Here is a 288,358-nt window from a genome sequence, read left to right as displayed (position 1 = left end):
CTTGATTCATGTGCGTATTACCTCAGAGATGGGACTATTTGCTTTCTGGGAGGTAGCTGGCCCTATTAGATTAATCTTTACCTGGGTGTTTCTGTTGTAATGTTCTTACATCCCTCGTGGTTTCAATGCATTTTAAATGAGATTGCAATAATCTGTTCACTTTAAATTAGATCATTCTAAATTCATATTCAGCCATATTGACATGATTATATTTCACCAAGGGTCATTATGTGTCTACCTTTTAATAGTGGTTCAATGTGATCATTTCATATTTACAAGATTTTGGTGAAATTTTAAAACAGATGAGGAATAAGACCTTGAATTAACAGACGCAAACTCAGTGATAGCAATCTCAGGAACTAAGTATTGTAGTCCATCGAAAGGAACTTTCCGAAGATCTTACTGTCAGATTGCGATGCACTATTAAGTGGTACATATAGAAAAAAAGCTGATGCACTTAAGGGAAAGCTATAGAAACACACAGGGGAGAGATTAATAGAAGACCATGATAGGATTAAATGAAGAAGAATGGAGGATGCTCACAGAGAGTACAGGCACTGGTGTTGATCAGTTGAGCTGGTGTGCAGTACATTCTGCGTAATTCTCGTCAGCGACTTGCCAAAGTTCAACAGATTCAACAAAACTCTGCCTCCTTTGAGGTAAATATGTTGTCCCCCTCCCAGGCTTTGCCTATGATGATGGGCGTGAGTTTTCAAAAAATACCCAATTGTAATAACCTTCAGAAGATCCACGGGGAGACCTCAATTGATCTCTCTGTGAAACCCGTGGAATACGAACTCCCCTGTCAGTGGGTGGAGGTCCGCCCTTAAATTGGCCTGATAAAAGGCGGCCCCGACTGGGACTAGCGTGATCGGAAGTCCCAATTGGAACCTTTGAACTGTGTGCCATGTTGCAGCCTTAGCTTTATGTTGGTTTATTAAATACTGTTTAACTTACCTTCTCGGGCCTGCTGAGCTTTTACACCGACAATGTGAAATTTTTGTTTCTGTGCAATGGTCAATATTGCCCATTCCCAAAGAAATATCCTTCAGGAACCGTGACAACGCAGAATCGCCGAGCAGAAACTTATAGCCAAGTTCCGCACACATGAGTGCGGCCTCAACCGGGACCTGGGATTCATGTCGCATTACATTCATCCCCCACCATCTGGCCTGCGAAATCCTACCAACTAACCTGGCTTGGTACAATTCACACCTCTTTAACCTGGGGTTACCCCATCTCTGGATCTGTAAAGATTTAATCACCTGCTAATGCTCGCATTCCAAGCATTGTTTGGCATCTTTGAATTTGTCTATATATGTGTTTCTGGAACAGACCTCTTCATTCACCTGAGGAAGGAGCAACGCTCCGAAAGCTAGTGACATCGAAACAAACCTGTTGGACTTTAACCTGGTGTTGTAAGACTTCGTACTGTGCTCACCCCAGTCCAACGCCGGCATCTCCACATCAAAGAAATATAAGGCACAGGATATTGGGCTGATTTTCTAGGCCATACAGATTTGCGAGGCTTTCTAACACCATGTAAATGATAGATTCTAGCTGCTCCCTCAGAAAGCAGCTGGTTGACAACCATGTTATTAATCTATAGCTACGAAGTCAAAGATATTACTAAGTGCAGGTGTAAACAGAGAACAGTTACCACTTTCTGCAGACAAGCCTCGAAGTAATTGTACAAGCCCTGCTTTAATTTATTCATGCGACAGTTAAACCCGTCTTTTGTAATGAACAGGGTGCACAGCAACTTAATCTATCATAAACTAAAAGTTGAAAATCTCTCTCTCCATGCCTGAAGGATCCTGAGGAAAAAATTAGATTGAATTGTCTCATCTCAATTCTTGTTAACCTGAGCCTACAGCACAAAAATTCATTCAGTGACTTTCTACTAGTTGTTTGCCATAACTATGACAGAGAATCCATGAAAATCCTCGAACGGAACAAATGGCATTTACTCCATTTCGTTCCAGTTTCCAGCAGGTCAGAGGCTGGGGATTCTGTGGCGAGTAACTCACCTCCAACCCCACAAAAAACCTGTTCATCTTCTACAAGGCTCAAGTCAGGAGTCTGATAGAATATTCTCCACTTGCCTGGATGAGTGCATCTCAAACAACAGTCAAGAAACTCGACATCATGCAAGACAAAACAGCCCGCTTGATTGGCACCTCGCCCACAACCTTCGGCATTCACTTCCTCCACCACCGATGCACAGAGGCAGCAGGAGTGCCATCTACAAGATGAATTGCAGCAACTCATCAAGGCTCCTTCAACGGCATCTTTCAAAGCCATAACCAGTACCACCTAGAAGGCCAAGGGCAGCAGGCACATGGGAACAATACTATTTGCATGTTCCTTTCCAACCCACACGCCATCTTTACTTGGAACTATGTCACCATTCCTTCACTGTCGATGAGTCAAAATCCTGAAACTCCCTTCCTAATTGCACTGTAGATGTACCTACACCACAGCAGTTCAAGAAAGTAGCTCACCAGCACCTTCTCATGGGATAGGCAATAAATGCTGGCCGGGTCAGCAAAACCCACACCGTGTGAAAGAATTAAAAATATAATCCAGATCCTTTCATCCTCTCGCTAAGAAACGTAACGGCAATATGTGTGAAATGGAAGTGTTGTGCTGGTACGCTACAGGGCCTCTTCTGAGACTGCAGCTAAAGTCGCTGGTGGGTTTAACTTTATTCTGCATGAGACTACCTTGGGAATATTCACGACTGTCTGATCAGGAGCTGCTAATAATTAGTCTCCTTCTTACCTCTGTGAGAGGCTGTGTCAGTGACAACTTGGGTGGAAGAGCAGCGGCAGAGGGGTGGTAGAAATAGCTCAGGTTATTATTTTTAATACTTTGGTTAGCCTCTCCAAAGGATAAAATTACCATTATTTTAAACCAGTCAAAGGCTTTGTTAAAATGGCAAATTCCAGAATTTAATATGAATGCATTAACCAGTGCTAAAAATAGAATGCGGATGAATTTGACCCTCTTAAGTGTAGCTCCATTCAGGAAATGTGTGGCCCGGAGACAAGGCTGGACTTCACATCTATTAATCAAAGTGCACATGATGAAGGAATTTTGCATTCTGCTCTTCTTGTGTTAAATGCAATTCAGGTTCAACATTAATGCCCATTCCCCTAAGGGAACTAGTCAACCCTTGTGAATTAAAGTGTCTTTATCTGCCAAGTACCATATAGTGAGATACTCAAATAGAGAAGTATTATTGTGGATCCTATCAGTCCTGCTTGTGTGCCTCTATCCAGCGAGAGCCGCAGGAGCCTCACATGCTTTACAGTCACTGGGCGGAGTTCTCTCAGCACATGTGTTTGGGCGGATGCTGAGAATCGAAAACCCGCCAGCATTAGATCGCGTGGCAATTTTTCCAATGGCGGGTGAATGACGGGTTGGTCTATCCACTGACAGGTGGCATAAATACCATTGCATCTCATGAATGCTCATTAAAACAGTGGTGGAAGCAGGGACGATAGTGACGATAGTGAAATTTAAGGGGCATCTTGACAAATACATGAATAGGATGGGACTAGAGGGATACGGACCCAGGAAGTGTAGAAGATTTTAGTTTAGAAGGGCAGCATGGTCGGCACGGGCTTGGAGGGCCGAAGGGCCTGTTCCTGTGCTGTACTTTTCTTTGTTCTTTGTTCTTGCTGGATCCCATATGGGCGGCACGGTAACACAGTGGTTACCACTGTGGCTTCTCATCTCGAGGGTCCCGTGTTCGAATTCCGGCCTCGGGTCAATATCTGTGCGAAGTTCGCACTTTCTCCCCGTGTCTGTGTGGGTTTCCTTCGGGTGCTCTGGTTTCTTCCCACAGTCCAAAGATGTGCAGGTTAGGTGGATTGGCCATGCTAAATTGCTCTTAGCGCCAAAAGGGTAAGGAGGGACTACTGGGTTACGGGGATAGGGTGGAAGTGTGGGTAGTGTGGGGTGGTCTATCCAAGGGTCGGTGCAGACTCGGTGGGCCAAATGGCCTCATTCTGCACTGTAAATTCGATATTTTATGTTCTGTGTTCCATCAGGCCTTCCAATTTTGCCTAGTGTCAGCGTAAAATTACATTGGCCGCAAACCATATTGATAGAATGGCACGCAGCGGGCACAAAGCAAACTCTCGGTTTAGTTCGTCAGAGACATTGAGGGGGCACAACAAAGCCTAGCTGCCACAGTGCTACACTGCTCTTGATAAACTATACACCAATCTGCCGGGGCACACTTGTGCCTGCCCTTCATCTCCATGCCCAACTGGTTTTCATGCACAGCACCATATTGCTGGACTCATGGACCCTCTTGTGTCACTGAGTTGGATCAGTACGGTGTCTGGGATAACCGAGTACAGGAGTCTCCTTCCCCCTGGTGCCACACACCAGTGTCTATCTGGACATCACTATGATGCGGGACTTATGGAGACAAAGGTCCCAAGTATGATCGGGACTGGGCTGATGAAGACAAGGGGCGCAATGTGGAAGGAGGGCTGTGCAAGGAAGGGAGGCAGGGGTGAGGGCTGACAAAAGCAGGCAGAGGGGCAAGGAGGTGGATGAAGATGACAAACAATGGATGGCAGGAGGGATAACTGAGGGTAGAGAAGGGATGGTTCAGACGGGATGGTCAAACTCCATCCTGTAATGCATGCGCAGCACCAACATCTCAACAGTCAGGTTAAATGGTGTCTTCCAAAATCGAAAGTAAGATCAGTCCTATCTGGGAGAAGTATGATGACATTTGGGACGACTGCTAAGCTGGGAACTGGGGCTCCTTCTTGGGGTGACACTGCAGTGAACTGGGTCCAGGTCAATTACACAGGACTCAGAATCCGTTGCCCAGTAAGCAAGAGCAAGTCAGAATCCTAATTTCAGCCTTTGTAAGAAATCGGCAAAACTCAATAGCCTCTGGAGAAAGCTAGATAGTGGAAGGCCGAATATCAGGCTTGGAGAGTGAAGGCTTTAGTGAAAGGGACATAGCTGCATCTACGCTGTCATGCATCAGTGAAGGAGAGTCATGGGTTAACAATTAAAGCCATTCATCTGTGGCTGAACGGATTCCATTCATTCACCATTATGAATGCTCATAGTTATGCCAAGCCAATGAGTGGAGTTCAGAACCACATTCACTCAATAATGACATTCTCAGCCCCCACAGGACTCCAGATGTAACACCTGTGAAATGGACTGCTGCTCACCTCAATGTGTGTGCTATAGTCCCAGGGCTAAGGTTGCGTGAGGAACAATGTAAGCTAAGCTGCCAAAGCTTAGCTGCCCAACTTTGTCCACAGATCTCTCAATCACACCTTTCCTTTCAGCATTCTTTAACCACTCCACTCTTCAATGTACCTTTTCAGAGAAGAGGCAAAAGTGAGAATGGATCCAGTGGTACAGGGAGCTTCTCTGACAATCCTCATCCGGTGCAGGAAATGAAGGGCATAAAGTCGTCAATGTGTGCAGCCCCAGCAGGAGGCACTACCTGGAAAACATGGCCAGGGGGAGCCTGAACTCAACAGGAGGCTGAGGAGTAGACGACTTGGAAAACCGGGGATCTATCATCCACGAGTCTTCTTTCTTTGAATGAGTGAGAGGCAGTTCAGTGCAAGACTGCGATTCTTCAGAGATCTGGTTGACCTTAAATGCTCCAGGAAAACCAGATGGGTTTGTAGGCTTCCCCCTGCTAGTGGCCCTGAAGGTTATGGCAGCACTCAATTACTTTGCCTCTATATCTTCCAAGGAGAAACTGGGGACCTGTGCAACATTTCACAGTTAGCAACACATCAGTGCATTCAGGAGGACACCAATGTCCTTTACAGGACAGCCCATCATTATGTGACCTTTACTCTGGATGAGGATAGCCAGGCTCAGAGATTTACGGGCTGTGCAGCTATGCCTGGCTTCCCTAGGATGCACAGAAGACTGGACTGCACCCATGTGGCTCTATGGGCTTAATGTTTTTGGCAGTTGCTCTTAATGTTCATCCACTGTAAGGGCTTCCATTCCATCAACATGCATTGGAAGCAAATCCTGATTCCCTGGGAATTTCCATCACTCCTCAGTCACTCTCAGTCTCTGTGGGAGAGTCTCTTTATTTAGGGGATCTCTGGGGGGGGTCTTTATTTAGGAGGTCTCTGAGGGGGTTCTGCCGAGGTGGGATGGGGTGGGAAGCTCTTGCATTGTCGGGAGGGAGGGCGGCCCTTGGATAGAATTTGGGGAAAATTTCCTTAAAGAGTTACCCCCTTGGCCCACTGTGAGGCTAACCATGTCAGGGCCACGCTTGTCCATACCTGTAGAAATTCTCGCCCATGTGATACCCGGCCCAGAGGACTGGAGAATACAGTGCCCGGCCCGTGAAGTCAAATGAGTCTTAATGATCCTCCCACTAGCACTGGAGCGAACCTCGATCCCGCTGTCCGGACGCCAATCCCGTTTTCTCCCCGATGCAGGATCTCACCGGGAATTCCGATACCGGCAACACGAGGCAGAGAATTTTGTCTCTGATTGTTTCTGCACACATGGGGCGAAATTCTCCGGAAACGGCGCGATGTCCACCGACTGGCGACCAAAACGGCGCAAATCAGACTGGCATCGCGCCGCCCCAAAGGTACGGAATGCTCCGCATCTTTGGCGGCCGAGCCCCAACTTTGAGGGGCTAGGCCGGCTCCGGACGAATTTCCGCCCCGCCAGCTGGCAGAAAAGGCCTTTGATGCCCCACCAGCTGGCGCGGAAATGACATCTCCGGGCGGCGCATGCGCGGGAGCGTCAGCGGCCGCTGACAGCATTCCCGCGCATACGCAGTGGAGGGAGTCTCTTCTGCCTCCGCCATGGTGGAGACCATGGCGGAGGCGGAAGGGAAAGAGTGCCCCCACGGCACAGGGCCGCCCGCATGACCCCGGAGCCCGCCCATGCCGCCTTGTCCCGCCGGTAAGGTAGGTGATTTAATTTACGCCGGTGGGACAGGCATTTTAGCGGCGGGACTTCGGCCCATCCGGGCTGGAGAATCGAGCAGGGGGGCCCGCCCCCCGCCGAATATCCGGTGCCAGAGACTTCGGCAACCAGCGGAGGCGTGATTCACGCCAGCCTCCGGCGATTCTCCGACCCGGCAGGGGGTCGGAGAATTTCGCCCATGAAGCCTGGAGACCGAGCTTTAAGTGTGACCTTTAACCTTCGTGTGCAGAAATCACTGCATGACTGTGGAAAGAACTCTTTACAGGTTGACCTTGGAGAGTTTACAAATTTATCAAAACCACCCTTTATTGTGCCTTGGACTTTTGACTTCAAACTCTCAAAGTCAGCATTGGAAACTGATACGACCATCAATTCACTCGAAGACACGTGGAGAAGTAAACCATGGTTTTAATCAGCTTAGAACTGAGCCTGCCTGTGACCAGTACAACACTGAAGGCGGTCCCGCAGGTCAGCAGCTCTTTTACTTCCTGTAAAGGGGGTGGAGCCATGGGTGGAGCCCGTACATGCCCCAACATATCCCCTGTGGGTGAAGCCACACAATGGCCCATCGGTAGAGCCCACAGGGTTAATAACATAACACAGTTCACTGGTGAATTATCAGTAATTATACATTCACCACAGAAACATTATTGATGGATTATCCAGCCAATCTCATTAATGTGCGCCTCACAATGTCACCATTCCTTCATATTTCTTCATGCCAAAAAGAAAGCAAAGAAGCCGTGTTCAACAGCACAGGCCGGGTCGGAGAATTGCCGGGGGGCGCAATTCACGCGACGACGCTCCGATGCCGGTCCGCTGATTCTCCGGTGACTGGAGAATCGCCGCCACTGGCACCGGCACAGTCAGCATGGCGCCAGTCGGGGGGCCGCTCTACGTGCCCCCCCCACCCCCAATGATACTCCGCGTGCAGTGTGCCAAGTGGCTGCCGAGATAGGCCGTGTCCCGCTGGCGACGTTCATGTGTGGTTCTACCTATAGAACAGTACAGCACAGAACAGGCCCTTCGGCCCTCGATGTTGTGCCGAGCATTGTCCGAAACCAAGATCAAGCTATCCCACCCACTGTCATTCTGGTGTGCTCCATGTGCCTATCCAATAACCACTTGAAAAGTTCCTAAAGTGTCCGACTCCACTATCACAGCAGGCAGTCCATTCCACACCCTAACCACTCTCTGAGTAAAGAACCTACCTCGGACATCCCTCCTATATCTCTGAACCTTATAGTTATGCCCCCTTGTAACAGCTACATCCACCCGAGGAAATAGTCTCTGAACATCCACTCTATCTATCCCCCTCATCATCTTATAAAGCTCTATTAAGTCGCCTCTCATCCTCCTCCGCTCCAAAGAGCAAAGCCCTAGCTCCCTCAACCTTTCCTCATAAGACCTATCCTGCAAACCAGGCAGCATCCTGGTAAATCTCCTTTGCACCCTTTCCAATGCTTCCACATCCTTCTTATAGTCAGGTGACCAGAACTGCACACAATACTCCAAATGTGGTCTCACCAGGGTCATGTACAGTTGCAGCATAACCCCGCGGCTCTTAAACTTAAACCCCTTGTTAATAAACGCTAACACACTATAGGCCGTCTTCACGGCTCTATCCACTTGAGTGGCAACCTTCAGAGATCTGTGGACATGAACCCCAAGAATTTCTCTATTCCTCCACTTTCCTCAGAACCCTGCCATTGACCCTGTAATCCGCATTCAAATTTTTTCTACCAAAATGAATCACCTCGCACTTATCAGGGTTAAACTCCATCTGCCATTTTTCGGTCCAGCTCTGCATCCTATCAATGTCTCTTTGCAGCCTACAACAGCCCTCCACCTCATCCACTACTCCACCAATCTTGGTGTCATCAGCAAATTTACTGACCCACCCTTCAGCCCCCTCCTCCAAGTCATTGATAAAAATCACAAATAGCAGAGGACCCAGCACTGATCCCTGTGGTACACCGCTGGTAACTGGTCTCCAGTCTGAAAATGTTCCATCCACCACCACCATCTGTCTTTTATGTGATAGCCAGTTACTTATCCAATTGGCCAAATTTCCCTCTATCCCAAACCTCATTACTTTCTTCATAAGCCGACCATGGGGAACCTTATAAAACGCCTTACTAAAATCCATGTATACGACATCAACTGCTCTACCTTCATCTACACACTTAGTCACTGCCTCAAAGAATTCAATCAAATTTGTGAGGCAAGACGTACCCTTCACGAATCCATGTTGACTATCCCGGATTAAGCTGCATCTTTCCAAATGGTCATAAATCCTATCCTTCAGGGCCATTTCCATTAACTTACCGACCACCGAAGTAAGACTAACTGGCCTATAATTGCCAGGGTCATTCCTATTCACTTTCTTGAACAGAGGAACAACATTCGCCACTCTCCAGTCCTCTGGCACTATCCCCGTGGACAGTGAGGACCCAAAGATCAAAGCCAAAGGCTCTGCAATCTCATCCCTTGCCTCCCAAAGAATCCTTGGATATATCCCATCTGGCCCAAGGGACTTGTTGGCCCTAAAGTTTTTCAAAATTGCTAATACATCCTTCCTCACAACATCTATCTCCTCCAGCCTACCCGCCTGTATCACACTCTCATCCTCAAAAACATGGCCCCTCTCCTTGATGAACACTGAAGAAGAGTATTCATTCAACGCCTCTCCTATTTCTTCTGACTCCATGCATAAGTTCCACTACTGTCCTTGACCAGCCCTACCCTCACATTGGTCATTCTTTTGTTCCTCACATAAGAGTAAAAAGCCTTGGGGTTTTCCTTGTTCCGCCCCGCCAAGGACTTCTCATGCCCCCTCCTAGCTCTCCTAAGCCCTTTTTTTAGCTCATTCCTTTCTACCTTGTAACCCTCAAGCGACCCAACTGAACCTTGTTTTCTCATCCTTACATACGCTTCCTTTTTCCTCTTGACAAGACATGCAACCTCTTTTGTGAACCATGGTTCCCTCACATGGCCATTTCCTCCCTGCCTGACAGGGACATACCTATCAAGGACACGCAGTATTTGTTCCTTGAACAAGGTCCAAATTTCATTTGTGCCTTTCCCTGACAGCTTCTGTTCCCATCTTATGCTCCCTAATTCTTGCCTAATCGCATCATAATTACCCCACCCCCAATTATAAACCTTGCCCTGCCGTATGGCCCTATCCCTTTCCATTACAATAGTTAATTGTGGTCACTATCTCCAAAGTGCTCTCCCACAAATAAATCTAACACTTGGCCTGGTTCATTACCCAGTACCAAATCCAATGTGACCCGCCCTCTTGTCGGCCTATCCATATATTGTGTCAGGAAACCCTCCTGCACACACTGTACAAAAACTGCCCCATCCAAACTGTTAGACCGATAGTGGTTCCAATCAATATTTGGAAAGTTAAAGTCACCCATGACAACTACCCTGAGACCTCCACACCTATCCATAATCTGTTTTGCAATTTCTTCCTCCACATCTCTATTACTATTTGGGGGCCTATAGAAAACTCCTAACAACGTAACCGCTCCTTTCCTATTTCTAACTTCGGCCCATATTACCTCAGTAGGCAGATCCCCTTCAAACTGCCTTTCTGCAGCCGGTAAACTATCTTTGATTAACAATGCTACTCCTCCACCTCTTTTACCACTTTCCCTACTCTTACTGAAACATCTATACCCCGGAACTTCCAACAACCATTCCTGTCTCTGTTCTAACCATGTCTCCTAATGGCCACAACATCGTAGTCCCACGTACCAATCCACGCTCCAAGTTCACCTATCATGTTCCGGATGCTCCTTGCATTGAAGTAGACACACTTCAACCCACCTTTCTGTCTGCCGGTACACTCCTGCGACCTTGATACCCTCCTCAGTACCTCACTACTCTCAACACTGGCTTCTGGACTACAGCTCATTTTCCCATCCACCTGACAAATTAGTTTAAACCCCCCCCCCCCCCCCCCCCCCCCCCGAAGAGCCGGAGCAAATTTCCCTCCTGGCGGGACCTCGGCGCTCATCCTGCGGGGGGAGGCTTGGTGGGGTTTAGGGGCAATCCGACTCTGGGGGTGGCCTTCACGGTGGCCTGGCTCGCGAACTGGACCTACCAATCGGTGGGCAGGCATCTCCTGGTGGGGGCCTTTGTTCCTCCAAGCCCCTGTAGCTCTCTGCCATGTTGCATCGAGGCTGGCATGGAGAAGGCAACCCATGCGCATGCGTGAATTCGTGCCAGCTGTAGCACGCATGCGCAGACCTGCCACTCTCCGGAATTTTCGGGTCATTGCGAGTCACTTTTGCTGCTGGCAGCGCACCCCCGCCAACGGGTTTCCCGGTGGCATGGGGTGGTTTCAATGGGAAATCCCATTGGCAAGCGGCAGAAAGAGAGCCACTGACAAACGTTGGGTGGCCGAGAGACAGGTGGCTGGCGAACAGAAGAATCCCATTCATTACCTACATTCTACATTGGTGAGTTTAAGAACACCAATATCCCCAAAAGTGTGCCCCAGTGGAATATCTTAACTTAGGACCTCCCAATGTAGATGCTCCGAGCTTACAGTCTCTAATAATAACCACCTTGCTGTTGGTTTGTGATATGCCATCAATGAACACACGACGAGTGGTGAACGTAACTGAGGCTTTAATAAACTAAACAGAAAGCCTCCTGGCCTCAGATCCTGAACTGGGGCAACGGCGGAGACTAGCCACCTTTATACCGAGCTCGGGAGAGATGGAGCCAGCAGGCAGTAGTTTACCACATTATAGATAATACAGTGGCAGTTTACCACAATACACAGATTATATACGACAGGGTTCAGACCCAGCAGGGACAAGCCCAGGCATGTAACAGTACAACAGAAAATACAATACAGTGGTTGGCCACATTCACCCCCTGTTAAAAAAAGAGTCCAGCGGGGGTGAAGTGGACTTAAAGATCAAGTCTGTCGGGGGCCTTGACCTTCTGCCGTGATCGCCTCAGTCCCGGCTGTGGTGTAGGCACTGGTGTCGAGACCTCCGCTTCCGGGAGCGTGTCGTCCTCTTATTCACCCAGCAGTTGAGTCGGTGGAGGGGGGGGTCGGTGTGTGGGCGGGGGTGGTGGAGATGGCCGCCGGTGGACCTGCGGGTGCCAGACCTTGAAGCAGCTGGGTAGTGGTGGAGGGAGACGGTGTAGGATCGGGAGCGGTGGTGATGGTCACTGGGGAACCTGCAGGTGCCAAATCCCGGAGGGAGACTGTGTTCTGTCACCCGTCATGATGTGCCACGTAGGCATATTATGGATTGGCATGGAGGAGCATGACCTTCTCAACGAGGGGATCTGCTTTATGGCTCCTCGCCTGCTTCCGGAGGAGGACGGGCTTTGGGACTGTCAGCCAAGACGGGAGTGAGACCCCGGAGGTGGACTTCCTGGGGAAGGCAAACAAACGCTCGTGAGGGGTCTCATTGGTGGCAGTGCACAGGAGCAACCGGATGGAGTGGAGGGTATCGGAGAGGACCTCCTGCCAGCAGGAGACTGGGAGACTTTTAGACCGTAGGGCCAGGAGGAGGGCCTTCCATACCGTCGCGTTCTCCCTCTCCACCTGTCCGTTGCCCCGGGAGTTGTAGCTGATCGTCCTGCTGGAGGCGATGCCCTTGCTGAGCAGGAACTAGCGCAACTCGTCGCTCATGAAGGAGGAACCCCGTTCGCTAAGGATGTAGGTGGGGAACCCGAACAAGGTGAAAAGACTGTGCAGGGCCATGATGACGGTGGCAAGAGGTCATGTCAGGTCATGGGATGACAAAAGGGAATCTGGAGTATTCGTCAACAATGTTGAGGAAGTACACGTTACGGTCAGTGGAGGGGAGGGGCCCTTTGAAATCGATGCTGAGGCGCTCAAAGGGGAAAGAGGCCTTTACCAGGTGCGCTCTGTCTGGCCGATAGAAGTGCGGTTTGCACTCCGCACAGACCTGGAAGTCCCTGGTCACGGTCCTGACCTCCTCGATGGAGTAAGGCAGATTGCGAGCCTTGATAAAGTGAAACAAACGGGTGACCCCCGGGTGACAGAGGTCATTGTGGAGGGCCCGGAGTCGGTCTACTTGTGCGCTGGCACATGTACCGTGGGATAGGACATCTGGGGGCTCATTGAGATTTCCAGGTCGATACAAGATATCGTAGTTGTAGGTGGAGAGCTCGATCCTCCACCTCAGAATCTTGTCGTTCTTGATTTTGCCCCGTTGTGTATTGGTAAACATGAAGGCAACCAACCATTGGTCAGTGAGGAGAGTGAACCGCCTGCCGGCCAGGTAATGCCTCCAATGTTGCACAGCTTCTACAATGGCTTGGGCTTCCTGTTCGACGGAGGAGTGTCGAATTTCAGAGGCATGGAGGGTACGGGAGAAGAAAGCCACAGACCTGCCCGCCTGGTTGAGGGAAGCGGCCAGAGCAAAGTCCGACGTATCGCTTTCCACCTGGAACGGAATGGATTCGTCCACAGCGTGCATCGCGGCTTTGGCAATATCTGCCTTGATGCGGTTGAAGGCCTGGCGGGCCTCAGCCGTCAGGAAAAACGGTGGATTTAATAAGTGGACGGTGATGTGTTGGGTACTCTGGATCTGAGGAGACTGCATTTACCTTAGCAGTAACATAGACAGGTTACCAACACTTGTAATAATACAACTCTATTTTATTCAACTAAGAGCTGTTAAACATACTTGCACTGTGGGTCGTCACTATGTTAGATTGACTGAAGACCTATGCCTAACCTGACCAGCCTATACTGCTAGCACATGGTGGATGTTTGTGCTACTGACTGCGGGCTCTGTCTGTCTCAGAGGCTGCATCCCGAATGAGCGGGAAAACTAGGGCCCTCTGTCTTTATAGTGACCATGCCCTAACTGGTGATTGGCTGCTGTGTTGTGTGTGTTGATTGGTCTTGTAGTGTGTCAGTGAGTGTGTGTCTCTGCACCATCATATACTGATGTGTATATTATGACATCCCCCCTTTTCTGAAAAAAATGTGTGTTCATGGCAATAAATAATGCAGTATGCGAATGTTCCTAACTATGTGTGGCACATGCGAGCATATTTACAGGACTATGTACAGAAACTCTAAGATATTTACATTGGAAGGTGTCTCGTGCAGATGGACAGTATATAACACAAAATATAACTAGAACGACAGTATGTACAAACCAGTGAGTTAATCAAACAGGGTAACGAAACAATCAGTTCATGAGTTCAAGGAGTCCATGAATTCAGGCAGTTCATAAATTCAGTCTCTGAAGTGGGCGACGAATTCTGGTTGACCAAAGGAGCATTGGCCCAGTTGAGGCGGAGGCCATGCTCATGGATTCGTCGGAAGGCGTATTAGAGGCGATCAATGTGCTCCTGCGGGGTGGTAGACCAGACAATGATGTCATCCACATATACGCGAACCCCTTCGATACCTTTCATCATCTGCTCAATTATTCTGTGGAACACTTCAGATGCAGAGATTATGCCAAACGGCATCCAGTTGTAGCCATACCAGCCAAATGGGGTGTTAAAGATGCAGAGCTTCCGACTGGATGCGTCGAGTTGGATCTGTCAGAACCCCTTGGGTGCGTCTAGCTTGGTGAAAAATTTGGCGCGAGCCATCTTACAGGTGAGTTCTTCGCACTTTGGAATGGGATAGTGTTCTCTCATCATTTTGCAGTTGAGGTCCTTGGGATCAATACATATGCGTAATTCGCCAGATGGTTTTTTTCACGCACACCATAGAGCTGACCCAGTCAGTCGGTTCTGTAACTTTCGAAATTACGCCCTGGCCCTGGAGGTCCTGCACTTGCTGCTTGAGGCGGTCCTTGAGGGGTGCTGGTACCCTGCGAGGTGTGTGCACCACAGGCGTGGCATTTGGATTTAACAAGATTTTATAAGTGGATGGGAGTGTGCCCATGCTCACGAATACACCGTGGTATCGGGTGATGATGGTGTTCAGCTGTGTCCGAAAGTCAGCTTCCTGAGATGCGGAAGCGTCAGCGGGTGACAGGGAGTGAACCCTTTGGACAAGATTTAGAAGTTTGCACGCCTGAGCACCAAGCAGGGAGGCTTTAGTGGATCCCACTATTTCGAATGGCAGGTTAGCCTTTAATGACCGGTGCGGCACTTCAAGCTAGCAAGAGCCACTGGCAGCAATGGCATTACCATTATAGTCCAGAAGCTGGCAGGCGGGTGGGCAGGATGGTCGGCTTGACGTGGAGGCTTTCGAGGTTAGACCGCGCAATGTGGTTGGCCAAAGCGCCGGTGTCCAGGCGGAATCGGATGCGGGATCGGTTGACCGTGTGGGTGGCACACCACTCGTCGTCCAGATCAATGCTGAATATTGGGAGAGACTTGGCTTTTGTCTTCTGGAGCATCTTGTGTTTGGTGATGATGCCCACCCGAAATGGTGCTTTAGGGTCCTCGGTATCAAGGTCCGGAATCAAGTCGGAGTCGGAATCGGTGACCGGTGGCTGGATGGTTCGGACATCGCTGCGTGGCTGGTTGGAGCAACGAGAGGTAGTAGGTTGAGCAGACCTGCTAGCACATGGTGGATGTTTGTGCTACTGACTGCGGGCTCTGTCTGTCTCAGAGGCTGCATCCCGAATGAGCGGGAAAACTAGTGCCCTCTGTCTTTATAGTGACCGTGCCCTAACTGGTGATTGGCTGCTGTGTTGTGTGTGTTGATTGGTCTTGCAGTGTGTCAATGAGTGTGTGACTCTGCACCATCATATACTGATGTGTATATTCTGATAGACGGGCCTTGTCCACATAATTGGGGACCCACTGGGCATAGTAAGAGAAGACCCAAGGCATCTCTTCAGGGCCTTAGGGCAGTGGGGGAGGGGGAGTTCCAGGAGGGGGCGCATGCGGTCGGGCCGGACCCTAGGACTCCGTTTTCCACAACATAGCCAAGGATGGCTAGGCGGATTGTGCGGAAAATGCATTTTTACTTATTATAGGTGAGGTTCAGGAGTTTAGCGGTGTGGAGGAAGTGCCGGAGGTTTTCGTCATGGTCCTGCTGGTCATGGCCGCAGATGGTGACATTATCTAAGTATGGCCCACAGCCCGTACTGGTCAATCATTCGGTCCATTTCTCGTTGGAAGACCGAGACCCCACTGGTGATGCTGAAGGGAGCCCTGAGGAAGTGGTAAAGGCGGCCATCTGCCTCGAAGGCAGTGTATTGGCGGTCCTCCGGGCGGATAGGGAGCTGGTGGTACGCGGACCTCAAGTCAACTGTGGAGAAGACTCGAGTGGGTACGCATCGAGCTGCGTGTACCGGTTGATGGTCTGACTGTAGTCGATGACCATCCGATGCTTCTCCCCAGTCTTGACGACCGCCACTTGGGCTCTCCAGGGGCTGGTACTAGCCTCAATGATCCTCTCTCGGAGAAGTCGCTGGACCTCCGACCTGATAAAGGCCCTGTCCCGGGCACTATATTGCCTGCTCCTAGTAGCGACGGGCTTGCAGTCCGGTGTGAGGTTAGCGAAGAGAGAAGGTGGGGCGACCTTAAGGGTCGCGCGGTTACAGACGGTGAGGGGGGGCAGGGGTCCACCAAACTTTAAGGTAAGGCTTTGGAGGTGGCACTGGACGTTGAGCCCCAGTAATAGGGCAGCGCAGAGATGGGGAAGGACGTAGAGTTTAAAGTTAGCGTACTCTACGCCTTGTATGGTAAGGGTCACGACACAGTTACCCCGGATTGCGACTGAATGTGATCCGGAAGCCAGGGAGATTTTCTGGGCTCGGGTAAAATTGGGAGGGAGCAGTGCCTTCCCGTATCTGGGTTTATGAAGCTGTCTGTGCTCCCAGAGTCGAAAAGGCAGGCCGTCTCGTGCCCGTTCATCTGGACGGTCATCGTAGATTTTGTGAGGTGCTGATGCCGAGACTGGTCGAGCGTGATGGAGGCGAGCTTCGGAAGGTGATTCGTAGGCCGGTCGGCCAGCATACGACTGGGTGAGTAGGGCTCCCGGGAGGCTGTGGTGTGGTCCCAAGATGGCGGCCCCCATGAGGCTTGCGTGGCGGGTGGCATCGGGATGGATGGCGTCAAATATGGCGGCCCACATGGGTCTCGTGTGGATGCAAGATGGCATCAAAGATGGCTGCCCCCGTGGGTCGCACGTGGCGGGCGAAATTGAAGATTGTGGCGAAGATGGCGGTGCCCACGAGTCGCACATGGTTGGTGGCGCGGCAGCTGGGGGCGGCCCCGACAGGCAGCAGGCAGTGCTGTTGGGCCTAAGGGTTTTTGGGAGAGATCGGGCCTGGTAGGCTTTCGTAAAGTGGCCCTTCCTCCCACACCAGTTGCAAGTCGCGTTCCGTGCAAGGCAGCGTTGTCTGGGATGCTTACCCTGGCCGCAAAAGTCGCACTCCAGGCTTCCGGCATTGGCGGGCTGCTGCGCGGCACAAGCTTGCGCCGCACTCGAGTCGGGTGATGGCGGCGTCAACGAGGTCCACGAAGGTTCCATGCGGTCAGAAGTGTAGGCCTCCATGTTCTGGAAGGCCACTTCCAGTGAGTTTGAGTGCTGCACTGTCTCTGGGAGGCCAAGTGTACCCCCTTCTAGCAATCGCTGGCGGACATAGTTTGATTTCATGCCTGCGACATAAATGAAATGAAATTAAAATGAAAATCGCTGATTGAAGTAGGCTTCAATGAAGTTACTGTGAAAAGCCCCTTGTCGCCACATTCCGGCACCTGTTCGGGGAGGCTGTTACGGGAAGCGTCCCTGACCAACAGCTCCGCGTGTTGGGTAGCAGATACCGCCTGGCAGTCACAGTTCCGGCAGAGTACCCGCAAGGCACGCAGGAATTCTGCTTGTGGCAAGAAGGTGCCGAGCATACACTTTGTTCACAGACTTTACATAGTGTCCCTTCAGCAGCATTATCGCCTCCGTATACGAGGGGGCGTCTCTGATGAGAAGAAAGACTTGCGGGCTCACCCGTGCGTGGAGGATCTGCTTCTTTTGGAGGTCGGTGAAGTGTTCGGTGAAGGGTCTTAGGTACGCTTCGAAGCAGCTGAGCCAGTGCTCGAATGTTGCAGTGGCGTCGGCTGCCTGTGAGTCCAGCTTCAGGCGATCAGGCTTGAGTGATGAATTAATCTTAGATGTTTAGTTTATTAAATTGATATGCCATCAATGAACACACGACGAGTGGTGAACGTAACTGAGGCTTTAATAAACTAAACAGAAAGCCTCCTGGCCTCGGATCCCGAACTGGGGCAGCGGCAGAGCCTAGCCACCTTTATACCAAGGCCGGGGAGGCGGAGCCAACAAGCAGTAGTTTACCACATTACATATAATACAGTGGCAGGTTACCACAATCCACAGATTATATACTACAGTGGTTCGGACCCAGCAGGGACAAGCCCAGGCATTTAACAGTACAACAGTACAATACAATACAGTGGTTTACCACAGTTTGGCTCTCACTTGCTGCAACACTCACAGATCTGGAACCCCACACTTTCAGAAAATGGGAGGAAATGAGAGAAGGTGGAATTTATTTTTCAAAAACATACCAGGAAAACATTTTGCCTGAGTTGAGATCTATAGCTAAACCAAACTGTCTGAATCTAAAATGGGAAAATAAGAAAAACCAATAGTGAGAGAAACAATAAAGTGAATAGCCTTTCATACAGCCGCTTTAATGTGGTAAACATCCCAAGGCAAGTCTCTGAGGATAAATGGAGTCGGATACTGGTGTAATGGTTAAGAGAGGTAATAGAACGTAGAATGAAAGAGGGAATTTAAAGGAGGTATTTTGAACATGATGTGAGGGGTTCAGGGAAAGAAAAGAGAGAGAGAGTGAAAGGAAATGTATCCTAGCTGTACAAAGAGGTCAGTGAATTACAGAATTTCCACAGAAAAAGAGGGAAGAACAATGAAAAGGAATGGCAGAAGATCGTGAACGTGAAAGGTTATTTTCCGAATCAATAGACCCCATTCTCTGTTAAGAGGTTTCATGATGTGAATGTTGATTCAAAACACTCAAACTCATACCCTGTCAGACCATAACAGCTTGACAGACTATCGAAGTGGACTCAATGAGAACACAGATGAAAGCATGGTGTCCTAACAAACTAATTCTGATCTTTGTACAGCCACAGGGCTAAATGTGACATGAGTCACTTACTGCAAAAAATATTCCTGGTGACCAGACTGCCCAGTGGACTGATCAGTGAACCTTATGCTCTGTGTCAATGGCCCAGAATCAATTAATCAACCAAAATCTAACTGAATGTAAGCATCCAACTTGAAATGATTTGGGGTATTCTCTATTCATTTGCTGGTCTCATTCTCTCACAGAACAAGACAGTGGCAACTTGACACTAGATAAAATTAATTTAGCAACTCCACTGAGAAAGGCTATAGGATGATTGGTGTGAGGAATGCCCCAGTTATGCCGGAGGGATATTCTTCTGAGATTTGGACTTTTACATTTTACCAGAAGGACTCTCACTCTCCTGCATTGCCCTGCGTTGGAATTAGTCAGGTGCCGCAAGGCAGATGGGCATCAGAAAATACACCCTAGATTGGACAAGGAGACTTGCAACAGCAAATGATCTCCCTCCAGTGACTTGTTTTTTTGACAATGGAGTCAAACTGAACCTTGTCCTTAAGGGTCGCCAACAACAGGAACTCGTTAATTAGGGATCAGGAACCGGATCCCCCTCTCATTTTTATTCGGTTTAGCTGCCCACAGGGATACTGAGATCAATTATAGCTCTGGGATCAGCCAACTCAAGAATCACTGGGGAACTGAATTTGGGATCTTCATGTAAGGCAGGTACATTTGCCCATTTGGACAAATGAAAAGTTTGGAGAAAAAAACAGTGAATGGAGGTGATCCCATTGATGCCCATTAATTTGGTAGTTCTCTGCAGTAAATTGACACAAAATATTTCTCAACATAATCATATCTGACAAGATGCGATCAAGAAGTCTCATTAGTTTAAAGGCAGATATTTACACAGGGCTAAATTATCATAGGATTGTACACAAGTGTTATGTTCATGTATTAAGATAATAGATGAATCAGTGTACGACAGAACATCTAATTCAAGACTAATTATTTAATGTTGAATAAACTGTGGGGAGATTAAACTATTGCTATACAAATTGTAGAGCTTCTAACCATGCTTCTAACAGCTCCTGTAACTGACCAAGATTGTTTTTGTCTGGTTCCAGTGTCCTGTTCCTCTTGCATGGCACCTAGTGGTCGGAGGCTATATACACTTGTCATATACAATTGTTATATACACTGTCACTGCGTATTATTACATCCTCTTACCTTGGGATTTTTAAAACATACTACACATCATTTCTCTAAACAATACATGTGTAACAATGTACTTTACACAATTCACAAATTTTATTGCTCAATCACAGATTCAGCCGCTACGGTTTCTTTATCTCTCTTGTCAATTTTCTAAAACTTGGTATGCTTGGTGAACCTATGTTACTACTTTGAACATCTATCTGTCGGTGTATCTGGTAAGGTTGTGTCACTGTTTTGAATGTCATTCTGTATATTCAAGTCTAACTCTTCCTGTGTTTGTGTTGGTTCAGGTTGATAGAAGTCTTCACTAACACCATCACCTTGCTGTTCTTGAGCAGGTTCTTCTGTTTTCCATAGTGCCTGGCCATTTCTTCTCAAATCTATCCTTGTTCTGTCATTACCATGCATGATCTTGGGCTTGCCTCTTGTAGTGCAGTAGCTTTTCTCGACCATCCATCAGGATCCTCAATCCTTACACCACTTGGTATCAAAGGTTTTAGACTCCTGGTTGTTCTATCAGTGTATGACTCCTGTTTTTGCTTCTGAGATGCCAGCTTACGTCTTAAGTTTTCGTTTTGCCTCGTCTTTGTGTGAAATGACAATGTGGTACATAGTTTGCGATTCATCAGTAACTCTGCAGGTGACAAACCACAGCTTAGAAGGTGAAGTTCTATAACTCAGTCGAGCTAGATGCTGTTTTGCTGCCATTTGCCTTTTTTAATTGCTTTATTATTTGAACTCCCTTCTATGCTTTACCATTCGATTGTGGGTATAATGGACTTAAATTAATGCGATCAAAATCATATTGTATTGCAAACTCTTGCCAGTCTTTGCAATTAAAACATGAACCATTATCACTCACCACATTTTACGTATGCTATGTCCTGCAAACATCGATTTTGTATGCATTATTACACAACTTGCCGAGGAGATTGACAGAAGGGCTATTTCTGAAAAATTCGAAAAACAGCCAACGGTAGCATAGTGGTTAGCACAGTTGCTTCACTGCTCCAGGGTCCGAGGTTCAATTCCTAGCTGGGTCACTGTCTGTGTGGAGTCTGCATGTTCTCCCCGTGTCTGCATGGGTTTCCCCCGGGGGCTCCAGTTTCCTCCCACAGTCCAAAGATGTGCAGGTTAGGTGGATTGGCCATGATAGATTGCCCTGAGTGTCCACAAAATGTTAAGTGGGGGTTACTGGGTTACGGGGATAGGGTAGATACGTGGGCTTCAGTAGGGTGCTCTTTGTAAGGGCCAGTGCAGACTCAATGGGCCGAATGGCCTCCTTCTGCACTGTAAATTCTACCATTCTATCAGATATTTCTTGCTATTGAGGTAGATTAAATCTGTTCCACATTTTGCCACAGAGCTGATGGTATTTCAGCTATGATCATTGGTTCTTTCACTTGCCGGTGCTGATGCGTTTGACACGTTTCACATTTCTCTATCATGTCTTGTATATCCTTGTTTATACCAGGCCAATACACAGTGGGCTGGATTCTCCGCCGTCGGGATGCCGGCAGCCCGGGGGTACCCCGTCGGCATGGGGCTGCCCTACAATGGGAAACAAAATTGACTAGCCGGCGAAACGGAACATCCTACCGGCATGCTGAACCAGAAATATGGCACGGCGGGACGGAGAATGCAGGCCAGTATCTCTGGCTTTCCGTTTACACTTCTCAATCCCAAGGTGACCCTCATGAATTTGTTTAGCATATCACTGCATAGAGACTGCACAATCACAGTTCTTTCTTGCCTTATTAGTAGCCCATTTACGATACTTAGCTCAAATCTAGTTTCATGATATTTTGTGCATGAACCAATGTTAAGGTTTTGTATTACCATCTGCAACACCTCGGGATAGATTTTCTGATTTCCAGACTAAATGCTGATGCCGGCGTGAGACCAATGGTGGTTTATGCCAGAAAAAACACGCAACAGCTGCACCGATTCTGGGACCGTGGGAGGGGGATAGCAGCCTCACCAGGTAAAGCTCCAGGCTCCCACGCTTAAAATGGCTGGAGAATGGCCTGGTCTGTGGCCACACATGCTGCCCGTGGCAACCTGTAGCGGCTATGCCGTGCGACATGGCGCCGTCCGCACGCGGCCCCATCCTATCAAATAATGACCGCCAGTAGCCTCCCTCGTCACCCCTGGATCACCCCACACCAGTCCCCCTGGACCGCGCCGTAGCCCACCGGACAGCGGCACGTCCATCACCCCCCTCCCCCCTCCCCGACTGGTGGGCACAGTCTGCAGCCACCACACGGGGTTGACGAAACAAAATAGCAGAGGTGTTCCGCGATGTCGGGAACTTGGCTATTGGGGGTGGAGCATCGGGGGAGGGGCTTCCGGTGATCCGCCAACACCTTTCCAACGGAGTGCGCCGTGCAACGCGAAGATGCCATTTAGAGGGGGAGTGGCGGAGAACGCGCCACCAATTTGGGTGTCGGAAGGGGTTCGCCACCCGAGTGCCGATTATGATATTGGCTTCATGCAATGGAGAATCCCGCCCCTCATCTTTTGCCGTCTCTTCGACAATTTGTTTCGACTTTGCGTCTGATACTGGTTGTGAATCAGTGATGTTTGAAGACTAAGTGCTGATGCCAGCATGGGAACAGTGCCGTTTTATGCCAGAAAAAACAGCACAAAAGCTGCAATGATCCTCCGTCTGGTGGGGGATAGCAGCCATGCTGCGTAAAGCCCCCGGCTTTACCTGCAGATAATGCCCCAGTAACCCCTCTCACCACCCCTAGAGCACCCCCCACCAGTGCCCCCGCCAAAGCCCCCAGTGCCTGCGGAACAGCTCCCCCTCGACTGTGGCGGTGTTGGACTCAGTCCGCAGCCGCCACGCCGGGTTCACGAGAAAAAAAGGTTAAGTGTTCCACACCTTCGAGAACTCGGCCAATCGGGGCTGGAGCATCGGGGGAAGACCTCAGGTAACGTCCATACGGCATGTGGCATACGCTTCAAGTTCGCCGTTCGAGGGCCGGAGCATCGAAATGCGTTGCCGCCCCCGGCTTCGGCACAAACGGGGATTCTCAGACCGATCGCCGAACATGATTTTGGCGTCGCCGACCAGAAAATCCCATCCCGTGTCTATGTGAGCCTGTACATCTTCTCCAGTGGAGCTGATATTGTGTGCTGTTGGAGCTCTGGATAACTCATCTGCTACCACTATATGTTTGCCAGGCACATATATCAACTCAAAGTGGTATCTTTGAAACTTCATCATGTGATCGTGTATTCGTAGAAACAGTAAATGTAGGTAGGTCATATATATATATATGGAATTTTTCCAAGCCAACTACCAGTCCGAGGCATTCTTTTTCAATCTGTGCATATCTGCACTCAGACTCCGTCATTGACCAGGAAGTATATGCCACAGGTTTCAAGTTGTTTCCATCCTCTTGTTGCTGCAATACTGCATCTATACCATCTTTTGATGATTCAGTAGATATTTTGGTGTTATTGTTGAATCAAAAAACATCAGCACGGGCATGTTTTTAAGAGCTTTCTTTAGCTGGAACCACTCCTGCTTATGCTGCTCTGCCCAAGTGAAATCATTCGCTTTCCTTCGGATGTCTCTGAGACACACTGTTTTGGCTGAGAGATTGGGAATAATCTTCCCTAAGAAGTTGCCCATTATTCGTAGTACTGCTTTTTTATCCATGGGTCGGACATGTTTAGTACGGCATTAATCTTCATTTCATCTGACTCTATTCCATGAACAGAAAGCTTGTCGCCTAGGATTTAATCTCCTGTACTCCAAATTGGCATTTGCCCTTACTGAGCCTCAGCCCATTCTACCTGATGCTTTGGAAGACATTGATCAGTCTGTCATTGTGTTCCTCGAAGGTGGAATCCCACACGATAATGTTGTCTACATAGACCCGGACCCCCTCAGTGCCCTCAATGTTATGTTCCATAGCTCTGTGGAATATTCTGGATGCAGATATAATGCTAAAGGGCATCCAAAGAAAGCAATATCTGCCAAAAGGAGTATTATGAATGTGAAGTACTTGGTACTTTCTTCATCAACATGAGCTGTCAGAATCCCTGCGATACATCGAATTTGGTAAAAAATCTCGCACCAGACATTTTGTCTGTGATCTCTTCCCTCTTTGGAATTTGATAATGCTCCCTTTTAATGTTTGCGTTCAAATCCTTGGGATCCATACAAATCCTGAGATCATTATTCTTTTGCACACAGACCATTGAGTTGACCCAATCTGTCGGCTCTTCTATTTTCCTTATGACTCCAAGTTATGTCATCCTGCCTAACTGTGCCTTGAGGCGGTCACGCAAGGTGCTGGAAGGTGTCACTGGTTGAGCATCCTCTCTTAATTGTATTTTATATGTGAAAGGTAGGACACCAAAGCCCTTGAATATTTCCAGAAAGGCCTGTTCGGCAACACAATGGGGCAGTGGTTAGCACTGCCGCCTCACGGCACCGAGGTTTCAGGTTCGATCCCGGCTCTGATTCACTGTCCATGTGGAGTTTGCACATTCTCCCCATGTTTGCGTGGGTTTCACCCCCACAACCCAAAAAGATATGCAGTGTAGGTGGATTGGTCACGCTAAATTGCCCCTTAAATTGGAAAAAAATGAATTGGGCACACAAAATGTTTTTAAAAAGAAATGCCTATGCAATGGACACCACTGAGCTTTTCCCCAGGGTAGAGGGGTCAATTACTAGGGGGCATAGGTTTAAGGTGCGAGGGGCAAGGTTTAGAGGAGATGTACGAGGAAAGTTTTTTACACAGAGGGTAGTGGGTGCCTGGAACTCGCTGCCGGAGGAGGTGGTGGAAGCAGGGACGATAGTGACATTTAAGGAGCATCTTGACAAATACATGAATAGGATGGGAATAGAGGGATACGGACCCAGGAAGTGTAGAAGACTTTAGTTTAGTCGGGCAGCATGGTCGGCACGGGCTTGGAGGGCCAAAGGGCCTGTTTCTGTACTGTACTTTTCTTTGTTCTTTGTTCTTTGAGCCACTGAGGGCTTTGACAAAGGGTCATCTGGACTCGAAACGTTAGTTCTTTTACTCCCTACAGATGCTGCCAGACCTTCTGAGATTTTCCAGCATTTTCTTTTTGGTTTCAGATTCCAGCATCCGCAGTAATTTGCTTTTATCCACTGAGCCACTGTATGTACTCAGTGCACAGTCAGTGCTATAGACTCTTCGCACCAATTCCAGTGCCTCAAACGCTTCATCGCCCAATAATGGTTCACGACCTTCAGCGACAATTGAGAATTTCAGCTTAGGCACTTTGTTTTTTTACTTGCACATCTAATTTGTACATACCCAAAGTGTCAATCTTCTTACCATTGTAGTCTTTAAGTAAGAACGGTTTATTTTGAATTCTTGGCTTTAGCTTCATGGTCTTAACATTACTTAAACTGATTAGGCTAGCCTTCGCACCAGTATCTCATTTAACAGTAATTAGCAATCAATTTGGCAGCACGGTAGCATAGTGGTTAGCACAATTGCTTCACAGCTCCAGGGTCCCAGGTTCGATTCCCGGCTTGGGTCACTGTCTGTGCGGAGTCTGCATGTTCTCCCCATGTGTGCGTGGGTTTCCTCCGGGTGCTCCGGTTTCCTCCCACAGTCCAAAGATGTGCAGGTTAGGTTCATTGGCCATGCTAAATTGCCCTTAGTGTCCAAAATTGTCCTTATTGTTGGGTGGGGTTACTGGGTTATGGGGTCATGGGGATAGGGTGGAGGTGTGGGCTTGGGTAGGGTGCTCTTTCCAAGAGCCGGTGCAGACTCGATGGGTCGAATGGCCTCCTTCTGCTCTGTAAATTCTATGAATTGATAATCAAAGGTACAATTGGCTGGTTTTGCACAGTGGGCTAAATAGCTGGCTTGTAATGCAGAACAAGGCAGCAGCGCGCGTTCTCCCCCATTAGGTGTCGGAATGTGGAGAATAGGGGCTTTTCACAGTAACTTCATTGAAGCCTACTTGTGACAATAAGCTATTATTATTATTATGTTACTGCTGCAATATCACTTTCAGCACTCCTTATACTGGTCGGCGGCATTTTATTCGGTATGGCTTCATTTGTTGTGTCTTCATCTGACACCAGGCCAACAAAAAATGTGCCACATAAATTTGGGTCATCCATCACGTTAATTGACTGCCCTGCATTAATTTTCTTATTTGAGAAACAATGTTTCGCGAAGTGATTCTTCCCATTGCACTTAGTGTATGCTTTGCCAAACGCTGGATATTGCCTTGGTAGATGCTTATAACTATATCGTTTACATGCAATGACTGTATGTTCAGACCATTTAGAATGGCTGCTGAGACCACGTTTCTTTTCTAAGTATGTCACAAGTTTAATGCAAGAAGTTTTGACGCAAATATTGCAAGCGATGCAGCTACCATTACTGTTGTGACATACTTTTTACATTTTACGCAGTTAGTTCGCTAGCATGGCAAATTTTTATTGCATCTTCTAATTGGAGCTCATTTTCTCATAAAAGACGCTCTTGCACCTTAGCATCATGCAATCCAAAAACAATTTGATCTCTAATCATGGAGGACTTCAGAGTCGCAAAGTTGCATGCCTGCGCTTTCAGCTTCAGATCAGTAAGAAAACTATCGAATGATTCGCCAATCTTCTGCGTGCGCATTCGAAAAATTACCCTTTCACATGTTTCATTTTTCTTAGGTGTACAATGCTTGTCAAATTTTTGGTCACAGCATCAAACTTCTTACTGTTTTCTACGTGTTCATACGCAAATGTATTATATTTTTCAATCACCTGTGGGCCTGCTTACATGAGCAATTACGCAATTTTTCTCTCGTCCGGCTGTGTCTGCAAGCCGATAGCTGAGATAGACAGCGTGAAGTGCTGCTTAAACGCACACCAATTTCCATCCACATTACCAGTAAGTTGAAGCTGTTCGGAGCTTTCAGACTTTTAATTTGAAGAACCACGTTTTTCTTGTAGCAATGTTTCTTTCTTGTTTGATGACTGTGCCATTCAAATCACTCTGGGTACCAATATGATTGTGTACTCTGATAATAAATGAATCAGTATACGACAAAACATCAGTTCAAGACGAGTTAATTAATGTTGAATCAACTGTGGTTGGACTAAACTATTGCTAACCAAACTGTGGAGCTTCGAACAATGCTACGAACAGCTCCTGCAACTCTGACCAAGACAGATTTTGTCCGGTTCCAGTGTCCTGTTCCTCTTGCATGACACCGAGTGGTCAGAGACTACAGACACTTGTCATAAACACTTTTTATGTACACTGTTACTGCATAACATTACAACAAGAAGAATTTAAATTTTTTAATTTCCAAGTGCATGTATGCAGCTAGGATTAAGGGTGTGACAGAAATTGCGCGCAGCTTTTATTTTTTTTGAATAAATGGGCAAACAAAATAATTATAAAATTGAAGCCCACTGTAAAATAGCTGAATTTTTAGGTATTTTCCTCAGTGTAATTGGCATTTCAAATGCGAAAAGATTCTCGCCCATTTCACCGGTCCATCCAGCCCCCACACATTCCACATTACCATTCGGACCGGGATCTCTCACCCCCCTCTCCCTCTTATCAGCCATGACCGCCCCAAGGGGCATACGTGTCCCCCCACCAACCTCTTAGGCCCACCGTTCATCCAAGATGGCCCCTGGCCCTGTCCCACGAATGGGACCAAGCCCTGCCCCCAGTCACTGTCAGCCAACTACCCCTCCCCCCCATGGCCCTATCCCAGAATCCCCCCAGCTACTTCCTCTCGAAATGGCTCCTCTCCATGTTTCCCATCCCCCCACAATTCACACCTCCTAGGCCAGTTGAAACATGTCTGCTCAAGCTCGGCCGCAGCCCCTCATCCCAACTCACTCCCGTTCACTAGCCAACTCAAGTTTCCTAGCGAGGTGGCCCCTCCAGAGATCCCCCCAGCGCACAAACCTAACACAAAAGCCAACAGAAAAAAAAACCCAAACCCAATCCTTCTCAAGAACCAAACATGTTAAACATAAAACAAAGGAGAAAAACCCAAACCATCCCATCCCAACCATAACATCAGAAATCATATTCCAAACTCAGTCCGGTCCCAGTCCTTCAGCCCTCATGGACGCATTTGCCTTTTTCACCATTTCAAAGGAATGGTCTTTGGAGTTATGCTTAACCCTCAACATCGCTAGATAGACCATCCCGAATGGCGCACCACTCTTGTAAAACGCTGCCTTCACTCTGTTAGAGACTACTGCTTCCGACCTCACTTTACGATTCTGCTTGGCCCATCTCAGGACGTTCTCCGTCTGATAGCTGTGAAAGCAGATTATCACAGCTCTTAGTGGACCATTCGCCAGAGCAACCAATGAGCCCTATCCAGCTCGAAGGGGGCAACATTGTTCGCCTCCCCCAGCAGCTTCATAGGCATCCCTGAAAAATACTCCATTAGTCTGGGGCCCTCCAACCCCTCAGGCTGACCCACGATCCGAAGATTCTGCCACCGTGACCTGTTCTCCAGGTCCTCTTTTTTGGCTCTCAACCATTTAATGCTGTCCTCCACCTTCAGCAGGTCTTCTCCCATCGAGGCAAGTTGGTTGCTGTGCCGCGACAGTGCCTCCATTCATTCCTACAACACCTCATCATGCTCCCGCACTATCTCCGACAACTTTCCAAGAGCCTCCTTTATCCAGGGCCAGTTCTTCTTCCACCAATTGTTTGAGAGTTCCCATTATCTCCTTCTCATGTTGCTTGAGATGCTTGGCAAATTGCCATTCAAACTCCACCCGCCATCGCCTTGGCCAGTGTATCGCCCCACCCGGCGAGCTTGCTCACTCTATCTTTCCTCCCACAGAACTCCGCACCGTGCTCAAGTCTATTGACAGACTAGCGCTCATTCCTTTACGTGTTATATTCCTTTGTTACGATTTCAATGTCCTCTGATACCCACAACTTTATTGGAAAAAGTTCACATGAAAGTTCCCATAAAAACTGGATGAAAAAGGCCAAAAACCAAAAACTCTGGCTTAAGCCACCCAATGTGCAACCTCCAGCTACATGTCGCCACCAGAAGTCCCAGTTGGTTGTTTAGATTAGGAGATCATATGAACTATGAGCAGGAGTGGGCCATTCAGCCCCTCAAGCCTGCTCCACTATTCAACATCATGGCTGATCTGATTGTGGCCTTATCTCCACTTTTCCGCTTGCGCCACCCGTCCTCCTATAGCTCTCTCCCGCACCCCCCCCCCCCCCACCCCCGTAGATAAAATAATCTAACTCAGCCTTGAATATATTCAATGACCCAGCTTCCACCTCTCAGTGGAAGAGATATCCAAAGATGAATTACTCTCTGAGAAATAAATTTCTGTCTCAACTGGGAGACCCTTTATTTCTAAACTGTGCCCTCGGTTCTAGATTTTAGTCTTCATCAACCTTATCAAGCCCTCTCAGAATCTTCCCTGTTTTAATAAGATCACGTCTCACTTTTCTGTACTCCAATGAATACAGGCCCAACCTGCTCAACCTTTCCTCAGAAGTCACCCTTCCTCCCAGGAATCAGCCTGGTGAGCCTTGTCTGAACTACTTCCAATGCCACTATATCACTCCTTATGTAAGAAGATCAAAACTGTGCACAGCTGTGCAGTCTCACCAATGCCCTGATGCATAACTTGCCTGCTTTGATACTCCATTCCCCTAGCAATAGAGGCCAATATTCCATTAGTGTTCCTAATTAGGTCCTGTCCGCATGAAAACATTTTGTGATTGATGTAAAAAGACACAGAGCTTCCTCGATCTCTCAGTCTCTTTCCATTTAAATAATATTCTGCTTTTCTATCCTTCCTGCTAAAGTGAACAACCTCACATTTCCCGCATCATACTCCATTGGCAAATTTTTGCCCACGCACTTAACCTATCTAAATCCATTTGCTAACTCTTTATGCCCTCCGCACAACTTGCTTTCCCAGCTGTTTTTGTGTCATCAGCAAATTGGGTTACAAAACAGTTGGTCCCTTCATCCAAGACATTAATATGGATTGTAAATAGTCAAGGTCCCAGCATTGATCCCTGTAGCACTCCAGCGAGTTACAGTTTGCTCATCTGAAATTGTCCACAACCATTTATGACTGGAAGTGGCAGTGTAGAGCTCTGACTGATGCATTGGTTGTGGGATTGCTAAGCTCTGTCTAAAGCATGTTGCTTCTTCTGTTTAACAGTCATGTCGTCCAGTGCTGTAGCTTTACCTAGCTGACATCTCATTTTTAGGTGTGGCTGGTGACGTTCTTGGCATCCAACAATCCTCATTCAAGCAGAGTTGGTCCCCTGTCTTTATGATAATGGTATAGTGCGGGAAATGCAGGGCTATGAGGATACATATTGTGGCTGCCCAGTTTTGAGCTGTTCTGAATCTATCAAATTTCGCACAATGGTGATGGCACACAGCATGATGATGATGTCTTAAATTTCAAAATGGTTCTACCATCCCTGGTGGTCAGTCCTATCAATACAGATATACATACGATAGGTAGATTGATGAGAAGGAGGTGAGGTTTTTCCTTGTGTTCGTTCTCTCACCACCTAATGTGAGCTCAGTGTAGGATTTGATCAGTGGTGGTTTTATTGAGCTATTCTTGGTGATAGACTTTAAAGCCCCCCAGCCAGAGTAGATTTTGTGCCCTTGACACCCTGGGAACTTCTTTCAAGTGATCTTCATCATGGAGGAGTGATTCATCAGCTGAGAGGGCCTAATAGATGGTCATCAGCAGGAGGTTTCCTTGACCATGTTTGAAGTGAATATTAATTAGCTTTCAAGCAAGGGGGTTAAAGATTATCTCGGGTGGGTGGGAATGTGAAGTTGAGGTTACTATCAGATCAGCCATGATCTTATTGAATGACAGAGAAGGTTCGAAGGGCCGAGTGGCCTACTCCTGCTCTTCATTCATATGTTTTTATGTTAGAAATATCTTAAGAACCTAATGGTTGCCTATTGCCATTTAGGCTTGTCTGTTCACAATCCTATATGTGACTCCAATCCCACACTAACCTGGCTGACTCAGTACCATCAAATCAAAATAAAACAAACTGCATTGTCCAATAAGAAGCCTCTTCACCACCTCCTCAGTACAATGATGGAGGGGCAATAAATGCCAGTCTAGCCAGCGATACCCACTTCCCAAGAACAATTGTTTTTCCAAACCAAATGACCTTTAGCTAAAGTAGAACAATCAGCATGTATATATTCAATTCAAATTAATATTGTGATTTGCTGGATGCAGTAATAGAGGGTGTCATCCTCCATGTTGTGAAGCGATGTACACGTACCTTTCAGGAGGCCTATCTAAAACTGCTGTCAATCACCATCCGCCACAAGACAGGGTGTGATGAATAATCCCATTGCTCTGTAGGCAGAACAAAGCAGCAGTCCTACCAGTCAGATATGTCGACACATCCTCGCAATTAGCATTACCTGTGTGTAGATTTATCTTCAAATAAATAATCAACATTATTGTTTTGCAAATCCTTGTCTTATGATTGGCACGTTTGCTAGAAACAATAAATCACAGAAGGGGAGTGTGTTGAAAAGGCAGACGTGAACATGTATTTTAAAAATAGAGGCATAAAATTCAGAAGCAAGGAAGTTGTGAGCGTTTGTGAAACATTGCTTTGGCTCCTGCTGGAGTCCAGCGTTCAATTCTTTTGGAAGAATTTGAAGGCCTTAGAGAGGGTGCAGAAGAGATTTACTGGAATGTTATCAAGGATGAGGGATTACAGGTTGTGAAGAAGCTAGGGAAGCTGGTATTTTCTTCGTACAGCAGGTAAAGTCGTGGAGAGATTTGATGTAGGGATTTAAAGGATTTTCAGAGAATGATAAAGGAGAAGCTATTTCCACTGGCAGAAGGATTGGTGACTCCAGACACACATTTGAGTTAATTGGCAAAAGGAATGGAGACACATAAGAAGATTTTTTTGCTTTAGAAAGCCAGTTGTTATGATATAGAATGCATTGCCTGAAAGGGTGCTGGAAGCAAATTCAATATCCACTTTCAAAAGGGAATTGAAGAAACATTTTAAGTGGGAAGATTTGCTGGGCTATAGGGAAACTGCAGGGGGAAAAATACCTTAAAATATCTGACATAGCCACGATGTGCTGATCGCCTCCTTGTGTGCTGTACTATTTGATTATTCTCTGTTATCCCAGAGGTGAAAGCAGTGTGTTAATTGCCATACCACTCCGTCACTTTACCCTGTTTTCCTAATTGGAATTCCAGTTGAAGAAATACAAAATTATCAACTCCCACTCATGGTCCATTTCACAACAGAGGTGATTCTGTGATCAGTTATTTCTCAGTAAGAGTTTGTGGGCCTTGTTATTTTCTTGACTTCTCCTGCATGTGAGCCCAGACCGATGTTGAGAGAATTCAATTAATGAATCAACACTGTACTTTGTCTGAACATCCACTATGAAACACACATTGATATATCAGTCATACAGTAATCCCACTTTTTTTATTCCTTTCTTTACCCTTGGGAGTTTGGTTACCACCCATTTGATTCTGTCCAGCAGGGAATGGGACACAGTGTCGTAGAATCATAGAATCATAGAATTTACAATGTAGAAGGAGGCCACTCGGCCCATCAAGTGTGCACCGGCCCTTGGCAAAAATCCCCACTTAAGCCCTCACCTCCCCCCCATCCCTGTAACCCAGTAACCTACCAACCTTTTTGGACCTAAGGACAATTTAGCATGGCCAATTCACCTAACCTGCACATCTTTGGACTGTGGTGGGAAACTGGAGCACCCAGAGGAAACTCACATGGACATGGGAAGAACGTGCAGACTCCCACAGACAGGGACCCAAGCCAGGAATCAAACCTGAGACCCTGAAGCTGTGAAGCAACAGTGCTAACCATTGTGGTACTGTATCATCCTGCTCCAATGTATCATGTAGATAAAACACTGGTTCAACCCCAGACTGGGCAATCACCAATACGGCATGCAACAGCCATTGATCATTTATAATAATAATAATCAAGGCAACATGGTGGTGCAGTGGTCAGCACTGCTGTCTCACGACACCGAGGACCCGGGTTCGATCCCGGCTCCGGGTCACTGTCAGTGCGGAGTTTGGACATTCTCCACGTGTCTGCATGGGTGTCACACCCATAATCCACAAAGGTGTTCAACGTAGGTGGATTGGCCATGTTAAACTGCCCCTCAATTGGAAAATAATAATTGGATACTCTGGGCTAGATTCTCCGTCCCGCTGTGCCAGATTTCTGGTTCAGCACTCCAGCGGGATGCTCCGTTCCGCTGGCTAGTCAATGGGGTATCCCATTGTGGGGCAGCCCCGCACCGTCCGGAAGCCCCCGCATTGCCGGCAAAACTAAGCATCCTGACGGCGGAGAATCCAGCAGAAAAAAAATAATAATCTTTATTATTGTCACAAGTAGGCTTACGTTAACACTGCAATGAAGTGTGAAAATCTCATAGTCGCCACAATCCGGTGCCTGCTCGGGTACACTGAGGGAGAATTTAGAATATCCAATTCATCTGACAAGCACTGGCTGGATTCTCTGATCCTGCGGCTTTGTCCGCAGAATATGTCTGGTCTTACGACCAGAAAGTCGGCGCAACCCCACACTGATACTTCACCTGGTGGGGGGCTAGCAGCCGCGCAGCGTAAAGCCCCGGGCTTTACCTGCGGATACGGCCGGAGAATGGGCGGGTCCATGGCTGCGTGAGGACCCGGCCTGACAAAAACTGCCCCCCCTGTGACCAGCCTCGCCACCCCAGGACCACCCCCACCCCCCAGTGCCCCCAGACCCCGCCGAAGCCCCCCTGCCAGCGGAATGGCTCCCACCCCCCGACTGTGGCGGTGCTGGACTCAGTCCGTAGCAGCCACGCGAGATCCCCGAACGGTGTGAGGCTGTCCATAAGGTGTGCGCCGTACTCCCCGATTATGCTGTTTTTGAGGGGGCGGAGCATTGCAAAAATGGCACCGCCCCCGATTCCGGCGTAAACAGGAATTCTCCGGCTGATCGCTGAACTTGATTTCAGCGTTGGCGATTGGAGAATCCAACCCCATCTCTTCGGGACTTGTGGGAAGAAACCGGAGCACCCGGAGGAAACCCACGCAGTCTCATGGAGAATGTGCAGACTCCGCACAGACAGTGACCCAAGCGAGAATCGAATCCAGATCCCTGGCGCTGTGAAGAAGCAGTGCTAACCACTGTGCTACTATTATGAAATAGGTTGTCATGTTCGTTAGCACTGACAATGAATCATCATCATGAATCATCACAATGACAACAGCTTGACATTCAGCTCCAAGATTAGAAAGTTAAAAACTGTGGAGTTCCTACTTTCCTACTTCAGGGAGGCTGTCCCCAGAAATGGCAAAGTAATAATAATATAATGACAGTCCAACATCAGTGATCATTATCAGGATCTGAAGTTATTTCCTGTCCTTCTAAGCCGCCGGTAATTTCTTGCTCCTTCATCATCTATTCCTCCATTTATTGCCAAACTGCTGCACAAATAAGATTCATCTGTTTGGTTTTAACAAACAATTCTAATTGCTGATTGCCACAATTTGACCTTGCCTGGAGGTGTTGAATCAGACACCTGCAATTTTAGCTCCCGAATACTGATTAGACAGAATTTTTATGCTGCAGGAGTGGGTTCCATCTCTTTTTAAAATTCTTAATGGGATGCGAGTGTCACCAACTGGGCCAGAATTTAATGGCCACTCCTAATTGTCCTTCTACTGAGTGGCTTGCTCGGCCATTTCTGTAGGCCTGGAGCCAGACTGTGTGCTTACGTCAGATTCTCTTCCATAAAGTGACCAAGATGGGTTTTTTATGAGAATCGGCAATCGTTGCTAGACTTTTAATGCCAGATTTTCTTTGAAATTTTGAATCCTGCCATGGCGGGATTTGAACCCAGGACCCCAGGGCGGAATTGAAAATTATAAGGGGGCACAAGTTCAAGGTGGGTTCAGTGGAGATGTGCGGGGAGTGTTTTTTTACACAGAGGGTGGTGGTGGCCTGGAATCCTGCCAAGTGAGATAGTTGAGGCAGATACATTAGCGACCTTTAAGACTTATCTGGATATGCACATGAACAGACGGGGTACAGAAGGATACAGGCGGTTGGTCTAGACAGGACACGTGATCGGTGCAGGTTTGGAGGGCCGGAGGGCCTGTTCCTGTGCTGTATTGTTCTTTGTTCTTTGCAGAATTCAAAGGTGGAATTATCACAACAGTTATGAGATGGTCCAGTGAACTGTCACAAATGAATGCCATATGACTACCACCTGGATCTGGGCACTGACCTGTGTGCCATGTCACCTAACATCACCCACCAACTACATATTGAAGGAATAATGTAATGCTGTACGTTCACAGGCATTATTAGAAACATGAAAGGTATTTATTAATGTGGAAAACAGTATAGAGGCCAGCAGGCCTGTAGAAGCCAGGTATTTCTAATACAACTAGTATAGGTAAAAGATAGCTGTTTAAGCATAAATATTAAGCCCCAGTTTTAAATACCCATTTAAAATGAGAATTTCAGCACCCCCCTTGGATGCAGTGGGACGGAGGAGGCCCAGGTGATGACGGAAAGCTTTGAAGATAATCGGAGGAGGCCCGGAACCTTCAGGAAGCTTCGGAGATAATCAGAGGAGGTCCAGAAGACAGCCGGAACCCACGGCTAGACTAGGGTAAGAAATATCTTTTTCACCCATTATAAGTCTTAAAGCTGCGTCAATCAGTACTTCGACCCTTGAAAAGAACATTTTTATAGTCTGTGTTAAATCAATCAGGTGCCGGTCGTTGAAACTAAAATAAAACGGGACTGACAAAATATTCACGGCAGTCAGCGATGAAGGAAAATTTATGGCTGATCCAAATCAAAGTGTAGATTCAGAGCCTTTAGCAGGCAGAAAATTATTCCACACTACATCCAAGGGGGGTGCTGAAATTCTCATTTTAAATGGGTATTTAAAACTGGGGCTTAATATTTATGCTTAAACAGCTATCTTTTACCTATATTAGTTTATTTTGAAATGCCTGTTGCAATGCTAAGTGTCCATTCTATTGTTTAAAACTGCAATGACAATATGAATGAATTATTCTTTGCGCTTTTACCTTAGTTTATCTTATTCTGATATATCTCAATTAATCTTTCGATTTATCAAAGGGCCGACTGGAGAAGCCAGGTATTTCTAATACAACTAGTATAGGTAAAAGATAGCTGTTTAAGCATGAATATTAAGCCCCAGTTTTAAATACCCATTTAAAATGAGAATTTCAGCACCAATAACCTCAGGACATCTCAAAACATATAGCTTCAATAGATGCACAAAACAGCACGATACAGCATAATTCACTTTTACTGAGGTCCGTTGTTCTAGCAAATACATTTGCAAGACAGTGTGACATTAAAACACAAGCCGTACCAGATATCAGATCAAGGACAAAGCAGGCACGATAGCAACATGAAGGCACCATTGTTCACAATGCAGATAACAGCTAAGTCAGCAGAAGACCAGTTTTTGCTGGTAAAGATTAAGCAGAATATCGCATTCCATAACATGCAGACATGAAACAATTAAAAATTAATGTTGGACATTGAAGATGGACGGCTTGCTGTCAAATCAAATGTGTTTGAGTCTAACCCAAACCAATTAGGATTATATTGGGGTGTGATTGGAAGACTTTGAACAGATATGAAAGGGTATAACTGAAAAGTTTCCCCCCGCCATTTTGTAGTGATGTAGTGTTTTAGTGTGTTTCTGTAGTAGTGTTTAGTGTGTTTCAGTGATTTGTTTTGGGGGAGTTTTTGGAGAGTGTTTTTGAGGTTTTGATGTTTAGTTTTAGATTAGCTCTCTCTCTCGTCCTCTTTTTCATGTTTCATTTCCAGACTTTGACCTTTTAAAAGTTACTTTCGCGCTGTCTGCCGAAGCAAAAAGATAATGGGCGGCTCCGCAATCGGCGCGATGTCCGCCAACCGGCGCCAAAAATGGCGTGAATCAGTCCGGCATCGCGCCGCCCCAAAGGTGCGGAATCCTCCACATTTTGAGCGGCCGAGCCCTAACCTTGAGGGCTAGGTCCGCGCCGGACTGATTTCCGCCCCGCCAGGTGGCAGGAAAGGCCTTTGGTGCCCCGCCAGCTGGCGCGGAAATGACTTTGCCGGGCGCGCATGCACGGGAGCGTCAGCGGGCGCTCACGGCATCCGCGCACATGCGCAGTGGCGGGGGTCTCTTCCGCCTCCGATAGTGGAGACCGTGGCGAAGGCGGAAGGAAAAGAGTGCCCCCATGGCACAGGCCCGCCCGCCGATCGGTGGGCCCCGATCGCGGGCCAGGCCACCGTGGGGGCACCCCCCGGGGTCAGATCGCCCCGTGCCCCCCCCCCAGGACCCTGGAGCCCGCCCGCACCGCCTTGTCCCGCCGGTAAGGTAGGTGGTTTAATCTACGCCGGCGGGACAGGCATTTTAGCGGCGGGACTTCGGCCTACCCGGGCCGGAAAATCGCGGGGGGTGGCCCGCCAACCGGCGCGCCGCGATTCCCGCCCCCGCCGAATATCCGGTGGTGGAGAATTCGGCAACCGGCGGGGGCGGGATTCACGCCAGCCCCCGGCGATTCTCCGACCTGGCGGGTGGTCGGAGAATCTCGCCCCTGGTTTATGCAAATGCCTTGAAGTCAACAAGAAATTTTTCAGCACCTACACTACCATTCAAATGGTCATTGGATAGACATATGGATGATAAGGGAATAGTGTAGATGGGCTTTAGAGTGGTTTCACAGTTCGGCGCAACATCGAGGGCCGAAGGGCCTGTACTGCGCTGTAATGTTCTATGTTCTATTTACTGTCGACTTTTGAAACTTGAAACATTGGAAAGCGTCCAAACATGCGTTGAACCCTAGCAACAGCCAGAAGAAGTGAAGCAGTAGCTGATGCCTTTAAATTGGCCTGGTGGAGGGTCCTCCCTACTGTTTTCTGCAGGACAGACAGGGTCAAGATGGAAGACTTCATTCTCTAAAGGGCAGTAGTGAACCAGATGAGTTTTTACAACAATCCAGTGGTTTCATGATCATGATGGGACGATCATTTTAGTCAAGATTTATTAATTGAACCTAAATTCCTCCAGTTGCCAAGATGGGTGAGGGCGAAATTGTTTTTTTTTTATAAATATATATTTATTAAAGTTTTTTAACACAATTTTTCTCCCTTACAAACAATAACCCCCCCCCCGTAACAAAAAAAAACGAGAAATCGCGCAGAGGTGAGGGCGAAATTGTAAGGCCTTTCCCTCAGTATCTCTTCCAGGGGGAAAGGGTGTTACAATTGCATCATGGGGATGATCGATGATTTCAATGTTTTTTTAACTGAACAAAGAACCTTCGCCTCTGAACTGGATCTAACTGCGAACCTCTAGAATATGCCGAGACTCTTTCTCCCATACCCAATTTTTGAATAACTCCGCATTGCATTAACAGGTCTGGGGTGCTTGAAATGAAAACATTTCTATTTCTAAGATCAAACATCACTCATGTTGAGCAGCACACAATGTTCACACGAGTAAACATTGAAAATGAATGAAGGGACTATGGATGACATTGGATGCAGTCAATGATCTTACCAAAATGAGCCATGTTTCTGGCTTGGAGTGAGGTATTGAGTTTGCTCTGCCCGTCTTTTTTGGGAACAAGCAGAGAGAAACTCTCCTTCTGAAACGAAAGTCACATAATTCGTGATCAGCAGCTTCTCAGACTCAAATCTCTGCCAAACAAAACGCAATGGATAGGGAAACAGTTTGATTAAATTGTTTGCTGATACTATTTCAGATATTTTATTGGGCAATTTTCTCTCTTAACAGCTGAAGAGCAGCTCTCATTAGTGGATCTTGTCCTCAATGATATGTAATCTATCCCTTTTGTAGTTATCTCTTCTTGTAAAGCAGGAATGAAAAATGTACATTTCTATCCAGGTAAAAGGCCTCAGGAAAAAGAACACCACAATGGGGCGAGGTAGATATGGAACATGATGTGAAGGAACTTAGGAGGGAGCAGAGATGAGAAGCATGGCTGAAGACACAACCTTTTAGAAATCTATTGAAAGGAGCTGCAGCTTAAGAAATACAATGTGGCTTTGGGAGTGAACTTTAGATGGTAGAGGTGGGATGTCTGAGAAATTGGCTTCAGGTTGCTCAGTGAAGTGAACAAAATGGAATCCAAAGTCTGGGATCAGGAGCAAAGTGAACTAAAGCTGCAATGGATGAAAGCAGAAAATTACCAGAATAGGATGATGCCTTATGGAAATCTTAAAGTGAGGACTCAGAACCTGAAGTAGAGTTGTCAAGCGGAGCTGCTCGGGAAACAGAGGCCTGAATTGGTCTTCCAAATGATGAAGAAGTGGATAAGGGGTTCAACAGTCGTCGAGGACAGTGTGCCCATTCTGGACAGTGTGTCTCTTCTGGACAGTATGCCCGTTGTGGACAGTGTATCCATTATGGACAGTTTTGCCCCCTCTGGATAGTATGCCCATTCTGGACAGTATGCCCGTTCTGGACAGTATGCCCATTTTGGACAATATGTCCGTTCTGGACAGTGTGCCCATTCTGAACAGTGTGGCCATTCTGGACAGTGTTGCTGTTCTGGACAGTGTGCCCATTCTGGACAGTGTGCCCATTCTAGACATGTGCACGTTCTGAGCAGTGTGCCAGTTCTGGACAGAATGCCTGTTCTGGAGAATGTTTGTGCCCGTTCTGGAAACAAGCTGTCTCAGCAATGGACAATTGGGCTGGAAAGCTGAATTCGGGTTTGAAAAGAATGCTAAGTTTCTAAAAGTAAATTACTGTGAATGCTGGAATCTGAAACCAAAGAGAAAATGCTGACAATCTCAGCAGGTCTGGCAGCATCTGTAGGGAGAGAAAATAGCTAATATTTCAATCCAGATGACCCTTTATTAAATCAAGACATAGAAAGTGGGAAATATTTATACTGTGGGGTGAGAGAATGAAAGATGTGTCATTGCCATAGAAACCAAGAGAACAGAGTGCTAATAGTCACAGAAATAAAGGGAAACAAAGACAGTCCCAAGAGAGAACAAAAGGTGTGAAAGGACAAACAGCAGAGAAATTAACATCAGAGGGTAAACTGTGACAGATGTAGATTTGGGGGAAAGGGAAGGGGGAAGCAAAGGGGAGAAAAGGTAAGGAAAGGCGGGATAAGATAGGGGAGGGAAATATATATAAAAAAAGACAATAAAGAAAGAAATGGTAAAAGACAGTTAAAATGAAATGGGATGAAAACAAAGAGTTCGAGGTGGGGTAGAGCTAATCATCTGAAGTTGTTGAATTTGATGTTGAGACCAGAAGGCTGCAGCGTCTGTAATCGGAAGAAGAGATGTTGTCCCTCCAATTTGCATTGAGCTTCACTGGAACATTGCAGTAGGCCAAAGACAAACATGTGGGCATGGGAGCAGGGTCTTGTGTTGAAATGGCAAGCAACGGGAAGGTCAGGGTCCTGAATGCACACAGACCAAAGATGCTCAGCAAAGCCATCACTCAGTCTGCATTTGGTCTCTTCAATATAGAGGAGACCACATTGGGAGCAGCAAATGTAATAGACCAAATTGAAAAAGGTGCAAGTGAAACGCTGCTCAACCTGGAATGAGTGTTTTGTGCCTTGGATGTTAAGCATAGAAGAGGTAAAGCGGCAGGTGTTACACCTTCTGCGATTGCATGGGAAGGTGCCATGGGTGATGGGAGAGGTGTAGGGTACGGTGGAGGATTGGACTAGATTATCTTGGAGTGTCATAAGAGTGTCCCTTTAAGAAACGTTTTTGTCTTATCACATGGCTTCAGTGATGTCATTGTGTGGACGGAGCTGGGCTGGGGCTCTGAGTTTTACTTTCACTTTGAGTTTGACCTGGTATTGTATTGCACAGGTTGGAAAGAAGTGCCTCTCTATCTTCAGTTTAAAAGCTGTTTCCAGATTACTTGTAAACTTAAAAGTGATAACTGTTTTCTGGAAGGAATTCAAACGTGCTGCTTTGGAAAGAAAACAGGTGTATCCATACCAAGTCTTAAAGGTAGTCAGAGTACCGTGTGTTGGGCCACACCTTTGAAAAGGAGTTCCTGGTTTATGGGATCTTGTTATTAAATTAGAACAGTTAAAGGGGGAAAGTTATTAAGGGTGATACATAAATTACTGTAGCTGTGTGGGGTATTTATGTTTGTAATTGATAAAAATGCTTACTGTGTTTGTTTATAAAAAAAGTAATTAAATTCGTAGAATAAAGCTTGTTTTTGATTTAAAGTGTTTAAGAACATAAGAACATAAGAACTAGGAGCAGGAGTAGGCCATCTGGCCCCTCGAGCCTGCTCCACCATTCAATGAGATCATGGCTGATCTTTTGTGGACTCAGCTCCACTTTCCGGCCCGAACACCATAACCCTTAATCCCTTTATTCTTCAAAAAACTATCTATCTTTATCTTAAAAACATTGAATGAAGGAGCCTCTACTGCTTCACTGGGCAAGGAATTCCAAAGATTTACAACCCTTTGGGTGAAGAAGTTCCTCCTAAACTCAGTCCTAAATCTACTTCCCCTTATTTTGAGGCTATGCCCCCTAGTACTGCTTTCACCCGCCAGTGGAAACAACCTGCCCGCATCTATCCTATCTATTCCATTCATAGTCTTATATGTTTCTATAAGATCCCCCCTCATCCTTCTAAATTCCAACGAGTACAGTCCCAGTCTACTCAACCTCTCCTCGTAATCCAACCCCTTCAGCTCTGGGATTAACCTAGTGAATCTCCTCTGCACACCCTCCAGTGCCAGTCTGTCCTTTCTCAAGTAAGGAGACCAAAACGGAACACAATACTCCAGGTGTGGCCTCACTAACACCGTATACAATTGCAGCAGAACCTCCCGAGTCTTAAACTCCATCCCTCTAGCAATGAAGGACAAAATTCAATTTTCCTTCTTAATCACCTGTTGCACCTGAAAACCAACTTTTTGCGACTCATGCACTAGCACACCCAGGTCTCTCTGCACAGCAGCATGTTTTAATATTTTATCATTTAAATAATAATCCCTTTTGCTGTTATTCCTACCAAAATGGATAACCTCACATTTGTCAACATTGTATTCCATCTGCCAGACGCTAGCCCATTCACTTAGCCTATCCAAATCCCTCTGCAGACTTCCAGTATCCTCTGCACCTTTTGCTTTACCACTTATCTTCGTGTCGTCTGCAAACCTGGACACATTGCCCTTGGTCCCCAACTCCAAATCATCTATGTAAATTGTGAACAGTTGTAGGCCCAACACTGATCCCTGAGGGACACCACTAGCTACTGATTGCCAACCAGAGAAACACCCATTAATCCCCACTCTTTGCTTTCTATTAATTAACCAATCCTCTATCCATGCTACTACTTTCCCCTTAATGCCATGCATCTTTATCTTATGCAACAACCTTTTGTGTGGCACCTTGTCAAAGGCTTTCTGGGAATCCAGATCTCCCACATCCATTGGCTCCCCGTTATCTACCGCACTGTTTCTGTCCTCAAAAAATTCCACTAAATTAGTTAGGCACGACCTGCCCTTTATGAACCCATGCTGCGTCTGCCCAATGGGACAATTTCCATCCAGATGCCTCGCTATTTCTTCCTTGGTGATAGATTCCAGCATCTTCCCTACTACTGAAGTTAAGCTCACTGGCCTACAATGACCCGCTTTCTGCCTACCTCCTTTTTTAAACAGTGGTGTCACATTTGCTAATTTCCAATCCGCCGGGACCACCCCAGAGTCTAGTGAATTTTGGTAAATTATCACTAGTGCATTTGCAATTTCCCTAGCCATCTCTTTTAGCACTCTGGGATGCATTCCATCAGGTCCAGGAGACTTGTCTACCTTTAGCCCCATTAGCTTTCCCATCACTACCTCCTTGGTGATAAAAATCCTCTCAAGGTCCTCACCTGTCATAGCCTCATTTCCATCAGTCACTGACATGTTATTTGTGCCTTCCACTGTGAAGACCGACCCAAAAAACCTGTTGAGTTCCTCAGCCATTTCCTCATCTCCCATTATTAAATCGCCCTTCTCATCCTCTAAAGGACCAATATTTACCTTAGCCACTCTTTTTTGTTTTATGTATTTGTAGAAACTTTTACTATCTGTTTTTATATTCTGAGCAAGTTTACTCTCATAATCTATCTTACTCTTCTTTATAGCTTTTTTAGTAGCTTTCTGTTGTCCCCTAAAGATTTCCCAGTCCTCTAGTCTCCCACTGATCTTTGCTACTTTGTATGTTTTTTCCTTCAATTTGATACTCTCCCTTATTTCCTTAGATATCCACGGTCGATTTTCCCTCTTTTTACCGTCCTTCCTTTTTGTTGGTATAAACCTTTGCTGAGCACTGTGAAAAATCACTTGGAAGGTTCTCCACTGTTCCTCAACTGTTTCACTATAAAGTCTTTGCTCCCAGTCTACCTTAGCTAGTTCTTCTCTCATCCCATTGTAATCTGCTTTGTTTAAGCACAAAACACTAGTGCTTGATTTTACCTTCTCACCCTCCATCTGAATTTTAAATTCCACCATATTGTGATCGCTCCTTCCGAGAGGATCCCTAACTATGAGATCCTGAGTCAATCCTGTCTCATTACACAGGACCAGATCTAGGACCGCTTGTTCCCTCATAGGTTCCATTACATACTGTTCTAGGAAACTATCGCGGATACATTCTATAAACTTCTCCTCAAGGCTGCCTTGACCGACCTGGTTAAAACAATCAACATGTAGATTAAAATCCCCCATGATAACTGCTGTACCATTTCTACATGCATCTGTTATTTCTTTGTTTATTGCCTGCCCCACCATAATGTTACTATTTGGTGGCCTATAGATTACTCCTATCAGTGACTTTTTCGCCTTACTAGTCCTGATTTCCACCCAAATGGATTCAACCTTATCCTCCATAGCACCGATGTCATCCCTTACTGTTGCCCGGATGTCAACCTTAAATAACAGAGCTACACCACCTCCCTTACCATCCACTCTGTCCTTCCGAAAAGTTTGATACCCTCGGATATTTAACTCCCAGTCATGACCATCTTTTAACCATGTTTCAGTAATGGCCACTAAATCATAATCATTCACGATGATTTGCGCCATCAACTCATTTACCTTATTCCGAATACTACGAGCATTCAGGTAAAGTACACTTATGTTGGCTTTTTTACCTCTGTTCTGAATCTTAACACCTCAATCAGTAACCTCTCCTAAGTTATATTTCCTCTTAACCTTTCTCCTAATTTTCCTTGTCGTTGAACCCATATCTTCATGTAACAACCTGCCGCGTCGCTTACCATTAATGTTTTCACTTCCCGTTATATTTCTTTTCGTATTCCTGGTCCTATTCACTGAGCTCCCCTCAGTCACTGTACCTTGTACTGTCGCCCTTTTTGATTTTTGAATATGGCTCCTCTGCCTTACACTTTCCCCCTTACTGCCTTTTATTTCTGTCCCTGTTTTACTCCCTTCCAACTTCCTGCATCGGTTCCCATCCCCCTGCCACATTAGTTTAAACTCTCCCCAACAGCTCTGCCCTCTGTTAAGGCCTCTGTTGAATAATACCTGAAAGGCAGGATCTTGTGCTCATCGTAACCAAAATCGATAAACAGTTGTAGGTCAGATGAACTCCAGAATATACTTTGGAGTTTTCTAAACCCTGGCCCATAACAGGAGGGAACAGTCTCTGTGGAACGCTGACATGCTAAGTTTATGTATCATCTGGCTCAGCCCGAGAAAATAACCAAAGGTGTTGATGGAATCGGTAGCAGAGGCACTTAGTGGAACAAAAAATAATTTTGTGAATATTGAGCTGTATGGAGACATGGGGCTGGATTTCCACAATATTTAAAGAAGACTTTGTGGACATTTAAAATGATGGATGGAACCTGATTATGGGATTCCCTCCCCATTTCCAGTGTCCCAAATTTTGCCAGACTATTAGAAGGGTGTAGCCATACCCTGCACTGCCAACCTGGCCGACTCTACTATGGGGATGGGCATCTCCTGCACACCTCTTAGATAACTTCAAAAGTAATCACAAAGCACCCCATGCCAACTCCTGTCCCCCACAGCCCAATAGCCCTGACATATCCTCCACGCCAAATTATAGTACTTCCCTACTCATTCACACAGTATACACTCTGTACAGAACTAATGAACCCCTGTAGCCAGTTAAAATGGCTAACTCCCGATTTAGAATGGCTAACTCCCGATTTAAAATTGCGAACGGCAAAGGCTGATGGGAAAGTCAGCCAACAGGACACAAACGAGCAGCTGCAGGTTGAGTGTGTACTTACCTCTGGAAAGGCCAGACAAGATCAATACCGGCAACCATCAGCATAACAAAACACCAGCCATCTGCATATTAATGAGCAATCCCCGGGAACAATGAGCAACATTTAGACACATAAAGCCAAACCAGACTCTTTGGCGCCAGCAGAAGCCTACACAATGGGAGGTGAACGACCACCTCAGGACCGCCCATCAATCAGGGAACCGCTCCAGCATTGGAGAAAATCGAACCAAGTGATTGGGACAAAGTCCAATCACTTGGAACCAGGTACAGGGTCCGCCCCAAAAGGCGGGAAGCCCCTGGGGACTATAAGAATCAAGCCCAAGTTCAAATCAGCTCTCTGCTTCTCTGCTTGACTGGGTCACTGAGCAACGCGAACCAACCCTTGACAGTGACCGATCCAGCCATCGCTGATATCTAGTAAGTCTTACTTCAACGCTCGCTACGAGATAGGTGCTCCTAGCTACCAATCTGTACCAACTTCGAATCCCGCAGGCTCAGAACCCGAACGAAAGGCCATTCGTTTCCCTGACCTGGTGGGCCAGTTCCAAGTTAAGTATTGGCCTGTTAGCTGTAGAAGTAGCTTAGATGTAGAATTTATACATGAGCAGTGATTGCTGTGTATAATAAATGTACTTTGATTTAAATCTTACGAAGCGGTGTATTGGATTATTGATCATTACTCGGACTTGAGCCACGTGGCGGTATCAGAAAGATACCTGGCGACTCAAGAGCAAAAGTGATAAAACAGAGCAATTAAACTAAGGCAAATGTTAGCAACATTATTTGGCGTCATCCTGACGGGACCCGATCTAGAAGTTGAAAACCACTCCGGGAGAACCCAAGAATTTGAATTAGAGGTCCAATTGGAAACAGAAAACCACAAGTGTTCAAGCAGTTCTGATCAATGGTCATAATTCGGAAGTGATTTTATGCATGCATAACTAACAGGGCTATAAGATAAAACTGATAGATTTTTGTTGCGTCAAAACTGTCGGAAGTTTGTATATCGGAAAGTAGCGAAAGCCATACCCGTATTTACAGCACCGCCTTAATACCCCTGTCCCAAATTTAAAAGAAGCATTCGGATTGGAAAGATGGCAAGGCAGGCAATGCAGCGCCTAATGAACCCTGAGGAATTTGCGGTCGCAGCGACCAGCAGCAGTAGAGTGGGACAATGTCCCATTTGGGAGGAAGAGATCAGGAAATATCTCAAAGGGAAAGGATGGCCCTTTTGGAATGATTTCTGTGATAACGAGGAATCAGGTCCCGGGAGTATAGGACATACTTGGTGGGAGAACCTGAGCGAGATCCACAAAAAGAGCTTAGGGAAAGCTCGCTAGCCAATGGCAATCCTGTCCTGCTTGGCACAATTGCGAGGCACAGAGGAGGTCATTAGGACGCTCCGGAAAGAAGTTGAGGGCATACATCTAATGAGTAAGGTCGATGTAAGCGAGGTAGAAAAGGAGAATTTTGAATTGAGGAGGAAGTTGGCGGCAAAAGATGTAGAGGTGGATGACGCCAAAAGGGCTCACCAGTCTTGTCTGGCGCACCTAAGCAGCTTCCACTCTCAATATGAAAAGGCCTATCAGGACACGCAATGTGCAGTCCTGGAACGAGAAGAAACGGAAAAACAGGTAGAGATATTACAAAAACAGTGTAGTGACCTCAAGGCAGCATTAAGAGCACTCCATGCTGCCACCACAGAACAAAGACAAAGCACATTAGACCACGCAAAGTGCCGGCAGCAGATTGCAGAGCTGCAATCACTGCTTTCTGTTCAAAAAGGTTTTCAGGAAACCTTTGGAGAAAGATTAGATCAGGAAGACGGCCCTGATTGGGAAGAATTGAATGAAACAGCACAGAGATATGTTCAGGGAACATGTGCGCAGGGAAAGCCACAAAAGAGAAAAGCGCCCCAACCCCCCACACAGCAGATAGTTCAAGCTCCAATGAACCCTGTAACCACCCACCGCACAGCCACATCGGAGGATGCGGAATTTCTATATTCCACCCCCCTAACAGTGACCCAATTACGGGATGCGTGTGATAAGATCACACCGGTCCTCCCCACCTCAGACCCCCACCATTTCTTTGCCACAGTTAAGCATCAGGCGACCATGTACGGCCTGGATGAGAGAGAGCAGGTAAAGCTCACAGTTTTAAGTTTAGATCCGTCAGTAGCAGCAGCCCTTCCCGACCCACAGAACATAGGAGGAGGCACCCTTGCAGAAATGCATACCGCGATCCTGGATGCGATCGGGTATAACCGGGGTGACCCCGTAGATGGCCTCGACAAATGTAGGCAAAAGAAATCCGAGCATCCCACAGCGTTTGCTGGACGCCTGTGGATTCACTTTGCAGCAGTCTTTGGAGACTTAGACCGTGCCCATTTGTCCCCAGACAACATGGCCAAATGGACCCGCACCCTTATCTCCCATGGCACAGAAACAGGACAGAAAGCCTGCGCGAGTTATGATCCCTCAGAGGAGGCCCATAATGAGAAGTGGGTAGTGAAAAGATTGTCCCGCACTTGGGAGCAACCTGTTCAAAGTAAACCCTCAGTTAAGAATACTGAGGAAAAGCAGGCCGTCACAGATATACAGGCAGTTACAACACACCACAACCCCGCATGGGTGAATGAGGGAAAGAACAGGCCCCCACCCAAGTCACAGGAGTGTTACAACTGCGGACAGTTGGGACACTTCGCAAGGGAATGCAATGCCCCCAAAAAGCCACAGAGAGCCCAGCAGATGGGCACTCTGATTAAGAAAAAGACAGGGCCCATTCATAGCGTTAGCGCCCATTCAGATCAGACGGACGTGACCGGAATGGACTGACGGTGTACGGGCTCCCCCAGTTGGGTCTGCGACACCCTTTGGGGTAGGTCCGGACGACCGGTCATTGCAGCAAAAATTCGGGGACAGCCCATCGAATTTCTCTGGGACACAGGAGGGTCCCGCACCACAATAAATTCCTCCACCCTGTTTCAAAAAGACACGTGGCCCACTACAGCCACCATCACCCTCAGCGGCTTTACAGGCCACTCACAGCAGGGACACATCACAGCCCCTGTACCCATTCAAATCGGCACCATCACCACAAAGCACCCCGTAGTTTTAGTTGACCTGCCCCACACAGCAGAACACATTCTGGGAATTGATTTCATGAATTCCCACCACCTTTCATTCAATCCAGTCAACCAGTGTGTCTGGAAAATGGCAAAATCCGCAAGAGCCCCCGCAACGCTTGACATAGGAGAGTACATGAACAAAATTAGCGTCGTAGGTGAATTTTGGTTCAACCCGACCACGCTTAGTACGGACAAGCAGGTTAGGGCAGTTCTGCAAAAGAACAGGGCAGCATTCACGACCCACAAGCACGACTGTGGACGGATGACTGGCTCCGTACAAATAACAGGACCTGACCCTAGACCCCAAAAACAATATGGATTTCCCCAAGAGGCAGAGGGAGAAATCTCCAAGGTAATAGAAAGCTTATTAGAGCAGGACGTACTTAGATCAGTAGCCTCCACTAATAATGCCCCGATTTGGCCAGTGAGAAAGCCCGATGGATCATGGCGACTGACCATCGATTACCGGGAACTCAACAAAATCACCCCCGCAGCAGCCCCCACAGTAGCAACAAGTCCCGAGACCATGCTCAAGCAGGGACTCAATTCCCGATTCTTTACGGTTTTGGACGTCAGAAATGGATTCTGGTCCATTCCATTGGCAAAGGCGTGCCAGTACAAATTTGCCTTCACCTTTAAAGCACAGCAGTACACGTGGACATGCCTGCCACAAGGATTCCACAACTCCCCCTCCATTTTCCACCGACAGCTGGCAAATGGTTTAGCAAAATTTTCTCGCCCCGAATGTCTGGTACAGTATGTAGATGACCTACTACTGCAGACAGACACCAAGGCAGAGCACATTGAGCTTCTGTCCGAACTCCTGGAACTATTACACTCAATCGGTTGTAAAGTCAACCCCAAAAAGCCCAGATTTTGGAAGATAAAGTGATATATTTGGGAACAATTATCACACATGGTAAATGCGAGATCGAGCATAAAAGGATTGACTTGATTGCTAAATTGCCCCTTCCCCAGAACGTTTCAGCCCTCCGGTCGTTTTTAGGACTGGTTGGCTACTGCCGAAACCATAGTGACGGTTTCGCCAGCAAGGCAGCGCCCCTCTCAGACCTCCTAAAGAAGGGAGCCCCCTGGGACTGGCTTCCGCAGCATACGGATGCTGTGGAATCTTTAAAACAGGCGCTCATAGCAGCCCCCGCACTACAAGTTCCAGACCCACCTTCCCCTTATGCCATAGAGGTAGCGACCACAGACCGCACCCTTTCAGCCGTGCTCCTCCAGGACCGGCACGACCAGTTAAGGCCCATAGCTTACGCCTCCAGACTTTTAGAACCTGTGGAGCAGGGATTTTCAGCCTGTGAGAGGCACCTGCTCGCAGTATTCTGGGCAGTCCAGTATTTTTCGTACATTACCGGACTGAACCACATCAGAATTCTCACCGAACACACCCCCACCCAACTTTTACTGGACGGACGACTCAAGGACGGTACAGTAAGCCAGATTAGAGCAGCGAGATGGACCCTTCTCTTGCAGGGACGGGACATTACTGTTAAAAGGACAAAGACACGCACCTATTTAGCCGACAACTTACAGTACACCGGAACCCCCCATGAATGTGAGATTATCTCTCCACACCTTTATCGCTAAAACACCCCGTAGAAAGATAGATAGTTCAACCCAGAGACCCCAGCACACGGACACATGTGAGCCCATAAAGATCTATGTGGATGGATCTTCCACAGTCTTGGATGGGAAGCGCAGAACAGGTTGCGGTATCTGTGTCGAGGACGGGCAGGCGTGCAGGCAGCAGAGCTTGCGGCCATCGCATATATAGTTGAACACCCAGATTCCTTCCCCAGCCCAGCAGACATATACTCGGACAGCCTCTATGTCTGCAACAGCCTCACGGAATTTCTTCCCCTGTGGAAAGCAAGAGGATTTGTTTCCGCAGACGGAAACCCCCTCCCCTCAGCCCCATTGCTCCGTCATATTTTAGAAAGAGCCCAGAACAGGACTTATGGGATAATCAAAGTCCGCAGTCACCATCGTTCCTCCCCCCCTGGAAATGTAAAAGCCGACGCACTGGCTAAAGCAGGTTCCAGACACAGATACTTTTGGACACCCCCCGAAGGCGCACCAGTGAGTGCAGTTCAGGTCTCACTGACAAAGATCGAGGATCTAGTGGAGGCCCAGAAGCAGGACAGCAATGTCAGGGAGATTGTAAAAGGAAACTATCCATCACCCTATGAGAGGTTTAGAAATGCACTGGCCACACATGACGGTGTGGTGTTAAAAGACACCCTTTATGTGGTCCCTGAACAGGACAGGAATCAATTGATTTGTTTGTTCCATGACGGTCATGGACATCAGGGAATCGATCCCACTACAGCCCATCTCAAGCAGCTTTGTTGGTGGCCGAATTTAAAGGAAGTTGTAAACAATTACATAGAAAATTGTCTTATCTGTGCCCAGAATAATCCGGACAGATATGCCAAAAAGGCCCAACTCAGCCACACCCGACCCGTTAATGGCCCCTGGACTAACCTCCAGATTGATTTTCTAGGACCATTGCCCCCTTGCAGGAATGGCTATAAATATGTACTTGTTGTAATTGACACATTTACAAAATGGGTGTAAGCATTCCCAGCCCGCACAAACACTGCAAAAACCACAGCCAAGATTTTGACCCACTATATCTTAACAAGATGGGGACTCCCCCGTAGCATTGAATCTGACCAAAGCTCCCATTTTACGGGACGTGTCATGCAGAACATCCTCACGACATTTGGCATCACCCAGAAATTCCACATAGCATACCACCCACAGTCGAGTGGTATCGTGGAGCGCATGAATCGGACCCTAAAATCCACCCTCAGAAAAATGGTCCAGCAGAACAACACCACTTGGGACTCAGTTCTCCCTTTTGCGCTGATGTTTTTGCGGAACACAATTTCTACTTCCATAGGTTACACCCCACACACCCTCATGACCGGACGCCCCATGAAAGGCACAGAATATTTGTTAGTTTTGGACTTGACCAGCCCCGAAGTGACGGCCCTCACACACGAGAAAGCAGTAGAACAATTAGTGGAAAATGTTAAAAAAGCTCAGCTAGCAGCCGCAGTGAAATTGGACACAAGGAAGAAACAGAGCAAGGCTTGTTTCGACAAGACAGTGCATGCGACTGAGTATAGTATCGGACAGCAAGTGATGCTCTCTGTATATAACCCCAGCACATTCCTGTCACCAAAATACTCGGGTCCGTATTCCATTGCGGACAAAGTAAGCCCTTCCGTTTATAAAATAAAGTACCCCAACGGTAAGACTGCGTGGTTTCATATAAACCAGCTGCAGGCATATGGAACACAGTCTAACCACGCACACCACGTCATGCTTGATGCAGCACACCAGACCCCGCCCACAGCCAACGTAACCCTCCCAACCCCCACCACGTCCAGCCCAGCCACGGACTCGACCTCGACTCTTCCCCCGAAATATACACTCCGCCCCGGTACGCCCACAGACTGCAGCAGCAGAGACAGCGACTGTGACTCGGACAATAGCCACAGCACGCCTCCCTACTATCCCCATGCAACAGGACCCACACCCAGCGACTCCGACTACGATCCAAGTGATCCCTTCATGATCACTTTCCTAAATAAACCCCACCACCGACCACCGAACCACACTGACGACCCCGATTTTGGCCCCACACAACTAGACACCAATTACTGGCACCGAGATAACTCGTTCAGACTCATCCTCAACGACGAGAGCGACCCCACCTCACACCATGCAGCCCTTTCAGCCCTCATACACTCAAGAGTTTGGCACCCGGGAGAAGAGGACGACCTTGGGTCTGACTCCCAAACCGAGAACCCCTTTGCGACCCTGTTTGCAACCGAGAACTGAGGTGTCCAGATGATGTTTTAAAAGGAACCGCTTGGGAGAAGTGTTGTCCTTCCTGATGGAACCTGCAGAATGTTTTATGTTGTTTGTAAGTTTGTTAAATGTTGTATGTCCGACAGGAGAATTTTTTTCCTCACTGCCCCAAGCCTATTCGGCTGAAACCTCTGAGGACTTGCCTACAGAGACTCACCATTGACAGACACTAGTTCAGCAGAAACCTCTGAGAGCTTGTCTGCAGAGACTGGTTAAGGAACCAGACGCCCGTTCGTAACTGCCCTTCTGGTTCGAAGGATAGAACCACTACGGCAGCCCCATCACGATGACTACATTTTTTGCCCGTTCTTGTCGGTTGCTCAGCTAGTGAAGAAACGGCTTAGGACCCGCCCTGCCTGGGAAACCCCCCTCTGGTCAACTACGCTCGGGTAGGAGAGACACGGCATTGGTAGCCGTCCTACCCGGGGACTCCATCCAACTCTTACCCGTCGCGGCCCATACGCACCTCATGTTGGCACTTTTTGTTCAAAAAGTTTTGTTTTGTTTTCGGTAACCCTTAGGTTGCCAACCACATGCTATTTACATCCTGAAACATTTGGATGGTAAATTGCACAGTCTGCGAGACGGCTCACACTGGTTCATTATTGGGAAATGTGTCTTGTCCTAAAATTTGATTTTTGGAAAAAAATGAGGGAGTCACATAGAGTAACCAATTATAAAGGGAGTAATTGGCACTACAGGACAGACAGACTATCGTACGAGATATTAAACAAAGATAGTTACAGACACTATGCTTGTTTTCACAGAACTCCAGAAGCCCAGGACCGGAGAAGAGAAGAAAGAAAAGGAAAGAGAAGAGCCATGAGGACTTCCTTCATATGGATCAGCATCATCTTTATGGACTTTTGGTTGTGTGTGAACGCGAACCCCATGACTTCAAGCCCCCTAGCCGTTAATGTTTCACTTCCCCGCAGTACCCAGAGCCCAGTCACCAGCGACACCACATCATCTTGGTGGCCAGGTTTATAACCTGGTACTCTCTGTCCTATGTAATAGAAACATTACTGGTATTAGCGATACTCTGCTGCATCGTGCAGACTATGCGTCTACGGAAATGGAGAAGGAGAGCCTACCGCGCTCGAACCCCGGTATATAGGATCAGATCCCCTATTTCCGGATACGACCAGACCCCCGACCCCCGCGATCTATAATAAAGAGCATTCACTTGCGCTTATTGTAAATAAAGAAATGTAAAGAACTGTTCATGAGCAAATTGTATGATCCTGAGCTTGACTGCAAAGCCAGGAAGGACTGTGTATGAAATGCTATGATTTTGTTGTATGATTGAGGAAGGTAGGATAATGAAATATTTAAGTGAGTGTAGTGTATTAAGAATAGTTAGAGGTTCCCAATTTATTGTTTTGTAATGCATGTCCCTGTTTGACATAGCACCCTTAGAATTGTTAGTTAAAATTTTTGGGCATAGCTATGGTCAGTGCAGAGGCCATGAAGGAAGTGCCCCCCCCAGGTCAGGGAATGGAAAGCAACATAGTTATGTGATCCTTCACGCTTCGCGTTAGGATCACAAGAAGGGAATATAGCCAGTTAAAATGGCTAACTCCCGATTTAGAATGGCTAACTCCCAATTTAAAATGGCGAACGGCAAAGGCTGATGGGAAAGTCAGCCAACAGGACACAAACGAGCAGCTGCAGGTTGAGTGTGTATTTACCTCTGGAAAGGCCAGACAAGATGGATACCGGCAACCATCAACATAACAAAACACCAGCCATCTGCATATTAATGAGCAATCCCCAGGAACAATGAGCAACATTTAGAAACATAAAGCAAAACCAGACTCTTTGGCGCCAGCAGAAGCCTACACAATGGGAGGTGAACGACCACCTCAGGACCGCCCATCGATCAGGGAACCGCTCCAGCATTGGAGAAAATCGAACCAAGTGATTGGGACGACGTCCAATCACTTGGAACCAGGTACAGGGTCCGCCCCGAAAGGCGGGAAGCCCCTGGGGACTATAAGAATCAAGCCCAAGTTCAAATCGGCTCTCTGCTTCTCTGCTTGACCGGGTCACTGAGCAACGCGAACTAACCCTTGACAGTGACCGGTCCAGCCATCGCTGATATCTAGTAAGTCTTACTTCAATGCTCGCTACGAGATAGGTGTTCCTAGCTACCAATCTGTACCAACTTCGAATCCCGCAGGCTCAGAACCCGAACGAAAGGCCATTCGTTTCCCTGACCTGGTGGGCCAGTTCCAAGTTAAGTATTGGCCTGTTAGCTGTAGAGGTAGCTTAGACGTAGAATTTATACATGAGTAGTGATTGCTGTGTATAATAAATGTGCTTTGATTTAAATCTTACTAAGCGGTGTATTGGATTATTAATCATTACTCGGGCTTGAACCACGTGACGGTATCAGAAAGATACCTGGCGACTCAGGAGCAAAGGAGATAAAACAGAGCAATTAAACTAAGGCAAAAGTTAGCAACACCCCACAGCAATAATGGCATGTCTTGGAAAGCTTAATAAATAGCCAATCATAAATTCCTTTAAAAATACCATTATTACAGCCCCATTAAAGTGTCAATCAATCATACCTTTAAAGTATCAATAGCAGAAACAACAACCACTTGACACTTTAACTTGTGTAAATAAGCAATGAGCCATTGATAAAATTGATCTGAGGAAAAAAAGCTGTCAATCAAGCAATTATTTTTAACTTGTGTAAACCTGTTTCAACAAGCTAATTGAAGTCTGGGCTCTCAGGCAGCCATGCATTAGAGGCTGCCTGTTGAATGTAATGCCCTGTTAACCATGATGACCTTGGCGGATGTCCTCTGGCCAGCAGAGTCTACACAGGCAATGCCTGAGAGGGAGCATCCAGCGCAATGCTGGGCACTCCTCAATCATCTCAACCTTATCAGTTGATATGGTCACTGGCAGAGCGGCAGCCATCATCCACATCACTTTGAGAGGAGATTGTGGATGCGACATGACACAGAACTCATCCACCAGCATGAGGTCAATTTGAACCCCCCTGCTTACCAGTGATGTATAGGCACCTAAAAAAGTGACTCTGTGCTTCATCCACCTGCTGAAGTCACTCTTAGTGTGTGGGCTTACACATTCGCGTGCAGCCAGTGAAACACCGATTCTGTTCCTGGAGCTGTCTCTCCAAGAAAGTCGCCATTCTCTCAATGGTGGAGGTCATGCACCCAATGCTCCAGGTCAACATCATGTCCATGCTCCACATGGGCTCCTCCAAGACAGACACTATGGCAAGCAGAGTCTCAGGGATCTCCAGCAGATCTTTCCTTGCACCCCACAGGACTTCCAGCACCTGCCACCTGATGGAAAACTCCAGAGGCTCATCATCTGCCCCATACTCAATATCATCATGATCTCCAGCAGTCTTCTGACACTGACCTATCTCTCTCTCTGCCAGTTATTCATGCAAGTGTGTAGTGACAAAATCCTGGAGCTTTCTCCCTAACAGCACTGTACGTGTTCCTGCACACCAGGGCTGCAGCAGTTCAAAAAGGTGGTTCATCACCATCTTCTGCAGGTAATTAGGGATGGACAAGTAATGCTGCCCACATCCCATAAAATAATCTTTTAAAATGTTAAACCTATCTTCTTGACCAAATCGATTGTCACCTGTATTAATATCGCATGTCTGTCTCCGTCTCCAGTTTTATCTGATAACATTCTTTTGAAGCACCTTGGGAATATTTTATCACATTAAAGTTGCTAGATAAATGTAACTTGTTGCTATTGACTCTCCTCCCTGTATTCCCAACCAACCAGACAGTGCTGCTTGTCTGCACTGTGAGTGCTACTTGGCTGGAAGAGAGTGCTTTAGAGTTGGGTGAAAAACAGGGAGCTACATGAAACTGGGAGAAGGTGAAACCGAAACATCAGGAACAGAGCTGAGCGGGAGATTTTCGAATAGCAACCTGGGAAAGTAAGTGGCTTCACTGATTCACTGACTGAGTGTTCCACCTGGGGAATGAAAACTGGTATCACAAGAAGCTTATGATTTGATTAGCTAATAAGGAATCTGTGCAAATTTGAAGTCTCTGGTTGTAATTTTTGTTCAGAGGGCAGCATAGTGGCGCAGTGGTTAGCACTGCTGCCTCACGTGCCGAGGCCCCAAATTTGATTCCGGCTCTGGGTCACCCATCCTTGTGGAGTTTGCACATTTTGTGGGGATCACCGAAACCTGCGGCGGGATTCTCCGATCCTGAGGCTAAGTTTTGGCGCTGTCGTAAACGCCGTCGCGTTTTACGACGGCGTCATCAGGCACCCAGGAACAGCAATCCTGAGCCCTACAGGGGGCCAGCATGGCACTGGCGTGACTCGCGCAGCTCCAGCTGCCAATGCCAGCGTCAAACAGGAGCCGCAGGTCTGCGCATGCGCTCTGTGGCCGTAACGAATGCGCGCTGCGACCGGTGCAAACTCGCGCATGCGGCGAGCTACAGGGGCCAGCGGGAGTAAAAGAGACCCCCACCAGGAGAGGCTGTCCCACCGAATGGTAGGCCCAAATCGTGGGCCTGGCCACGGTGGGGGCCCCCTCTGGGGTCGGAACGCCCTCACCCAACCAGGCCGCACCCCCGCAGGATGGACGCCGAGGTCCTGTCGGGTAAGACCACATGTGAATGGCGCCGGTGGGACTCGGGCTGTCGTGGCAGCCACTCGGCCCATCCCACGTGGAGAATCGCAGGCGGGGCCGTGTGGAGCGGCCCCCGACCAGCCCGTGCCTACCGCGCCGGCGCCAATGGCACCGATTCTCCGATGACTGGAGAATCGGCAGACCGGCGTCGGGGCGTCGTCGCATGAATCGCGCCCGGCCCGGCGAATCTCCGACCCGGCCCCGGGGTCAGAGAATCCCGCCCATGTTTGCAGGAGGGCTGGGACTGGACTCCTAGGGTACTCAGTATTCTGAAACATAGACTTAGAAACTTATACACAGAAAATAGAAGCAGGAGGAGGCCATTTGGCCTTTTGAGCATGCTCCGCCATTCATTATGATCATGGCTGATCATCAAGTTCAATACCCTGATCCCACCTTCCCCCCATATCCCTTGGTCCCTTTAGCCTCAAGAGCTTTATCTAATTCCTTCATGAAATTACACAACTGTTTGGCCTCAACTACTTTCTGCGATAGCTAATTCCACATATTCACCACTCTCTGCATGAAGATTTTTCTCCTCACCTCAGTCCTAAAAGGTTTACCCCTTATTCTCAAACTGTGACACTTAGTTCTGGATGCCCCCACCATTTGGAACATTCTTTCTGAATCTACCCTGTCTAATCCTGTTAGAATTTTGTAAATTTCTATGAGATCCCCTCTCACTCTTCTAAACACGATGTGGAGATGCTGGCATTGGACTGGGGTGAGCATAGTAAGAAGTCTTACATCACCAGGTTAAAGTCCAACAGGTTTGTTTCAAATCACTAGCTTTCGGAGCACTGCTCCTTCCTCAGGTGAATGAAGAGGTGGGTTCCAGAAACATATATATAGACAAAGTCAAAGATGCAAGACGATACTTTGAATGCGAGCATTTGCAGGTATTTAAGTCTTTACAGATCCAGATGGAGGGGTAGTCCCAGGTTAAAGAGGTGTGAATTGTCTCAAGGCAGGACAGTTGGTAGGATTTTGCAAGCCCAGGCCAGATGGTAGGGGGTGAATGTAATGTGACATGAATCCAAGGTCCTGGTTCAAGCTGTACTCATGTGTGCGGAACTTGGCTATAAGTTTCTGTTCGGTGATTCTGCGTTGTCGTGCATCCTGAAGGCCGCCTTGGAGAACGCTTACCCGGAGATCAGAGGCTGAATGCCCTTGACTGAAATGTTCCCCGACTGGAAGGGAACATTCCTGCCTGGCGATTGTCGCACGATGTCCGTTCATCCGTTGTCGCAGAGTCTGCATGGTCTCGCCAATGTACCACGCTTCGGGACATCCTTTCCTGCAGCGTATGAGGTAGACAACGTTGGCCGAGTCACACGAGTATGTACCCCGTAGCTGGTGGGTGGTGTTCTCCCGTGTAATGGTGGTACCCATGTCAATGATCTGGCATGTCTTGTAGAGATTGCCATGGCAGATTTGTTGCTGTTGTGGTCGCTGTTCTGAAGGCTGGGTAGTTTGCTGCAAACAATGGTTTGTTTGAGGTTGCACGGTTGTTTGAAGGCAAGTAGTGGGGGTGTGGGAATGACCTTGGCAAAATGCTCGTCTTCATCAATGACATGTTGAAGGCTGCGAAGAAGATGTCATAGTTTCTCCGCTCCGGGGATATACTGGACGACAAATGGTCCTCTGTCGGTTGTGTCCCATGTTTGTCTTCAAAGGAGGTCGATGCGGTGTTTTGCTGTGGCGCGTTGGAACTGTCAATCGATGTGTCGAGTGCCATATCCTGTTCGTACGAGGGCATCTTTCAGCGTCTGTAGATGTCCGTTACGCTCCTCCTCATCTGAGCAGATCCTATGTATACGGAAGCTTGTCCATAGGGGATGGCTTCTTTAACGTGTTTAGGGTGGAAGCTGAAGAAGTGGATCATCGTGAGGTTATCCGTAGGCTTGCGGTAAACCAAAGTGCTGAGGTGACCGTCCTTGATGGAGATGAGTGTGTCCAAGAATGCAACCAGTTTTCGAGAGTAGTCCATGGTGAGTCTGATGGTGGGACGGAACTTACTGATGTCATTGTGTAGTCGTTTCAGTGTTTCTTCGCCGTGGGTCCAAAGGAAAAAAATGTCATCGATGTATCTGGTGTATAACATCGGTTGAAGGTCCTGTCTGGTGAGGAGGTCTTGTTCAAACTTGTGCATGAAGATGTTGGCATATTGAGGTGCAAATTTGGTCCCCATGGCTGGGTTCCGTGTGTCTGGATGAAGAACTTGTTGTCGAAGATGAAGACGTTGTGATCCAGAATGAAGTGGATGAGTTGCAGAATTGCGTCGGGACATTGGCAGTTGTCGGTGTTGAGTACTGAGGCTGTTGCAGCAATGCCGTCGTCATGGGGGATGCTGGTGTAGAGTGCCGAGTTGTCCATTGTGACGAGGAATGTTCCTGGTTCAACTGGTCCACGAGTGCTGAGTTTCTGTAAGAAATCCGTCGTGTCGCGACAGAAGCTGGGCGTTCCTTGTACGATGGGTTTCAGGATGCCTTCGATGTAGCCAGAGAGGTTCTGACACAGGGTCCCATTGCCTGATACTATGGGCTGGCCTGGTGTGTTGCCCTTGTGTATTTTCGGAAGGCAGTAGAGATCTCCAATGCGGGGAGTACGTGGGATGAGAGCACGTAGGGTGCTCTGAAGGTCTGGATCCAAGGTCTTGATCAGTCTGTTGAGTTGGCGGGTGTGTTCCTTGGTTGGATCTGCGGTTGACTGTCTGTAGTGTTCCTGGACAACACATCTGCAAATTTGGAGAACATACATTTAGTTCCCTCATCCAAATCATTAATAACAGTTGGGGTGCTAGCACAGATCCCTATGGTACCCCACTAGTCACTGCCTGCCAACGTTTTGCTTCCTGTCTGTTAACCAGCTTTTTATCCATCCCAAGACAGTCATCGTAATCCCAAGGGCTTTAACTTTCCATATTAATCTGCTATGTGAGACCTTGTCAAAATCCTTCTGAAAGTCTAAATAAACCAAATCCAATAGTTCTCCCTGGTTAACTCTACCAGTTACATCTTCAAAGAATTCTAGTAGATTTGTCAAGCATGATTTTCCTTTCGTAAATCCATGATGACTTTGTCTGATTACGCCACTGCTTTCCAAATGCTGTGCTATGTAATCCTTAATAATGGACTCCAGCAACTTCTCTCCTACCTACGTTAGGCTCACTCATCTATAGATCCCTGTTTTCTCCTTACCTCCCTTTTTGAATAGCTGGGTTACATTCACTACCCTCAAATCTGCATGAACCATTCCATAATTTTGGAAAATGACCACCAATGGATTGACTATTTCCAGGGCAACTTCCTTAAGCACTCTGGGATGCAGATTATCAGGCCCTGGAGATTTATCCACCTTCAATCCCATTAATTTCCCCATAACAATTTCTCTACTAATAATAATTTCCTACAGCTCCTCACTAAAACTTGTGCTTTTCAGAATTTCCTGTACATTATTCATGTCTTCCTTTATGAAGACAGAAGCAAAGTATGAAATTAGCTCCTCAGCCATTTCTTTGTTCCCTGTTATGAATTCCCTTGTTTCTGACTGTAAGGGGCCTACATTAGTTTTATGAATTTTTTTCTCTTTGCATACCTGTAGAAAGTTTGACAGACAGTTTTTACGTTCCCCGCTAGTTTACTTTCAACTTGTACTTTCCCCATCTTAATCAATCCCTTGGTCTGTCTTTGCTGAATTATAAACTATTCCCAATCCTCACGGCTGTTGCTTTTTCTTGCTAATTTGTATGAAAGGATATACAGATGGAATAGGATGTGGAGTTGTTTTATTGATTAAAGATGACATCTAGGCTGTATTAAAAAATGATATTGGCACTAAGCGACAAGATGTTGAATTGATATGGGTGTAAATGAAAAAACAGGGGAAAAAACACCTTGGTAGGAGAGATATACAGGTCCCCAAGCAATACTTCCAAAGTGGGGCACAGTATAATCCAAGAAATAATGAGGGCTTGTGAGAAGAGCACAATGTAATTATGGTTGATTTTAACTTACATATCGACTGGATTAATCAAATTGGCAAGGATAGACTTGAAATGAAATTAAATGAAAATCACTTATTGTCACAAGTCGGCTTCAAATGAAGTTACTGTGAAAAGACCCTAGTTGCCACATTCCGGCGCCTGTTCAGGGAGGCTGGTACGAGAACTGAACCCGCACTGCTGGCCTTGTTCTGCTTTACAAGCCAGCTGTTTGGCCCACTGTGCTAAATTTCATCGAGTACATGACGGATTGTTTCTTAGAGCAATATGTTATGGAGCCAATCAGGGAGCAGACCATTTTAGATTTAATATTATGTAACAAAGAAGGGTTGATAAATAGTCTTGTCATTAAGGGTCCTCTTGCAAGGAGTGATCACAGCATGGTAGAATTTCGAATTCAGATTGAGCGAGAGAGGACATAGTGCCATACTAAAGTTTCAGCGTTGGGCAGAGATAATTATACCTGAGGAAAGAGTTGGTCCAAGTAGACTGGGCACAAATAATTGAGGGTAGGACAGTTGAGGAATAATGGCAGATGTTCAGGGAGATATTAAACACCTCTCAATTAAAGTATATTCCTGGGAGGAAGAGGAATTCAAAAAGGGAGAAAAACGTTCCATGGCTAAACAAGGAAGTCAAGGAGGACATAAAGGCAAAAACAAGGCATACCATACTGCAAAGGTTAGTGGTAAGCTGGAGAATTGGGAGAAAATTAAGGGTCAGGAAAAAGCTACTAAAAATAGTGTCAAAAAAGCGAAGATGAACTACGAAAGGAAACGATAAACACTAATTCCAAGTGCTTCTGTAAATATATAAAGAAGAAGAGAATAGCTAAAGTAAATGTTGGCGCTTTAGAGGATGGTAATGGTGAGGTAATAATGGGGAACCCAGAGATGGCTGAGGCACTGAACCAATATATTGCCTCTCTCTTCACGGTAGAGGATAATACATTTTTTCTAAGAACTGTAGTTAATATAGAGGAACTTAGTGCAATAACCATCACTAGGGAGAAGGTATTGAATAAACTAATGGGACTAAAGGCAGATAAGTCTCCAGGACCTGATGTCCTGCACCCTAGGGTATTAAAGGAGGTGGCAGCAGATATAGTAGATGCGTGTGGTTATGATATTTCAAAATTCTCTGGATTCTGGAAGTTCCCGGTGGATTAGAAACACGCTAATGAAACTCCCCTATTCAAAAGGGGAGAGGCAAAATGTAGGAAACTATAGACCAGTTAGCTTGACCTGTGTAGTGGGGAAGTTGCTGGAATCAATCATTAAGGAGGAGATGACTGAATATTTGGAAAGATAAAGCTCAATCCACCATTGTCAGCATGATTTTATGGAGGGTAAGTCATGCTTGACAAACTTGCTTGAGTTCTTTGAGGACATAACCAGCAAGGTGGAAAATGGGGAACCTGTGGATGTGGTATATCTAGACTTCCAAAAGGTGTTTAGCAAGGTGTGGCATAAAAGATTGATCTAGAAGGTGAGATCGCAGGCGGTTGGGGGTAGAATACTAGATTGGATTGAGGATTTAATGACTGACAGAAAGCAAAGGGTCAGGTTAAATGGGTCCTACTCTGGCTGGCGAACTGTAACTAGTTGAGTGCCTTGGACCTCCACTGTTTACAATCTATATAAATGATCTGCATGCAGGGGCAGAGTGTAACATAGCAACATTTGCAGATGCTACTAAAATAGGTGGGAAAGTAGGCAGTGAAGAGGAGACACAGATTTTACAGACGGATATAGATAGGCTCGGAGATTGGGCCAAAATTTGGCAGATGGGAGTTTCATGTGGATAAGTGTGAGGTTATCCATTTTAGCCAAAAAAATAGGCAAATTATTATCGAAATGGAAAGCAGATTCAAAATGTGTCTGGGCAGACGGATTTGGGTGTCTTTGTTCATCAATCGCAGAACGTCTGTACGCAGATACAAAATGTAATTAAAAAAAGACAAATGGAATGTTAGCATTTATTGCTAAAGGACTGGAGTATAAAAGTAGAGAAGTGTTGTTGAAACCGCGTGAAGTGTTGATGAGTCCACATCTGGAGTATTGTGTCCAGCTTTGTTCTCCTTTGAAGAAGGAGGTGGTGGCATTGGAAGAATTTCAGAGGAGGTTCACCAGATTGATTCCGGGGAGGGAGGGGTTGACATATGAGGAGATTTTAAACAGTTTGGGCTGAGACTCGCTGGAGTTTAGAAGGATGAGCAGGGATCTGATCGAGGAATATAAAATACTAACAGGGACTGATCAGGTAAATGTAGACCAAATGTCCTCCTGTGGGGCAATCTAGAATGAGAGGGCACAGATATAGGTTGAGAGGCGGTAGGTGTGGAACTGAGATGAGGAGGAACTACTTCTCGCAGAAGGTGGTGAATTTGTGGAACTCGCTGCCCCATAGTGCGGTGGAGTCTGAATCATTAAATGGTATCAAGACGGAGATAAATAGATTTCTGATTTTTTAAAACGGATTAAAGAAATATGGGGAATAGGTAGGGAGATGAATTTGAGTCCAGGTTGAAATTAGCCATGATCTGACTGAGTTGTGGAGCAGTCTTCAAGGGCTGAATTGCCCACTTCTGCTCCTAATTCCTATGTTCCTACGTTCCTATTATACCTATATATTAAAAGAATCTGGGTAGAGTTGTGGTATCATCACTGGTGTAGTAATCCAGAGACCCAGTAAAATGTCCTGGGGGCCAGGTTCAAATCCCACCATGTTGAAATTTGAATTCAGTTTTAAAAAAATCTGGGGCGAACTTCTCCGGTATCGGCGCGATGTCCGCCGACTGGCGCCCAAAACGGCGCAAATCAGTCGGGCATCGCGCCGCCCTAAAGGTGCAGAATGTTCCGCATCTTGGGGGGCCAAGCCCCAACCTTAAGGGGCTAGGCCCACGCCGGACAAATCTCCGCCCCGCCATCTGGCGGAAAAGTCCTTTGATGCCCCGCCAGCTGGTGCGGAAATGACATCTCCGGGCGGCGCATGCGCGGGAGCGTTAGTGGCCGCTGACGGCATTCCCGCGCATGCGCAGTGGAGGGAGTCTCTTCCGCCTCCGCCATGGTGGAGACCGTGGCGAAGGCGGAAGGAAAAGAGTGCCCCCAACGGCACAGGCCCGCCCGCGAATCGGTGGGCCCCGATCGTGGGCCAGGCCACCGTGGGGGCACCCCCCGGGGCCAGATCACCCCGCGCCCCCACCAGGACCCCGGAGCCCGCCTGCGCCACCTTGTCCTGCCGGTAAGGTAGGTGATTTAATCTACGCCGGCAGGACAGGCATTTTAGCAGCGGGACTTCGGCCCATCCGGGCCGGAGAATCGCGCGTGGGGGCCCGCCAACCGGCACGGCGCGATTCCCGCCCCTGCCGAATATCCGGTGCTGGAGAATTCGGCAACCGTCGGGGGCAGGATTCAGAAATGCAACTCGATTTTATTGAACTCTTAACTATCATACATACTTTAACTGTGGGTTGGCACTATGCTGACTTGACTGGAGACCTGAGGCTAACCTAACCAGACTATCTTACTACCACATGGTGTATGTTCTAGTTGCTGCTCACGGGCTCTGACTGTCTCAGAGGCTGGATCCCAAGAGAGCGGGAAAACTAGTGCCCTCTGACTTTATCGTGGTCATGTCCTGTCTGGTGATTGGCTGCTGTGTTCTGTGTGTTCACTGGTCATCCTGTGTGTCAATCACCGCCTGTCTGTGCACCATCACGTACCTGTGTGTATATTATGACATCTCTCCCCCCCTTTTTTTTTACTTATTTAAAAAAATGTGTGTAGGTCAATAAATAGTGAGTGTGTTTGTGTACAGGAGCCTGACTATATGCAAAGTATGTGCACGTATTTACATGGGAAGCTGTCTAGTGCAGATAGAGAGCAGGTAACAAATTAGGAAGAAACAATATGTACAGATGTGTAAACGGATCACAAGGTAATGCAACGTTCAGTCTATAAATTCAGTCTCTGTGGCGGGCGACGAATTCTGGTTGCCGCCTCAAGGGTGGGTCAGGGGCCACCTGCACTTGAACGGGCGGAACTGCCTCCAATGTAGAGGTCGGTAAAAGAACTGGCAGATCGGTGGCCTTGTGGCAGGGCCCGTCCTGAGGAACCAGCATGCGAGGCGGGACATCACGTTCAGGTGGCGGGCGTGGAAGTAGCCGCAGTGCCCACCTATTATGCCGAAGAAAGGAGCCATCATGCATGCGAATGAGGAACGATCTCGGGGCCACTTGCTTAACCACCACAGCTGTGGCAGACCAGCCACCGTCAGGTAGCTGAACACGAACTCGGTCAGCAGGAGCCAGAGCAGGGAGATCTGTGGCGTGGGCGTCGTACGCCGACTTGCATGTTGCCCGAGACTGTTGCATCCTCTGCAGGACCGGGAAATTGTCAAGGTCCAGGATGTGGATACGGATCGTCCGTAGTGTGCGGTTCATTAGCAGCTGTGCTGGGGCCAGGCCAGCGGACAAAGGAGTCGCCCTGTAGGCTAACAGCGCCAGGTTAAAATCCGAACCCAAGTCAGCAGCTTTGCACAACAGTCTTTTAACAATGTGGACCCCCTTTTCAGCCTTCCCATTCAACTGGGGGTAGTAGGGGCTTGAAGTGACGTGCGTAAACTTGTACTGCCGTCCACTGCCTGTCTGTGCACCATCATATACCTGTGTGTATATTATGACAATCCGCAGGTTCCCATAGGGCGACATGCATCCCGTCTATCGCCCCCTAGACCCGGAGCATCCCGGCGAACCCCGTTGCCTGGTCTTCCTGGTGGGATCAGCCTACATGGAACTGGATGTATTGAGGCTCCTGGGCATATAGGGTTTCCATGTTGGCACAGATGCACCTGTACGCCGAGGTCTGTCCCCCCTCGGCAACTGGATGGACTCCGTAGCAGAGAAGTTCAGGGCGACCATCACCTTGACAGTCACCGGGAGCGGCTGCCCTCACCCATACCACTGCATTGCCAAGTGTGCCGTCATCTGGCAGATGTGTTGCAATGTCTCTCTGCTCAGCCGGAGTCTCCGACAGCAGGCCCAGTACGACAGGTCCTTGAATGACAGGTGTTGCCGGTACACACAAGGCCTCATGCGGCCCCTCCTTGGCACCTCTTCCTCCGTGGCCTGTTGACCGGCCAGCCCTCCAGCCTGTGTGGCTGCCACCTGCCCCTGCAGCCCGGTCCTCTGTAGCCCGGTCCTCTGCAGCCTGTTCCTCTGCAGCCCAGTCCTCTGCAGCTCGTTTCTCTGCAGCCTGGTCCTTTGCAGCCCGGTCCTCTGCAGTCCGTTCCTCTGCAGCCTGGTCCTCTGCAGCCCGGTCCTCTGCAGCCTGGCCCTCTGCAGCCCGGTCCTCTGCAGCCCGGTCCTCTGCATCCTGTTCCCCTGCAGCCCATTCCTCTGCAGCCCGGTCCTCTGCAGCCCGTTCCTCTTCAGCCCATTCCTCTGCAGCACAGCCTCCGCAGCCCGGTATCTGCTGACCATTCCGCTGCTATCCACTCTGCTGCTGTCCGCTCTGCTGCTGCCCACTCTGCTGCTGCAGCTTCCCCCTCCTCACCGAGTGACCCCCGCTCAAGCGGCCGCAGGGCATCTCATAGAACTGCGACCATCACCACAGCGGCCAGCATTGCTGGTTGAACGCCAAATGCCAGTGGCTGCAGGGGATGCAAGGCCAACATGTTAGCATGGCGCATACTATCCGGTTGACGCCATGTTCACGACTTTTGAGAGCACAAGTGAACTACGCCGTCGGGAAGTCGGCCCAACGGCGGCGAATCTCGGGGGTGCCGGAGAATTGGGTGTTAGACCCGCTGATGATATGCCAACTGTACTTTTACCTCGAGCGATGCATTTATGCCATTATCGGGGTAAAGGAGCATCCCGATTTTGGCATCGGAAGCTATTCTGCGCCCAATCACGTTTCGCGATTTCGGCGTCGCCAAATGGAGACTCCAGCCCAAGAAGTTTTTAAAAGTGCCTCTGAAAAATTTGTTCTCACATCCAACTGGTACCGTCTATGTTTTCTGAACTGGAGTTTGTCTCTTCCTTATTCCAAAGGCATTTATCTACATTCTACTCAGGGGCGAAATTCTCCGGAAACGGCGCAATGTCCGCTGACTGGCGCCCAATACGGCACCAATCAGTCCGGCATCGCGCCGCCCCAAAGGTGCGGAATGCTACGCATCTTGAGGGGCCGAGCCCTCACCTTGAGGGGCTAGGCCCGCGCCGGACTGATTTCTGCCCCGCCAGCTGGCGGAAAAGGCCTTTGGTGCCCTGCCAGCTGGTGCGGAAATGACATTGCCGGGCGGCGCATGCGTGGGAGCATCAGCGGCCACTCATGGCATCCCCGCGCATGCGCTGTGGAGGGAGTCTCTTCCGCCTCCGGCCACAAACTCAGCAATTGTGGTCTCAGATCATGCACCACACTGGATAGACCTACGGGCAGACACGGGAATGTCCCAGTGCCCACAGTGGAGACTAGATACAGGGCTGTTAGTGGATGAGGAGATCTGTGAGCGAGTGAGAGAGGCCATTCGGGGGTACATAAAGATCAATGACACGGGAGAGACTGCAGCTGGAGTGGTCTGGGAGGCAGTGAAAGTGGTCATCAGAGGGGAATATGATTCAAGCCCACAGGGATAAAACTGAACGGTCGGAGCTGGACAGGTTGGTAGCAGAAATCTTACAGGTGGACAGGAGGTACTCGGAGTCTCCAAATGAGGAGCTCCTGAAGGAGCGTCAGAGACTTCAAATAGAGTTTGGGCTCCTTTCCACAGGAAAGGCGGAGGGTCAGCTGAGGAGGGTAAAAGGGGCAATATATGAACATGGGAAGAAACCTAGCAGGATGCTGGCACATCAGCTGAGGAAACAGGAGGCGGCAAGAGAAATAGGGAAAATAAAGGATTTGAGGGGGAAGACGGTGATGGACCCGGGGGCGGTGAACGAAGTGTTTCGGGAATTTTATAGCCAGCTATACGAGTCGGAACCCCCGGATGGGGAGGAGGGCATGAATCAATTCCTGGGGAGGCTAGAGTTCCCGAAGGTAAATGAGGAGCTGGAGGAGGCCCTGGGGGACCCGATTGGGCTAGGGGAGGTAATAGATGGACTGGGGGTGATGCAATCGGGTAAAGCCCTGGGACCTGATGGGTTCGCAGTGGAATTTTATAAGAAGTTCTCTGGGTTACTGGGGACGCTCCTGGTTAAGGCTTTCAACGAGTCCAAGGAGCTGGGAGTACTCCCCCCAACGTTTTCACAGGCATCAATTTCTCTCATCCTGAAGCGGGACAAGGATCCGAAGAGCTGTGGATTGTACACACCAATCTCCCTCTTGAATGTAGATGCCAAATTAGTGGCCACTCGAATAGAGGATTGTATCCCGGAGATAATTGGGAAGGATCAGACGGGATTTGTAAAGGGCAGGCACCTGACATCCAACATTAGACGTCTTCTTAATGTAACTATGATGCCAGCGGAGGGGCGCGAGGCTGAGGTGGTAGTTGCCATGGATGCGGAGAAGGCTTTCGACCGAGTAGAGTGGAAGTATCTATGGGATATTTTAGGAAGGTTTGGATTTGGGCTGGGATTTGTGGAGTGGGTCCGGCTACTGTACCAGGCCCCGGTGGCAAATGTAAGAACTAACCAAGTTCAGTCAGAATACTTTAGTCTTTGTCGGGGGACAAGGCAGGGATGCCCGCTCTCCCCATTACTGTTTGCCATGGCCACAGAAGCCTTAGCAATAGCTCCGAGAGCAGCGAATACCTGGAGGGGAATAGTGAGAGAGGGGGTGGAGCACAGGGTCTCTCTCTATGCGGACGACTTGCTGCTTTATATCACGGACCCGGTGGGGGGGATAACCAAAATCATGGAGGTATTAGGAGAATTTGGGCGATTTTCTGGCTATAAGTTAAACATGGGAAAAAGCAAGATGTTTGTGATTCAGGCATGGGGGCAGGGAGGTAGGCTGAAGGATCTACCTTTTAAAGTGGCTGGGAAGAGTTTTAGGTATCTGGGGATTCAAGTGGCCAAGATTTGGGGGCAGATTCACAAGTTAAATTTGGGCAAAGCAGTGGATCAAATGAGAAGGGATTTTTGAAGATGGAACATGCTCCCACTGACTCTGGCGGGGAGGGTTCAGACGGTGAAGGTGACTGTCCTTCCGAGACTGCTTTTCTTTTTTCAGTGTCTCCCGATTTTTGTCCCAAAGGCTTTTTTCAGAAGTATTAATGTGGCGATATCGAGGTTTATATGGGCGGGTAAAACCCCGAGAGTAAAGAGGAACGGGCCCTTGGGGAAGGGGGACTGGCTCTCCCGGGCATTATTAACTATTACTGGGCTGCCAATATATCGATGGTCAGGAAGTGGGTAGTGGGGAAGGGGTTGGTCTGGGAGCAGATGGAGGCAGCATCCTGCAAAGGTACGAGTCTGGAGGCTTTACTGACGGCGTCCCTGCCGTTCTCGCCGGCTCGGTATTCCACAAACCCTGTGGTGGTGGCAGCCCTGAGGGTGTGGGGGCAATGGAGGCAGCATATGAGACTGGAGTGTGGTCACCGATCTGTGCCAATCACCGGTTTGTCCCGGGGGGCTGGATGGGGGCTTTAAGGTCTGGCAGCGGGCAGGGATTGAGAGGTTTGGGGATCTATTCATCCAGGAGGGCTTCCCGACCTTGGAGACATTAGCGGAGGAGTTTGACTTGCCGGGAGGGAACGGGTTTCGGTATCTTCAAGTGCGGGACTTTGTATGGAGGCAGGTTCCAAGCTTTCCGCGCCTCCCCCTCAGGGGACTACAGGATAAAGTGCTGTCAAAAACAGGGATTGGAGGTGGGAAGGTTTCGGACATATACAGGGAATTGTTCGAGTGGGAAGGGACCCCTATCAGAGAGGTGAAGAGGAAGTGGGAAGGGAAGTTGGGAGGGGAGCTGGAAACTGAACTGTGGGAAAAAGCCTTGAAAAGGGTAAATTCACCCTCGTCCTGTGCTAGACTCAGCTTGATTCAGTTCAAGGTAGTCCACACGGCCACATAACGGTAGCTCGGATGAGTAGGTTCTTCGAGGAGGTGGAGGACAGATGTGGGCAGTGTGGGGGTAGCCCAGCCAACCATGTTCATATGTTTTGGGCATGTCCGAAACTGAGGGAATTCTGGCAGGGATTTGCAGATGTTATGTCGGAAGTCCTGGAAGGTAGGGTAACTCCGAGTCCAGAATTAGCAATATTTGGGGTGTCGGAAGATATGGGGGCAAAGGGGAGGAGGGAGGCCGATATTCTGGCCTTCTCCTCCCTGGTGGCCCGGAGATGGGTCTTGTTGAGATGGAGGGACTCGGAGCCCCCGAAATCAGGAGTGTGGGTCAGCGATATGGTAGAGTTTCTCAGTCTGGAGAAAATCAAGTTCGCTCTAAGAGGATCAATACAGGGATTCGTCCGGAGTTGGCGGCCGTTCATCGATTTCTTTAACAAAAACTGAACGTCAGCAGTAAGGGGGGAAAGGGGAAAAACAGGGGGGGGGGAGGAAAATAGGAGGCATGGTAATGATTAATGATAAATAAGGACAGGGAATTTAGTGTACGGGTAATTGGGGATAGGGCGGGAGGAGTGGGATACGTGGTCTATTGTTTGTTGTTATTTTAGGGGGTATTTTGTGCGTCGACCCGCGCGGTTGTTTTAGAAATGTCAATATGTTAAATTGTAAAAATTACAAATGCTTCAATAAAAAAAAATTTTTAAAAAGAGGGTGAAAGAGAGTGAAAGACTGAGAAGAAGGGTGAAAGAGGGCGTCAAAAAAAAAGAGTTTTAGCAGCTGGTGCGCAGAGTTCGCGGCAGCACATAGCAATATGTAATAATTCTATTAATAGAACAGGAATGTACAGCTTTGTTTCTGGAGGTTCAGTGGAATCCCAAGTTCCCAGCCAAATCAGCCTTTTAATTATTGAAACTGTACACTCATAACTCAATACACAGTTAGCATGTTAAAATTACAACCAGTCTCAGCTGTATATATCAATGTAGCCATTGACCTTTTGCATCAGGGGACAAGTATGATCTGCATTTCAAAATCCTTGTAAAAATTAACCCCTTTTGATCTCCAAATCAAAACCTCCTGTTTCAATCCTAAGAATGAATAGATAAACCCAAACATTTATCATAATTGTTTACCAATGGGAGTTGTGTAAATCCTTGGAATGTAAATCACAGAAACTACTTTCCTCCCTTTCCTCCCTGCCTATCCAAGGCTGAGAGAGACAGATTTTTAATCAGTAAGGGACACAAGAGTTATGGGTTAAGACGGGAAAATGGAGTGGAAGATTATCATATCCCCCTGCGATATGCGCAGAGGGCAGCACGGTGGCACTGTGGTTAGCATTGCTGCCTCACAGCACCAGGAGACCCGGGATCAATTCCAGCCTTGGGTGACTGTCTCTGTGGAACTTGCACGCTCTCCCCATGTCTGCGTGGGTTTCCTTTGGGTGCTCCGGTTTCCTCCCACAGCCCAAAGGTGTGCAGGTTAGGTGGGGTTGCGGGAGATAGGGCGGGGGAGTGGGCCTAGATAAGGTGCTCATCCAGAGGAATGTGGAGACTCGGTGGGCTGAATGGCCTCCTTCTGCACTGTAGGCTTTCTTTGGATATCAGGGGCGAAATTCTCCGGTATCGGCGCGATGTCCGCCGGCCGGCGCCAAAAACGGCACAAATCAGTCGGGCATCGCGCCGCCCCAAAGGTGCGGAATCCTCCGCACCTTGGGGGGCCAAGCCCCAACCTTGAGGGGCTAGGCCCGCGCTGGACTAATTTCCGCCCCGCCAGCTGGCGAAAAAGGCCTTTGGTGCCCCGCCAGCTGGCGCGGAAATGACATCTCCGGGCGGCGCATGCGCGGGAGCGATAGCGGCCGCTCACGGCATCCCCGCGCATGCGCTGTGGAGGGAGTCTCTTCCGCCTCCGCCATGGTGGAGACCGTGGCAAAGGCGGAAGGAAAAGAGTGCCCCCACGGCACAGGCCCGCCCGCAGATCGCTGGGCCCCGATCGTGGGCCAGGCCACCATGGGGGCAACCCCCGGAGCCAGATCGCCCCGCGCCCCCCCCCCAGGACTCCGGAGCCCGCCCACGCCGCCTTGTCCCACCGGTAAGGTAGGTGGTTCAATCCACGCCGGCGGGACAGGCATTCTAGCAGCGGGACTTCGGCCCATCCGGGCCGGAGAATTGCGGGGGTGGGCCCGCCAACCGGCGCGGCGCGATTCCCGCCCCCGCCGAATCTCCGGTGCCGGTGAATTCGGCAACCGGCGGGGGCGGGATTCACGCCAGCCCCCGGCGATTCTCCGACCCGTCGGGGGGTCGGAGAATCTCGCCCCTGATCTGAGATTTCATTCAATCAGGGTCGATCTGCACCGCAATTCCACTTACCCGCCTTTGCTCTTGATCTGTATATTGTAATATTTGATCCCTGCTCACTGTTTTCTGATTGCGACCTTTTATTTCCAGATTTGTCTGAAATGGAATTCAAGTTCTCCAACTACCACAACAAAATTTTCACTCACTTTTCTCGGTTTCCTAGTCCAGGCCTCAGAATTATTAATCCAGTCAGATAACCATTACACCAGCATACATAGTTCTTCTCAATATAATGTGAGACAGGAATCTGACAGGTGAATGGTTACTTGAAGCAGTAGGAAACTTTGAGGTGCCGGTGGGACCTTTTCAAACGGCTGCTAAGTCCTGTGGGGTACCTGCAATAGGCCTTCTGCACAGCATCAGGAATGGGAATGCCCTTCCACAAAGCAGCCTCATTGGTGTGTTCCTTACCCAACCCATTGGACGAAAGAACATACTGATAGAACACTTGAACTTACACAAGGCAAAAAGTCACTGGATAACCATCAGAACTTCAGCTGATATTTACCTTCGTAGCTGAGCAGTGTGAAGGCTGTATTACTGTAAATAGGGGGACGGATTAACACAAAAATGCGTCATTTTGTGCATGTCTGGCGGGGAGATTCGTGCCAGCTTTTTGGTGAGATCAATGCCGGTATTCACCCACACTATGTCATTTTTCTGGAGCTTGGAGAGTTTCTCACCGATAAATCCAGCACCCGGCAGCAACACCGGCTCCTCAGAGATCAGGGGCGTCATTCTCCGACCCCCCAGAGGGTCGGAGAATGGCCGTTGGCCGCCGTGAATCCCGCCCCCGCCGGTTGCCGAAGTCTCCGAAGGGAGAAAAGTCGGCGGGGCGTTAATGTCGCCGCTGCCGCGGAGAATGTCACGGGTCTGCGCAAGGCAGCCGATTTTCGGCCTGCCGATATTCTCCCTTCCGGATGTGCCGAAGTCCCGTCGACGTGATGACTGTTCACGTCGACGTAAGTTAAACCTCCTTTTCATCGGCGTGACCCTGTGCTCCAGGTTCACGCCGACCAGCGTGGAGGTGAGTGACGGCCTGGGGGGTTGGCTCTGGGCAGGCGATGGCGTGGCCGCAGTCTGAATGCGTGAGGAGAGGTGTGTCTCGGGTTGTGTGTGTGTGTGTGCGGCGGGGGGGGGGGGGGGGGGGTGGTTAGAGTAGGCTGGGCTCCAGGGGAGTGCCGGGAGGGGGGTCCGTGCCGGGGAGGGGGATGGGGGGGGGGGTCCGTGCCGGGGAGGGGGATGGGGGGTCCGTGCCGGGGTGGAGGTTGGGGGGGGTCCGTGCCGGGGTGGAGGTTGTGGGGGGGGGTCCGTGCTGGGGAGGGGGATGGGGGGTCTGTGCCGGGGTGGAGGTTGGGGGGGGGTCCGTGCCGGGGTGGAGGTTGGGGGGGGGGGGTCCGTTCCAGGGAGGGGGATGGGGGGGGCATCCGTGCTGGGGAGGGGGATGGGGGGGTCTGTGCCGGGGTGGAGGTTGGGGGGGGTCCGTGCCGGGGAGGGGGATGGGGGGGTTCCGTGCCGGGGAGGGGGATGGGGGGGTCCGTGCTGGGGTGGAGGTTGGGGGGGGGGTCCGTGCCGGGGAGGGGGATGGGGGGGTCCGTGCCGGGGAGGGGGATGGGGGGGTCCGTGCCGGGGTGGAGGTTGGGGGTGGGTCCGTGCCGGGGAGGGGGATGGGAGGGCAAGTGAGTTGGTCCACCTGGCCAGGTGCCAGCCTCCAACAGTTGGACCCGTGCAGTCCATGCCACCTGGCTGGGGGGAGGAGGGGATATGGGCAATGATGACATGTCGTCGTTCCCCTCCCCCCACCAGGCCGTCATGTTTTCAGATCATCCAGTGATGTTGGCCGCCGTGGCGGCAGCCGCTCATGTCTATGTTGCCCTGGATGAGGATGAGGAGGAGGAGGAGGAGGAGCGTACCAGAGAGGCGGCGCAGGCTGCTGTAGAGGGGCAGGCGGCAGCCGCCCAGGCTGGAGGGACACCTGACCGACAGGACGAGGAGGGGGAGGAGGACGTCGCGGCTCCACGGTAACGGAGGCACCCGAGGGCTCCCCGTGTGTACCGGCCCAGGCAGTCATACCAGGACCTCACAGACCGGGAATGCAGGAGGAGACTCCAGATGAGCCGGGAAACCGTGGCACACATCTGCCACCTGCTGGCACACCTGTCACCGCGTGGCACTGGCGGGGGACACCCTCTCCCCGTGTCCGTCAAGGTTACGGTGGCCCTGAACTTTTATGCAACGGGGTCATTCCAGGCACCGAGTGGGGACCTGTCTGGCATATCGCAGACATCGGTGCACCGGTGCATCCGGGCAGTGACAGATGCCCTATATGCCATGGCGCACCGCTACATCCGCTTCCCCGTGGACAGGGCCAGCCAAGATGCCCGGGCCGTGGGCTTCTCTGCTGTGGCCGGGTTCCCCATGGTCCAGGGCGCGATCGATGGGATGCACGTCGCCGTGCGGCCACCTGCAGATAACAGGGCCGTGTTCACTAATAGGAAGGGGACCAATTCGATGAACATACAGGTGGTCTGCGACCACCGCATGATGATCCTGCACGTCTGCGCCTGTCACCCAGGCAGTGTACACGACTCATTCGTGTTGTCGCGGTCATCCATCCCCGGCATGTACGAGGGACGCCATCCCCGGCTGAGGGGCTGGTTGCTGGGCGACAGGGGCTACCCATTGCGATCGTGGCTGATGATGCCTATACGGAGGCCACGCAATGAGGCGGAGAACCGCTACAATGATGCCCATGTAGTGACAAGGGGAGTGATAGAGAGGTGCTTTGGCGTGCTGAAGATGCGTTTCAGGTACCTGGACCTCTCTGGGGGTGCCCTCCAGTATCGGTCAGATAGGGTCGGCCGCATCATTGTGGTGTGCTGCGTCCTGCACAACATAGCCCAACAGAGGGGCGATGTGCCGCAGGCAGAGGAGGGCGGAGTGGAGGAGCAGCAGGAAGAGGCGCAGTCCTCCCCAGATGAAGGGGATGGGGGTAATGGTCAGGGCAGACGGGGTAGAGACAGGCGGGTGGCTGTCCACCATTACCGGCTGGCCCAGCGGGCACGGGACAGACTGATAGACGCCCGCTTCACTGACTAGATGGGCGTGGGAATCGGGTAGTATGGCCACAGACCGCACACCATGGCAACAGCCGACCACCCACACCCCCCACCCATCCACCCACCCAGCACCCTCACCCCCCTCCCCACCTCCACCCACCCCACCCACATGCACACCACCCCCCCCCATTGCCGATCCACCTGCGGCACAACGGGCCGGGCTCACACAGTTGCGGGTGGACGCGTGTCTATCGCAGGCCATGGAGGATGATGACAACCCGCCCTGCGGTGAGCTCCTGGCTCTACATCGTTGGACTATGTCTGACCCATGGCCACAGTACCACCACCCACCCGGACCATCCCTGCATGCGGCTGTGACACTGCAGCGCACGGTCCCGTCCTCTGCCCGGGGGATGTTGATGGCGGCCCAGGGGGAAGGGGGCAGACTCACCTGGGGCTGAGGTAAGACCACCCCTCACACACACACTTGCGCTCAACGTACATGACACCCCCGCACACTTTGGACAGAGCACAAAGGCAGCTTCTGTCGGTGTAACATTGACTTTAATAACCAAAGGAGTTCATGCACGTGCCCTAGCCCCTAAAACTCATCTGTGCCCTGCAACCGTGCCAACTTACTCAGTGTCTAATTGTTTGGCCTTACGGGCCCTTTGACTACGTCTACGTGGTTCCCCAGACGGTACAGCAGAACTGGAGGTGGACTCCTGTGATTCCTGCCCTCTGACACTGGATCCCTTTGGCGGCCGTTTCCTGGGGCGTCCTGGCCTAGATGGGCCAGGCTGCGGCCCGGGCGACTGGGATGGCGAGCTGCCAGCCTGTCCTGCCCGTTGCCCACCCGATGCACCTGGGACGGAAGGGGGGGAGTCCGAGGTGTCGCGGTGTACCGGGACCTCCCCTACAGAGTGAGCCGGGACGGACCACACCACCTCCTCCTCCCTCGGGGTGCCCGATGGCCCCCAGGCCTCTATATGGGTGGGGGATGCGAACGGACTGGCCATCCGACGCCCCCCCGACATCTGGCGCTGCCAGTCCTGGAGGCCCGTGCTGGTATCGACAGGGGTCTGCAGGTTTGCAGCCATGGAGCCCAGGGGGTTGGCAAACCCTGTCTGTGACAGTGCGACGCCAGCACGCACATGGCCACTGGCGCCGATGCCCTCAGCGATGGCCTACAGAGACTGGGCCATGGCCTGCTGAGACTGGGCCATGGCCTGCAGAGACTGGGCCATGGCCTGCTGAGACTGGGCCATGGCCTGCTGAGACTGGGCTATGGCGTTGAGCGCCTCTGCCATCTGGCGCTGGCACTGGCTCATGGCCTCCTGTGAGAGGGCAGCCATTTCCTGGCCACAGACGCCGCCTGCACGGAAAGCTCCAGGCCTCGCAAACCGTTCCCTATGTCTGACACTGTCGCACCCATTGCCTCCACCGCGGACGCCACCCGTGCGGTGTCGGCCTGGGTGGCACGCATGACCGGCACCTCTCCCAGCTCCTGGACGCGGGTGGACTCCTCCACCTGCGACCGCAGCCGCCACAAGTCGCCCGTCACCCTCTTCGCTCGTCTGGGCTGCCCTCCGACCGCCCGGTCCCTCTGCTGCTCCTACCTCCACCTGCTGTACCGGGACGGCTGTGTTGTGCGCACCAGTGAGTGTACCAGACGCCTCATCACTAAAGTGCCCAACCGTGGTGAGTGTTTCTGCGATGGTGGAGGGTGTTGGTGACAGCAGTGGCGTTGTGTCGTGCTCTTCGTCCCACTCTGAGTCCATGGCACTTTGGGGTGGGGGTTCGTCTCCACCCATCCACTCTGAGTCACTGTCCGGTATTTCGTCTTCCTGGGTAGTGCTGTCCCGTGTACTGCTGTCCCGGGTAGTGGTGTCCCGGGTAGTGGTGTCCTGGGTAGTGGTGTCCCGGGTCGTGGTGTCCTGGGTAGTGGTGTCCTGGGTAGTGGTGTCCTGGGTCGTGGTGTCCTGGGTAGTGGTGTCCTGGCTCGGATGTGACGGGGGCCTGTGGCTGCCCCCCTCGTCGCTGGGTGGTCGCTCCCGCACGTGACGGGGGTGTCGTCTCCCTGTAGCTCCAGGTTTCTCCGTCTCCCGTGGTGTGCGAGGGGCATCCTGCGGGCGTCGCATGCTGGAGGGTGCGGGTCTCTCCATCTCCCGTGGTCTCGGAGGGGCATCCTGCGGGCGTCGCATGCTGGAGGGTGCGGGTCTCTCCGTCTCCCGTGGTGTGCGAGGGGCATCCTGCGGGCGGTCTGCATATGCGGGGATGGGTGCCTGGATGTTTGGTCCTGCGATACACAATGAAGCATGCATGGTTAGACATCAGGCAGTGATCAGGTGATACGGGGGAGGGGGATATAGGGGAGGGGGGATATGGGGACGGGCTGTCGGTGGCTCACTTGCTAGTACACCCCCGACCTCTGCATCAGCAACCTCCCGGTCCTCAGGTCCGCCAGCTAGTTCCAGGGCCCTTTCCTGGTGTTCGGTCAGTGGCCTCTCATCAGCGGGGCCTCCTCCAGTCCTCACATGCTCCCTATTGTTGTGTGCGCGCTTCTCCTGTAAGGGGGGGGGGGGGTGGCAGGGGTAAAAGGCAACACTGTTAGGCAGGTATATGAATGCACGCCATCGGTTGCGCGTGCATTGCAGAGGTTAAGGTTAGGGTTGGATTCGCTTGGGGATATGGGGGATATGGGGGAGGGGGGATATGGGGGAGGGGGGATATGGGGGAGGGGGGATATGGGGAGGGGGGATATGGGGGAGGGGGGATATGGGGGATATGGGGGGATATGGGGGAGGGGGGATATGGGGGAGGGGGGGATATGGGGGAGGGGGGATATGGGGGAGGGGGGATATGGGGGATATGGGGGAGGGGGTGATATGGGGAGGCTCACCCTGCCTGCTCTGACGAGGTCGTTCACCTTCTTGTGGCACTGGGTGCCTGTCCGTGGTGTCAGGGCCACAGCGGTGACAGCCTCTGCCACTTCCCTCCACAGACGCCGGCTGTGGCGTGGGGCAACTCTGCGGCCGTGCCCGGGATACAGGGCGCCCCTCCTCTGCTCCACCGCGTCCAGGAGCGCCTCCACATCGCGTGACTCGAACCTCGGGGCTGAGCGGCGGCCAGCCATCCAGTCGGGTGTCGCAGTCGGGTGTTGCGGTCGGGTGGGGGGGAGCAGCGCGGCCTTATGAGCCGTCACGCCGTGCGGCGCGTATGATGCTGCACGGCGTGAACCACTGCGCAAGCACGGATCCCGTTACGTCGCTGCTAGCCCATTTCGGGCCGGAGACTATCGACCCATTTTTCCGACGTGACGCAAGTCGGATTTGCGCCGTTTTTTGCGCCGATCGGCGGACTTTCCGCCGATAACGGAGAATTTCGCCCCAGGGGCGGGATTCTCCGACCCCCCGCTGGCTCGGAGAATCGCCGGGGGGCGGCGTGAATCCCGCCCCCACCGGCCGCCGAATTCCCCGGCACTGGAAATCTGGCAGGGGCGGGAATCACGCCATGCTGGTCGGCGCCCCCCCCCCCCCCAGCGATTCTCCAGCCCGCGATGTGCCGAAGTCCCGCTGCTGTCAAGCCAGTCCCGCCGGCATGAACCAAACCACCTACCTTATCAGCGGGACTGGCGGCGCGGGCGGGCTCCGGGGTCCTGGGGGGGGGCGCGGGGCGATCTGGCCCCGGGGAGTGCCCCCACGGTGGCCTGGCCCGCGATTGGGGCCCACCGATCCGCAGGCGGGCCTGTGCTGTGGGGGCACACGTTTCCTTCCGCCTCGGCCATAGCCTCCGCGATGGCGGATGCGGAAGTGACCCCCCCGCGCATGCGCGGGGATGAGCTGCTGACGTTATCAGCGACGTCAGAGTGTGGGTGGAGCTGGGCTGTCTGTCTGCTTTTACTTTCACTTTGGGCTTACAGCTACAGGGTCGGTTTGGTTTCATTTTAGGTTTGGACAAGCTGCAGTCACAGCAAGATGTGTGTGAATCTCTGCAAGCTTATGAATGTTCATTTGGTGATTTCAAAGTGGTAACTGATCTCAGTAGTGAAGTTAAACCTAATGTCTTTCTGTAAAAAGGTTACTTTTTGTCTTATGGATGTTGCAAGGAACGATTAAGAGTTACTTAGAGAGTACTGTATTCCTTGGGGGAGTTATTGGTGTTGATAGTTGTTAAGATGTTTACTGTGGGTTTATAAAGTGTTAACTGGTTTCATAAATAAACAGTGTTTTTAATTTAGAAGTACTGTAGGTTTCTGTTGCATCACACCTGCAGAGTGGGCCGGTGTGCTCCCCATAACCACAATCGATTCAAAGATGTGGGTCAGGTGAACTCCTTGATACACTTTGGGGTTCTCTAAAGTCTGGCCCATCATTCCTTCACCTCCACCATGCAAGCATGAGGGTGATCCTGCCCCACACCCATCCATCCTTGTAAGCAGCAGGACATTGCTCCCCCTCTCCCCAAATAAGCATGTCCCACTATGGGGTTGCTGAGGGCTCCCCTTCTTTACGACACCATTCCTTTCAGGTCCCCCCCAACCTTCATGACCCCTTTCATGCCTCCCTTCTTACCACCACCCTTCATAACCCTATTTTTTCCTCCCACACTTCATACCCCCCTTAACCACCCCCCCCCTTTCATGGGCATGACCCCCTCAGATCCTGCCCCTTGGCAGTGCCAAACTGGAACCATGACACTGCGAACCTGGCACCCAGACACCCCGACACTGCCCTGTCCCTGACCACCCTCCAAACCCATCGGCGTTTATGGAGAGCAGTACTAATCAGCGCCCAAGTGAGGCCTTGTCGGTGCGGCCGGTGACTCCTGTAAGCTGGGGCGGCCGTACGGTAGCACATTGATAGTGCCACTTCACAGCGCCAGGATCCCAGTCTCTGTCCGGGAATAGTCCGCACATTCACCCTGTGTCTGTGCGGGTTTCCTCCGGGTGCTCCGATTTCCTCCCACAAGTCCCAAAGGTAATTTGGACATTCTGAATTCTCCCTCCATGTACCCAAACAGGCGCCAGAATGTGGCGACTAGGGGCTTTTAACTGTAACTTCATTGCAGTGTTAATGTAAGCCTACTTGTGACACGAATAAAGATTATCAAAGGTTATTATTAAGAATGCAGCCACAAATGTGCCGCGCATGTTTAGATGAGTGGAATGCCTCATTTAAATATTATCACCTGGATCACGCTAGCGCGGGCGTGACCCAGATCGTGCCGGGCGTAGAGAATCGGGTGATACGCGATTGGCTCAGTGCTCAGCGCAAAGCCTGATTTGGGCCTCTCCCGTGATGCCGTCGGCATTGCGCTGGGCACAACACGGTGGGAAAACCAAACCCATCGTGACTGCAGCACTGAGAAAAATCTGCAGTTCCCCGCTAAGTCTATCACATTTAGCTGTACATACCGTTGTTCACTTTGTCAGTTGTGCAGTTTGTCTTATCTCAGTGGTGTTCTCCTCAGCTGGCTTTCCCACATAATTGGATCACCTGCAATTTTCCATTTTGTTTCTGACAACACTGAAGACACTAAAGCCAAAGGAAGGTCCCAGGACTGATCCCGGAGTCTCCGTTGGCTGCTACAGCCTTGCAGAATCATTCCCATTAAAAAGAACAATCTGTTTTCTATTATCCAATCATTTCTCCATCCAATTTATAACTTCCTCCTTAGTCCCGCGAGTTCTGGTGAAGGCTGTCAGTGTTTTGTGAAAGACTTTGTGAAAATCACAGCATGCAATCTCAGATACATGACAATCCATCCACCACTTGGAGGATGTAACCAATCAGTTGGTTAGATTTAATTTGTTTTTACTGTAATGGTACCACAGCATGGAGTGGCTTGAGGCCAGACTTGATCTGAGGCGGCATTACATACGATGTGCAGTTGAGCTAATTTTAGGATTCAAAATCTGCAGCCACATTCCATTGCGAACCCATATTAAAGCATTTTCCATCGAACCATTAGCAATTTCTCTCAGAGCAGGAAAAAGCTGGAGGGGGATCCGAAGGGGCGGCAGAGAACACAGAGTCTCGCTCTATGCAGATGACCTGCTCCTCGACATTTCGGACCCACAGAGCAGCATGGACGGAATCATTGGGCCCCTGAAAGAGTTTGGAACCTTCTCGGGCTACAAACTCAACATGTGCAAAAGCGAGATCTTCCCTGTATACCCACAAGGAGGGGGTGCAGCACTAGGCGGACTGCCGTTCAAACAGGCCCAACATAAATTCCGCTACCCGGGGATCCAAATAGCCCATGACTGGAAGGGGATCCACAAATGGCACCTGACCAGTCTGACAGAGGAAGTAAAAAAGGACTTGCAAAGATGGAACACACCCCCAATCTCCCTCACGGGGAGACAATCAAAATGAACGTACTGCCCAGGTACCTCTTCCGACTTAGATCTATCCCAATCTATATCCACAAGGCCTTTTTCAAATCACCAGACAAACTAATCATGCCATTCATAATGGGACAGGGGGGGTGGCGGGGGGGGATACTAGGATCCCAAAGAAGGTCTTACAAAAAACAAAGTCGACGGGAGGGCGAGCCCCCCCCCAAACCTACAATTCTACCACTGGGCGGCAACAGCCGAACGACTAAGAGGATAGATCGAGGAGCCACAAGCCGAATGGGTGCGCGCGGAGGAGGCCTCCTGCAAGGGAACCTCTCTCCGGGCCCTCACCATGGCGGCACTCACATACCCACCCAAAAAACACTCCAGCAGCCCAGTGGTGGGGGTAGCCACCCTCCAGACCTGGAACCAACTAAGGCAGCAATTCAGCCTGACCAAAATGTCAGACAAAGCCCCCTTCTGAAATAATCATAGGTTCGTACCAGCGAATGGTGTGATTCAGTGAATTTGCCTGATTCAGGCTGTTGCTTGACTAGTCTGTGGGACAGCTCTCATAATTTTGGCACAACTCCCAGAGGTGCACAGTATGCCATTATCTTTCCAGTGCCTAGATCAATGCTCGTTATTATGTCCGATTCTTTCTGACTTTTCTGTCGCGGTTTCTATACCTGGATTGCTGCAAGAACTTTATGTGCTTTTTAAGCACGAGTATCTGCAGCTTGGAAGGCGGATGGTGGGTAAGAAATGCCATTTAAAGATACATTCACTGATTATGACCAGCTCAGTGTGATCAGTTAATTTTTTTTATCCTGGTCCATGGGACCAGACTCCAGGAATTGCTCTTCCTGGGCACCTCCTCCCATTCCCTATTCACGATATACCTCGAGAGCCTCCAAGCTCCCTACGGAAACATGGCTTATCTCCTGCATTACATCTCCATTACAAAGACCTTCAACTCTGCTTACGAGAACCTGAAAGCAATCTCGCTGCTCCTTTACATGTCCTCCTTCTCCCAACATAGCCTTCCTGACACTGTTCCAAGAGTCACTGCAGCCTGAGCGCACATCCCCTTTAAGTCTGCATTTAAGAAGTCCAGGCTAGCCGTGTGCTGTGCCTGCCACACACACTCCTGCTGAGTGTACAGCCATGCAGCAGTAAATGTTGCACTGGGCTTCACACTGCAATCATGTTGATGGGCATTTCGTACAAAGTTTGTATTGTTATGTGCCAGGGTTTAGAGAACCCCAAAGTGTATCATGGAGTTCAGCTGACCCACAACTTTTACTAGATCGTGGTATGGGGAGCACACTGCCCACTCTACAGGTGTGGTACAGCAGAAATGGAAAAGTATTTTTTTAAAGCAAAACAATGTTTATTCTATGAACTCAAGTTAACCTTTTTAAAACATACAGTGAACATCTTAGCAACCATTTATTCAAATACAACCTCCAAAGAATACAACACTTAGTAATCCTTAAGCTGTCCTTTCAACATCCAGATGACTTTTTAAAAAATCTTTCAACAGAAGCACATCAGGTTAAAGTCACTACTGAGAGCAGTTATTCGTTTTAAATCACCAGGATCGATTTACAGTCTTTAGATTGCAGAGAGAGACTCTGATACACCTTCTGGCTGTGACTGCAGCTATCCAGCTCTGAAAACGAAACTAAAACACACCCTGCAGCAAAAGCTGAACACAAAAGTAAAAAGCTGACAGACAGCCCAGCTCCACCCACTCTCTGACATCACTGCAGTAATAAACACCCATTTATTAAAGGTACTCTCACTACAGATATTTATATACATACCCATTTATAAACACCCATTTCGTAAAGATACTCTCACATGACACCTCCCTGCAAGAAAAAAAAGAAACCATCAACTTCAAGATGGTTTCATTTTTCACCTTTTCACCATCCTTTAAGAAATGCACACAGTAAATACACTTTATTGTTTCAAAAAAAACAACACTCGCAAAAAGGTATAATAATATAGTCCATTTTTCTTTCTTCCTCCAACTGAAATCATTCTTGATTGACAGTCTCTTTGAGCAAGAAGTCTCTGCACGATCCGCCCATTTCTCTACGCCTCGGTATTTCTCTTTAAAGTCAGATACTTTAGTTCAATCTGATCACAGAGTCCCTTGCAATTCTCCAGCACATGAGCATTGATTATCACAGCTTTCAGGCAGTCAAATGACTGTTGAAAGTCTGCTGTCCACTGAAATTTCTGACGTTTCTTCAGCAAGTCCATCAGCGGAGCAACCACGCTGCAAAACTTTTGCACAAATGTTCGAACAAATCCACTCATACCAAGAAATCGCATTATTTCCCTTTGTCTTGAGGGTATCGGAAACTCCCCAATAACTGTTGGTTTCACATCCGTGTGACCATTCAACCCTGTCCGAATGTATGGCCAAGGAAAGTGACTTGGGCTTTTCCAAATTCACTTTTGGCTAGGTTTACCACCAAACCCGCCTCCTGAAGTCGATCGAATAACTCCATCAGATGTTTTAAATGTTCTTTCCATGTCTGGCTGAAAATTACCAGATCGTCGATGTATACCGCACAATTGGGTAATCCTGAATCGACTTTGTTAGCTAACCGTTGAAATGTGGCTGGGGTGTTTTTCATGCCAAATGGCATAACTTTGAATTGGTATATACCATCTGGAGTCACAAAAGCTGAAATCTCCTTCACCCTATCGGATAAAGGTACCTGCCAGTAACTTTTAAGTAAATCCAGTTTGGAAATAAAAACTGATTGTCCCACTTTCTCAATGCAATCCTCCAAACGTGGAATAGGATAAGAGTGTTCTTGTAACTGCATTAACCTTTCTATAGTCCACACAGAACCGTTGGGTACCATCTGGTTTAGGTACCATCACTACGGGTGAGCTCCATTGGCTGCAACCCACTTCAATTATGCCATTTTTAAGCATACTCTCAATCTCTTTGTTAACCTGTGTCAATTTTAAAGGGTTAAGTCGATATGGATATTGTTTGATTGGAACAGCATTTCCCACATCTACATCATGTATAGCCATTTTAGTACTTCCCAATTTATCTCCACAAATATGTCCATGTGATATCAATAACTCTTTCAGATCAGTTCGTTTTTCCTTGGGTAGGTAACTCAACAATTTATCCCAATTTTTAAGAAAATCCTCGTTTTCCAATTTGATTTGATGTATTTCAAATTCACAGTCATCAGGATTTGGTTCGTCACTTTGAGTTAGAATCATTAAAACCTCCTTTTTTTTCTCTCCTTCCCTTTCAAACTACTTTTTAAGCATATTCACATGACACACTCGGTGAGTTTTCCTTCTATCCAGCATTTTTACCACACAATTCACCTCACTTAATTTCCTTTCAATCTGATAAGGTCCACAAAATCTAGCTTTTAAAGGTTACCCTACCACTGGTAACAACACTAAAACTTTATCTCCACTGGCAAAACTACGAACTTTGGATTTCTTGTCCGCTACCCGTTTCATCACAATTTGTGCAACTTTTAAATGTTGTCACTCTCCAATTTTTCCTTAATCAATTTAAGTGGTCCTCTTACCTCATGACCAAAAATTAGTTCAAATGGACTAAATTTGGTTTACTCATTAGGTGCATCCCTAATTGCAAACAGTACGAATGGAATTCCTTTATCCCAATCCTCTGGATAATCGTGACAATAAGCACTCAACATTGCCTTTAATGTCTGATGCCACCTTTCAAATCTCCCTGCGATTCTGGATAGTATGCAGTTGATTTAAATTGTTATATTCATGAGCTATCCATAACTTCATTGAATAACTTTGAGGTAAAATTTCATCCTTGATCCAATTGTATTTCTATGGGTAGCCCATATCTAGTAAAGAATTAAGTAACTCCTCCACAATCTTTTTAGCTGTAATATTACATACTGGAATGGGCTCTGGAAACCTAGCCGACATATCTATTAATGTCAAAAGATATTGATTCCCACGTTTTGTTTTAGGAAGCTACGCAATCAATTAGGACCCTTGTAAAAGGATCCTCAAATGTTGGAAAGGGTATTAAGGGCACTGGTTTTATCACTGCTTAAGTTTTCCCTATCGTTTGACATGTGTGACATGATTGACAAACTTTAACTACATCTTTATGTAGTCCAGGCCAATAAAAATGTTTATGGATTTTAGTTTGAGTTTTTCTTATTCCCAAATGACCTCCCATTGGTACCTCATGTGCAACTCGCAACAGTTCCTTTCTATACCCTACTGGCAATACTACTTGACGAACCTCTGCCCACTTTTCATCCGCCTGCATATGTAAAGGTCTCCATTTTCTCATCAAGACATTACTTTTACAGTAATAACACTCTGATATACACGCAAATTCCTCTTCCCTGTATGCTTTCTGATACATCCGGTTTATTTCCACATCTTTCCATTGTAACTCCGCCAATTTTCCTGAACTAAAAATATCTGCCTCATCATCCACCTGTTCTTGTTCTTTTTCAACCATCTGATCAAAAATCATTTCTGATAATTGCACTTCAACTTCATCTTCACTCTTTGATTTCTCCTCTTGTCTTAACCTGTGACTTTGCGACCTAGTTACTACACAATCCGGAAAAATCCCAGGATACTCATCCTTCAACGCTTCAGTTGTCTGATTTTCCACTGGCTTATCAACCACAGGAGGCATCATTCCCACCTGCGATCCAGCTATATCATTCCCCAAGATAAACTGTATTCCTGGACAAGATAGTTTCTCTATTACTCCTACGACCACTTCACCACTCTTCACTGGACTTTCCAACCTTACCTGATATAATGGAACACTACTCCTCTCACCCTGAATTCCACATATTACCACCTTTTCTGGCAACATTCTTCCCAAACTACATAACTCCTCGTCTTTTACCATTAAAGAGTGACTAGCTCCCGTACCTCTTAAAATTGTGACTTCTTTACCTGCTCCTCCTGATACACATGAGTAAACTTTACCCACACAAGTAAATTCTTTAAAGAGATCTGGCACCTTCTTATCAATCACCTCTTGATCAGGCTGTACAATCTTTTGCACCTCCTTCGCTTCATTTGGGCTTTCCTTTCCCACTTTAACAAACCCCACTGTCTTATCCTGTTTTACTACATCAGCCTTCCCAGTGCTTTTCTTCAACCACCAACACTGTGACTTTACATGGCCTAGTTTATTACAGTGAAAACATTTGAAACTTTTAATTTCTTTCCACCCTCCTGGATTTCTTTTTTAATCTGAGGTACACTCTCCTTATTATCTCCCATTAGATCACCTTTACCTTTACCACTTGAGTATTTCTCATGTCCCCAGTTTCTGTCCCTCACAGGCTGAAACTGATGTCGGAAACCAAGCTTTGATTTATGAACTAATTCATAATCATCTGCCATTTCTGCTGCTAATGTCACACTTTTAACCCTCTGCTCTTCCACATGAGTTCTCACTACATCAAGAATTGAATTTTTAAACTCCTCCAAAAATATAATTTCTCTGAGAGCTTCACACGATTGGTCTATTTTCAAAGCCCTTATCCACCTATCAAAATTACTCTGTTTAATTCTTTCAAACGCCATGTATGGTTGACCAAATTCTTTCCTTAAATTTCTAAACCTTTGGCTGTAGGCTTCAGACACTAGTTCATATCCACCTAAGATGGATTTTTTCACCTCCTCATATGTCTCAGATACCTCCTCCGGTAGTGATGCAAACACTTCACTCACCCTACCTATCAGCTTTGTTTGAATCAGTAATACCCACATGTCCTGTGGCCATTTCATTTGTTTAGCAACCTTCTCAAATGAAACGAAAAAGGCTTCTACCTCCTTCTCGTCAAACCTTGGCAAGGCTTGGACATATTTATATAGATTCCCACCAAGCCTTCGACTTTGACGCTCTTTCTCACTATCCTCATCACTATCCACCAACCCTCGTTTCCCTTTATGTCTGCCAATTTTAACTGACTGCCATGTTTCATGGCCATTTTCTGAAGTTTATACTCCCTCTCTTTATCTGTTTCCCTGATCTGTATCTCCCTTTCTCTTTCTTTTTGTTCTGTTAGAGCTATTCTTTCTGTTTTCCTTTCTTCTCTCTCTTTTTCCTCTCTCCCTCTTTCTCTTTCTTTTTCCTCTCTCTCTCTTTCATATTCAAGCTGCTTTAATTCTTTCTCATGTTCCATTTGTTTAATTTGGAAGTGAAATTTTGCCATTTGCAAATAGTCCAACTGTATCTCAGGCAAATTTAAATGCTTAGCCACCACCATAATTACCTAATCTTTTCGCATTTTGTCAGGAAATGTTAACTGCAATGTTTTTGCCAAATCTAACAGTCTGCTTTTAGTCTCTGTCCGTAAGGTACTGCATGTGACCGTCTCCACCCCCAAAAACCTCTGAGTCTCTGAAAGAGCCATTGTCCACAACACAATCCCTACTTAAACTGAAATACCACACCTGAAAAGCAACCCTCACTGTCTTTTAGTTCACAAAGCCAATCCAAGAGATAGACTTGTATCCCCCTCGAACCCCCAATTTGTTATGGGCCAGGGTTTAGAGAACCCCAAAGTGTATCATGGAGTTCACCTGACCCACAACTTTTACTAGATTGGGGTATGGGGAGCACACGGCCCACTCTACAGGTGTGGTATAGCAGAATTGGAAAAGTATTTTTTTAAAGCAAAACAATGTTTATTCTATGAACTCAAGTTAACCTTTTTAAAGCATACAGTGAACATCTTAGCAACCATTAATTCAAATACAACCCCCAAAGAATACAACACTAAGTAGTCCTTAAGCTGCCCTTTTAACATCCAGAAGACTTTAAAAAAAGACTTTCAACAGAAGCACGTCAGGTTAAAGTCACTACTGAGAGCAGTTATTAGTTTTAAATCACCAGGATCGATTTACAGTCTTTGGATTACAGACAGAGACTCTAATACACCTTCTGGCTGTGACTGCAGCTATCCAGCTCTGAAAACGAAACTAAAACACACCCTGCAGCAAACAGTCTAAAACTAAAGTAAAAAGCTGACAGACAGCCCAGCTCCACCCACTCTCTGACATCACTGCAATAATAAACACCCATTTCTTAAAGGTACTCTCACTACAGATATTTATATACATACCCATTTATAAACACCCATTTCTTAAAGGTACTCTCACATGATAGTATGCCGTCTGCTTCAGTGAATTCAGACACAGCGTAATGGGGCATTGCAATTGCCACAACCACGAATTAACTTTTTCTCCCTCACTCTCAAGAACCAAAATTCAGGCCTCTGACCTGAAAGAGAGCAGTAGGGAGAACTAACTGAGTTATATACAGGGAGGGGTTTGCTCATTGCGCATTCGAGGAGTGTAGGCATCGGCAGCCTGGAGGCAGAAAACCCAAAATAGTTTGCACCCAATGGCAACACCCATCACCATGACAACACACACACAGGAATCAATCTCAATCATCAGACTTAATCAAAACTGAATCCTGGACACAAAGTCATTGATTGGATCTCAATCACTTGCTTCTGAATTAGTCAGCAGCACCCCCTACAGACCATTCTGTGCTATGTTCAAGATAAAAGGAAGAATCACAATTGTTCAGCACTTTTCCCAATCCCAAGGAAGGCTGAGCCAACAAAGTACTTTTGAAATATACAGTGGGATCTTCCAGCTGGGACCATCGGGTTCTGCTGAAAATAATCAACCTTTCCCGGTACCTCCACAATGTTGCCAGAAAATCCTCCCAGTCACTGGAATTGTTTTGTAATAGATAGTGTTTTACCGGTCTGAAATTCTGTATATATATCATTGCGTTTATTTCACATGTCATTGTGTTTATTTCACATTTCAGCTGCTTATTTCACATGTTATCATGTGTTTTTCACATGTCTACACATGTATTTCACATGCCTGCACATGTATTCAACATGTCTGCATGTGTATTTAACATGTCATCACATGTATTGTGTCTGTCATCATGTGTATTCCCTATGCCAGCATGTGCATTTCACATGTCAATGTGTCCACTTCACATGTCAGCGTGTGTATTTCACACATCAGGACGTGTGTTTCACGTGCCAGCATGTGTGTTTCACATGTCAGCATGTGTATTTTGCAATTTAGCATGTGTATTTCACATGTCAACAGATGTGTATTTCACATGTCAGCATGTTCATTTCACAGGTCAGCAAAGGGAGAAAGTGCAAACTCCACATAGTCATCCAAGGCCAGAATCGAACCCTGGTCCCTGATGCTGTGAAGCAGCAGTGCTAACCATTGTGTCACCATGCCGCCCATACATACACATATCAGCAAGTGTATTTCACATGGACAATCACTATTATTCCCTTTAAAAATGAGCCTTCAGAACCATTCTGAATACCATACTAACATCTGCACATTTGGGCAATTCTGTGGGCAGTGCCGATCTCTTTGTCACTACAGCTCAACGTTTCATCTTGTGTGCACCAACACTCATGTTTAATGGAACAGTAATCAGGGTGTAGAAGATTAATAAGAAGTGGCAGCACAACTCAGTGTATAATTCTGCTGTATTGGGTTTAAAGTGTAAATGAGATCTTTGGTCCAGCATTTTTTCGTGTAGGCAACTTCAAGTTGAGCCTCATTACTTAGATATTTTCCGTCAACTTTCACCTTTATGAGATACTTCATTGTGTTTTTTTCAGGATGTGTGAGCTGCTAATGTCTCAACCAGAAAAAGGGGACACCTGGAGCCACAGTGAACAACGATACTGACGTCAATCTCCCTCACTATGATGTGGAGATGGCGGCGTTGCACTGGGGTGGGCACAGTAAGAAGTCTTATAACACCAGGTTAAAGTCCAACCAGGTGTAGTCAGACTTCTTACTGTCCCTAACTATTGAGAAAGAAACAAAGGAGCAATTGAGCAGAAAATATTGAATTAAAATTCAGTTTAGATAGGGGAAGAGGAACAGACGGAAACAAATATGAGATTAATAGCAAGACAACAGGCAAATCGGAAAAGTGTTTTAAAAAGTTGATAGTTTTAAAATGTTCAACAGCAATACACTGCCTTTAGGAATGAAACTCGGGGGCTGGATTCTCCAGACGCCGAAATCATGTTCGGCGATCGGCTGGAGAATCACACTTCCCTACCAAATCAGGGGGCGGCGCCGCTTTCGTGATGCTCCGCCCCCTCTAAAGCGGCGTATCGACGGCCTCAGGACATTGCCTGAGGTCCACCCCCAATGCTCCGCTCCCGGCTGGCTGAGTTCCCAACGGCGTCGGTCACATGGGGTCTTATCCGTCAGCAACTCGGCCTGGCGGCTGCGGTCTCAATCCAGCGCTGCCACAGTCAGGGCAGGGCTGATCCGCGGGCAGGGGGGGATTTTATCAGGGGCTGGGGCACTGTTGGGGAGTGATCCGGGGCATGTGTGCTGGCCAAAGTGGGGGACTATTTCGTGGGCCGGGTCCATGAATGGCCGCCGCCATGGAGCAAGTCGCGGCCGCTGCAGGACGCCGCCGTGTGCATGCGCGGTTACGGACCCGGCAATTCTCTGGGCCTTATCGACAGCTAGAGCCGGGTGCTCTACACTGTCGGCATGCCAGCCCCCAGCCAAACAGAGAATCGGTGGCCGTTTTACATCACTTTTTCTGTCGTAAAACGGCACCGTTCCCATGCCGGTGTGGGGACATCGCCTCAAAATCGGAGAATCCAGCCCCATAACTTCAATTCTTCCCTTTCTAGACCAAAGAGGTTGACTGATATTTCAAGAACATAAACCTTGTCATGCTGTTAAGTACTAGCCTTATCTTTGTGCTATTTTTTAATCAATATTTAACTAATGTATAGGTTAACAACAAGTTGCACTTTTTGGAAAGCTAATGAAGGAACAACACAAGTCATTCTGCAATTTGTGGTGATCCATAACAATGGAACGTATTTACTCGTCACAAATTGCCCAGCAATCTATACACTCACAACAGCTTGAGCATCAGACCTGCCATTATTTTGGAACAAGTTCTGGGCCGACAATCAGCTCAGGAATAACATAAGGAAGCAACCATGCCACTCCCAACTTGGTATTGGACAAGGCAGTTGAATCTTGAAGGAGGCGTCTTGCGAGACTCACAACGCTCGAGACGTCTCATTAGATTCAACCGAGATATCAAGATTGGAAAGAGTCCTTGGAAAGAACAGCCGATCCAAGCCCTCACCTCCACCCCATTCCTGCAAACCAGTAACCCACCCAACCTCTTTGGATACTAATGGCAATTTAGCATGGCCAATCCGATCGCCGGAGGATCGCCAGGGAGGGAGGGGACGCAAATCACGCGACGCTGCTCCGACGCCGGTCCGCCAATTCTCCGGTGACCAGAGAAATGTCACCATTGGCGCCAGCGCAGTCAGCGCGGCGCCAGTCGGAGGCCTCTCAATGCGGCCCCCCCCGCCGATTCTCCCCGCGCGATGGGCCGAGTGCGCGCGAAGTTAGGCAGAGTCCCACCGGCGTCGTTCTCGTGTGGTCCTACCCGGCAGGAACTCGGCGTTCATGCTGCGGGGGGGGGTGGCCTGGTGGGGGGGAGGGGGGATCCGACTCCGGGGGGGCATCCACGGTGGCCTGGCCCGTGATTGGGGCTACCGATCGGCGGGCAGGCTTATCCCGGTGGGTACCTGAGTTACCCTCAATTACGACTCGAGAGAGAGAGATGAGTAATAATTCAAAGGCTTTAATTAGCAGAGAACCAGACAGCTGCCAAGAAGAGTGCTCACTGCACGCTGCCCACTGAACATTACCTTATACACTGTTCCCGAGGCAGAACCAGAGGCGGAGTCCCCCAGGGTTCCAAACCCGGTCTTAAAGGTATCATCACATGAAAGGTACAGTTATACAGTTATCATTCATTACATTCACCCCCTATTTAAAAAAAACGCATAGTCCGTCGGGGTTGAAGTGGAATTATGTGTTCAGTCTTTTGGGTGGTCTGATTGTCCGTGTTGACCTTCTCAGCTCTGGCGGTGGTGCGGCGGATACGGTCGTCCTCGGTGGGGGTATATCCGGGAGCACGGTTGTCTGAGCCTTTGCCCGTGTTGGAGTAGGAGGGGTATCCGGGGTGACTAGGGTGATTGGTGCCGCCGCCGGCTGGGGGGCAGGGGGCGCTATGGGGGGGCGCTGTCAGAGTAGGCAGCCGGTGCAGGGAGGGGTGCATCGGTAGAAGGGTGGGGCGTCGGTGTGAGAGCCAGCGGGTGCCAGGTCTCGCAGGGAAACGGTGCCTTGCCTGCCATCGAGGTGCTTGTCGTAGGCGTATTGAGGGTTTGCGTGTAGCAGTTGGACCCTCTCAACTAGTGGGTCTGTCTTATGGCTCCTCACGTGCCTCCAGAGTAGAACTGGTCCCAGAGTCGCCAGCCAACGTGGAAGCGAGACCCCAGAGGTGGACTTCCTGGGGAAGACAAACAAACGGTTGTGAGGGGTCTCGTTCGTGGCCGTACAGAGGAGCGACCTAATGGAGTGTAGGGCATCGGGTAGGACCTCCTGCCAGCGGGCGGTTGGGAGACTTCTTGACCATAGGGCTAGAAGGACAGCCTTCCACTGTCGCGTTCTCCCTCTCCACCTGCCCGTTTCGCCGCGGGTTATAGCTGGTCATTCTGTTCGAGGCGATGCCCTTGTTGAGCAGATATCGACGCAGCTCATCGCTCATGAACGATGTACCCCGGTCGCTGTGGATATAAGCGGGGAAACCAAACCGGGTGAAGATGCTGTGCAGTGCCTTGATTACGGACTCCGAGGTCATATCGGGGCAGGGGACAGTGAATGGGAAGCGGGACAATTCATCGATGACAGTGAGGAATTAAACATTGCGGTTGGTGGACGGGAGGGGCCCTTTGAAGCCCACGCTTAGTCGCTCAAAGGGCCCAGAGGCCTTTACCAGGCGAGCCTTGTCTGGTCGGTAGAAGTGCGGTTTGCACTCCGCACCGATCTGGCAAGCCTTGGTCATGGCCTTGACCTCCACGGTGGAGTAAGGTAAGTTTCAGGACTTGATGAAGTGAGCAAGCCAGGTGACACAGGGTGACAGAGGTCATCGTGGATGGCCCTCAGGCGGTCTTTCTGCGTGTTGGCGCACGTGCCGCGGGACAGGGCATCTAGGGACTCGTTGAGCTTCCCCGGATGACATGTAATATCGTTCATATAGGTGGAGAGTTCTATCCGCCACCTCAGAATTTTATCATTCTTTATTCTGCCCCGCTGTGCGTTATCGAACATAAAGGCGACCGACTGTTGGTCGGTGACGAGGGCAAACCTCCTACCAGCTAGGTAGTGCCTCCAGTGCCGCACGGCCTCCACTATGGCTTGTGCCTCCTTCTCGACTTCAGAGTGCCGGATTTCCGAGGCGGTGAGGGTTCGGGAGATAAACGCTACTGGTCTGCCCACCTGGTTGAGGGTAGCAGCTAGGGCGACGTCTGATGCATCGCTTTCTACTTGGAAGGGGATGGTTTCGTCCACCGCATGCATGGCGGCATTGATGATATCGGCCTTGATACGACTGAAGGCCGACTGAGCCCCAATCGTCAGGGGAAAAACCGTGGTTTTAATGAGTGGTCGGGCTTTGTCCACATACCTGGGGACCCACTGGGCGTAATAGGAAAAGAGCCCCAAGCACCGTTTGAGTGCCTTGAGGCTACGGGGGAGCAGAAGTTCCTTAAGGGGGCGCATGCGGTCGGGGTTTGGGCCTAGGACCCCGTTTTCCACGACGTAGCCGAGGATGGCTAACCGGGTTGTGTGGAACACGCATTTCTCTTTGTTGTATCTCAGATTAAGGGCCCGGGCTGTCTGGAGGAACTTCCTCAGGTTTGCGTCGTGGTCCTGCTGGTCATGGCCGCAGATGGTGACATTGTCCAAGTACGGGTATGTAGCCCGTAAGCCGCACTGGTCCACCATTTGATCCATCGCCCTTTGAAAAACGGAGACTCCGTTTGTGACGCCAAAAGTGACACTGAGGAAGTGGAAGAGCCGACCGGCTGCTTCGAAGGCCGTGTAGGGGCGGTCCGCCGGGCGGATAGGGAGCTGATGATAGGCGGATTTTAGATCGACCATGGAGAATACCCGATACTGGGCGATTTGGTTCACCATTTCTGCTATGCGGGGAAGTGGGTATGCATCGAGTTGTGTAAAACGGTTTATGGTCTGACTATAGTCCACCACCATTCGTTGCTTTTCCCCAGACCGGACTACCAATACTTGTGCTCTCCAAGGGCTGTTGCTAGCCTCTATGACCCCTTCTTTTAGTAGTCGCTGAACCTCTGACTTGATGAAAGTCATGTCTTGGGCACTGTACCGCCGACTCCTGGTGGCGACAAGCTTACAGTCGGGAGTGAGGTTCACGAAGAGGGGGGGGGGGTGCAACTTTAAGTGTTGCCAGGCTACATACCGTGTGTGGGGGCAGGGGTCTGCCTAACTTCAGTGTCAGGCTTCGGTGGCTGCACTGAAAGTCCATACAGCAGGGGGGCGCAGAGGTGAGGGAGGATATAAAGTTTAAAACGGGCGTATTCAGCGCCTTGAATAGCGAGATTCGTGACACAATACCCCGTGATTTGGACCGAATGAGACCCAGATGCGAGGGTGATAGTTTGGGAGGCGGGCTAGGTGCGCAAGGAGCAGCGTCTTACCGTGTCTGGGTGAATAAAGCTCTCCGTGCTCCCGGAGTCAAATAGGCAGGGAGTGTCGCGACCGTTGATTTGGACGTGCATCATTGAGTTCCGCAGGTGCTTCGGCCGTGATTGATCGAGAGTGATCACTCCCAGTTGTGGGTAGTCAGAGTCCTCGGTTGAGTCGGACTCACAAAAAGACCGCCGGGAGTCACAAAATGGCCGTCGCCATTGGTCGCACGTGTCGGATTTTGAAGATGGCCACCGCCAAGATGGCTGCCCCCATGACTCGCACGAGGCCGCTGACGCATCAGAAATGGGCGTATCCGGCCGGCGCGCAGCCGCGTTGCGGGGCCTGTGGGCCCGGGAGTTCGATTTCTGGGCCCAATGAGACTTTTGTTTCTGGCCTTTGGGCCCAGCCAGGCAGACCTTTGCGAAGTGCCCCTTCTTTCCGCAGTCGTTGCAGATAGCGGAGCGGGCTGGGCAACGCAGGCGTGGGTGTTGGCCTTGCCCTCAGAAATAGCACGGTGTGCCCTCGGTGTGAGTGGGTTGCCGCGCGGCGCAGGCCTGTAGCGTGGACGAGTCTGGAGGGGATCGAGAGGGGTTCGCAAGGTCCGCGGAGTACGTGCGGAGATTATGGTAGGCCGCTTCCAGACAAGAGGCGAGCGTTACCATGCCTTGGAGATCCTTTGCCCCATCTTCCAGGAGCCGCTGCCTGGTGTACGTAGATCGGATACCAGACACGAACGCACAACGAATATGTAAGTTCATATGGACTTCTGCCGTCACCTCTTTATGATTGCAGTTCCTGGCGAGCGCAGTGAGTCTTATCAAGTATTCGTCCAACGTTTCCCCGGAATGCTGGCGGCAGGTTGAGAGCAAATGTCGGGCGTATACCTCGTTTATCGGCTTAACAAAGCGCTTCTGTAGGATTTCAACCGCTGTTTCGTACATCGTAGCCTTCTCGATCACAGAGGAGAGTCTGTTGCCCATCCGAGCATTTAGTAAGCTCAGCTTGTGAGGTCCGTCTACTGCAGTCTCTGAGGAGTTCAGATAGGCCTCAAAACACCGGAGCCAGTATTTAAAAATTTCAGTGGCCTCCGGCGACCGAGTGTCCAGATTGAGCTTCTCCGGCTTTAGACCGCTGTCCATCTCGAAGTATTCTGCTAATTAAATTGAGATACCCTCAATTACGACTCGAGGGAGAAGATTGATAATTCAAAGGCTTTAATTAGCAGAGAACCAGACAGCTGCCGAGAAGTGTGCTCACTGCACGCTGCCCACTGAACATTACCTTATATCCAGTTCCCTGGGTGGGTCGGAGCCGGAGGCAGAGTCCCCCAGGGTTCCAAACCTGGTCTTAAAGGGACCATCACATTAAAGGTACAGTTATACAGTTATTATTCATCACAGGACCCATGTTCCTCCACACAGGGCCACTGTAGCTCCCCACCATGTTGCGTCGGGGCAGGCGCGGAGGACGCAACCCAGGCGCATGCGTGAGCTCACGCCGGCCATGGTGTGCATGCGCGAACATCATGCTGCGCATGCGTAAACCCACACCGCCCGTACTGATGCCCATATTGGCACCTGGAGCAGCGTGAGGCTCTCCAGTGCCGTGCTGGCCCCCTGTGCGGCGCAGGATCGCTGCTCCTAGGGGACAGGTGACGCCGTCGTAAAACGCTCCGGCGTTTATGACGGCGTCAACACTTAGCCCCAGGATCGGAGAATCCCACCCCTTAATTCTCTGTCAGCTCTGCTCGATGGAAAGCAATTCTTGGATCTCAAGTCGCTCCTCATAATTTTAATTTTTCTCCCTGTCATAATCCTGGTGAATGTACCCTCCGCTGACTCTGAAAATTCATAACTGCAAAGCCCTGAATGGCCTTTATTGTGATGTAATTTTTATGGCTTGACAAATCAATTTCAGCACTGACCAAGTAAGAAGTACCACTCATTTGAATGAATGAGTACTGTGCATAATCTTATCAGATGGCGGTCACAATGGATCATCTATCCAGTACTTCTGGCTAGAGATCATTGTAAATACTTCAGGCTTGACATGCTTGGCTCCTCCAACATTGAGAATGGAGATGTTTTCCTCCAGCTAGTTGTGTACCGCCATTCATGACTTGACGTGGCAGGACTGCAGATCTTAAATAAAACCTGTTGCTTCTGGGACTGCTGAGCTCTGTCAAAAGCATGCTGCACCGCTGTTGAACGGATGTCAAGAACCCAGCTGTGAAACTAACTGCAATGCTTATAAACATCTAGCTATGATTGACAGCACTTGGACCACATCAAAGGCAGTTACATGCTCTCACTTCCTCTTTTTCTCTGCAGAAAGCACTTAAATGCTTTTGATCTGGTCCAAGGGCTGTCAATCCCTGGGGGAGGGGTTTCTGTAATTGGGGAGGGCATCTTTGGTAGGGCTTTTGGAATATCATCAGCACCTCCATGCCCCCATCATGATCATCATGACTGGTTTTCACTTTCAAAAACCAATAGTGACATCATGCCGCCAATGAGGGGAGGATACCTAGAGTGGGCAGACTCTATGACCTAAAGCCCTTTAATTATGTTAAAATGTATTCAAATTCATGGGAATCATGCTCATGCCCAGAATCACGTCATCGGTGGGGAGTGAGGAAGATTTCAAACCGAGTTCTCGCCAGTGCAAATCCCATTTTGGCCCTCTGACGCGATTCAGAGGCCATAACAGCATTTGCGCCTATGGCAAACAGGGTTGCAAGGTCTCGCCCGCTGTTATTTCAGGGTAAGGGCCACTCACTACATGACTGTATTGAGCTGCTATTTGTAAGTACGCTTGTGTACAAGTATAACCCAGTCGTATTCAGGTTCATTTATATCATAATCATTGTAACAAAAGGTAAAAATGCCATTTTGTGCTAACACTTAGATAAGAAGTCATTTTGATGTTGTTCACCTTTTACAACAAATTAACCCAAAACAGTATTACGAAGCAATCACTGACTAGCAACAGATGGATTCATTAGTGTGAGGTATTTCAATTACTCTGGTAAATTGAATGATAAGTGATTCATAATTAGCATCCAATTAGAAGTCACTTTATGTTATTTCTGCATTTCTCCATGAGCCTTTTTTATGATAAAATTAAAGTACTGTTACAGCTAGGAATGAAATAACATCAAGCCTCAGACTCCCTCCCTATCAGGAACACACACTATCATCAATTGTTGAGTCTTTATTAATGAATGGACTCCTGTAAAGACATCAAGATAAGAGACATAGCTTAAAGGAAGATATTGTCCTACTTTTAAGACAATGTATAATTAGCTCGAACCATTGGTGTTAACTCATTACATTATTGACAAATTATAGACCAATTAGCCATTTCCAACAACTTGGCTTCCAACAGCTTTTGAGTATGAAAAATTAGATTCTGGGAACCGTCTTTGTTTACATCAAGTGTGGAAGAACCGAGGACAATGGAAAACTCAGCAGGTCTGCCAGCATCGCTTAGGAGAGAAACAGTTTTAATGTTCCGGGTCCCTTGACTTTTTGTCAGAACTGAAGAGAGATAGAACTGTAGAAACTACAACAAAAAGTAGCAACTTTAAGAACAAAAGACAAATGGCTTGATGTGAGGAGGAGGGGTTCAAGTGAGGCAATTCAAATGTGGGATATTTTAAAAGGGGGAGTTTAAGATGGAGGAGAAAGGTCAAAATCTAAAGTTTTGTCCTCACTTTTCATTCCACTAGCCTCTGCATTCAAAGGATCACCCTCCACCATTTCCACCAGCTCCAGCACGATGCTACTACGAAACATCTTCCCCTCATTCCCCCATCCCCCGCCCCATCAGCATTCCATAGGGAACGCTTCCTCCGTGAAATTCCTGGTCCACTACTCCAACGGCACCTTTTGCAGAAGGTGCAACACTTGCCTCTTCGCCTTCTCCCTCCTTACCATTCAAGTCCCCAAATACTCCTTTCAGGTTAAGCAGCGTTTCACTTGCATTTCCTTCAATTTGTTTATTGTATTCGCTGCTCCCAAAGCTGTCTCCTTTCCAATGGGGAGAATAAACGCAGATTGGGTGACCACTTTGCAGAACACCTTTGCTCAGTACATAAGCAGGACAATGGCATACTTGTCATAATAACTCGGCACCTTGCTCTCATGCTACATGTTTGTCTCTAGCCTGCTGCAATGCTCCAGTGAACCCCAGCGCAAGCTGGAAGAGCAGCATCTCATCTTCCGGTCGGGCAAATTGCAGCCCTCAGGACTCGGCAACTTTACATTTTGACTTTTCTGCTCTATCTTAAACTCCCTTTTTTTTAAATATCCCTTCATGTATTGCCTCAATACAAATCCCTCACCCTCACACCAGGCCATCTGTCTTTTGTTCTTAAAGTTGCAACTTCTTGTTGTAGGTTCTGCAGCTCTTACACATTCTGCCTCCCTTCAGTTCTGATGAAGAGTCAAAGGCCTCGAAATGTTAACTCTGTTTCTCTCAAGTAGATGCTGGTAATCCTGAGTTTGTCCCATCGACCTCTGTTCTTGTTTCAGATTCCAGCCTCCACAGTATTTAGCTTATTGGGGTTTGTTGAGTGCCTATTATCTGAGTGAAGGCCATTTCCAATAAATTTCAGGGGCAGATGGGTGGTTAGCATTGGGACTGGTTCCGTGGCGGATTCCCTGCCAGTCGAAACCCCAGGAAGGTATAGTGCCTCTCGGAGGCAATGGCTGTTTCTCTGTCGGGCTGAGGCGTTAACGTCGTTGTCCACTTCTCTTGAGTTGATCACCGACTTGAAAGCGTGGAGTTGGTAGAGTTTCATTGACAAGTTTACTGTACCTATATTCTGCCACTGTTGGTGAATAAGTTTCTGAAATTTTAAATTGTTTACTGTTTTGGTGTCTGAGTCTTTGCCTGATGGTTATATTTCTGTCCAATTCAAACAATCTGTCAGGGCAATTTGAGTTCCAGCATTTGACCATGCACCGACAAATTCAACCAACATAAAGGGGAAAAACATCCCCTTTTTAACCTTGCAACAATGTACTTGTAACATGTTTATTCAGGGTAAGGGTTACTCACTGGATAATTGTCTGGAGTTGCTGTTTAGACAGGGTAAGGGTTACAATTATAGCTGTGTTTATTGTAATACAGTGTAGAAATCTCAAGCCAATGGCCACTTTCACTGGAATGTGCTGAGTATTTCACTGTTACCGACAGGGAATCCTTTCTCTGTAACATATGATAAATATTAAATACTGAAGCTATACTGTTGGAGAGATTTTGCTGCTGGGAGTATTTCATTCCGGGGATAATTCAATGCTTCCTCTGATGTCCTGTAACCTGGTGCTGTCTTTAGATGGTTCAATGAGTGTGTGCCAGCTGTGGAGAGGGAGAGGTTTCTGCCATCAGGTCCTCATTAACCTATAAATAAAACAACTCCAGGAAAAGAACAGCAGAACCTGAAGCAATCCTTGTTCTTAACAAAACAGAGAAATCCCCCAAATATCATTTCACTATGCTGTTTAACAAATAAAAAAGAACAAAAATACTTTTACCAGATTCATGTGAGGTCAAATCACAGGAGTGGATGGAGCTGTGGGTGGCAGCTTTCGATTACGAGAGGGAGAGAAAAAAGGCAGCTGTGGGAAAAGAGAGTCAAGGTTAGGGGGATAGGGGACTTTTTCAGGGAGTGGGGGAAGTGGCTGGAGGGAAAGTGAAGGAGTTGTCCTTCATTACTGCTGGTGAAAGCAATATAACTTCAGGGTAGTCCTGTGGTGTGTGTGTGTGTGTGTGCGTACATATCTAGATGTGCAAATACATTTGAATATGTGCATATCTATGTACACATCTGTGTATCTCATCTATAGTTAGGTTCCAGCTGTACTGTAACATCCTCCTGATGAAATAGTTGACATGGATTCAGTACTGTCCCATTCAGTCTAATCAATGGGACAGTAAACCGCCAACAATTAGCACCTTTGTTCCTGGATTCTCTTTCTTCATTTAACCTTTATTCTGTTATTGTATTACAACGGTAGATAGGGTGCGATAACACAAAAATGACTTGAGCGGCTGCTGGTATTATTGATCAGATTCACCAGATGGCAGTGTGGTTCTTTGCTAAACTCCTACAGGGAGCAGCAGTTTCAGATTTTGAAAATCCAGCGCTAGGATATAATTTCGTCCATTGTGCATGTGCTAATGCCAGGTTGCTAAATAGAACAACGTGCTTTCTCTATTGTAGCACAATTTCCCTGCCCTTCCTTTGCTTCTTTTGTCTTCCCTTTCGATTGCATTACCAATGGGTTTCCTCCGGGTGCTCTGGTTTCCTCCAACAAGTCCCGAAAGACATGCTTGTTAGGTGAATTGGGCATTCTGAATTCTACCTCCGTGTACCCGAACAGGCGCCAGAATGTGGCGACTAGAGGCTTTTCACAGTAACTTCATTCCAGTGTTAATGTCAGCCTACTTGTGACAATAAAGATTATTATTATTATTCCATTGTTACATTTGTGGTAAACCTGCTCCTGTCCCAGCAACATTTTTTAAATTTACCGCATTTTTCAGTAATCTTCAGTCTCTGTCCCCGGCCAGTAATTCCCTAGCAATGAACAGAATCTTTCGCTTTCAACGCCTTCGGTGTCCAGTTTCTATGATGCTAATACTCTTCCTATAATGGCAGGTCCAGAATTGTGAGCAAAACTGGTATCTAATCAATATCCTGTACAAATTAAATATCACCCGCTAGCTTTCATATTTCAAACTGCTAAGTTGAAATACTGAATCCCATTTTTCACTTTCATCTGCTATTCCACTTTTAATAGAAAACAGAAGCAAGATAAAATAATGCCACTCAAATGCAATCTGTTAATCATGTCATACCTCAAGCTCAGAACTGACCACCAAAAACAGCTGAGTTCACCCTGAAAATCTCCTTCATCATTTTTGTCCTCCTAGACGAACACCAATGAAAAGCAGGAGGAGAAACAACTCCAGGAAATTGAGTCCTTTGGTATAGCCCCACCCAGTTCCATTCACTAACCCATCACTGACCCGTGACAACAGCAACCCAGAGATACTAAAAGCAGGAGGGTTTCATTCTTGAGGTACATGGAGCTGCACAGGGCAGCGAGGAGGAAATTAGAAGGCAGCTGAGGCTGTTAGCATTGCTGCCTGGAGGGTCAGGCGAAGCTTGTCCCCAGACTCCACATCTCAGTGACTCGGAATGTAAGAGCAGGATGTTGCTGAGCATCAGGCAATGGCGAACCGGTATCACATGACACTCAGGCCTACAGTATATCCAAGAGGAAATGCAGTCGGATCCAAAGCGATAGGAGTGAATGGGAAGGAATTTGGAATAGGAGTAAATCGGATTGGGTTTGGTCAGTTGGGAGCCTGGACAAAGATTAAAGAGGTAAGCATTGTCAGTCACAAACACTCAGATACACCTCCTTCAATCTAGTCTATTGAATTTGCTGCTCCCAATGCGGTCTACTCTACATTGGAGAGACTAAACGCAAACTGGGTGACCGCTTTGCAGAACACCTTTGGTCCGTCTGCAAGCAGGACCCAGACGTTCCTGTCGCTTGCCATTTCAACTCACCATCCTGCTCTCATACAAAGAACAAAGAACAAAGAAATGTACAGCACAGGAACAGGCCCTTCGGCCCTCCAAGCCCGTGCCGACCATACTGCCCGACTAAACTACAATCTTCTACACTTCCTGGGTCCGTATCCTTCTATTCCCATCCTATTCATATATTTGTCAAGATGCCCCTTAAATGTCCCTATTGTCCCTGCCTCCACTACCTCCTCCGGTAGTGAGTTCCAGGCACCCACTACCCTCTGCGTAAAAAACTTGCCTCGTACATCTACTCTAAACTTTGCCCCTCTCACCTTAAACCTATGCCCCCTAGTAATTGACCCCTCTACCCTGGGGAAAAGCCTCTGACTATCCACTCTGTCTATGCCCCTCATAATTTTGTATACCTCTATCAGGTCGCCCCTCAACCTCCTTCGTTCCAGTGAGAACAAACCGAGTTTATTCAATCGCTCCTCATAGCTCATGTCCACACGTTCGTCCTTGGCCTGCGCAATGTTCTAGTGAAGCCTAGCGCAAAGTGGAGGAACAGCACATCATCTTCTGATTAGGAAAGATACAATCTTCCGGACTTAACACTGAGTTCAACAACTTCCGTCTGTGAACTCTCTCCTCCACCTTCACCTCATTTATTTTTCACTCAATTTATTTAAATTTCTTCTATTGATCTGTTTTTCCCTCACCATTGTCCCTCCACCACATCCCGCTTTGGCCATCTGTTCCCTGTTCCTAGTTGTTCTTTGACACACTGCTTACCTTTATTCTGCCATTAACACATTCTGATCTCTTAATGCACCATTTCTTGATCACCATCATCCACATTCCCTTTGTCTTTCTGTTCAAGACAGCTTTGTCAATACCGGCCTATTGCTGGCTCTCTATCCAGCCCCACTACTTCACACTCCGCCTCCCCACTACTGTATAAATCTGACCCCATTTCCAATTCTCTCTAGCTTTGACAAAGAGTCATCCAGACTCGAAACATTAGCTCCGTTCTCTCTCCACAGATGCTGTCAGACTTGCTGAGATTGTCCAGCATTTTCTTTTTTGACTCAGGTACTCTCTTATCCTCCTCTGTAAAATATGCTGGATATCGGTGTTGTGTTCCCTATATTTAACTCTTTAGCTCCCCCGTCCCCCACCATGTCAACCCTTTCCTGGCCAACATGGCAAAGGAGACAGGCAGTTAATACCAAAGATAACTGTTGCCATAGGATTTGGTTACTAATCATAGCTTGTACAACTTACAATTGACATGAATCGAAATAGGACAGAGCTCCTGTGGATTTCCTTTCCCTGGGCTGGAATTCTCTGGCCGTTGGGCAGCACAATTGCTTCACAGCTCCAGGGTCCCAGGTTCGATTCCCGGCTTGGGTCACTGTCTGTGTGGAGTCTGCACATTCTCCCCGTGTCTGCGTGGGTTTCCTCCGGGTACTCCGGTTTCCTCCCACAGTCCAAAGACGTGCAGGGTAGGTGGATTGGCCATGCTAAATTGCCCTTAGTGTCCAAAATTTCCCTTAGTGTTGGGTGGGGCTACTGTGTTATTGGGATAGGATGGAGGTGTGGACCTTGGTAGGGTGCTCTTTCCAAGAGCTGGTGCAGACTCGATGGGCCGAATGGCCTCCTTCTGCACTGTAATTTCTATGATTGGAATTCCCTTTTCCTGCTGGCAGCACACACCCGCCCGTGCGTTTTCCAGTGGCGTGGCGTGGTTTCAATGGGAAATTCCATTGTCCTATAACCTCAATATTTCTCCTATCTACCATTCAGTTTTGCAATGGTACAGACCAATGGTGGTTGGTATGATATCATCTATTTGGCATCCCTGACAAGTTTTAGTCTCACCCTATTCATCCCTGGGTGGTTGGGATCAAAGGGCATTGCCTCTGACTCCCACCAGTTCCTGTCTGCTGTCTATGTTGGTTTAGTTGGGTCTCTGCCTACGTCAGATTAGGGCAAGGGGAATTAGCCACAGTTGCTAAGGAGTGGCCATGCTGGGAGAGTGTGTGTGTGGGGGGTGGGGGGTGGTGCTGGATGAAGATAGAAGAACAGAAGGAATAGGAGAAGGAGCAGGGCATTTGTCCCTTAAAGCCTATTCTGCTATTCAAGGGGCTTTTCATAGTAACTTCATTGAAGCCTACTTGTGGCAATAAGCGATTATTAGATCAGGACTGTAGTATAAGGGTCTGGCATGGACATGGTTAACATCGGACTGAGTGCAGTACTGCCCACACAGTGATCTAAGAGTGGATATGATCTGCAGCTAGGGGGTCAGTCTATTGTTGGACAGAGCTGTACATAGGCAAGCATGGTGACATCTCCTAACTTGAACTCGTTACTTTTATACATATGTATTATGGGCTGGATTCTCTGGTCCTCCAGCCAATTGTTTCTCATTGACGTACTATTCGTTGGTAGCGGGCTTCTCTACTTGTCAATGGGATTTCCCTTCAAAGCCGCCCCAATCCACCAGGAAACCCACGGGCAGGGGTGTGCTGCCAACAGGAAAAGGGAATCCCAAACAGCCGGAGAATTCCAGCCTGTATATGTATGTTCTTGTAGTTAATAAATACATACAATTAACTTATTTAAGGCAACTTCATTAAGACCTACCAAACAGTATCTTACGCCTTACACCCTGGTGACAGCACATGCAAAAACCCCAAAACATGGGAAAAAATGCAGAGGAAAACTAAAATCCTGCAAGACTAAAAGAAAATTCGAAGAAGCATTCTGACCTGAAGAAAAACTTGAGAAGCAAGTAGGCAGAGAAAAATCACCAGGATAAAGTTCCAATGATAAGCCTCGGAGCTGAAGGCAGAAATTTAAAATTCCGGACTGTAGAAACAGACTCCATTGGATCATTTGGGAAACCAGCTTCAGTTCTCAGAGTGGAGTGTCAGTAAGCCTAGCAGGGGTAAGCTAAATTATCGAATCATAAAATCCTACAGTGCTGAAGGAGGCCATTCGGCCCATCGAGTCTTCAGCAGCCCTTGGAAAGAGCACCCGACCAAGGCCCATGCTCCCATCCTATGCCCCTAACCCAGTAACCCACCAAACCTTTTGGACACTAATGGGCAATTGTAGCATGCGCAATCCACTTAACCGACACATCTTGAAGCCCAGAAAAAGATTTAAATAATAATCAGAAATTGCCATTAGAAAACCCATTGGAAAAACCTGGGGCGAAATTCTCCGGAAACGGCACGATGTCTGCGCTCCGCATCTTTGGGGGCCGGCGGGATAGGAATTTTAGCGGCGGGACTTCGGCCCATCCGGGCCGGAGAATCGCCGGGGGGGGGCCCGGTTGGCGCGGTTCCCGCCCCCGCCGAATATCCGGTGGTGGAGAATTCGGCAACCGGTGGGGGCGGGATTCACGCCAGCCCCCGGCGATTCTCCGACCCGGCGGGGGGTCGGAGAATCTCGCCCCTGATTCTTGAGCTAACGCCTGAGCCATGGGCTTCCAGGTTCATTCCAAGAAAAGAAAAATAAATAATTAATCAATCCGAAGAATTGCAACTCAAACATCAGCTTTAAAGACAAGCAAAGGGTGTGAGTCAACATTTTTGTAACGCTAAAACATAGTGCTGAAATGGAGGAGTCTGCAGTTAGTCAATCCAAGCAGTCAATGTTTAAAATGTTTACAAGTGCAGGAAAACCCTTTGTCTTCAAACAAGTAAAGGCACCATCTTGAATTTCAGCAGCTTCTTAAAATAATTACCCATGGATTAGAATCCACTCTTCCAGATCAATTCAGGCTTATCCAAGGCCAGATCAATCACATAATTGGGGACTTTGGAGAAAAAGATTCCGTTGATACAAGATTGCTTCACGCCTGGATAAAAAGACAGATGCTGAACAAGTTAACACACTGCATCATTCGGTGGGTCCTGTTTTACAGAGATGTTCTTTGAGGCTGTTTTAAAGAAAAGATCTGAATCCTGTAGGAACCATGCAGAAACTCTGACTGTATTTCTTCAGAAGCTGCTTCAGCTTGTTTCTACTCACCTTCTAAACACACTCTTCTGAACTACTTGGAAAGAAACTGCAAATCTAGCTACAGACATATCTTTAACCAAACTTGACTTCTGTTCACCTCACCAACTAACACTTAGCTAAAACTGCTTTTCTACAAAATGCCTGATGCCTTGCCTCCTCCCAGTCATTGCATCAATTTACCAAGCTGAAATCTAACTAACTCCAAAGGGAATCCCCTTAATCCAAAAAATATTCCATTATTTCAACCTTTTACAATGGCCTAATTGCACCCCTTGCTCCACAAATCTTTCAACCCAGGATTCTTTAAAAACTCTACTAACCCAGGCTTTTAACCCTTACTGCATCAAATACCTATAATACAATATATATGAAATTCCTACATTTATCACATGCCCTTTACCTTCTAGATGGCAGTGGTTGTTGGTTTGGAAGGTGCTGTGGAAGGGGCCTTAGAGCATTGCTGCAGTGCATCTTGTAGGTGGCACACAGGTCTGCCTCTGTGTGTCAGTGGTGGAGGAGGTGAATGCTTGAAGTGGATAAGGTACCAAACCAATAGACTGCATTGCCCTGGATGGTGTTGAGATTTCTGCGCTAAACAGATAGAATTGTCTTTTTCTGTTAATCTACATGTTCACTGTTTACTAGTCCAGTGATAATACCATTTACAGGGGCTGGTTTAGCACACTGGGCTAAATCGCTGGCTTTTAAAGCAGACCAAGGCAGGCCAGCAGCACGGTTCAATTCCTGTACCAGCCTCCCCGAACAGGCGCCGGAATGTGGCGACTAGGGGCTTTTCACAGTAACTTTGTTTGAAGCCTACTTGTGACAATAAGCGATTTTTCATTTCACTTGCAGTCTGTGAAATAAATCAGATCACGAGTTTGGATCTCAGTCTTATTTTACAATATTTTTTCTCAATCTACTTTCTAAAAGTTGTAAATTCCTATAGGGCACCAATGAAAAATAAGGCCAAATCTAACATACAACTAAAATTGCATGTATAAATCCCGAGAAATGGGCCGACATGGGAATTGCCCAGAAAGTTTTAATTTCCGAAAGGCAATTGCCCTCCTCTTTGGAGCTTTCCGCAAATGTCTCCGTCTCCGAATTGGAGACTTCCAACAGTATTTACAGCAATCGATAGTAGTTTCATGGTCACCATCACCCAGACTCACTTAATATTTCAGATTCATTAATTGAATTTAAATTCCATCAGCTGCTGTGGTGGGATTCAAACCCATGTATCCAGAGCATTCATCTTGGTTTCTGGAGTACTAATCCAGCAACAGAGGAGGTGGTGGGGTAATGGTATTATCACTGGACTAGTAAACCAGAAACTCAGAGTAATGCTCTGGGGACCCAGGTTCAATCCTGCCATTAGTAAAGACCTGGAATTAAAAGTCGAATGATGACTATGAAACCATTGTCAATTGTCGTAAAAACCCATCTGATTCACTAATGTCCTTCAGGGAAGGAAATCTGTCATCCTTACCTGGTCTGGCCTACGTGTGACTCCAGACACACAGCAATGTGGTTGACCTTTAACTGCCCCCTCAAGGGCAAATGGGGTGGGCATTAAATGCTGGCACATCCTGCGATGCCAATGTTCCATGAACGAATAAAAACAATTGTCACAATGTCACCATCTCCCCAATCACTAACACTGACCACACCCAAACTACCACTCTGACCCGACTGCCCCCTCCGCCCGACCACCCGACAACCCCGACTCTTCGAACCATCACATCGATTCCCTGACTATTCCCTGATCCGACCTAACCTCACTGCCGCTCCAACCATCTGAATACCCTGCTGACCCTCTGACTACCCCACAGTCTCCTGACGATCCGCTGATCCAACCCGACTACACTCGGCTACTTGACTACCACCTTCCAACCTGACCACCTTCCCCCCACCATCCGTCTAACCCCTCTGACCAGACCTGACTAGGCCTGCTGACCTGACTACCCAGCTGACCAACCCAACTACCAAACCAATTCACTGACCTGTGTAACCCCTACCCCACACACATAACCCAATCCAACTACTCGCTATCCACACCCACCACCCCCTCTCCCCACGCAACCTGAATAACCCTCCTGACCACTTAACTACCTCCCCAAACCCAACCTGACTACTCCAAACTGACCACCCCAAACCGACTACAAATTAATCCCATGGCCAGACCTGTTTGCCATCTCTCGACCACCCAACTACCCTACCAACCATCTGATCGGACTTGATTAGGCTCAACCTGACTATCATACAATCATAGAAATGTTATGGCACAGAAAAGGCCTTTAGGTCCATTGTATCTGTACCAGTTTGCCAAACAAATAATATGGGCAGGATTCTCCAGTCCCGCTGTGGTGAATGGGGGATTTGGCTGTGCGCCAAATTCTCCATCCTCGCTGGCAGCGGGGTAGACTCACAAAGGTCCACGACTTAAATTCAGCCCCTGCGTTTTCCTCATACCCCTGCACATTGTCCTATTCAACTAATCATTGAGTGCCCTCTTGAATTCCTCAAGCAACTACCTTTGTTCCAGATAGTTCTCATAGTCCACAAAAGTGCCCCTTAGTGTCTCAGGACTTTAAGTGGGGTTATGGAGTTATGGGGATGGGGCGTGGAGATGGGCATAGGTAGGGTGCTCTTTCAGAGGGTCGGTGCAGACTCAATGGGCAAATGGCCTCCTCTGTAATGTAGGGATTCTATGGATTCTGTAGCACCTTATCCACTTGCCCACCTCATCCACTTTATAATAATAATCTTTATTGTCACAAGTAGGCTTACATTAACACTGCAATGAAGTTACTGTGAAAAGCCCCTAGTCGCCACATTCCGGCGCCTGTTCGGGTACACAGAGGGAGAATTCAGAACGTCCAAATTATCTAACAGCACATCTTTCGGTACTTGTGGGAGGAAACCGGAGCACCCGGAGAAACCCCTGCAGATACAGAGAGAATGTGCAGACTCCGCACAGACAATGACCCAAGCCGGAATCGAACCTGGGACGCTGGAGCTGTGAATCAACAGTGATAACTACTGTGCTACCTACCCACCCATTCATTCATCCATTTGTTAATAATCAAAGACTGGGCCTTGAAACTCACCATGCGGCAGCTGCTGCCGCAAAAAGTGGATATGTCCTGTTTTCCCCTGACTCTGCTTCATTTTGATAGAGTTCCTCAATGGACTCTGCATTTCTAGAAAAGCCAGGCTCGCAAAGTCCAAAGGGAAACTTATGGCAGCGTTGAATCAGGAAGTTTTTGAGCGGAGAGACAATCCAACGATATATGATGCTTCTTCGGAATATCCAGGCCATAATGTCCAGCTCAGTCCACAAGTGGGTAGTGTTCTTTCACATCTGGGTTACTTGTAAAATAATTAGATATTGAGGAGTACTGGAACACTCCTGCTGGAAGGCGCTCCAAATGTTTATTGAATATCTAAGGTAGACCTCGAGATTCTGAAATAAAAACAAAAAATGCTGGAAAAACACAGCATGTCTGGCAGCATCTGTGGAAAGAAAAAGAGAGTTAACACTTCAAATCTGTATGATTTTCCTTTGGTGATTATGATAATCCAGTTGCTAAGACTCCTATCAAGATACCATGCCTGAAGTATGAACACTTTGAGAGGATATCTAAGGTCATCCATAATCCCATCAAATGGTATGGATCCGAGGTGAGAAAGGCCAAAAAAAGTGAAATGAAACAGAAAAGATCAAGTACTTACAGACTTTGGTTTAATTTTAAATACCTTCCTGGGCTGTTTTGGAAAATGTATCTCCTTGCTGTGACGACTAAACGTCCACTGAAGTGTTATGTACATTAACAATGTAATGTGATGCCATTTATTACTATGAGAAAGCAGCAACAGGAAATGTTTTATTAAAGGATAAGACTTGTAAAAACATTGTGATGTTCTTGTTTTACCCACTTTCAAAACACTTTGACCCTTTCCTCTCTCCATATTTACTCAGGCACTATCAGCCGTGCTCCTTGTCTGTAATGTTATCATTGACGTTTTTATTATAATCTTTGAATGTGCATTTTTGCTCCAATTATCTCGCCATCTCTTTGTTGACACTGAGGGAAAGAGCAAGAAGCCTTGGAGGAATGCCCTAATTGTCATGTGAGAGTACCTTTAAGAAATGGTTGTTTACCAATGATGTCAGAGTGTGGGTGGAGCTGGGGTGTCTGTCAGCTTTTTACTTTCATTTTAGGCTGTTTGCTGCAGGGTGTGTTTTAGTTTCGTTTTCAGACCTGGATAGCTGCAGTCACAGCCAGAAGGGGTATTAGTCACTCACTCTGTAATCTAAAAACTGCAAATTGATCCATTGGTGATTTAAAACTAATAACTGCTCGCAGTAGCGACTTTAACCTGATGTGCTTCTGTTACAAGTTCTTTTTTAAGTCTTATGGATGTTAAAAGAACAGCTTAAGGATTACTTAGTGTTGTATTCTTTGGGGGTTGTATTTGAATTAATGGTTGCTGAGATGTTCACTGTATGTTTAAAAAGGTTAACTCGAGTTCATAGAATAAACATTGTTTTGCTTTAAAAAATATTTTTCCATTTCTGCTGTACCACACCTGTAGAGTCAGCCGTGTGCTCCCCATACCACAATCTAGTAAAAGTTGTGGGTCAGGTGAACTCCATGATACACTTTGTGGTTCTCTAAACCGTGGCCCATAACAATGGGCAGCATGGTAGCCTTGTGGATAGCACAATTGCTTCACAGCTCCAGGGTCCCAGGTTCGATTCCAGCTTGGGTCACTGTCTGTGCAGAGTCTGCACATCCTCCCCGTGTGTGCGTGGGTTTCCTCCGGGTGCTCCGGTTTCCTCCCACAGTCCAAAGATGTGCAGGTTAGGTGGATTGGCCATGATAAATTGCCCTTAGTGTCCAAAATTGCCCTTAGTGTTGGGTGGGGTTACTGGGTTAAGGGGATAGGGTGGCGGTGTTGACCTTGGGTAGGGTGCTCTTTCCAAGAGCCGGTGCAGACTCGATGGGCCGAATGGCCTCCTTCTGCACTGTAAATTCTATGTAAATTCTATGATATGGTATTCTCGTTTAAGTAGGGAGTGTATTGTGGACAATGGCTCTTTCAGAGGCTCAGACGTGGAGACAGTCACACACAGTACCTTTCGGACAGAGACTAAAAGCAGACTGTTAGATTTGGCAAAAATATTGCAGTTAACATTACCTGACAAAATGCAAAAAGATGAGGTAATTATGGCGGTGGCTAAGCATTTAAAGTTGCCTGAGATACAGTTTGACTCATTGGAAATGGCAAAAATTCAGTTACAAATTAAACAAATGGAACATGAGAAAGAATTAAAGCAGCTTGAATACGAAAGAGATAGAGAGGAAAAGAAAGAGAGAGAGAGGAAAAGAAGGAGAAAGGGAGATACAGATCAGGGGAAAAGATAAAGAGAGAGAGTTTGAACTTTAGAAAATGGCCATGATACATGAAAGTCAGTGAAAATTGGCAGGCGTAAAGGGAAACATACTGTTGGATGGTAGTGATGAGAATCGTGAGAAAGAGCGTCATAGTAAAAGGCTTGGTGGGGATCTATTTAAATATGTCCAAGCATTGCCAAGGTTTGACAAGAAGGAGGTAGAAGCCTTTTTCATTTCATTTGAGAAGGTAGCTAAACAAATGAAATGGCCACATGACATGTGGGTATCACTCATTCAAACAAAGCTGGTGGGTAGGGCTAGTGAAGTGTTTGCATCACTATCAGAGGAGGTATCTGAGTCGTATGAGGAGGTGAAAAAATCCAACTTAGGTGCATGTGAACTAGTGCCTGAAGACGACAGACATAGGTTTAGAAATTTAAGGAAAGAATTTGGTAAAAAATACATGGGGCGGGATTCTCCACTCCCACGCCGAAGTGGCCGCGCCGTCGTGAACGGTGTCGAGGTTCACGTCGGCATGGAACAGACCCGGTCCCGACTGATTCAGGCCCTGACAATGGGCCAGGATCGGGGCCGCGTCATCTACATGCGCCAGGCCTTGTCGCCCACGTAAAAGTGGTGCCGCAGATGACGCGGCCGGCGCCGCATAACGGGAGTCATCCACGCATGCGCGGGTTGGCCGGCGTGGTTGCCGTCCTCTCTAAGTCCGCCGCGCAAGAAGATGGGGGTGGATCTTGCGGGGCCGCGGAAGGAAGGAGGTCCTCCTTCAGAGAGGATGGCCCGACGATCGGTGGGCACCGATTGCGGGCCACCCCACATTCCAGGTAAAGCCCGGTGGAGGATCCCCCCTCGCCCCCCCACAGGCCGCCCCCCCCCCCCAGCGTTCACGCACCGCCCACAACTGCAGCGACCAGGTGTGGACGGCGCCGGGGGGAACCCGCCGTTTTGGCCTGGCCGCTCGGCCCATCCGGGCCTCAGAATAGTGGGGGTGCCGGAGAATCACCATTTTGGGTGTCTCCGGCGATTCTCCGGCCTGCGGCCTGCGAAACTCGACCGGGCCGTTCCCGTCGCTTTAGAAAATCGCGGGAGGGCGTCGGACCGGCGTCCCCAGAGCTTTTGGCGGCCCAGGCGATTCTCCCAACCGGCGTGGGAGTGGAGAATCGCGCCCATGAGATTTGAAAGGATCAAACAGAGTAATTTTGATAGGTGGATAAGGGCTTTGAAAATGGACCAAACGTATGAAGCTCTCAGAGAAATTATACTTTTGGAAGAGTTTAAAAATTCAATTCCTGATGTAGTGAGAACTCATGTGGAAGAGCAGAGGGTTAGAACTGCGAGATTATCAGCAGAAATGGCAGATGATTATGAATTAGTTCATAAATCAAAGTTTGCTTTCTGAAATCAGTTTCAACCTGTGAGGGACATGAGAAATACCCAAGTGGTAAAGGTAAAGGTGATCTGATGGGAGATAATAAGGAGAGTGTACCTCAGATTAAAAAAGAAATCCTGGAGGGTGGAAAAGAAATGAAATGTTTCAAATGTTTTCACTGTAATAAACTAGGCCACAGTGTTGGTGGTTGAAGAAAAGCACTGGGAAGGCTGATGTGGTGAAATAGAATACGACAGTGGGGTTTGTTAAAGATGTAAAGGAAAGCCCAAGTGAAGCGAAGGAGGTGCAAAAGGTTGTACAGCCTGATCAAGAAGTGATTGATAAGAAGGTGCCAGATCTCTTTATAGAATTTACTTGTGTGGGAAAAGTTTACTCATGTGTATCAGGAGGAGCAGGTAAAGAAGTCACAATTTGAAGAGATACGGGAGCTAGTCAATCTTTGATGGTAAGAGATGAGGAATTATGTAGTTTGGGAAGAATGTTGCCAGAAAAGGTGGTAATATGTGGAATTCAGGGTGAGAAGAGTAGTGTTCCATTATATAAGGTAAGGTTGGAAAGTCCAGTGAAGAGTGGTGAAGTGTCAGTAGAAAGTAATAGAGAAACTATCCTGTCCAGGAATACAGTTTATCTTGGGTAATGATATAGCTGGATCGCAGGTGGGAGTGATGCCTACTGTGGTTGATAATCCAGTGAAAAATCAGACAACTGAAGTGTTGAAGGGCGACTATCCTGGGATTTTTCCGGATTGTGTAGTAACAAGGTTGCAAAGTCACAGGTTAAGACAAGAGGAGTAATCAGAGAGTGAAGATAAAGGTGAAGTGCAATTATCAGAAACGATTTTTGATCAGATGGTTGGAAAAGAACAGGTGGAGGATGAGGCAGATATTTCTAGTTCAGGAAAATTGGCAGAGTTACAACAGAAAGATGTCGAAATAAAACTGATGTATCAGAAAGCATACACGGAAGAGGAATCTGCGTGTACACCAGAGTGTTATTACCATAAAAGTGATGTCTTGATGAGAAAATGGAGACCTTTACATATGCAGGCGGATGAAAAGTGGGCAGAAGTTCATCAAGTATTATTGCCGGTAGGGTATTGAAAGGGGGTGTTGCGAGTTGCACATGAGGTACCAGTGGGAGGTCATTTGGAAATAAGGAAAACTCAAGCTAAAATCCAAAAACATTTTTATTGGCCTGGACTACATAAAGATGTAGTTAAATTTTGTCAATCATGTCACACATGTCAAGTGATAGGGAAACCTCAAGCAGTGATAAAACCAGTACCCTTAATACCCATTCCAGCATTTGAGGAACCTTTTACAAGGGTCCTAATTGATTGCATAGGACCGCTTCCTGAAACAAAAAGTGGGAATCAATATCTTTTGACTGTAATGGATGTGTCTACTAGGTTTCCAGAAGCCAATCCTGGACATAATATTACAGCTAAAAAGATTGTGGAGGAGTTACTTAAATTCTTTACTAGATATGGACTACCCACAGAAATACAATTGGATCAAGGATCAAATTTCACCTCAAGGTTATTCAAAGAAGTTATCGACAACTTAGGAATAAAACAATTTAAATCAACTACGTACCATCCAGAAGCGCAGGGACTGTTAGAAAGGTGGCATCAAACATTAAAGACAATGCTGAGAGCTTATTGTCAAGATTATCCAGAGGATTGGGATGAAGGAATTCCATTCGTACAGTTTGCAATTAGGAATGTACCTAATGAGTCAACCAAATTCAGTCCTTTTGAAATAAGCTTTGGTCATGAGGTAAGAGGACCACTTAAAATGATTAAGTAAAAATTGATGAGTGAGAAATCAAAAATTACATTATTGGATTACGTGTCAAATTTTAGGGAACGATTAAATAGAGCAGGTGAATTGGCCATTAAACATTTGAAAGTTGCACATAATGTGATGAAACGGGTCACGGACAAGAAATCCAAAATTCATAGTTTTGCCAGTGGAAATAAAGTTTTAGTGTTGTTACCAGTGGTAGGTGAGCCTTTAAAAGCAAGGTTTTGTGAATCTTATCAGATTGAAAGGAAATTAAGTGAGGTGAATTATGTGGTAAACACACCAGATAGAAGGAAGACTCACCAAGTGTGGCATGTGAATATGCTTAAAAGGTACTTTGAAAGGGAAGGAGAGAAAAAGGAGGAGGTTTTAATGATTCTCACTCAAAGTGACGAACCAAATCCAGATGACTGTGAATTTGACATACCTTAAATTAAATTGGAAAATGATGATGTTCTTAAAAATTGGGATAAATTGTTGAGTTACCTTCCAGAGGAAAAACGAACTGACCTGAAAGAGTTATTGATATCACATGGGCAAGTTTGTGGAGATAAATTGGGAAGTACTAAAATGGCTATACATAATGTGGATGTGGGAAATGCTGTTCCAATCAAACAACATCCATACAGACTTAACCCTTTAAAATTGGCACAGGTTAACAAAGAGATTGAGAGTATGCTTACAAATGGCATAATTGAAGTGGGTTGCAGCCAATGGAGCTCACCCATAGTGATGGTACCAAAACCGGACAGTACCCAACAGTTCTGTGTGGACTCTAGAAAGGTTAATGCAGTTACAAGAATGGACGCTCATCCTATCCCACGTTTGGAGGATTGCATTGAGACAGTGGGACAATCAGCTTTTATTTCCAAACTGGATTTACTTAAAGGTCACTGCCAGGTACCTTTATCCAAAAGGGCGAAGGAGATTTCAGGTTTTGTGACTCCAGATGGTATATACCAATTCAAAGTTATGCCATTTGGCATGAAAAACGCCCCAGCCACATTTCAACGGTTAAATAACAAATTTGTTTCAGGATTACCCAATTGTGTGGTATACATCCACGATCTGGTAATTTTCAGCCAGACATGGAAAGAACATTTGAAACCTCTGATGGAGTTATTCGATCGACTTCAGGTGGCGGGTTTGGTGATAAACCTAGCCAAAAGTGAATTTGGAAAGGCCCAAGTCACTTTCCTTGGCCATACAATCGGACGGGGTCGAATGGTCACACGGGATGTGAAAACAAAAGTTATTGAGGAGGTTCCGATATCCTCGACACAAGGGGAAATAATGCGATTTCTTGGTATGAGTGGAGGATTTTACCGGAAATTTGTACCGAATTTCAGCAGTGTGGTCACTCGACTGACGGACTTGTTCAAAAAGCGTAACAAATTCCAATGGCCAGCGGAGTGTCGACAGGCATTTGACGGCCTGAAGGCTGTTTTAACCACTGCTCCTGTGTTAGCCATCCCAAATTATATGAAACTATTCAAAGTGGCGGTTGATGCGAGTGATGTGGGTGTAGGTGCGGTGCTTCTACAAGACGAGGACAAAGGGCTAGAGCAGCCTATTGGTTATTTTTCAAAGAAATTGATTTCTCACCAGACAAAGTATTCAATGATTGAGAAAGAGGCGTTGAGTTTGGTGCTAGCTTTGCAACATTTTCACATTTATGTGACCAGCAATCCGTCTGACAATATTATATATACTGATCTTAATGGGTGTTTATAAATGGGTATGTATATAAATATCTGTAGTGAGAGTACCTTTAAGAAATCAGTGTTTATTACTGCAGTGATGTCAGAGAGTGCGTGGAGCTGGGCTGTCTATCAGCTTTTTACTTTCGTTTTAGGCTGTTTGCTGCAGGGTGTGTTTTAGTTTAGTTTTCAGAGCTGGATAGCTGCAGTCACAGCCAGAAGGGGTATTAGTCTCTCTCTCTGTAATCTAAAAACTGTAAATCGATCCTTTGGTGATTTAAAACTAATAACTGCTCTCAGTAGTGCTTCTGATGTGCTTCTGTTAAAAGTTCTTTTTAAGTCTTATGGATGTTTAAATGACAGCTTAAGGATTACTTAGTGTTGCATTCTTCGGGGGTTGTATTTGAATTAATGGTTGCTAAGATGTTCACTGTCTGTTTAAAAAGGTTAACTTGAGTTCATAGAATAAACTTTGTTTTGCTTTAAAAAAATACTTTTCCATTTCTGCTGTACCACACCTGTACAGTGGGCCATATGCTCTCCATACCACAATCTATTAAAAGTTGTGGGTCAGGTGAGCTCCATGATACCCATTGGGGTTCTCTAAACCCTGGCCCATAACATAATGAAATGAAATGAAATGAAAATCACTTATTGTCACGAGTAGGCTTCAATGAAGTTACTGTTGAGCGCATCAAGTGCTTTGTCACATATTTTGCCACAGAAGGCTGTGGAGGCCAAATCACTGAGTGTCTTTAAGACAGAAATAGATATGTTTTTGATCAATAAGGGCAATAGGGTTATGGGGAAAAGGCAGGAGAATGGGATGAGAAAATTATCAGCCACAATTGAATTGCGGAGCAGACTCATTGGGCCGAGTGGCCTAATTCTGCTCCTATGTCTTGTGGTCTTATATCACAGAACCAGAATCGTAATGGCAGAGAAGGTGGCGATTTGGCCTATTTTATCTGTACCGGTTCTCCAAACAACTTTGTGCCATTCCCCTGCTTTTTCCACATACCCCCACACAATGTTTCTATTCAAATAATCATCTAATTTCTTCGTGGGTGGCACTGCAGCCTCACGGCGCTGAGGACCCGGATTCGATCCCAGCCCCAGGTCACTGTCTGTGTGGAGTTTGCACATTCCCCCCCGTGTCTGTGTGGGTTTCACTCCCACAACCCAAAGACGTGCAGGTTAGATGGATTGGCCACACTAAATTGCCCCTTAATTGGAAATATATATATATATAATTGGGTACTCCATATTTTTAAAATTCCTTCTTGAACCTAGCTCCAGCACACTTCCAGACAGTGCATTCCAGACCCAAGCAACTCGTTGTGTGAAAATGTTTTTCTCACATCACATTCTGAAAGTTGTTTAGACAACTGCATCTCTTCAGGTAAAGTTGGGGAAATATTTGAAATGAAGCATGACATACCATGGTGAAGAATGATGCAGTTGGGGTAGTGCCAGATTGCTCTGGCAAATGATCAGTACCATGTTCTGAATGGCTTCCCTATGAACTGTAATTTTGTAATGGTTTACTGATCTAACGCAACCAGGCTTCATGTGCAAGTTAAGGCAGTAAGTGTAAGCAAGTTAGTCCGTTACATTAAGCCCAGCACTGCCTTCGCACATTTTTATTTTTCAAATTAAGGGGCAATTTAGCATGGCTAATCCACCTACTCTGCGCAATTTTGGGTTGTGGGGTGAGACTCACGCAGACACAGGGAGAATGTGCAAACTCCACACAGACTGTAACCTGGGGCCAGGATTGAACCCAAGTCCCTGGCGCCATGAGGCAGCAGTGCTAACCACTGCACCTTGTCGTCCCACTGCCTTCACACACAATTATATGCACATGTTGTAAGAGTCCTTCCTGTTTATTTCCTTTGTTCCTATCTCTTTATATTATTATATTATTTTGGTCTGTAGACCAAAATCAGAATGTGCCTTTAAGCAGAAGAATCAAGGTTGAAGCAGCCTGCTTATCTAAACACTATGTTCCCAGATTTTGTTTTACACCACACTCCTCGGCAACGAGTGGATCTTGGGAACCAGGTTTGGAGGGAGTCAGGCCAATTGAGTTGGCTGGCAACCGGTGGGATGGCCAGGGGCAGTGTTCTGCTTGACAATGGTCAGTATTGGTTTCTATGTGATGCTTTCTGAGAGAACTGGGCAGAATCATTTATGCCTTGGAAGTTAAAGGACCACTCTCTCTCTCCTCTTGCTGACGTAAAAGAATTGCTTTATTGGTCTGAAAGCAGTGAATGCCTGGCACATCCTTTACTGTGAACTTTGTAAGGATCCTTCCCATTGATTCCCATTGCTTTCATTGTGCTGTTATCACTTTTGATCCGTGGATGCTTAATGGAGATATACCTTTATGTCACAGTGCCAGGGACGTGGGTTTGTCTCCCGTCTTGGGCCACTGGCTGTGCGGAGTCTGCACGTTCTCCCCGTGGGTTTCCTCCATGTGCTCCGGTTTTCTCCCACAAGTCCCGAAAGACGTGCTGTTAGGTGATTTGGATATTCTGAATTCTCCCTCACAAGTCGGAGGGTGTCGAGTTGGGGATTTTCATAGTAACTTCATTGCAATGTTAATGTAAGCCTACTAGTGACACTAATAAAGAGTATTATTGTTATGTTGAGCAGAGAAAGTGAGGAACTCAAAAGCTCCCAAAATAGTACACTGGGCTAGCTTTCGAACAGCAGAACTCAGAGCTTTTGGCACCCGAGAGATCGGCGGGACTTGGTTCGATTGTTTGGCTGGTGGCCAATGAATTGCCCAAAAGGCGGTATTCTGCCCGGCAACAGGCGATGATTTGGTCCTACCCAAGTGGGATGGTTTTCAGAGAACCAAGGAAAGGTCGGGTCCTAGATGAGTGAGTGTCTCTCTCTCTGCATAGCTGCTGTATTTCTGAACCTACAGAGAACATGGATGAATCTGCAGTAGAACAATTACTGGTTTAGCACAGGGCGAAAGAGCTGGCTTTTAAAGCAGACCAATTATTAGGGGACATGGGTTTAAGGTGTGAGGGGTAAAATTTAGAGGAGATGTGTGAGAGAAGTTTTTTACTGAGAAGGTATTGGGTGCTTGGAACCCACTGCAGGAGGAAGTAGTGGAAGCAGGTACGATAGTGACATTTAAGGGGTATCTTGACAAATACATATATAGGATGGGAATAGAGGGATATGGCTCCCAGAAGTGTAGAAGGTTTTAGGTTAGGCCAGCAGCATGGTTCAATTCCCATGCCAGCCTCTCCGAACAGGCGCTGGAATGTGGCAACTAGGGGCTTTTCACAGTAACTTCATTTGAAGCCTACTTGTGACAATAAGCGATTTTCATTTCATTTCATTGCAGACTGAAAGCAGAAACCTCAAACTGAAAGCCTGTACTGAAGGAAGGTGTGCTAGAATCAACCATCTGAAATATCTTTGGGCGGGAATTACCGGCTGGTCACGCCGCCAGAAATCCCAGTCTCATGCCAGCGCACAGGTTTCCCGGCGGTGAGAGGTGTTAGCAACTGGAAATACAATTGACAATAGCGGGACCAGTGGAACCAGCTGGTGGGCCACCTCCCCCCACTGCAAAATACATGGTGGAGTGGTCGGTAAATTCTGCCTTTATTCTTTTACTTTCATCATTATTTTACGCCTCTATTTTCCCCTTTGTGTTTGTTTGTCTGTCTTGTGTGTATGTATAGGGGGTGGGGGTGAGTTAAAGAGGGGGGGTATCATGAATTAGATAATAGGTCACCAGTTGAATTTGCTGTACTTTTAAATATATTTATTGTTATCAATAAAAGTTAATTGTGTTTAAATTTACAAACCTGGTGACTGTAATTATTGGGCAGCCAAGGGCAAAAGACTTTGGGTGTTTTTCTAAGAATTATTTGTTCATTTCAATTGTGTTGTGTCTCCAGGTCAAGTGGGGCTGGAATTGACTGCACGCTAGCACAGTGGGAGGGGACGGGGGGGCGGTTATAACAACTTGGAATGATGCTGAGTCTGCAGAGAACAAGGAACAAAGAAAAGTACAGCACAAGAACAGGCCCTTCAGCCCTCCAAGTCTGCGCCGACCATGCTGCCCGTCTAACCTAAAACCTTCTACACTTCTGGGAGCCATATCCCTCTATTCCCATCCTATTTATGTATTTGTCAAGATACCCCTTAAATGTCACTATCGTACCTGCTTCCACTACCTCCTCCTGCAGTGGGTTCCAAGCACCCAATACCTTCTCAGTAAAAAACATCTCTCACACATCTCCTCTAAATTTTACCCTTCGCACCTTAAACCCATGTCCCCTAATAATTGACTCTTCTACCCTATGAAAAAGCTTCTGATTATCCACTGTCGATGCCCCTCATAATTTTGTAGACTTCAATCAGGTCGCCCCTCAACCTCCGTTGTTCCAGTGAGAACAAACCGAGTTTACCGAATCTCTCCTCATATGGAATGCCCTCCATACCAGGCAACATCCTGGTAAACCTCTTCTGGACGCTCTCCAAAGCCTCCACATCCTTCTGTCAGTGTGGCAACCAGAATTGAGCACTATATTTCAAGTGTGGCCAAACTAAGGTTTTATACAGCTGCAGCATGACTTGCCAGAGAAAATCATCTCAAGTTCCGAAGCACACAAATGAAAAAATAGTATCCTGACAGGGACTTCAGTTCTGAACTGTCTTCACTTTTTGTGAAGCAGATTTGTCTCTTCTCATTACAGGTGCTGGAAAACCCTCAATGGTCAGAATAACCAATCACCCAGGTGCTAACCATGACCACTCAAGTGGAAGATGGAAAATACAGTGACCAGCAGCCGATGAACCTCAACTCTTTGGTCTGTCAACATACAGCAGGTCAACACTGTAACCACTGAACATACACCGCAACTCCCAGCTGGCATGCCAAAGACACAAAAGGTCCATTGCATACAGCAAAACGCACAGGTAAGTATACAACTATACCTCATTTTAGTCACAAGAATCCTCATCCTCTGCAACAGAAGACCTGGTTTAGCACACTGGGCTAAATAGCAAGGCAGGCCAGCAGCACGGTTCAATTCCCGCACCAGCCTCCCCGAACAGGCCCCGGAATGTGGCGACTAGGGGCTTTTCACAGTAACTTCATTGAAGCCTACTTGTGACAATAAGCGATTTTCGTTTCATTTCATTTCATTTTCATTTCACATGATGACGCAAGAAGCTAAAGAAATGACAACGAGGTGAGCACAATGCTCTTATGCCCTGCAAGGAATGAGATGGGGGTAGCAATCATTGGCCAGCAGAACAACTTAACAGAGCAAGTGTGGTCAACACAAAAGAATGGGAGAGAAGGAAGAAAACATACCCAGGTGATAGAACAACCTCCAAACCTAAAGAAGAAACTGGCAATGACAAAGACTACAATTGACTTGCAATAGTGCAAATGGGATATGGACGGGTCTCCGGATCCTCTGAACTTTTGAATTGAAAGACTTGAAGGGGGAAGAAGGGGTAGTGATAATGCAGTAATGACAAAGAAAATGTATGACAGTAATAGCAATGTAATACATAAGGTAAATTATAATCACTCAAAATGCATTGGATAAAGACTTTGGAGTGGTGTAGCATAAGAGAGCCTGACACACATGGGGTAATGTGAAATTGAGTACCGTACAGTACTGCTCACACAGTGATGTAAGAGGTAAATGACATGCATCTGGGGGTCAGTTGAGCGTTGGACAGAGCCGTGTATGCCAGCAGCATGGAGACTGCTCCTAGTTTGCAGTTTTTACCGTATATTTCTAAGAGTCAATAAAGGCTTACAAAGACTGACGGTAAACCTACAAATGACTACGCAGACTTCTTCAGACCTACCAAACTTCATCCAACACCATACCACAGGAACCAAGCCACAGAATGTATTCTGGTCAATATGCATCACTAAAAGTGGCTCAGTAGCATCACTACTGGCTGACATGGTTGGGTCCTGAAGGATATAGGCCAGAATTCTCCGGCCATTGGAACTCTCTGTTCCTGCGAGCAGTGCACCCCCGTCCATGGGTTTCCCTGCGACATGGGACGTATCCAATGGGAAATCCCATTGACAGAGCCTGCAACAGATAATCCCACTGCCAGTGAATGGCGCACCGCTGAGAAACAACGGTTGGGGCCCTGGAGAATCCAGCCCATTATTGCCTGACTGGATCTGCAACACTTGGTCAGAGAACCAGCATGAGGGAAAAATGTATTTGAACATGTCCTCACCATTCTACCTGCCAGGCAGAATGTACTCTGGGTGGGGGACTTCAATGTCAATCATCAAGATTGGTTGGGTAACCCCATTGCTGACCAAGCTGATCTGAAGGACATATCTACAAGACTGGGCCTGCAGCCAGATAGTGAGAGAACTACCAAGTGGGGAAAGCCGAGATGATAGTGCTCTCAACAATCTACCTGTGCAGATACATCTTTCTTTGACAATATATAAGACTGACCATCACAGAATCCTTTCAGAGACAAATTCCCATACTCACACAAAGGACAGGAATGATATCTCCATTGTGTTGTTTCGCACTACAACCACACTAAATGGGATAGATTCAGAAAGATTTAGAAGTTCAAAACTGGATATTCATGAGGCACTATGGACCACCAGCAATGCCAACAGAATTATATCAACCACAATCTCTAATGTCATGGACTCATCCTTCACTTTACCATAACCATCAAACTGGGGTCCAATGAGGAATAGCACTAGGCATACCAAAAACGAGATGCTAACCTGGTGAAACTACAAAACGGGATGACATGCATTTCGAGCAGCGGATGCAGCATGCTTTTGGCAAAGCAAGGTAGTCCCACAAGCAACAGGTTTGAGGAAAGTTCTGCACGTTTAGTCATGAATAGCAATACAAAACTAGCTGGAGGAGGAGGCTCCAAAACATCTCTGTCCTCAATGTTGGGGGAGTTCAGCAAGTCAAGCCTGAACTATTTACAATGATCTTCACACAGAAATACTGAATTACAGCCTCCTTGAGGTCCGCTCCATCGCTGATGCCAATTTCCAGCTAATTCAATTCACTCCATGTGATATTAAGAAAATGGCTGAATGCTCTGGATACAGCAAACATGATTGGCCTGGGTATCATTCCAACTCTAATACTGAAGACTAGCTCCAGAACCGGCTGCACTCTTAGCCAAGCTGTTCCAGCACAACTTCAAAACAGGCATTTAGCTGACAATGTGGAAAACTGTCCAGGCAAGCGCTGTCCACAAAGAGCAAGAAAAATCCAATCGATGCAATTGCTGCCCCATCAGTCCATTGCAGATCATCAGTAAATTGATGCAAGGGCATTTTGATGGTGCTATCAAGTGGCACTTACACAGCACTAACCTGCTCGCTGATGCTCAGTTTGGGTTCTGCAAGGACAACTCAACAAATTGCCTCATTATAGTCTTCGTTCAAACATGAACAAAGGAGCTGGAATGAATAATTGAGAGTGACTGCCTTTGACACCAAGGCAACATTTGATTAAGTTTGGAATCAAGGAGCCCAAGTAAAATTGAAGTCATTGGGAATAGAGAGGAACTTTCCATTGGTTGGAGTCAAACCTAGCACAAAGGAAGATGGTTTTGTCATTGCAGGCAAATCATCCAAGTCCAGAAGGATGTCAATGCAGATATTTCTCAAAGTAGTATCCTAGCTCCAACAACCAATGACATTCTCGCAAACATTCGGTCAGTAACTTCATTGCAGTGTTAATGTAAGCCTACTTGTGACAATAATAAATATTGTTATTATTATTAGAAATGGGTATGTTTGCTGATTATTAGTGTCCAGTATCATTCTCAACTCCTCAGATGCAGAAACAATTCATTCCCTCATGCAGGTGCTGGAGAACATTTTGGTTTGGGCTTATAAGTGGCAAGTTAATATTCATGCCAGGCAATGGTAATTTCCAATCAATCTAATCATCTTCCCTTGATATTTAATGGCATCACCATTACTGCATCCCCCAGTATTAACACACTGGGGTTACCCTTGACCAGAAACTTAACTGGACTGGCCATATAAATACTGAGGCTACAAGAGAAGGTGCCAGGCTGGGAAGTCAGTGGTGAGTAAGACACCTCAGGAGGGATTCTCCCATCGGGCAGCTAAGTGCCGGCGCCAGCGTAAAAACGGAAGTGTTTTACTCCGGCGTCGGTGCCCGTTCTGGGACCCCATTCTGCGGCCCACAGAGGGCTAGCATGGCGCTGGAGCAGCCCAAGCAGCACCAGCTGCTGATCGCGGCCTGAACCCGGCGCCGCAGGGTCCGCGCATGCGCAGTTGGGCTGGCGCCGACTAGCGCATGCTCAGTGACCTCCTTCCCAGGGCCGGCCCCGACGCCAAATGGCGCAGGGCTACAGGAGCCAGCGTGGAGGAAAGGAGACCGGGGGACAGAGAGGCCGACCGCTGGGCCCCGATTGCGGGCCAGTCCGCTACTGAGGCCCCCCCCCCCCCGGGGTTGGAACCTCCCCCCCCACACCCCCCTCCAGACCCTTCAATGCCGAGGTCCCGCCGGCTCAGAGGGTATTAGAACGGCTCCGGCGGGTCTCGGATTTTTGGTGATGGCCGCTCGGCCCATCCTGGCCGGTGAATCAGCGCGCCAGTCCGTGCCGGAGAGTCGTCTCATACGCCGACCGGCGCCACTCCGACCACAACGGCCCCAATGATTCTCCACTCTGTGAGGGCGTGGCGCGATTCGCGCAGCCGGCCGGCGATTCTCCGACCCGGCGGGGGGTCAGAGAATCCCGCCCCATATGTTTCTCTGAAAGCAACTCACCAAAGCCTGAAAGCACCTTCCAACACCATGGGGCGGGATTCTCTGGTACTAATATGAAGTGTTGACGCCAACACGGAATCCATGGACTTTTACGACAACAAAACCGGCGTCGCAACTGGACCGATTCTGCTAACATTAAGGGGATAGCACCGGTGCCGCATGGAACACAATCAATTCCAATGAAAAACTGTACGGGATTCACCGGGTCCGTGATTGACTCTCGGGAGGCTGACAAGCTGCAGCCGCACATACACATTACACTCCCCACACACACTTACCCAACCAAAAAGATGGCACTGGTTGTTCTGGAGCACGCCCATACAGCTTATAGTATGGCTGGGGCCAGAGGGCACCCATGGGGGTGCCCTGGGGGGGACACCTATACAACCTGTGGCACTAGTTTCAAAGTGGCCTATTAGCGGAGTGCGCAGCTGCATGGCTGCCTTGCCAGCTGCGGCAATGGTATTCCATCCCCTTCAACCCCAACCCCACAGCCCACCTCCTGGCCACCCCTCACTCCTCGAACCCCCCCCCCACCCACCTCCATCGGCCAGTGGCACAACTACTGTCAACAAACTATGGTGATGTTGGACACCTTCCGTACCCCCTCTCTCTCCCTTAGCAGCGGCCATGCCAGTTTCACGATTTTTAAAAGCACAAGTGAACTACGCTGTTGGGAACTCGGCCCATCAGAGGCCCCGGAGAATACTGGGTCGGGCCCGTTAGTGCAAGTTAATTAAATCTACCCTCACATCTTTGAAGAAAATGTTCATTATTTTGTTCTATAAACTGCAAGGAATAGCAAAATATACAGATATCACTGTTCTATGTGGAACATGTAAAGTAAACAACATCCCGTAACAGCCTCCCCGAACAGGCGCCGGAATGTGGCGACTAGGGGATTTTCACAGTAACTTCATTTGAAGCCTACTTGTGACAATAAGCGATTTTTTCTCTTTTTTTCAATCTTGCCTTTCTTATTTCCCCAGATTTTGTACAATTACACAAAATCACCACATACCAGGATGTGAAAAAAATATTCAGAAATGTTGTAGCTTAAAACCTATCATTGTTGGAAAATTATTCTGCATGATCTCTCACTGATCTGTATCTCGTAAATTATCAATGAAACTTAATAAAATATTCTTATTTAAGATCAAAAAAAACTTTCCATTTGAGTTGTTCCCATATGAAAGCTTAAGCTTTACTAATAGAATTATCTTGGGTTTTTTCTTAATTATTAATCAACGTAAGAATAAAACACAACTTTACTGCTCTAAGCACCTGTGAAAAATTTATATATGGCAACATTTTGGACTAATGCATGGATTAAAGCTTCCCACATATTAATGTTAATTTGCTGCTCAGGTAAATGCAATGGAGGGAATGTAAAAGCAGTTTTACTCACATCACATCTGGGTATATTGACATTGATTGATGGAGATTAATTGCTATGATAAATCAACAACACTTATCACTGTATCATGCAACTGTCAGGATAGAAGGTGAAATAGGTAGACCTTGACATTTTTGGTCTAACAATTCCAATGTTTCTGGGAGTTCAAGGTGCATTGGAGTTTAGATGTGGTTGCGAGATCTATATTAGGAAAATGAAAAATAGTTGAAAAATGTTGGCAAAGCAACAATTGAAATTATTTTATGGCCAAATTAAAATAGACTAAAGAAGAACAGAGGTCAATCTGGTTTAACAGGAATGTAAGGAGTTGTGATGAGAAATAACAGCCAAGTTTCACAACACAAACAGGGATTGGATCAATTTTAAAGCAAAAGCAAGCTGAAACATTAACAATGTCACGAGAACATTGCATGGAAGATTCCAGAAAGCAACTTAGAATAAGAATAAAGATTTCCCAAATACATGAACAACAAACAAAATATATTTGCAAAGCGATTCAAAAACAAGAAATCAGTCATTAAATAGTTACTTCATGTCTGTTTTTAATCAGAAGGAAAAGTGAGGTGGAGAATCAAATCTCCAAGAACAATAAAGGAATAGTCAATACTCAAACTGATCTGGTTATAAGAAAGGATAAACATTTTGACATCAGATCAAATACCTGATCCATTTTACAATCAAGAGTGTGAAAGAAGACGGAGTCTAAAATTAGTAGAACTGGGACCTGGAAGTTGCTTCCAAGTCACTCAACGTCCTGACTTGGAAATATATCACCGTTCCTTCACTGGGTCAAAATCCTGGAAATCCCTATCAGCACTGCCACATGGGTGGTTCAAGATGGCAGCTCACCACCACCTTCTCAAGGGCAATTCCGGATGGGCCAGGGAAGCACACATCTCCTAAATTAATTTTTAAAAAATGCTTTTGTCAGTGATTAATGGATCCGTTGTGCCCTCGTTCACAGTGAGTTGGTTTGTGTATTAAAACACAATCAATAGACAGTGAAACTGTGCAAGGTATAAAACTGGTGGATGAGTTAATCGCACCAATTCCCCATCGGTCATATACCTCCTGCGCTGTCTGTGAATCGTGGTTTATCACTTACCTTAACTATGCTTTGTTAGTCATTCTTAGATATCTTGCCGTTCAAAATAAAAATAATTTTACTGATTTTCTCCCAATGTATCCTTTCTTTTAGGTTGAACTTTTCTCTCCTCTGATTTTCTGTTTATTGGTGGTAAAAATAAAAATGGAGTAGCACCCTAGAATTATGTTTTTAAATGAGCAATAAATCATACTCAATATTTATTAAGAATGAAAAACATTGGTTGAACATAAAGACAGTTGAATCTCCTCTAAATATTTTTTATTTAATCCTTGGGTAATTTAACCAAATTCTTGGACATGTGTCACTCATTTACTTTTAAAGTTACCTGACCTTCAAATTTGCATTTCCATCTTTCCCACTCTCCCTTGCTCTTCTCTGTCTTTTTGATTTTCTTCCCCCTCATTTTCCACTGTTTTTTCTCGTCCCTCAGTCTCTTTTGTTTTTCTAATGGCATGCTCAATGCCCAATTGAGATGGATTGAGTTTCTTATTTTGAATTCACCCAAATGACCGTTCATCAAGCGTAAACTCAGGCAATGAGCGCTATAAGCTAATTAAGATAGGGAAATCACAGACAAACCTGATGCTACCCTGAACTGACATCCACACATACTTCCAGTAGGAGTCTTCATATGGTGCTCAGCAATGGGAAACGTGGATGAATCTATCTGCCCTCCGCCCAGAAACAGACAGGTCAGTGACAACACACCCACACAAAGCTCTGATTGGAATAAGACAGCCCACCTTACTCATCTGCATCTTTCTGAGCCGCACCAGTCAGCGCATTTATCTTTTAAGATATTGGGAAGAAAGTCAGCAGAAGACAATCTAAACTGGAGTTATTTTGTTTCCAATTCTCTTGTGCCACAATACAGATTGATGAGTGAGATCATGATTTCTTCCTCTTCTCCCAAGCATATCAAGCTTACTTATCCACTATACCAGTGATTCCCTGGCCAGAAATTTACAGCCCCTCACGGCCAGGTGGTTATTACTGTACCGCCAAGATAAACAGCAATTGAACTGGCCCACCGCATCTGCCGGCAGAAGACATGCCATGGCCGGACCACAAGATCCTGGCCCCAAATATATAGAATGTTTACAGCACAGAAGGAGGCTATTCAGCTCAGTGTATATGTGTTAGCTCTCTGCAAGAGCAACTCAGCTCGTCCCAATCCCCAGTCCTTTCCAATAACCCTGCAATTACTTTCTCTTCAGATGCTAATCCAATTTCTTATTGAAATCCATGGTTGAATTGGCCTCCAATCAGTGCATTCCAGATTCTAACCAGTCGGTGCATAAAATAGTTTTTCTTCAAGACACTGTTGGTTCTTTTGCCAATTGTCATGAATTTACCTCATGACAGAAGTAACACAAATCTAACAAGACATAATAAGATGCAATCTGCCCAGGTCGAAATCGACCTAGTGACAGCCATAGCCAGCAGTTAAAATGGGAAGTGTCTTTCCTAGTAACAAGATTAGAAGGTATCTGGATAGAATCAGTTGCGGATCGCCTATTAGTGGAAACTGCTTATCTAGGCAATTGGGTGATCAGTGAGGTATCCACCTGGTCATTTTTAGAGTCAAGGGTTGGGATAGGGCAGACAACCAAATACACGGAATTCAAAATCAAAGGGGAACAATGGTTCCAGCATCCTCAGACGCAGAGGGGCATATTTACATCTAGCAGCTTGGAAACCAGTTTACATCTGACAACATCTGAGTCTTAGGGTTTAGGCAGTGCAGAAACCTTCATAAAGACAATTTAAAAATATTTGCTGAACAGGACAAGACGTTTCCCAGACTTGATTACCATTCCTGTATTGTGTGGTAACTATAAGCTGGTTTTGGCTTATAGGTGTATTTGATTTGGATCGTGTTTGAGGAAAGGGAAAGTCTGAAGGAAGTCAGGGATTGTAGATATATTTTGGATCAAGGGGTATGCTCTACATAAACTGTATGTGTCTAGCAACTTGAATATTTAATTGTCTTAGAATAGTGTAGTCCTGTTAGTGTGCATTTTTCTTTTCTTTAATAAAGTGAACTGCCATTAATAATTGTTACCCAATAACTGGGCTGCTTAGTCTCACTGGGGGATTCACTTGACTCCTCGCACCATTCCAGAAACTAAACTATACACCCCCACAAACAGAGTTCCATGTTTATATACCCTTAAATAATTATTCTCTGGTTCTCAGCTTCGTCACCAATCGGAAAAGTGTCTCCCTATCTACTCATGATTTTAAAATCATTCCTCATGATTTTGAACACTTCCATCAAATCTTGCTTCAACATTTTCTTCTTCCAGAACAACACCAGCAGTTCTCCAATCTATCCATCTAGCTGAAATGCTTCATCCCTGGAACTGTACTCGTAAATCCTTTCTGCAACATCATTCAAGAAGCGTGGGGGCCTTAATTGGACAGAATATTGCTGTTTAAGCTAAACCAATTTAAGAAGCTTCATCATAACTTCCATGCCTGAGAATTTCTCACAGTTCCCTGTAGACTGTGAAAAGGGAAACACTATGGGGCGATTTCCAGGCCCCGCCTCACCAGAGTGACGACGAAAACCATGCCCATTCTTTTTTTTTAATCAGACAGGCTCAAGATCTGAGAGAAAACTGGTCTATGCAGCTGGAGAGCTACACGCTGGTTTTTAGTCTGAGTCTGCCACTTTGAAAACATGGTAAGATTCCATCCTCAAAGGCAACTGAGGAGAGTAAGAAAAATCAAAATAAGAATATATTTCAAATCCATGCATGTCCACTGTAATTGGCTCCAGCCTTCCAACCTTCCAAGAACTCTGCCTTCTTCCAAATCTGGCCCGGAATTCTCCAACTTTGGGATTCTCGTTTCCCGCTGACAGCGCACCTCCAGCCTCGGGTTTCCCGGCATTGTGGGGTGGTTCAATGGGAAATCCATTGATAAACGGAGGGATTAGAGAATCTTGCTGCCAATGAACGGCACACCGTCGGAGAACACAGTAGCTGGGGGACTAGAGAAACCCGACCCTGGTCTCTTATGGCCATTGTTGAACAATGTGTCTTCAGCTGTGTAGAGTTCTAAATCTCTCTATTCCTCTCTTTCCACCTTTATGTTTCTTGGTAATACTTACCTATGTAATCAAGCTGTTGGCCAGCTGCCCTAATGTTTTCTTCTTTGGCTCATTATCAATTTTAAAAAATATGCTGAAGCTCCTGATAAGTGTCTTGGGACATTTATTACATTGAATGCCAAGTTATTGCTGTGATTCTAGCACCAAATTAGTTTTATAACAGCTCCAAATGCAGTCTGTGTTATTTTAACACATATTAATCTATTTGTGAAAAAAGCACAATAATGTCTTTATACGCATTGACTGTCTTTTCTAACACATAATTCATTCAATTTACCCCCATTTTGGTGCAAGATGGTAGCTCAGATATACAACTTGCAAATGAAAGTTTTGCACCCTTTGACTGACATAGGCAGTTCTGTCTATCTTTCAGCTTCAGCTTCAGCTGATTGTCCAATCAACATCAGTTTAGGTTATGGGAACAGTGTTTAAAAACGAGAAAAAAAAATGAGTTGAGAGAGGAGGAAAACAAGTAAAGGAAAATTAGCTGTCTTAATCTCTTCACACTTAACTGTTGGAAACTGGATTCTCTCTCAGAAGTTACATCAGTAACAAGCTGCTTATGTGAGAGGGATTTGTTAAGGCACTCCCTATTGCCACTGTTTATTGAACATTTTACATGGTGTAAAGAAACTGTTATACATGCCATTTTTTCAATAGTACACAGTTCTCTCTCATATAAAAATGCATGCATGTAATAACAGAACCACCTGTCTGAGGAAATAGTTCATGGCAGTTGGTTTTATGTCAGAAGTAGCCCTTGTATAAGTGTTTTGGTTTAATACTTAATATGCTGCAAGGGATTAATTGCTAAATTACACAATCATCATCAAGAACTATTTGCATATATAGGAGGCGATGTCCCATTTTCATGGGAAAATCGTGTTGGTGATTATTTTAAAATGCTACATAAAAAAGTCCAAAAAGCTCTAAGAACTAGGAAATAAATTGCATCCAGCTATTTGCATCTAATAGAAAATAGCTGTATCAGTGCTTCTGTCATTAGCAACACTTTATAGGAATAAAGTTTTCTCAACAATTACTATCCTATGTGTCCCTTTACTCAGTAAAAAGGCAGAGCCAAATGTACAGATAGAAGATCTACAAGCTACAAAATGACTATATTTTGTCAAAATGGACTTGATAGTAAAACTGCATCTGTGACCGAGGTCAACTCGTGTAATACTGTAACTTAAAGGAATTGTCATTTTCTGCATAATTTATACAGTAACTTGCTTTATACGAGGATGCGTGGTTGATCCAATATTGAATTCTTACAAACGCACAGCGTTCGCGTATCCTGTGTAATCAAATTATCTTTAGTGTTCCTAAGGACAAAACACTTTATAGCAATATTCTTCACTTGTTAGCATAGTTTTTCAGGTCAGAAGTCCCAACAGATGTGCCTCTTTCTTTCAGTTCATTTCACTGAGGAGGGGTCTCTGTTTAACAGAGGTCATTTCTGGGGAAAAAACATCATCAGTGAAATAAAAAGCTGGGAGAAAGTCCAGTTCCAGTAGTCCTGCAACTGGTCATCCTACTGCAAATAAGTTGGAAGATCCACAGTTACTTGTGTCTGTGGTTACGTTGTAGACTGGTTAGTATTCCAGTGTTGATAACTGATTAAAGGAACAACATCTGTGACTGGCCAATGTCAATAACTGACTAAAAGCCCTTAATTGGTGAAAATGTTCAAGATTTTCTCTTGATTCATGGAAGATCATTGATTGTTGATCAAAATGGTTATAAATCCATTGAAGCTCCAAAGTTTTACAACGGGTCAATGTTCACTTTGAGACAACAGATTAACAGTTGGAGACTTTAGAGGTGACAAAAGGTCCATGGCTAGCTAACGATTCAGGAATGAACAAAAATCCAGTTTGGTTACAGTTCTTGCATTCATCAATGTTCCAAGGCCATATGAAGTTCCAGATCCCTAGAATTCCAATGTTGGGTATAAATCTACCTAGGCTGGCAAGCAAGAAGGAATAAAGGTTAATGCTAGTAATAGCTGCCCAAATGAGAGGGAACATGCGTGTTAGGATGACGGGGCACATTTGGATTGGGATAAATGCCCGCTGCAGGAGTACTCCAATATGGTGAGGTTGCTCCAAAGAAGCTAGAGGACGTCACAGGCATAGAGGTAGGATGAGGGGATACAAAGTTCATCTTTTGTGGATGTGTATGGTAGGCGGACATGTAGGAAAGATCTGAGGGATACTTATACATCGAGGATTCTGTTGGATGTGGTTGGAGAGCCTGTGCAATGCCATGAAAGTCAAATTTGTATGCGTAACGTTTGCCATGAACCTTGGTCATGATGTTTTTGTCGTAATAATAGCGCAGAGCTCTGCTCAGCTTGTCGTAGTTCATGTTGGGTTTGCTTTTCCTTTCTCCCCAGCGCCGTGCCACTTCATCCGGGTCTGTCATTTTAAACTCGCCGTTGGTTCCTTCCCAGGTGATGCAGTTGGCATTGGAACTGTCAGACAGCAGCTCTAGAAGGAACTGCCAAAGTTGTATTTGTCCACTTCCTGAAAGAAAATTAGAGCTTTGTATAAGTTATTTGCAGGTCAGAAATGTTATGCAAATGCGAAGTTACATTTCATTCCCTCAAACCTATGGATGCAGAGAGAAATTAAAACCTCCCTGATGACTCAGTCAGTAACTTCACTGCTCAACGCACTCAATTGAGCCTCACAGACTAACTGCTATTTTACCACTGCTAATACCAAAGGAGTGCTGGGAGAAAGCTGCAGAGCTATATTCTGCTTCCAGTAACCTGTTATTCACAGATTTCTGTGATGTCACAACAGAACTAGTTCATACATATTAAAGACATTGATTCAACTGTTAATTAATGCTTGCATTAACCAAAAGGAACAAATACTGGTGTGACATGTGGGCTCAGCAATGGGATGGGCATTCCCATCACAGCAGGATAGCTTTCAGCAGAGAGCTGACTGATGCAGCAAGTGATGGTTTGAGAGCTGAATCACATTAGTGCTGATGTCAATGTCCAGTCAGCCACTGCCAATGATATCCTGAATCCTGTTGAATCTGAAAAGTAGGACATTGGTGCAATTTAACCAAAAGATTTGCAGGTGTCATTTTGGACGAACTTGGTAGAGTATTTCTCGTCAGCTTTTTGGATGAGATCCACACCTATATTCACCCACACAGTCATGTTTTGGCGCTTTTGGGGGTTCTCACCGGTCTAGCCCACACTTAGAACTGTGGCCCCGACACAACATGGCGCATGGCTAGAGGCCGGCGCCTAGGAAAGGAGGCCCCCAGCCAGAGAGGCCGGCACGCCGATCGGTGCGCCCCGATCGTGGGCCAGGCCACAGTGGAGGCTCCCGCCGGGGTCGGACCTCCCCCTCCCCCCCCCCAACAGGCACCCCCCCCACTCCCGACCCTTCCACCCCGAGTTCCCGCCGGCTGAGAGCAGGTGTGAACGGCGCCAGCGGGACTCGGGTTTTTTTACTCGGCCGTTCGGCCCATCCCAGGCTGAGAATCGGCGGGTGGGGCACTTGGAGCGGCCCCCGGCCGGCGCCGCACCGATGGCACCGGCGGCAATTACGCCGCTTCTCCACGTCCCAGTGTCGGGGCGGCGTGGCGATGGTCGCAGAGATACTCCGGCCCGGCACCGGGCTGAGAGAATCCCATCCCCTATATTTGATAATATTCTGTATATATCAACAACAATTTAATTTAATTTTGGCATCTGATGGCAAAATACACAGCAAAATCCGGTAATACTGTAACAAACTGAAAAATACCAAACTACTGTATCACATTGTGGAAAATTGAAGAATGCTAAAATATAGTACCACAGTATAATCAACTAAAACGTACTAAAATACTGTACTACATCATGGTAAGCTGCATCACACTAAATAATGAACTGCATTGTGATAAATTGAAATACACAAAATTAATGCACTGTATAAACTGCAGCAGAATTTCTAGAAAAATAAAATTCATTACATACTGTAATAAGATACACCACACTAAGAGATCACTTTGTGATGAACTGTTCAATTCTAAAACACAGTTCCACACTAAAATACTGTACCACACTGGAAAAAATTGAATAACAATAATACATTGTAGCATACTGGAAAACCTGAACCACAGTAAAATCCTAAGCCACGTGATAAACTGAGCACTATGATAAAATATGCTGCCACACTGTGATAAACACCATTTTAAAATAGTGTACACATTGTAATAAACAGCATCACACTAAAATAGCGCACCACACTGCAAGAAACTGAACTGCAATCAAATATTGCAGCGCATTAATAAACTGTATTACACTATGATAAACTGGACCACATTAAGACAGTGTACCTTAGTGTAATAAACCTCAAACTAAAATATTGTACCACGCTGTAAGAAACTGAATAAGTTGAAAGTACTGTACCATGCTGCAGTAAAATTAGGAACCTTAATACAGATAAGGCAGCTGATCCAAATTATATTCACCCGAGCATCCTCACAGTGATGCAACAGGTGCTGTACACACCCCCCACAACCCCCCTTGCCTTTATTTTTAATAACTTTTGAAAAATAAATTTAGAGTACCCAATTAATTTTTTCCAATTAAGGGGCAATTTAGGGTGGCCAATCCACCTACCCTGCTCATCTTTGGGTTGTGGGGCAAAACCCACACAAACACAGCGAGAATGTGCAAACTCCACACGGACAGTGACCCAGAGCCGAGATCGAACCTGGGACCTCAGCGCCATGAGACAGCAGTGCTAACCACTGCACCGCCATGCTGCCCTATTTTTAATAACTTGTCGGAGTCTGGGATGGTTCCCTTAGACTTGAAGGCGGGTAATGTCTCAATCTTCAAAAAAGGAGATGATGGATCCGGCTAACTGTAGGCCCATTAGTTTGATGTCACGAATAGGGGAGATGCTTGAGGGAATCACTAGGGATGCAAATTATGACTATTTCGAGAGAGAAGAACATATTATTGATGCCAATATGACATCAATAAATGGAGGTTCTGACTATCAACATCCTAGGGGGTTACTATTGATCAGAAACTGAACTGGGCTAGCCATATAAATACTGTGGATACAAGAGCATGTCAGAGACTGGATATTTTGCTCCAGACTCCCCAAAGCCTGTCCACCATCTACAGGGCACAAGTCAGGAGTGTAATGGAATTGTCTCCATTTGCCTGGATCAGTGCAGCTCAAAAAGCTTGACACCATCCAGGACAAAGTATACGCTTGAATGGCACACCATCATCCACAGTAAGCATTCATTCCCTCCACTACTAATGCACAGTGGTAGCAGTGTGTACAATCTACGAGATACATTGCAGGAACTCACAAATGCTCTTTCGACAGCATCTTCAAAACCTGCAACCTCTACACCAGGAAGGATCAGGGCATATAGTGTGTACTGCATGTTAATATGGTTCAGTTATTTTTACAGTTCAATACAATATTTTATTTTAATTCAGTTTATTTTTGTGTGATGCAGTATTTCAATGTGGTTGTCTTTATTGCATTAAGCTTGTATATGATAGTGTATTTCAGTTCATTTGTATGCAATACTGTATTTTATTATTTAGTTGATTAAAGTCTGTGCAATATTTCATTGTGGGTAAATTGATTATACCATGGTACTTCATTTTAATGTGATTTAATTTTATTGCTTTGTGGTTGAGTATTTTGCTGTAGTTTGTGTGTGGTTCAATTTGCTGCAGCATGATACACTGTTCAGTTTATTTTACACACCATCCTGACTTGGAACTATATCACCGTTCCTTCACTGTCGTGAGTCAAAATCTTGGAATTCCCTCCCAAACAACATTGTGGATATACTTACACTGCAGAGAATGCAATGATTCAAGAAGGCAGCTCACCACCATCTTCTCAAGGGAAATGAGAGACGGGCAATAAATGCTGCCCCAGCCAAAGACGGCAACATCCCGTGAAAGAATGTTTTAAAAATTAAGATCTGTTTCAGCTCAATAGGGTTCAGGGGGAATAATGGGCTCACAAACACAAGTCATATAAGACGAGGGGCGAAATTCTCCGGTTTCTGGCGCCCAAAATGGCGCAAATCAGTCGGGCATCGCGCCGCCCCAAAGGTACGGAATCCTCCGCATCTTTGGGGGCCGAGCCCCAACCTTAAGGGGCTAGGCCCACGCCGGACGAATTTCCGCCCTGCCAGCTGCCGGAAAAGGCCTTTGGTGCCCCGCCAGCTGGCGCGGAAATGACATCTCCGGGCAGCGCATGCGCGGGAGCGTCAGCGGCCGCTGACGGCATTCCCGCGTATGCGTAGTGGAGGGAGTCTCTTCTGCCTCCGCCATGGTGGAGACCGTGGTGAAGGTGGAAGGGAAAGAGTGCCCCCACGGCACAGGCCCGCCCACAGATCGGTGGGCCCCGATCGCGGGCCAGGCCACCGTGGGGGCACCCCCCCGGGGCCAGATCGTCCCGCGCCCCCCCCCCCCCCAGGACCCCGGAGCCCGCCGGCGCTGCCTTGTCCCACCGGTAAGGTAGGTGGTTTAATCTACGCCGGCGGGACAGGCATTTTAGCGGCAGGACTTCGGCCCATCCGGGCCGGAGAATCGCCGGGGGGGGGGGGGGGCCGCCAACCGGCGCAGCGCGATTCCCGCCCCCGCCGAATATCCGGTGGTGGAGAATTTGGCAACCGGCGGGGCGGGATTCACGCCAGTCCCCGGCGATTCTCCGACACGGCGGGGGGTCGGAGAATCTCGCCCTAGATCTTGGTTAGATAGTTCTATTTCCAGGGAATAGTGGAGCTATAACATTGTCAGCCAGCTCAGCCAATCAACACCAATTCACTACATTTCTTCAAGAAAGGACTGTGCCTCTTTCTGGCTAAGGCAGAGATTACATCTTACAAAATGTTGGGTATGGCATAACATTAATCAGAGCCAGCGTTATCTCCCAGACTTGGTTCCATCGACTAAAGGGGTCAGCAAAGAATTTTAAAATCATTTTCCCTAAATGGCATGGTTTTAATCTAGTTTCCCCCATGCTTCTGGATGAGAGAGGGTGGTTAAAAACTTTAACACAAATGATCAAATTAAGTGACACAATATGGAAGGATCAGAGAGTTTACCCTGCCCATCATTGGACATTTGTTTCTCTATATGTATTTGCCCAAGATTAAAATACAGTATCCCATCCTAATAAAATGAGACACTCCATGTAAGACACAGAGTCACAATAAAATACTATGTTGCACTGTAATAAAGTGCCACACAATAAATTACTGGACCACAATGTAATAAACTGCACCACGCTGAAATATTGCATCACACTGTAATAAACTGAGCCACAATAAAATACTGAACCACATTGTAATAAACTAAAGAGAAAACTGTACAATGTGTTCATAAACTCAAAAACACAAGACTGTCTCATGCTGAAATAAATTGAACAGTGTATCATGCTGCAATAAACTGAACCACACAAAAACTACATAATAAAATACTGCTTTACTGTTATAAATTGAATGACAACAAAATATTCAAACACGAAGCAATAAAATTAAATCACATTAAAATAGAGTACCACGCTATAATCAATTTACCCACAATGAAATATTGCAACAGACTTTAATCAACTAAATAATAAAGTACATTATTGCATACAAATGAACTGAAATACACCATCATACACAAGCTCAATGCAATAAAGGCAACCACGTTAAAATACTGCATCACACTAAAATAAACTGAATTAAAATAAAATACTGTATTAAACTGTAAAAGAATTGACCACACTAACATACTGTATCACACTATATGAAACTGAATCACAGTGAGATACTTTGCCGCACTGTAATAAACTGAACCACAGTGAGATATTGTGCCACACTGTAATAAACTGAACCACATTGAGATACTGTACTAAACTGAACCACTGTGAGATACTGTACTACACTGCAATAAACCAAATAGCACTAAGATACTGTACCACACTGTAATAAACTGAACTGCAGCGAGATACTGGAACATACTATAATAAACTGAACCACACTAAGATACTGTACTACACTGTAATAAACTAAACTGCAGCAAGATACTGTACCAAACTGTAATAAACTGAACCGCAGTGAGATACTGAACTACACTGTAATAAACTGAACTGCGGTGAGATAGTGTACCACATTGTAATAATCTGAACTGCAATGGCATTGTATCACATTGTAATAAACTGAAGCAGTGAGATACTGTAACATACTGTAATAAACTGAACCAAACTCTGATACTGTACAGCACTTTATTAAACTGAACCACAATGAGGTACTGTAACACACTGTAATAAACTGAACCACGGTATGATGTACCGCACAATGATAAACTGAAACAAATGAAGATACTGTACCACATTGGAATAAACAAAACCACAGTGAAATCACAATGTTATAAATTGAGTCACACTAACATATTGTACTACATTGTAATAAACTGAACCATACTAAGATACTGTATCACACTGTAATAAACTAACTACACTAATGTAGCGTACCATACCAAAATATTTGAGCCACACTAGGATAACGTGCTACACTGTAATGATCTGCACCACAGTGAAATACTGTACCACAGTGATATACTGCACACTGAAAAAAACTGAACCACATTGTAATGAATGAAACCACAGTGAAATACTGTACCACACTGTAATAAACCGAACCACACTATGATACCATACCACACTGTAATGAACTGGCCGGAACTGAGGTACTGTACGACTGCAACAAAATGACCTCACTAATATGCTGTACCACATTGCATTATACTTATCCACACTAAGATACTGTAGCAAATGTAATCACCAGAACGACAGCGAAATACTGTGCCACATAAGATATTGTACTAAACTGAAACAAACTAACATACTGCACCACAATGTAATGAACTCAACAGCGCTAAGACAATATACCACAGTGAAATAAACTGAACTGCCATGAAATACTGTACCACACTGTAATAAACTGGAGAGAACTAAGCTACTGTGATGAAGTGAATCACACTAAGATACTACACCACACTATAACAAACTGAAATACACTAAGATGTTGTACTGCACTGTAATAAACTGGACAACACTAAGATACTGTGCCACATGTATCTTACTTGTACGACACAGTAGTAAACTGAACAGTAAGGTGCTGTATTGGCCTGGAATAAACCGAACCACAGTGAAATACTTTACCACACAGTAATGAATTGAACCAGGTAAAGATATCAAAGAGAAAATGCTGGAAAATTTCAGCATGTCTGGCAGCATCTGTAGGGAGAGAAAAGAGCTAATGTTTCGAGTCCAGATGACCCTTTGTCAAAGCTGACACAAATATTTTTACACAAAGATACTGTACCCACTGTAATAAATTGAACCACACAAAGATACTGTTCCACACAATAATAAACGGAACCATACTAAGATACTATACCATACTGTAATAAACTAAACCACATTAAGATATTGTACCAAACAGTAATAAACTGAGTATTACTAAGACAATTTACCACACTGTAAAAAACTGCACAACATTAAGATACTGCACCATTGGGTGGCATGGTGGCACAATGGTTAGCACTGCTGCCTATGGCGCTGAGGACCCGTGTTTGAATCCCGGCCTTGGGTCGCTGTCCGTGTAGAGTTTGCACATTCACCCCGTGTCTGCGTGGGTTTCACACACCCCCAACCCAAAGTTGTGCAGGGTAGGTCAATTGGCCATGCTAAATTATCCCTCAATTGGGAAAAAAATAATTGGGTACTATGAATTTATTTAAAAAAAGATACTGCACCATTGTGTAATAAAGTGAACCACATTAAGATACTGCAATAAAGTGAACCACGTTAAGACACTTCACCATATTGTAATAAAGTGAACCACGTTAAGGTACTGCACCATACTGTAGCTGAACCACATTGAGACGCTGCACCATATTGTAATAAAGTGAACCACATTAAGATACTGCACCACACTGTAAAGGTGAACCACACTAAGATACTGTACAATACTGTAATAAACTGAACAACCTTAAGGTATTGTAGCACATTGAAATAAACTGAAACATACTGTACCATATTATAATAAACTAACCCACATTAAGATGGGTGCATTGTGGCACAGTGGTTAAATTGTTGCCTTACAGCACCAGGGACCTGGGTTCAATTCTGGCCTTGGGTCACTGTGTGGCGTTTGCACGTTCTCCCCTTGTCTGCCTAGTTATCCTTCAGGTGCTCCGGTTTCCTCCCACAGTCCAAAGATGTGCAGATTAAGGTGATTGCCCATGCTAAATTGCTTGTTAGTGTGCGGAGATGTGCAAATTAGGTGGGGTTATGGAGATAGTGTGGGGGTCTGGACCCTTTCATAGGGTAGGGTATCCTTTCGGAGCATTGGTGCAGATTCAATGGGTCGAATGGCCTCCTTCTGCACTGTAGGGATTCTATTCTATGAACAAGATACTGTAACCACACGTTAATAAATGGAACCACACTAAGATATTGTGCCATACTGTGAATAACTGAACCACACTAAGGTACTGCAGCACACTTCAGTCAACTGAAACATATTATGATACTGGACCACACTGTAATAAACTGAAGAACACTAAGATCCTGCACCATTCAGTAATAAAATGAACCACATTAAAATACTCTACCACACTGTAATCAACTGAAACACATACTGCATCACACTGTAATAAGCTGAAGAACACAAAGATACGGAACCACACTGAAATAAACAGAACCACAATGATATATTGTGCCCAACCATTGCCCCTGGCAACTGGGCACTGCTCGGTGATCAGGGTACCGCCAGGGTGCCTGAGGGGGCCAGGCCCATGAAGGGGATGCATAAAGTGGTGTATGAAAGGTGAGGACGTAAATAAGATGTAGGAAGTGTGAAGGGTGGAGGGTATAAAGGGTTGGGGGTATGAAGGGTGGGGGGTACAAAAGGTGGGGGTGAAGGGGGGAATGAAGTGGGTGCATGGAAGGGGTGGTTTGAAAGGGGGGTGGGCCCTCAGAAACCTCATAACGGGGTATGTTCACTTGTGAGGGATGACAAAACCTAATGCAGCCGAGGATGGATGGAGGTGGGGCCAGGTCCTCATGCCTGGGTGGTGTGAGTTGGGGGACGTAACTTGGACATTTAGTGATGGGGGGGGGGGTGGGTGTTGCCCCTCTTGGGGGGTTGCCCATGTCTGCAGAGGGTCACGATGCCCATGGGTGGGGGCCCCTCAAATTAATATTGAGATCTGGGCATCCTTTATAAAGGGCGACCCAATGTCGGAGGAGCCAGCCTTGCCTGCGTCCCATTCCAGAAAAAATTCTAAGTGTGTGATATTTGAGAGGCGGTCATGAGACACATCAAGTCCATACTCCCAGAATGACCTGATCCACTGCAATTCACATACTTCCACAACCGGTCCACAACAGACACCATCTCCCTGGCCTTACACTCATCCTTGGAGCATCTCGACAATAAGGCCTCCTGTATCAGACTCCGATTCATTGACTACAGCTCCGCCTTCAACGCCATAATCCCAGCCAAGCTCATATCCAAACTCCTAAACCGAGGATTTGGCTCCTCACTCTGCAACTGGATCCTCGACTTCCTGACCCATAGATCACAATCAGTAAGGTTAAACAACACCTCCTCCATGATAGTCCTCAATACTGGGACCCCGCAAGGCTGCGTAGTTAGCTCCCTACTATACGCCCTGTGCACACACAACTGTGGCAAAATTTAGCTCCAACCCCATCTGCAGGTTTACTGATAATACAACCATAGTGGGTCAGATCTCGACCAACGGTGAGAACAGGGGGAAAATAGAGAACCTCGTGGCATGGTGTAATGACAACAATCTCTCCCTCCATGGCAGCAAAATTAAAGTGCTGCTCATTGATTTCAGGAAGCTAAGTATCGTACACACCCCTGTCTGCATCAATGGTGCCAAGGTGGAGATGGTCGACGGCTTCAAATTCCGAAGTGTGCACATCACCAACAATCTGTCCTGGTCCATCCACATTGATGCTACGACTAAGAAAGCACAACAGCGCCTTTACTTCCTCAGGAAACTAAGGAAGTTTGTCTCTTACCAATTTTTGCAGATGCACTATAGAAAGCATCCTATCTGGCTGCATCACAGCCTGGTATGGCAACTGCTCGGTCCAAGACAGTAAGAAACAACAGTGAATTGTGAACACAACCCATTCCACCAGGCGAAACCGTCTCCCATCCATTGACCCTGTCTACAACTCCCGCTGCCGTGGGAAAGCAGGCAGCATAATCAAAGACCCCTACCACCCGAGTTAATCTCTCTTCCAACTCTTCCATCAGGCAGGAGATACAAAAGTTTGAGAACATGCACAAACAGGTTCAAAAGGTTCTTCCTCACTGGACTCCTGAATGACCTTCTTATGGACGGGACTGATCTCTCCACACATCTTCTCTACTGAGTAAGTACGTCTTGTAAATTTCCCTTTCCCCGTAATAGAATTGTATTACATATTGTAATAAACTGAACAGCACTAAGATACTGTACCACACTGCAATAAACTGAACAGCAATGATACTGTACCACACTGTACAGCACTAAGATACTGTACGACACTGTAAGAAACTGAACAGCACTAAGATACTGTACGCACTGTAATAAATGGTACAACACTAAGATACCACACCACACTGTAATAAACTGAAGAGCAATAAGGTACTGTACCACACTGTATTGAACAACACTAAGATATTGTACCACATTGTAATAAACTGAACCGGTGCAATGCTGTAACACAATGTAATAAACTGAACCACACGAGGATATTGTACCATGCTATAATAAACTGAACAATACTAAGAAACTGTACCGCACTGTAATAAACTGAAACCCACTAACATACTGTACCACATTCTAATAAACTGAACTACACTAAGATATTGTGCCACACAATAAACTAAACCAAAGTGAAATATTGTAATATCCTGTAATAAAATAAACCGCACTAAAATACTGTACCACCCTGTAATGAATTGAACCACATTACATTGCTGTACCACACTGTAATCAAATAAGTAAAATAAGTAACACTGAGATACTGTATCATACGGTAATAAAATGAAGCACTAAAATACAGTACCATACTGTAATAAACTGAACTACACCAAGATACTGTACCAAACCATAATAACCAAACCATAATAACCTGAATCACACTTAGATACTGTATCACACTTCAGTATACTTAACCACACTAAAATACTGTACCACTATTATAAACTGAAGCACAATGTAATACTGTACCACACAGTAATGATCTGAACCACACTAAGATGCTGTAACACATTCTAATAAACTAAAACCCAGTGAAATAATGTACCACGATATAATTATCTGAACCACAGTGAAATATTGTATCACTGTAATAAACAGAAACATACTAGGATATTGTAACACGTGGGTTTCCTCCGGGTGCTCCGGTTTCCTCCCACAGTCCAAAGACGTGCAGGTTAGGTGGATTGGCCATGATAAATTGCGCTTAGTGTCCAAAACGGTTAGGAGGGGTTACGGGGATAGGGTGGAAGTGAGGGCTTGGGTGGGTCGTGCAGACTCGATGGGCCGAATGGCCTCCTTCTGCACTGTATGTTCTAACACCCATTAATTTTCTGGAACACACCAAGATATTGTACCACACTAATAAACTGAACTTCAGTGCAATACTCTACCACAATGTAGTGAACTGAATCATACGAAGATACTGTAACCAAGTGAAATAATGTAATACACTGTGATAAACTCAACCACAAAGATGCTGTACCAAACTTTAATAAACTGAACAAAAATGAAATATTGTACCACACTGTAATAAACAGAAACACTCAAATATACTGTACCACATTGTAACAAACTAAAACCACATAAACTGAAATACTGTACCACACAAGAACTAGGAGCAGGAGTAAGCAACTCAGCCCCTCGAGCCCACTCCACCATTCAATATGATCATGGCCGATTTCCTCTTGGCCTCAACTCAACTTTCCTGCTTGTTCTCCATAACCTTTCAACCCATTACTAATTAAAAATCAGCCTACCTCCTTCTTAAATTTGCTCAATGTCCCGGCATCCACTGCACTCTGGGGTAGTGAATTCCACAGGTTCATGGCCCTTTGAGAGAAGTAATTTCTCTTAATTTCTGTTTTAAATCGGCTATCCCTTATCCTAGAACTATGGGCGTGATTCTCCACCCCCACGCCGAAGTGGCCGCGCCGTCGTGAACGCCGTCGAGGTTCACAACGGTGCGGAACAGCCCCGGTCGCGACCGATTCAGGCCCTAACAATGGGCCAGTATCGGGGCCGCGTCATCTACCCGCGCGAGGCCTTGTCGCCCGCGTAAAAGCGGCGCCGATTAGATGACGCGGCCGGCGCCACATAACGGACGTCATCCGCGCATGCGCGGGTTGGCCGGCGCCAACCCGCGCATGCGTGGTTGCCATCCTGTCCACATCCGCCCCGCAAGAAGATGGGGGACAGATCTTGCGGGGCGGCGGAAGGAAGGAGGTCCTCCTTCAGAGAGGACGGCCCGACGATCGGTGGGCACCGATCGCGGGCCACCCCACATTTAAGGCACCCCCCGGTGTAGGATCCCCCCTCGCCCCCCCACAGGCCGCCCCCCCAGCATTCACGCACCGCCCACGACTGTAGCGACCAGGTGTGGACGGCGCTGGGGGGAATCCGCAGTTTTGGCCTGGCCGCTCGGCCCATCCGGGCCTCAGAATCGCGGGGGTGCCGGAGAATCGCCATTTTGGGTATCTCCGGCGATTCTCCGGCCTGCGGCCCGCGAACCTTGACTGGCCCGTTCCCGCCGCTCGGGAGAATCGCGGGAGGGCGTCGGACCGGCGGCCCCGGAAATTTCGGCGGCCCAGGCGATTCTCCCAACCGGCGTGGGAGTGGAGAATCGCGCCCTATGCCTTTCATTCTCAACTGCCCCACAAGAGGAAGCATCTGCTCTAAGTCTGCTTTGTCAATACCTTTTATCATCTTATATATCTCAATTAGATCTCCTCATTCTTCTAAACTCGAGAGAGTAAAGGCTTAAACTGCTCAAATTGAAACCCAGTAAGAAATTGTAGCACTCTACAATAAACTGAAGAATCAAATACCTCATCAGTCTGTAAATGAATGAAACCGGAATGAAATACTATTCATATTGTAATAAACTGAACAACAAAAAAACGATACCATAACTTGAAAATTTGAACCGTACTAACATGCTGTAGCGTAATAATCTATGTCATAGAAAGTACTGTACAACATAGTAAACCACTCCATAATCAATTATTCTACTGCTCTGTATTGAAATGCACTGCACTTCAAAATCTATACTATGCAATAACCCATCTTTATTTAGCACATCTAACATTGTGATTTTTCTTCTTTGGTTCATGGAGTGTCAGCATTGTTGGCAAGGCCAACATTTATTGCCTCTGCCTAACTACTCTTGGGATGTGGTAATGAGCCGTCTTCCTAAACTGTGGTTCAGGTACATCCTGAAGTGCTGATAAATTTGTGAATTCCAGAATGGTGAAGCACTGATAGTGAAGGAATGGACTTTGGCTTGCAGTCAGACTTCCTAGCTCTCTGCTGCCCTTGCCTTTCTAGGTGGCAGAGGCCCCCAGTTTAAAAGGTACTGCCAAAGGAGCCTTGGCAAATTGCTGCAGTACATTTTGTTAATGGCACACACTGCTGCCATTGCCCGCTGCTGTTGCAGGTGGTAGGTGGGGTGCTGATCAAACAGGACTTTGGTCCAATTTGATGTCAAGCCTCTGGAGTGTTATTGGAGTTGTACTTCAGGCAATTAGAGATTATTGTAGCAGGAATTAGATATAGCTCTTGGAGCTAAAGGGATCAAAGCATATGGGGGGAAGGCATGATCAGTACATTGAACTTGATGATCAGCCATGATCATAATGAATGGCAGAGCAGGCTCAAAGGGCCGAATGGCCTCCTGGTGCTTCTATTTTCTATGTTTCTATACTCCTGACTTGTGCCTTGTGGATAGTGGGCATGCTTTGGAGAGCGTGCAAGTTATTTATTTGATGCACAATTCCAAGTCGCTGACCTGCGTTTGTATCCGTAAATATTGATACGTTTAGACCAGTTATGTTTCTGCTCAAATGTTAGGGTGTTGATGATAGGGGATTCAGCAGTGATGAACATCAAGGGAAGATGGTTAGATTCTGTCTTGTTGCAAAAGGTCCTTGACTGATACATGTGCATTGCAAATGTTACCTGTCACTTACTAGCTCAAGCCTAAAAGTTGCATGTGATTCCCCTGATATTTCACAGAAGCTATTACAAAGCACATTTGTTGCCATCAGCTTGGTCAAATAGGTAGATTTTAAGGAACATAGGAAAAGAGGAGAGATAGATCTGTTTAGCGGTTTAGGTAGGGAATTTCAGAGCTTAGGACCTACTCAACTGAAGGCACAACAACCAAGCTGCAGTATAGAACATTGAGATATGCTAGAAACTAGAATTGGAGGTGCTATGTCTTGGAGGGTTGCCTGGCTGGACAAGTTTACAGAGGCAGAAGAGGGTAAATGATGGAGGGATTTGAAAATAAGCATGAGGAGTTTAGAATCACAGCGTTGCTGTATCAGATGGCAATGTAGGTCACAGAGCAATGGGTTGATGGGTGAATGGTATTTGATGAACCCTGGGATTCAGGCAGATTTTTGGATGAACTCAGGTTTATGGAGGGACCAGGTGGAAGGCGGTCAGGAACGCATTACAATTGTTGAATTTAAATGTAATAAACACATGGTTGAGGCTTTCAGCAGCAGGTTTGCAGAGACAGTGGCAGAGATGGTTGGTGTTATGGAAGTGGAAGTAACTGATAAACTACCTGTGATTACCGACTCCATACTAAAATACTAGCCGTATGAGTAAACGGCACTAAATTACTGTCCATCACTAGTGTATCATGGCTAATTCTGCTCCCCACACTTTAAAAGCATGTGAAAGCCTTGGAAGGTGAGGTGTTGATTTACTAGAATAACATCAGGGAAGAGAAAGTCCAGTTATTTGGAGAGAGAGGGATTCTTAGAGCAAAAGAGATTAAGGGATACAGGTGTTGATGAGTAGATAGGGAGAAATAGTTTTTACTGGCAGGAGAATCTCTCATTGAAGAACACAGATTTAAGATAATAGAAAATAATCCAAGGGGGGACGAGAAGATTTTTTTAAATTATAGTGAGTTGTTATGATCTGGAATTCATCTGAAAGTGTCATACATGCAGATTTAGTAGTAACTTTCAAAAGCAAAAATTGTATATATACTTGAAATGGAAATATTTGCAGGACTATTATGAAAAAAGACTGGTGCTTATATAGCACTGTTCACAACCTTAGGACTTCTCAAAACACGTTATGCCCAAATATTTTGAAATGGAAGTGCCATTGCAATTTAAGGAACATGAGGAGCAAACTCCCACAAACAACAATGAGATAATGGCCAGATAATCTGTTCTGGTGATGATAACAAAGGGATAAATATTGTCTTGGACACCGGGGGATAGGTGCCCTGATTTTCTTCAAAATAGCATCCACCTGAAAAAGCATACAGGGCCTTAGTTTAACATCTTATCCAAAAGACAACACCTCCAAAAATGCAGCACTCCTTCTGTACTGCACTGAAGTGTAAAAGAAGAATGGGCAAATTAGACAAATTCAAATATCCAGCACAGGCACTACAGGTCAAAAAGGTATCCCCTGTGCTGTAGGATTCTATGATTCTCCGCAATATATAGCATCACACGACAACATACTGTCCCATACCAATATATCGCATATCCACACTGCATTATCTTCCACTATACTCTAATATGTTGCACTGTAACACATACTATTTACTCTGTGGCTCATGACTTAGCTGCACCACATTATAATTCATTACATTGTACAGTTCTGAATAAAAGAAATGAAACAGATTATAATTCAATACATTTGGTAGAGCACAATATTTCTTTTCAGTTTTTAAAATATGTTGCCCTGTTATTAAACATCTGTGAAACCATTTTCTGCAAATGTTCTCCACATATGATGGGAACACTGAAAAACACTTTGTTATTTTGCCAAGTGATGGATTTTTCTGGCGATCGTTTTGATATAAATAGCAGATCAGAGATAGCAGAAAGTAAATAACAGATAGATCATCAGCCCATGCCTTTTCAGTCAAAGAGCTTATGTCGAGTGGTCATTGTCTCTAGTGATACTGCTAATAAGTTTTTAAAATGTATATAATTTCAGTACAAATAATGAACACAGCTTACAATCCAACAGCATTCTACATATTACTTTGCAAAGTATTGTCCCCTATCCATTCATCATCTTACCTGGATTGGCTAACCGGCTACTGGTGGGTCCTAGAATTTGATAAGGATCTGAAATACAGAAGCACTCTCCTCAGTATTCACCAGAATGGAAAACTAAATAAAAATGGATTTAAATTAAAAGGAAGTTCAAATCGAATACTGGAATTCTTTAACAAGCATCTATCCAAATAAAAGCTGTAAGACATATGTCAAAATTGCCCTGCTTCAGACCCACCCTCATTGCCTCAGAGAATGTCCATTACACCAGAGGGACATTGACCTTTGGAAGAGATTGCGGGTAATTTGGAACACCGGGACATCAGACACACAAAACATTTGTGGTTTTCTATTATCTTGCCTCATGTGCACAGAGCAACCTTTTGAGTTTTGCATTCTTTATTCCTGAGCCCATCCAGGATTCCTGAGGGTGGGAAGGTCGGAGCTGATGGAAATGTTTGGCTCAGCCCATTAGATAACTCGGTTTGCGAGCAGTAGATTTTAAAGCGGGGGGGGGGGGGGATCTTTAGCTGAGTGGGGAGATATTCTCAATGTTAAAATTGACAACACCATACATTATTTAATCTATGCGTCCGAATTAAAAACAAAGTAAAGCTGTGAAGTATCTGGAAGTTGAAGGAAAAGGCATGTCTCCGTTTATTGCATAAATGTTAATCCCAAACGGGTTCGGAACTATTCCCAATCTGCCACTTCGGTGGAACACCAAAGTCAGATTTCCGGCGAAGTTACGGCTGCAGAGTGGGGGGAACAGTTCTAAGAAGATTGTGATCCTTGATGCAAAGAGCAGAACTGGGCAGGGTCAGTTGTTAAGGTCGTCTTTCAACAGTGTTTCGGCGACTTGGACCCAGCAGCACTGAGGGAAATGAATGCCTTTGGATTTGCACCCAGCGAGAGTCCTTTGAGAGGCGTTGTTGGAAAGTAAATGGGAAGGCCATGTGGAATGATAATTCTACATTCGCTTACATCTCATCGCTATTTCTTTCCATTGCTATATTTATACAACGATCTGTAAATCCATCGCAATTTTTCCTTTATTCCTCACTATTACCTGGTTGGGGCCGAGGCTGTTCTGTATTCTTATTCACACTCTGCGTTGCTCCAGGAGAAGCTGAAAAGAGATCCACAAACTATTTCATACAGCTATTCATAAAAGTATCTTTTTGCACGGAGGGCGAGCAACATTTGTAATGGGTTCCAAGGAAGGGTGCAAATGGCCAGGAGATTGGATTCATTCACAAAAAAAAAGTTCGATGCTGTACTGAGAAAGTGGGAGGGTTTGCCAGAAGAACCTTTTATCATCCAACCTTTGAAAGCCATTTGTTCCAGTCGTGTTCACCGTAGAAGCTGATCATTTTCACTGCGCTTTGTCGCGCATGTGCTTCTCAACTATTAAAGTGTGGAACGCAACAACTATCTTTATGGCTCAGAAACCAATGCACGAACACCGGGGGCGGGATTCTCCACTCCCACGCCGAAGTGGCCGCACCATCGTGAACGGCCCCGGTCCCGACCGATTCAGGCCCTGACAATGGGCCAGGATCGGGGCCACGTCATCTACACGCGCCAGGCCTTGTCGCCCGCGTAAAAGCGGCGCCGCATAGATGAAACGGCCGGTGCCGCATAACGGGTGTCATCCGCACATGCGGGTTGGCACATGCGTGGTTGCCGTCCTCTCTAAGTCCGCCCTGCAAGAAGATGGGGGACGGATCTTGCGGGGCCGCGGAAGGAAGGAGGTCCTCCTTCAGAGAGGACGGCCCGACGATCGGTGGGCACCGATCGCAGGCCACCCCACATTCCAGGTAAAGCCCGGTGCAGGATCCCCCCTCGCCCCCCCCACAGGCCGCCCCCCCAGCGTTCACGCACCGCCCATGACTGCAGCAACCAGGTGTGGACGGCGCCGGGGGGAACCCACCGTTTTGGCCTGGCCACTCGGCCCATCCGGGCCTCAGAATAGCGGGGATGCCGGAGAATCGCCATTTTCGATGTCTCCGACGATTCTCCGGCCTGCGGCCCGCGAAACTCGACCAGGCCGTTCCCGCTGCTTGGGAGAATCGCGGGAGGGCGTCGGACTGGCGTCCCCGGAAATTTTGGCGGCCCAGGTGATTCTCCCAACTGGCGTGGGAGTGGAGAATCGCGCCCCACATTCCAGAGCCACATAAATCTATAAGGTCATAGAATTGATCCCTTGCCTGTGATGATTCCGCTTAAAGCAGAAAGGACGCTATAATTGGCCTTCAAACATCTGTTGTCAATAGGTGTGGACTGGAGATTGATTAAAATCATAGAATCACAGAATTTACAATGCAGAAGGAGGCTATTTGGCCCATTGAATGTCTCACATGGCTACATTTCAAACTGATGCTGAATTCGTGAAAAATGGAAAGTTGGGCAGACCAAACTGGACTAGCCATATAAATGCTGTGGCTACAAGAGAAGGTCAGAGGCTAGGAATCCTGCAGCGAGTAACTCACCTCCTGATTCCCCAAAGCCTGTCCACTACCGACAAGGCACAAGTCAGGAGTGTGATGTAATACTCCCCACTTGCCTCAATGAGTGCAACTCCAACACCACTCAAGAAGCTCGACAGCATCCAGATCAAAGCAGTTAGCTTGATTGGCACCCCTTCCACAAACATTCATTCCCTCCACCACTGACACACAGTAGCAGCCATGTGTACCACCTGCAAGGGGCACTGCAGGAATTCACCAAGGCTCCTTAGACAGCACCTTCCAAACCCACAACCATCTAGAAGCACAAGGGCAGCAGATACATGGGACACCATCTGGAGGGTCACCTCCAAGTCACTCACCATTCTGACTTTGAAATATATCGCCGCTGTCCTGAGGTCAAAATCCTGGAACTCCCTCCCTAAAGGCACTGTGGGTGTACCTACAACACATTGACTGCAGCAGTTCAAGAAGGCAGTTCATGACCACCTTCTCAAGGGCAATTAGGAATGGGCAACAAATGCTGGCCCAGCCAGCGAAGCTCATATCCGGTTAAAAAAAATGTTTTTAAATGCTTGAGAGCTACTGGCATCTGTAAAATTGCACCTGTAAAATGAGCTGTCTTTGTGAGAGGGCCGAAAATTCAGTGCAAAATTTATTTGGATGACAATATAGCATCAGCTATCTTATTTATTATTTATTACATTAAATACATGAACAGTCAGGAAATAAAGAAAACATTAAAAAGGGAGCCTGTTAACGTTTATAGAGCAGCACTATAAAATGCTACAGCTCGGTTTGGAACCATTACAAGCTCACTGAATTTTATTCTTAAATTCTTATTTTTAAAATAATTCCAACATGAACCAAGATTAAAATAGCTGTAAATTGGATGTGCTCCTAAATATGCAATAAGTACAGCTAGACTGAGAGGATGTTTACACTTTTATGATTAAAGTCTGAGTTGAAAGTTATGGCTGGGATTTAATTTGGACAGTGGGGGCCTTGCCCACTGGTGGGAGAACAAGTCGTAACCTTGCATCACACCTATGGGGTGGCCTTATAAAATTAAATGCCTGTCTGCTGCTTAACTGGCTTTCTTCAGAATTTGGAAAATCCCTCTACCACCAACACCCCAGAGCTGACACTCATAGATTATTGGTGGATCCTTGGACAGTTTTTTGGGCTGGAATGGATGATGCAGGGAGGGATGATCAGAGGGAAGGATAGAGGAATCGGAAGCAAGGACAAGGAGGTAACTTGGAGGTGTGAGGTGATTCATTTTGGAAGGAATAACAGGAAGACAGAGTACTGGGCTAATGATAAGATTATTGGCAGTGTGGATGAGCGGAGAGATCTTGGTGTCCATGTACATAGATCCCTGAAAGTTGCCACCCAGGTTGAGAGGGTTGTTAAGAAGGCGTACGGTGTGTTAGCTTTTATTGGTAGAGGGATTGAGTTTTGGAGCCATGAGGTCATGTTGCAGCTGTACAAAACTCTGGTGCGGCCGCATTTGGAATATTGCGTGCAATTCTGGTCGCCGCATTATAGGAAGGATGTGGAAGCATTGGAAAGGGTGCAGAGGAGATTTACCAGAATGTTGCCTGGTCTGGAGGGAAGATCTTATGAGGAAAGGCTGAGGAACTTGAGGCTGTTTTTGAGAGAAGAAGGTTAGGAGGTGACTTAATTGAGGCATACAAGATGATCAGAGGATTGGATAGGGTGGACAGTGAGAGCCTTTTTCCTCGGATGGTGATGTCTAGCACGAGGGGGCATAGCTTTAAATTGAGGGGAGATAGATATAGGACAGATGTCAGAGGTAGGTTCTTTACTCAGAGAGTAGTAAGGGTGTGGAATGCCCTGCCTGCAACAGTAGTGGACTCGCCAACACTAAGGGCATTCAAATGGTCATTGGGTAGACATATGGACGATAAGGGAATAGTGTAGATGGGCTTTAGAGTGGTTTCACAGGTCGGCGCAATATCGAGGGCTGAAGGGCCTGTACTGCGCTGTAATGTTCTATGTTCTATGTATTCCTTCAGCAGCCTTCCCTTGCAATTGCCGGGTCCTTCAGTTGGACACTGAGTCCACGTGGACAGGGGATCTGCCCTCCTCCTGCAAGGATGCAGATAACCCCAACAAGGTTTCCTCTTCGGGAGACACAGGAGAACTGTGAGAATCTCATTTAAACCCTGGGATACCACTAAATTCTGGTGGGCTCGGGTATAATTGGTGTCAAGTAGTTTATCAATGAGCCTAATAGACATCCTGCTTCAAGTGGGGGAGTTGCACGCATCAGCCCCTTCCTGCCTTTGATTTAATTGCAGGACGTTTTTGCTCCAATGGCAGACTGACATGTGGCCTACCATGTCATTCAGTGGGGCCCTGTCACCATGTTTGTCACCATAAGGGCAGTACGATGGCACAGTGGTTACCGCCTGCTGCCTCACGCGCCGAGGTCCCAGGTTCGATCCTGGCTCTGGGTCACTGACCGTGTGGAGTTTGCACATTCTCCCTGTGTCTGCATGGGTTTCGCCCCCACAACCCAAAGATGTGCAGATAGGTGGATTGGCCACGCTAAATTGCCCCTTAATTGGAAAAAATTAATTGGTCACTCTAAATTTATTTTTAAAAAATGTTTGTCACCATAATGAGCTGGGTTCGATTCTGCCTAATTACTCAATTTTTTTACATCATCAGTGCTAGCGCTCTTCTCCACTTTTTCTCTTGTTCTTCATAACCTATGCTACACCATCTTCACACTCCAGGAGAGATTTTCCTGCACCTGCAGCATTTAGATCAGCTGGGCATTGTAAATGGCACAGAATTCTGTGGATTGTTTTTACAGGCTGCAGTCTGACCTGTGCAAATTTACAATTTAAATTTTCCCCACAGAATCTAGTGCAATGGATACGCAGAGCCAGAAAATATCCCCTGCTTCCTCCTGTGTCCTCACTGTGTTGAAATCAAAATTCACTGCACAATCTCTAGCTCCAATGCATTTTTCGCCAAATCTCAGACCAAAACTTTGTACTCCCCTCTGTAAAGCCGAAGATTGGTCTCACTTAATCAATAATCATTGAAACCACATTTTGAAATTGTTTATAAAGAGCATCCCTTGTCTACATACCAGAATACTATCTGTTCACCCCTAGAATTTCCTAATAGCTGTGGACTCCTACCACTGCTGTGCATTCACAAAATAAGCTCTTTAAATTTATTCAAACTTGCTAATGTCCTGTTTCATTGACACTATTCTGAATGCTCATTTTTCAAACCTTTTTAAATATTTAAAGGGACTTACTTTTTGTCACATTGTTCATATTATTGCCCCATCCAGATCTCCTGCCAGTATCATACGATGAATCTAAAAGAAACAAGAGGCTGAGTGAGTTGCAATTTAGCAATCCTGCACCAACTCAGTTCTTATTTTCCCAACATTCCAACAGAATTATAGAGGCCAGTGCTCGATGTAAACCTCCAGCCTTGTCAGTGCTGCAGCCTATTTACTCTCCAGCTGGACAAATGCCAAACGGGACTAACTGGCTAGCTTCAGGACCCAGTGGGGCATCAAAATTATATGTGAATTGTGATATCGCAAATCACCAAGACAGATTATCTGCTCATTTGTCTCATTCACGATAATGGGACCTTACTGTGCACAAATTGGCTAGTGTGTTTACTACAATATAAGAGTGATTACATTTCAAGAATACTCCATTGATTTTGCAATGCACCGGAGAGTGCTGAAATGAATTACAATAAATGCATGTAATAAAAGTAAAATACTGCAGATACTGGAAATCTGAAATAAAAACAAAATGCTGGGAATACTCAGCAGGTCTGGCAGCATTGATGGAGAGAGAAAAAGAGTTGTGTTTCAAGTCCTTATGACTTCAGAGCCATGAAGAAGAACATAAATGAAAATGTTATTTTATGAAAAAGAACACAAATGCACGTTCTTTTTTTAATTCTGCAATGACAGCATGGTGGTTAGAACTGCTGCCTCACAGCGCCAAGGTCCTTGGGTTTACTTCCAGCCTTGGGTCACTGTCTGTGTGGAGTTTGTACATTGTCCCAGTGTCCGCATGAGTTTCCTCTCCTTGTCTGCGTGGGTTTCCTCCCACAGTCCAAAGATGTGCGGTTAGGTGGATTGGCCAAGCTAAATTGCCCATTAGTGTCCAAGGATGTGCAGGTGAGATTACAGGTTATGGGGTGGACATGGGTGTGCTCATTTGAAAGGTCAGTGCAAACTCGATGGGCTGAATGGCCTCCTTTTGCATTGAAGGGATTCATAGAATATAGAACATACAGTGCAGAAGGAGGTCATTTGGCTCATCGAGTCTGCACTGACCCACTTAAGCCCTCACTTCCATCCCTATCCCCGTAACCCAGTAACCCCTCCTAACCTTTTTGGTCACTAAGTGCAATTTATCATGGCCAATCCACCTACCCTGCACGTCTTTGGGCTGTGGGAGGAAACCGGAGCACCTGGAGGAAACCCATGCAGACACGGGGAGAACGTGCAGACTCCGCATAGACAGTGACCTAGCGGGGAATCGAACCTTAGACCCTGGCGCTGTGAAGCCACAGTGCTATCCACTTGTACTACCGTGCTACCGTGATTCATATATACAAAGGGTGAATACCAGTTCACAGCAACAGTAGAGTTTCCCTCCCTCAAATGCGATGTCAGTTTATTCCTGGCAGCAGGAGAATAGATGTTACACAAACTCTTATACATGGGAGCAGTTAGTGTGAGTAGTTGGTCTGATCTGACAATGACTGGTCTAAGGGTGACCACCAGTAACAATGTGACAATGGCTGACAAGAGTGTGAGCAGCAGACAGTATGGGGTGATACACTGATACAATACTGCACAATTAAACTGATTGTCCTATTGTGGCACATCGACAATGTAAAGATTCTAATAGTAAAAGAGAGAGAATTACAATGTATGTGACTCTTCGTTACTTACGCCACACGATACTTTGTTGGAACATTTTCATCAATGCAACATTAACTTTGCTGAAACAGTGAAAAGTTACTTATCATAGTTCCACAGGCCCAAATAACATCAATGTCAATCACAACTTTCCAGAATTAATGCTATTTGTCATGCTGCTGCCACAGTGTCACTTACAATTTCTGGTCTTGCTGGAAAGGTGCATAAATAGTGCATCCTGTTAAAAATGTGTTAATCAGCCATCACATTCAAGGGATTAAGATGTATGCCTTGAATTATGAATATCCAGACCTTGTGGTGGAGATGTGCAACAGGGTGGTGTTTATTTGCTCAAATGGCAATTTGGTCTAACTTCCCAACCATTATTAAGAACTTGCTGAAATTACACATTCAAAGTCCCTTAAATTCATCACAGAAAGTTGTCTGACAATTAAGAGCATTAACACCCTTTTAACAAAATGCTAATAAATGCAATGTCAATCAACTTCTGTGACTGAGAAAGAGAACAATATAAAATGTTCAATCTAAGTCTTGCATGGAGTAAATTATTGCTAAAGATTTTTAAAATATAGTTTTTTCTTATTTTTCTTTTGTCCATTTTTTCACTTCCTCTTAATCTAATCTTTCTTTCCCTCACTTTATTTCTTTTTCCGTATCTGATTTGTCTCTAATTTACATTACTTCCTTCTCCATTGTTTCTTTCTCAAACCTTAAACATCATTGACTAAGGAGATAGATTGTTGATCCCATCATTCATTCAGGTCCCGGATTTCCTCTTGCTCCTGTTAGATCAGTTCCAGTAATTTCCAGTGGGTCTCAACTCGGTTCCACACAATAACTTTTAAAGAGTCTGGTTGACTTCAAAGCATCCACTTAACTGTGACATTTTCAGTGAGGTTTTGTCCATGAGTGATCTGTCAGAGTAACTCGGATCCTGTCTTTTTGATAATAAGCTTGGATAGGAAGCAACAAACAGTTGCAATAAGCTTTGGTCATTGGCTGCTCACTGTGTTGTATTCTAAATTGAAATCCAGGAAGATATGGATTGCATTAACAATGGAGAGATTGGAACACTGAACAGATATTAGGGAAGATGACCAAAAGCTTATTCCAAGAGGTGAGTTTTAAGGATCATCATAAATGAGGAGAGCTGAGGTTTGGGGAGGTAATCACAACTTTTAGTCAGATAAAGGTACAGCCACCGATGGTGGAAAGAATGAAATCAGGGATGATCAAAAGCCCACAATTAGAAGAGCACTAATATTTCAGAGGGTTGTGAGTTGAAGGAACTTACAGGTACAGACGGATGAAGCATGGAGAGATTTGAAAACATAAGACCATAAGACATAGGAGCAGAATTAGGCCACTCGGCCCATCGAGTCTTCTCTGCCATTCAATCATGGCTGATATTTTTCTCATCCCCATTCTCCTGCCTTCTCCCCATAACCCCTGATCCCCTTATTAATCAAGAACCTATCTATCTCTGTCTTAAAGACACTCAGTGATTTGGCCTCCACAGCCTTCTGCAGCAAAGAATTCCACAGATCCACCACCCTCTGGCTGAAGAAATTCCTCCTCACCTCTGTTTTAAAGGCTCATCCCTTTAGTTTGAGGTGGTGTCCTCTGGTTCTAGTTTTTCCTACAAGTGGAAACATCCTCTCCACGTCCACTCTATGCAGGCCTCGCAGTATCCTGCAAGTTTCAATAAGATCCCCCCTCATCTTTCTAAACTCCAATGAGTACAGACCCAGAGTCCTCAACCGTTCCTCATACGACAAGCTGTTCATTCCAGGGATCATTCTTGTGACCCTCCTCTGGACCCTTTCCAAGGCCAGCACATCCTTCCTTAAATACAGGACCCAAAACTGCTCACAATGCTCCAAATGGAGTCTGACCAGAGCCTTATACAGCCTCAGAAGTACATCCCTGGTCTTGCATTCTAGCCCTCTTGACATGAATGCTAACATTGCATTTGCCTTCTTAACTGCTGACTGAACCTGCATGTTAACCTCAAGAGAATCACGAGCAAGGACTCCCAAGTCCCTTTGTGCTTCTAATTTCCTAAGCATTTCTCCATTTAGAAAATAGTCTGTGCCTAAATTCCTCCTTCCAAAGTGCATTACATGAGGAAAATGTTTAAATCAAGACTTTGTATTACCGAATCCAATGGGCAAGCGCAATGGATAAACAGGACTGGGTGTACATTTGGGATATGAGCAGCAGAGTTTTGGATGAACTCCAAATTTACTGAGGATAGAATGTGAGAAACCAGCCAGGGCTGAATTGGAATATTCAAGTCCAGAGGTAACCGAGATGAGTGTTCTGTTCAGTAGCAGATGAGGCGGGAGTGGATTAGGACAATGTTAGAGATAATGTAGGCAATTTTTGTGATTATGCATATTTACGGTTGGAAGCTCAAATGCAGGTTACACATGGTACCAAGGTTGTGAATTACTTCTCGTTGAGTCTCCGACAGTTGCCAGGGAGAGGGCTGTAGTTGGAACGATGGAGCAGAATCTGTCCTGGGGACTGAAGGTGATGCTTTCATTTTTCCCAACACATCATTGGCAGAAATTTCTGTCCCACCAGTACTACATGTTGCACAAGCTGTCTGATGATTTTGAGACGCTGGAGTGATGGTGAGGCAGAGTTGAACAGAACCAGATGGAGATGGGAATTGTTTTTTGTTTTATGTAGCTCGTTGTCATGATCTGGATTGCACTGCTGAAGCCCAAAAGTGAATTGGATATATACTTGAAAAGGAAAATGTGGAAAAACTATGAGGAATCCAGTGGGGGAGGTGGAACGAGTTGGGGAGCTCTTTCAAGTGCCACACAAATAAAATGGACTGAATGGCCTTCTCCTGCGTTGCATAAATGTTATGACTTTTAAAAAATCAGGCACCAAACCAACAGTCCCTAATTTAACTCTGTAAATGACTGCGCCTTCTCTCCGGACACTGATCCTGTTGTTGGGCCAGTTTTTAAAGTATCTACACATGACTTTTTGTGAATGTTTAAGTTTGTTTTACTCCCAAAAAGAAAGTTGAAGGTCAGCTGTATAAACGAGAAGGCATGGAATGTGCAGCAGCTCTCCAAAGCAAACTGTGGCCTTTCAAAAAATTTATTTAAATGTGGAAAACATAAATGGAGCTAGAAGGGGGCGTTGTTCGAATTTGTTGGCTGAGGTTCTGTACGCGGGCCAAAAAGAGGCGAGGTCACGGGTTTAAATAATTAGGAACCAGACTACAAGAAGCAATACAGAAACAGGACTTAGGAAATGGCCGGGGTTTAATCATCTCACTGTAAACACGCTGAGAGTGTACAGAGTTACAATTGCATAATTAATGGGCGCGCACCCAAAATGTCTACTAGTTTGTGATTCGCTGAAAAAAACTGCCCGAGTTTTCCCCCAAAGATGAATGTTGTTTTACTTCATTTTTATTCGGTAAGACTCAGCTTTTCGTCAGGACAAAGAGAATATAAGGTGCTTACAAATTAATCAATCACCTTCAAGCTCTTCCGTATAAGATACACAGCATTGTCATTGTGATATGAGCTTCGAATTTTCAATACATTATATTAAATTTCCCAGTGCGGTTCAACCAGTGAAAACGGATATTTAAAGTATTTAATTCAAGCAAATATCTTCTATAATCGAGTTAATCTTGGATGGAAAGGGGAATGCAATAAATCATTTTAATAGATTTCAGCTTGTTTGACTCGGCCCCAAAATCATTCTAAAATGTTCCGCGTCGTCTTCTAATATTCAACAGAATAATGTCAGTCTCACTGCAATGGTTTAGGAAAGTGCCCCGGGAAAGTCATCAGACCCAATCCCCCAAACTGGCCCGGTTCACGGGCTCATGACGTTGTCTGGGGTCCCCGAAGAGTTGTGTTTCCTGAGCTGCAGGCTCGCATACAGCCCTCTCTTTGTTCCTCTCTTCAAACCCCCCCACCTCTCTCGCACTTTTTTTACATGGCGCAAGTTTCAGTCGAGTCTTTAAACTAGACAAAACACAAAATTGGGCAGAGCCGCTCTGAGTTGCCACCACTGTGCTTTGTCTCAAAGTCTCTGGCCAGCAGACATCTCCATCCCGGCCCACAGCCTCACCCCCGTCCTTATAATATATACAATTCGACTTCAATGTGAGGGGGAGGGGGGAGAGGATATCTCGGCCTTCGGGAATTATTTCGGAGCTGGAAGGGCCTGAGATCTGAGAAAATGGAATTCGCTCTCTTTTGAGTCCTGGGCACTGTAGATTCTGGGTGGCGTCGTGTTTGTGCTAACTGGTCACCATGTTTGTGCTAACTGGTCACCATGTTTGTGCTGACTGGTCATCAATTCAAATCATGGCAGTTTGAGAAATTGAATTTGTTTTATTTTAAACCTGGATATAATATGTAGATATATGATGGTGAAGGAGAGAGCATAAATTTAAGGAAATTGTCAAAAGAAGCCCCATGAGGAAAAGCTTTTTCACGCAGTCAGTGGTTCCAATCTGGGATGTACTGTCTGAGAGGGTGCTGCAGGCTGATTCAATCGAAGCTATTAAACGAAATTTAGATTGTTATCTGCAAAGGAAGAATGTGCAGGGCTATGGGGAGAAGGCACTTGGTGAATTGCTGGCGAGTGCTGATGGTCTTTTCCTGTAACTAACAGTCCTGTGGCTAAAAGGAAAATCAGGTCAGGTAAAAGTGACGTTTGAAGTCGTTTTGTATAAAATCCCATTGATTTCCCGCTGTTTCCCGATGGGACCTTACTCCAGTCCAATGGCATTCTAAATGATTCTCAACCGTCCTGTGAATAAAAGAAATAAGCCCCATTGCCACCTTCCTCGACCAACTGGAGACAATAATAATATTCGCATTTTGTCATAAGTCGGCTTCAATGAAGTTACTGTGAAAAAACCGTAGTCGCCGCATTCCGGCGCCTGTTCGGGAAGGCCGCTAGGGCAGTAAATGCTGGCCTTGCCAATGATGCCCAGAGCCTGAGAGTAAGTTTAAATGAAAGGAAAGAGTATAGGGAGGCCCAAACTTAAAAGTCAATGAGACTCAATGCCATCGAACTGCAGAGAAGACCCTCCCCCCCCCCCCCCCGCACTCATTGTTCAGGTTGCAGACAGATTCACTGAGAGTGTGCCAGGAATGTTTTAGTTATAGACTGGGAAGAGAGAGGGCTCTTACACGAGGACAAAATAAATGAAGAGAGGATTTGATACAGTTGTTCAAAGTTCTGAGATGTTTTGATTGGGGGAACCTTTTGGAGAACAATTCAGCATAAATAAGGGGAGAGATTGGGAGCGTTTTTTAAAAAAGTGCTAAATATCCGTGCATGGGATTTCCAACGCGCGAAAATCTAGGTTAATATTTTAATGCAATACTGAGAGAATGCTACACGGTCGGAGGTTCAGCTGGGACTTAAACTGGGGCCTCGCCTGCCCCCTCAGATTTTGAACAGGCATGTTACACACTAAGAAACTAAAGACAATGCTGCAAATATGCACTCCGGGTAGCATCGTGGCAATGAAAAACTCCAGAGCCAAGAGTCCACTGACTGTAATTATCACATCTGCTGCGACTTGCAATGTCTGATATTTGTTCCAGATTTTCAAGCGCATATGTACAATCACATTTTATATCAAAATAATAACAGTGGGATTTCTGAAGTGAAATTTAGCCCCGGGCCAGTGAGAGTTCTCAGCAATGAGCAGGTGGTAACAGTAGAGAGTGGGACTAACTGAGTCGTTCTTGCAGATCCCGCAAGGACATGAGGCGACAAATGTCCTTTTCTGTAGGAAGGAGATGTGAGTGTTGGAGGTGTGCGCAGGGGACACCACGCTGTCGAGTCAGCATTTTCAATAAAAGGTTTCCACTAAGGGGTGTCACTGTCTCAATCCTGGTTAAAATGTACCAGTGGGGCAGGAGAAATGAAAACAATGGATTGAACGAGTTGGAAAGCAGAAAACACAGTTACATACCTGGGAATAGCTGCAAAATCTGGGGGATTGGTCGAACTGCGATTGCGTCCACAAAGGCCCCAAGATTTCTGTGGGGATTCAAAACTCCGATTTGCACATATTAGGAGCCCGAATGTGCATTACTGCCGCCTGACCCCATTCTACCCATGTTACAGCACCTTTTAGCAGAGGGTCAGACAGGTGTGTGTTGCTATGGAGTGGGGGGTACTGTAAATATCTAGCTTGGGTTCCATATCGGTTCCTGTGACAGTGGGGTGGGGGTGAGGGGTGTCAAAAGGCTGACCCAAGAAAAACTTCAGTCCGGGCCCGGCCCAGTTGATTTGTCACTTTAGAAGCAAAGCCCAGAATGGAAAGTTCATCAGTTCCAACCTGGTTCAATCGGGGAAAACAGCGAGGGAGAGACACCGTTCACTATAAGCCTAACAAACACTGTTCACTAAACCATGCCACTTTAAACCGATTTAAAATACTCGAAACATAATTGCAACCAAAGTGGGCGTGGGCGAGGCGTTGCGAGTTTTCTCAGTTAAGTCATTGAATAGTGGGACGCAAGGCGCTTGCTTGTCCCAGGGTTGCAACTGATTATTACACTGTCCTTGATCGGCTGACACTGTCACAGAGCAGCAGCAATACACTCTTATTAATTAAGAAGACAATGGGAGTTTTTTCCCCCTTTAAATAATGAGTGAAGCAGATTGTTCCTGCTTTGTACAGGACACCACCTGTCTCGCAGTGAGTACAGCCTGCTCCTCGAGTCCACGAACTCCAACTCTCCACCTGATGGGGTATTTGTTCAGCCTCCACTTGGACAAACAAGACAAGGCGGGCTTGCAGAATCCCTATTAAAGTATCAAAGGTTAGAATCTGACGAGCTTTTGTCCGGGTAATGCATCTTTTATTTTAGAATTCAGGTAGAAGCGAATGTCTGCTGAATAGAAGCGAGTGGAGTGTGTATTCTGTGGCTCGCACAATACCCGCACCTGCAAACAGCACCAAAAGCGACACTCACCCGCTCAGAGGAGGCTGCCGACATTTCTGCTGGAGTCCAACCACTGACCCATCACTTAGAAACGCGGGGGGTTGTCAGATTCAAGCATCCCTGCTCCCCTGGTGAAACTGATAGCTTTTACTGTCTGACCTGAGTTCCATTTCGACATTCCCCACACAAATCCAGGGCACTTCTTCCTGCTAGAAATGCTGCCTTTCCAATACCTCGCCCAATGGCCCAATCCTGATACCACAGGAACCCCAAGTGTCCTTCTCCCCTTGCCCTGCTCTTTCACAGGATCACATGGGGCATAACGAAGACGGGCAGAGGCCATTCAGCCACTCGTGTCTGTGCTGTCTCTTTGACAGAGCTAACCAGTCGTCCCATCACCAACTCTTCTCTCATAATTTTCAAAATTGTTCCCCTTCAGCTTATTATTTTTAAAGTATGATTATTATCGCTGAACCTGCTTTCAACGCTCTTTCAGAGAGTCATCCCCGATCATAACAATCCGCTGAGTAAAATAATTCCTGTTCCTGTCGCCTCTGGTTCTTTTTCCCAATTGCCTCACATCTGTGTCTTCTGGTTACTGATCCTTAATTCTCCGTAAACAATGTCTGTCTGTACTCGTATGCCCACCTTTTATATTCTACGGAAACCCTTAATGATTTTGAACACCTCTCTTAAATCCCTCCTTAACCTTCTTCACTCCAGGGAGAACAACATCAGCATCTCCAGTTTATGCAAGTAATTGAAGTCCAACATCTCTGGTACCATTCGAGTAAATCTCTTCTGCATCCCCAGTAAGATTTTGACATCCCTCTCAATAAGACACCATACTGCTGCTCGGACAGAACCATTGATTTATAAAGATTTGAACATGAAAACATGAGAAATAGAGGGATTGGCCACTCAGCTCTCAAGCCTATACCATCATTCAGTTAGATATTAGATCATTGCTGATCTTCTTCCTCACCTCCACCTTTCTGCACTCTCCCCACATCCCTTTAATTTCCTCAGTCCATTAAAATCATCAATTTCTGTTTTGAACTGACTCAATCATTGAGTGTTCATCACCCTTTTGAGTTCAGACCTTGTTGCTTGTGGCTGCTCTAAATGGCCAACCCTAAATCTGCCAATCAACCCCTAGTTCTAGACTCCCTCATCCAGGGAAATATCTCCTCAGCAGCCACCCTGTCAAGCCCCTCCTTAAAAAGATATAGCCTTCAATGTGTTCACCTCTTTTTCTTCTATATTGTAGGGAATATAGGCCTAGTCAACTCAATTGCCCTTCATAGGACACTCTCCTCAGCCCAGAAATCAGCCTAGTAAGCCTTCATTACACACCCTCTAAAGTAAATACATCCTCCCTTTGGTAAGGAATTTAATACTGTAACCAGCATTTTCTTGCTATTGTACTCCATGCATCTGTTTCTAAAGCAAAGAGTCCTCTTTCGTTTTTAGTGACAGACTTTTCAACATGGCCTGGAGCTTTTAAAGATTTGTGGGTGCACACTCCCAGGTCTCGCTGTTCCATTAGCCCCTTAAAATTGCAATATTTGTGAGAATATACTGCAATATACTGGCATATAGGTGAGGTTGCTAGCAACAAGTGGGACTGCGTTGTAGGGTGGATTGTGCAGTATTAAGAGATTATTCCATAACAAATGGGATTGATTTGTAATTAGAGTTTGTGCTGTAATAAGAGAGACTGTTGAGCAATAAGGGAAATTGTACTGTAATAAGGAAGACTGTATGTAATAATGAAACTGTTCTATATTCAGTAATATATAATCGCTTATTATCAGAAGGAGGCTTCAATGAAGTTACTGTGAAAAGCCCCGAGTCGCCACATTCCGGCGCCCATTCGGGGAGACCGGTACAGGAATTGAATCCGTGCTGCTGGCCTTGTTCTGCATTACAAGCTAGCTGTTTAGCCCGCTGTGCTAAACCAACCAGTAAGATTGTTCTATTATAATTGAGATTGTTTTGCAATATATGAGACTGTACTGTAATAATTTAAACTGTTGTCTGAAAGTGTAACATTCAGCAACAAGCAACAACTGCAAAGATAAGAATATGTTTCTTACCTTGGAGCTGAGAATGCAATGAGGATAAAACAACGAGAGGAAGATTTTACTCTGCTCTCAGTAAGGTTGGAGTTAAGAGGGAGAGTGAGGAGTCTATTTTTTTTTTTTAAATTTAGGTTACCCAATTATTTTTTCCAATTAAGGGGCAATTTAGTGTGGCCAATCCACCTACTCTGCACATTTTTGGGTTGTGGGGGAAAAACCCACGCAGACACGGGGAGAATGTGCAAATTCCACACGGACAGTGACCCAGAGCCGGGATCGAACCTGGCACCTTAGCGCTGTGAGGCAGCTGCGTTAACCACTAGGCCACCGTGCTGCCCGTGAGGAGTATATCTCAGGCTCAGTAACAAGTGTACAGTATTATTGCAGATCTAGTGGTCACCTCTGCTGTTAACAAAAAGTATCACACATCAGTACTTGGCTTGTGAGTGAGCTGCAGCACCGGTTGAAACTCTGAAAAACATTATCCGGTTTCTAAAAACAGGTGGCAGAGAGAAATGTGAGCACCCATCAAGATGGAGCACATGAGATTATATGGTAGGGAACCAGAATTCAGGCAGGCAAGTGATTGGGGGATAGGATCCCTGAGAGAGGAAATTATTTTAGTTTCAATTTACAGACATATGCAATTTGGATTAAGCATAAAGTAGCTTACTGGAATGTGGGAGCAGGGGGAGATAAACGTAAGGGAGAGTAATTTTCAAAAATTCATATAGTAGTAGGCTTAGAAATAATGAAGAAATTAGTAAATAGAGAGAGCAGGGAGAGTGGGGAAGTCAGAAAGGGGTTGGACGACAGCTAGGTTTGAAAGACAGTCTTGTATTAGAATTAGCCAGTCACAGGAAAATATGGCTAAATTGGGGTAAATTTGGATATGATCAAGCATAAGCAGAGAAAATGTTATAGGAGGTTTGGTAAGAGGAATATATTGCTGTACTGTACATAGATGTCATTTCTTCAGTACGCCACTAAGTAAATGTGTTCTCTAAAACTTTCTTCAATCAACTTTTAATCATTTATTTCAACTGGCCAACATGTATGTTAACAGAAATGACATCAACACATTAACCTGTTTGTTGCCATGTAGCATTAAGTCCCTATTGCTATTAACTCTGAATCCTTCACTCAGGGCATCACTTTTATGTCTGGGATTCTACACAATACTGTCTGAGCAGCACTAACATTCTAAAAGTTAATTGGAAAAATGACTGTTTATTTGGAAAACACATTTTCCAAACAAAATCATAATATTTTCATTGCTTTAAAATTTTGGAGCAGAAAAAGAGCTATCAATGGGAAACTTGAAATCTTGGCAGTATGGACTCTCTTTACATTTCAATGTTAAACTGTCACAACTTGGGGCAAGAAAAAGGAGATATCAACAGTCACTGGAATCTTTCGGACCTCCTTTTACTCTCTTTTTGCACACTTTGAAACAGCTGCTGAGAGACAGCCTGGGAACAGACATGTTTTGTGTTGTATTTCCCTTTCCAATGACGTTGGCAAGTTTTGCTCCAATGACCTCATGCACAAGGACTGAATTTCACACAGGAGACACTGGCTGTTGGCAGGCTCCACCTGCGATTTCAGAGCAGGAAATTCTCTGTCTTTTGACATTGAGGCATCAAATTTAGTAGCACAGTAGTGAACAGATCTCCATCTCTATGAGGTTTTAGAACCAGACTTAGGACTGGCCACGTCAGTGGGTAAATGCTTCACTTATTAATATGTCTGGAATTCTAAAAATAAACACATAAAATGGTCCAAACTATTGAACCAAAACCAATATTTATCTTCTTCCTGGAATCCGAACTCCATTGACAAGGCCAATGTTTCTTTCCCATCCCTAACCGCCCTGGAGAAGGTGGTGGTGAGCTGCCTTCTTGAAACAGTCCAGTCTATGTGGTACACCAACAATTCTGTTGTAAAGATCCAGGATATTGGCCGAGCAACAGTGAAGGAACAATGATCTAGTTCCAATACAGTTGTATGGCTTGGAGGAGAACTTGCGAGTGGTGTTATTCCCATATTACTGCTGCTCTAGTCCGCCTAGTTGATAGAGATCACGGGCTTGGAAGGCAATGTCAAAATAGCCTTGGCAAACTGCTGCAGTGCACTTTGCAGATGGTCCATATTGCTGCCAATATACATCAATGGAGGAGAGAGTGAAGATTTCAGGCGATGGATGGTATGCCAATCAAGTAGGCTGCTTTTTCCTGGGTGGTATCAAGTTTATTGAATGTTATTGAACCTGCAGGCAGGTGGAAAGTATTCCACCACACTCCTGACTTGAGACTTATGGATGGTGGACAGTCTTTGGGGAGGCAGCAGTTGAGTTGCTCACTGCATAATTTCCAGCTTCTGACCTGCTCTTATAGCCACATAATTGATGCGGCTGGTTCTGTTAAGTTTCTGTGACATCCAACATCCAACTATGTTTCGGTTGACTTTCTTTCTGCTCCTCTCCACTTTGGTCTCTGGAAGAGATCTCTGTAGCGTTTCAGATCTAACCAAATGGCTAAAATACTGACACTTTCTTTTCTGGATCGAATTTTTAGAGTTATTTTTGCTCTTGCAATTTCAAGCACCTCTTCGTCTGTCTTATGGTCTGTATTGTTATCTTATTGTCCACATTTCAAAGGTCTCTATTTTCTTCCACAAATCGTTACTGATTGTCCAGGTTTCTGAAGCATACAGGAAATTGGATAGAATGTAACATCACATGTGTTCTTTCCTTGTTACAAGCTTAAGTTTTCTTGCTAGTGCATCCTTCATCTTCACAAAATTACTTCTGGCTATCTCAATCCTTTTAACTCTGGCATAGCGTCTACCATCTTCGTTATCTTCAATATCCTAAATAGACAATCTTATCTTCTTATTCCAGTGTGACACCATCCACTTCAATCTTTACTCTAGTTTCTTCTAATATTTTCCTTCTAACTACCATTGTTTTAGTCTTTTAGGTGTTCATACTCAATCCACACTTCTATATTTTGATTGATCTACCATACTTTGTAGGATCTCTTCTAATTCTGCTGTGTCATCAGCATATCACAAGAACTTAACAAGCTTGCAGGTGTATTGAGCTACTGTTTATTATTGCTATGACTGTCGAACCTGAAGCTCATTCAGGGACACCACCCTATCCATAACATACACCATAAGTAAATATTACAAAAAAATTATTAGTAGAGCCACTTACAAATCCAGAATTTCCTTGGAGTTGCTTCTGCACGCTTGGAACTGTGGCATAAACCTATTTACATGTGCAAGCGGGGTTCTTGCCACACTTCCAGCGAAGTTACAGCAGTAGAGAAAGAGCAGTTCCAAAGAAATTCAAGATTACGGGCAGGATTCTCCAGTCTCCCAGCCATGTGTTTCTCGGTGGCTGAAGGGGGGCGTGCCATTCACTCGTGGCAGGATACTTTGCTCCCGCCGCTGTCAATTTGAATTCCTGCTGAAGCCACCCCTTGCCAGCGGGATAGCTGCAGGTGGGGGTGTTCTAATTGAACCACTGGAGGTGGTAGCGGTGCCATCATACTGGTGTTTTAGAGGGGTTTATCTCTCAGCTTGGTCTGATTTCTAGTGGCTCTTTTTCAGCTGAAAAGTTCACCAGGCTAAATTGAGGTATTAAGGAGAAACCACATGCTGCGGAACGTTTTCTTTGTTCTTTCATGGGATGTGAGCATTGCTGGCAAAGCTGACAAGAACTGTTTGGAAATTTAAGGTAGTCCACCGGGCACACATGACAGCGGCTAGGATGAACAGGTTTTTCGGGGGAGAGGATAGGTGAGCGAGGTGCGCGGGAAGCCCAGCAAATCATGTCCACATGTTTTGGGCATGCCCGAAGCTTGGAGGGCTTTGGCAGGGTTTTGCTAAGGCAATGTCCACTACACTAAAAACACAGGTGATGCCGAGTCCGGAGGTAGCGATCTTTGGAGTGTTGGAAAAGCCGGGAGTTCAGGGGGTGAAAGAGGCCGACGTCTTGGCCTTTGCCTCCCTGGTAGCCTGGAGACAGATCTTATTAATGTGGAGGGACTCGAAGCCCCCTAGTGTAGAGACCTGGGTTAGTGACATGGCTGGGTTTCTCAGTCTCGAGAAGATAAAGTTCGCCTTAAGAGGGTCAATGGTCGGGTTCACTCGGAGGTGACAGCCGTTCGTCGACTTTCTCGGGGAAAATTAAATGTCAGCAGATGCAGTATTCCAAGAGGGGTGTGGGGTAGAGGGCCGGATTGTTGTTTTATGGTTGGGGTGTGTGAAGATTGGAATGGGGTGGAAATGTTTATTATACCATGTTTATGTCATTGTTATTTTATTATTATAAAAAATTTCAAATACCTTAATAAAAATATTTTTTTTAAAAAAGAACTGTTTGGAAGGGAGTTCCAAGATTTTGCCTAATGACAGCGAAGGAGCAGCAATATAGTTTCAAGTCAAAATGGTGTGTAGCTTGGAGGGAAACTTACAAGTGGTGAAGTTCCCAAGCATCTATTACTCTTGTCTTTCTGAATGGTAGGTATCATGAGTTGGGAAAGTGCTTTTGAAGGAACCTTGTGCTTGAGCAGATGGCCTATCCAGTTAATGCTGCTTACTATTTAGATGGTAGCCATGATGTGGAGATGCCGGCAGTGGACTGGGGTGAGCATAGTAAGAAGTCTTACAACACCAGCTTAAAGTCCACCAGGTTTGCTTCAAATCACTAGCATTCGGAGCACTGCTCCTTCAACTGAGGAAGGAGCAGTGCTCCGAAGGCTAGTGATTTGAAACAAACCTGTTGGCCTTTAAGCTGGTGTTGTAAGACCTTACTGTACTATTTAGAGGCTGGAGAGAGGCTGAAGATTATTTTTCCACCAAATTCTCTGCTTTCAGTGATCAAAGCATGTTGTTGTCACATGTTTACCTCCTGTTGGCAGAGATTAGATGCTGAGTAATGTTGGGAATGAAACATCCTTCGAACTATATCACTGTTCCTTAATTGTCACTGCGTCAAATTCCTGGACCTCTTTTTCTAACAGCACTGTGGGTGTACCTACACCACATGGACTGCAGCAATTCATGATGGAAGCTCACCATCACCTTCTCAAGAGCAATTAGGGATGGGCAATAAATGCTGGCCTAGCCGGCAATGTTCATATCCCATTAACAAATATATATTTTTTAATTAATGACCTGCCACTCGGTGACTCAGTGTCCTGTCTCTGTGGTACATATTTTGCCTGGCTGGGACACGGCATAAGGTCAAAAAGTCTAATTTCTATGTTCATCTTTCCCATGTTTGCCTGATACTTGGTGTCTCAGCTCTGTTACTCAACATCTCACCTTCCTGTCACTTACAGCCCTGCCTCTGTTAATCCAAAGTTTGCCTCTCTGTCATTCAGTGTCCTGCCTGTGTGACTTGGTGGTCAAATTCTCTGTGTGGTGGCATAATAGTGCTCCAGTACATTGAGTCATTAAACTGTAGATTTCTTTACCTGCTTTCTCATTGGGTAATTGGGTCAATTAGTGTAGCCGCTGATCTAAAATAAAAGGTTAAAATCGCTGATTCATGCAGAATTAGCTGGTTCATACAAAGGAATATGAGGATGCTGGAATTAACCTTAACAAGACTGAACATGGAAGGGGGATGCAAAAATGGTCTAGATCCCACTCTGATACTTGTTAACATTCATTACACAATATATGTAATGGCAATTGTTATGATGAAGGAGAATAACCCATGGAATTATACACGGAAATATTGGACTTTAAAAAAGACCAGAGTTTTATATTTTAACATGGACACAAACTCCAAAGAAAGCTGAAAATACATGGTTAGCCACTGACAGGGATGGCTGCAAGTTGTGTTTCTCTAAGGAACAATGAAACCCCTCCCTGTTTCCAGACTTGGTACTTCTGAAAGCATCCAAAGAATGATTACCATTTCTGGTAAAGACAATGGAACATAACGGCTGTCGCATCTCAAAGGACAGGATTCTACAGTCCGCCAGCCGCGTTTTCCAGCACGGCACGCCCCCATCGATAGTGGGATTCTCTGTTCCCGCAGCTGATCAATGGGGTTCCCCATTGTGGCTACCCCACGCCATCAGGAAACCCGAGGGCGTGGGTGTGCGTCCAGTGGACCGGAGGATCCCACCGACAGAGAATTCCGCTGCCTGTGTGTAATTGCCCAGATGAACAAGTGTATTCCCGTTTCCACATGGAATATACAAAGAAGAGACATAAGGGCCAGCTTTAAACTAGTATGGCAGGGGGGGTGGGCACGGGAGCAATAGGTCAGAAGGTGAGAGCATTGAGGGAGAACTAGGGAATAGGGACAGTGTGGCTCTGAGGCAGAGCAGACAGGGAGAAGTTGCTGAACACAGCGGGTCTGGTGGCCTGAAGTGCATATGTTTTAATGCAAGGAGCATTACGGGTAAGGCAGATGAACTTAGAGCTTGGATTAGTACTTGGAATTATGATGTTGTTGCCATTACAGAGACCTGGTTGAGGGAAGGGCAGGATTGGCAGCTAAACGTTCCAGGATTTAGATGTTTCAGGCGGGATAGAGGGGGATGTAAAAGGGGAGGCGAAGTTGCGCTACTTGTTCGGGAGAATATCACAGCTGTACTGCGAGAGGACACCTCAGAGGGCAGTGAGGCTATATGGGTAGAGATCTGGAATAAGAAGGGTGCAGTCACAATGTTGGGGGTATACTACAGGCCTCGCAACAGCCAGCGGGAGATAGAGGAGCAGATAGGTAGACAGATTTTGGAAAAGAGTAAAAACAACAGGGTTGTGGTGATGGGAGACTTCAACTTCCCCAATATTGACTGGGACTCACTTAGTGCCAGGGGCTTAGACGGGGCGGAGTTTGTAAGGAGCATCCAGGAGGGCTTCTTAAAACAATGTGTAGACAGTCCAACTAGGGAAGCGGCGGTACTGGACCTGGTATTGGGGAATGAGCCCGGCCAGGTGGTAGATGTTTCAGTAGGGGAGCATTTCGGTAACAGTGACCACAATTCAGTAAGTTTTAAAGTACTGGTGGACAAGGATAAGAGTGGTCCAAGGATGAATGTGCTAAATTGGGGGAAGGCTAATTATAACAATATTAGGCGGGAACTGAAGAACATAGATTGGGGGCGGATGTTTGAGGGCAAATCAACATCTGACATGTGGGAGGCTTTCAAGTGGCAGTTGAAAGGAATACAGGACCGGCATGTTCCTGTGAGGAAGAAAGATAAATACGGCAATTTTCGGGAACCTTGGATGACGAGTGATATTGTAGGCCTCGTCAAAAAGAAAAAGGAGGCATTTGTCAGGGCTAAAAGGCTGGGAACAGACGAAGCCTGCGTGGAATATAAGGAAAGTAGGAAGGAACTTAAGCAAGGAGTCAGGAGGGCTAGAAGGGGTCACGAAAAGTCATTGGCAAATAGGGTTAAGGAAAATCCCAAGGTTTTTTACACGTACATAAAAAGCAAGAGGGTAGCCAGGGAAAGGGTTGGCCCACTGAAGGATAGGCAAGGGAATCTATGTGTGGAGCCAGAGGAAATGGGCGAGGTACTAAATGAATACTTTGCATCAGTATTCACCAAAGAGAAGGAATTGGTAGATGTTGAGTCTGGAGAAGGGGGTGTAGATAGCCTGGGTCACATTGTGATCCAAAAAGACGAGCTGTTGGGTGTCTTAAAAAATATTAAGGTAGATACGTCCCCAGGGCCTGATGGGATCTACACCAGAATACTGAAGTAGGCTGGAGAGGAAATTGCTGAGGCCTTGACAGAAATCTTTGGATCCTCGCTGTCTTCAGGGGATGTCCCGGAGGACTGGAGAATAGCCAATGTTGTTCCTCTGTTTAAGAAGGGTAGCAAGGATAATCCCGGGAACTACAGGCCGGTGAGCCTTACTTCAGTGGTAGGGAAATTACTGGAGAGAATTCTTCGAGACAGGATCTACTCCCATTTGGAAGCAAATGGACGTATTAGTGAGAGGCAGCACGGTTTTGTGAAGGGGAGGTCGTATCTCACTAACTTGATAGAGTTTTTCGAGGAGGTCACTAAGATGATTGATGCAGGTAGGGCAGTGGATGTTATCTATATGGACTTCAGTAAGGCCTTTGACAAGGTCCCTCATGGTAGACTAGTACAAAAGGTGAAGTCACACGGGATCAGGGGTGAGCTGACAAGGTGGATACAGAACTGGCTAGGCCATAGAAGGCAGAGAGTAGCAATGGAGGGATGCTTTTCTAATTGGAGGGCTGTGACCAGTGGTGTTCCACAGGGATCAGTGCTGGGACCTTTGCTCTTTGTAGTATATATAAATGATTTGGAGGAAAATGTAACTGGTCTGATTAGTAAGTTTGCAGACGACACAAAGGTTGGTGGAATTGCGGATAGCGATGAGGACTGTCGGAGGATACAGCAGGATTTAGATTGTCTGGAGACTTGGGCGGAGAGATGGCAGATGGAGTTTAATCCGGACAAATGTGAGGTAATGCATTTTGGAAGGTCTAATGCAGGTAGGGAATATACAGTAAATGGTTTTATGGGCAGCACGGTAGCATTGTGGATAGCATAATTGCTTCACAGCTCCAGGGTCCCAGGTTCGATTCCGGCTTGGGTCGCTGTCTGTGCGGAGTCTGCACATCCTCCCCGTGTGTGCGTGGGTTTCCTCCGGGTGCTCCGGTTTCCTCCCACAGTCCAAAGATGTGCAGGTTAGGTGGATTGGCTATGATAAATTGCCCTTAGTGTCCAAAAGTGCCCTTGGTGTTGGGTGGGGTTACTGGGTAATGGGGATAGGGTGGAGGTGTTGACCTTGGGTAGGGTGCTCTTTCCAAGAGCCGGTGCAGACTCGATGGGCCGAATGGCCTCCTTCTGCACTGCAAATTCTATGGTTCTATGGTAGAATCCTCAAGAGTATTGAAAGTTAAAGAGATCTAGGAGTACAGGTCCACAGGTCATTGAAAGGGGCAACACAGGTGGAGAAGGTAGTCAAGAAGGCATACGGCATGCTTGCCTTCATTGGCCGGGGCATTGAGTATAAGAATTGGCAAGTCATGTTGCAGCTGTATAGAACCTTAGTTAGGCCACACTTGGAGTATAGTGTTCAATTCTGGTCGCCACACTACCAGAAGGATGTGCAGGCTTTAGAGAGGGTGCAGAAGAGATTTACCAGAATGTTGCCTGGTATGGAGGGCATTAGCCATGAGGAGCGGTTGAATAAACTCGGTTTGTTCTCACTGGAACGAAGGAAGTTGAGGGGAGACCTGATAGAGGTATACAAAATTATGAGGGGCATAGACAGAGTGGATAGTCAGAGGCTTTTCCCCAGGGTAGAGGGGTCAATTACTAGGGGGCATAGGTTTAAGGTGAGAGGGGCAAGGTTTAGAGTAGATGTACGAGGCAAGTTTTTTACGCAGAGGGTAGTGGGTGCCTGGAACTCGCTACCGGAGGAGGTAGTGGAAGCAGGGACGATAGGGACATTTAAGGGGCATCTTGACAAATATATGAATAGGATGGGAATAGAAGGATACGGACCCAGGAAGTGTAGAAGATTGTAGTTTAGTCGGGCAGCATGGTCGGCACGGGCTTGGAGGGCCGAAGGGCCTGTTCCTGTGCTGTACATTTCTTTGTTCTTTGTTTGTTCTTTGAAAGAGCTATTCCAGTGCCTGCCTGTTCGTCTGTCTGTGTGTGCTGTGAGGGAAAGAAATTGAGGTTTTTCACACTGAAGGTGTGTGATATAGTACCAAAAGCATTGCCCTGCAAAAGGGAAATACCCTTTTCAGGAATATCTAAAATCTCTCTCTCTGATTGTGGAAGTCAACCAGCCAGCAAAAGGATCACAGCTGGAATGTGAATTGAAATCTCTCTACCAAACTCCAGACCAACTGAATTGAAGAACCAACTATTCGCCTGCAGAAGTCAACTATACTGGGATCAATTTGTAATGGTGCAACACTTCATCATCTACTCTTCACAAGTCAAGGACTGTTCAATAATTTTTATTTATATTTACTTAGTATTGGATTCAATTCTTAGAAGTATGTGTTTTGCCATTTCTCCTTCCATTTTTAAATAAACTTACTTTATCTTAACTCAAGAAAGCCTGATTAACTTAGCTCCTTTTTAAACATAACTATTGGGTCTGGAAAAAATACCCAAGGGAAAGAGAACATTATTAGTATAAACCTTGCTGCTACCAACAGCAGGAGGGCTAAATAAAGACAGGGAGCCAATCATCCCTCCTCACCCAGGGTTCAAATTGTAATAATTTGGGGAGGGGGAGAGTGCAGGAAGTGGGGGTATCCCAGCCGGATAGTGACAAATCAGCAGGGGCTGTTTAGCACAGGGCTAAATTGCTGACTTTGAAAGCAGACCAAGGCAGGCCAGCAGCACGGTTCAATTCCCGTAACAGCCTCCCTGAACAGGCGTCGGAATGTGGCGACTAGGGGCTTTTCACAGTAACTTCATTTGAAGCCTACTTGTGACAATAAGCAATTTTCATTTAATTTCAAATCGGGGAGTCTTACCTAGATCAACAACTTTTTGGGGAACCTCACCTGGGGCTGGTTGTAACGTAATGTCACTGGACTAGTAGTCCAGAGACTCAGGAGACTGGGTTCAAATCCCAGCTCGTGGAGTGTAAATTCAACTAATTAATCTGAAATTTAAAGATAGTCTCAGTAATGATAAACATTACTGGCTATAATTAAAAACCCATCTGGTCCACTCATGTCCTTTCAAGAAGAAAATCTGCCATCCTTACTTGGTCTGATCTACATGTGACTTCAGACCCACACAATGTGGTTGATTCTTAACTGCCCTTTGAAATAGCTGAAGGGCAATTAGGGATGAACAACAAATATTGGCCTCGTCAGTGATGCAAAAATAAAGAGAAAAAAAAAGGACGATCGGCATCTGCACAAAAATATAGGCAGAGGCCTGAATCCAGCAGCCCTGCTGTGGGCATGGTGGCTGAGGATTAATCTTTGTTTTAATCATTCTTTTAATAAATTCAACCAAGTGCCAGAGCAGCGAGGCAGGCCTTCCGTCCAGCTCGTCTCCACATCTGGCAGCTTCCCCATGCATTCATGGGAGCAGTAGGCCTGACTTTTATTCCAGTCCTCCATCCCGGAATGAAAATCCAACCTTTGGGTCTCTTTTTCCCGGTGGGTTGGTGGAGCCGGGAAATGTCCTGACTCTGCGCACTTGACCTGGGAGCAAAGGTCAGGGCCTAAGTTTGGAAAATGGAAACGTTTGCAGTGCTATGAGGAAAGAGTAGGGAAATGGAACTAATTAAGTAGCTCTTTTAGAAAAACAATAAAGACATGATGGTCTTCTCCTGAGCTGAATCATTCTATGATTCACATGTGATAAATGACCAGTTGACTGAGTACTGAAGCACTACCCACACCCACAGAAACAGAAAACATTAGTCAGTGCTTTCTGCAAATAATTCTGCACAAGGAGGGTGTGGTGCAATCCAGATGCTGAATATCAGCATATTATTGTTTTAGTTTGTGGTTACCATAGACCAGCTAGAACGTGACACTCACAGATATAGGAACATTGCTGTTAGTTATTGACTGACTTCTGCCCTGTCAGAGTCACACTGGTCATTGGGTAATGTTCCAACTGACATAGAAATCAAAGTGAGTAGATTGGCACACAAGAAGGAAGTGAGGCTTCACCTGATATCTTGATCCCTACAGCCCTAATCCCTGACCATCGGATCCACAGTGAAAGGCTCCCTTCACCGTAACAAAGCATTGCCAACTCTGGTTGGACATATCGTGAGAGATTTCATCACATGATCTCATCACATGAGGGCGGTAAGGTGGCGCAGTGGTTAGCACTGCTGCCTCACAGCTCCAGGGATCCGGGTTCAATTTTGCCCTTGGGTGACGGTCTTTGTGGAATTTGCACTTTCTTCCCGTGTCTATGTGAGTTTCCTCTGGGTGCTCTGGTTTCCTCCCACAGTCCAAAGATGTGCAGGTTAGGCTGTACTAAATTGCCCTTTATTGTCCAAAGGTTAGGTGTGGTTATGGGTTTGTGGGTGAGTGCACCTCAGTCGGGTGCTCTTTAAGAGGGTTGGAGCAGACTCGATGGGCTGAAAGACCTCCTTCTATACTGTAGGGATTCTATGATTCTTGCCTCCATTTGCCCATCCTGTCAAACAGCTTTTAATTCCCATTTCTAATATTATTATGACTAATATCAAAAGTGTTCCATGGAAATGAAAGAAAAAAAACTGCCCTTATAATTTTTTCCACAATGTTCCAGAAATTAACGCGGAGGAGTCCAGAACAAATGTGGAGGGTTTGCAACCTTCCTGCAATAGCACAAGAGCATTAAATGCACAAAAGCAAATTACCTGCTGCAGGAGGAGTCCTAACTGCTGGATATATTTAAATGTTTATGATCTGAATCTTAATGACTTCTCAGAAACATTGAGTAAAGAGCTGGGTGGGATTTCCTGAGGGACCACATTCCAGTACTTATCTGTCTTGGGAGGGAAGCTATATTTAAAGCTGTTTACTGTTTCCTAGTGTTGAGTAAATTTGAATCTACATCCCCAGTGACTCTTGCAGTTTTTATGAGATAATCAGGAGCAAAGCGTGCCACATACTGATTAAATGTATCAGGAAAACAGGCAACTGAAAGTTCAAATAAGCTTTGTTTTGGCTGCAGCCTCAGTTTTACAATACGGAGATGGAAGAAATGTAGCAGTATACAGTCTTTTGGTACTTCACAATATGGTTCCTGAATTGTTTGAAAATTTACAGGCAAAAATGACTGCTAACTGTCTTCAAGTCCTTGCTGTTGCTGATCTGAGTGGAAGTGCCTATACTTTCACCATTCAGTGTTCTTTCCTGATGACTCATGCTCATGTCTGGATCCTGCTGTGCTCTGTGAATTTGTACATTGACAATTTTTCAAGAGTGAGTCCAACAAGTGAATGTTTTGGGGCTGCTCCACATGGTGCACACCACACTCCAATTTCTAATTCCACTTTACTGTAGTCATCGATTAGTGACCAGGAATGGGAACCCTGCTTCAATTGGGCCACTTTAGCTCAACTGTCACATTTCCAATTACCTTCCTGTTGCATATCTTCAAACTCTTGCACAGACCAGCAAATGCACCTGGGAATCCATGAAGTGGTGCATTTCACCAGTTAACCATGAGGGGAAGCTCCATCTACTCACAACTGTGTTTACTAACAGGCTTGGAAATCACAACAAAGGTCATGGGGTGGATTCTCCAAAAATGGGGCTATGTCCCCATGCCAGTGTAAAAACGCTGGCGTTTCACTCGTGACTTTCCTTCAAAAAGTCAAGAGTGATTCTCCTACCTGCAGAGGGCTGGCCGGGCCCCGGTGTGCTTCTTGCAGCTCTGGCTGCGGATAGGGGCCCCCGCACCTCCGGTTGGGAGTCCGCGCATGTGCATGGCGCCGGCCTGCAGCGGCAGCCCCGTGCGACATGGCAGACTCGGACCGCAGAGCGACATCTAAAATGTAGGCCCCCCTCCCCACCCCGAGATGGCATGCGCCCGCGGATCCGAGCCACCGGATCACCGCCCCGGCCGCCCATGAGACCCCCCCCCCCCCCGCTGCTCGAACCCCCCCCCACCCCACCCACCCACCAGGGCGGTCGCGGACTGAGGCAATACATGGTTAGAATCACACCATTGGGAACTCTGCCAGTTTTGCTCGGAGAATCGCTGGGGGGCCTCTGTCAATGGCCCCCCAGCCGTGCCGCATAATCTGCGTGCGAGTGATTCTCTGGGAGTGACGCTGGCCACGATCTCCGCATAAAAATGGATTCTCCGCCCCTGCGCTAAATGCGGTTTCAGCACAGGGCTGTGGAGAATCCAGCCCGGGAATGGGGTTAACAGCCCTCACCACTGTTAATGTGCAAATGGCACAGCAACTTTAGATGAAGGGCTAATGTGAGGTTCCAGGCAGACTCCTAAATTGCTGTTGGAGTGGTTTGCAAACTAGCATCTTGCTGTCTGGCTCACCACTGAAATCGATGAAGTTAGAACATAGAACATACAGTGCAGAAGGAGGCCATTCAGCCCATTGAGTCTGCACTGACCCACTTAATCCCTCACTGCCACCCTATCCCCATAACCCAATAACCCCTCCTAACCTTTTTGGACATGAAGGGCAATTTAGCATGGCCAATCCACCTAACCTGCACATGTGGGAGGAAACCGGAGCACCCGGAGGAAACCCACGCAGACACGGGGAGAACGTGCAGACTCCGCACAGACAGTGACCCAGCGGGGAATCAAACCTGTGAAGCCACAGTGCTATCCACATGTGCTACCGTGCTGCATTGTTTTTGTACTTACCATCTACGTTTACTACAGAAAGTTAAGTCTTACCCATATCAGTCGTTGTGTCCCTCTGTTGAAGTAAAATACGTTAATTACTTCTAAACAATCTCTCTAGTCCTGAAAATTCCTATTACAAATCAGGTGTCTCATTCCTTAGGTTTCAATTCATGCTGGAAGTGTTAAAATGCCAAATTTAATTTAGTTTTTCTCCAATCTTTCTTTACATGCTTGTTTTGATATTGAATTTCTCCTCCTCGCAGCACCATGTCCTAAGAGGTGAACCACAAGACCTCTCGATAGTGAATTCACCCTTCCTAATTTACACTTCCTTCTTCGTCTTTGTGCAGTTAATCTCACATTCCTTAATATAATCAGTTATGGAGAACGAGCATCTTTCCCTGTTCACTGAGGTCACAGAAACCCATTTTCCACCCTCTGCTATATCAAATCATGCTTTTAGCAACTAATGAAACAAAAGCATTTAAGGCCTTACAGTGCAAGAGCAAGTCTAACTAATAGCATACATTGTTAGATGCCCTGCCACAATGGAAACGATTTGCAAGGAAGCAGTAACTAGCTATGCTATCACTTGTGTTAATCTGCATGAGCTCTACCCAGACCTTCAGTATCTTTTGCTTTATGTCAATTAACATTCAGGGTGCGGCCGAAGTTGGTACAGACGGGTGTGGATGTGGCATGTGGTTGAGATCGCATTGTTAAATCGATATTACATGGGTTGGCCAATTAACAGCCATCCAGTATAAAACATGATCTGTGGAATACAGAGTTCTGCCGGGGAGGGTGGGTGTCAAATAAAGGGAGTATTCAGGCTGGTGATCCCAATGTGCTCTCTCAAGCAGAGCTGTCTGAGGGGCCGATGATCCAGTGAAAAATAAACATCAGCAGAAAAACAAAAAAATGCCATGAGTGTCGTGTCTAGGGAGCATAGGCCTCAGTTTGCAGATATATTTGTTAATTTTATTTAAATCCTGCCTTTCACCGCACCCTGAATCAGCATTGCAGCTTAAACATAAAGGCCGCCTGGCCAATCAGCCTGCCCTCCAAACGTAAAACAGACGACAACATAAAATCTCAGTCAGTCGCTTCTTAATTTAAATTGGGGTCTGGGGCGGCATGGTTGGCAGTGGTTAGCACTGCTGCCTCACGGCACTGAGGAACTGGGTTCAATCCGGCCCTGGGTCACTGTTTATGTGGAGTTTGCACATTCTCCCCGTGTCTGCATGGGTTTCACCTCCACAACACAAAGATGCGCAGGTTAGGTGGATTGGCCACACTAAATTGCCCCTTGATTGGAAAAAAAATAATTGGGTACTCTAAATTTGTTTTAAAAAAAATAAATTGGCTTCTTGTATGTCAGCGGGTGATTTTCTGCCTCCCGCACTCACCTGCTGACCAGAATATATAATCGCTTATTATCACAAGTAGGCTTCAATGAAGTTACTGTGAAAAGCCCCGAGTCGCCACATTCCGGCGTCTGTTCGGGGAGGCCGGTACAGGAATTGAACCCACGCTGCTGCCTTGTTCTGCATTACAAGCCAGCTGTTTAGCCCACTTGGCTTCATTGTACTTTGTAAATAAAAGTTGTGGGAGTGATTTTCACCGTAGGTACTAAACAGCCTGCACAGTAGCCAAAATGGAGGCCGCGATTCTCCAGAAAGATTTCTAAGTGTTGTTGCGAGCAGGAACTGCCATGAGCTTCCCGGCACGTGGCCCAGCGAGGCCAACAATGTTATTTAACATTAATTTGTCCATGTAACGAGGCTTCACAGGCTTCTTGACGCAAATGAAGGCTCGCCAGCTGATTCGCCAGCACCGCGCTTGCCAGCTCCCCACTAACAAGATTGAGCAGCACTTCAGCAGCTCTTGCTCAGCCTACCCCAGCCAGCTCACAACAATGGCGCCCAGGAGACCAGCCCCAAGATTTGGGGACATAGAGCTGGTGAGGCTGCTGGACACTGTGGCGGCCACGGGGGTTATCCTGTTCCCTCGAGGGTCCAGGAGGGTCAGCCACAGGGCAGCCAGTGCTGCCTGGGATGAGGTGGCGGCAGCTGTGAGCACCGGGAGTGTGACCAGGAGGACTGGCCTCCAGTGCAGCAAAAAGGTCAATGGCCTACACAGGGCAGTCCAAGTGAGTTGACGCCAATGCAACAACTCCCGCCCCAAGGGAGCATCGACCCCCTAAATCTCCAGGTGATCCCAAACCCTCCCTCCACCCCCCTCCCCCTTCAACTCCCCCACCTTTCCATCACCCCCCCCCCCCTCCCACCACTGTGAACCACGCATGTGGCTAACAATGCCCTTTCTGTGTCTCCTCAGGAAAAGCTCTCCCACAATCGGCAGGAGGGTGCCCAGACTGGTGTCGGATATCAGAATCCTCACCATCTTCGAGGAGCGTGCCCTGGGGGTGACCGGAGTGGCCAAGGACAGGGCCGTCACCAACGTGGAGGCTGGCGGATGCCGCAGAGGTGAGGAACCACCAGGCTCCACCTGAGGGCCTGCCAAACTTGAGTTGTTATTGCCTTACTGCCTGACCCATCCCTCCTACTGGCCACATGTCCATTCTCCCGCAGGTCTTCCAGCCGACGGCACCAGCCCATCCCAGGTGGCCCGCTCTACAGTCTCTCATGAGACCACCTCGGAGGAGAGCTCCAAGGATGCCACTGTAATAGTCGCGTCACCGTTGTCACCCCCACCTCCACCAGCGCAGATACAAGCATCTCGGTGGTAAATATTAGATTGAGGAGCACCGGCGCTCACCTCTCTGTGGGCTATCATCGCCCCCCTGCCCTTGACAGTGACCTGCTTACCGTGCCAACACAGTCCCAGCACCCTGGGGTGATGTGACACATACCCTGGGAGGGTGGAAAGGTGAGTGGGGGGTGACGGACAAGGCCACATCCTAAGTGAATCGGATGAGTATAAGGGCCTCTCTGGCCCTCCGAGCTTGTGGGGCCCTCGCCGCAGACCCTGCTGGACTGGCGGCAACTCATCGTCCTCATCCTCCTCCTTGGGGGTGGCCACATGTTGCTCATCACCAACCTCCAGCATGTCACCTCACTGCTGTGTGAGGTTGTGGTGGGCACAGCAGACCACCACAAAGCAGGTGAAACTCCAGGAGGTGTACTGGCATGCACCACCGGAGTGGTCGAGGCATCGGAACTGCATTTTGAGCGAAGCACCACTCAATCACAGCTCAGGTGACCACAAGGGCCTTGTTGTTAAGGGTCTCTGCTTCAGTCTTCGACCTCTGTACTGGCGTCATTAGCCAAGTCCTCAGAGGATATCCCTTATCCCCCAAGAGCCACCCATCCTGGGGTGCTCCCCGAAGAGGGCGGGGATGGCCGACTGCCCCAGGATGTAGCGGTCATAATAATAATAATAGTATTTAATAGTGTCACAAGTAGGCTTACACTGCAATGAAGTTACTGTGAAAATCCCCCAGCCATCACACTATGGCACCGATCCTGATACACTGGTGGAGAATTCAGAATGTCCGATTCACCTAACAAGCACCCGCTCATAACGTCACCTGGACCAGGCACTGGTCCCCTCCCCGGGGCACACACCCACCCTCCGGCCGTGGACATGTTCCCGGAGCTATGATCCATCCCTTGGGTGTTCGGATGTGGGCTGCTGCATGTGTGGTTTTGCCTTCTGCAATGTTCAGGCACAGTATCCTGACATCATGGTCTGATTGGGATGTTAGGCAATGATTCCCACATGCTACATGGCCCGCCGACCCATGGGAATCCACTTGGGTTGTGTGAAGTGTTCACTTAACCACGATTGCCATGGGAGCGCTAACCATTCCCCGGGAAGTGTGCACACAAGTGCATTATCTTCATCTGGTGGTCACACATGAGCTGTATTGTGAGGGAGTGAAACCCTTTTTGGTTAACATTGGGCACCCCCAGATGGCCTGGTGAGTGCAGGGAGACATGCGTGGCACCTATTACCCTCTGGACCTGGGGCATCCCGACGATGGTGGAGAAACCTGAAGTCCGGCACCTTGCTGGGCTTGGTCCATATCAAAATGGTGTAGTTTTCCACCTGGGCATACAGGGCATCCATGACCTGTCAGATGCACATGTGGGCTGAGACCTGAGAGATACAATACAGGTACTCGCTCGAGCCCTGGAATGATCCCGAGGCGTAGAAGTTCAAGGCTGCGTTGACCTTGACGACCATCAGGAGCGGGTGTCTCCTTTTCCATGTGGTGCCAAGTACATGAGGACATGGCACAGGTCCGCACCACCTCCTTGTTGAGGCGGAACCTCCGGTGGCACGCACTGTCCATCATCTGTCTGAACGTCCAGCGACGCCGATGCGCCCAGAACGGTCGTGGGACTCTCTCTGGGACCCTCCCTGGCCTGATGTGTGGCAGGGTCCTCAGGGTATGGGGCTGGGTCCAGCCACATGGTTCACCGCCTCGAGCATCTGCAGACACTGCTGCTGCTGTCCCCAGCATCTGGCTGCCCGGACTACCAGCAGCACCACGAGGGCAAGTTCTGGGTCCAATATAATAATAATCTTTATTATTGTCACAAGTAGGCTTAGATTAACACTGCAATGAAGTTACTGTGAAAATCCCCTCGTCGCCACATTCCGGCGCCTTTTCGGGTACACAGTGGGAGAATTCACAATGTCCAAATTACCGAACAGCATATTTTTCGAGACTTGTGGGAGGAAACCGGAGCACCTGGAGGAAAACCACGCAGACACAGGGAGAACGTGCAAACTCCGCACAGACAGTGACCCAAGCCAAGAATCGAACCTGGGACCCTGGCGCTGTGAAGCAACAGTGATAATCACTGTGCTCGCCACATCCCTGCCACAGTGTTCAATATCTGTAAGGAATTGGGAGAGTGTGTTCGACTGACAAACAATGGTGGCACCCGCCACGGGACCCTCCTGCCACCCCAACCGGAACACCCTGCCTACGCACACCTGGCCACAGCAGGCCCCCCTCACTGGACCCCAGGCCCTGTACCCGGACACCCGCTCAATGTCACCTGGACCGGGTGCTGTCATAATAATAATAGTCTTTGATAGTGTAGGCTTACACTGCAATGAAGTTACTGTGAAAATCCCCCAGTCATCACACTACGGCGCCTATCTTGATACACTGATGGAGAATTCAGAATGTCCAATTCACTTAACAAGCACCCGCTCATAACGTCACCTGGACCAGGCACTAGTCCCCTCCCCGTGGCACTTACCCACCCTCCGGCCGTGGATATGTCCCCGGAACTGTGTTCTATCCCCTTTTGGATGTTGGCTGCTGCATGTGTGGTGTTCCATCCCGCAGTGTTTAGGCACCGTGTCCACACATCACAGTCTGATTGGGATACTAGGCAATGATTCCCACATGGTACATGGCCTGCCCACCAACTGCCTTGAGCCGCACGGCCAGAGGCCTCGGCAGTCGGTGGGGCAGACGGGCAGGGACAAGGGTTGCCCCCGGAATGGGTAAACACAATCCAGGGTTTGGCATGTTGATGCCCCCCGGTTGCCCCCCCCCCGAATGGCGGCCCATCCCAGCCAGGGCTGTCTCCACCATCCGCCCACCCCCCACCCCAGCCCCCAGTCGAGGGTTTGCAACCCCCCACTGAACACTGGGGTGTCAAGCCCAGCAACCCTCGGCTCTTTGCCTGTGAGCAAAGATGGCTACTTAACTCCTCAGCTCCCCGCGGAAACCCTTCTGCCAGGTTCACGTTTTTAAAAAGGTGTATGAATCGGCTCCAGCGTGACCACTTTCTCGGGAGGCTGATGGATGATGGGAGGCCGTTGAATATAGGGTGGCTCCCGTTAATTGCATGCAAATAGGGCTTAAGTCGTTATAATTGATTTCTTGCCATGTCTACGACAGCGGGCCGGTTGCATCGCAAACTGTTTGGTATCTGGCGCATTTTTCATTTTTGGCCTCTCCTGCTATTCACCGGTCTTTTGCTTGAACAAGGGGGTAACGAGGCCAGAGAATCGCACCTGGATTCTTAAGCTGCGACACGAGTTTAGCACACATTCAGCACAAGATGCCATATTGGTAAAGGAGTTGAAGTCAGCATTAGTAACAACCACCCAGGGAGATGGTAAACAGTGAGTGGCATTAAAATGCCTACACGCGGGGCGACACGCGGCACAGTGGTTAGCACTGCTGCCTACGGCGCTGAGGGATTGGGTTCGAATCCCAGCCCTGGGTCACTGTCCATGTGGGGTTTGCACATTCTCCCCGTGCCTGTGTGGGTTTCACCCCCACAACCCAAAGATGTGCAGGTTAGGTGGATTGACCATGCTAAATTGCCCCGTAATTGGAAAAAAAAACAAATGGGTACTCTAATTTTTTTTTAAATGCCTGCAAGCACTCATTAAAAGGGGTTTCACATAATTTTTGTGGTTAACACTTCAACAAACACGGTTCTAACATTGACATCTCAGGGAGTCAATGTTGATGTTCATTTCAAGTGCTACTTAAAGGGATACTCAGCATTGCATGTTCATTGCCACTGAGGGTCTCTGAAATATATTGTGAAACTTCCCAAAACATTTTGTCAATATATCACCAACACTCAAGCAACATTTATTCTCGATATTTACCAAAGACTTCACATAAAAAGAGTAAGTGTTATGTAACTACACCTTACAGAAGTTACCAGGAGAAATGTAGTGCTTGGGCAGGAGTATCTTGCAAGAGGAACCCTTGGTCTAGACATGGAATGGGAAGAGGAAATAAGGCCAGGCTGAGCTGCAGCAGCTGCTGCAGGAAAAACAGTGATGTGGCCTCTTTCCCAGGCACAGATACAAAACATCTCTTCTCCTCTGAATCTCCTCCACCAAAACTTTCAGCATTACATTCAGAAAACTGTACACCCTCTTCTTCAGTCCATACAGCAATGTGCCATTGTGTACTAGCCAGAGCTGGCACTTCACAGCTACAATGGACGGGGATTCAAGGCGCTCACATATACTGTTCTACAAAAATTATACTTCAGCAGTGCTAAATATGCAAGTTTCTGGTTTAGCGACCAATTATGGTAATCAGCAATTAGGACCAAAATTGTGTGGTAAACAAGACTTTTAAAAAGGCATGACTTATTCAGCACTGTTCCCAATTTACTGCCTGTTTCATCCTTTGGCCAAAATAAACCCCTAAATATGTAAACACAGACTGTTAGCAAGTTAACTAACTCATTCACTGTGCTTGCCAAGCTAATCATGGAGATTTTATTTTTCTCACTAAGATGAGGGATATCAGCCCAAGGGAGTGTAAGTTACCTTCATATATTGGGAACCAGGAAAGGTTAGTGGCGATATATTGGGGACAGTTCGCATTAGAGTAAAGGAGGAGATGGATGTATTAAATTAGGAAGGTGGATAAATCTCCTGGCCCTGACCAGGTATATCCAAGAACACTGTGTGAGGCTAGAGAAGAAATTGCAGGAGCCCTGCCTGAGATATTTGAATCATCGTTAGCCATGGATGAGTACCAGAAGACTAGGGGGTAGCAAATGTTCTGCCCTTATTTAAGAAGGGCTGCAAGGAAAAACCGAGGAACTATAGATCGGTAAGCCTGACATCTGAGGAGGGTAAGTTACTAGAGAGGATTCTGAGGGATAAGATTTACAGGCATTTGGAAAGAGGGGGGTGGGATTCTCCGCGCCGAAATCGCGATCGGCGCAGGGGCGGAGAATGGGCGTCAAACTTGAAATCTGGTCCGACGCCGCTCCCGGTCCCCGGAGAATTGCCGCGAATTGAGCGCGTGCGGTCTATGCGATGCGGGTCGCTGGCCATTGATAGAGGACTCTGCGGTGATTCTCCGATGTAAACTGGCCGAGTTCCTGACGCCGTGGTTCTAACCATGTTTTGCCTGTCGGGAACGGCCAGTGGCAGCTGCGGAGTCAGTCCGCGGCCACCCTGGTGCGGGGTGGAGGAACCTACACCTGGGGGACGGGGGGCCTCACAGATGGTCAGGCTATCGATCGGGGGCCACCAATCCGCGGGCACGCGCAATCTCAGGGTGGGCCTATCTTTTTGGTGCCGGTCCACGGTGTGGGTCTGCCATGTCGCGCGGGGCTGCCGACGCAGGCCGCCGCCGTGTGCATGCGCGGACTCTCGACCGGAAGTGCAAGGCCCCGTATTGGCAGCCGGAGCTGCGAGGACTACTCTGGGGCCCTGCTAGTCCCGTCCAGGTAGGAGAATCACTCTGGACTTTCTTCAGGAAAGTCCGGAGTGAAACTCCCGCGTATTGATGCTGGAGTGGGGACATAGCCCCATTATTGGAGAATCCCACCCCTGACCAGGTTTGATTAGGATTAGTTAGCACGGCTTTTTGTGCATGAGGAATCATGCCTTACAAATTTTTAGAGTTCTTTGATGAAGTGACCAAGAAGGTTGATGAGGGCAGGGCAGTAGATGTGGTCTATATGGACTTCAGTAAGGCCTTTGATGAAGTCCCACATGGTAGGCTGCTCTGGAAGGTTAGATCACATAGAATCCAGGGAGAGCTAGCAAATTGGACATACAATTGGCTTGATGGTAGGAAGCAGTGGGTAATGGTGGAAGGCTGCTTGTCAAACTGGAGGCCTGTGACTAGTGGTATGTCTCAGGGGTCAGTGCTGGGCCCATTGCTGTTTGTTAACGATATCAACGAATTGGATGAGAATGTACAAGGCATGATCAGTAAGTTTGCTGATGACACTAAAATAGGTGGTATTGTAGACAGTGAAGAAGGTAATCAAAATTTGCAGCAGGATCTTGATCTGCTGAAGAAATGGCAAATGGAGTTCAATACAGATAAGTGTGAGGTGTTGCATTTTGAAAAGTTAAATCAAGGTAGGACTTTCACAGTGAATGGTAGGACCTTAGGAAGTATTGTGGAACAGGGGGACCTTGGAGTTCATGTGAACGGTTCTCTAAATGTAGCTCGGGCAGTGAAGAAGGCTTTTGGCATGCTGGCCTTCATCAGTCAGGGCACTGAGTATAGAAGTTGGGAAGTTATGTTGCAATTGTACAGGACGTTGGTGAGGTCGTTGGTCGTCCTGCTGTAGAAAATATGTTATTAAACTGGAGAGAGTGCAGAAGAGATTTACAAGGATGTTGCCTGGACTCAAGGGACTGAGTTATAGGGAGAGATTGGACAGGCTAGGACTTTATCTTTGGAACGTAGGAGACTGAGGGGTGATCTTATAGAGGTATATAAGATCATGAGAGACATGCACTCAGTCTTTTTCCCAGGGTTGGGGAATCGAAAACTTGAGGGCATAGGTTTCAGTTAAGAGGGGAAAGAATTAATGAGAACCTGAGGAGCAACATTTTTTACACAGAGGATGGTACGTATTTGGAATGAGCTGCCAGAGGAAGTGGTTGAGGTAAGGACATTGACAACATTTAAAAGGCACTTGGACAGATACATGGATAGGAAAGGTTTAGAGGGATATGGGCCAAATGCAGGCAAATGGGGTTAGCTTAGATGGGCTTTTTGGTTGGCATGGACTAGTTTGAGCGGAAGGGCCTGACTCTGTGCCGTAGAATCTATGATTCTATGATAATATTTGTACCCTTAGTTATTGACTTATTGCTCCATCCATCTCTCCACATATGTAAGTAAGTAAAGAGAAACTACTTCCAATGGCTGAAGTTCAATAATTAGACAGTATCGATTTCAGGTTATTGGCAAAAAAAAAACCTCTTTTTTCACAATGCGTGGTTAGGAATTCACTGCCTGATGGGAGAATAGAAAAAGATTCAATAGTAGCTTCGAATGAGAAAAACGTGCAGTGATATGAGTAAAAAGCCAGAAAGTGAGACTAATTGGAATGCTCTTCAAGAAATTGCACGGTTTTCCTGCTGTAGTATGCCATGATTTTATCATCTACTTGTACAGCTTCGCGAAACAAAATAGTCGATTGTGACAATTTATTACTGCGCATCCACATTCTAGTTTTGAGGCTCTTCCATCTCTTTCACAGAGGCGTTTTGGCACAGTGGGTAGCATTCCTGTCTCCAGGCCAGAAGCTCTGGGTTCGGGACCCACCCAGGACTTGATGGCCAAGAACGTGTGTGAAGGTATTCATAGTGCGACCAAGCAGTTTGATTATCAACCTGCAAATCCTTTCTGAATGCTAATTCACTGCCCCTCCTAGAAATCTGAGTATATAGTATCCTTATTCAGAAGGTTAGAATTTTCGCCATCCAACTTATTAAATATTGTATGAATTTACATTAGTCATGGGAATTTCCTGAGGCCGGAATTTTCAATTCTGGGTCAGGAACTCACACAACATATTCCCGATACCTGGATTTTTTAAAAGGCCAGGTCAATTCATGCAGATGCGGGCTCACTATCCTTAGGTGGGCTCTCAAAGCTGGAAGGCCAAAAGGAGACCAGCAAGAACTGTCACATCACTAGCTGCACCAGCCAAGGTGGGAGCTACATATTCATGATGAAAAAGAGCAAATGCCTCAACATGGAGGCACCCTTTGAAGCAAATGTCAGTTTTAAAAAATTGGGCAGCATTAATTGATTTAACGTGAGACTTCTACCTCTATTTCAGGAGCAAGTTCCCCCTTGAAGAGCTGCCAATCAATCAGATGGCCAGCAGCTCTGGAGTCCCAGCACTGCCAGCTGGGAGTAGTGGCCACTTCTGTGTTACAGGCCAACTCTACCATGCCAACGAGCTCTAATTCTAGGGTTGGAGCTCTCACCAAAGAAAGTACTGAGGACTGGGTCTATGAAGCCAGGGAAAGAGTTAGAGGGGGAATGACCTTGAAGAGACGCTGCCTCCAATTGTCCCAGGGACCCACAGGGTATACCAGCCCATTCAGGCAAAATGGCATTGGTCTCCTGGCATAGGTCAAATATGAGTGGGAGATGAGACCCTTAACAGACAGGCCAGCTGCCACCTCCCCACTCCTAAAATTTCAAATAGGTTGATAGTGGATTGATCGGTGGCAGGAAAGCTAGGTGGTAGATTTTTTGTGATCTCCCCATCTTCAAACCCACCAGCAGAGGGACATAAAATCCAGTCTCATGTTTCTAAATACAAATCAGACAAGTTTCCACGATGGAGACTGATCCATGATGTCAGTTTTTATGCATGGATGGTAAATTGATAAGCTACTGCAGTGAATCAATGGTTTATGCACAATGCGAACACAGGAAATGTTGGAAATCAGCCTGTACACTGGAATCTCTGATGAAATTTTCTTTTACTGGAGATTTGTTTGGACAAAGCAACATGTGGATATTGATGAAATATTGTATATTACCTTTAACACAGGGATACTGAATTCACCTAAACAAAACCAGAAGTATGTTCCAGCTTTATTTCAAAATCACTTATAAAAGTTTTAAAATAAGCAAATTCAACCCACCTTCTTTGGCTGGGAGACGTGCTGGCTGGTCAGTGTGAGATGACGTGGAATAGCTTAATGGAGAGCTACCTACAAAAGATATTGTAACCAGTTAAATAAAGACCTACCACAAGTATCCAATAGTATGCAATTTGGTTACACAGAGTATCATTGTGTAAAACATCCCAGATTGGCAGGACCACACAAATTGCGTGTGTAATCCACATCTGAGTAAACACTTCGTAGTATTTGCAAATCATGAACATCTCATAACTGAAACAGCATCGGCTGGTAGAAATTAAAAACATCTCAGTGCTTCAACAGATAACAACATAAAACCACAAAACTACTTAACTGACTTTCAAAAATACTAATTAAAATTATTTTACCAGCTTAAAATGGATTACAAACTTCAAGTCAGATATGCAATGACCCAGCAATGTGACATGATAAATATCGCCTAGGAGACTGACTATAATCTACCTATGATTTTGTGCTTTATGTTATAATTTTAAAAATTTTGGTCACAAGATAAAAATAAACAAGTTGTATTTATAGAGCATCCTACACATACGTTTGAAGCCACAAAGTGCTTCATATCAAATAATTATTTTATCTTCAATACATATTTGGCAGCCCATTTGTACGTAGTAAAGTTCCAGAAAAAACATCATACAGGCAAACTGCTAATGGGGCGAAACTGGTCTCTGCTCGAAGCACAAAGTTAGTTCATAGTAAATTGGCCACCTGTTTTATACCATTCTGCGTTGAAGTCGATGCAAACAAAAAGTGAATGTTGCAGATTGAGCAGGTGATTTGTTATTTAATTGCTGCTGGCACAGAGCAATTTTCCTTCAATTGCTTTTTCCGGCATTGGTTGAGAGTGGCTTGCACATCAGGCCATTGGAAAAGCTCTTTGCTCTTCCCCAAAGAGTGCTATGAGATTTTTTTTATAGTCACCTGAACAGGGAGGCAGGGGTTAATCATGTTTCATCTAAAAGGCAGCAGCTTCAACAATGCAACATTGTAAACTCAGTCCTGTTGGATTGGATTTGTTTATTGTCACGTGTACCGAGGTACAGTGAAAAGTATTTTTCTGCGAGCAGCTCAACAGATCATTAAGTACATGAAAAGAAAAGAAAATACATAATAGTGCAACACACGGTGCACAATGTAACTACATAGATACTGGCATTGGGTGAAGCATACAGGGGTGTAGTGTTAATCAGGTCAGTCCATAAGAGGGTCGTTTAGGAGTCTGGTAACAGTTGGGAACAAGTGGTTTTTGAGTCTGTTTGTGTGTGTTCTCACACTTTTGTATCTTCTGCCCTATGGAAGAAGTTGGAAGAGTGAGTAAGCCAGGTGGGAGGGGTCTTTGATGATGCTGCCCACTTTCCCCAGGCAGCGGGAGGTACAGATGGAATCAATGGATGGGAGGCAGGTTCGTGTGATGGACTAGGCTATGTTCATGACTCTCTGAAGTTTCATGCGGTCTTGGGCCAAGCAGTTGCCATACCAGGCTGTGATGCAGCCAGGTAGGATGCTTTCTATGGTCAGATGAGATTGACTACTCAACTTCTAGATTGGCACTCAATTCACAATCTTCTGACTCTGAATTGAGAGGGCTACCAAATAAGTGAAGGAGGCTGAGATTCAAATAGATAGAGAATTCCTTTCAAACTCCCTGGCTCTGTTGTTCAGCCTTCATTGAAATCACTTTCAGTTCCAGGTTATCTGACACTGCACATGCCAGCTGTTTTGCACTTGCACAGACATTCAACAACTCACTAATAGTAAAGCAGCAACTTGTTTATACCAGGTAAATCAATTGTTCTATTTATTTTGCTGAACAACTTTCCTTTTGGTAAAACGTCTTCTTTTAAAATGAAAAGTAATTCAACTTTTTTTCCTAAACCAAGATAGCAGTTGCATGAAGACATTACAATGAATCAGGATTATCTGGTATGATTTGATGAGGGATTTTTCTGAAAGGAGGTAAAGTGAGGTGAAGAGAACAATGGCAACTGCACAGATAATAGCAGTTAGGTCATTCACACTCCATCATACAGTCACTGGGTAATGATGGAGGCATATAACTGTGCCCGGGAGGGGTACCGGAGCAATAGGTCAGAAGGTGAAAAAATTGAGGAGAACTAGGAAATAGGGCCAGTATGGCTCTGAGGAAAAGCAGAGATGTTGCTGAAAACAGCAGGACTGGTGGCCTGAAGTGCATATGTTTTAATGCAAGAACTATAACAGGTAAGGCAGATGAACTTAGAGCTTGGATTAGTACTTGGAACTGTGATGTTGTTGCCATTACAGAGACCTGGTTGAGGGAAGGACTTAATTGGCAACTAAACGTTCCAGGATTTAGATGTTTCAGGCGGGATAGAGGGGGATGTAAAAGGGGCGGAGGACTTGTGCTACTGGTTAGGGAGAATATCACAGCTGTACTGTGGGAGGACACCTCAGAGGGCAGCGAGGCTATATGTGTAGAGATCTGGAATAAGAAGGGTGCAGTCACAATGTTGGGGGCTTACTACAGGCCTCCCAGCAGGCAGTGGGGCAATAGAGGAGCAGATAGGTAGACAGATTTTGGAAAGGAGTAAAAGCAACAGGGTTGTTGTGATGGGAGACTTTAACTTCCCCAATATTGACTGGGACTCACTTAGTGGTAGGGGCTTGGACGGGGCAGAGTTTGTAAGGAGTGTCCAGGAGGGCTTCTTAAAACAATATGTAGATCGTCCAACTAGGGAAGGGGCTGTACTGCACCTGGTATTGGGGAATGAGCCCGGCCAGGTGGTAGAAGTTTCAGTCGGGGAGCATTTCGGGAACAGTAAACACAATTCAGTAAGTTTTAAAGTGCTGGTGGACAAGAATAAGAGTGGTCCGAGGGTGAATGTGCTAAATTGGGGGAAGGTTAATTATAACAATATTAGGCAGGAACTGAAGAACCTAGATTGGGGGCGGATGTTTGAGGGTAAATCAACATCTGACATGTGGGAGGCTTTCAAATGTCAGTTGAAAGGAATTCAGGACCGGCATGTTCCTGTGAGGAAGAAGGATAAATATGGCAAATTTTGGGAACCTTGGATAACAAGATATATTGTAGGCCTTGTCAAAAAGTAAAAGGAGGCATTTGTCAGGGCTAGAAGGCTGGGAACAGACAAAGCCTGTGTCGAATATAAGGAAGGTAGGAAGGAACTTAAGCATGGAGACAGGAGGGCTAAAAGGGGTCACGAAAAGTCATTGGCAAATGGGGTTAAGGAAAATCCCAAGGCTTTTTACACGTACATAAAAAGCAAGAGGGTAGCCAGGGAGAGGGTTGACCCACTGAAGGACAGGGGAGGGAATCTATGTGTGCAGCCAGAGGAAATGGGCGAGGTACTAAATGAATACTTTGCATCAGTATTCACCAAGGAGAAGGAATTGGTGGATGTTGAGTCTGGAGAGGGGTGTGTAGATAGCCTGTGTCACATTGAGGCCTGGGTCACATTGAGATCCAAAAAGACGAGGTGTTGGGCGTCTTGAAAAATATAAAGGTGGATAAGTCCCCAGGGCTTGATGGGATCTACCCCAGAATACTGAAGGAGGCAAGAGAGGAAATTGCTGAGGCCTTGACAGAAATCTTTGGATCCTCACTGTCTTCAGGTGACGTCCCGGAGGACTGGAGAATAGCCAATGTTGTTCCTTTGTTTAAGACAGGTAACAAGGATAATCCAGGGAACTACAGGCCGGTGAACCTTACGTCAGTGGTAGGGAAATTACTGGAGAGAATTTTTCGAGACAGGATCTACTCCCATTTGGAAGCAAGTGGACGTATTAGCGAGAGGCATCACGGTTTTGTGAAGGGGAAGTCGTGTCTCATTAATTTGATAGAGTTTTTTGAGGAGGTCACAAAGATGATTGATGCAGGTCGGGCAGTGGATGTTGTCTATATGGACTTCAGTAAGGCCTTTGACAAGGTCCCTCATGGCAGACTGGTACAAAAGGTGAAGTCACACGGGATCACTGGCAAGATGGATACAGAACTGGCTAGGTCATAGAAGGCAAAGAGTAGCAATGGAGGGGTGCTTTTCTGATTGGAGGGCTGTGACTAGTGGTGTTCCGCAGGGTTCAGTGCTGGGACCTTTGCTGTTCGCAGTATATATAAATGATTTGGAGGAAAATTTAACTGGTCTGATTAGTAAGTTTGCGGATGACACAAAGGTTGGTGGAATTGTGGATAGTGATGAGGACTGTCAGAGGATACAGCAGGATTTAGATCATTTGGAGACTTGGGCGGAGAGATGGCTGGTGGAGTTTAATCCGGACAAATATGAGGTAATGCATTTTGGAAGGTCTGATGCAGGTAGGGAATATACAGTGATGGGTAGAACCCTCAAGAGTATTGACAGTCAGAGAGATCTAGATGTACAGGTCCACATGTCACTAAAAAGGGCAACACAGGTGTAGAAGTTAACCAAGAAGGCATACGGCATGCTTACCTTCATTGGCCGGAGCATTGAATATAAAAATTGGCAAGTCATGTTGCAGCTGTATAGAACCTTAGTTAGGCCGCACTTGGAGTATAGTGTTCAATTCTGGTCGCCGCACTACCAGAAGGATGTGAAGGCTTTAGAGAGGGTGCGGCAAAGATTTACCAGGATGTTGCCTGGCATGGAGGGCATTAGCTATGAGGAGAGGTTGAATAAACTTTGTTTGTTCTCACTGGAACGAAGGAGGTTCAGGGGCAACCTGATAGAGGTCTACAAAATTATGGTAAGAAGTCTTACAACACCAGGTTAAAGTCCAACAGGTTTGTTTCAATATCACCAGCTTTCGGAGCGCTGCTCCTTCCTCAGGTGAATGAAGAGGTAGGTTCCAGAAACATATACATAGACAAATTCAAAGATGCCAGACAATGCTTGGTATGCGAGCATTAGCAGGTGATTAAATCTTTACAGATCCAGAGATGGAGTAACCCCAGGCTAAAGAGGTGTGAATTGTGTCAAGCCAGGAGAGTTGATAGGATTTCGCAGGCCAGATGGTGGGGGAATGAATGTAATGCAGCATGAATCCCAGGTCCCAGTTGAGGCCGCACTCATGGCAATAAGTTTCTGCTCGGCGATTCTGCATTGTCGCGCGTCCTGAAGGCCGCCTTGGCGAACGCTTACCCGGAGATCAGAGGCTGAATGCCCTTGACTGCTGAAGTGTTCCTTGACTGGAAGGGAACATTCCTGCCTGGTGATTGTCGCGCGATGTCCGCTCATTCGTTGTCGCAGCATCTGCATGGTCTTGCCAATGTACCATGCTTCGGGACATACTTTCCTGCAGCGTATGAGGTAGACAACGTTGGCCGAGTCGCACGAGTATGTACCGCGTACCTGGTGGGTGGTGTTCTCATGTGTAATGGTGGTATCCATGTCGAAGATCTGGCACGTCTTGAAGAGATTGCCATGGCAGGGTTGTGTGGTGTCATGGTCACTGTTCTGAAGGCTGGGTAGATTGCTGCAAACAATGGTTTGTTTAAGGTTGCGCGGTTGTTTGAAGGCAAGTAGTGGGAGTGTGGGGATGACCTTGGCAAGATGTTCATCTTCATTGATGACCTGTTGAAGGCTGTGAAGAAGATGTCATAGTTTCTCCGCTCCGGGAAAGCACTGGACGACGAAGGGTATTCTGTCAATTGTGTCCCATGTTTGTCTTCTGAGAAGGTCGGTGCGGTTTTTTGCTGTGGCGCGTTGGAACTGTCGATCGATGAGTCAAGCGCCATATCCCGTTCGTACAAGGGCATCTTTGAACGTCTGTAGATGTCTGTTACGCTCCTCCCCGTCTGAGCAGATCCTGTGTATACGGAGGGCTTGTCCATAGGGGATGGCTTCTTTAATGTGTTTACGGTGGAAGCTGGAGAAGTGGAGCATCGTGAGGTTTTCCGTGGGTTTGCGGTAAAGCAAAGTGCTGAGGTGACCGTCCTTGATGGAGACGAGTGTGTCCAAGAATGCAACTGATTTTGGAGAGTAGTCCATAGTGAGTCTGATGGTTGGATGGAACTTATTGATGTCATCGTGTAGTTGTTTCAGTGATTCTTCGCCTGGGTCCAAAGGAAAAAAATGTCAGCCATGTATCTGGTGTGTAACGTCGGTTGAAGGTCCTGTGCAGTGAGTAGGTCTTGTTCAAACTTGTGCATGAAGATGTTGGTGTATTGGCGTGGAGCGCTCTCAAGGCTGCCTTGAGATCACTACATTGCTTCTGTAGTATCTCCACCTGCTTCTCCGTCTCTTTCTTAACCAGGATGGCACGCTGCGTGTCCTGATAAGTCTTCTCATACTGGGATTGAAAACTGCTTAAATGCGCCAGACAAGACTGGTGACCCCATTTGGCGTCAGCCACCTCTTTGTCCTTGGCTTCTAACTGCCTTTTCAATTCCAGGTTTTCCTTTTCCATCTCGCATACATCGACTTTACTCATACGATGTGGAGTTGAGGAACCACAAAGGCAAAAAAGCCATAATGGGAGTTATGTACAGGCCTCCTAACAGTGGTCAGGACCGGGGGCACAAAATGCACCACGAAATAGAAAGTGCATGTCAGAAAGGCAAGGTCACAGTGATCATGGGGGACTTCATTATGCAGGTGGACTGGGTAAATAATGCTGCCAGTGGACCCAAGGAAAGGGAATTCATTGAATGTTTACAGGAGGGCTTTTTGGAACAGCTTGTGATGGAGCCCACGAGGGAACAGGCCATTCTGGACTTAGTGTTATGTAATGAGCCAGACTTGATTAAAGATCTTAAAGTAAGGGAGCACTTAGGAGGCAGTGATCATAATATGGTAGAATTCAATCTCCAATTTGAAAGAAAGAAGGTAGAATCAGATGTAAAGGTGTTACAGTTAAATAAAGGTAACTACAGGGGCATGAGGGAGGAACTGACGAAAATCGACTGGGAGCAGAGCCTAGTGGGAAAGACAGTAGAACAGCAATGGTAGGAGTTTCTGGGAGTAATAGAGGACACAGTGCAGAGGTTCATCCCAAAGAAAAGAAAGGTTATCAGAGGGGGGATTAGGCAGCCATGGCTGACAAAGGAAGTTAGGGAATGCATCAAAGCAAAAGAGAAAGCCTATAATGTGGCAAAGAGTAGTGGGAAGTCAGAAGATTGGGAAGGCTACAAAAACAAACAGAGGATAACAAAGAGAGAAATAAGGAAAGAGAGGATCAAATATGAAGGTAGGCTAGCCAGTAACATTAGGAATGATAGTAAAAGTTTCTTTAAATACATTAAAAACAAACGGGAGGCAAAAGTTGACATTGGGCCGCTCCGAAATGACGCTGGTAATTTTGTGATGGGAGACAAGGAAATAGCTGAGGAACTAAATAAGTACTTTGCGTCAGTCTTCACAGTAGAAGACATGAGTAATATCCCACCAATTCCGGAGAGTCAGGGGGCAGAGTTGAATATGGTAGCCATCACAAAGGAGAAAGTGCTAGAGAAACTAAGAGGTCTAAAAATTGATAAATCTCCGGGCCCAGATGGACTACATCCTAGAGTTCTAAAGGAGATAGCTGAAGAAATAGTGGAGGCGTTAGTTATGATCTTTCAAAAGTCACTGGAGTCTGGGAAAGTCCCAGAGGATTGGAAAATCGCTGTTGTAACCCCCTGTTCAAGAAGGGAACAAGGAAAAAGATGGAAAATTATAGGCCAATTAGCCTAACCTCGGTTGTTGGCAAGATTCTAGAATCCATTGTTAAGGATGAGATTTCTAAATTCTTGGAAGTGCAGGGTCAGATTAGGACAAGTCAGCATGGATTTAGTAAGGGGAGGTCGTGCCTGACAAACCTGTTAGAGTTCTTTGAAGAGATAACAAATAGGTTAGACCAAGGAGAGCCAATGGATGTTAGCTATCTTGACTTCCAAAAGGCCTTTGATAAGGTGCCTCACGGGAGACTGCTGAGTAAAATAAGGGCCCATGGTATTCGAGGCAAGGTACTAACATGGATTGACGATTGGCTGTCAGGCAGAAGGCAGAGAGTTGGGATAATAGGTTCTTTTTCGGAATGGCAACCGGTGATGAGTGGTGTCCCGCAGGGTTCAGTGTTGGGGCCACAGCTGTTCTCTTTATATATTAACGATCTAGATGACGGGACTGGGGGCATTCTGGCTAAGTTTGCCGATGATACAAAGATAGGTGGAGGGGCAGGTAGTATGGAGGAGGTGGGGAGGCTGCAGAAAGATTTAGACAGTTTAGGAGAGTGGTCCAAGAAATGGCTGATGAAATTCAACATGGGCAAGTGCGAGGTCTTGCACTTTGGAAAAAAGAATAGAGGCATGGACTATTTTCGAAACGGTGACAAAATTCATAATGCTGAAGTGCAAAGGGACTTGGGAGTCCTAGTCCAGGATTCTCTAAAGGTAAACTTGCAGGTTGAGTCCGTAATTAAGAAAGCAAATGCAATGTTGTCATTCATCTCAAGAGGCTTGGAATATAAAAGCAGGGATGTACTTCTGAAGCTTTATAATGCATTAGTTAGGCCCCATTTAGAATACTGTGAGCAATTTTGGGCCCCACACCTCAGGAAGGACATACTGGCACTGGAGCGGGTCCAGCGGAGATTCACACGGATGATCCCAGGAATGGTAGGCCTAACATACGATGAACGTCTGAGGATCCTGGGATTATATTCATTGGAGTTTAGGAGGTTGAGGGGAGATCTAATAGAAACTTACAAGATAATGAATGGCTTAGATAGGGTGGATGTAGGGAAGTTGTTTCCATTAGCAGGGGAGACTAGGACCCGGGGGCACAGCCTTAGAATAAAAGGGAGTCACTTTAAAACAGAGATGAGGAGAAATGTCTTCAGCCAGAGAGTGGTGGGTCTGTGGAATTCATTGCCACAGAGGGCAGTGGAGGCCGGGACGTTGAGTGTCTTTAAGACAGAAGTTGATAAATTCTCGATTTCTCGAGGAATTAAGGGCTATGGAGAGAGAGCGGGTAAATGGTGTTGAAATCAGCCATGATTGAATGGCGGAGTGGAGTCGATGGGCCGAATGGCCTTACTTCCGCTCCTATGTCTTATGGTCTTATGATGTATGCCCTCTATTTCTTTTCGGAGCGTCCTGACGACCTCCTCTGTGCCTCGCAATTGTGCCATGCAGGACACGATTGCCATCGGCTTGCGCGCTTTTGCTAAGCTCTTTTTATGGATCTCACTCAGGTTCTCCCACCAGGTATGCCCTATACTTCCAGGACCTGAGTCGTCGTTATTACAGAAACCGCTCCACACGGGCCATCCTTTGCCTGCAGAAATTTGCAAATTTCCACTTCCCAAATGGGACACTGTCCCACTCTAACGCTGTTGATCGGTGCGACCGCAAATTCTTCGGGGTTCATGAGGCGCTGCATTGCCTGCATGGCTATCTCTCTTATCTCCTCGTTACGTTCAAATTTGGAACAGGGGGCTAAGGTGGTGTTGTAGATGCGGGTACGGCTTGCGCTAATTTCTGAAAATACAGACTTCCGACAGTTTTGACGCAACAAAATCTATCAGTTTTACCTTATAACCCTGTTAGTTACGCATGCATACACACATTTCCGAATTGTGAATTATTAACCAGAACCGCTTGAACACTTGTGGGTTTTTTTTTTGTTTTTGTTTCCGATTGGATTCTATTCAAATTGTTGGGGTTCTCCCGGAGTGGTTTTCCACTTCTATGTCGGGTCCCACCGGAGTCGCCAATTATGTTGCTCTTTTTAGCCTTAGTTTATTCGCTCTGATTACGTCACCTTTGCTCATGAGTCGCCAGGTATCTTTCTGATACCGCCACGTGGTTCAAGGTCAAGTTATGATTAATAAGTCAGCACACCGCTTAGTAAGATTGAAATCAACGGTCATTTATTATATACAACAAGTAATGTTTACACAATAATCCTACTATCGATATAATAAACCTATCACTACTGGCCAATACTTAACTTTAGGAAGAGCCCACCAGGTCAGGGAAGCGAATGGCTTATCCAATCGGATCTGGCTCGCGGGATTCAAAAGGCTGATACAGGTCGATGGCTAGGAGTCTTTATCGGATAGCGATCGCTGGATTCAAACTTACAATTGCCGGTTGCTGTTCTTGCGAAGGTCTCGAGCAGGCGAAGAAGGGAGAGAGAGAGAGATCTGAACTTGGCCCCTCACTTTATAGGGCCCAGGGGCTTCCCGCCTCTCGGGGCGGCCCTTGGCCCTGAGTCCCAAGTGATTGGACTTGTTCCCAATCACTGGGTTCGATACGTCCAATTGCGAGGCAATTACTCGATCGGGGGGGGTGGTCGTTCACCTGCCTTTGTTTCGGCCACTGCAGGCGCCGACAGGTCTGGCCCGGTATTCAATTGCTAATATGTTGCAATTGTTCCCGGGGATAGCCGATTAAACTGCAGATGTCTGGGTTGATGGGCTGTTTCGAGTCCTGAGTATAACTGCAGATATCTGGGTTGATGGGCTGTTAATAGCCCTGAGTATCGATCTGGGCCGACTTCCCCAGAGCCGAATATGATATTCTGCCTGCAGCTGTCCGTTTGTGTCTTGTTACCTGCTTTTCCCATCAGCCTTTCCGGTTAGCCATTTTAAATCGGGTTTTGGCCAAATTAATCGGGAAGCAGCCATTTTACGTGGCTACAGTCTGCTGTAGAGCTGGCATACGAGGTGGTCGAGGAGTGTGAGAGCGGTGCAACGGCAGAGTCTCTCAGCGTGGTCTGTGTTGTAGGTCGACTTGAGTGGGTTTGTGATTTGTAGCCCTTTCGAGAGCTTGTCTGCTTTCTTGCATCTTTGTAGAAACTTAATGTCAGTGTCTATATGCGCGATCTTCCTGGAGATCCCCTCCACTTTGAGCCAGCAGTTTGCGGTGTCGATGGTAGCCATGATGTGGAGATGCCGGCGTTGGACTGGGGTGAGCACAGTAAGAAGTCTTACAGCACCAGGTTAAAGTTCAACAGGTTTGTTTCAATATCACTAGCTTTCGGAGCGCTGCTCTTTCCTTGGGTGAATGAAGAGGTAGGTTCCAGAAACATATATATGGAAAAATTCAAAGATGCCAGACAATGCTTTGAATTAGAGCATTAGCAGTGATTAAATCTTTACAGATCCAGAGATGGGGTAACCCCAGGTTAAAGAGGTGTGAATTGTGTCAAGCCAGGAGAGTTGGTAGGATTTCGCAGGCCAGATAGTGGGGGGTGAATGTAATGTGACATGAATCCCAGGTCCCGATTGAGGCCATGCACATATGTGCGGAACATGGCTATAAGTTTTTGCTCGGCGATTCTGCGTTGTCGCGCGTTCTGAAGGCCGCCTTGGAGAACGCTTACCCGGAGATCAGAGGCTGAATGCTCTTGACTGCTGAAGTATTCCCCGACTGGAAGGGAACATTCCTGCCTGGTGATTGTCGCCCCTTCCCCGCCGGCCGGTGCAAACCACTCCGGAGCGGCCTAACCCCTGAACGTGCGGAGGATTCCGCACCTTTGGGGCGGTCCGACGCTGGAGTGATACATGCCACTCCTCGGCGCCGGGACACCTGCCCCACCGGGTAGTTGAGAATTGCGCCCCATATTTTGGGATCTGGGTAATCAGAGAATCCCTACAGTGAGGAAGGAGGCTGCTCGACCCACTGAAAGAGCACCCCAACCTGTCCCAACAAACCCGTAACCTAACATACACACCCCTGAACACTGAGGGGCCATTGATCATGTCCAATCCAACTAACCTACACATCTTTGGACTGTGGGAGGAAACCGGAGCACCTGGAGGAAACCCTCTTTGACACGGGGAGAATGTGCAAACTCCACACAGTCACCCGAAGCTGGAATTGAAAACGGATCACTGGCGCTGTGAGGCAGCAATGCTAACCACTGTGCCACCGTGCTGACAATAAAATAGAAGCTCAAACCACTTACCTTAATGTTGCATGTTAACTGCTTATTTAAATTTTATTTTTATAATTCTGTCAGGCTGTAATTTCCTACCCAATGCAGGCAACACCTATCACTAAATAACTGGGCCAACCTGATCCTGACCCATGGATAATGCTATTTTGGGCCAACTGTCTGGAGATGTGCTGCAACAAAGAGGAACCATAGAGAGTCATAACTGGTTCATATCTGACACCCTAATACAGCATTCAAGTCTGAATGCAGGAATCCAGAGATAAAATGTGCCTTACCCAGTGCCTCAGTATCAAGCATGAATTTGTCATCTGCTGCAACACACTCTTCAGATTTTTCTAGGCTAGATCCCCAGCGGACAGTGAAATGGCTTCAAGACATGAAGCCTGAAATCCCTATTGTTGATTTTCCAATCGAACTACCAGATTTTTCCAGAAAGGGGTGCATGACTCACACATCATAAAGCATTATGAAATCAAAATATGGAAAAAGAATATTTTTTTAAATAGTTCATTTATTTATTCATCTTCCTTCTGAATATCTATTTCTCATTGTCTCTTTCATCAGCACCCAATAATTTCACAGTATTTATAGAACATACAGTGCAGAAGGAGGCCATTTGGCCCATCGAGTCTGCACCGACCCACTTAAGCCCTCACTTCCACCTATCCCCGCAACCTATAACCCCTCCTAACTATTTTGGACACTAAGGGCAATTTATCATGACCAATCCACCTAACCTGCACGTCTTTAGACTGTGGGAGGAAACCGGAGCACCCGGAGGAAACCCACACAGACACAGGGAGAACGTGCAGACTCCGCACAGACAGTGACCCAGCGGGGAATCGAACCTGGGACCCTGGTGCTGTGAAGCCACAGTGCTAATCACTTGTGCTACCGTGCTGCCCACGAGCAGATCTCTTACAAACATTATTTCCAAATTGTTAAGTCCATGCATCAACTAGAGTGGACCAACTCGCTCATCACAAGTGACCATAAGTAGAACATGAGTATCTTGGGCAGCACGGTGGCGCAGTGGTTAGCACTATTGCCTCACGTCGCCAAGGACCCAGGTTCAATCCTGGCCCCTGGTCACTTTCCATGTGGAGTTTGTGCATTCTCCCCCTGTCTGCGTGGGTCTCACCCCCACAAACCCAAAAATGTGCAGGGTTCGTGAATTGGCCATTCTAAATTGCCCCTTAATTGGAAAACAAGAATTGGCCACGCTAAATTTTTATTTTTTTAATTAAGTCCAGTACCTGGTCTGGTACTGGACTGAGAGCAGCATGAATATACCTGTCCAAGTACAATACTGAGGGCGGCATGAGTATTCCTGTCCTGGTACAGGAAGAGGGCAGCATGAGTATACCTGTCCTGGTACATTTATTGAAAAAAAAAGAGAATGAGTATCTCAGAGTAACATTAGGTTAGTCTGTGTCTAGCAGCTCACCCAGGTGATTTGTGAGAATAGGGACATTACACAGCTGCTGATGTACGGAGGTCCTGCTAAATTTTAAAAAAACTGGGAAGGTTCTGCCTCTGATTCAATTTTTTCTGTATTGAATGACTCTTCGGTAGATCTGACCTAATAATTGTTGCTTGCAACAAAGCATATTTACTTCGCTATCTCTGAGTATATCGCCCACAAAATTCTTTCTAAATTCCAGCTCTGTTTGCCACCTCTGATTTCTCTTTGTTCTCATGTAGAACACACACTGAAATTGGACCATATCCTGTAACGGATTACAAGCACCATAACAAGAGACAACAAGGATGTCATTGAACGAACACAGGACATCCTTAAGGGGGAGGGTGAACAGCCAGAGGTAGTACTAATGTACTAATAAGTACTAATGACATGGGCAGGAAGAGTGATGAGGTCCTGCAGAAGGAGTTCAGGGAGTTAGGCAGTAAGCTAAGAAGCAGGACCTCTAGGGTTGTAATCTCAGGATTACTCCCTGTGCCACGTGCCAGTGAGGTTAGAAATAGGAGGATAGTGCAGCTAAACACGTGGCTAAACCAGTGGTGTGGAAGGGAGGGTTTCAGATTTCTGGACCATTGGGATCTCTTCCGGGGCAGGTGCGACCTGTACAAGAAGGACGAGCTGAATCTAAACTTGAGGGGCACCAATATCCTGGCTGGGATGTTTGCTAGTGTCACTTGGGAGAATTTAAACTAGTATGGTAGGGGGGTGGGAACCAGAGCGTTGGCTGAGAAGATATCATAACTGAAGGGGAAATAGGGAACCAAAATAATAGAATATCACCCTCAGGCAGAGCAAAAAAGGTGACAACTGTGAGAAGGGAGGTGGTCAATGCAGGACTGAGGGTATTGTACCTTAATGTGCTCATTATGCGGAACAAGGAAAATGAGCTTGTTGCGCACATTGAAATTGGCCGGTGCAATGTTGTGGTGTAGCCATCTGGGAATGGCCACCTCCAACTAGGTGCAGAAGAACTCGCAAAGACTGGCGGGTAAAATGGACAAGCCAAGAATCAGGCAGGCTCAGAACCTGAAATGCATATTTTTCAGCAAAAGTCCAGACGGTACAAGAACTCCGTCCCATTAGCATGTTGATCAGGCTGATTAGCATTTGAAGGCCCATCTTCCCCAAAACAAAGGACTGGTACTCAAGCAACCGGGACAGTCCCAGACATTTCGGCGCCACTCCCTGTTCAAGGGAAATGCAAACAACAGGGTCAGTGACCGCTTGGGACATGCCCAGCCATCCAGGTCCCCGCCCACTGATTGGTTAAGGAATCGAACGGAGTGATCAGGGATCACCCAATTAGTAAGGCCCAAATCGAAGGACCGCCCAAAAGAGTGCGAAAACCCCCATAGTATAAGAAGAAGAGTTCGCCATATGTTCGCTCACTTTTGGCCTTGGTACCCCGGTCAAGGTCATCGGCAATCATAGCAACACGAGAAGCGAATCCAAGTTCAACGCTCGCTACCAGACGGATGAGCCCCGCTGAGCAGCAGTTACTCCTTCGAACCCGAGAGATCCAGAATTGAACAGCGGCCACTGTTTTCTGACCTAAGCCGGGTGCCCGAAGTTAACTCCAGGTTGTTTTAGTTGATAGGTGTAGTTAACTAGTAGTGTTTATGTTGCATGACGAATTGTGTGTAAATAAAGTACCCTTGACCATGAACTAACTAACTGGTGTTTGGTTCTTTGGTCGATAGCCGGTTGAAACTTGTGGTGGTATCATTAGATACCTGGCGACTCTAAACATTCGGACACAGATAGCATAGAAAGAAAGGCAAATTCACTGATTGTCCTAATTGGAACAGAGCCACAGAAAAGACCAAGTAGAAAAAGAATCGGCAACAGTTATTTACGACTCGGTGGGACTCGACCCAGAAGTGACCGTGTCACTCCGAGAGAACCTACAAAAGCATTTGAATTAGAATCCAAATTGGCAAAGTAAAAGAAACCACAAGCGAAACCAGTATCGATCAAACCTCCAGAATTCGGAAGTGTGTAATTTGCATGCGTACTCACAAAGGGATATCAGGTAAACTCAATAGATTTTTTTGCGGAAACTTTCGGGAGTTGCGTAAACCGGAAAATAGCTTGAGCCGTACCCGTGATTGCACCACCGCTTTATTCCCCCTTGTTCCAAATTTCCGGCCAGAGACAGAAGTATTTGTAGGGATGGCCATGAAGGCAATGGAAAGCCTTATGCATCCACAAGAGCCCGAGGTCGCAGCGACAAATAGATCAGAACAGTGTCCCGTATGGGAAGAAGAGATCAGGAAGCAGCTAAAGGGGAAAGGATGGCCCCTATGGTCTGAGTTTTGCGCAAATGAAGAGACAAGTCTTGGCAGCATAGGACAGACTTGGTGGGACAGCCTGACCGAGATCCCTAAAAAGAGTTTGACTGAGGTTCGTAAGCCGATGGCAATCATGTCCTGTCTGGCACAATTGCGAGGCACAGAGGAGGTCATGAGGACGCTCCACAAGCAGCTAGAGGAGAAGGAGAAAAATAGAGAGGGAGATTTAAGTGAAAGCGAGAAATTAAATGTACAGTTCCGGGAGCAGTTAGCAGTGAAGGACAAGGAAATGGATGACGTCAAGAGGGCACATCAATCCTGTCTCGCCCACATTAGCAGCTTCCAAATCCAATATGATAAGGCCTACCAGAACACACAACGTGCGGTACTGGTAAGAGAAGAGACAGAGAATCAGGTACAGCAGCTAAAGAAACAGTGCGAGGACCTAAAGGCAGCCCTCCGAGCACTCCACAGTTCCACCACGGAACAGAGACAGAGTTCGGTGGACCATGCCAAATGCTGACAGCAAATTGCAAGGTTGCAATCTCTGCTATCAGTTCAAAATGGATTTAGAGACACCTTTGGCCCACAGCTAGACCAGGAAGACGGACCCGATTGGCAGGAACTCAGTGAAATGGCCCAACGGTACGTAAGCGAGACCGAGAATCAAAATAGAGCCCCCTAGGCCCCGATAAGAAAAGCACCCACACCACCAACTGCACAGGCAGCACCCACCCAATGAACCCCATTGCCACGCAGCGCAGGGTTACCACGGCAGGCCAACCCGATTTTGTGTACACCACCCCATTATCAATCACCCAGCTACGAGATGCCCGCGAAAAGATAGATACTTTCCACCCCATATCGGACCCACATCACTTTTTCGAGTTAGTAAAACAACAAACCCTCATGTATGGTTTAGACCAGCCGGAGCAGGTCAAGCTTATAGTTATGTGCTTGGACCCCTCAGTTAGTTCAGCCCTTCCCGACCCACAAAATGAAGGAGGAGGTAGCCTTCACGAAAACGGCCATTTTAGACACCATAGGATTTAACAGAGGAGACCCAGTAGACGGACTCAACCGGTGCAGGCAGAAAAAGGGAGAGCATCGAACAGCATTTGCTGGACAACTTTGGATCCATTTCACTTCGGTATTTGGTGAGTTAGCCCGCGCCCATTTATCAGCAGACAATATGGCCAAATGGACCCGTACGTTCGTATCCCATGCCACGGAGGCAGGACAGAAGGCATGCGCCAGTTATGACCCCTCAGGCCCAGCACACAATGAAGTGTGGGTTCTGAAATGATTGTCCATAAAAAGACAGAGCATGAGAGAGTAGATGCCACAATGAATCCAGTAAGGGCACACCAAGATGCCGCATGAGTAAATGAAGGCAGAGGTACAGTGCAACATCCCAAGACACAGGAATGCTATAATTGCGGACAGAAAGGACAATACGCCCGAGAATGTCAAGCCCCCCTGAAGCAGAAAAGGAATCAGCACCCAAACCACCCCCCACCCCCCCCCAGAAACAATACCCGACCCATTCACAGCGTTAGCGCACGACCAGATAATTCGGCCACGAGTGGCACCGATTGACGGTGTTTGGGCTCCCCATCTTGGGTCTGCGATACCCTTTGGGATAAGTCCGGAAGACCGGTAGTTGCAGGCACGGTCCAGGGACACCCCGTAGAGTTCCTTTCGGACACAGGAGGGTCCAGAACCACGTTAAACTCCTCCATCCTGTTCCAGAAAGAGATATGGCCCACTACGGATACTATTACCCTTAGTGGCTTTACAGGTCACCTCCAGCAGGGACACATCACAGCCCCTGTGGACGTACAGCTCGGTAATATAGGACAAAACATTCGGTTGTTTTAGTTGCCCCAGGCAGCAGAACACATCCTAGGCATCGATTTCATGAGCGCACACAACCTTTCATTCGACCCAGTCAACCGATGCATATGGAAAATTGCTAGAGCAGCGCGAGCCCCCATTATGCTCACAGTAGGAGATTATGCCCATAGAATCAGCACAGTAGGAGAGTACTGGTTTGATCCACAAACCATTACCAAAGACAAAACAGTTAGAAAGATCTTGAAAAGACATAAGACAGCATTTGCCCAACACAAGCACGACTGCGGCAAAATCCCAGGTGTAGTAAAGATTACAGGTCCCGATCCCAAGCCTCAGAAACAGTACGGCTTCCCCCAGCAAGCTGAGGGAGAGATAGCCAAGGTCATTGAAAGTTTATTGAATCAAGGCATGATTCGACCCGTTACATCGACAAATAATGCCCCGATTTGGCCAGTAAGAAAACCCGATGGATCATGGCGACTGACCATCGACTACAGAGAATTGAACAAAGTAACTCCACTAGCAGCCCCCACCGTTGCCACAAGTCCCGAGACCATGTTGAGACAGGGACTCCAGTCGAAATGTTTTTTGGTATTAGACATCAGTAATGGCTTTTGGTCCATGCCACTGGACAAAGCATGCCAGGATAAATTTGCATTTACCTTCCAGGGACAGCAGTACACGTGGACGTGCCTTCCACAAGGCTTCCACAACTCCCCCTCCATGTTTCACAGACAATTGGCAAACGGGTTATCTAAATTTTCCCACCCTGAATGGGTTGTTCAATATGTGGACGACTTGCTCCTACAGACTGACACCAAGGAAGAGCACATCTCGCTTCTTTCTGAATTATTAGAACTCCTTACAACGATTGGATGCAAAATTAACCCCAAGAAAGCCCAAATCCTTCAAGAAAAGGTCACATATTTAGGTACAGTCATCACGCATGGGAAGCGTGAAATAGAACTCAGATGCATTGATTCCATCGTAACTTTGCCCTTGCCACAAAATGTTACAGCCCTCCGGTCATTTTTAGGATTGGTTGGATACTGTCGGAATCATATTGACGGATTCGCCACAAAGGCAGCCCCACTCTCCAAGCTACTAAAGAAAGAGGCACCATGGAAATATCTTCCACAGCACATGGATGCTGTGGATGCATTGAAGTGTGCCCTGAGCACAGCCACGCTTTGCAAGCCCCAGATCCCCACTCCCCATACGCGATAGAGGTGGCGACCACAGATCGCAGCCTTTCTGCTGTTCTCCTCCAGGAAAGGCACGATCATCTAGGACCCGTAGCCTATGCCTCACGAGTCTTCGATCCGGTCGAACAAGGATTTTCATCCTGCGAGAGGCACCTGTTCGCAGTTTTCTGGGCAGTACAGTACTTCTCGTACATAACCGGACTCAACCCAGTAACCATTTTGACCGAGCACACCCCAACACAGCTTTTATTGGATGGCAGACTAAAGGACGGCACAGTAAGCCAAATTCGAGCAGCGTGATGGACCCTACTCCTACAGGGGGGTGACATCACTGTAAAACGGACAAAAACGCACACGTTTCTGGCTGATAATTTGCATTATTCAGGGACCCCACATGAGTGCAAGATCATAGCCCCAAAGCACACTACAGGACCCTTTGTTCCCAAGTCGGTACCAAGAAAGACAAGTATCGGACACCAGCCCACAGACAAAGCACTGAGAATTTATGTAGATGGCTCCTCCACAGTCCTTGAGGGAAAAAGGATAACAGGCTGTGGCATTTATGTAGAGGACGCACAGGGATGCGCTTTAGAAGAGATAGCTTTAAAATTGCCTGGACACTTAGGTTCGCAGGCAGCTGAGTTGGCAGCCATTGCTTACATTGTCCAGCACCCCGATTCATTCCCGACCCCTGCAGACACATATTCGGACAGTTTGTCCGTCTGCAAAAGCCTAATGGAATTCCTACCCCTGTGGGAATCGACAGGATTTATTTCCGCGGATGGGAAACCTCTACCCTCAGCCCCATTGCTTATACATATCCTTCAGACAGCTAAAGGCAGAAAATATGGCATCGTCAAAGTAAGAAGCCACCATCGTTCCTCCCCGCCCAGTAATGTGAAAGCTGACGTCCTAGCGAAGGCAGGCTCACGACATGGCCACTATTGGCAACTCCCCCAAGAATGCCCGGTACACGTAGTTCAGGTCTCACACACCAACATCCAAGACCTAGCCCAGGCACAGAAAGAAAACAAAGCGTTAAAAGACATTTTAAAAGGAAACTTCCCAGTTCCCTATGAAAAATTTAGAAATTCTTTGACGGTCCATGAGGGAATCGTTTTAAAAGAAGGAATTTATGTAGTCCCCATCCAGGACAGGAATGAGATAATTTGTAGTTCCATGACGGACATGGACACCAAGGGATTGAATCCACCCTTGCCCACCTCAGACCCCTCTGCTGGTGTCCCATTACATCGAAAACTGTTTAATTTGCATTCAAAACAACCCCGATAGGTATGCGAGAAAAGCCCAGCTATGACACAACCTCCCTGTAAATGGCCCGTGGAGAAACCTCCAATTGGATTATATTGGTCCCCTCCCCCCCTGTAGAAATGGGTACAAGTATGTGTTAGTGGTGATAGACACATTTATGAAATGGGTCGAAACGTTCCCATTGAGAACAAACACAGCCAAGGCCACCGCAAAGATCTTAACAGAACAGATTTTTATGAGATTGGGACTCCCCCGTAGTATCGAGTCGGACCAAGGTTCTCACTTTACGGGAAGGGTTATGAAAAATGCAATGACGATATTTGGAATGAAACAAAGGTTCCACATTGCCTATCACCCGCAGTCCAGCAGCATTGTGGAGTGCATGAATCGGACGCTAAAGGCCACCCTTAGGAAAATGGTACAGCAGCACAATACAACATGGGACACAGTGCTCCCATTCGCACTGATGTTTATTAGGAACACAGTGTCGAGCTCAACAGGATATACCCCCCATACCCTCATGACCGATCCATGAAGGGTACCGAATAATTTTTCGGACTTGATTTGGCCAGCCCGGTCACCACCCTGACCCATGAGAAAGCAGTCCAGCACATGGTAGAGAATATTAAAGCAGCACAGCTCGCTGCAGCTGTTCGACTAGGCGCTAAACGAATGTAGAATAAGGCCTGCTTTGATAAAACAGTATACCCGACAGAGTATACAGTCGGACAGCAAGTAATGTTCACCTTATACAATTTGTGTCGATCTCACTGAATTTCTTGATACAGTTTATTCTTTCGGCCTCACACCAAAGTTCTTGATGCAGCCATAATTACTCGTCTGACGCCACATGGCAGTTAGTGAAACACGTTGGTCTGGAGCCCATATAGTTACAAATTCTTTCTGCTCTTGGAAGGTCACTCAGGCAATGGAGTAACGGCACTGATCCCCGCCCTGCCTGGAGACCACCTATACATTTGGTCAGCCAAGCTCGGGTAGTGGAGCAACGGCACTGATCAAAGCCCTACCCGGGGATCCCACCCATTCTTGCCCTGCCGCAGATCATACGCACCACCCCATTCGGATGCTTGTTTACAAAACTCTTTTTCTGTTCTTTTCTAGTCCTGTGGTTTAAGGAAAGCTCTTTGCCACTACATTTGTCCTTCCCGCCAACCCTCGGTTGCTATTCCCCCACATACTATTTACATGTAAGAAACACTTGGTTGGAAAAACAAGTTTGCAGAGGACGGAGAAATTGTCCGCCCACTCAGCTCATCGACCACAGGCTGCGAGAGTGCTCGCGCTGTGACACAGAATTTTTTGGGATGTCTTGTCTCCGCAAATGGTTGTTTAAAAAAAAAATGAGGGAGTCACATATAGTGACGATTATAATGGGAAAATTGACATTAAGGAGACACAAATGGACATACGAGATGTTAAACAACACGATTATAACAGATACTATGCTTGTGCCCCCAGGAAGATACGAAGATACTCGACGGTGAAGGAAAGCCGATTAAGATGAAGACGACCCTGATGATTGGCATCATGATCGTCACTGGAACAGCCCAGCTGCGCGCGTTACCTACCTCTACCCCCCTCACCACACAAACCCTGAACACGACCACCCAACACAACACCCTCAGCCCAGACACTACACCGCACACACACCCAGCCACCGATACCCCCACATGGTGTGAGAACCTCGTCAAGTGGTATTCACTGTCCGACACAGTGGAAACCTTACTAGTGATAGCCATATTGTACAGTGTCATTCAGACAATTAGATTGCGGAAATGGAGAAGGAGAGCCTCCCGCCCTCCAGTATTCACATTTAGAGCCCCCTTCCTCGGACTCCAGAAAACCCCACACTCTTTCTGAACATCTCTCTTTAATAAATTCCGTGGTTGTTATTTTATTAATAAAGTTTATTTCCTGTGTATGAATGTCAGTGATAGGAAGAAATATGATGCTGCTATCGGATATTTTTTGCATTGTAAGATAGGTTCTTTGATTGTTAAATAGCAGCATGTGTGTAGTCTAGTTAGAGACAGTTAGAGGTTCCCCTTTTTCGGAATGTTAAATGGCCCCCTAGAAATTTTTAGACATGTGTTGTTTAGGAAAATTAGGGAAATGTTTCTTTTGGACCCATAGGACAGAGTAGAGTAGAACCTGTCCTTGGTTAAAGGTACCCGGCATCCCAAGAGAACACAGAAGACCCAGTATTGTGACCCTTCACGCTTCACGTTGAGGATCAAGAGGACGGAGTGTAGCCATCTGGGATGGCCACTTCCAACTAGGTGCAGAAGAACTCGCAAAGACTGGTGGGTAAAATGGAAAAGCCAAGAATCAGACAGGCTCAGAGCCTGAAATGCATATTTGTCAGCAAAAGTCCAGACGGTATTGAAACTCCGTCCCATTAGCATGTTAATCAGGCCGATTAGCATTTGATGGCCCATCTTCCCCAAAACAAAGCACTGGTACTCAAGCAACCGGGACAGTCCCAGACATTTCGGCGCCACTCCCTGTTCAAGGGAAATGCAAACAACAGGGTCAGTGACCGCTTGGGACATGCCCAGCCATCCAGATCCCTGCCCACTTATTGGTTAAGGAATCGAACTGAGTGATCAGGGATCACCCAATTAGTAAGGCCCAAATCGAAGGACCACCCAAAAGAGCGCGAAAAACCCCTGAGTATAAGAAGAAGAGTTCGCCATATGTTCACTCTCTTTTGGCCTTGGTACCCCGGTCACGGTCATCGCCAATCATAGCAACACCAGAAGTGAGTCCATGTTCAACGCCTGCTACCAGATGGATGAGCCCAGCTGAGCAGCAGTTACTCCTTTGAACCCGAGAGATCCATAATTGAACAGCGGCCACTGTTTTCTGACCTAAGCCGGGTGCCCAAAGTTAAGTACAGGTTATCTTAGTTGATAGGTGTAGTTAACGAGTAGTGTTTATGTTGCATGACGAATTGTGTGTAAATAAAGTACCCTTGACCTTGAACTAACTAACTGGTGTTTGGCTCTTTGATCGATAGCCGGTGGAAACTTGTGGTGGTATCATTTGATACCTGGCGACTCTAAACATTCGGACATAGATAGCATAGAATGAAAGGCAAATTCACTGATTGCCCTAATTGGAACAGAGCCACAGAAAAGACAAAGTAGAAAAAGAATCGGCAACAGTGGCCATCGCAGAGACGTGGCTGCAAGGGGATCAGGGCTGGGATCTAAATATACAAGGATATGTGTCCTATCAAAAGGACAGGCAGATGGGCAAAGGGGGCGGGATTGCTTTGTTTGTAAGGAATGAAGTTAAATCGATAGCAAGGAGCAATACAGAATCAGAAGGCATAGAATCTCTGTGCGTAGAGTTGATGAATCGCAAAGGTAAAAAGACCCCGATGGGAGTTATGTACAGGCCCCCTAGCAGTAGTCAGGATGTGGGGCAGAAAATAAATCAGGAGATAGAGAAAGCATGTAAAAAAGGCAATATCACAATAATCATGGGTGACTTCAATATGCACGTGGACTGGGAAAATCAGGTTGGTAGTGGATCCCAAGAAAAGGAATTTGTGGAATGTTTAAGAGATGTTTTTTTGGAGCAGCTTGTAGTAGAGCCCACGAGGGAACGGGCAATTCTGGATTTGGTGATGTGTAATGAGGCAGACTTGATGAGGGATCTTAAGGTGAAGCAACCTTTAGGGAGCAGTGACCACAATATGAGCACAAGCTGGAGTCAGATTATCATAGAATTTACAGAGCAGAAGGAGGCCATTCGGCCCATCGAGTCTGCACCGGCTCTTGAAAAGAGCACCCTACCCAAGGTCAACACCTCCACCCTATCTCCATAACCCAGTAACCCCACCCAACACTAAGGGCAATTTTGGACACTAAGGGCAATTTATCATGGCCAATCCACCTAACCTGCACATCTTTGGATGTATCGGTATTACAATTAAATAAGGGTAACTACAAAGACATGAGGGAGGGGCTGGCCAGAGTTAATTGGAAATGGAGACTAGCAGGGAAGACAGTGGAACTGCAATGGCAGGAGTTTTGGGGGGTTATTCGGGAGGCACAGCAGAAATTCATCCCAAGGAGGAGGAAAAATGTTAAGGGCAAGACAAGGCATCCATGGTTTATGAGGGAAGTCAAGGGCAGCATAAAAGCAAAAGAAAAAGCATACAAAGTGGCAAGGATTAGTGGAAAGCCAGAGGATTGGGAATCATTTAAAAGCGAGCAAAGGACAATTAAAAAAACAATAAGGGGAGAGAAAATGAAATATGAGTGTGGGTTAGCTAGTAATATAAAAGAAGATAGGAAGAGTTTCTTTTAATATATAAAAGGTAAGAGAGAGGCAAAAATAGGCATTGGACCACTTGAATACATGGCTGGTGAAGTAATAATAGGAAACAAAGAAATGGCGGACAAACTGAATAGTTACTTTGCATCAATCTTCATGGTGGAAGACACCAGTGGGATGCCAGAGCTCCAGGAGAATCAGGAGGCAGAGGTGAGTGCAGTGGTCATCGCTAAGGAGAAGGTTCTGGGGAAACTGAAAGGTCTGAACGTGGATAAGTCACCTGGACCGGATGGACTACACCCCAGGGTCCTAAAAGACATAACTGAGGAAATTGTGGAGGCATTGGTGGTGATTTTTCAGGAAACACTGGAGGCAGAAAGGGTCCCAGAGGACTGGATAGAGGCTAATGTAACACCACTGTTTAAGAAGGGAGGTACGCAGAAGACTGGAAATTATAGGCCGGTTAGCCTGACTTCGGTCATTGGTAAGATTTTAGAGTCTGTTGTTAAAGATGTTATTAAAGTACTTGGAAGTGCATGGTTAAAAAGGACTGAGTCAGCACGGCTTAGTCAAAGGGAGGTCATGTCTGACAAATCTGTTAGAGTTCTTTAAGGAGGTAACAAGGAAGTTAGACAAAGGAGAACCAGTGGACGTGATTTATTTAGATTTCCAGAAGGCCTTTGACAAGGTGCCACACAGGAGACTGTTAAATAAGTTAATGGCCCATGGTGTTAAGGGTAAGATCCTGGCATGGATAGCGGATTGGCTGACTGGCAGAAGGCAGAGAGTGGGAATAAAGGGGTCTTTTTCAGGATGGCAGCCGGTGACTAGTGGTGTGCTGCAGGGGTCTGTGCTGGGACCACAACTTTTCACAATATACACTAATAATCTGGAAGAAGGAACTGAAGGCACTGTTGCTAAGTTTGCAGGTGATAAAAAGATCTGTGGAGGGACAGGTAGTATTGAGTAAGCAAGGGGGCTGCAGAAGGATTTCGACTAGCTAGAAGAGTGGCAGTGAAGTGGCAAATTAAATACAATGTGGAAAAGTGTAAGGTTATGCACGTTGGAAGGATGAATTTAGGCATGGACTATTTTCTAAATGGGGAAATGCTTAGGAAATCAGAAGCACAGAGGGACTTGGGAGTCCTTGTTCACGATTCTCTTAAGGTTACCATGCAGGTTCAGCCGGCAGTTAAGAAGGCAAATGCAATGTTAGCATTAATATCAAGAGGGCTAGAATACAGGACCAAGGATATACTTCTGAGGCTGTATAAGGCGCTGGTCAGACCCTGTTTGGAGTATTGTGAGCAGTTTTGGGCCCCGTATCTGAGGAAGGATGTGCAGGCCTTTGAAAGGATCCAGAGGAGGTTCACAAGAATGATCCCTGGAATGAAGAATTTGTCATATGAGGGACGGCTGAGGACTCTGGGTCTGTACTTGTTGGGAGTTTAGAAGGATGAGGGGGGATCTTATTGATACCTACAGGATACTGCGAGGCCTGGAATGAGTGGACGTGGAGAGGATATTTCCACTGGTCGGAAAAACTAGAACTAGAGAACACCATCTCAGACTAAAGAGATGATCCTTTAAAACAGAGATGAGAAGGAATTTCTACAGTCAGATGAAACTGTGGAGCTCTTTGTCGCAGAAGGTTGTGGAGGCCAAATCACTGAGTGTCTTTAAGACAGAGATAAATAGGTTCTTGATTAATAAAGGGATCGGGGGTTATGGGGAGAAGGCAGGAGAATGGGGATGAGAAAATATCAGCCATGATTGAATGGCGGAGCAGGCTCGATGGGTCTAGTGGCCTAATTCTGCTCATATGTCTTATGGTTTAAGGGCAATTTTGGCCAAGTATTTTAGATGCTAAAAAAGTGTGACAGGAAGTGTTTCAGCTGTAAAACCACTCACTTCATCTAAAATGATGGTTGATATGGAGGGTGATCAACCAGCAGTGAGCTGACTCTATCTAATATTAGAAAAGCCAAAAGAGGAACCAACCAACTTTAGGTGCGAGAAGGTGAAGATGCAGCCTTGAGCTGCAATGAACGTTTACTCTGCGTTTAGTGCAAGACATTTAATGCAAACTTGTTATAGGAGTTGAAGCCAGTGCCAGTAATATAGCCCAGAGAATCATTAAGAGACTGATTGACAATTAAAATGCTTACTGGCAGATATAACACATAACACTTCATCTAATGACCTCCTTCGAACAGCAATTAGCTGAACGGAAGTGAACATGGCATTGCTGAGAACTCTGAGCACTACTTAAAAGTATATCACATTTATAGAACATAGAACATAGAACAATACAGCGCAGTACAGGCCCTTCGGCCCACGATGTTGCACCGAAATTCACTTGAATTTAATTGTTCACTTGTTGCTGGAGTTTTGAAGAGAATTTTTGAAATACATCAGGAGATTTTCTAGGGCACTCCTTCTCAGTAATAGCAACTTACATTTGTATCATGCCTTCAATGCATTAAAAATCCGAAGATTTTTCACAGCAAAATATGACACCAAGCCATGAATGGAGACATTTTGGCAACTGACCATAAGCTTGGTCAGAGGGATAGGTTTTAAGGAGCATCTTAAAAGAGGAAAGAAAGGCAGAGAGATTTAGGAATGAATTAAAGGAACACGGCTATCTTAGAGGAGTGTAGGACTGGAGGAAATTCCAAAATTAGAGAGGGTTGAGGGATTGGAGGGATTTGAAAACAAGGATGAGAATTTTAAAATCCAGGCATTGGTTAACCTGTGGCCACAGGGGTGATGGGTGAATGGAAATTGGTGCCAGTAAGAAAAAAGGCAGCAGAATATGGTGTGATGTCAATTTTATGGAGGATAGAATGTGAAAGGTTAGCCAAGGGTGTACTGGAATAGCCAAGTCTAGAGGTAGCATACACATGCCTGAGGGTTTCAGATGAGCAATGGTTGGGGCAGATGGCAGCGATTGTCCAAAGGTGAAAATTAGTGATGGTGTGGATTCATGATCAGAAGCACATTTCAGGTTGAAGGTCGTGAACAGTCTGATTTAGAATCAGACAATTGACAGGATAGGAATGGAGGCAGTAGTTAAGGAACATAATTTGTAGCAAGAACCAAAGACAATGGTTTTGATTTTCCAAGTGTTGGAGGTCATTTCTGTTTAGACAGTATTCGATGTTGGACAAGCAATCTGATAAATTAGAAAAAGGTGGAGATAGGTGGCGGTGAGGCTGAGCTGGCTCCTGTAAAAACTGATTATGTGTTTTCAGATGATGTTACTGAGGGGCATCATGCAGATGAGAAATTGGAAGAGGTCAAGAATAGTTTGAGATACAGGTACAGGAGCAGGAGGAGAAGCCATTGTAGATGATTCTCTGGCTGTGATTAGATGGATAAAGAATGGAGCAAGGTGTGCGCAGTCCCACCTAGCTGAAAAATGGTGACAAGGAATTGGAAGAGGATGTGTAAAAGCTGCCGATAGGCCTAGAACGATGCAGAGGGATAACTTGACTTTACCATTGTCACATAGGATGTCATTTCTGACTTCACCAACATTCTATCAACAATTATTTTGCAAAATGTTCTGAGGATGTCACCTAGAAAGTTCTGTTGCATCTTACTGGAAGCTTTATAGGATACACCAGTTGAAAAGTACTGTTCAGTCATGAATGGGAGAAGATGAGGCCAAGACCAGGTACAGCAAACCAGCTGTTGCAGGAGTAAGGGACGGGAAATAGAAGACCAAGGTGGACTGCTGCCCCCTTGTGGGTACATGACAAGCCTCCTCCTTGGGTCCTCCACTGGGACTCCATTGCCACATCTGAGAGCTTGTATGCCCTCTTACTCAGTTCTGAAGTCATCCTGAAACCTGCCACTGTGTGTCAGCCAGCCCACTCCATAAATACTGCTCCATGAAAATTGCATCTACTGATAAATCTGCAAGGCTTTGAATTAACACCTCCAGGCAAGTTCAAATTATGGTAATCAACAATTAGGACCAAAATCATGTGCTAAAACTAGACTTTTAAACAGGTGTATCTTGTTAGCACAGCACCCTTTTCACCAAACTAACTCCAAACTAGTGGCACCATGCCATTTTGAGGTACCAATAATTAATGTTGTATGAAATGTCTATAGGGCATAGTTAATAGATTTATAACCAATATAATGACACATTAATAAAATAGCGAATGTGGTAACTTCATGAAAACATATAGAGATATAATGAGATGGTGGGACTGGAGGTTATAGAAATAGAGAGGGTGAGGCCATGTTCACACAAACTTTTCCCCCTTTAGGGAATGGTGGGAAAGTGTTGAAAGGCTGATTATCAACCTGTTGAAATACATCATGAACAAATCCTGGAGTGGAACTTGAACACAGAACTTTCAGCTCAGGGGCAGCGTGCTACCTACTGAGCCACAAGACCTCCTAAGCAAGACTATGGAGGGATTTAAAAACAAGGGTGAGAATTTTTAAATTGAAGTCTTGTTGGACTGGGAGCCAATATAGGTTATCGAGCACAATGGTGAAGGGCAAACAGGGCTTGATATAAGTTAGGCAACAGAATTTTGGATAAACTAAAAATACAGAGGGTGAATATTACAAAGCTGGCCAGAAGAGCATTGGAGTAGTCGAGTCTAGTGGTAGCCAAGGCATGAATGAGAATTTCAGTGGGAAAGAAGTTGAGGCAGGGGCGAAGATGTAAAATTATATATTGGTGAAGCAGGAAGTCTTTGTGCTGGATGAGATATGAGATTGAAAGCTAATTTCAGGCCTAAATATGAAATCATCCTTGAAAAGAATCTGATTTCTCCTCAGGTAATAAGAAAAATAATTGCAAGATATACAACAGAATACTGAAGTAATTTATCATATTTTGGGTTGGTTGTTTGGCCTCCATATCAATTTACACTTAGAATTTGGTTTGAAATCCTTGATATAAATCCTCAACTCCTGATCCCTCCCTTTACTTCAAAACACATCGAGAAGAAAATCCCAATCTCTCTATATACAAACCTCTTGAAATTATGGCAATTTATGTATTTAAACTTTGTAATTTGCAATTGAATTACTTCAATTTTTTATCAAAGCAATCAAAGGCTGAGCCAAATTCCCATATGTTTTGTAGATTATCCAATGCTACATCCATGAAAAGCAGAGAGCCAAGAACTTCAAATGGTGCAGAGTTTATCTCTGGGGGAGGGGGTGGGGTGGGGGGAGGAGGCAGGGGTAGAGAAAGTCAGGTCAGGAGAGTGCGACTGGAACAGAGAGGAGAATAGAGTCAACGAACCTATAAATTGAAGAGCAAGTGACAAACAGATCCAAGTGTCAGCAGACAGAATGAAGTGTGGAACTTTGTAGCTGATGAAGTGTGAAAAACAGAGAGTAGAGAGATTGTGGGCATGAAGCCATGTGTTGGCACTGAAAACAGTAGACTGAGGTGTCTGGTTGCATCAGCCTCAAGGGAGCAAGTTATTGCTATGATTGAAAAATGGAATGGACAAAGTTATGAACATTATTGTGTTTTTCCATGAATGTTTCATTTTTAACATGCTAATTAATTTTAAATGTCCATTTTAAGTATATAGAATTGAATGGATAGTGAATTGGAATATGAATGGATTTTTTTGTTGCAATGTGGGAGAGGAGAGGTCTGATGAGAACATAAGAACATAAGAACTAGGAGCAGGAGTAGGCCATCTGGCCCCTCGAGCCTGCTCCACCAGTCAATGAGGTCAGGGCTGATCTTTTGTGGACTCAGCTCCACTTTCTGGCCCGAACACCATAACCCTTAATCCCTTTATTCTTCAAAAAACTATCTATCTTTATCTTAAAAACATTTAATGAAGGAGCCTCTACTGCTTCACTGGGCAAGGAATTCCATAGATTCACAACCCTTTGGGTGAAGAAGTTCCTCCTAAACTCAGTCCTAAATCTACTTCCCCTTATTTTGAGGCTATGCCCCCTAGTTCTGCTTTCACCCGCCAGTGGAAACAACCTGCCCACATCTATCCTATCTATTCCCTTCATAATCTTATATGTTTCTATAAGATCCCCCCTCATCCTTCTAAATTCCAACGAGTACAGTCCCAGTCTACTCAACCTCTCCTCGTAATCCAACCCCTTCAGCTCTGGGATTAACCTAGTGAATCTCCTCTGCACACCCTCCAGCACCAGTACGTCCTTTCTCAAGTAAGGAGACCAAAACGGAACACAATACTCCAGGTGTGGCCTCACTAACACCTTATACAATTGCAGCATAACCTCCCTAGTCTTAAACTCCATCCCTCTAGCAATGAAGGACAACATTCCATTTGCCTTCTTAATCACCTGTTGCACCTGTAAACCAACTTTTTGCGACGCATGCACTAGCACACCCAGGTCTCTCTGCACAGCAGCATGTTTTAATATTTTATCATTTAAATAATAATCCCTTTTGCTGTTATTCCTACCAAAATGGATAACCTCACATTTGTCAAAATTGTATTCTATCTGCCAGACCCTAGCCCATTCACTTAGCCTATCCAAATCCCTCTGCAGACTTCCAGTATCCTCTGCACTTTTTGCTTTACCACTTATCTTAGTGTCGTCTGCAAACTTGGACACATTGCCCTTGGTCCCCAACTCCAAATCATCTATGTAAATTGTGAACAGTTGTGGGCCCAACACTGATCCCTGAGGGACACCATTAGCTACTGATTGCCAACCAGAGAAACGCCCATTAATCCCCACTCTTTGCTTTCTATTAATTAACCAATCCTCTATCCATGCTACTACTTTCCCCTTAATGCCATGCATCTTTATCTTATGCAGCAACCTTTTGTGTGGCACCTTGTCAAAGGCTTTCTGGAAATCCAGATAAACCACATCCATTGGCTCCCCGTTATCTACCGCACTGTTAATGTCATCAAAAAATTCCACTAAATTAGTTAGGCATGACCTGCCCTTTATAAACCCATGCTGCGTCTGCCCAATGGGACAATTTCCATCCAGATGCCTCGCTATTTCTTTCTTGATGATAGATTCCAGCATCTTCCCTACTACCGAAGTTAAGCTCACTGGCCTATAATTACCCGCTTTCTGACTACCTCCTTTTTTAAACAGTGGTGTCACGTTTGCTAATTTCCAATCCGCCGGGACCACCCCAGAGTCTAGTGAATTTTGGTAAATTATCACTAGTGCGTTTTCAATTTCCCTAGCCATCTCTTTTAGCACTCTGGGATGCATTCCATCAGATCTAGGAGACTTGTCTACCTTTAGCCCCATTAGCTTGCCCATCACTACCTCCTTGGTGATAAAAATCCTCTCAAGGTCCTCACCTGTCATCGCCTCATTTTCATCAGTCACTGGCATGTTATTTGTGTCTTCCACTGTGAAGACCGACCCAAAAAAACTGTTCAGTTCCTCAGCCATTTCCTCATCTCCCATTATTAAATCTCCCTTCTCATCCTCTAAAGGACCAATATTTACCTTAGCCACTCTTTTTTGTTTTATGTATTTGTAGAAACTTTTACTATCTGTTTTTATATTCTGAGCAAGTTTACTCTCATAATCTATCTTACTCGTCTTTATAGCTTTTTTAGTAGCTTTCTGTTGCCCCCTAAAGATTTCCCAGTCCTCTAGTCTCCCACTGATCTTTGCTACTTTGTATGTTTTTTCCTTCAATTTGATACTCTCCCTTATTTCCTTAGATAGCCACGGTCGATATTCCCTCTTTTTACCGTCCTTCCTTTTTGTTGGTATAAACCTTTGCTGAGCACTGTGAAAAATCACTTGGAAGGTTCCCCACTGTTCCTCAACTGTTTCACCATAAAGTCTTTGCTCCCAGTCTACCTTAGCTAGTTCTTCTCTCATCCCATTGTAATCTCCTTTGTTTAAGCACAAAACACTAGTGCTTGATTTTACCTTCTCACCCTCCATCTGTATTTTAAATTCCGCCATATTGTGATCGCTCCTTCCGAGAGGATCCCTAACTATGAGATCCTGAATCAATCCTGTCTCATTACACAGGACCAGATCTAGGACCGCTTGTTCCCTCGTAGGTTCCATTACATACTGTTCTAGGAAACTATCGCGGATACATTCTATAAACTCCTCCTTGACCGACCTGGTTAAACCAATCAACATGTAGTTTAAAATCCCCCATGATAACTGCTGTACCATTTCTACATGCATATGTTATTTCTTTGTTTATTGCCTGCCCCACCATAATGTTACTATTTGGTGGCCTATAGATTACTCCTATCAGTGACTTTTTCGCCTTACTATTCCTGATTTCCACCCACATGGATTCAACCTTATCCTCCATAGCACCGATGTCATCCCTCATTACTGCCCAAATGTCATCCCTTACTGTTGCCTGGATGTCATCCTTAAATAACAGAGCTACACCACCTCCCTTACCATCCACTCTGTCCTTCCGAAAAGTTTGATACCTTCGGATATTTAACTCCCAGTCGTGACCATCCTTTAACCATGTTTCAGTAATGGCCACTAAATCATAGTCATTCACGATGATTTGCACCATCAACTCATTTACCTTATTCCGAATACTACGAGCATTCAGGTAAAGTAAACTTATGTTGGCTTTTTTACCTCTGTTCTGAATCTTAACACCTCGATCAGTAACCTCTCCTGAGTTATAATCTCCTAATTTTCCTTGTCGTTTAACCCATATCTTCATGTAACAACCTGCCGCGTCACTTAATGTTCTCACTTCCCGTTTTATTTCTTTTAGTATTCCTGGTCCTATTCACTGAGCTCCCCTCAGTCACTGTACCTTGTACTGTCACCCTTTTTGATTTTTGACTATGGCTTCTCTGCCTTACACTTTCCCCCTTACTGCCTTTTATTTCTGTCCTTGTTTTACTACCTTCCAACTTCCTGCATCGGTTCCCATCCCCCTGCCACATTAGTTTAAACTCTCCCCAACAGCTCTAGCAAACACCCCCCCCCCCCCCCCAGGACATCGGTTCCAGTCCTGCCCAGGTGCAGACCGTCCGGTTTGTACTGGTCCCACCTCCCACAGAACCGGTTCCAATGTCCCAGGAATTTGAATCCCTCCCTCTTGAACCATCTCTCGAGCCACGCATTCATCCTCTCTATCCTGACGTTCCTACTCTGACTAGCTCATGGCACTGGTAGCAATCCTGAGTTTACTACCTTTGAGGTCCTACTTTTTAGTTTAACTCCTAGCTCCCTAAATTCAGCTTGTAGGACCTCGTCCCGTTCCAAGTCCGCGCATGCGCATGGCGGCGGCCTCCAGTGGCCATGTCGAGCGCCATGGCAGACTCGGACCGCGGAGGCATCTGGAAGTTGCAGGCCCCCACCCCCCCGCCCCGATCGGCCACGAGGCATGAGACTTAAACATTTAAATACCAAAATGCTCATTGACCAATAACATACCAATTACAATGTACATGACAGCACAGCAGAAAGTGATTCAGTCCATCATGCCCTTGGCAGCTCTTTGAAACAATTATCTAATTAAACCCACTCCCCTGCTTTGCTCATAGACCTAACATCCCTTTACGAGTATACATTTGTCTCATTTATTGAGTAACAATTTGCCATGTACTTTAAATTCCTGAAAGAAATTACATGTACTAAAACATCAACATGTGCCATGGCATGTCAGGGCGGCATAGTAGCACAGTGGTTAGCACTGTTGCTTCACAGCTCCTGGGTACCAGGTTCGATTCCCGGCTTGGGTCACTGTCTGTGCGGAATCTGCATGTTCTCCCCGTTTCTGAGTAGGTCTCCTCCAAGTGCTCCACAGTCCAAAGATGTGCAGGTTAGGCGGATTGGCCATGCTAAATTGCCCTTAGAGTCCAGAAAGGTTAGGTGGGGTTACTAGGTTATGAGGATAGGGTGGAGGTGTGGGCTTAAGTAGGGTGCTCTTTCGAAGGCCCAGTGCAGATTTGATGGGCCGAATGGCCTCCTTCTGCACTGTAAATTCTATGATCTGTGTGTATGTGTCTACAATATATTTAATGTTTTGATGTATGATTAATTTAGGAAGTGTTAGGCTGCATTTATCGTTAAAATGATAAACCAATGAGTCAAAACCAGAAGATTTAGGATGTTTTCTGTGAAAATTCAAGAATGGGCCCAAAACAACGAATGAGTCACCAACTATCAGGGAAAGTTAGCATGGCTGAGGTCAGGAGGAGTTATTAAAGAGCTACACTGTGGGGGAGGCAATCAGTTTCAGTCGAAAATAGATTTGGTAAAAGAGTTGTCATCAATATAGAGGATAGAATTTACTTAGAGAAGTAGCTTTTCATGCTGGAGAGGGAGAAGCACCCAATAACCATATCATATCCACCTTAAGAAGATCTAACATGGTATGGCCGGTCGGCACTCTCGTGTGGTGGCTGCGGTCTCAGTCCGCGGCCGCCCTGATGGGGTGCAGGGGGATCTGGCACGGGGGGGTGGGGGGGTGAGCCTTTTGGGCAGCCGAGGGAGAGATAGGGCCAGACGAATCCTCGGGCGTGTGGCCGATCGGGGGTGGGGTGGGCTGCAACTTCCAGATGCCTCCGCGGTCCAAGTCTGCCATGGCGCTCGACGTGGCCACTGGAGGCCGCCGCTATGCGCATGCGCGGACTTGGAACCGGACGTGCGGGGGCCCGTATCCACAGCGAAAGCTGCGTGAAGTACTCCGGGTCTCTGCTAGCCCCCTGAAGGTCAGTGAATCGGATTGTATTTTTTTCAGGAAACTCACGAGTGCAACGCCTGCATTCTTACACCTGGTTGGGGACATAGCCCCATTTTGGGAGAATCCAGCCCCTGATCTTTTAAATGAAACCAACCCAATTGGAAGCTCTGTGGTACTATGCTTACTGAAAGGGCTATCAGAATAATATTAGAAAAAGGACCAGCTATGAAAACTTGTGATTCTGCCCTGTTTAATTAACCTCTCTTCTGAGATAGGGTTCTTTTTTGGGGGGTTTAAAGGGAGAGTATACATTTTCTATTGGGTCGCGTTCCTATTCGGAGCCCCGAGTACTTGGCTGGCCCTATCTCTTTAATTTAGATCTTCTCAGAAACCGTGATTATCATGAGTTTTTATCAAATATTCCATGTTGAAAAACAGTCTGCTGTTGACATTGAAACACTGACTAATTCTGTTTGTGATGTTAGGCTAAATGACCCTCAGGTTAGGATACACATTTAAAAACAAATGTTACCAGAACAACAGTGGGTTTATTTGAGAATGTGTATGGGATGAACAGCATGACTCCACCAATAGTGGGAGAACTGAACAGTAAACCCTAACTACTCCTTATTTAAAGTTTAGACAATTGCATGGACAAAAAGCTAAATTCTCACAGATCAGGAACGTTAAGCAAATATTTAATCTCGAACATTTTTGGATTTCATTTTAATCTATAAATGCTGTGGCTCAAAAAATGGACATGACTCAGACCCAAAGTGTACAGCAGCAATAATGCGAAATACAATCACCTTTAAAGTCAATGTAATTGAAGAGAGCAAGCAAAAAGACAGCTGGTATCACTTAAAGCCACTCAAAACTGGGACACCTGAGACAGGGCTTGGCAGAAACAGCAGCGTCTTATTATAATAGTCCGAAATTGAAAAAAAGAGCGTTAGTCTGTATTTGTGGCCGCCTGAGGTGCATCAGAAGAACATTTGCAAAGTGTCTTATCGCGTGTCGAAAACGTCGTGCGCACCATGTAGTACTTGTTCCGTCTGCAGTACCACCCTGCTCTGGTGGGCAAGATTTCTGCTGTTCTGCCTACCCCCCCCCCCCCCCCTCACCTTGTTCGGGTGTAAGGACATCCCTGCAGTACTGATAACGTTGCCACTTGTACTTTGGCTCTGGTGCAGAAGGTAGAGTCTGAGTAAAACCCCAGAGCAAACGTCACCTCAATGAAGTTTGCATTCTTTGATCTTATTATTGAGTTTATTTTCCCCTTTCAGCCCTCTCCTCCCCTCCATGCTCTCCATCCCCCTCCCCCAGGTTATCCCACACTCTCCAAATTAGATGTTTACAGAGATGCGCAGATCTGCAAAGCTGAAAGATTCCCAATATTTCGGAGAACACTAAACCCCAGAGTAAACGTGAACGAAATGCTAGTGAATTCTGCAGTGAAGTATTTGTAGACTGCGGTTATTAGGAGCCAAATTGTTGCTTAATCCTCCGAAATATGATAGATTCCGTAAAATGGAAACGACTACATTTTAACATACTTGTCCAAGACACAGTTCAATAACATTTTGTATATTTTAGTAAGCTGGGAGTTTGCAGAACACAATCCATGGCGCAAAATATGGCATTCGGAATACATGACTGGCACCAGGCATTCGTCCAAATATTTTAATAACGTGTTAAAACGTGTTCACCAAATCACATTCGTTTTAAATTTATTTTACATCGTTCTGTATTAGTTTAAAATGCCATTCTGTTCCTAAACGCTGTAATCATTTGGAAGATTTCACTGGATTCGATTTTTAATCTGGATGAAATGGAATTAATCAAGGTGGTCCATGAATTATATGTCAATGTATGTTTGTGTGTTTGTACGTGTGGATTTGGATGTGTCCCTGTATGTGTACATGCCTGTAAGTGTATTCGTTACATGTGTGTTTTGTGAGTATGTTTGTTTGCATGTGCGTGTTTGTGTATTGGGCTGGGGGAGGGGAGAGGAAGGAGGTCAGCTAATATTTTGGAGCGAGCAACGAAAACCCTGCCCCTAAGGGCTACCTATGGGGACAGGTTTTTTTTAAAATTAACCTTCTTGTTTTAATCTTGAGGGCTGTTGTCGCTCAGATGAAACACTGAACAAAATATAAACCCCGATGTATATGCTAAATTACACGTCTAGCGTGAAAATGTCTCGAATTACGCTAGAGGCAATCTCCCTCACCCTTGCATGCTACCCGATAGGTGTGATCATAAAACCGCTTTAAATGGAAGCTGGAATAATTTGGGAAAGCCGGAAGGGCTCCTGCAGAATCCAAACAAAGTCTCGTCACTGGTGCCCTGGTGTATTTTCACATCCTAAACAATTTAGATCCCACGACCCTTAAACCCCAACCCCAATTTATGTAGGGGTTTAGAGGGGCTCTGTGGGTGAATTCCCATCCTCCTATGGGATAGACTGAAACAAAGGCAGCTCAGGTCTTACTGCAGAACGACATCGCGGTCAGCATGGGCTCTGGTACATAAGTAACCGCGAGAGACGGTTTAAGAGAGTCCGATCTCGCATTGAGTGCACCGACAGCCGTCATGCCTGAGTGATGTGGATTTCCATACCTGGGCTGAAGGAAAGCCCTCGGATGTGCGAGTTGTCCCTGAGAGGGCCACAGCACAACTCAAATTGTTAGTAAACGTGTAGTCTATACGGGTGAGCGCGGGCTTTAACATTGCCCAGAGAAGGAAGTTGGTCTTCAGGCTGGTACCAAGGTTCTCAGAGCATCATCAAACATGCTCTTGGCTGAATGGTCACACCACACAACCTGCACGTGTCTTGCGCAATGGCGAACAGCAAGAGTGTCACCCACTATGTACACCCATATTTCAATCTAGAACTCAATCTCTTCCACTTCTATCATTATCTTCTACAAATAAATTCTGAACTATTCAATAGGAAGCAGGGTCAGACAGGTTTAACACAAAAACGAAGCAAACAGTATCTGTTAGGGTCGGAACTCTGAGCACTGCTGGAATTATACCCCAAAGCTCCCTTGCCATTTACACTTCAATATATGTCAGGTGGCAACCAGCAGGTGTGGGATAGGAGATGGAAAGGGACAGAAGAGTCACTGTGGTTAGCCAGCGCAGTAAGTCTCCGGGGGTACAGTTCAAATCAAACTTTCAACGCGGGTTTTTAAAATTTTAACTCAAATATATCAAGGACCCCCGTGGACAACCTAATCTGTTCATCCCGAACTTTCATCCTATCGAATCTAGTTCTAGCTCCATTGATACCACCCTCCAGAAAATCTCCCATTCTGTGTATAACCCGTCTGCGTTCGGAAACTCTCAGAAACACATCGCTGAACACAGCACAACAAGACAGGTTTGCAAAATCATTATAGCGGCCGGTAGATCAGAGCTCAGCGGTCAGGGCTGAGGAAATAACCCTCCCGATAATCGCAGCGAGAATTGTATTTTGTTGGGACTGGGTAATGATGGGGTTTGGGGGTCGGGGGTCCGTTTCCGCAGCTTCTCACAGAGATTCATGCACTATCTGGGGTTCGCAACACCGCTTTCTTATAGAAAAATGATGCAATAGATAATGTCTGTGTTTCATTTTTAATATATATCAGCATCACCTCTCCTGCTTTCAAAGCTCCTTCCATAATCAGGGAAGACAACCCAGAGAGTTTCATTTTACACGGAAGGGGCGATTACAATGTCAAAGGCTAGGGAATCAAGTTATTCACCAATCTCTATACTGTGTAAAAATTTATTCAATAGAAACAAATTAACATCGTTGTATAATGCAAAAATATGCATTATGCTGCATTGCATGCTGCAGTGGCACACTACACACAATTAGCACTTTGTACTGCTGGCTTCGGAAATAATACTTTTTAAGGGTACTGAGATTGTTGAACCAAGCAGGAAGGGTATTTGCTGAGTAGGTTTCTCGATTAAACCTGCTCTTAAAGAGTTTTGAGGAAAGCAAAGAGTGCCATGAACAATGAGTGTCACCCCTTGTCTCGGTATTATCGCTGGATATGTTCAGAGGAAAAGGCTACAATCCCTCACATGCCGAACAAATCAGTTCCTGAACTTGTTTGTGCCCTTCTCCCTGTAAGAACCTTTAACAGGAGTTTGATGTATGAACGAGTATAATGCACAAGGGTGGGACTCACTGACTGATTACTTCAATGCTTTGGAATATGTTTTCTTTTGTCATTGCATGTTTAATTAAGGTTAAATATCTATAATGGAGTAATGTTCTTTATTTTATTGTTATTTTTAATTTTTATGCATTATTTAAATGAGCAATGTACCCGAAATTAATTTCCGTGTGGGCACGAATGTGAAATTGAATTGATGGATTCTTGATCGGCCTGTTTTAGGTTATTACATCAACGGTTTGACTCAAGAAACTAATATTCCTGCTTTTGATATAGATTCCTCTCTGGCCCTGGTCCTCCCTTATCTACCATGTCTGCCAATGAGATGCTGATATATATTAAAAATGAAACACAGACATTATCTATTGCATCAGTTTTCTACAAGAAAGCTGTCCCAGATCAAATGCATTAAAAAAGCTAAACTGACAATGAAAATATAAGCAACACACAGACACAACACACACACAACATATAGCACAATACACACACAATACACAGCACAATACACACGCAATATACAGCATACATAAACATATACACAATATACAGCACTCACAGATACACAACATACAACACACACACGACACACAAACACATCACACACAAGACAGAGCAACACACTCTCAGCACACAGAAACACAGTACGCATACACACAGAGCACACAAAATACAGAACAGCACAACATACAACATACACACAACATACAGACATAACACACATACACAGGCAAAATACACACACAACATACAGGGGAGTTCTTGATTAATACTGAGATATGGGGTTATGGGGAGAAGGCAGGAGAATGGGATGAGGAATATATCAGCTATGATCGAATGGTGGAGCAGACTTGATGAAGCAAATGGCCTAATTCTGCTTCTATATCTTATGGTCTAGACACTGCACACACAACATCCAAAAACACAACAGACAGAGACACAGTACACATATGCAGATACAGCACACACAAGACACAGCACACACACAACACGCACAGCATGCAGGCACTGCACACATACACAACACAGCACACACAAATGCACACATACAATACACACACAACACATGCACAAATGCACTCATGCACACATACCCACAAATATACATGCACAAACACAACACACACACAGCACAGAGACACAGCACACAAACAACACCCACAGACCCAACACACAAACACACAGCACACACACAAACACACACAGACACAACACACACAACAGCCACAGCACACATAACACACAAAAAACACAAGCATAACACAGACACGGCACATGCACACACATACAATACATGCACAGCACATGCACAAACACACATGCACACATACACACGAACACACATGCACACACATAAACACATACATAGACACACGCACGTTTAGTACAGAAATGAAGGTATAGTACTCCCTCCCGTGACAATGCCCAATAATCCAATAGGAATCGATTCAGAAGTTTCTGAACCTCTAGTGTTAGAAGCTGGGGGATATGAAAATTTTCCACAAATACGAGTTTCACTGATTGAAAAGTGGACACTCAAAGAGTCTAAACAGACATATTGCAACTCGCACCGAAATTACCAAAACATCACCTTTGAAAGTTACAAACATTTCAAAACAGTCGGACCACACAGGACGTGTCGGTGAAATGCTTCATTCTTTCTCTTCTAATTTGTTAAATTCAATTATATTGGAAAATGCTGGCAGCGAAAAACTGGGAGTGTGTTTTATTCGTAATACAACTCATGAAACCCAGGACAAGTTAACATCGCGTCAGTTAAATCTTGACAACCCCAATTCTAGCAGCACCAACTTTCAGTTAGACTGATGGTGAGAACTGGAATCACACTTACTTTCCCTGAGGTAATTGAGATGTGAGAGCAGGACCTCGGCATTGTAGAGGGAGGTCAGGCGGAGAAAGTCCTCCTTGTTCATTTTACAAAGTTCCTTGCCGTCCGTATTGTGAAAGAGGGACGTGTCGATCTCCAGCAGCCCGTATTCTTTGATGGCCCACTCCAGCCACTGTCTGACGTGCTCCTGGCTCCAAAGAGTCGGATCTGCAAAGCAGCAGTCATTTAAATAACTCATCCAGAATCCTGAACAAACCGCACCGACTCCACAACACTAACTCTCCAATCCACACGCTGTTCTAGTTAAAGGGACAGTGTCATTTCGATACGCAGCAAATGCTGAGGCTTAGCTCGCACCAGCCGGTTGAGCAGCCGATTTACTCAATCCAGATGTATGCAACCCACTCGGCTAATTTCTGGTAATAGCAATTGAGTGCATAATTGGATCAAATTCAGTCAGCTTTAGCGATGTGCTCGAGTCTTATCACTGGCATTTCACCTTATTACAGTTTTTTTTTAAAACGCAGATTTGAGCACATCGGGTCATGGGTGTATGTTGGGAGAGGTTTCCATTCATGTGTCGGTTCGGCCCCAGCTGCACAGTTAGATCACGATGCTACCTTTCGCACCCTCACCCGGGCCCCAAGGGATCTCGTTACCTGCCGGGACGATCACTCTCCTCTCGTTGGTTGTCATGTTAGGCGGGGGAGGTCCGTTTTTCTCCTCCATGTAACTGCTATAGCTCATAGGGTTGGTGTCGGTGCCGCTCACCAGTTTATTGCATTTGGCCACGCTGCAGTCTACAGGTGAATCTCTGTCAGGGTTAAGGAGAGAGGCGTCAGAGAGCGAGGAAGATACGACTACAAAAGCTACAGGTGCAGCAGTTGCTTCTTTCCATTTCTCCATCTCGCCCTTCGCTTTGCATTCTTTCGGACGTATTAGAACGGTTCCCTTAACAAGCCCCTCTCTGAAAATGTGGGCAGCAGTTACCAGGACTCGGCATTGTGAGTCATTTTAATTACATCTCTTTGTGTATATTGGTCAACAGCGGATTAACCATTGTTCAAATGAATACTGCAGACATGACATCTCCTGAAGAAACATGGACAAGATTTTCTGTGCCTGTTAGATGTGAACGAAATGCCCTTTTCAATTGGTTTATAGTTTAGTTTTTAAAAAAACGCCCTGCCCGTTGTGCATTTAACCTTCAATATTCCAAAGACAAGACCTGCTGTGCCCCTGACAAAATCCACTCCAATGAACAATGAGAATAGCCATGTCATTGTTTTAGAAGAAACTGATAAAGGTGGCTACGAAAATAACGTGAATTAAGAAAGTCGGGGCAGAAAGAAGATGTCGCCGAGATTTTGAAATGTCTCAGTGCAGTCTTGCAGAGGCGGGTGCAGTGGCTAGTCATCCAAAGAATGTTTAAATCGATCATTGCAATTTGAGAATTCTAATTTAATTTTAAAAGAATCTGGAATCAGTAAAAGCTGTCAAATTATTCTAAGACCCAAGACTAATGTCCCATGGGACGGAAAGCTGACCTCCTTACTTGGCCTGCCCTGAAAGTTACTCCATATGTCAAATGGCCCAGCAAATCCACTCAGTTGTATACAAGGCCCGTCGCATCTTTTCAGCCCAACGGGAAATGAGCCAGGTCCCACTATACCAGACCGTACCTTGCACAGTTCCCTCAAGACATACCTGAACCATGGCACGCACATGGAGTTAGAAGACATTTCATTTGGATGGTTAGTGTTATCGTCCGCCATCCCTACAGACTGCGAGGTAACCCTTCCCTTTGGGTACAGAGTGAACAGATCGCAATCAAACCCCAAAAGCACCTCCCAGCGGACAATGCCGGAGATTGGAGGTTGCTGGGTGACCCCGGGAAGCGCTGAGTCCCTTGGGGCCATTTACAGATTGCACTGTGCTCCTCCTGGCTATAATGGGTGACCAATTCATAACCAGAGTCAAACATATTACTTGCAAGTCAGTTGTGGTTTATATTCTAAATACAATGTGCGTGTTAAAATCGTATTTATAAATATGGTTAGATGTTATTTAATGTTATGTATCGAAATACACAAAATATCAATGAGTTCCGAAGAGAATGCTTGACGTTTTGTTTCTTGTTTAGTTCTCGTTTGTTCAAACACCGTTGGGTTATTTGATCTGAAGAGATTATGCAAGGTTAGGGCGTTCTCGGGCAGCATTGCTTTAGGACAATGGGACATTTGTAACATGTGGAGTGGGGCTGGGTACAACGTATCGTGTGTATGATACCCTCAGTTCTACCCAAAGATCTGTCTTTGGTGGAAGAGGCTGTCTGATCCGATGTTACCTGGACCCGTTAATATGGTCGTATTCCCTCTTGATATTAACCCTGACAGGCTGGTTGATCCATTCTTGTTGAGGCAAGGGATTAATTTTGTGCGTTTGTCCATAGTCGGCGGCAGCTGAAGCCGTCATATCCGCTTTGGGGAGGTGTGAAGCCACGTACGAGGTGTCAAACAGGGACTGGTCGTCACTCACAACCGACAAGGCCTCCTGGAAACAGGGGAAACAGCAGAGGGCAAATAGTGAGAGAGTTACAGGTTCGGACAGCTAACATAACTCCAGAAGCTGCACCCCCTAACATAAGGCAGATGTCGGGAGGACAATATACTCATGATACAGCGTCTCTCTCCAGAAGAAAGTTCGATATGTTACCGCAATAATTATTTAACTAACCAACTTCATGACGATTATGCAATCACATTAAATAGTAAGCGTGTTTATCAATATCATACACATCCATTTTTAAATACACCCCCACATTATCGAAAGGAGTTTTATATTCATATAAGCTTGATATGCTGTATAGTATTCTGGTTACAGTATATTTGTGTTTTAGGTAAATGTATGTATATATGTTCCGGTGAATAGGCACTGACGGGTGTATTCATGGGTGTGAGATGTGTATCATTTGAAACTCACACCATTAACTGAGTCATTATTAACTGAGCACTTTCAGGGGCCATATTATTTCAATTAAAACTGAAAGGGACAATACTATAACCGACTGTAGGAACATTGCGTTTTGTAAGACGGAACCATGGTGCCTCCGCCACAGGGATCTTTCAATCAACTCTCCAGAAACTACCCCAACCCTCTCCAAGAAATCTCTGGGTATGATCGGGATTTGTACCCAGTTGTGTGAAATGCTGTCTGAATGAATGGCCGATCATGAATGAGTGTGGCAGCCTGCAGACTGAATAGATCCGCAGCATTTGACGGTGATGAAGTTTGAAGCAGATTTGAGGGTGAGAAGGTGCTGGTGGGCGGCTGTTTTTCTCCTGTTTCCAGCTGCAGGAGGAAGTTACCCACCGGGCTCAGGGTGTGAGCCAGGGACACTCGGCAAATATCATTCACGTGCACTGCTCCTGGCTTCTTATTACCCCTCCGTTTATTGCACTTGCCAGATCTCAGAAACCATCGGCGAACTTCACTCGGCTCCGTGAAAGGGCCAGAGCCAGAAAGAGAGAGGAGGGAGAGGGAAGAAAGGTCTAACCCCAGTCCAGCCCAACACCAGGAACACAAACCAGAAATAAATGCTCACTGACAAACATTAAACATGAACACAAGTCACAAGTCTTTCCGCGAGACCAATGGGGAAAACACATCGTTTTTCATCTTTATTGTATTCAGGAAAAAGGAAATCTGTCAGGAAACAGGAGTGTAAAGAACGGAAGTGTGCTGGTTTGATAAGGGAGGGGGATTGATGAGAAACCTGGTGTTCAGTTATGAATCAATCAAACTTTCATTTCAAACTGTCAGCTGTTGGGGCGCTCACCTCCCACTCCCGCTGTGCGTTCCCCATCTGTAACGCTGCTTGTCTTAAAAGTGGGTCCATTTGGTGCTATAGATGGTGGGACCCTGTGCCACACGGTGGCCGCTCTCTGTCCCGCGGACACATTGGAAGCACGTGAGAGAACTCAGTTCTGTGTGAGAGGGAAGGGAGGGAGTGTGCTGTACCGGAATGAGCGGCGTGGTCCCGGGGCACAGCACACCGGAGGGGTACACGATGGGGCATCCTGGTTCATTAAATGGTTGTTCCCATGGTTGCTGAGTGGTGCTCGCCGCACGTTTGTCGCTCCTGGATGTGGCAGGAGGACCATAGTGTTGCCGAATGGCTGTCGGGCGCTGTGCCATCTAACATTGCGCAGTGTGTGAAGGTGCGGGCGACCCGCGGGCAGGTTTCCTTGCACTGAGAGTCCGTCCCCCCCCCCTCCCCCCCCCCCCCCACCACCTCTCTCCCGACCACCACCAACAACCTTTGGACCCCTTAACCTGGCTTAATCTGGAGTTAGTGAAAGCCAGTGTTAGTGGGCAGCTACAGTCCGAGCACTTTGGGACAGACAATGCCATCCAAGTGAGTTGGAGAAACAACGTCAAGGTGGTGGAGACAGAGTAACTCACACCAGGGCTCCCTCAGCAGCCCTCTCCAGCTCACGCGTCCCCCTGACTGAAACAACACTCTGCGGCCTCAACGCTGGAAAGAAAAAGAAATGGGAAGCTGACAAATCGGATCACTCTTCTGGGCTGGAAACTTGTGGAAAAAGTCGCGTCACCCCAAAGGAAAGGGGACGGGAGCGAAGCGCCCGAGACGGACAGCCTCTAAAGCACTCCCCACCCCTCCGCTCTCCTTCTTACCTTAATCGTGCCGTCCATTTCACCCGATTCCTTCCCTTTTCCCCAAATCGGAACAATATCCCAAACATGACACGGACAGGAGGTAATTACAACCGCAATTCTTGCTCGGACAGGCGAGGTAACCGGATGAAAGATTGACAATTTTGGGAAGTGAAGTCAGCCGCCCGAGAGGAAGCCGCTGAACCAATGGTGGGGGTTCATTACACATTTTTTTAAGCAGGATATTTTGGCCGTCAAGATAAGGAAACAGAAACAATAGCGATTTCTCTATTCCGTGGTTCAAGCGCGTTTTCCTGTCGGGAAGCGCCCCTCACCCTCAGTCGTTTCTGTTCTTATTCCACATACACACACACAGATAAACACACAGCATTCAAACACAACACACTCAAACACAACACGCTTAAACACACAGCATTCAAACACAACACACTCAAACACAACACGCTTAAACACACAATATTCAAACACAACGTACATTCAAACACAACATACACACATTCAAACAACACACTGAAATACAATACACAACACACTCAATCACAACACACTCAAGCGCAACATGCACTCAAACACAACACACACTGAAACACAACACACACATGCGCAGACACAACATTCAAACACAACACACTCAAACCAAACATATACACAAAGCATTCAAACACAACACAGATTGAAACACAACATATACACAATACAATCAAACACAACACACAACATTCAAGCACAACACACCAACTCAACCATAACAGGCCCTGCACTCAAACATACACACACCAAAGCGCACACACAAACGCAACACACATACATACATAAACACAGCATTCAAACATAACACACACACACAACATCCAAACACAACACACATAATAGTCAAACACAGCACATACACACAACATTCAAAGACAACACAAACACTCAAACACAACACAAACATACATACATACGCAACACTCAGAAAGCAACACAAACACGCAAACACAATACAAACTCAAACACAATATACGCATACATACGCAAGATTGAAACACAATATACACTGTTCCTGTACTTAAGAATAAAATAAAACATCAACGCATGCTGTGGTCACAGCTCATGTTCAGAGTAATTTTGAGGTTTCCCCTTTATCTTGACACATTTGGCCAAATCTTTTGATGAACAAGCGGGCATTTATTTACGAAAGACACGGGCGAGAATCCCAGCCTGGACACAATCTCAGCGACAGTTTTCGACAAAATAGTTAGAAGTTATAGAAACTCGGACTGTCACCACCGAACCACTCAAACGCCCCACCGGACTAGCGTTACACCGGCAATCTTTACATAAATATATATTTAGAAACTTTTACTGAAAATATATAATTCAGAATCAATGGTTTACCTGTTCATGTGAAGTTTTTACTGATTTAAAATGTATTTATTTGAAATTTCCCGTTAAGTTCAGATGTTGCGCTCCTGATTTTTCTTTACAGGTATTCGGTTTTTCTCCCTGTCTTGACTAAATTGGCGAGTTAAGGTTGCCGTTTCCTCCCTCCCCCCCTTTCTGAAATTATCCTCATCAATCGAGCCAGCATTTCAGTGCAGCTGCAGGTCGGGACGTGAGGAGACCGCCGGGGAGTCGTGGTGCGCTCACACTCACCAATGGGGCGAGTGTTATTTTCACCGGTAATTGCAGGCTTCGTTCCTGTATGCACACTGAGTGCAGCTTCCTTTTTTCTCATTAACTGAATCCTGGCCCCGTTTCCTCAGTCCCAAAGAACGTTTCTCTGTAATGAGCCACTTTCAATGTGTCTTCGACCTGGGCGTGCACACGTGCAAGAGAACTCGGACTCTTTCCGAGTCAAGTCTAGAGGAATGCTCTCGCTGGACACGAAGGGCAACAGGACGTTTTAATTATTCCTCATCAGATTTCAGCACATGTAGTTATTCAGAGATCGTGCATCTAATGAAAGACATGTTCTCCAGGTAACGGAGATTCTCGTAGCAGATCAGCCACCGAATTTTCAATCGCCCTTAAAAAAATCCAGATTTCCACCAGGAACCCTCCCTGTTGTCTCTCGGGACCACCCCGCCGCGGTATCTAAGCCCCTGCCTCCTACCTCTCAGTCATGAAGCCTTGCACTGAGGTTCCATCCATCCCCCACAACCCGACTGCAGCTACTATACACACAGACCACGATCCCTGCGTGCAGGCCATAAGGACGGTGAGATTGGGACCCAGAAGGGAGCCGGGCTCCTGGAACTTAGATGGTCATCACGTTGGAATGAAGGCCACGCAAATAAACATCAATATTTGTTTCCAATTCGGAACATAGCGAACAAATTCCCAGATTGTTCCCGGGATGTGACTTTTAAAAAAATAAATAAAATAAATGCTTCAAATAAAGGTTTGAACTTGCGATGCATGTGTTCAAAAGTTAGAAAGCAACAAAGGTTATGTGTCAATTGTGGGTCAGTTGTGGAAGTGAACTTTAATGTACCATTGTACTTTTTGGGCGGCGATGGGAGGGGGTGAGGGGGGGGGCGGGGGGTGATGGGGACAGCATCGCACATTAAAATAAAACCAACCTCGCCAACTTTGGTTTTTAACAGTGCCGCGGCATTCCCACAATTGCAAAGGGCTTACAAAAAATAGCGAGGGCTTGGAGAGGTGGGGGTGGGAGGGGGAGAGGAGGGGTGGGGGGGGGGGGGGGGGGGAAGAACCTGCGACTCCAAGCACACAAGCAAGCTGTCTGGGCCGTTGCTCGAGGCCATAATTAATTTGAGATTTATTTTTATTGGAGAACTCCTAGTCTCCGCTGACCTTAGCAAAACAAGTCTGCAACGAGGACCTGGATGCGCTTGAATGAACCATAATATAACTGCAAAGCAATTCTTGCTGGCCTGATTTGATTTTGTCTCGGAGAGCTCAAAAATTAATACACAGCTATCTTTAGAAAGTAATGAATGTTGGAGCTGTAATGAGGCACCGTAATAAAGGGGGCGATTATTGCCCCATATGAGCCCCAGGAAGGGGGGCTTTCTCTCTGACGCTGAGCCTCTCTCACTTGGTGAGCTTTGGTTGAACTCTGGCTTGGAGAAAGAGTAAAGAACAGACTGAGAATTGTTCCAATTTCGCAGACCTCTCCCCCTTGGTTGGAGACTGTCTGAAAACCAGCCTTTGTGAAATAACACAAACGTTATGACTGGATGAAAAAATATGCTATTTCAAGGGCGTTAGGTACGAGCCCGAGGCCCGCATACTGCACTCTTTAATATCGCCGCAGAATATTACAGGCATCAATGCTTTCTAAAGGTCCTCTTTAATAAGTCTGAGGCGCGTTTTAAGCCTCTGTGATATTGCTTCCCTTTTGATCGAGTGTTCGCTGCCACAGTATGAAATAAATAAATCCAGACCTTTGCACACCTGCCTGTAACTGCATGGGTTTCACTTTGAATATGCGCGGCATAAGAGGTCAGAAGACTCCCCAATGGCTGCGAAATGCACAGAATCGTTGCTTTGCATAAAATGAAATTAACAACGCAAGTCGCATATTGTTGACATTAGATACATACACAGACCTTATCCACAGTGGAACGATTATATGATCTAACGAATCAAAGGAGGGCACTACGAATGTTCTTTTCATTTCATTTCAGATGGTTTATTTAACTGTTGTGTCAATGTCTGGTGGATTTCTCCCGTCTGGCGAGCCTGCCTGTTCGACTTAGGGGGATTCAATGCGTTTATCACGTCTGGGTGCTATGAAGAAATCCGCTGCCCAAAAAGGGGCAAAGGCGGAAGCAAAGAAGATTTCGGTTTGGAGTTGGTTGGATACTTTGCACAGACATATCATCCAGACACTGGCCATGTGACGAGAAAAACAGAAAGCTCAGCTGATCACAACTTGTGGATTCCCTTCGTCTAACAGCTTCAGATCGCTACTCCCAAAGCAGATGTGGAGTCATTCCACATTCACTATATATATATATATATATCTGTAAACATTCTCGATGGTTACATTCAAAACTCGTTTCTCTACTGTTATATAATTTGGATTAATTTAGTTTCACATACGCTGTGACTAGGCCCGAAATGTAGCTGCCACACAATATGAATTTATGTACCAAAGAGTATTACGATAGATTAATTAGCCTTCGTTTCAAAATTCATATCCAGGACTGGCCTTGGGAGTTGAGTTGACAATTTATATTAGTCTTAAAACATGGATAGACAGGGAGGGAACGAGAAATGCAACGGCGACAATGGGTTTCTCCAACACAACTAAAACTATTTTCATTGAATCCAGCTGGGTGTCGCCTTTTGGAAGTTACACGCGACATGGCAGATCTGAGTTATGGCTGGGAATAAGGGGGTGGTATTCCCAACAGGTAATATCACTGCGGTAAGGATAAACTGGGCTCAAGTAAGGATTTTGTGGATGGTCAGGAATGAAGGTTACCAAGATTTAACCAACTGTCAGGCAGGGTCTTGCTTTTCAGATTCAGTTAGTTTCTGAAATTGGAACCCCTTCTGTGGACAGAGTTGTGTCTGGGCCACTGGAGTTAAAGACATTGCAGTTGGGAATTCAATCACAGCGAGCAGTTAACTGCGAGTGAAACATTGAGAAATATTTTCCATACGCTCCAATTTTCTTCTGTACTTCTTCACAATAAAAAACACTCTCTCGGGCATGTTGAATGGATTTACTCTCAGGCCGTTGGATGGCTCTGATGGGAGGCTGCAGCCTCGATCTTACCTTTACGTAAGATGAGGTGTCCGGAACAGTCTGAAACATCCTCCAAGCCGCCCTGTGTCCCGCTCCGATTGCGTCCACGTCCTGAAACGAGTCCCACATTTGAGAGTGTATACAGCAGTCGGGTTTTAGTCAGTGCCCCTTTCACCCAGGCCACCATACCCTGACCCCTCTACATTTCCTGTCGACTGCCTGGCCGTGTCCAACCGCACACCGCGGATATAAAATACATCCAAATTCACTCAGATAGGAAATTACTTTCCCCTAATCCGCAACAGACACTCCTCCAAGTGATGCTGCTCAGGAACTGTTTAGACGCTACTTCTTTAGCCATTCACGCGTCTGTCTGTCTATCACAGTCTCTGTCCCAGGCTTCGTTCTCCTTCTTTATCTGTTGTTGGGTTAACATTTTGTGCGGCATTCCTTTCACTTCCATCCTTTCTCTCCTTTAATATCTACCACGCCCCTCGGTTCGCTTCTTAACTTCTCTTTTTCTCCCTCCCTCTCATTCCTTCCGATTCTCTGCCTCTCTTCACTTCGGGGTCTCTATGATGTCCCAAACTTTCCGGATTGTATTTCTTTGGGTCCGCTAATCCGTGAGGGTTAGTCAAGCTCTCCCCACATCAGTATTATTATATATTCTCGTTTTAAGTTTATTTTTCAACTGCTCATTGGTCTGTGATTCTCTCTCTCTCGATCCTGTCGCATTTTATTATCTTTTTAAAGTACTTACCCTGAACGTTGGCAAAAATACCAGTCGGATTTTGACCCCAGCACCGTACCTGCGAGACAGGAGGTTTAGCGGCCCATTGCTAGTCTAATACTGTGTGTGGAAAAGTCTTGACAAGACACTCCATGCTGTGGTACAGTGGGGGCTGTGTGTGCCTCAGAAACTCCAGACAGACCGAGTTCAGCAAAGCCTGGGGGAATTATTATTAGCAGCCCGTTATTTGTTTAAGTCTCTGTTTAGTTGATCATTTTCTTAGATTAATTTTAATTAATTACTAGAAAATGGAAATCCTCCTCTGTCAGACTGAATTTGAAGCCTATCCCCGTGGACAACTGCCCACCCCCATCCTTAAAGTTTCACCCTAGACCCAGAGAAAAGGAAAAGCTATCAGATACCCTTTTTAAAAAATGAGCTAAACCAAGAAGCGACGCTGAGTGGAGCTCCAGCTCCGTCCGTAACTTCAACTCAAAATTCAGGTTATTTTAAGAGGGATTGGATTTAACTTTAAAAGACTCAGTCCTAACTTTAGTAACAAAACAAAGAGAAACCACCGAGTTATTTTGTAAACAGGCATTTAGGGTGTATTCATTCTCTTTTTATCAGGAACCCATTCATCCCGCCAGTCTCCCCTCCCCCACAGTGATCCAGACTCAAGCATATTGAAACATTTTTCTCTGAACAGTAAGATATAGTCGGGGTGAAAGAGGCCAGACGGGTCGCTCTGTCTGCGTTCAGCTCCATCGTTCAATTATCAACTAACGGAACTGATGAAGGTATTTAAATTTCTGGGCAATGCAAAGTTAACTAGTTCATGACTTTGCAAGGAAGTTTAAAGCATTATTGAGAAAGAACGCGCACCCCACCCTTCCAGAAATCACATAATTTTAACAATGAGTTATACATTTCAATCATTTTATACCTTTAGGGTTTGGTGGTGTGGTTTGGCTCAAGCAACAGCACAGCGGCACACACACAAACACAGACTTATTCGCTCAAATTAATGGATAGATGACTAAACGAGTGAGTGAAGGCCGTGACCTGGAGCAGAGCCGAGATCTGGAGCTAATGAAAACAAGCAGTAACACCAGGCCCGCAGATTTATAAGTTGGACAATATCACAACCATTGAAATTAAATAATGCAATGGGAAAGAAAATTGAGACACCAACCTTACAAAAAGACCCATACACCCCCCTCCCCCCGCCGCGCCCAGCGAGTAAAGGGAAACGGGTCACTTCAATAATAGGATTCACACTGCATCACGTTCACAGTCTCATTGCTCGCCATCTATTCACTCTTTGTTCAATAAACTGTAAACTCAATTGAAATTCAGTAAATAGTTGATATAAGAGTGGTTGTATTTGAGATACGGCATCTGGAACATGAGTTCTCAGACGTAATCTACCGCACACTCGAGTCTTATATAAACAAAAAGAGGAACATGTGTTAACAAGAAATATGTGACTGAAGTTTGAGGAAGAAGACATTCATAAAATAGTATGTCAATTTTGGACAACGTTGTGGATCATAGAATCGCAGAATCTTCCAAAAGGCGGCCACTCGGCTGTCTTTCGAGCTGTCCGACTTAATTGCGCCCCGTAATCCTGTAAACGAATCCTCTTCAAATGCATGTCCAATTAAAGTTTCCATGAATCTGAATGCAGCGCCCTTTCAGGTAGGACTTTTCAAATCTAAACAATCCTCCTTGTGAAATAATTTCTTCTTATTTCTATTTTAATCATTTGTCAATTATTTCAAACCTTTAACAACTTTACATTTTCCAGAGGAAACTGCTTCTTTTTACGTGCTGTAGCAAAACCCCATATAATTTTGAACAACACTAGGTCTTCCATTAAACATTCTCTGCCCCAGGGAGCACAATTCCAACTTCTCCATCAACATAACTGAAGTCCCTCATCCCTGGTATCATCCTTAAAATCCTTCTCTGTGCCTTCTCCAAGGCTTTAGCGTCCTCCAAATACTGCCATACTGCGGCCAAAGCCCAGTCAGTGAGTTGTAAAAGTTTAGCATGACTTCCTTTTCTTGTATTCATTGTCCCTCGTTACAAAATCAAGTGTCCCATAATCTTTTGTAACAGCCTTATCAACTTGCCTTACCAACTTCAGTGATTTAATGAAAAAGCAACACCGTTCCCTTCTGTTCTTACAGCCTCTCAACATAAAGCTATTTAAATTATACCACCTCTCCATGAAATGTCTCCTAAAGTGATCATTTCCCACACAATCACATAATCTTTGCCGTGCAGAAGGAGGCCATTCGGCCCAATGAGTCTGCACTGGCTCTCAGAAAGATTATTCTACCCGGCCCACTCCCCTGCTTTATCTCAGTACCCTTGGACATTCTCTCTTTTCAGATAGCAATCCAATTCCCTTTTGAATACCTCAATTGAATTTGCCTCCACCACCCTCTCAGGAAGTTCTCCCCAGGCTCCAGCCACCCTCTGCGTGAAAAATATGTTCCTCGTGTCACTTTCATTCCTTTTGCCAATTATTTTGAATCTGTGCCCTCTCGTTATTGATGCTCCCTTGAGTAGTAACTGCTTTTCACTGTTTAACCTGTTTAACATATTCCTCAGGATTTCTGTCAAGTCTCCTCTCGGCTTTCTTTTCTCCAAGGAAAACAGTCCGAACTTCTCCAAGGAGCTGGTATAGCACACTGGGCTAAATCGCTGGCTTTTAAAGCAGACCAAGCAAGCCAGCAGCACGGTTCAATTCCCGTACCAGCTTCCCCGAACAGGCGCCGGAATGTGGCGACTAGGGGCTTTTCACAGTAACTTTATTGAAGCCTACTTGTGACAATAAGCGATTTTCATTTTCATTTCATCTATCCTCACAGCTACAGTTCTTTATCCCTGGAGTTATTCTTGTGAATCTCCTCTGAACTCTCTCCAATGCCTTCACCCCCTTCCTCAAGTATGGCACCCAGAACTGGCTGCAGTGCTGCAGATGAGGCCTAACTAGTGTCTTTTATAAGTTCAACATGACCTCCTAACCCGTATTAAATTCATTTCCCATGTGTCTGCACATTTCACCAATCTATGCCCGCCTGAAGTTTGCTACTATCAACTAACTATTTACTACATTATCAAGTTTTCTATCATTCTGCAAACTTCGAAATTATACTCCCGACACTCAAAGTCCAAGTCATTAATACATAATGATACAAGTGCTGGTCTATTTAATACAGACTACAGGGGAACCCCACTGCATACTCCATCCCGATCGGGAAAAAAAACATCCGTTTGCCACCATTGTCCTGCTCAACATTAGGGTGATTTGTAATCCAAGTTTACATGGAAACCGTCAATGAAGCGTGATCCAGTTAAATGTCACTTCTCTTTAATAGACTCGTTAAGCCGGCAAACTCCGGACTGCCCGTCAGGGAAATCTCTCATGGAGCCCATTCCTCGAATGGAACAACGTGTCTACCTTTTACAAAAAGATCACTCCACAAATCACGGTTGATAATGCGGAATAATAATAGCACATACTAGAAATACACAGTAAGGCAGCTTGGGTGTGAAAAAGACAGGCTATTGCTTCAGGAGACCAAAACTTCAGAAAAAAACCGCACCTTTAAAGAAAATTCTGACGGCCCTGTCCGCAATTATATTACATTTCTTAAATAAACGTTCGGGCCTAAATTCAACTAACAGGAGCGGTGGAGTTGGTGCAAAGACAAAACTGCATCATCTTCGTAAAAAAAAAAAAATTGCATCAATTTTTAGAACAAATATATTGAAATATGTCAGTTTCAAATTGAATTTTTTTTGTGCATTCACAGGAGGCCGATGACTATCAGCAGAACTTTAAATCGCGCAGTCCCCTAACCGGCTCTAAGCAGCTCCTTGTTCCAATACACGATTCTACCAAATTGACAAGGCGGTAGCCTGAAATTGGAGTATTTCTGGTGACAGGTCATCACCTGAAACGGTTCTGTTTCTCTCTCCACGATTGCTGCCTGTCTTGCTGAGTAATTCCTGCGTTTTTTGTTTATATTGGAATATCCCGAAAGTCTTAGGCAGCACGCTGCTTTCAATTTACTGCTTGCTAGCTCTGGAACCACAGATGGAAGCCGCTGAATGGGCTTCAAGTCTAAATAAATCCCCAGGCACTCCTTTAAACAGTCTGCTTACCTGTGTCAGATAAAGAAAGTTACCAATTTGTGCAAAGCCATCTAAAGGACAACATATGTCTGGCTTGCAGCTGCATTAATTTTCTGACTGCAGTTCTTTTTAAAGAGGTGGTTGAAATTGATGTAAGAGCTGCCTGTTTCCCGGGTGCCGAGTGATGCAGTGGCACATCAGCAAGAGCTCCCAGTGGCTGGATTAAATGGCCATATTAAATGGGTACTGTGCTCACCCCAGTCCAACGCCGGCATCTCCACATCATGGATTAAATGGGGATATGCAATGCGGCAATGTCGTGAAGGAAAATGAACGGACAAAGTCAATCCAACCGGTGCCAGTCCTGTAATTCGCTGGATCAAAGCGCATTGGTTCAGTCTCTGTGAGAGAAGCACATGTTTTCAAACTTCATGTTCTTATCTAAATGATGAGATGTAATTGTAACTTTACATGACAGATTCTACTAATAGGGTCAAGGTACGATCGATGTGAGGACCCACCCGAGGAGCCCGCAGTAACGCTCAGGGCTCTCGCTGCAGCATGTTCCTCTTGCGGTCATGGTGTGATCCAGATTTCCCCGCATCCATCTGTCTAATTACTGAGAACGATGGGAACCCGAGTACCGTGGTGGGCAGCCCTCTTGTCTCTGGCCCGTGGAAAAGTTCCCTGCCGTGCCAATGCACCGGCAGCTCTCCTGAACCAGCTCCTCCCCATTTCTCCGGCCCCTTCGCCCTCCAAGTACGGCATCGCCGGACCGAGACAATTCCATCCGTATTTGACTGACTCAGTGTGTGGAACATGTGCTTTTCCAGTCGTACTCCAGGACCTGAACACAGAAATTCAGGCTGGCACACGTGCATTACCAATAGATAGCTGTTTCAATGGAGGAAATGCGAAACTTGGGCCTGGTGTAAAGGATCAAATAGCGCTGTTTGAAAAAGAGCAGAACTTGTGTTCTGGCCAATATTTATGCTTCAATCAACATAATTAAGAAAGCACTATCTGTTCATTATCACATCGGGTGTTTGTGGAAGCTTCCTGTGCGCATCCTGGGTGCTGCGATTTCTACATCACAACAGGGGCAACACATCACAATGTAGTTCATTGGCTGTTCAACGCTTTGAGATGTAGGCTGGTTGTGAAAGGTGATTTAGAAATGATCTTTTCTGTGTGAATATGCATTCGGGTGTGGAAATGGTTGTGTGCTGGATGGGTGGTTATATGTTTAGATGCTAAGTGAGGAATATTCGTGTGTGTGTATGTTTTGATGCTGTCTGAATATATATACATATATATCCTTAGGGATTTTGTGAGTGTATATTTGTGTATGTATATGTTTGGGTGCTCTGTCTATATTGTCAGGAATGCTGAACTTTACAAGATGGCTGTATTTAGAAATGCACATTTAAGACAAAGTGGGATCCAGTTGGCATGGGGAGGGACACTCAAACAGAAGTCCATTGAAGTGTGATGACCTTTCATTATTGACTGTGAAACATTATTGACATGAAAAACATGTAATTACTTTAAATTGGACAATCACAGCAGGTCTGAAAGCATCTGTGGGGAGAGCAGGGAACTAACGTTTTGAGTCTGGTTAACTCTTTCTCAAAGTTAGAGAGATGTATCTTTGTGTTTAATTCACTGCCACTTCTCTTCCAGGAATGTCTACCCTTAAGAAGTAGTGCTCTTCTCTCCGGCAGGATTTCCACCTCTCTAGTTTTGAGAAACAGTCATCCAGACTCGATACGTTAGCTCCCTTCTCTCTCCACAGATGCTGTCAGACCAGCCGTGATTGTCCAGTATTTTCAGTTTTTGTTTCAGTTTCCAGAATCCACAGTAATTTGTTTTTATTTAATTGCTTTAAATTGTTTGTGGGATCTGTAATTACATTTTAAAAACAAATGTTCTAAGAATTTTAGGAGTTTATACCGCTTATCATGAGATCAATTGCGATTTGTAGAAAATAATAAATTTTGGTCCATGTGACCAGTTGACGCCTGACCTGGAAGCAGCACCAAAAGGAAGGAAGTTAGTATGAAGGCCATGTGGCATAAGAAAAGAGAGACCAAGAGAAGAAAGAAGCTGAGAGTTAAAAAGATTTTGCAAAGCGCATCATAGTGTGGAAAATTGCAAAACTGTTTACAGAGCTGCTGCTGCCCGTGGAGAAGCGTCAAGTCCTTGAAAGAAAAGAACTGTAATTCCGCTTGGAAGAAATGCGTGGTTGAAACTTGAACCACGCAGATGGAGTGGACTGCTGTGAACTATTAATTAATTTTAAATTGCACTGATTTTGATTCATGTCAAAGTAATTATAAAAACTGAAATCCCGTCCAATAAATTTTTTGTTTGGGGGTTGTTTGGTAAATTTGTTTCTTTTGCGCTACAGATCCCCATGGGGATTGTAAGGGCGTTTTTCTTTTCATGTGTATATACATTTGGGTATTCTGTGAGTGTAAATTCAGGAGTGCATATGTTTGAGTGCTGTGTCGTTGATTATTCAGGTGTTTATTTTGGGCGTGTGTATATTTGGATATGTATATATTTGGGTGCTATATTAGTATATATTCAAATGTGTCCATGCTTGGGTGCTGTGTAAGTGTACATTTGGGTGTGGACTGGAATAATGCAAACGTGGTTCCATTGTTTAAAAAGGGATTGGAAAAATTGCCAAACAATTATAGGCCAGTTGGTCTAATGTCAGTAGTGGGAAATTACTAGAATCACTCCTGATAGATAGAATTAACTGTCACTTAGAAAGGCATGGACTAGTCAGGAATAGTCAGCATGGATTTGCTAAAGGAAGGTCTTGCCTCACAAATCTGATTGAATTATTTGAGGAAGTGCAAGAAAAGTTGATAAGGTAGTGGAGTGGATATGGTGTAGCTGGATTTTAGCAAGATGTTTGACAAAGTTTTACATGGCAGATTGGCCAAGAAAGTGAAAGCCCATGGGATAGAGGGCAATGTGGCAAAATGGATAAAAAGTTGGCTTAATAACAGGAAACAAAGGGTAATGATCGCTGGCTGCCCTTGTAATTGGAAAGTTGTTTCAAGTGGTGTTCCACAGGGCTCGGTGTTGGGACCCTTACTGTTTGTATTATATATTAATGATTTGGACGTGTACTTGGGGAGCATGATTGGGAAATTTGCAGATGACACAAAGATTGGCTGAGTGGTGGGCAGTGCAGAGGCTACAATCTCCAGAATTATATAGATGGATTGGTGGAGTGGGCGATAAAGTGGCAGATGGATTGTAACATAGCGAAGTGTGAGGTCATACATTTAGGGAGGTCAAACAGTTATAGGGAGTCATAATAAATGGGAATATACTAAGAGGGGTAGATGAAGTGAGAAATCTTGGTGTACCAGTACACAGGTCCCTGAAGACAGCAGTCCAAGTAGACAGCATTGTTAAGAAAGCATATTGAATGCTCGCCTTCATTGGCAGAGGTATAGAATATAAAGTAACAATATAATGTTGGAATTGTCTAAGACACTGGTGAGGCCTCATTGGAGTATTGTGTGCTATTCTGGTCACATTACAGGAAGGACATAATTGCTCTGGAGAGAGTGCAGAGGAGGTTTACAAGAATGTTGCCAGGGCTAGAAAAGGGTAGCTATGAAGAGAGATTGGATCTGTTGGGGGTTATTTACCGAGGAACAAAGAAGGCTGAGGGGTGACTTAATTGAGTTGTACAAAATTATGATGGGAAGAGATAAATTGTTTCCCGTGGCGGAGAATTCTGGAACCAGGGGACATAGATTCAAGATAAGAGGCAGAAGGTGTAGAGGGGACATGAGGAAGAATCTTTTTACTCAAGAGGGTAGTGGGTGTTTGAAATTCTCTACCGAGTTTGTGTTGGAGGCAGAGACCCTAAACCCTTTCTCAAAAGTACCTGGACCTGTACCTTTAGTGCTCTAAGCTACACGGCTATGGGCCAGGTGCAGGAAGGTGGGATTAGAAAGAGCACCTGTATGTCCTCAGGCTGGCATGAGCAAGATGGGCCGGATGGCTTCCTTCTGCGCTGTAACTTTTCTATGATTCTATGAGTAGCTTTGGTGCTCAGCCCTTTGAGGTAAGAGAAGATTCATCTCTTAGTTCCTTGAAACAGTTGATAGAATATAGAATGAAGGCTACAGTAGAGAAAATGGGTTTCAGCTTAAATTCCAGAGCCAAGAAGGCAGGGATCATTTAAAAACTGGCTCGGCACTTGAAGCTCAGGAAAGAAAAAAATGCTAGTACTGCCAGTACTCAATTAGAACTTATGGACATCATTTAGAAAAAGAAACAAAACAGCCAGACTTTGAAAGAGAAATAAAATAAATGAGTTTGAAAGAGAAAGAGAAACTTTAGAAAGGAAGAAATTAGAATTCAAAAGAGAAAAAACCCAAAGTAGATGAATGTATGTGGGCGGTGAAAGGTGAAGATGACTTGGAGTCAACCCCGCTTATTTATGGTTTGGCACAGAATATACACTTGGTCCATGAATTTTGTGAGGAAGGGCTCCGCCGGCGAGATGCCGGCGCCCGGGGGTTTCCCGATGGGGTGGGGCTGCCCCATATTGGTAAACCCCATTGACCGGCTGGCATAACGGAGAATCCCGCCGGCGGGTTAGGGCAGAAATGTGGCGTGGCGGGGTGGAGAATCCAGCCCGTTAGATTTTTCACTCTGTAGGTATCAATGGATCTGGGGAGAGGGTGAAAGTGGAGTTGAGGCAAAAGATCAATCATGATCATATAGAATGGTGGATCAAGTTACATATGAACAAAGAACAAAGAAAAGTACAGCACAGGAACAGGCTCTTCGGCCCTCCAAGCCCGTGCCGACCATGCTGCCCGACTAAACCACAATCGTCTGCACTCCCTGGGTCCGTATCCCTCTATTTCCATCCTATTCATTCATGTATTTGTCATGATGCCCCTTAAATGTCACTATTGTCCCTGCTTCCACCATCTCCTCCGGCAGCGAGTTCCAGGCACCCACTAACCTCTGTGTAAAAAAATTGCCTCGTGCATCTACTCTAAACCTTGCCCCTTGCACCTTAAACCTATGCCCCCAAATACTGTATGGTCTACAGTATTCCTGCTCTTATTTTTTACATTCTTGCATGAATGTAGCTTTTGGTGTATACACTTGGATGCCGCATGAGTGTATATCCAGGTATATATGTTTGCCTGCTATGATTGTATTGAGAGCATACAACTATAAATACGTTGGGTTTCCTTCTGTATCTGTTAAGACAATTAATGAGTTGTAAAAGCCTTGGCACAGTCTTATCTATCGGGTCATTTATGAAAAAGCCAGTTGCTGCAGGGCTTTGAATGTGAATCACTGCCAACAGGCAAAGCCTTGCACATACAGCCTGTTAACAGGAGAATCACATTTCTTGAATTTTTAACTGCTGTGTTATAATTTGGCAGATTTGGCGATCTTGAAATGTGATATTGTGTAGTCATTCATTCTCCAGACTCAACAAAATAAATCACCTAAGATAGGTGAATCCAAACTGTAAAAGGTAGGAATCCTGTTGTAAGTCACTAATTCACTATACTCAATCCAGGAGAAACCCCTGTTGGAATTCACTGTATTGGGTACAGGTAGAAATTTCTTTGGAATGCACTATTTCCTGCTAGAATTCCAAGGGGCAGAACGGTAGCACAAATGGATAGCACTGTGGCTTCACAGCGCCAGGATCCCAGGTTCGATTCCCCGCTGGGTCACTGTCTGTGCGGAGTTTGCATGTTCTCCCCGTGTCTGCATGGGTTTCCTCCGGGTGCTCCGGTTTCCTCCCACAGTCCAAAGATGTGCAGGTCAGGTGGATTGGTCATGATAAATTGCCCTTAGTGACCATAAAAGGTTAGGAGGGGTTATTGGGTTACAATGGGTCGGTGCAGACTCGATGGGCCGAATGGCCTCCTTCTGCACTGTATGTTCTATGTTATAAATACTAATTCACTACATTTGGCCCATACATAAGGATGATTGTTTAATGCAAATTAACATTAATACAGGCTACTGAATTCTGTTGTTTGGCACACCAGCAAAAAGACAAGCCATCCAGCTAATTGTCACAGATTTCTAATGCAAAAATGTTTAGCATTGAATTAGATTCTGTTGTATTTTATGTTATCTTGTAAGAGGCTTGATTTTCTTGATCCATATTTGATTGAACTTTTTGAGGAGGTGACCAGGTGTGCAGATGAGGGTAGTCCAGCTGATGTAATTTATATGAATTTCAGCAAAGCCTTTAACAAGGTCCCACATGGGAGACTTATAAAGAAGGCAAATGCACATGGATTCAAAATTGGCTCAGTTGTAGGAGACGGAGGGTGATGACAGACAGCTGCTTTAGTGACTGGAAGCCAGTGTCCAGTGGTGTACTACAGGGATCTGTGCTGAGTCCCCTATTATTTGCCATTTATATAAGCAACGTAGATGACTATGTGGAGGGTAGGATCATTAACTTTGCGGATGACATAAAGATTGGCCGGGTGATTAACAGTGAGGTTGACTGTCTTGGGTTACAGGAAGATATAGACGGGATGGTCAAATTGCCAGGTGGAATTTAACCCTGAAAAGTGTGAGGTGATACATTTTGGAAGGAGAAATTTGACAAGGAAGTGTTCAATGAACGCATGACACTAGGAGGTTCCGAGGAACAAAAGGACCTTGAAGTGTTTGTCCATAGATCTCTGAAGGCAGGTTAATAGGGTGGTGAAAAAGGCATATGGGACACTTCCCTTTATCAATCGAGGCATACATCACAAAAGCAGCAAGGCCAGGTTGGAGTTGTATAAAACTTTGGTGAGGCCGGAGCTGGAGTACTGTGTGCAATTCTGATTGCCACATTGTAGGAAGGATGTGATTGCATTGGAGGGGGTGTGGAGGTGATTCACCAGGATGTCACCTGAGATGGAACATTTAAGTTATGAAGAGAGGTTTAGATAGGCTTGGGTTATTTTAGTTCGAGAAGAGATGACTGAGGGGCGACCTGATCGAGGTGTACAAGATTATGAGGGCCATAGACAGGGTGGATAGGGAGCAGCTGTTCACCTGAGTTGAAGAGTCAGTAATGAGGGGATGCAAGTTCAAGGTGAGGGGCAACAGGTTTAGGAACGATGTGAGGAAAAATGTTTTTACCCAGAGGGTGGTGACGGCCTGGAATGCACTTCCTGGGAGGCTGGTAGAGGTGGGCTGCCTCACATCATAGAACATAGAACTGTACAGCACAGTACAGGCCCTTCGGCCCATGATGTTGTGCCGAACTAGTCTGAAACTAAGATCAAATCAACCTACTCCCAATCATTCTAGTACACTCCATATGCCTATCCAATATCCGCTTGAAATTTCCTAAAGTGTCCGACTCCACTACCATAGCTGGGAGTGCGTTCCATGCCCCATCCACTCTCTGAGTAAAGAACCTACCTCTGACATCCCTCCTATATCTTCCACCATGAACCTTATAGTTATGCCCCCTTGTAACAGCTACATCCACCCGAGGAAAATATCGCTGAACGTCCACTCTATCTACCCCTCTCATCATCTTATACACCTCAATTTAGTCACCTCCTATCGTCCTTCGCTCAAATGAGAAAAGCCCTAGCTCTCTCAACCTTTCCTCATAAGACCTACCCTCCAATCCAGGCAGCATCCTGGTAAATCTCCTTTGCACCCTTTCCAATGCTTCCGCATCCTTCCTATAATGAGGTGACCAGAACTGCACACAATACTCCAAATGTGGTTTAACCAAGGTCTTGTACAGATGCAGCATAACCTCACGGCTCTTAAACTCAATCCCCCTGTTAATAAATGCTAACACACTATAGGCTTTCTTCACGGCTCTATCCACATGGGTGGCAACTTTCAGAGATCTATGGACATGAACTCCAAGATCTCTCTGTTTCTCCACATTCTTCAGAACCCTGCCTTTAACCCTGTAATCCGCATTTGTTCCACCAAAATGAATCACCTCACACTTATCAGGGTTAAACTCCATCTGTCACTTTTCAGCCCAGCTCTGCATCCTATCAATGTCTCTTTGCAGCCTACAATCACCCTCCACATTATCCACTACTCCACCAATCTTGGTGTCATCAGCAAATTTACTAACCCAACCTTCAACTCCATCATCCAAGTCATTGATAAAAATCACAAATAGCAGAGGACCCAGCACTGATCCCTGCGATACACCGCTGGTGACTGGGCTCCAGGATGAAAATTTACCATCTACCACCACCCTCTGTCTTCTATGTGATAGCAATTACTGATCAAATCAGCCAAATTTTCCTCTATGCCATGCCTCCTTACTTTCTGCATGAGCCGACCATGGGGCACCTTATCAAACGCCTTACTAAAATCCATGTATACGACATCAACTGTTCTACCTTCATCTATGTACTTAGTTATCTCCTTAAAGAATACAATCAAACTTGTGAGGCAAGACTTATCCCTCACAAATCCGCGCTATCCTGGATTAAGCTGTTTCTTTCTAAATGGTCATAAATCCTATCCCTCAGGACACTTTCCAATAATTTACCAAAGACCGAAGTGAGACTAACCGGCCGTTAATTCCCAGGGTTATACCTATTCCCTTTCTTGAACAAGGGGGCAACATTCTCCTCTCTCCAGTCTTCTGGCACTATTCCTATAGACAGTGAGGACATAAAGATCAAAGCCAAAGACTCTGCAATCTCATCCCTCGCCTCCGAAAGAATCCTAGGATATATCCCATCAGGCCCAGGGGACTTATCTATCCTCAGGCTTCTCAAAATTTCTAACACATCTTCCTTCCGAATATCTACCTCCTCCAGCCTACCAGCCTGTATCGCACTACCTCCTCAACCACATGGCCCCTCTCCTTTGTGAACACTGAAGAAAAGTATTCATTTAGGGCCACTCCTATATCTTCAGACTCGATGCACACGTTCCCACTACTGGCCTTGACCGGCCCTAACTTCACCTTGGTCATTCTTTTATTCCTCACATAAGTGTAAAAAGCCTTGGGGTTTTCCTTGATCCTACCCGCCAAGGACTTCTCATGCCCCCTCCTGGCTCTCATAAGCCCTTTCTTGAGCTCCTTCCTAGCTATCTTGTATCCCTCAAGTGCCCTAACTGAACCTTGTTTTTTCATCCTTATATAAGCCCCCTTCTTCTTCTTGACAAGACATTCAATCTCTTTTGTAAACCACGGTTCCCTCACTCGACCATTTCCTCCCTGCCTGACAGGGACATACATATCAAGGACACGCAGTATTTTCTCCTTGAACAAGCTCCACATCTCAATTGTGCCTATCCCTGACAGTTCCTGTTTCCATCTTATGCTCCCCAATTCTTGCCTAATTGCATCGTAATTACCTTTCCCCCAGTTATAAACCTTGCCCTGCCGCATGTTCCTATCCCTCTCCATTGCTATAGTGAAAGTCACTGAATTGTGGTCACTATCTCCAAAGTGCTCTCCCACAACCAAATCTAACGCTTGGCCCGGTTCATTACCCAGTACTGTAGCCATCTGGGATGGCCACGTCCCAATTACAAAATGGACACTTGCAAAGAATGCAGGGAAAATTGGACAATACTAAGAAACAAGCAGGTGCAAGCTCTGTCTGTTGATTAGAGCCTTAAACTCTCAGACAGGACAGAAACTACCAAGCAATCTACATACTAATGAGCCATCTCCGGGGACAAAAGGGAAACATTTAGATACACAATGTTAGGGTAGACTCCCCGGCGCCAGAAGAGGTTAAGACAAAGCAGACTAACAGTCACCAGGACACGCCCAGCGATCAGGGAACCACCCCTCTACTGGAGGAAAATCGATACGACTGATTGAGAAAGACCCAATTAGTTGAGGCCAAGTTCAAGGGCCGCCCAAAAGCGCGCGTAGCCCTTTTTAGTATAAAAGGTATTGCCCAAGGGAGGATCTTCCTCCTTTGGCTTTGGCTCTCACCGAAGAGAGAGACCAGCCTAGCAGCTACGGCAGACCAAGTAAGTTCCAAGTCAATGCACGCTACGAGATAGATGCTCCTAGTTGCTACCCTGTAAACAGCTCACCCAGCAGCCTCAGAACCGAGCAACGGCCATTGTTCCTCTGACTGAGTGGGCACCCGAAGCTAAGTATAGGCTTTAGTAATAGTGGTAGTTTAGTTTGTAGAGGTTATGCATGAGTAGATTTGACTGTGTGTAAATAAATGAGCATTGCTTTTGAACTTACTAACAGGTGTATCGAGTCATTGATCAGTATTCGGTTCTGAACCTTGTGGCGGTGTCGAAAGATACCTGGCGACTCTTGAGCAAACGTGATTAAACAGAGCCAAATTAAGAGCCAATCAAACAGAGCAACAGTACCAAATCCAATGTGGCCCCGCCTCTTGTCGGTCTATCCACATATTGTGTGAGGAAACCCTCCTGCACACACTGGATAAAAACAGCCCCATCCAAACTATTCGAATTATAGTGGTTCCAAACAATATTTGGAAAGTTAAAGTCACCCATGACAACTACACTGTGACTACCGCACCTATCCAAAATCTGCATTGCAATCTTTTCCTCCACATCTCTGTTACTGTTTGGGGGCATATAGAAAACTCCTAACAAAGTGACCGCTCCTTTCCTATTTCTAACTACAGCCCACACTACCTCAGTAGACAGATCCTCCTCAAACTGCCTTTCTGCAGCCATTATACTATCCTTGATTAACAATGCGACTCCTCCACCTCTTTTACCACCTTCCCTAATCTTACTGAAACATCTAACCCCGGAACCTCCAACAACCATTCCTGCCCCTGTTCTATCCACGTCTCCGTAATGGCCACAACATCGTAGTCCCAGGTACCAATCCATGCTTCAAGCTCATCAACCTTATTCCTGATGCTCCTCGCATTGAAGTAGACACACTTCAAAGCACCTTCATGCCTGCAGGTCCACTCTTGTGACCTTGGTACGTTCCTCAGTACTGCACTACCCTCAACTTCCTGAACTCCAGCAACGCTATCTCCTGGACTACAAATCAGTTTCCCATCCCCCTGCCAAATTAGTTTAAACCCCCCCGAAGAGCTGTAGCAAATTTCCCTCCCAGGATATTGGTGCCCCTCTGGTTCAGGTGTAAGCCGTCCTGTTTGTACAGGTCCCACCTTCCCCAGAATGTGCTCCAATTATCCAAGTAACTGAAACCCTTCCTCCTACATCATCCCTGTAGCCACATGTTTAACTACACTCTCTCCCTGTTCCTCACCTCCTTTAAAAAGCATCTGGATAAACACTTGGCATGCCATAACATTCAAGGCTATGGGCCAAATGCTGGCAAGTGGGATTAGACAGGTAGGGCAAGTGTTTTCTGTGTGTTGGTGTAGACATGATGGGCCAAAGGGCGTCTTCTGCACTGTCTTTTCTGTGATTCTGTGATATTAATGACCTTGACTTGTTTGGACAGGGCATGTTTTCAAAATTTGCAGATGACACAAAACTTGGAAATACTGTAAACTGTGAGGAGGATAGTGATAGACTTCAAGAGGACATAAAGAGGATGGTGGAAAAGCATACAAATGACAGATGAAATTTAATTAAGAGAAATGTAAAATAATATATTTTGGTAGGGAGAATGAGAGGCAATATAAAATAAAGGATACAATTCTAAAGGGGGTGCAGGAGCAGAGGTACTTGGCCGCATATGTGTGCAAATTGTTGAAGAAGGCAGGGAAAGCTGAGAAAGTGGTCAAATAGGAATAGAAGATCATGGGTTTGAAATATTAGATGAAAGAACAGACTCAAAAACAACTTCTTCCCCGCTGTTACCAGACTCCTAAACCACCCTCTTGTGGGCTGACCTCATAAACACTATACCACTGTGTGCTTCACCCGATTCTGGTATTTATGTCGTTACATTGTGTACCTTGTGTTGCCCTATTATGTATTTTCTTTTCTTTTCTATTCATGTACTTAATGATCTGTTGAGCTGCTCGCAGAAAAATACTTTTCACTGTACCTCGGTACACGTGACAATAAACAAATAAATCCAAATCCAAGAGTACCAAAATACTGAATTTATGATGAACATTTATAACACACTGGTCTGTCCGGAACAGCAGTGTTGTGTCCAATTCTGGGCACCGCATTTTACGAAGGATATGAAGGCTTCACAGAGGGTGGAGAGGTGATTGAAGTGGATGATGGACTTCAGTTACATAGATAGATAGAAGCTAGGGTTTCTGTCCTTAGAGAAGAGAAGGTTGAGAGATAATTTGATAAAAGTGTTCAAAATCATGAGAGGTCTAGGCAGAGTAAATAAGAGAGAAACTCTTCCTAATAGTGAGGGAGTCAAGAAACAGAACATACAGATGCAAGAGGTTCGGAAAAGAACCAAAGGCTCTTGAGAAAATGATTTTTTATGCAGCGAGTGGAGAGTGGTACAGGATTAATTGCTCTTGCAGAAATGAGGTGATGAATCATATGGCCTCCTTCTGTGCTGTTCCTTCTAGATTCAATGTCGCACAATAACTCAATCAGTATGAAATGGATAGATTTACAAATGCAAGATTCAATGATATGCACATATGGCTTTCAATTCAGAACCTTCTACTGAAGCAGAATTAATGAATTGCTGTTTAAAGTGTCTAGATCCTAGCTCACAGGCATCAAATTAATTTCTTTTTTTTAACAAACAATTGTATTGAGGTATTTTAGGCATATAGAAAAAGTGACATTGTACAGTACAAAAAAAAAGAAGTCAAAGCACAAATTAAACATAGTGCAAACCACGGCTCTGTTCATGCAAGGACCTGCCTCAATATCCCCCTACTCTACTCCACTCTACCCTAGCCCCCCCCCCCCCCTCCCCCGCTGATGCTTACTCCTCTGCGAAGAAGTCAATAAATGGCTGCCACCTTCGGGCGAACACTAGTAGCGAACCTCTCAAGGCGAACTTGACTTTCTCTAGGCCAAGAAAGCTCGCCATATCCGATAGCCATACCTCAGCACTCGGGGGCTTTGAGTCCCTCCATGCTAACAGTATTCGTCGCCGGGCTACCAGGGAAGCAAAGGCCAGAACGTTGACCACTCTCTCTTCCTGCACTCCCGGGTCCTCCGAAACTCCAAAGATTGCCACCTCAGGGCTCATTACCACCCCAGATTTCAATACCCGGGACATGACATCTGCGAATCCCTGCCAATACCCCCTGAGTTTTGGGCATGACCAGAGCATGTGTACATGGTTAGCCAGCCCTCCGGAGCATCTAGCACACTTGCCCTCCAGCCCGAAGAATTTGCTCATCCGGGCCACCGTCATGTGGGCCCGGTGCACAATCTTAAACTGGATCAGGCTGAGCCTGGCACATGTTGCGGTTGTGTTTACTCTGCTCAGGGCTTCTGCCCAGACACGGTCCTCCATCTCCCCCCCCGCCCCTCTCCCGAGCTCCTCTTCCCACTTATGCTTCAGGTCCTCGGCCTGCGTATCCTCAGCTCCTATTAGTTCCTTGTAGACGTCTGAGACTCTACCCTCTCCCACCTCTCCCCCAGAAACTACCCTGTCCTGCCTCCCCTTCGTTGGGAGACGTGGGAAGGACGGCATCAGTCTGCGTACAAAATCCCGCACCTGTAAGTATGTAAAGTCATTCCCTCTCGCCAGCCCAAACTTCTCCTCCAGCGCCCTCATGCTCAGAAAGCTCCCTCCCAGGAACAGATCCCCCATCCTCACAATCCCCGCCCTCCTCCACAGTCGATACTCGCCCCCCCCCCCCCGTCCATGTTCCTCAGGGCAATTCGGTGGTCGCCGCAGATTGAGGTCCACACCAATGTTCTTTCCTACCCTACATGACTCCTCCACTGGCCCCAGATCCGAAGAGCCGCCACCACTATCGGGCTGGTGGAGTACTGTGCCAACGGAAGCGGCGGAGGTGCCGTGACCAGGGCTGCTAAGCTAGTGCCCCTACACGAAGCAGCCTCCATCTGCTCCCAAACTGACCCTGCAGCCACCATCCATTTCCTTATCATCGCTATGTTGGCCGCCCAGTAATAGTTGCTGAAGTTCGGCAAGGCCAGCCCCCCTTCTCCTTTGTTCCTTTCAAGCATCACCCTCTTCACCCGCCCATACAAATCCCAGAATAATTTTATTCAGCCTCTTAAAGAAGGACCGCAGGATAAAGATGGGGAGACACTGAAAAACAAACACGAACCGCGGGAGAATCGTCATCTTAACAGTCTACACCCTCCCCGCCAATGACAGCGGGAGCGCATCCCACCTCCGGACCCAATCTGTTCCACCAGTCGGGACAGGTTGAGCTTATGCAACTTACTCCAGTCCCGTGCCACCTGAATTCCTAAATATCGGAAACTCTCCCCCACTAGCCTGAACAGCAGTCCCTTCAGCCTACTCGCCTGAATTACAAACAACTCGCTCTTAGCCATGTTCAGTTTGTATTCAGAGTACCGGCCAAATTCCCTCAGGGTTGTCATAATACCGTCCATTCCCACCATTGGGTCCGATACATATAACAGCAGATCGTCTGTGTATAACGAGACTCTATGCTCCACTACCCCCCGGTCCAGCCCTTTCAAGCCCCTAGAAGCTCTCAGTGCAATTGCCAGCTACTCTATGGCCAGCGCAAACAGCAGTGGGGAGAGAAGGCAGCCCTGTCTTGTCCCACAGTGCAGTCTAAAGTAGTCCAATGTCTTCCTGTTCATCCTTACACTCGCCTCCGGGGCCTGATACAATAGCCTAACCCAGTCGATGAACCCCGCCCCGAACCCGAACTGTCCTAGTACCTCCCACAGATAATCCCACTCGACCCGGTCAAAAGCCTTTTCAGCATCCATGACTCCCACTATCTCTACCTCTCTACTCTCCGGGGGCATCATAATCACGTTGAGCAGCCTTCTTAGGTTGGCCACCAGCTGCCTCCCCTTTACAAACCCGGTTTGGTCCTCCACAATTACATCCGGTAGACAGTCCTCAATTCTAGTCGGCAAAATCTTGGCCAGTAACTTGGCGTCTACGTTGATCAAAGAGATTGGCCTGTGTGACCCACAAGCCTCCGGGTCCTTATTCCGTTTCAGAATGAGTGAGATGGTGGCCCGCGACATCGTCGGGGGCAAACTCGCTCTGTCTCTTGCCTCGTTAATGACCCTGACCAGCACCGGCCCCACTATTCCGGCAAATGTTTTGTAAAACTCCACCGGATATCCGTCTGGCCCCGGGGCTTTACCCGACTGCATGACCTTCAAGCCCCACAAAATCTCTCCGATCCTGACCAGGGCCCCCAGTCCATCCACCAACACCCTCTCCACTCTTGGGAAGGTCAGTCCGTCCAGGAATCGCCTCATCCCCCTGTTGCTCTCTTTGGTTGGCTCTGAATATGGCAATATGGTCGCCTTCCTTAATTCTAATTACGTTTGCTCTAGAGTCGTTAGGTATCTTTTGATACCGCCACAAGGTTCAAAACTGAATACTGATCAAAGACTCGATACACCAGTTAGTTAGTTCAAAGTAAATGCTTATTTATTTACACACAGTTAAATATACTCATGCACAAAACTCTACAGACTAAACTATCACTACTGCTAAAGCCTATACTTAGCTTCGGGTGCCCACTCAGTCAGAGGAACAATGGCCGTTGTTTGGTTCTGAGGCTGCTGGGGTCGAACTGGTACAGGGGAACAGCTAAGGTTGTCTGTCTGGTAGCGTGCGTTGACCTTGGACTTACTTGCTTCTGGTGCAGCTGGTGGACAGGTCTCTCCTCGGTGAGAGCCGGGTCCAAGAGAGTGATTCTCTCTTGGGGGCTCCTTCTTATACCCAAAGAGGCTTTGCGCTCTTTTGGGGAGGCCTTGAACCTGGCCCCAGTCAATTGGGATGTTACTCAATCATTCCTATTGATTTCATCCAATAAAGGGGTGGGTGCCCTGATGACTGGGCGTGTCCTAGGTGGCCGTTGGCCTGCTTTGTTTCGGTCTCCTCTGGCGCTGGGGTGACTGCCTTAGTATCAGTTACTCAAATGTAACTCTTTTGTTCCCGGAGATGGGCCATTAGTATCCTAATGGGCCTACAGTTTTGGTCTTGTCTGGGAGCTGCGGCTCCAATTTACAGACAAGTTCTGAACCTGTTTGTTTTTTCAGCATTGTCCATTTTTACTGCAATCTTTGCAAAGTGTCCATTTTGTAATCGAGAAGTGGCCATCCTAGCTGGCTACACACCCTCCTTGTGATCCTCAACGCGAAGCGTGAAGGATCAAATAACCACGTCGTCTTCGTTTTCTGACCAAGCAGGGCACTCATAAGCACTTCATAGGTTCTACACTGCTCTGTCCTATGATTTGCAACTTTACCTAAGTTATTTTATGTACATACATCATTATAAAATTCTATGGGGCGCTATGACATTCAGGCATCCATTACAAAATAAAAAAACTGGAACCTCGAACTATCCTAAATAAACTATCCTCACTTAAACAATCAAAAATAATCTGCAACATTTTAAACGGTACAAATAGCAGCAACACAGGTCTCTCTGGCTTGACAGTCAAGCACAGAGCTTTACATTTCTTTATTAACGAACAAAACACACACAAAAAAACGGATGCACTTTAAATCACTTAAAGGGGGGTTTGTTGGAGTCTGAAGATAGGGGATCTAAATGTGCGGTTGCGGGAGGCTCTTCTCCGCCATTTTCTGGGTCTAAGTGTCTGCATGACACTGCAGAGTATTGCCAGTACTAAGAGTGCTTCTACGATGTAAGATAGTGAATACCAGGTGAAGAACTTGTCACACCAGGTCGGGGTGTCGGTAACTGTCTCGGGGCTAACTATCTCGGGGTACAGTGTATGGCAGAGGTGGGAGTCATTCGCAGCCTGCATTGTAGGGGACAGGGGGGTAGCGTCCGTGCGCAACTGAAGTGATCCCGCTAAGATCCAGGTGAAAAACATGAAGGTTGCCTTCATCTTTCCTTCTTTCTGTCTTCTTTTTCTTCCTCTGGGGTTCCTGAGGTTCCGGAGTTCTATGGACACAAGCATAATATCTGTTACTTTCTTACTTAAGGTCTCGTATGTCTGTCTGTCTGTCCTTTGTTGCCAATTACCCATTATAATTGGTCACCATCTGTGACTCCCTCATTTAAAAAAAACCCCGAATATTTGGACAAGACATTCGAGAAAAATACTGACACAGTGCGAGCCGTCTCGCAGCCTGTGCGATCTACCATCCTAGTGTTTGAGGATGTAAATAGCATACGGAAGCAACCTAAGGGTCGCCAGAAACAAACAAAAGAATTTCGAACTCAAAGTGCTAAAATGGGGTGCGTATGGGCCGTGGCGGGTAAGAAATTGGTGGAATCCCCGGGTAGGAAGGTGATCAATGCCATTTGTGCTCTACCCGAGCATAGCTGACCAGAGAGGGGTCCTCAGGCAGGGTGGGGATCTGTGCCATTTCACCACTGCCTGAGCGACCGGCAAGAAGGGTTAAGAATGTGGTCGTCATGGGGGCTGCCTCTTATGATCGAATCAGAAGAGTAGCTATGATTGGTGTCTGCCGACAAACTATTTCCTCTGAACGGTTGTCTGCCGACAAACTTGTTCCATTAACTGCCAGTGGGCGTCAAAAGAGTGGTGGAGTGGGGCCAGGAAACTTTTAGATTGACAAACAACATTTAACATGTACATTAAACGAACAAACATACGACAAACATGGTGCAGGTTCCATCAGAAAGGACACCGTAACTCTCCATCGGTTCCTCTTTACCATCATGTGTACACCTCATTGCTCAGTAGCGAACAAGGTCGCAAAGGGATTCGTTTGGTCGGAGTCAGGCTCTATGTCATCACCTTCTCCCGGCTGCCATACTCTTGACTGGAGTAGTTTGGCTAAAGCTGCTTGGGGCGAATTGGGGTGCATCTCATCATTCCGGATGAGCCTGAACGAATTGTCTCGGTGCCAGAATCGTGTGTCGAGGTTGGAGCTACGAGGCTTTAATTTGTAATCGTTGGGCGGTGGGTCTAGGTCAGGGGCTTTGATGTACGTGATTTCAAAGGGGTCACTAGAATCATGCTCGGATTCGCTGAGAGTGGGGCCTGGTGCAGGGGTATAATCATAACGTGGTGTGCTGTGACTGTCGTCATTGCTATCGCTATCACTGTCACTGCTGGTTGAAGGAAGGGAGAGGCGGAGTCGTGCCTCTGGAGGTGGAGTTGAAGATGTGTCTGAGGAAGGGCTGGACTGGTTGGGGGAGGGTAGGAATGCGTCATCTGTGGGCGGGGTGTGCTTGTCTGCTGCTGCGAGTGAGATGTGGTGTGCATGGTTCTGCGAGCCATAAGCCTTAAGCTGTTTTATGTGAAACCACGCAGACTTGCTGTTGGGATATGTGATCTTGTATACCTAGAGGCTGACTTTGTCGGAAATGGAGCACGGTCCGGAAAATTTGGGGGAAAGGAATGAACTGGGATTGTATAGAGAAAGCATCACTTGCTGCTCTACTACAAACTCGGTGGCGTGTACCATTTTATCGAAACAAGCTTTGCTTTGTTTCCTCCTGGTCCCAAGTCTCACAGCTGCTGCGAGCTGGGCTGCCTTTATGTTCTCAATCAGCTGCTGTACAGCATTTTCATGCGTGAGGGCGGTGACTGCGGGGCTGGCCATAAAAACTGTCCCTTTCATGGGGCATCCGGTCATGATGGTGTATCCTGTGGACGTGGACACTGTGTTTCTTATGAACATCAGTGCAAAGGGGAGAACTGAGTCCCAGGTGCTGTTGTCCTGTTGCACCATTTTCCTGAGATGGGCTTTTAGAGTTCTGTTTATCCTCTCTACAATGCCGCTTGACTGGGGATGGTATGCTTCTGTGAAACTACTGCCTAATTCCTAAAATTGTGAGGACGTTTTTCATTACTCGTCCTGTAATATGGGAGCCTTGATTGGACTCTATACTGCTTGGGAGGCCCCATCTTGTAAAGATGTGCTGTGTTAGGATTTTAGCTGTTGTTTTGGCCGTATTTGTTCTGGATGGAAAAGCTTCCACCCATTTTGTGAAGGTGTCGATGACCACCAACACATACTTAAAACCATTTCTGCAGGGGGGTAGGGGTCCTATGTAATCTATCTGCAAATTCGTCCAGGGGCCATCAACGGGGCAGGTGTAACTAAGCTGAGCCTTTCTTGCATATCTGTCCGGATTGTTCTGGGCACAGATCAAGCAATTTTCAATGTAATGGGGTACATTGGCTTTTAAATCAGGCCACCAGCAGAGAGGTCTGAGGTGGGTTAGGGTGGGTTCAATGCCTTGGTGTTCATGATTGTCATGGAACTGACAAATAATCTGGTTCCTGTCCAGGCTGGGACACTACATAAATGCCGTCTTTCAAAATCACACCATCATGTGTGGTTATTGTTTTCTTAAACTTATCATACGGGGCTGGGAAGGTTCCTTTTAAAACTTCCCTGAGCATTTCATCTTTCTTTTGGGCTTTCGCTAGATCCTGAATGTTGGTCTGTGAGACCTGAACCGCGTGTACTGGGGTGCTCTCGGGGGGGTTCCAAAAGTAACCATGTCTGGAACCTGCTTTCGCTGGGGGTCTGCTTTAACGTTACCGGGGGGGGGGGGGGGGGGGGGGGGAGAACGGTGATGACTGCGAACTTTAATGATACCATATTTCCTATCTTTAGCTGTCTCTAGGATATGCCGGAGTAATGGGGCTTAGGGTAGGGGCTTTCCATCTGCGGAAACAAATCCTCTAGTTTCCAACAGGGGTAAGAATTCTGTTAAACTATTACAGACATATAAACTGTCCGAATATATGTCTGCTGGGGTCAGAAACGAGTCAGGCTGATCAACAATGTAAGCTATGGCTGCCAGTTCTGCTGCCTGTGAGCCTAGATGTCCTTGCAACTTTAATTAAATCTTTTCAAGGGCACGTCCCTGTGCGTCCTTTACATAAATGCTGCAACCGGTGATTCTCTTTCCATTCAAAACTGTGGAGGAGAAAGCCACATAAATTTTCAGGGGTGCGCACGTGTCTGTGGGCTGGGTTCTCTGGGGTGTATTACCTGCTTTCCTGGGAGCTGATTTAGGTATAAATGGGCCTGAATTATGGTTTGTGGTGATGATTCACACTCATGTGGGGTACCTGCATATTGCAAATTGTCGGCTAGGAAAGTGTGGGTCTTGGTTCTTTTAACTATAATGTCCCGTCCCTGTAAAAGAAGGGTTCAATGGGCTGCGCGGATTTGGCTGACTGTGCCATCTTTAAGTCGACGGTCTAATAATAGCTGTGTTGGGGTGTGTTCAGTGAGAATGGTGATGGAGTTGAGTCCTGTAATGTAGGCGAAGTACTGTACTGCCCAAAAAACTGCGAGCAGGTGCCTTTCGCAGGCAGAAAATCCTTGCTCGACAGGATCTAACATGCGTGAGGCGTATGCCACGGGGCCTAATCGGTCATGGCGTTCCTGGAGGACCATGGTCGAAAGGGTTCAGTCGGTGCTTGCTACTTCGATTGTGTACAGGGAAAGTGGATCTGGGACTTGTAATGTGGGGGCTGTGCTGAGGGCTCTCTTTAAAGCATCACGGCATCCGTGTGCTGTGGAAGCCATTCCCAAGGTGCTTGTTTCTTGAGAAGGTCAGATAGGGGCGCTGCTTTTGTGGCGAAACCGTTGATATGGTTTCGGCAGTAGCCAACCAGTCCTAAAAATGACCGGAGGGCTGTTACGTTATGGGGAAGGGGCAATTTGACGATCGAGTCAATTCTCTTTTGCTCGATCTTGCGTTTACCATGAGTGATTACTGTACCCAAGTAAATCACTGTTTCCTGCAAAATCTGGGCCTTCTTGGGGTTGACTTTACATCCAATCTGTTTTCGGAGTCCTAGGCGTTCGGCGAGAAGCAAAATGTGTTCTCCCTTTGTGTCTGTCTGTAGTAGCAAGTCATCTACATACTGGACCAGACAATCGGGTCGGGAAAATTTTGCTAGTCCATTTGCCAGCTGTCGGTGGAAAATGGAGGGGGAGTTGTGGAAGCCTTGTGGAAGGCACGTCCACGTGTATTGTTGTCCCTGGAATGTAAAGGCAAATTTGTATTGGCACGCTTTATCCAATGGAATGGAACAAAAGCCGTTGCTAATGTCCAAAACCGAAAAAGATTTTGACTGGAGTCCCTGTTTGAGCATGGTCTCGGGACTCGTGGCTACGGTGGGAGCTGCTACTGGGGTTACTTTGTTCAGTGCCTGGTAATCAATGGTCAGTCGCCATGATCCATCGGGTTTCCTAAAGGGCCAAATTGGTGCGTTATTTGTCGAGGCTACTGATTGGAGTACGCCTTGATCAAGAAGACTCTCTATTACCGTTGAGATCTCTCCCTCTGCTTTTGGGGTCGGGACCTGTAATGTTCACTAAGCCAGCTTTCTTGCCACAGTCGTGCTTGTGCTGTGCAAATGCTGCTTTGTGTTGCTGTAGGACTTCCCTAACCTGTTTGTCCTGACTAATAGCTCGAGGGTCGAACCAGAAGTCTTCTACTGCGCTGATTCTGTTTGCGTACTCTCCAACTGTGAGTGTGGCGGGGGCTCGTGCCGCCTTTGCCATTCTCCATACGCATTTATTCACCGGATCAAATGAGAGGTTGTGGGAGCTCAAAAGTCGATTCCTAGGATGTGTTCAGCTTTCTGGGGTAGATCGACCAAAACTACGGGGTGTTTCGTAATGTTCCCTATTTGTATCGCTACAGGGACTGTGATGTGTCCCTGTTGTAAATGACCTGTAAAACCGCTGAGTGTGATGGTGTCTGTTGTGGACCACATGTCTCGCTGAAACATCGTGGAGGAATTGAGCGTGGTGCGGGAACCTCCTGTGTCCCAAAGAAATTCTACAGGGTGTCCCCGGACTTTGCCTGCTACTACCGTCTACCGGACTTGTCCCAAAGGGTGTCGCAGACCCAAGTTGGGGAGCCCGAACACCGTCACTCGGTGCCGTCCATGTCTGCGTTCTCTGAACGGGTGCTAACACTATGGATTGGCTTTGCCCTATTCTTATTTAGGGTGCCTGTCTGTTGGTTTCTCTGCTGCTTTTGCGACGCATTGCACTCTCGTGCATAGTGTCCTAATTGTCCACAATTGCAGCATTCCTGGGATTCTGTTTGCGTACATGGTGTTCATGGGGGTGTGTTCTGCCTGTTCCGTCGGGGGTTGGTGGGCTGTTTCTGCCCTCATTTACCCATGCGGGGTGCTGGTGCGTCCTAACTGGATGCATGTCTTCCTGCTCTTCCTCTGGTTTTGCAAATGCGGTTTTGCCTTGGACGGATTGTTCCCAAGAGCGGGACAATCTTTTCAAAACCCATTTCTCGTTGTGGGCCTCGTCTGAGGGGGTCGTAATTTTCGCAAGCTCTCTGTCCTGCCTCTGTCGCATGAGAGACTAGGATTCGAGTCCATTTGGCCATATTATCTGCGGACAAATGGGTGCGGGCTAACTCTCTAAATACTGCTGTGAAATGTATCCACAAGCGTCCAGCAAACGCTGTGGGGTGCTCTGTTTTCTTTTGCCTACACTTGTTTAGGCCTTCTACGGGGTCTCCTCTGTTATAGCCGATCGCATCCAGGATCGCTGTGTGCATTTCTTGGAGTGTGCCTCCTCCTACATTCTGTGGGTCAGGAAGGGTTGCCACGACTGAAGATCGAAGCTTAAAACTGTGAGCTTCACTTGTTCCTTTTCGTCCAGGCCATACATGGTAGCCTGCTGTTTAACTCTCGAGAAAAACTGGTGGGGGTCTGATGTGGAAGGAACGGTGTAATTCTTTCACACACGTCCCATAATTGGGTCACGGTTAACGGGGTTGTATATAGGTGTGTGATTACCGGGTTCATGGGGGTGTGTTCTGCCTGTTCCGTCGAGGGTTGGGGTGCTTTCCTTTTCTGGGGTTTTCCTTGCGGACACGTCCCATGTACGTATCTGTGGTCAGTTTCATTTAACTCCTGCCAATCGGGGCCATTTTCCTGGTCTAACTGGGGCTCAAACGTACTTTGAAACCCATTCTGGACAGAAAGCAGAGATTGCAATTCTGCAATTTGCTTCCGGCACTTTGCGTGATCTATGGAGCTCTGCCTTTGTTCCATCGTGGAAGTGTGGAGCGCTCGTAGGGCTGCTTTTAAATCATTGCACTGTTTCTGCAATTGCTCTACCTGTTGCTCAGTTTCTTGTCTTAACAAACCGTGCGTTGCGTGTCCTGGTAGGCCTTATCGTACTGGGTCTGAAAACTACTCAAATGGGCGAGACAAGACTGGTGTGCCCTCAGTAGCATGGTGGTTAGCACAATTGCTTCACAGCTCCAGGGTTCCAGGTTTGATTCCCAGCTTGGGTCACTGTCTGTGCAGAGTCTGCACGTTCTCCCCGTGTGTGCTTGGGTTTCCTCCGGGTGCTCCGGTTTCCTCCCACAGTCCAAAGATGTGCAGGTTAGGTGGATTGACCATGCTAAATTGCCCTTAGTGTCCAAAATTGCCCTTAGTGTTGGTTGGGGTTGTTGGGTAATGGGGATAGGGTGGAGATGTGGACTTGGGTAGGGTGCTCTTTCCAAGAGCCGGTGCAGACTCGATGGGCTGTATGGCCTCCTTCTGCACTGTATATTCTATGATTCTTGGCATCATCCACCTCTCTGTCCCTCGCTGCTAACTGTTCTCTTAACTCCTTATTCTCCTTCTCAAATTTGCTCACATCTCCCTCACTATTTCTGTCTCATTCCTCAATCTCTCTACGGACCATCCGAATGACCTCCTCTGTGCCTCGCAATTGTGCCAAGCAGGACACGATTGCCATCGGCTTGCGAGCTTTCCCCAAGCTCTTCTTATGAATCTCTGACAGGTTCTCCCACCAAGTATGTCCTATACTCCTGGGACCTGTTTCGTCATTGGCGCAGAATTCACTCCAAAGGGGCCATCCTTTCCCTTTGAGATATTTTCTGATCTCTTCTTCCCATACGGGACACTGTCCTACTCTACTGGTCGCTGCGACCTCGAATTTTTGGTGGTTCACAAGGCGTTCCATTGCCTTCATTGCCATTTTCTCTCTATCTCTGGATTCTCTGCTGAATTTGGAACAGGGGATGATAAAGTGGTGATGTAAACACGGGTACGGCTTATGCTATTTTCCGGCCTACAAGACTCCCAACAGTTTTACGTGACAAAATCTCTCAGGTTTACCTTATGTCCCTGTTAGTACGCATGCATTAACACATTTCCGAATCTCGGAGGTTTGATCAGTATCGTTCTCACACTTGTGGTTTTTCTGTTTCCAACTGGATTCCAATTCAAATTTGGGTTCTCTCGGAGTGGCTGGGCCATTTCTAGGTTGAATCCCGTCAGAGGTCGCCAGTAAATGTTGCTCTCTTTGGTTGGCTCTGAATATGGCGGTCAATATGGTCGCCTTCCTTAATTCTAATTACTTTTGCTCAAGAGTCGACAGGTATCTTTCGATACCGCCACAAGGTTCAAAACCGAATACTGATCAAAGACTCAAGACACCAGTTAATTAGTTCAAAGTCAATGCTTATTTATTTACACACAGTTAAATATACTCATGCATGAAACTCTGCAGACTAAACTGTCACTACTGGTAAAGCCTATACTTAACTTCGGGTGCCCACTCAGTCAGAGGAACAATGGCCGTTATTCAGTTCTGAGGCTTCTGGGGTCGAACTGGTGCCGGGGAACAGCTCAGGTCGTCTGTCTGGTAGCGTGCGTTGACCTTGGACTTACTTGCTTCTGGTGCAGCTGGTGGACAGGTCTCTCCTCGGTGAGAGCCGGGTCCAAGAGACTGGACTGATTAAGGAAATTCTACGGACGGACAGGAGTTATGCGGAATCCCCGAGGCCAGAGTTACTCAGGGAACGACAGAGACTGCAGGCTGAATTTGGGGTGCTGACTACTCTCTTGGGGGTTCCTTCTTATACTCAAAGGGGCTTCGCGCTCTTTTGGGTGGGCCTTGAACTTGGCCCCAATCAATTGGGCCGTTTCTCAATCATTCCTATTGATTTCATCCAATAAAGGGGTGGGTGCCCTGATGGCTGGGCATGTCCTAGGTGGCCGTTGGCCTGCTTTGTTTCGGTCTCCTTTGGCGCCGGGGTGTCTGCCTTAGTATCGGTTACTCAAATGTTACTCTTTTGTTCCCGGAGATGGGCCATTAGTATGCTAATAGGCCGACAGTTTTGGTCTTGTCTGGGAGCTGCGGCTCCATTATACAGACAAGCTCTGAATCTGCTTGTTTTCTCAGCATTGTCCATTTTCTCTGCAATCTTTGCAAAGTGTCCATTTTGTAATAGGGAAGTGGCCATCCCAGATGACTACACCCCCCGGTCCCCCGGGGGGTTCCGAAGTGTACAGCGTCCTATAAAAGTCCCTAAAGACCTTGTTCAGCCCTGCCGGGTCACCCACTAGATGACCTTCCCCATCCACTACCCTCCCTATTTCCCTAGCCGCTTCCCTCTTCCTTAGTTGTTGCGCAAGCATTCTACAGGCCTTCTCCCCATGCTCATAAATCGCACCTTTTACCTTTCTAAGCTGCTCTACAGCCTTGCCTGTAGTCAGCACCCCAAATTCGGCCTGCAGCCTCTGTCGTTCCCTGAGTAACTCTGGCCTCGGGGATTCCGCGTAACTCCTGTCCGTCCGTAGAATTTCCTTAATCAGTCGGTCCGTCTCTGCCCTATCTGTCCTGTCCCTGTACGCCCGGATTGAAATCAGCTCCCCTCTCACCACTGCCTTCATTGCCTCCCAGAGCACCACTGCCAAGACTTCTCCAGTATCGTTCACCTGCAGGTAATTCTGCATGCATTTCCTCAGCCTCTCACACATCGCCTCATCCGCGAATAATCCAACTTCCAGCCTCCATGGTGGGCGCTGAAAGCTGTTCTTACAAAACTGCAGGTCTACCCAGTGCGGAGCTTGGTCCGATATGGCAATTGCCAAATATTCTGCCCCCACCATTCTGGCCAGCAGGTCACTACTCACAACAAAGTAGTCAATTTGGGAATACACCTTGTGGACATGGGAGTAGTACGAGAACTCCCTCGCCGTCGGCCGGCTAAATCTCCACGGGGATCTGCTCCCCCCGTTTGCTCCATGAACCCTCTCAGTTCCTTTACCATCGCTGGCAACCTTGCTCGTTCTTGAACATGACCGGTCCAGGCTCGGGTCCAGGACTGTATTAAAATTCCCGCCCATGATCAGCTTACGCGAGTCCAAGTCAGGGATCCTCCCTAGCATCCTCCTAATAAAATCCACATCGTCCCAATTAGGGGCACAGACAGTAACCAGGACTACTCTCACCCCTTCGAGCTTACCCCTCACCATGACGAACCTGCCACCCCCATCCACGACTGTGCCCTCCGCCTCAAATTGTACCCTTTTATTAATCAGGATCGCAACCCCCTCGTCTTAGAATCAAGCCCCGAATGAAAGACCTGACTGACCCAGCCCTTCCTTAACCTAACCTGGTCTGCCACTTTCAGGTGCGTCTCCTGCAGCAAGACTATGTCCGCCTTCAGAATCCGCAGATGCGCAAACCCACGCATCCTCTTCACTGGCCCGTTTAACTCTCTAACATTTCAGGTGATCAGCCTGGTTGGGGGGCACTTCGCCCCCCTTCCTTTGCCGATCAGCCATCCCCTTTCCTTGGCCAGCCCCCCAGCCATGTGTCGCGCTTCATCTGGCCTGCCTCCTGACCGGCTCCACCCATGACTGTTGCCGTGCCCAGTTTCCATCCCCGTCAGCAGAACGACTCCCGCCACCTCCACCCCCCCCCCCCCCCCCCCAAGCAACACCATCCTATCACCTAACCCCTGCTCTAATCTAACTATATGCACCCTCCCCACCTCGGCTTCCGTTGACTAGTCCCACTCAGCCAGCCTGGGGCTCCCAGCCCCGGCGCCAGCGCGTCTCGCACCCATTGTTCCCAGTCACCCCTCCCCCAACCCATCCATACCACTTCCCCAGATCAGCCCTACTTAAGCAAACACTCTATACAATTCATAAACAACCCCCATAATAGCACAATTCAAGTTAAACAAGAAAAAAAAAGAGATAAGAAATAACAGGCACTCTCAGTCCTTCCCATACAGACACAGAAAAAGATTGCACAAAGTTCCCCTGAAGCATCCATTTTAACCCAACCCTTTTAACTGTTTTCTTTATTATTTTCCCCCCAGCCAAACTCCAACTAATCAAAGAGCCCAAACAGGAAACATTCAGGTAAAGCACGCAAAAACCCCCCACATCCCGACCACCTTCCAACACTCTAAAAAAGGCGAAAAAGAAACGACAAAAACGGACCCAAACATGCAGGCAATTTTCAAAACGGGAGAGACACCACATATACTTAAAAGTTCTAACATGAGTCCAAACGTCCTCAGCTCAGGGCCAGCCCTTGCTTCTTAACGAAGTCCATCGCCTCTTCGGGTTCCTCGAAATAGTGGTGCTAACCCTCATACGTAACCCACAGTCGCGCCACGAAAAGCAGCCCGAATTTCACCTTGTTTTTATACAGTATCTCCTTCTCCTGCCTGTAGCCTCCCCTCCTCGTGGCCAACTCAGCGCTCAGATCTTGGTAAACACGCAGGGTGGTATTGTCCCAAGTACAGCTTTGTGTGCTCTTTGCCCATTGCAGCACCCGTTCCTTGTCCAGGTACCTGTGAAAGCGTACCACCATCGCTCGTGGGGGACCCCCTCGTCGCGGCTGCCTCACCTGCACTCTGTGTGCCCTGTCCACCACCGGCGGGCACGGGAACACCTCGTTCCCCAGCAACTTCTGAAATATACACAGCAGCGTCTAGCCCCTCTTCCCCCTCCGGGAGGCCCACAATTCTCACGTTCTGCCAGCGAGATCTGTTGTCAAGTTCCTCCAGCCTTTCCAGAAGCACATTTTGCTGGTCCCTCAGCCTCCGAATCTCCACATCCGCCACCGTTTGAAAGTCAGCCTGCTCCTCCACTGACTTCTCCAACTGCTGGAGCTTCTCAGCCTGATCATCCAGCCTTTCTCCCATCCAGTCAATCGACTTCTGTAGCGGCTCCAAGTTGTCATGCTTCAGAGCCAAAAAGCCCTCCTGCATAGTCTGCAGCAGTTGCTCCATTGTGGGCTGGGCTGTCGGCACCTTGCTCTGAACACCAGCCATACTGGTCTCTCTCGCAGCCTCCACTGTGCCCTTACTCGACCACTTCTTCTGCTGATTACCGTCCCTCCAGCTTCTTAGTCCATACAATTCTGTAGGGGTCCTCTGCCTGAGTACTATTGCTTTCCAGTTCCGCGCTCAAAAGCTCAAAAGAATCAGGGGAAAAGGTCCAAAAGTCCGACCGAAACGGGAGCCACCAAATGTGCAACCTACTCCCTCATAGCCGCCACCAGAAGTCATCAAATTAATTTCTTATGGTAGGACTGTTTCCATATTCTCGCACTAGGTTTGTACAAAATTGAGAAAAGTTATACAATATAAATTATCAGTCATATCGTTAACTACTTACACGTATCTTAGATAGAGTGTACTGTTAAAATGCACAAGGTGTTTATCATTTATTTGCAAGGGTAACATAAGTGTTATGATGCCCATAGTAATTTTAGCTATGAAAATGTGTTACGTTGGAGCCTGTAAAACAGTCTGCTGGGACACTTGACATATGTTAGACTAGACAAATGACACAGGAAAAAAACTAGAGCAGATGAGCCCATAGTGGGCGTGAAACCAGTGTTAGAGGCAGATAGATGTCAGTCTAAGTAAAACAAGACAGGACATCTGTAACACAAAGCACTTATTGCAACGGCAATTTCAGGTAACCAGCCACTGAAATGTCAAGATGCACAGCAGAATGCAACAGTTGGTCTGAAACAGCTTTCACCTATTGTGTTAGATTGTGAGCATATGTGATTGAGAACACATCTGCAGTCACAACAATATAAAAGTTAATGTAATATCTCAGAATACTAACTTAGATTGGATTGACTAAGCCAGGCTCTCCCTGTATTCACTTGAATAAATAATCAAAATCCATACCTGAGTCTCCGAGATGTTTGATTTCACCGCAACATTTACATTTTATTGACCACTACAGCTGTTCACTGATAGCTGACACCTTTTAGCTTAAACCATTGCATTAACATGAGGAGGAAATCATTGGGATGAGGTCTGTCTTGATAAAAACACAAGGACTGGTTATCACTACAGCACTTTTCAAATAAACAACTAACATTAGAAATTAATTCCATTGCATGAATTCCACGGAGAATTATATCTCTGTAATGCTTCTCTTCATCATTGTTCTCAACCTCTTACATTTAATTTTGTATCTATGCCTCTTCATCGGGATTTCTCAACCACTGGAAACAACCTGCTTCTACAATAACACTTAACCATAACCTTTAAATGATCTTTCATTTTTTAAATTCCTTTATGGGATGTGGGCATCACTAGCTAGGCCGGCATTTATTGCCCATTCCTAATTGCCCTTTAAAAGTTGGTGGTGAGCTGCCTTCATGAACCGCTGAAGGCCCTGAGGTGTAAGTACATTGAAAGTGCTGTTAGGGAGGGAATAATTTTTAAGCATTTCTATCCTATTGACTCATGTGTTAAATATGAGGCGGATGATTCGTAACAGAAAGAGTGGAAAGTCAGATTAGGCTTGAAGCTGAGCCACTTACCATTTTGGTCAGTGTACCTGGTATCACTAGTATTATTATCTCGAACCAGACCCAACAGTTGCCAGGATAACGAACAGAAACCCCAATTCATATTTAATTTGTAAGACTGTGAGGATAGGATACTTTGCTCCAGGAGTGACTCCGCACACAAATAGAGATATGGTATATTTAAACAAACTTTATTACTAATACAGTAGTACTAATTTTAAAATCATAAAGAAAATAGCTGACAATTACCAGTTAAATAATGCTTTATAAAACAATGAAACAAGACCTCCTGACTGCTATCTTTATCTCCACTCAAACAATACTCATCTGAGGTCAAAATTCACTTTTAAATACAATTAGCAGACCCAGGAATACTTGCACAATAGAGATGTCGTGGATCTCCTCCTTTGAGAAGTAAATATCCTTCAGGAACCCGCTTGCAGGTTCTTACCTGTCTCAAACTACTGTTTGACCTGCCAGCCTTTGATAAATTGTTCCTGTCCTGTTCACAGGAAAATCTTTAACTCACTGTTTTGAGAGAAACTGCTCCTGTTCACAAACAGATCAAAACTCACTGTTTTTTCAAGAAGCTGCTGGTCTGTCCTATCTAAAACTGAATTTAAAAACTGAAAACTTAACACCTGACTGCTTCAGCCTCTGGTTCCTCCCATTAACTGAATCATCTTACTAAGCTAAACACAATGTCTCTAATTATCTATTCCCCAGGGAACCCTCTTTATATAAACATATTTCCATTAGCCCAACTTCTATGATGCTTTAATTGCACCAATCTCCCAAAAGGCTGCTGCTTTTCAAAGCAGGATTTTGAAAAAATACATGATCGCAGCAGTCATATACATATTAACCCAGGCTTTTAATCCTTACTGCATCAAATACACATCATACAATATATCCGAAATTCCTACGTTTGTCACACTAGAAATCATGTTGAAATTCCCTATGTTCAGTCCAGGTTGAAATCCTATTGGAAATCAATGCACCGGATTTAAATGTATAAAAGGATGGTTTGTTTAATACTGGTGTACAGTAATTGTCTTTCTTGACTTCCTGTTCTCCAAATATGTTATTGAACTGGCTGCTGCAGTGATTATTTGCGAGAAATCATAAACACAACATTCCCTGAAGCACACATCTTGTAAACATTATCTCTTGGTCTTCCAGAGTGGGGAGGAGAACTGCAAAGGGAAGATGTTCCCTCTGCTTCCTTCACATGCTAACCTTTACTATTCAGAGAAAGGAACTCCCTTTGGCTTCCTTCACACACAGTTTATTTGGATCACTTTCTCTCCATCCCCCCAACCCCTGGGCTCAGAGTGACTACTAACAACACTGCCAGCCTGTATCATTGATGACATTGCAGAAACTACTGATGAAACAACATAGCCCGATTAATATTGTTCAATTCAGGTAGTTACTGGTTAGTGTGCTAGGCTTTGGGTTTAGAATTAGGAACCACATTGGGCAATGTCATTATTGCCAGATACATCTTTTTTCATTTCATATTTTTAATTCATCATAAAATCACCATATGAATTCTTGATTCAAAAAATTTTCATCTGGCCCGATCCTAATTTTCCCTTTTGTTACAAAGAAAAAAAGATTCCTGGGGCAGTAAATCTTGAGATTTTGACAGATGGGAGACAAGCAGATCAAGGTGTTGTGCTGGTTACCTCAAATTAATGAACTGTTTGCAAAGGGGTTGTAATAGCATCAAAAATCAATAAGTTTATTCAATCACCATCTGATTCTAGTATTGTGTCCTCACCCATTACCTGCCTTTCACCTTCATTACATGGAGATTACATAGAGTTTACAGTGCAGAAGGAGGCCATTCAGCCCATCGAGCCTGCACCGGCCCTTGGAAAGAGCGCCACCATTTTAAGCCCAGAACTCCGTCCCATACACATAACCCAGTAACCCCACCCAACCCTTTTGGACACTAAGGGCAATTTAGCATGGCCAATCCACCTAACCTGCACATCTTTGGACTGTGGGAGGAAACCGGAGCACCCAGAGAAAACCCACGCAGACACGGGGAGAACGTGCAGACTCCGCACAGACAGTGATCCAAGCCAGGAATCGAACCCGGGACCCTGACGCTGTGAAGCGACAATGCTAACCACTGTGCTACCGTACCACCAATTTCAAGGCTGCGTGAAGGTAGCTTCATGGATGTGTTCTCACGGTGTAAACAGTCGCTGGCATCCCTATTGCCCCACCAATTGTTAGCCTCTGGGACTCGCTTTGTCCCTGCAGGACAATCCTTTAAACCCATCTCTTTGATTAAGCTTTTGCCCATCTTCCATGCCTCCTCATGTGGGTCTGGATATTTTGTCTGCTGACCTCTTGGGAAGGGTCTGGGGGGTGTTTTACCAGGATTAACGCATTATATAATTTGGTTTAGTCTGAGAGAAGCTCGGTGTAATAACTCAATAATCCTCAGCCCATCTCACTCACACCAGATTTCTAGGTTTTTCTCAACTCCCTTTCCTTAGCCTTGGCATTTTCCTTCATTTTTAATTCGGCACAAAATTGACCTCATCCAATAGCCCCCTCTCTGATTTATGTCCGTTGCCCGGCTCCAGTTTTTATGATCAATATATTTTCAGACGGTGTCTTTAACTGCGAAACTTCACACGAGATATGAAAGGCAGGTCGCAGGGCCGCGCTGTCCCCGGCCAGCATGCGCGAGAGGGCGCGGGGTCGCGCTGAGCTCGGCGAGAATTACCTGGGAGGGGGAGGGGACTGGCGCTCAACCCGAACGGCAGGGCGCTCGAGCGCGAAGGGGAGCGGCGGTGACTTGAGGATCCGCGAGTATGCGCGCGCGTGAGGGGGCGAGGCTGGCGCTCAAAGGCAACGGCAGGGGCGCGAGCGGGAAGGGGAGCGGCGGCGATTGGAGGACCCTCGAGCATGCACGGATGACGTCGGGGATGAGAGCTCAAAGACGGGCGCGAGCGTGGTTTGGGAGGGTCGCTGTGATTGGAGGAGCGGCGAGCATGTGCAGGAGTGGTGAGTTCTGCTCCAAGCGGGCGAGGATCGTCGTCTAGAAGGGAGAGAGCTCCTGGCTGGACTATAATGGTTCTGGGTGGACCCTGGGCCACCTTTCCTCTGGAGCCACGGCCGGATCCGGGAAAGCCACTCTCAGGTATGACCTCCTTGTATAAGTGGGATTGCTGGACTGAACACGATGCCAGCCACATAGTGACAATGCTGTAGGTCCTGGGGATACGGCTGTCTCCTCTGTAATGCTTAGAGACTTGTTCAGTGCTGAAAAGACGGCGCATTCATAGACACATTTTTTCAACGCGAACTGATGCGGAGCACTCACATCAGACCTTCCTTGTGCGTTACTGCCTTTTAAACTGCTCCCAGTGTGACAGCTGGTGTCTGGGTGTATTTGACGTTTTAAAACACCACAAACAAAATATGTTTTCACAATGTCAAGCTTAGATGAGAGGTGGCTTCCAGGTAAGGGTTTATCAATTGATCTTGATGGAAGAAGAGACCGGATCTTGCCGTGGGGTGGGTTGGTAAAGGATTTGAGTCTTCTTGAGGGTGAGGTTGAGACCAACTCATATGCTTCCACGAAGGTGTCATAAATGGCTTGGTAATCCTCTTCTGAGAGAGTGGATATAGGGATGGAGAAAAGAGTGGGGGCGATGACACATCTCTGCTTGACTCCAATCTTGACCTCAAAGGTTTCTGTCCTAATTCCGTCAGAGCGGACTGTCGCCGACATCGTGTCGTGGAGGAGTCAGAGGATGTTGATGTATTTCTCTGGAAAACCAGCCTCTGACAGGCTCTTCCATCGCTCTTGCCAATTGACTGAGTCAAAAGCCTTGGTAGGATTGATGAGGCCACGTAGAGTGGTTGATGCTGCTTCTGACATTTCTCTTAATGTTGCCAAGCAGTGAAATTCAGTGTAACATTGATGCAAAGATCCAACATCATATCCAGTCGAGCGCCTCTTCGACCTCCTTCAGACGCACAAGGACGAGAGCCTTTGTTGACCGCGAAATCTGTGCTGAAACTAAGATACTCCTGTACAAGGCAGTCATCCTCCCAACTGTTCTATACAACTCAGAAACGTGGACTACCACAAACATCATCTCAAGGCCCTGGAGAGATGCCATCATTGCTGTCTGAGACGGATTTCTCCATATCAGCTGGGAGGCCAGGCACGCTAACATCAGTGTCCTTGAAGGAGCCAAGAGCACGTGTATTGAGGCCATTATCATCCAAAACCAACTGCGCTCAGCCGGCCATGTGTTTAGGATGTCAGTATCCCGATTGCCATAACAAATCTTCTTTGCCCTGCTCAAAAAAGGCTTCTGAACAAGAGGAGGATAAAAAGGAAGTGCTTCAAAGACATCTTGAAGGCTTACCTCAAGAAATGCAACATACATAGACGTCAACGCCTGGGAGACACTTGCTCAGAAGAGACCTACTTGGAGGAACCTCCAGATTGAAGGGGCACAATTCTTCGAGAACATTCAATGGCAAGAGGAGGCCCAGAAAAGAAGCCTGAGAAAGGAATATCTAGAGTCCAAGGACTGATCCCACCTTCTGGAAACACCTGCCAAGTATGTAGTTGATGATGCGGCTCTAGGATCGGGCTCATCAGCCATGCAAGAATCAACAGAACCCATGAACAGTAACTCAGAGTTACTTAGGTGGACAATCATATTCGTCAATGAGTGATCGCCGAAGAATAAGAAGTTTTCATAATGCTTTATCTTAAAGAGCACCAATTCTGGGATGTCCAATTCAAATTTTTGCAGGTCATTTGATTTGTGGTTGAATATTTCAGCAGGTATTACATTTTCATTGAACACATTTCCAAAAATAAAAGTGAAAAGAAAACTGTAAATCTGAACTTCAAGCCAGAAAGTTTTGGAAACAGCTCAACAGGCCAGCAGCATTTGGACAAAGATAGATGAACAAATGGTTCTGGTTTATAAATCATCATTATAACCCCAGGTCCTGTCAAAGGTCCATCCACAAATCTGAACCTCTGCATTATCTGCCATGCAGTGACTATTTGCAGATTTATTAAAATTTCACTTTGCATGAGAACCCATTTACCTTAAGCAGAAAATTCTGGTGTCAAGATTTAAAAAAGATTAAAAAAATAAGTTTAGAGTATCCAATTCTTTTTTTTCCAATTAAGGGGCAATTTAGCATGGCCAGTTTACCTACTCTGTGCGTTTTTTTGCGTTGTGGGGGTAAGACCCATGCTGACACGGGAGAATGTGCAATCTCCACACGGACAGTGACCTGGGGCCGGGACTGAACCTGGGTCCTTGGCAGCATGAGACAACAGTGCTAACCACTGTGCCACCTTGCTGCCCCAATCCTGGTGTTAGGATACATGAATATTTCTCAGGTGTGGAGCATATTTGTATTCAGATTTCCCTTGAATTTGAGACACATTTGGATTGAGATTGCCCTCGAATCTGGGGAGTATAAAGGTTGAAATAAATTATGATTGCTGTATAAGTAAATTGGATTGTGGTAAATGGTGATGCTGTGCACCAGGTTACGCTGTTTTCCTGTCAGACTTTGAGTGACGCTTTGTTTACCTGTTCTGGTATGCTGCTTTCCTACAATCCACGTGTCTAGGAATATCAGCTTGCAGCTCCTGATGCCTCTGGCCAGCTCCTGGTGCCCTATTTCCTGTTTCTATTTCCAGCTGCAAGACCCTGACCCATGTAACTTGAGCACATCAGGCTGACCATCCATGACATTTTTCACCTTTAGTCTTAGCCACCAGCCAGTGCACAGGAAATGGAGCCGGATGCACACAGAGGGTTCCCGGGAAAGAACACACATCACTTTTACTTATGACCTGAAGCCAATTGCAGCACAAATATCAGTCCAGCCATCAATCCCTCTTTGTACGTTGTGGTCCAGTGGACAACCCTTCTCCAACTTCATTAATTTTAAAGTGATTGCAAACTCAGAGAGAGAGAGAGGGACACATGGAGAAAGAGAGTGAGGACAGAGGGAAATGAAGAGAGAGCAGAGAAAGATAAAAGTAGAACAAAAAGGAGAAAGCGGCACTAGGAACCACATAGTGAGACAAACAGGTGGCAAAGCTGAGAGCAAAAGAGAAATAGACGGAGAGAGAAATCAAATCAGAAATTGAAAAGTAACTGAGAGACACAAAGAGAATGAGAAACAAAGAACAGAAAATAGAAAAACAGTGAGAGATAAAATAGAGGAAATGAAGTAGAGAGAGAGAAAAAAAAAGTGACAGATTGAGATACAGTGAAAGAGAAAAAACATGTTTTTCTGCTGAGACATCTGGCATAATCTCACTTCCAAGGCACTTTGTCTCAGCATTGCAACAGCCAATTCCAGGAATAATCCATCTTCTGCCTCCTGAAAAGTAAAACTATGGAAAACACTTTTTCCATGAAAATTTTTACTCATTTTTATTCTTCTATGCCATTCATATTTTTCCAATGCACTGGCCTTTTAAAATTGTTTGGTCGAGTTAAAGCTACATTCGCACTGACCCTGCCCCCGGAACATCAACACTGCAGTTATGCTGCACCATGTCCCTGGTCTAGCTACTAAGCTGACGTATTGCGTGGGATGCAAATCATGCTGTGCCCGCCAAGTGGGAATCCTGTATGTGGATGTAATACAGGGTACTGCTCTCTTACAGCTGTGGTTTGTCAAGGAAAGTAGGGACATAGAGCATGTATTTTGTCATAGTATTAAAAGAGTACTCTGCAAGTACTCTCAGAGCACTTTTAAAAAAAAAATTAAAGTGCCCAATTCATTTTTTCCAATAAAGGGGCAATTTAGCATAGCCAATCCGCCGACACCGCACATCTTTGGGTTGTGGGGGCGAACCCCATACAAACACGGGGAGAATGTGCAAACTCCACACGGACAGTGACCCGGAGCCGGGATCGAATCTGGGACCTCGGTGCCGTGAGGCAGCTGTGCCAACCACTGTGCCTCTGTGCTGCCATCTCTCAGAGCACTTTTAAAACCTATTAGCTCCATGATTTAGATTGTACTCCATATGCCACCATTATATTATAATGGTGTGAGACTGCCTTCTGAAGGATTCTCACATTATTTGACATTGTTACATTTTAAAGTCACATCAAGATCTCATTCCAAAATTATACTGCCACTCTGGTGCTTTCTGAAACCACTTCACATCGATGTTAAAATGAGGACCTTGGTACCATTCATCGTTCCTGTGGGACTTTGAGTAAATCCTTTAGCTTTGCACTGTAAATACACTGGAAGTTTACGAAAGGCTTTTAGACAAGTTGTACTGGATTCTATAGAACGGTTTAAAATCATGAGTTTCTTGTGATTGAAACTCTGATCATTCAATTGTGTAATAAGCAGACCATTAAAACTATTATATTCCTAAAAGGACGCCACCTGGAAAAAAGTGTTTGATAAAGGAAAGGGGCCAAATAACAGTTGGATCCTTTTGTGTTTGAGATTGAAAGTGGCAGCAGATGTGTGTAACAGCATAATGTAAAACAAAAACAGAACCTGCTAAAGGTCAGTCCGCAGCTGTAAGGGTAGGGTACACTTCGGGTTATGGCACCGGTTTAGCAGCACTGGCGTCAGACCAGTGAATTTAATAAATCTGATCATTCGGGGAGTAGTACTGACCATGAAAACTGTTGATTAACCCAACTCCTTCACAAATTGTTCCATCAGGGAGAATAAAGGCACTTTTACTTGAGCTGGCCTACAGATAATTCCAATATCACATAAGATGCCAGACGTTTAATGACCTCAGTACAATCAGAAAAAGACAGAAAGTACTGCCTTAGAGTGTTGCCCACATCCGAGAACCATTTTTTAAACTGTTGTATCCCTTAATCAGAACAGTAAACACTCGCAGGTGATTTACACAATTGGGTCTGCGTTGGATTTCCACAAGGATGAAATTCCTTAAAATGATGCTTCAACCCAGTTGACATTATTTCCAAGACCCCTTGTCCTATTGTGATATTTCATTTATGACTCTTCTCCCCCAGAAATTAAGCAGTGTGTGTGGTAGAGATGTGTACGAGAAAATAAAAGGACCTTCCAGTTAATTGGGACCATGGTTCTGAACCTAGTAGTGAAACTGAAAGAGCATTCTGAAAAGATCATTAACAGAAATGAGTGCAGCGAGTAGGAACCCATCAATGACCCCAGGCTCCCTGATAAATGGTTTCTGCTGCAATGAATCGCTCCATTTATTCTCATCCAGCGTGTCCCCTCCCTGCAGCCAACTTTCCACCTTAAAGGGTTTGTTTTATTTTGCTAAGTGGCTGCCAAGTTACAAAGCTCCGGAGACAGTTACAGTAAGATCTGGTTTTATCCACAAACTGCTCATTCATTGGAGTGAGGTTGATGGGTCTTGTAAGGGGGGGGGGGGGGCGGGGTTGCAGTGCATTCAGTTTCAGGGCAGACCCGTCATGGTCTAAGTTGTAAATTGCCTCGTCATGTTGAAAAAAAATGGGATGGGGGATGGGGACAGGCCATGACATAAAGGAAGATGCTCTCTCTCTCTTTTCAATCTAGACCACAAGGCAACAACGGCATTTGACCATGTTGGGAAAAAAATACATTATTACCCCGATCGTACACTTAACCTGGATCTGATTCCCGGCTTTGGTCACTGTCTGTACGGAGTCTGCACGTTCTCCCCGTGTCTGCGTGGGCTTCCTCCGGGTGCTCTCGTTTCTTCCCACAATACCCGAACGACATGCTTGTTAGGTGAATTGGACATTCTGAATTTTCACTCAGCATACCCCAACAGGCGCCATAGTGAGGCGACTAGGGGATTTTCACAATAACCTCATTGCAGTGTTAATGTAAACCTATTTGTGACACTAATAAAGATTATTATTATAATTATAATTAATAATCCCTCATTGTAATTTCCTTGAATAATATTTGAGATTTCACATGGTTCCTGTGTGTTAATAACATGAGTAAATTTGCATAATCCATCTGTGATATTATAGGTATTACAGTACCTGATTAGCTGAAGCACCATTGGTGGAAACTGTATGCTTTCCATTGGTTCGGATGTATGGTAGCTCCGCCCTGCTAGGCAGGGTATAAGAACCTGTGCCGCCCCAGCAGCCTTCATTCTGTACCTGAGCTGCTGGGGGAAACATCTAGCTTATTAAAGCCTTCAGTTGGACTACAACCTTGCTTTAGTAGTCATTGATCGTGCATCAATTTAATAAGCTAGTTTTTTAAGAAGAAAAGATGGAGCTCCGAATCAAGCTGGAGTGTCTGCAACTTAGCCCCCACGCGGCGAACTCAGCGGCAATCTTTAAGCACTGTCTGGCATGCTTTAAAGGGTATCTCGGGATGGCCGAAAACACACGCACGGGAGAGCAGAAACTGCAAATCCTGCACTCAAGGGTGAGCCTGGAGATTTACACCCTCATTGAGGAGGCGGAAGACTTTGATGCAGCAATAGAGCTGCTAAAAGGACACTATATTTGCCCAGTAAACCAGGTCTATGCCCGGCACCTGCTTGCAACAAGGCGACAAACACTTGGGAAATCGCTGGAAGAATTCTACCGTGCACTCCTGGTGTTGGGAAGAAGCTGCAGCTGCCCGCAGGTTTCGGCGAGCGAACACACGGAACTCTTAGTCCGGGACGCTTTCGTGGCAGGTATGCTATCCTCACAAATCCGCCAGCGACTGTTAGAAAAAGACACTCTGGGTATCAGGGAGGCACGGGCCCTTGCAGGCTCCCTGGACGTGGCCTCCAGGAATGCCTGCGTTTACGTTCCCGACCGCGCGGCAGCCCCCTGGGCAGCGTGGAACCCCTCCGTGGCCGACCTCGAGACTTCCCCCATCCCCCCACAGGCCTGCGCTGCAAGGTGGCCTGGCAACCCCGGGGGGCTCCGCTGCTACTTTTGTGGGCAGGCCAAGCACCCCTGCCATCGCTGCCTGGCCCGCGCATCCACCTGCAAGGGATGCGGCAAAAAGGGCCATTTCGTGGGCGTATGTCAGGCCCGAGCGGTTGCCGTAGTCTCCGGCGCCAAATGCGGACCGCAACCACAAACTTCTCCACAGTCCCCGTGTGGCCAGCGGTCGCCGCCATCTTCATATTCCAGGGCTACTTGCGGACCCCGGGCGTCGCCATCTTGTTCCACGGACACCAGGTTGGAGGGATGGGCATCGCCATTTTGTGCACCCCCAGCCATGTGCGACCAATGGGAGCCGCCATCTTGGATGAACCCCAAGGACCCCAGCTCGGCTGACTATGCACTGCCCGAAGAGAACTCTCAACTGCTGCGATTAGCTTCGGTGACCCTGGATCAGTCTCGGCCTCGAACACTCTCAACTGCTACGACAACCATATTCATCAACGGGCACGAGACGTCCTGCTTAATCGACTCTGGGAGCACGGAGAGCTTCATACACCCTGGCACGGTAAGGCGCTGTTCTCTCCTCATCCACTCCGTTAATCAAAAAATCTCCCTGGCCTCCGGTTCACACTCAGTGGAGATAAAGGAGTTTTGTGTAGCAAACCTCACAGTCCAGGGAAGGGAGTTCAAAAATGTCCGTCTCTACGTCCTCCCCACCTCTGCGCGGCTACACTACTGGGTTTAGACTTCCCGTGTAACCTCCAAAGTCGAACCTTCAAATTTGGCGGCCCTATACCCCCCCCCCGCCCCCCCTCCCCTTACTGTCTGCGGCCTCGCGACCCTTAAGGACGACCCGCCTTCCCTGTTTGCGAATCTCAACCCGGATTGCAAACCCATTGCCACCAGGAGCAGACGGTACAGTG

The 288,358-nt window shown here is 46.4% G+C and overlaps 1 protein-coding gene across 8 annotated transcripts; it reads right to left on the bottom strand.

Moving 5' to 3' along the window:
* Positions 1-132,625: 132,625 nt before the first annotated feature.
* fli1 (Fli-1 proto-oncogene, ETS transcription factor) lies at positions 132,626-244,254 on the bottom strand. 8 transcript variants are annotated; one of them, XM_072486811.1, is made up of 11 exons: positions 243,787-244,254; positions 243,057-243,137; positions 235,968-236,173; positions 234,280-234,434; positions 233,624-233,827; positions 192,654-192,722; positions 156,222-156,284; positions 151,519-151,578; positions 150,474-150,521; positions 141,284-141,358; positions 132,626-134,596 (listed from the first exon to the last, which is right to left on the bottom strand). In XM_072486811.1, exons 2-11 carry the CDS (start codon positions 243,093-243,095, stop codon positions 134,067-134,069), a joined length of 1,449 nt encoding a protein of 482 aa, XP_072342912.1. In that variant the 5' UTR covers positions 243,096-243,137; positions 243,787-244,254; the 3' UTR covers positions 132,626-134,066. The 8 variants fall into 8 exon arrangements, with proteins under 8 accessions (XP_072342912.1, XP_072342911.1, XP_072342919.1 ...); XM_072486810.1 differs by lacking the exon at positions 243,787-244,254 and having other exon boundaries at positions 243,057-243,485; XM_072486818.1 differs by lacking the exons at positions 243,057-243,137; positions 243,787-244,254 and adding an exon at positions 240,417-240,438.
* Positions 244,255-288,358: the final 44,104 nt, after the last annotated feature.

The sequence above is a fragment of the Scyliorhinus torazame genome, chromosome 21 (assembly GCF_047496885.1).
Source record: "Scyliorhinus torazame isolate Kashiwa2021f chromosome 21, sScyTor2.1, whole genome shotgun sequence".
Lineage (NCBI taxonomy): Eukaryota > Metazoa > Chordata > Chondrichthyes > Carcharhiniformes > Scyliorhinidae > Scyliorhinus > Scyliorhinus torazame.
This window is presented reverse-complemented; position numbering and strand designations above follow the sequence as displayed.

Coding starts and splice junctions, on each gene's coding strand:
- fli1 (XM_072486810.1), bottom strand. CDS start 243,155: ATGTGGGACTCGTTTCAGGACGTGGACGCAATCGGAGCGGGACACAGG. Junction 151,579..156,221: donor TATGAACAATGTGACAAAAA/GTAAGTCCCTTT, acceptor ATCTCTTTTCAG/CTTCTCCTGGAGCAACGCAG. Junction 141,359..150,473: donor TAGCCGGTTAGCCAATCCAG/GTAAGATGATGA, acceptor CTCTCCCTACAG/ATGCTGCCAGACATGCTGAA.